The sequence below is a fragment of the Amblyomma americanum genome, chromosome 1 (assembly GCF_052857255.1).
Source record: "Amblyomma americanum isolate KBUSLIRL-KWMA chromosome 1, ASM5285725v1, whole genome shotgun sequence".
NCBI lineage: Eukaryota > Metazoa > Arthropoda > Arachnida > Ixodida > Ixodidae > Amblyomma > Amblyomma americanum.
The window spans coordinates 522,253,666-522,542,023 of record NC_135497.1 but is presented as its reverse complement, the minus strand read 5'-3'; the positions used below and the strand labels follow the sequence as shown (position 1 = coordinate 522,542,023).

The 288,358-nt window shown below is 47.2% G+C and overlaps 2 protein-coding genes and 2 long non-coding RNA genes across 5 annotated transcripts; 1 reads left to right on the top strand and 3 right to left on the bottom strand.

The window, feature by feature from the left end:
- Positions 1-649: 649 nt before the first annotated feature.
- Positions 650-9,587, bottom strand: LOC144107246 (uncharacterized). The gene is made up of 5 exons (XM_077640241.1): positions 9,292-9,587; positions 8,437-8,530; positions 7,827-7,902; positions 5,178-5,307; positions 650-743 (listed from the first exon to the last, which is right to left on the bottom strand). Coding segments are annotated over exons 1-5 (318 nt in total). The 5' UTR covers positions 9,308-9,587; the 3' UTR covers positions 650-741.
- Positions 9,588-56,603: 47,016 nt separating this feature from the next.
- Positions 56,604-262,214, top strand: LOC144128760 (uncharacterized). The gene is made up of 6 exons (XM_077662434.1): positions 56,604-56,835; positions 81,173-81,326; positions 154,385-154,530; positions 190,338-190,482; positions 217,240-217,362; positions 262,038-262,214. Exons 2-6 carry the CDS (start codon positions 81,174-81,176, stop codon positions 262,212-262,214), a joined length of 744 nt encoding a protein of 247 aa, XP_077518560.1. The 5' UTR covers positions 56,604-56,835; position 81,173.
- Positions 122,153-126,503, bottom strand: LOC144116240 (uncharacterized). The gene is made up of 2 exons (XR_013311801.1): positions 123,123-126,503; positions 122,153-122,340 (listed from the first exon to the last, which is right to left on the bottom strand). It is a non-coding gene; the product is annotated as an uncharacterized LOC144116240 (long non-coding RNA).
- Positions 126,505-135,448, bottom strand: LOC144116241 (uncharacterized). 2 transcript variants are annotated; one of them, XR_013311803.1, is made up of 4 exons: positions 135,203-135,448; positions 133,883-134,006; positions 131,049-131,105; positions 126,505-129,473 (listed from the first exon to the last, which is right to left on the bottom strand). It is a non-coding gene; the product is annotated as an uncharacterized LOC144116241 (long non-coding RNA). The 2 variants fall into 2 exon arrangements; XR_013311802.1 differs by having other exon boundaries at positions 126,505-131,105.
- Positions 262,215-288,358: the final 26,144 nt, after the last annotated feature.

Below are 288,358 nucleotides of genomic sequence, written 5' to 3'. Positions count from 1 at the left end.
CTTTTTTTTATTGAAAGTTCAGGGGATAACTGCGCAAGCGATATGTCAATCAAATTTATAAAAAAGGAAAAGTTCCTGGCTTGTGTGCTTTATACTAACTTGGCTTCCATAAAGATATAAATGGGTGATTCTTTCTGAATGAAATCAGTCCCGAGGATGCACCCGTCCTTGTGCTCTTCTCTTCCGTGTCTTTTTTTTTGCGCATTCTCAGTCAAAACGCACTACAGGATTCTAAGACAGAAAATTTCTGTAGTCTTGTCGTATTTTGGGCATGTCTTGTGTAGTCTGTCTTGTATTCTGTAGTCTGTCTTGTCTTCTGTAGTCTGTCTTGTCTTTTGTAGTCTGTCCTGTCTTCTGTAGTCTGTCTTGTCTTTTATAGTCTGTCTTCTGTAGTTTTTCCTCTCTTTTGTAGTCTGTCTTGACTTCTGTAGCCTGTCTTGTCTTCTGTAGTTTGCCTTGTCTTCTGTAGTGTGTCTTGTGTAGTGCTCGTACACTGTGTAACAGTCGTTACTGTGTCACCTGTCAATTAACACAGGATTTGTGTTCTGGAGTAGGCAATGCACAAAAATGCACAGCTTGTTAATGGTCGCCTGTCAATTAACACAAGCTTTGTGCATTCCAGAGTAATTCATGCACAAAACCACTAGAATTGAAATGAAAGTGATCAATATTTATTTACTGTTTCGTGCTTTTTTTCGAGCTTGCTGATGCATGCTGTCCAGCGTTGTCCTGGCCGCAGGTTCCTAGATACATCGCCCATGAGCAAGAAAAATGGTTTTTGTCTTGGCTGAAAAAAAGAAAAAAATAGAGATCACCGCTGCTACCTGCGCAAAAAAAAAATCTGAAAGCGTTGATGCCTCCTCGACACTGGTCACCTTTCAAATTTGGCGCCATGGTTGTTTTCTCGTTGACTTGATTGGTTATCAATTAACTCTTATTTTACCCCCATTTCATCCCAGCAACGATTTCAAGCTTTCAAATTTTCCTCCATGGATCGTTCCTGCCCACTCACTGAATACCCGCCCAGTCTAATCATCCGTTCATTGTCTTTTGCTTCTCAATAATTACCTAATTGCCTCTAATTTACCTTTTTTTATCTCCTGGTTAAGTATAGGACACTTATCACTGGTCACGTGATTGCTCATTTCGAGTTTTCAAACTTGGCGCCAAGCATTGGCTTTGTCCATACTTCCAGTTTTTTCAAACTAGGCACTACGCTGTAGCTCCACCTACTTACAGCGTTTTCAAATTTCGCGGCACTTTTTGTCTGGCCCAGGCACTTTTTGGACATTTTTGGCTGTAAATAATAATCCGCTTATGAAATTTTCTTTTCGAGCAGCATCCTCACATCATCCTCTGCCAATTACACAACCAATCGTATGACGCTATCTCTTCTGAGTTGCCCACAACTGCTGCGGACACGATCCCCGGCAACATAGTCTAGTAAACTTCTCACTTTATTCAAAATGTTGTAATACTGAACAAGGCTTATGACTGGCCGAGTTGGTACTGACTCACCTTAAAACCAGCCAGAACACACAAGAAGACATGAGCTCAAGAGGCGGGACTAACAAAAATTTAATTGAAGATTTTTATTATTTGATTTGATTTGTGAGGGTTTAACGTCCCAAAGCGACTCAGGCTATGAGGGACGCCGTAGTGGAGGGCTCCAGAAATTTTGACCACCTGGGGTTCTTTAGCGTGCACTGACAACGCACAGTACACGGGCCTCTAAAATTCCACCTCCATTGAAATTTGACTGGCGCGGCCAGGATCGAACCTGCGTCTTTTGGGACAGCAGCCGAGCGCCATAACCACTGAGCCACCGTGGCGGCATCATTGAAGGAAAGCCACAAAAGAAGACCCGCGAAGAGATACAAGTGCACAATAACCCAAAGCAGTGAAAGGGCGAAGTGCAATCAAAGGTCACTGGCATACTAATGAATAATCTAAAGCAAATTCCTTACGGTGAAGGTTTACCGATGGCTTAGCCACACGTGTCCTTAGCCTTACCGACGTAGTAAGCCTCAACTATCTACCGACAGATTTATCCCTTCCATAAACCACTGATGTGTCGTGGAAATTAGGCGTGCAAAGAGACAGGTCAACCTCAGATTTGCATTCACAAGATTGAGCATGCAGTGCCAGATTAGAATTTGCCTTCACCTTATAGAGTGAAAGTGCTCAGTCAGTTGCAAATTCAGATATCTGCCTGTCTGCCCATATTAGTTGCAGCCATAAGGCAGTGGAACGCAATAAACCTTTTTTTGTGACACTGTCCATTGTGGACAAGTAACCAGTTTTATCAAGCCTTTTTAATGGCGGCGCAAAGGCCTCCTGTCTTGCACTTCGCTGTTAAGACAACAACAGCATTACGCTTTCCCGTGACTTTCTTGAGACTGTGAAATACTGTGGAGGCAAGGTGTATCAGCATCATCGGAGTATGTGCTCCTTACCCTCGAGCAAGTGAAAGCATACTATGAGAGGTTGTTGAGATGGGCAAGTGGGAACCCAGCTGCTTGGAAAAGAATGCGTCCTCAGCAGTGATGGCATGACTTATGTAAAGCTGATATCATGCACAGGATTGCAATCCCATCAAGTGTTTCTATCTTTACTGACCTTAACCAGCGACAAATACACCTCTTCACCATCCTTCCCCAGCAACGAGTGGTCCGACTCGTAGCTAAAAGAGCCTTCCCCGATATTTAGCTGTAGCCCCAACAAACATATTCGTCCACAAAGCGCAGGTCTGCATTAAGAAACTGCTAACGGTTCTGCTAAGACAATTTTGATGCAAAAGACAGGCCTTGGCCGCATGCCTAAAGACTCCTAAAACATCGTGTGCCAACGTATCTGAGCCTTCTATGTCAAGAAAAAATAGATAGTCATGAACATAACGAAATGCTACTATGCCAAGGTCTTCCAAACAGGGCTCTAATGCCTTATCGACTTTAGACAAAAAATAGTTTCTGAGCAAAGGTACGACCTGCGTGTAAATATCGCCCTGTCAACTAAGAAATGCGGATTTGCAGTAAAAGGACAACAGCCCCATGAAACCAGCAACCGAAATCACGCAATCATCTGTAAAAGCATGTTCATTGTTCACCCTGATGCAGTTTGCACATGCCCCAGAGGTCTATCATGTGACAATCAATAGTGCAGGCCCTCCATGTCGATGCTCACTGCAGAGCACCTGCCCAGGTTGCTGTCCACAAGAAACTAGAACTCCACAGAACTCCACTTTTGTGAGTTGGCAAGGCGGTATTTACATCAGAAATCAGGCATATGCCGAGGGTCCCAGGTTGCACTGTTGCTCCGCGACATTCTTCTGTCTAGAGTCGATACCGCATCAAAGGCCTGTTTGGAAGACCTCGACATAGTAGCATTTCGTTATGTTGATAGCTACCTAATTTGTTTGCACAAAGAGGGCTCAGATAAATTGGCACAAGACGTTTTAGAAACCTTTAGGCATGTGGTCAAAGCCTATCTTTTATGTCTGAATTTCACTAAGCATAACCGTTTATAGCTTCTTGACTTAGACCCGCGCTTTGCAGATGACCACATATGTTGGCGCCGCAGCCCAAGATCAGGAAGCCTCTTAGCTATGAGTCGAACCACTCGAGGCTGGTGAAGGACAGGTTGGAAATTGCATGCATCACGACCGCTTTATGGAAGTCATGCCATCACAGTGTTTAGAATGCATTCTCGGAGCAGATTTCCAAGCCAATGGCACCTGGGTTCCCACTTGCCCATCTCGTGCACCTGTCAGAGTGGGTTTTTACTCTCTCGATGGAACGGATCCCCATTCGCATGATGCTCACGTTGTTGAGCAGCACAAAAAGACGGGCTCTATACCTTACCTCCACGCCATTTCACACCGTCCCAAGAAAGTTGCACCAAAGTATGATGTTGCTGTTGTCTTGAACGCTAAAAGTAAGGTAGGAGCCCTTTGCTTCTTCGTTCAAACTAGGCTTGATACAACTACGGGTAATCGTCTGCTATGCACAGTGGCAGATAAAAAATGTTCACCACTTGCAAAAGTAAACGGGTTTTTTGCATTCCACTGCCTCGTAGCTGAAACTACTCTGGGCAGACAAGCAGATATCTGAATGTGCACCTGGCTGAGAGCACTTTCACTGTATAGAGAGGAAGGCGAATTTTCACCTGACACTGCACGTTCAATCTCGTGAATGCAATCCGAGGACGACCTTTCTTTTTGCATGCTGATTTCTGCGGCACATCAGTGGTTTAGGGAAGTGATAAATCTGTCCTGATATAGTTGAGGCTTACTACATCAGTAAGGCTAAAAACAAGTGCCTGGCTAAACCGTCGGTGAACCTTCACTGTAAGGAATTATTTCTTTAGATGGTTTACTAGTACGTCAGTGCCTTTCGATTGTTTTTTACCCTCTCACTGCTTTGGGGTTTTGCGTGCTTGAATCTCTTTGCAGGTATTTTGCCACTTTCCTTCAATAAAATTTCAGTTTGTTAGACCAGCCTCATCTTGTGCTCACCTCTTCGCTGTTTTGTGTCTTCCGGCTGGTTTTAAGATGTAATACTCAATGCCGGAAGACAGCCATTTTAGAGTGAAGTGCACTTATAATGACCACAGCTATAATGAATGTCCATTTATTACAAAAAGTATTGCTTACTTCATTATTTATGCATGAAGTATATGACACTGCATCAAAATAAAAAAAGGACTAAGCCTCTAACCCTCATGGCCAAACTGCAGTTACAGCAAACAAAAGGACACCATAAACCTGCCCCACATGCAAAAGCTTGCACTTCAGGACAATGCAGAAATAAGATCAGATTACTTCTCAAACTGCATGACATTGCCACGCAAAGTAAAGACTGTGACAGGCAATGAAGGAGCAACAAAAACGCGAACTGTAGGTAGCAGCCAATCTCATGCAGACTAGCTACAAGGTCAGGCCAACATAGACGTGGAAGAAATTTGAAAAAAAAGCCACAACAAGCACATAATAATTTTTAAGGTTATCAGAGCCCTTTAAATGGCAAATAATTTCCTGAAAAAACCTAACAGAACCGGCAGTTTTTTTCGGCAATCAATTTTTTTCATGTACTTCATTATTCATGAAGCATGGGCGGGCATAGAGTAGTCATGTTAGTGCATGCGTTCCTAAGCAATGCCATGCCAAAAACTGTACTTACAGAAAAAGCTTGCCTTACTGAGGGAATACCACTGGCCATCCACTAATTTCCCAGCCTGCTCCAGGTCCCTGGCAAAAATCACATGCAACTTGGTGGCTTGCACAACTTCCATGCAACTCTTGGTCTTTAGCTGAAAAAAAATTGAGGGGTCAGTGAGATATCAAATTTTACATTCGACTAAGAAAAAAACAGCGGTTTCTGTGAGCGCAACTATTTTTTCACACTATCTTTCTACAGTAAACCACGTTTATCGCGACCTAATTCACACTGACTTGCTGCACGGCCACAGCACTACTGTGTATAGCTCTATGGTTTCAAATGCTTGTTAGCTCTGAGCCCTTGAGTTTGCACTCGTTAATGCAGAAAACCTCGGAAAGGGCAACCAGAGCTTCGAGCTTTAAGCCATAGGTATTCAGAAGCTCAGTGGTCTCTGGGAGAACTTTTGGCTGGGTGACACAGTAGCAAATGCTGCTCCAGCTACTTTTACTCCATTGCAAAAAACTCGCACAGCAGAGACCTGTCCTCCATTTTGCATTGCAGAAACAATCACTGAAATTCAAAGCACGCATACTAAATGCCCACCTACCTTCCAACACAGCTTCATAATAATGGGTATAATTATTGGAATGAAATACCAGTCAGTACATGTAGTTTGCAATTTATCCAAAAATATAAGCAACCGACAAACAATAAACAATAAAAGGGAAATAAATTAACCAGAATTGTTTAAAAGATCTGTCAGAAAAATTATGTGACATCCACTACACTCCAGCAGTTCTTCGGAATTGTGCACCTTCAAACCACACTTTCTCACAGGCAAATTTGCACAGAAATTGCGTTGAACCTGATCTTTAAGAATCTTTATTGGTGCAACAGTAGGGAGAAACCAGATTTTATTTAAAAACGAAGGGCCCTACACATTGCATCACAAGCCCAGATGGTACACTTGAGTTGCCTCTTATGCATATGTAAGAAACAGGAACAGAGATATCTTGACTAAATCAAAAAAAGAGGAAGTGCAATGCATGTGTAATGCAGAGAAGATATAAGCAATACCACACTTAAACACTGGGAGGATTCCAAGAGTAGGTGAATGCATGAATGGGTGGCAATCAGATGGCTAAATGAGATTAGAAAATTTGAGGAAAAAGGGTGGTAGCATGTGGCACAGGACACAGTTACCTAAAATGAACTAGACAACCATTGTTCTGCACTAATTTTAACAGCACATTCACACGACAGACAAAATCACTAACTCCAGGAACGCACTGCACATCATGCAACTCAATGTCAATCACCATTGCAAATGGCACCAGCACCGCAGACTGCACAAGAGGAAAAGTAGACATATTTTTGCTCTAAACTTTGAGCAGCAGTCAGCTGCGCTTTTAAGAGCAAAGCTCTAATGTACGGTAACATTGGAACTTTGTTTTACTGACATGAGGGTGCTTGTGAGCGTGCAAGTCCCATGTTTGTTTTGCACCAAATGTGTTAATTGCGATATATGTTTAACTAAAGAGGGGCATCTAACATGGGCATCAGCTCTTCATTACTTCCCTTCTATATCCCTCCCTTATATCACGGTTCAAGTGTCCACCAAAATGTGAGAGAGTTACTGTTACATTTCCTTGAATTTTCCTACAACTAATTTAAAATTTTTCAAGTATACAGCTTTAAGAAGGTAGAGGTACAAACTGTGCAGTATAACCTTATGCTATGGCAAAAAACCAATAAATCTGTACTGACAGCAGCTTGCCCAGTGCATTGCAAGGATGCTATGCCATACAAGGATTGGTGTCATCGTGCAATGTTACATTACTGACTGACAATTTGGTCTCTGTATCAGAAATACTGGTAAACCATCATTGTAGAGCACAATGTTTTTAAAGGAATAAATGAACATATAGGTCCTTTTCGATGACATATATGCATACCAGGCAACAGGTGTGCATTGTCAAAGCACGTTCATGTTAACAGCAGCTGCGTCAAGAGCTACATCAGCGACTATTTTCACTTTTTTGTTTATTTCGCTTTTTGCCATTACAGAAAGCGTGGGTGACGAAATAAAAGCGGTTCACAATAACCGCTTGACGGGCTTCGTCACCCGAAAAAGTCGACGATGACAGCAGCGGCAGTTCTAGCGGCATACAAACAACAATTCACATCTCAAACAAAACAAATTGTGCTATAATGCAGGTAGGGGGTTACATATATTAAACAATGACAAGGAAAGAAAAAACGGTCGACATATGTATTTCAGTACTAATACAACCTAATCAATAAAAGTTTCACGAAGTGCACGAAAAGAAATTGTGTTTATATTGTTATAAAGAGAAGAGTTCAAACATTTGCGATAGTACGCCGGCGTACGTCGGGCGGCTCGTGCACCTGGCAAAAGCTATCTGCAGAAGGAATCAGGGGAGCCCGTTAGGCGTGTCTCGCAAGCTGTCGTCGCTGCTGCCAAGCGTCAAGAGCTACATGAGCGACTATATCTTGTACAAGTCTACAGTTCCGGTTATTATAAGCTGAGGTACTGCTGTGAAGTGCATGTAGAGTTTCATGCATTTCTAAACCTAGCTACAAGCCTATGTTGAAAATATTTTTCTAAATAGGCAGCTAAGATATGCATCTCTGAAAAAGAATAACTACCATGAACGGATCAGGAGGGATGACACAACCGAAGGCAGGAAGCACGCATGGCCCAAAAGATGCTGGCCGCTGGCAACTGCAAATAAATACATCCAGAGCAACAGCTGTCAGTGGCTGTAGCCATGTCATGAATGACAAGAGAGGAAATCGTCTACTGCTTTAAAAACTAAACATAAGACGTAATATAAGTAAATAAAAAACCAATGAGCTAGCCCATGACAAAAGAAATGAACAGATTTTATGTAATGCACCCATATACATTCTTTGAGAAGAGTCACAATGACTGTTATAACCACACTGAAAGATGAGCTGGCTGAAATACCGCACACCAGTTTGAAAATAGGATGTGCAGGTTCTCATTAATTCCTATCATGGTGTCTTGCACCATTGTCTAGGTATTAAATTGAAAGTTGCAACCAGTCTGCCTTGGTTAAATGAGAAGAGAGAATGGAAAAAAGCAAGCCTTCACTAGCAGGAAGCTTGATATCTCATAGCACAGCTTAGCATCATAGAAAAATTGCTAGCGCATTTAACAAATCTGCCTACAAATAAAAGGTGCACAAATTTGTCGACTGGCAATGCAAGTAAGGGCAAGAGAAACAAAAAATACCAAACAACACTCGTGAGTGCGGCGAAGGGAGGTCTGTGGGTAGGATCCCGTGCCTGGGAAGAGTTCCGAGCTCGGAGAATCGCCGGCACCACAGCTGATGGCACGCAACCAAGAATAAATAACAATGCGAAAATAAGTAACAAAAAAACCATCGACAATGGCGAACGACTTGAATGCGGGCCGCAAAAGCGAGGGACATAGCAAAAAGGTAGAAATCCTAAATAATTGTGCAGTTGCATCTCCGACAGCTCGCAGTGCTCAGAAGGAGAGGAAGCATCAACGTTTACAGCTCAGGAGACGCAAGATTGATCTAACTTTGACATAACACTGCCTCTAATCCTGTTCCACTGGGGAAGCACAGACAAGTTTACAAATGACAAGGCGATGAATATGAACTAGCCTTTCGCATGTGATCACTGTCTCAGAATTAGTATGACGCATATTAAGGCACAAGCACTAATCCGATGAGTACTAACCCTGAGCAAAATAGTGCGGTGTCTAATCGCAGCTGGCCTAGCGCGAGCGCTCCGCCGCGCGACACTTTTCGCTCATCGTCTTCTACGCAGTGCAAATGCATGCTTTTGCACCGAGTGTCGAAGCGCTAGCAAGCCAAAGCGTAACTCTGTTGTGATATCTGGCGCCATTTTTATTTACCACGGCACGCGAGTACTAAATGCACATAAAGACAATGAGAACAACACTTGTCATGCAGGATATAGGCCCTGCTTTTTTGGCGCCGCATTATAGCTGCGGCAACCGCAGGCGGACTGCCTCCACTCACATCCCTATATAGCCGCATACAAATAGCGCGTGTGAATACAGATCATTAGCAAAGAAACGCAGAGCGGGACTCACCGGCCATGCGATTCATCCAGGCTTAGTAAAACGGCGCAGGAGTCTTCGTTTCCTTTACAGATGACAAGACGTCGCAGCACTGTCTTTCTTCATGGCTTACCCGTTGAAACTCGCCAATGTTGACAGGCCGCAATCCTGGTCGTTGGCTTCCAAAACACTCTCCTGCTCACCTTCCTATTGAATGAGTTCTTCACACGTGTCCGACGTACAAGTACTCAAGCAATGCCTCAAAGAGGCAAATAATACAAAACACGACGCGTCGGTTGCGCTGCAATGGCGCCGACGGCTGCGCTTTCGTGTCGGTGAAAAGTTGCAACCGACAAAGAAATTTGGTTTTTAAACCATGAATATTCATATTCTCTTCACAACAAAAACACTGCATTTATTTTAAATTATTTTTAGATTATTTAGGAATACTAAATCGCTTTCAGTTACATTTTCTGGCATGTCGTTTGTAGAAGCTGCGATCCTGTGATCCCCTGAAGTGACCCGGATGCTCTAGCAGACGACAGAGCAGACGATGGAGCAGACGACGGTGTTGACAGAATGGAATTTCGTTTGGTGCCAGATAAAATCACTAAGTTGCGACAAAAATAGCGAAGAAAAGCGCCGTATCTCAAGCTGGCGAATATCGCGGATAAGTTGAACGCAATTGGCACGATGGAGAGTAGCTGCGATGCATTAATTTGCGCGACACTTTCGCGCTCACCGGAGATCATGAAACTTAACAGCTTAATCGGTGACCAGTACAAGCGGATTGCTTTGATATCAACAGCGTTATGAAACCACGTCGATACTTGCGTCTCACTTTAGCTAATATGCAACAGCGGCTAGCACGCGCATCCTGATCGCGTGTTGTTTAACAAGCAAGAGCCCACTAGCGGATTGAAGCAGCCGTGTTTTCGAGTTCGTATCGTTACGATAAATATAAGCTGTTTCGGCACGTACTGCAATTGAAGTTCTCAGCCTGTGCGTCACGGACGGTGACGATGGCGTCGCGGACGATCTTAACTAGACTCGCCGCCTCGCAGCCGATAACCCAAGCATATGGGCGTTAAAGGTTGTTCAGCAGTACTGCAAACGTGGGCATAAAGTATCGCTCAGTCGCTGCGCCAGTCGCTCGCTTCTCGATTTTCCAGCCTTCCGAGTGAAAGTCGCAAGCTGTTGAGCCAATCAGTGAGCCAGCCGGAGTGAGCGAGGTGAGCTTTCGGGAACGCGCCCGGCCCGCGGGCGCGCCGGGCAATGAACTACGCGCTACCCCCTGGCTGCGCTAGTCGTCGCTAAGCCTAGCCGGTTTCACATCGATGCAGCAGCTGAGTGCACTTAGAAACTGGCTAGCGCTGAGGTGCTGCTCTCGTCATCGTTTTACTGTGAACCTCGTCTCATAGTAAAACAAAGATATGCTCGGTTTCCGCGACACCTTCAGGAGCGGAGCCAGCTGAGGCCAGGAGAGCCGCGATTGAGCAGTAGCAATTAAAGGCGCCGTGGGGAGACATTTGTTTGTATTCCTGTTATCGCTTCTACCAACGACTCGATATTGGCCAACGATACTCCATCCGACGGCTTAGTATGAACTTGAACAAACATTACTGTCGCATTTTTCTGACGCTGGCGGCCGGTATTCAGGCTGGCATGCTGCGCCCGTACGTTATCATGTCGCTCAACTGTATAACCGTGGTGCACATCAAAACCCCCCGTCATCCTCCTTTTCGCTCAGATTGTCATAGCACACAGTCACACTGGGACCAGAGTAGTTTAGAGGACCGAGCGCGGGTGCACAGGAGCTAGACTGTGTCAAAGCAGGCGAAACTCTTTAAAGCGCGCGGTTGACGTCATTCCCAAGACTTCATTCTCATTTCGACCGGGAATCAAATCGGTTCAAACTCGCCAGCCGCCGCATTTGACCTTCGGCTGCATACGCTGCTGTCTATATTTAGTGACATTTTTGTGTCACCGTCATGACATTTTCAGTGAAGGCAATGAACGACGTCGGAAAGTATTTTTTTTGCTATTTTATGATAAGCACCACGTCACTGCCCCTAAAAAAATTCTCAGCCAACACTGCATCAGCGTTAGACTTAAGAGCGTTAGCTACGAGACCTTCAAGTGTTTAGATCGGGGTGCTAGATCGGGGTGCTCAGCAAACGTGGAGAAGACAAAATACAAACATCTGAGGGCGTTTCGTTTCGGAAACATACGTTCTAAGATACAAGCAGCGTCATCTACTACAAAGACTTTGCACTACTATTGCGATTTACAGCCACCTACGCTATATCCGGTATGTTTCCTCCTTATATATCAGTTAACGAATTTTATAAACGTGTGCATTACAACAAGGCAAATTGTTTGACCGCATCCGGAACCCTCTGCGACAAACGATTAGGCCATATGGCTGTCTGGAAATCCCCGGAATGCACGGTTTGGGGGCGAAAAGGTCGTCGGTGCGAATACCACACATATTTTGGGCTTCATCTAAATATTTATTTTATCCTCAGGAACATGACAAGTCAAATGATACCACTTCGATCGTTATGCGTCAAACGGGCGGCCCCCAAATTTGATGCAAATGGGGGTCCCCGGGGCTCCGCTTCGATAGCCGCTTTACTGGCATCTGTAAGACGGATCGAAGGTATCTGTGACAACTGAGGCTCTACGCGCCCGCTGTTGCTATGTGATATAGTGTGGTAACAGTCTTGGCCAATTTGACTAAGCTTCCCTGCAGACAGACCTGTCCTTGACAAACGTATGTAGTAAGAGCTGACGCTCTTAAAACTGAAACGCGGAAAAATGATATCGGGGTTGCTTTGAACATTTATACACTGAACTGCGTGCATGTACATACATGCTGCCTTTCTGTAGCCGGATGGTTATGGCGAGTAATTTGCCCTGATTGACGATTAACGACATTCTTTTCCGCGACACATAGAAGTGTCCTTGGCCTTTTCTGCGCATGTAGTAGTAGCGGTACATTATGTTACATGGCTTGAACATGTCACAGAAGCCAAGAGGACACTGACTTTCAGTAGCGCCATTCGACTTGCGCACACCGATTGGTGTGCAGGCGCTGTCGTGGCTGCAGCTACATGCCGCCACCGCAATCGCGTGAGGATACGCAGGCACCGCTGGCTTCATCGCTTGTGCATTACAGCTTTTTGGGCTTTCAAAGCCGCATTATACTCTTGAGCATGCACTACTTTCGTCACATTGTCATGTGGGAACAGAAGGGAATTAGGTGAGTGCTCGAGCAGTGGCTCTCCTGTAAGCCAATTCTCGTTCGGTGAGAGAGCCAGGTCGCGGGAAGCGAGTTGAAAACTCGATTCGCCAATGTGAATGAGCACTTCATTTCGCTCGGTGCCCGTCACCAACAGACCAGAGCACCTAACATCCTCTTCGTGACTCGCCACAGTGAACGCGCTTTGAAGCATCTTTGGTCAATTTGATCCTATCGCTGTCACACGGCAGCACGACAGTATTTGTAGATTTATGCAGTAAAACAATTACCCTCACCAGGAATGTGTCGTACGCCACATCCCACGATAGGTATCTATCGCGCGGCACAATCCACGACAGGTATCTGTCGCGCGACTCATCCCACGACAGGTATCTGTCGCGCGGCATATCCCATGGCAAGCTGTTGTGTCGCGCGACAGGCCGCACGACAGGTACTTTTGTCGCGTGAAAAGAGACGCGATAGAAGTCTGTCGCGCGACTGAACCCACGACAGGCAACTTTGCTGAGGCTCGCAATCTCTGTCGTGCGGCACGACTCCCTCTGTCGCGCGACAGTACCTGCGACAGAAACCTGTCGCGCGACAAATGCTGCGACAGGGACCTTCTTCGCACGACAAAATGCAGGAAAGATGTCTGTCGTGCGGCAGAACCTACTACAAACAACTTTGTCGCGCGAAAGAACCCACGACACGAAGCTTGTCGCACGACACAAGGCACGACAAGACAGCTTGTCTTGCGACACAAACTTGTGTCGCGCGACAGATGCGCAACTAAAAATTCTGCCGTGCGTTTTGATCGCGTTTCTTTTGATTAAGTTTAAGGTTACTTGTTCATGAGAAGTGGATATTGCGTGCTAGATTATGCAGCCATCTGTGAAAAGCTTTATTTCTACCGGTTTGTCAGCAGTGATATCATTAGTGAAGACGAAAAACAGGAGTGGCCCCATGATTGAGCCCTGAGGGACGCCCGACTCAACTGGTGAAAAATTGGATAGCACATCGTCTATGCTGACGGCCTGGCATCTATAAGACAGATATGCTTCAATCCATGCGAGTAAATTGAAATTCTTAAGCATTGGCTTTAACTTAAGAAGTAGCTTTTTGTGAGAAACGCGATTAAATGGTTTTTCAAAGTCAAGAAAAATTATGTCAATTTGACCTCGCCTATCCATGGCAGATGCAAGGTCATTGATTGTTTCTAGCAGTTGTGTTACAGTTGATAGTCTTTTACGGGAACCGTGTGGCGCGACAGTAAAAATCTGATTTTCTTCGCCGAAAACAAAACATGCTTCAATATTGTTATGAAGATGTGCTCAAGCATTTTAGCGCATGTACAAAGTAGTGAAATGAGCCTGTATGACGCAAGAAGTGAGTTACTGCCTGTCTTCGGTACAGGAATGATTTCACTGTATTTTCAGTCCTGTGGCGGTTGTGCATATTGTAGAGACTGGTTAAAAATTTCGGTAAAGGGGTTTATGGCGCTTTAACGTCCTAAAGCGACTCAGGCAATGAGAGACGCAGTAATGAAGGGCTCCAGAAATTTCAATTGCCTGGGGTTCTTTAACATGCACTGACATCGTACAGTACACGGGCCTCTAGAATTTCCCCTCCATCGAAATTCGACCACTGCGAACAGGATCGAACCCCCGTCTTCCGGGCCAGCAGCCAAGAGTAATAACCACTCAGCCACAGCGGCGGCAATTTAGTTAAGATATTTTGCACACCATTCGGCCTAGCGTACGAGAAAGGTGCTTCGTAACATATCGATTCCTAGCGATTTCATAATGTCTAAGTTAAGTAGTAAAGACCGAACGCCTTCCACGATGATAGTCAAGTCTGAGACAGCCGGGATTTCTTCGAAACAAGCAACGCTGGGCGCTACGCTATTATCTTTGTTGATTACAGAACAAAAAGTTATTTAGTGCTTTAGCGATTTCCATTTTGTCCTTTACAGCGACCTCAATTATGCAGATGCTATGGGAAGTTTTCTTTACTTGCGCCATGTGGCGCCATGATTTAGCTGAGGACGATAGAAGAAAGTTTTTTTAGTGAAGCGCTTTAATAATGGTTTTTCGCTGTCTTAATTTTGCCGATCAGTATTACCCTCTTAATGGAAAGTTCCACTGCGGTAGGTGGGGAGGGGTGCTGTTTGTGTTGCTTTCTAGTTTTTCATAGTTTCGTTTTCAAACCTATGCCTTCTTTTGTCATGCACAGATTGTTGTTTCGCTGCATTTTGAGTTTACAAGGAATGTATTTAATGCACGTCAGAACCAGGTCCTTAGCGAAACACCATACATTGTCAATAGTGTGTTTGTTTGAAGCGCAAAGGGAGGCAAAGACAGAATATGAGTTGTCAAGTGTGTCTAATTTGTCAACATCGCTAGCACGCGTGAACACAGGAACTAGTCGCTCTTTTTCAGGGGGTTTGTAATTGGATTTTATGTACCGTGATAAACATACACTTTTATGGTCTGAAATTCCTTCAACTACTTCAATGCGCGGGCTTCGGCGAACGATTCCATTATTAGCGAGAGAGAGGTCCAGGACGGCTTAGTAACCTTTTTGAATGCGGATGGCTCCTTTTACTAGCTGGCTCATTCTTTGGAGTACAATAAGATCAAATAAGGGCTCAGAAGAACTAGAATGAGCGATGGGAAAACCACCGCTCTAATCAACAGAGGGAACATTAAAATCACCAGCCAAAAGCAAACAGCAGAAGTGGTTCCTATATGCGCACAAGAACTCGTTGACTTTGCGACAAAATGAGCAGTCACAGTTCGGGGGACGGTAGAATCCCCCAATCACTATACTGAAATCTTCGAGATACAGCTCGTCCATTAGACGTTCAACACCAGCAATATCAGGTAATCTCTGCACAAGTAAAAAGTCTTGAAACAATATTTCCACTCCGCCACCACGTGAATCCCTATTTTTGAGCAGAATTTCATATCCAGGGGGCGTTAATTCTGTGTCGCTGATATCGTAATGTAGCCTGGTTTCGGTTCTCATCAAAAAATGAGGATTGTGCACTATCACAATATTTTCCATGTCAGATGTTTTTTTATACGACGCTGCGAGCCTTTATGTTCAGGCATCGAAGTTGCTTTCCTGCTCTGTCGGTTCATTCAGTACGTTCAGAATCGTGCCTCGCGCGCGTGACGGGCACACTGTTTTTTCCTACTGTCCCATTCGAATAGGTCATTGTCAATTCTAATCTTATCATATACAAGCATTATTTTGCTGTCTGCTGTTCTAGCATCACTCGGACTTTCCCAAATGAGTTTCCTCTTCTGTCTTGTGGGTATGCAAAAATATTCGCATACTGAAATATTTCCCTCCCTTCAACTTAGGGCACTTTTTAAGCACACTAATTTTTTCACGCTGATCAATTAGTTTGAGTATGACAGGATGAGGTTTGTCTTTCTGCTTGCGACCCATCCTTGTATTCTTTCGGCAGAAGTCAGTGTGACACCCAACGTTTGCTTGTTTTTTTTAGAAAACGCTCTCAGTAACTTCTTTGGCAATTGACTCTGGTGTTTTTTCTTCAATTTCCCGCAAACGAAAGACGATAAGTTTGTTCCGCTGACGTCTGCTCTAAAGGTCTACAAGCTTTTTCCGAGTAGGACAGTTCTTTCCAAGTAACCTTAGATCCAAACTCCCTACATATCAATGCAGTTTGTTGTACTTTTTGAAGTTGTTTGGATCGCATCTAGTATTTTCTGTATGGCATTTTGGCCGCTTGGAATTTTGCTTAACGTTTCTTCATGGGTGGGTCCTGCATTCTGTTTGGTGTCCCCGCATAGTAACAGCTATGACTTGGCAATGTCGCAAACACATGAACAAAAAGTGCATAGGCTACGTGGGCACGTAAGCTAGATAAAACAGCGGTTGCTACTTTTGACAGTGGAAGGTTTGTTACTGGCCTGCTTGAAAAGAAGGAAGGGATTGGACATGGCTTTTTCGGCGCGCCAGCTGACATGCCCACTGGTGTTCCGTTCTGTAACCAGAGCAAAAGCAGTCAGCATGGTGATTAACGCTTAGAGAAGGTTACATGCGCTGTTTTTTCACTGCACCGTCAACAGGCGTTTTCTAGGAGGCCGTTACTCACCGTCGGATGCAAGTTGTTTAGGGCAGCCGGAAACTCGAGGAGTGCAGTGCTGCAACTTCTCGAATGCCGGCGTCTGTGCGCAATCATTCCTGCCAGAATCTTCAATATAGGACATCAAGACAATAACTGCAAGCTAGTTTACTCACTGACTGCTAGTTATTGAACTGGCATTCGCTTTCCTTTGCCCTCGCTGGTCGGTATCCTTGAAACGCTTATTTTAACGAGAGGTTCGATGCGATTGTAGCTTTGTTCCCAATTTCACAATGTTACGAGTTGATTTGATCGGAAATCCGTCTGAAACTAGCCAACTATGAGGATTAGAATGTTAAATCACAGCGAAATGCTCGTTGCCAGTCAAATAAACCGTTGAGAAGCTACCCAGGTCTTTGTGATTTAAATTTCCTTAATCAGGAGGCGAAAAATGTATTTGTGGTGCTTCACGGCTTGGTGTATCTGTTCTGGGCGTTGTATATGAGTACCTTCATAAATACTGTAAAAAAAATAGAATCCGGATTGGTGCCACGAATTTGGAATCTCGAGAGTTCTATGTATTAGGCCGATTTGCACTGCTTGCTTAAATGCCACATAGCTGCTGCATGTCTTTTTGGTTTTGTGATCTTGCATTCTAGAATTGCTATTACTATAGTAGGTTTTGAAATGTGCCCACAACTGGCCATAGGGTTTGCGGAAATCACTTTCAATGCGAGAAGACATATATGGCCTGGACTCTGACGATTTTCCTACTGAGGCAGCAGAAGGTGATAAAGGGACGTCGACTAAGTATAGCAAGGGTTCAACAGCCTTTATGTGCTTAAAAAAGCATGTATTTTCATCTCTTTTTTCTGGGTAGCAGCGAGAACAGGACTGGAAGTGCACAGTGATAGATACCTGAAACCGCACTTAAACTACTGCTTTTACGTTAGAAGCAAGTTCATGGAGCATGTTTATAATCTGCTTTCACCACCTAAATACTCAATTTAAACTGCTTCTGCATTGATATGTGGTAAAATTATTCTAACCTTTTTTCTTTGTGTGTAGACTGCTGAGACCAGCATATCTTAAGCTGTTTCGAACACCACGGCTACGAGTGACATAGAACAAGCGGCCACAAGCCACAAGCGGCCACAAGCGTCAACAAAACATCATGCAACGTTGGAACACAACTATGCATTTTCTGCAGAGCGTAGACAAAGCGCCCAGGAAAAAATTGTTAAGCAAAAGAAGGTCATTATGCACAAATTGTAGATCTAGGAGCTCAGCTGGGGCTCACTCAAAGGCAGAAATCTGGAACAATTAAACTTGTGTGAACGGCTGCAACAAAAAAATAGATGTATGAGCTTAGTTCGTCGGAAGCGCATAAAACAGTAAAAAATTCAGAACAAAAAGCAGAAATAGAAGAGTTTGACTATGAGGTCATAACTCAGGATGAAAGAAAGCTGAAATATTACACAGGCTTCTCATCAAGAGAACGCCTTAGTGCATTCTGCATGTTCCTGAAGCCAGCTGCACGTAGATTACAATTCTGTCATATGAAGAATTCTGACCGTGCACACAGGAAGTTTGTGGTGCCCCTCAGAACACAACTGCTGATCACACCGATTTGTCTTCGGTTGGGCCTGGATGTAGCCGACCTTGCATATAGGTGAGATGCAGTGTAAAACTAAACTACTCTCTTTTGCCAGAATGAATAATTTTATTGTTATCGAATTGCACTGCTTGAAGAGCAGATTACAAGATATTAAGTACGGTTGCAAATCACTTATTAGCTAACATTACACAATGTGTATTGTAACAATGATTGCTGTAACTTATAGTAAGGGCCATTACTGTAAATTAGCATTAACTCTCTAGAAATTCTTTCACAGCCAGATTTTAAATGAACACTGTTACGTCTCGCCTACAGCGCGCGGTATAGCCGGCGCGGATGCACCGGATGCCGCGGCTTCGTTCATCGCTGCCGCAACGCCTCCCGCCAAGCGCGTCCAGGCAGGTTTCAGTGCCACGTGTCGTCGTGCGTGCGTGTGTGTGTGTGTGCATGTTTTGCCCACGCTTGTCAAAGCGCGGCAGCCGGGGAGAGGAGCTCCCCAACTGGGAGGCGAGGAGGTCTGACCGGCGCCGGCCTGACGGACGCGCCCGTCACGTCTGGACATGTCGAAGCGACGCCGTATCGGATGACTCTTCCCAAGCCGTTCCCTCTTGCCCTCGACTCCGATGGTATAAAACGCCGCTGCCCCGGACGCCGAGAGACTTCGATTTCTTCCTGCGAGTAACGTGGTCGCCCTGACCGGCTGCTCTTTTGCGATGCCAGAATAAATAAGTTGTTCTGTTGCCAGTCGACTCATCTTTTGCCGGGACCTTCGGATGTTTCCAGCTTTGCCCCAGGCCGCCAGGCCAACGCTACCCTTGGGGCTTGCAACCCAAATGCAACAACTGGTTGCCAGCGGTGGGATCCCGACAACGGAGGCAAGCAGCGAAGATATGCGTTCAACTGTATGCTGAGCAGCACAACGACCATCCGGGAGCAGTGCAACGAGCCCTGTGTGATGACTGGTTGCCTGCAGCGGAACGACTGCGCTGAATTCTTGGCTGCGAGGTTTGGTGAGTGCGGGACTTTCTTCTTCTGAGTTTTGCCAGGCTTTTGTTAGTGTCAGAAACAGAGCAGGTAATTGTGTTGTCGTTGCTGCCGGGTTAGTTTGCGGCAAGACAATAGTAGGCAGTAGAGAAAGCAGCATTCGGAGCAGCCATGGATTTGAAGTCGTTGCGCAAACCGAAATTGCTGGAGCTTGCAAGAGAGTTGGGTCTGGATGTCTCAGACAAACTCAGAAAACCAGAACTGCTAAGGGCTATTCTTGAGTTGGAGGCTGATGATGACGAGCTGTCGGAATGCCTTGAGACGATTGAGGAGAGGGAACAAAAAGAAAAAGAGAAAAACGAGCGCGAAAGTAAAGAACAAAAAGAGAAAGAGGAGCGCGAACGTAAAGAGCAAAAAGATAAAGAGAAAGAAGAGCGCGACCGTCAACACGCTTTGGAAATGAAGCGTCTCGAGGTAGAGATGGAACGCGCTCGTAATGGAAGTCGGGCACACGGTGCAGGAGAACGGGTATCGTTCAAAATGACTGACCTGATGCGGCCGTTTAAGCTTGGAGAGGACATTGGTTTGTTCCTGGTTAACTTTGAGCGAACGTGCGAGAAGCAGGGGTTCTCTCGGGAAACGTGGCCACAGCGCTTGCTCACTTTGTTACCCGGCGAGGCGGCCGACGTAGTCGCTCGCTTGAAGAGAGAGGAGGCAGAGGATTTCGACCAAGTGAAATCGAGTCTGCTAAAAAAGTACAGGCTGTCAGCGGAGACGTTCCGTCGGAAGTTTCGGGAAAATGAAAAAGGCAGAAATGAGTCATATACAGAGTTTGCCTACAGGCTTATGTCAAACATGCAGGAGTGGCTCAAAGAAGAGAAAGCGTTTGGTGACCACGAGAAAATTCTGCAGTGTTTCGGGCTAGAACAGTTTTATAGTCGGTTACCTGAGAACGTGCGGTACTGGGTCTTGGATAGGCCAGACGTTAGTACAGTGGCTAAAGCCGCCGAGCTAGCCGAGGAGTTTGTGACGCGTCGGGCTCGCGGAGCTAAGGACGGTCAAAAGGGTGAATTTGGCTCCAAGTCTGAGAGGCCGAAGTTCACACCCATGAGAGCAAGGGGGGACACGCGTAGTGCGGATGCGAGTGAAAGCAGTCCGACCGAACGTAAGGAGACGGCGGCAGCCGAAGCCGAACGCAGAAAGCGGTTCGAGGCGAGGCAAGCGCGCGTGTGTTATACGTGCCAGAAGCCGGGTCACTTTTCGGCGCAGTGTCCAGAAACAAAAAGAGAAGTCGTGTGTTTGTCATTATGTAGCACTGACGAGAACATGAAGCTTCTCGAGCCTTACATGCGAGACTTCCTCGTGAACGGGAAAGAGTGCCGAGTGCTTCGTGATACCGCAGCTACAATGGATGTAGTTCACCGCTCTTACGTAGAACCCGATATGTTCACGGGCGAGCGCGCATGGATCAAGCAAGCCGTGGAAGCTCATAGCGTGTGTCTGCCCGTAGCAAAAGTGCTTATTGAAGGACCTTTCGGAGCACTTGAGACGGAGGCCGTAGTGTCATCTAGGCTGCCCCCCAGTACCCGTACCTATTTTCGAACAGGTCCGATCACCTCCTGCGCGAGAAGGGGCTTTTGTTTGGTGAGGCTAGCGTTCAGGCCTTAACCAGATCAGGAGTTCGGGAGCTCGCTGCAAAGGCGGTAGTTGCGGGGCCGACGTTGTCGAACAATGAGAAAGGGTCGGAGGCGCAGCAAGCTGATATTCAGAGCACGTCCGAACTGAATAAAATTGAGCCTGTAGCGTTGAAGGCACCAGGTACTGGAGAGGAAATGCCCGACAAGGGAAAGTTAGAAGAGCTTCCGGTCGAGCTTCCGGGACTAGGCTCAGTGACGAACAGGGAAGACACTGATCAGGTCATTAGTGACTTAATCATTAAAGCACCGCTGTCAGCTGAGCAGAAAACCGAACTACACCAACTCTTACAAGAGTTTCAAGGTCAATTCTCTGAGAGGCCTGGTAGGACTTCTGTCCTTACGCATGATATAGAACTTACCTCCCCAGAGCCAGTACGATCCAAGGCGTACCGGGTGTCACCCCGCCAGCGCGATATTATGGAGGCTGAGGTAAAGAAAATGCTACAGCTCGGTGTTATTGAGGCGGGTGAGAGTGATTATACCTCCCCTTTGATTTTAGTTGAGGTACCGGGCAAGGAACCTCGTCCTTGCGTCGACTACCGCAGGCTTAATTCTATCACTAAGGATCAAATTTATCCGATCCCTAACATCGAGGAGCGCCTTGAGAAAGTTAGTAGCGCTCAGTTTATTTCCACCCTAGATCTTGTCAGGGGTTATTGGCAGGTTCCACTTACAGAAGAGGCTAGTAGGTATGCGGCGTTCATTTCACCAATGGGAACATTCCGTCCTAAAGTTTTGAGTTTTGGTTTGAAGAACGCGCCATACTGCTTTTCAAGCCTCATGGACAAAGTGTTGCGAGGACAGGAAGAATTCGCTTTACCGTATTTAGACGACGTAGCGATATTCTCCGCATCCTGGTCTGAGCATATGGCACACTTGCGGGCAGTGCTAACCCGCCTGCGCGAAGCGGGCTTGACAGTCAAAGCTCCCAAGTGCCAATTAGCACAGGCCGAGGTTGTATACCTCGGTCACGTGATTGGACAGGGTCGTCGCCGCCCCTCTGAAATAAAGGTGGCCGCTGTGCGAGACTTCCCGCAACCGCGCACGAAGACCGATATTCGGTCGTTCTTAGGTGTCGCCGGCTACTATCAGAGGTACATCCCCAGGTACTCCGATATCGCGGCTCCCCTGACGGATGCTCTAAGAAAAACAGAGCCCCAAACAGTCGTCTGGAGCGAGACAAAGGAAAGAGCTTTTAGCGCCCTAAAGAGCGCCCTAACAAGCCAGCCTGTGCTACGATCGCCAGACTACACAAAAGGGTTCGTTGTTCAGTGCGATGCTAGTGAGCGAGGCATGGGCGTTGTACTGTGCCAAAGGGACAATGGAGAAGTGGAACACCCCGTCCTGTATGCTAGTCGTAAGCTGACCTGTCGTGAGCAGGCGTACAGCGCCACCGAGAAAGAGTGTGCGTGTCTCGTGTGGGCCGTTCAGAAATTGTCATGCTACCTAGCCGGCTCGAGGTTTATCACTGAGACGGATCATTGCCCTCTCCAATGGCTGCAGACCATATCTCCCAAAAATGGCCGCCTCCTGCGCTGGAGCCTCGCTTTGCAACAATATTCCTTTGAGGTGCGTTACAAAAAGGGGAGTCTCAACGGTAACGCCGATGGCTTAAGTCGAAGCCCCTAACGTAGGAATCCGCCTCAAAGTTGTTGGTTACTGATGTTTTCTTCCTGAGGCAGGATTTTTAACATATTGCTTTTGTTTAGTGTTTCAAAGTGATTATGTGCTTTCTAGTGCTATTTTCCAATTTGTGGACGCGTTCTGAGTGCTGCTTGACTACTGTAAGGAACTAGGCAGTAGTATAAAAGGGGAAAGAGCCTGGCAGAGCTTAGTGAGGGTTGTCTCGTGCTTGCTGACTGAGCGGTTGCGTTTCGGCGTAGTTCTAACGCTTGCTGGGAACGAGCACAAAAATGGCAACTCTCCCGAAGTGACTTTGCAGTGTCCTATGTGATCCTGAACCCGAGAACGAGGCCTTCTCTGTGCGCTGCGCTCAAGCAACGTCGAGGGACGATCGGTTTCGATTACGAGCATCATCGAGCGACATCCCTCTGGACAGCGGATGCAGTCCCCTGACCATCGGGATCTCCTTCTCCCGGCGGGGCGGTCTGTTACGTCTCGCCTACAGCGCGCGGTATAGCCGGCGCGGATGCACCGGATGCCGCGGCTTCGTTCATCGCTGCCGCAACGCCTCCCGCCAAGCGCGTCCAGGCAGGTTTCAGTGCCACGTGTCGTCGTGCGTGCGTGTGTGTGTGTGTGCATGTTTTGCCCACGCTTGTCAAAGCGCGGCAGCCGGGGAGAGGAGCTCCCCAACTGGGAGGCGAGGAGGTCTGACCGGCGCCGGCCTGGCGGACGCGCCCGTCACGTCTGGACATGTCGAAGCGACGCCGTATCGGATGACTCTTCCCAAGTCGTTCCCTCTTGCCCTCGACTCCGATGGTATAAAACGCCGCTGCCCCGGACGCCGAGAGAGACTTCGATTTCTTCCTGCGAGTAACGTGGTCGCCCTGACCGGCTGCTCTTTTGCGATGCCAGAATAAATAAGTTGTTCTGTTGCCAGTCGACTCATCTTTTGCCGGGACCTTCGGATGTTTCCAGCTTTGCCCCAGGCCGCCAGGCCAACGCTACCCTTGGGGCTTGCAACCCAAATGCAACAACACTGAAAGTCCACAAAGATGCTAGTACCGAGTTTTGCCCAGTTGTGCGCTGTTGAGAGTGTGAACTTTGCATCTTAACATGTTAACAATATGCAATTAGCATTGTTAATAATATGAAGGCAGTAGTGACCAACAGTGTATGTAATGCAAGAATGCTTACAATCCAAAATATGCGCGCTTTACGTGCTTGTTGTACGTACCATCTAATATTTCTAGCTAGTATATTACGAGCAGTTCGAAGGAGAACCTCTGGAAAAGATACGTAAAATTGCGGCGGTTCCTAAGTGGTCCGAGCGCGCGAGTGAGAGAGCACCATCGTCTTTCTCTACAAATGCACGCGCTTGTACTTTTTCGGCAGTGGCACGTATCACAGTCCCCTCTTCTGCAGCATCGCCATGATGCGGCTAGGAGGAGAATGTCAGCGAAAACACAGCTGCAGTGAACCGCTGTTCGGTCAGGTAGTCTGTTGTGGTAAGGCTTCATGCGAACAATGTGCACGACTTCAGTACGATACGACCGGAGCGATGAGCAAGCGGTTTGGGCGGGAGCAACTGCATAAGTCACATCACTGAAGCGGCGCACTACTTCGTAAGGGCCGAAGTATTGGCGCAGCAACTTTTCAAAAAGACCGCGGCGACGAACAGGTTTCCAAATCCACACCAAGTCGCCAGGCGCGTAACTTACGAAGCGGTGTCCGAGGTTGTACCTAGAGGCGTCAGTCTCTTGTTGACGGTTAATTCACAGGCGTGGCAATTGCCCCGCTTCCTCAGCACGCTGAACGAAGGTGTCTGCGTCGAGGTCAGCGTCAGAGTCGCAGTAGGGTTAACGGGTTAACGAAGTGGTCACTTGCCGTTCGAAGACAAGCTGAAAGGGGGTCAGTCGGGTTGTCTTCTGCAGGGCGGTGTTGTACGCGAACCTTACGTACGGCAGAATGGTGTCCCAGGTTCGATGCTCGACGTCACATACATAGAAAACATGTCAGATAGTGTGCGGTTGAGTCGCTCTACCAACCCGTTAGTCTGCGGGTGATAGGCCGTAGCCCGTCGATGGCTGGTGTGCGTCAGAGTCGTCACGGACTGGGTTAAGCTGGCAGTGAAAGCAGTTCCCCGGTCAGTAACAACAACGGCGGGGGCTCCATGACGCAGGACAATGCTGTGGACGAAGAACTACGCCACTTAAGCAGCAGTGCCTTTAACAAGGGACATGGTCTCAGCGTACCGTGTCAGGTAGTCGGTGGCCACGACGATTCAACGGTTTCCAGAGGACGGCTTCGGAAGAGGGCCAAGGAGGTCCATGCCTACTTGGTGAAAAAGTGTCTTCGGTGGATCGATGGGGTGAAGAAATCCGACTGGTTTCAACGAAGGAGACTTCCGAGGTTGGCACTCACGCCATGTTTTTACGTAGGCTCACAACGATGGGAGTAACCTGGGCCAATAATACTTTTGTTTAATCCGCGCGAGTGTACGACTTCCTCGGAAGTGGCCGGCGGAGGGTGCATCATGAGAGGCACTTAAAATCTCTGACCGCAGCTGCGATAGCACGACAAGCAGGAACGCTTCTTTGTTGCTGGAAAAGTTGTGCTTGTAGAGAACACCAGATTGTAAAGTGAAGGAGTGGAGCCCACGACAAAAAACACTCGAGATGCGAGCGACGACGCCTTCGAGGTAATCGATGAGTGGCGCAAACTCCGAGTCCGCCCGCTGAAGCTGCGCCATTTGGGTGGTAGTAACAGCGCACAGGAAAGGAAAATCATTGGCGGGTTCTTCGGGACCGATTGTGATAGGCGCACGCGACAAACAGTCCGCATCTTGATGCTTACAGCCCGACTTGTATACGACTGTTAAGTCGTACTCATGCAAGCGTAAGCTTCATCTAGCCAAGCGTCCTGGGTTGTCTTTGAGGCTCGCCAGCCAGAATAAGGAGTGGTGGTCGCTCACCACACGGAAGGGTCGCCAGTAGAGGTACGGTCGAAACTTTCTATGACCCATATCACTGCAAGGCACCCTTTCTTTGTCGTAGAATAATTGGTCTCGGAGCGCGTAAGTGCTCGGCTGGCATAACTGATGACCCGTTCGGCATCGTCTTGCCACTGGATCAGTACCGCACCAAGGTCAACATTGCTGGCATCAGTGTGGATGTCCGTGGCAGCGTGGTCATCAAAATGGGCGAGTATCGGAGTACGTTGTACTCGGCTGCGAAGCTCGACAAATGCAGCCTCTTGCTCGCTTCCCCACACGAAGGGCATGTCATCGCGAGTCAGAGTTCAGAGACTCGACGATTCGCGAGAAATTTTAAACAAATTGCCGATAATACGAGCACTGACCCAAAAACTGGCGAACGGCCTTCTTGTCAGTTGGGCGTGGAGAACTGGAGACGGCAACGCTCTGCCGATAATACGACAAATTGCCGATAATACGAGCACGGACCCAAAAACTGGCGAACGGCCTTCTTGTCAGTTGGGCGTGGAGAACTGGAGACGGCAACGCTCTTGTCAGGGTCCGGGCGAACGCCTTGTCCGCTGACAACGTGACCAAGAAAGCGAAGTTCCTCAAAGCCAGAATTGCATTTCTCGGCTTTGATGGGCAGTTGTGCGGATTTGAGTACTTGTAGCACAATGCGCAACCGCTCCAAGTGTTGGTCAAACATGGTAGAAAATATAACGACATCGTCCAAGTACACCAGGCAGGACTGCCATTTCAAGCCAGAGAGAACGGTGTCCATCATACGTTTGAGCGTGGCCGGTGCTGAGCACAGACCAAACGGGAGCACCTTAAATTCATAGAGGCCGTTGAGCGGCTCGAAAGCCGTCTTCTCAGTCTCTCTCGTCCACTTGGATTTGCCAGTACCCGCTTTTAAGATCTAATGAGAGAAGTATCGGGCGCCCCGCAATCGGCCGAGCGCGTCGTCTATTATGGGCAGTGGGTAAACGTTCTTTTCGGTCACGCTATGAAGTTTTCTATATTCAACACAGAAACCCAGAGTGTTGTCTTTTTTTTTTGCAAGAACCACAGGTGATCGCCATGTTCTGGCGGACGGCTCAATGACATTGTCCGCAAGCATTTCGGCAACTTATTCTGAATGGCTTCTCGCTCCATCGGGGAAACACGGTAGGGGCGCTGCCAGACGGGTCGCGTAAAAGAGTAAAATTTCATCAGTCATGGCTAGGCGGCTTGAGCCACCACCCGATTTAAAGAGTTCAGCCTTATCCATCCATCCATCGTAGTCTCGTCAGTGATGATGCGGTGCTTGGATTGTGGAGTGCGGCCGAGTTCCTAGCACGCAGCGAAACAGTCCGCAAAATATGCCAAGAAGTCCGACAATAGATCCTTCTGACCCGACACCAGGGCCGGATTTATCTTGACTCATTGAAGAACGTGGTGTGGGCCAGCATTCTCTGGAGTGGGTCCTCACACTCTGCACAAACCTGGGACCTCAGCAACGTCATGGAGGAAGACAACAGCCGTGCCTTTGACGAGGTGCTGATATTCGTTGGAAACGTTGGTCAGGAGAAAGCGGGTACGGCTGTCATGTAGTCGGATGAGACCTCGCGCAACGACAAGGCCCCACTCAAGCAGCAGTGGAGTATGGCCCTCCGTCAGACCCTCGTAGTCGTGAAATATGTCGTTCCGCACGAGAACCAGGACACTGCACCACGGCGGCACCGTGCCGTAATTCTCGACAATGCGCAAAGTGTTGCTACAAAGATCTCGGGAGCCAGAGCGGGCCACGGCCTGTTTGGTTCAGAATGTGACACGTGCGTCCTTAAAATCAATCACAGCGCTGTTCGCCTGCAGGAAGTCGATCCCCAGAATCAAGTCTCTAGAACACTCGGAGAGCACGACAAATTCACCAACGTACTTGCAACCATGAATTCCAAACCTAGCCGTGCAATTGCCAACAGAGGAAATTAGGTTGCCACCAGCGATGCGCATATGGGTCCCCGTCCACGGTGTCAGAACCGTTTTAAGGTCTCCAGCAAAGGCACGGCTCATAACAGAATAATCAGCACCGGTATCGAGCAGCGCGGTAATCTCAGTGCCAACAATTGTCACCCACAAATCGGATGCAGCGTATCGGGTACTGTCGCTGCTGCCCTCTGTCCAGGTATCGTCGGCTCGATGCTTTCGCGATGCAGGATCGTGACACGCCTCGACGTCAGCGGCCTTGGCTGCAGAGGTCGCTGGTGTTAGTTTTCCCGACGCGTACTGGGCGAGCGACGACCAGCAGAGCTACTCTGGCGGCCGGCGCTGGAAACACGATAGCGCAGAGGCGAAGGCGAACGGGACTCGCGCATTACAAAGTAAACACGGTTCTGGCGCACCCAAAGATGCTCCGCAATCTCTTGCAGTCGTTCACCGTTCTGACGACTAGGTTCGTCGGGACGGAAACTGCGAAGACCCACTTGGCGGTGGGTCTTCGCGGTGGGTGGCAAAAGATCAGCGCGAGGGGCCGGGTGTCAGTGGACATGGCAGTTGGACTCAACGGGCTAGGCTGGGTCGGCGCCTGGAACCTGATGTCAGTGACCATGTTAGTTAGACTCGGTTGCCGAGGCTGCGTCGTGCTTGTGCGCGGGGGAAGGGGCCCAAATTCAGGCGACTCTCCGCGGATACTGCGGCTGGGTCGCTGGTGGACAGGTGTGAGGTCTGTAGTGGTGCTGTGCGGGGTGCAGTAGTCAGGAAGCGTACCCAGCACCTCTACCAAATGTTACGAGCAATTCGAAGAACCTTCGGAGAAGACACAAAACTGCGGCGTTTCTTCTTCTTCTTCTCCTCAAGTAATATGGCACTTTCCTAAGTGGTCCCAGCGCGCGAGCGAGAGAGAACCATCTTCTTTCTTTAAAAATGCAGGCGCTCCTACTTTTACAGTGGCACGTATCAATATCAATGAGCGTGATACGCATAGAGCCGTGCTAGGCAAATGGTTTCCTATATGTACACATTTGTTCTTATAGGTACTTCTGCCGTACTTGCTCACTTCATACCAGCTTGTCATACTGTAGCTCTAACGAAAAAATTAACAGGATTGAATAGCATGCCTGCCCTGCTCAACAGCAGCAGTTATACAAACTGTGTTCAAGTAATGTGTGCTTCAAGACCATCTGAGTTCTAATTTATGTTACAGGTTTAACAGCTCACAGACCACGCAGTCGCGAATTTGGGCGACCTGGCTTGCACAGCTGGCTGTGCTGGGTAGGAAGATAATAGATACTTTTACTTTCTGTTTTATGGCACGTTATCTTTTATGTGTTTTCACTTAATGTGCTGATTCATTTATCTTATCGAAAACAAAGTTTACTGCATGCAGAAAAATTGTAGTTTGCTAAAATAGATTGCCAAATGATTTTCACAATAATTTCGAACTCTATGCGGGTACCAATATGGATGCTGCCATTAATGTGCGTTATGAACCGACCACAAGTGTTTCTAGATAGGGGTTATGGAAATGTTGATTGTATCTTGGACTGCACCGAAATATTTATAGACATGCCATCATCAAGAAACATAACACAGCAAAAGGGCTGACAGTATCCAGCGCGAGTGACTTTGCTACATTCGTGTCCAACCTCGCCTGGAAGGTTTTGTTTATGTGGATTTAACCTCCCAAAGAGACTGAGGCTATGAGCGACGCCGTAGTGAAGGACTCCGGAAATTTCGACCACCGTGAATTCTTAAATGTGCATTAACATCGCACAGCTCACGGGCCTATAGAGTTTCGCCTTCATTGAAATTCGACCGCCGCGGCCGGGATCGAACCCGCGTCCTTCGGGCCAGCAGCCGAGTGCCATAACCAGTGAGCCACCGCGGCGGCTCGCCTGGAAGGCTGTCGGACAAGGCACTGACAATTGCTAGCGGCGTCCTGGGCAAGTTCACTGCTGGACGTAGCACCATGGCAGACAGGGGCTTCACTATTTCAGAGGAGTGCAAGAAGCGATCACCGCACGTGAACATTACATCCTTCAAGAATGGCCAGCCCCAGCAGTCAAAATAGATTGAGAAAAACTCGCCGTAATTCCAGCGTTCGAATTCACGCAGAAAGTGTAATACAGCGGGCAAAAACTATTACCTGTGGCAGCTGTGGCTGCGGCTGAGGTGCCTTACGGCGATAAGACACAATTACAGCATACTTTACATTCCCCGAAAGACGAAGCCGCACAGTTCAATGCCACGTTGATGAAGTGAGAAGAGGAGACCATGATGTATTTTCGCTAAAAGTGTGCGCCGTGGGAGGCTCCTTTATCTGCACGCCGGTAGAAGTGACAGCGTTGCCGTCCTCGTTGCTTCCTTTCGCACGACCGACCTTGCCTGCCGGAAACGCCGCTAATGCCAACCAGTTCTCGCTGAATAATGGGCTGAGCCAGTGAGCTTAGCTGTACAAGTTTTTACATGCCTCATGCAATCTTTACTAAACTTTGACGTAAAAGACATCGCTTCGGTGTTGAAAGCGAACTCAAAGCAGCTTAAGAGAAGGCAACTATTTATAAATTATTTAATGATTGCATGCGGATGCCACGTGGCGTCCCTTAAAGGACACAGTGAGCCAAACGTGACAGAAGTTTTCCAAAGCATCGCCTTATTTTTATGCAAAACAAATGTTACAGGGATATTCGCTACCATCCTGGCATCGTCCTCAATGAGCGAAAAGGCCAGCTGAAGCGCAGAGAAAAATGTTTGTAATATTGGAAATTTCAAAGCGTCGCAAATTGCCGCAACTCGAGGTCCAAGGAAACGAAAATAAATGGTTGGACTGCGAAAATGAGACAGGACAGGAGGCATAAAACAAAAGCGACACCATGTTTCTGTGTCTTCGGTCCTGTTTTACGAACGCAGTCCTTATTTTTAGTTAAATGAGCCAAACTAGACCACAAGAACGTTTTTGTTACAGCAAATGAGACAGCCCCCAATAATAAGTGCGCTACTCAATATTGCAATAAATGCACACGAACTTTGTTCCATGGACACCAACGCGATCTTTCTGAGCCTGTTCACATGATACATGCTGTATCCAGGGGCAACGCGGCAATGATTTGCCCCATTACTAAATAAATATATTAATGTTACAGCAGAGTAGCTAAGGTCTGCGCGTCAGCTGACATCGCGTTTCTTTTCAGTTTTCTGCTTATTTTAAAACTTTCGAAAGCCCTGCTACGGGGGACATCAAGAGAAAGAAAACGAAGGACAAGCGCTATTATCAACTGAAGTTTATTGGAAAAAACACATAAGGTTAAATAGCGCACACAAGGCAGCCAGCAGCGCATGCGCCTACCCCCAGCTGCCTTGTGTGAGCTATTTAACCTTATGTGTTTTTTCCAATAAACTTCAGTTGACAGTAGCGCTTGTCCTTCGTTTTATTTCTCTTGGTGTCCCCTGTAGCAGCGCTTTCGGAAGTTTTAAAATGATGTACCAACTCGTTCAATTGTCCGTGTTACTTCAGTTTCCTGCCTTCTTCGCAAATGCTTTTGTTTCAGAGTTTGTTTTTCTATCTTGCTTTCGCTCTTCGTACCTATCGATTGAATATTGCTCCACTGGCAGCAAGTGAGCACGATATTTGTTGGACGTGGTCTGTGGGTTGTAAAAGTAGCCATTCTTTCTAAACGAAAAGAATTCTCCGCTTACATGCCAAAGTAACTTCTTGCAACTCCTGCCTTTCGCATTCCTTCATTTCCTTCTCCTGTTGTCAATGTCCTGTTCGTGCCTATTGAAAATCATTGATTTCCTCTTGTACGTCGGACCTTTGCCTCACTGTTGCAAAACAAAGAAAGAGCTACGGATTAAGCCATAAAATCACTACCTTTACTTTGGACCCTGGAAGACGCCACGATCTCGCGTTTTGTTCCAGATGTAGCCAGGTGTTAAAATAATTTTCTTATGAGGACGCAAGGACCAAGCCCGCTAAAACTTCTCATAAGTTACGTAAAATAATCACTGATAATAAACAAAACAGTTAACCTTGCACACATTTTTAGGCACGGCCGCAAAGTATCCGAAGTAGTGGTCTGTAGAAATTACCAATTTTATACCCATTTCTTGTTCACCAAGATATACTTCGCATTTTTCGTTTTTTTTTAATTACGACTAATCACGTTAGCAGTACGTTGAGTTGCATAGTAGGCGGGATCGGTCATTTAACATTAATGTCCAATCATTTAGATAGCGCGTGTCATATTCCCGTCGCGCTGAACAAAAAAAAAACTTGCCACTTGCACTACTCTCTTCGGTACTAACTTCTTACGCATCATTAGAAAGAGATAAACATGAACCTGAATTAGGCGCCAATAGTCCTTTGAAAATTCAGGACACGTCTTGGCAGTTGCGTCGTGATCATGTCAGCTGATATCATTTTTCGTTCCGTAGTGATATGCGTGCTGTCAGCTAATTCTCAAAGTGGTCGCCATTTTGTATTTTATTTCACCTAGGAGACCCCATTAGCAACTCCAGCTCAACGTCTTTGACTTGACGGACTCCGCAACAGCTATTCGTTATGTATAAGCACTGCCTTAAGTTGCCAACAAAAGCCTTGCCCAACCTTCTCAGAAGAAGTTTTGAAGATAAAAAATTCCAGCGCAGTTTTCCTTAAATATTGAACGTAATGGTCCATTCTTCCGATAGGTAGAAAATGTTCTCTTTAAAGTGTATCCATCGATCGCATCGCGCACTTAAGCCTGCCATATTAAACCAACAGCGAACGGTTTTGATGATATCAAAAACGGTAATAGAAAAAAATGCAAGACTGTTTGGGTTATCAGAGGATATATCGACTGTTATAGTGAATTCTTACAATATATAAAAAAACTGCGCTCATTAAAGGCTCCGCGTTCAAAAAACGCTTCGGCCCAGAATTATTGTATAAGAGGGGCTGCGATTTATTGGACCACAAGTTTCTATAAACAACGCTATTCTCGTAAACACCGCGGTTTCCCTTGTGTTGTCTCTCTTCTGTCGTCCCTTTTTTGGCGGTATTTGTCTAGTTATGATAATTCACTGCTCTGTTTTACTCTTGTGAGAAGTTAATAACTAGCAACATAAGGTCTCCATAGATGATACGCACAACTCCTGTAGTAATTGACCGCAATTATTTATTTCAGAACCGTAAGTACATCGGATTACTTTTATATTTAATAAACTAGGTCCATTCAATGTCCAATAGTCACTGATACCTATGTAATGACCTTTGGAAGAGGACATGTACAGTGTATTATTGCCTCGCGCAAATGGATCACCAAATCATGATTCTTATGCAACTTCACCTTCAAAGTGCACTGTAACCTTCAATGCATCACTGCTTTGTGACGAAGTATAAATATGAATTCATGGGCTTGCTCTTTCCCCGAAACCCCATTTTGTCTGTCTCAATATTACTGACAAATTTCAGTAGGGGTTCAGTAAGGTTTATGTAGCATTGAAGAACTCAGACATAGAATTGCATCACCGAGAGCATTTCCGTACAGCGATCGGTGATCTGCACACGCAATACGTAGTATCACTGCTCTGAGCTGGTTCTTTTACTGCGTTTCAGCTACTTGGTGTGGTGGCGAAAATTTATCCTGGCCATGATCGTCATTCTTCTCGTCATGTTAGTGTTACTGGCTCCCACAGTAAGGAAAGTTCGCAAAGGTACGTTTTATTCCTGTCGTCATAAATGAATTAAAACGCTTAAATTTACCTTTTTTTTACAGAAATCAGGGAACTAGGAGCGCATGCACTGAAAATGAATACTTGAAATTTAAACTTCAGAGGCTGGCCACAGTCAAGTGCATTTCGTCAGCTCGTGAAAATTAAACAAAAATTATAGTTAAATGCGCCGCTAAGCATACATCAGGCAACCACGAACTTTTGCATGCCGATAATATCACAGGTTGCATAGCGTATGGGCCACGTTATCGTCAAGGAGAGTTTCCGTTTGTGAGGGTGTCCACATGAACAAAGGCAGACTGTAGATCGGATAACAGGTAATGAAAGGCGCTGCAACTGTCTCAATACTTGATGTGCGCCTTAACCGCGCGTAGGCGGAGGGGGAAGGGGTAGGTGCGAATGAAAGAATGAAGAGTGAAAGAGGTGCTGTAGTAGAAGGCTCTGGGACAATTTCGGCCACCTTGAATCTTTAACTTGCACTGATATCGCGCAGCATATGGACGCCATTTGCGGTTCACCTCCATCTAAACGCGGTTGCCGCTGCCGGGTTCGAATGCTAATAATCCGGCTCAGTAGCCCACCGCTCTAACCACTGAACTACCCCGGCGGGTCGCGGATAGACAGTTGTAAGAAAAAAGACAAAAAGCTTGTCCCGCTTTATTTTTCTTTCTGGGAGAATGCTGTCGCTCAGCTGTCCGTCCTGTCGCGTGTTACCGACAAACTTGTTCAGTATTCGCTGCGCAGAGAACGGCAACAACCAGCGAAGCGGGAACCGCTCGCTTTGAAAACTGAAAATTTGTTTTGTGGGAAAGAAAATGGCGCTGTATCTGTCTCAGATATCGGCGGACACCTGAAGCGCGCCGTAAGGGAAGGGACAAAGAAGAGAGTGAAAGAAGAAAGAGAGAAAAAGGTGCCGCAGTGGAGGACTCCGGAATAATTTCGACCACCTGGGATCTTTAACGTGCACTGTCATCGCCCAGCACACGGCCGCCTTAGCGCTTCGCCTCCATTGAAACGAAGCCGCCGCGGTCGGCTTCGAACCCGGGAACTCGCTCGCTGTGCTTAGCACGCTTTACAACTGCGACGAAAAAATGAATGCCACGCGCCACTCTATCGGTTTTTTACCTTCGCGCTTCTAAAATACTACGCGCTGTGCGAAGCCTAGTTAAGGCAATTCCAGTCACCAGGTAAGAGGAAGCAGGACTTTAAGTCAGAGACCCTCAATCTATTTTTTTTCCACGGCAACAGTATAGCGTGCCAGTAGGTGCGAAGCCAGGCTGAACGCCTCTGCCGCCATCAGCGCATCACTTACGCTTTCTTGGTGCTTTCGTCAAAAGGGATTCAGGACATGCTTTTAACGAATTTCACTTTCTTGTAACGCAGCATACTAATATGTAGAGAGAAAAAAAGAAAAGAAAAATTGGATGACACTTAAGCTTCGTCGTTAAGAGTGGAACGCGACAGCTAGTTGCATGCTGCCAGGGAGTCCACTGAGCGCCATCGCCCGTTCGGCGCACCAACTTGCCCGTTCTACAGATGGCTCGGAATCTCTAGGAGGCCTTTCAAAACATCCCTTCCGCCACCCTAAAAACTCACGAACGGCCTGCAGTGAAGCTGGTCTCTGAATTGGCCATTGTGCGTCTCCAGTGTGATTGTGATTTTCGGGGACAGGAAATGTGCAGAAACTGTCTCACATATCGGTGGACACCTCAGCCACGCCGTGCGGGAAGTTCGGAAGTTCGGAGTCAAAGAGAAAAGACCGAGAGACCGTAATGGAGGTCTGCGCCTCCAATGCCGCCGCATTCATTGACCCCAACAGCACTAGGACTTGTACATCACAGGCGCTAGGGTGGTACGGGCTTGATGACATCGCAATGATTGACACCCGCGCAAAACATGACGCACACAGGTCCGGTCAGTCCGCGCACAGGAACTTCAGTTGCGAGTTAGTGCTTTTGTCTTTTTTTACGTCCCTGTGCTTTGCGCTGGTATACTCACGACGGACGTATCCCGCGACCTCGTCCCGTCTCGTCAAAGAGTATCTAACCTGCCCTTGCGTGGGCGAACACTCGCTTGTAACCCTGCTGGTCGGACGTACGACCTGGATTCCTTAGCGAATTTTGCTGCTACGCGACGCCATGAACACGACAGCGTTAAGTGTCGCGTTCTGCACAAAAAACGCCGTCGGCGTTGTGAGAGAAAAAGCAGGCAGCTCTGCGACCACCTAGGCCACATGGCTTTGTGCAGCCATCAGAGCCTCCGGCCGTGGCAAATGCCCCGTGGTTGTAATAAAACTACCCATCGTCGCAGGTGGCAGTTATATTATTGATTGGTGGCGAGGGGTTGCTTGGGGATAGTGACCTGTGTCAAGAGCCCCACTGATGACTGTGTCTGGAACAGCCACCTCTCGGGACCGTCACAGTTGTGCATCGTTTAAACATTGCAGCACGGCACCAATAATTGTATCAGGACTCGTCGCGATCTTTTAATGTTAAGTAGAGACTGACCATATCCGCAGATATACGCATTTAGGCACAACCTAGGCGAAGTGATACTCTAGAAGGACCCCCAGCTGCGGAAGGGAGCCATTAACGCTGTCACGTCATACCCTCAGGCGGCGCTTAAGTGTCCCCTCCAGTTTTTGTTGCAGTCGCAAAAAATTCCCTGTGTCATCCAGTGTCATTTTTCCTTTGTTCCCACAAAGCACGACTCGACGTTGCCGGCGTGCACTCAATAGCACCCGTGTTCACACGGTACGGTCGACCGTTTGACCGGTAAGCCGCAATAACTGGCGAAAATATATTTTTCCGCCATCTTAGGCCTCACATAATTGTGCATTCTCATGGTGGTCGGCGTCTGGGAAACCTGACATCGAGGACAAGACATGTACTAAGTGCACGGAATCTGTGCAACTCAATGCACAAGACCACAAAAGCGTCGTGAAGCCGGCCTGCAATGCTGATCACTAGCATGATATCAGCTCATATACATAGCTTTAATTAAAACTTCAGTTCAGGTCACAATCTTTATTTAAAAATACTATACACAATACAACACAGGTAATATCATACATCAACTGGTCGGCATGGACTTACTCGACCCATTTCCGGCGTCTTCCTTGGGTAACCGGTATATTGCTGTAGCCACTATATTAGCCGCTATGTGAGACCAAGGCCCTTCCCCGTGGTACCGCCGCCGAAGTTGCACATTTCTTTGTTCACAATATTGTGCTTCGTCCAATGAACTGACTGAGCAACTTAACAAGTAAATTGCCGATATGCTTTCGAAGTATGTCGACAATGACCATAGGAACTGGGACCGGATACTGCCTTACGTCACGTTCGCGTACAACACTGCGCTCCACGAAACTTCGCTCCGTTTCATTTGGTGCACGGTCGCGAAGTCTTGACCGTGCTGGACGCAATGCTTCTTCCGGCTCCGGCTCCTTCTTCTGTCGTAGACGCAGACCAATTTGTTCGTGACGCCGAAGCTGCTCGCCAAGTTGCGCGACAGCGAATCCGGCGCCAGCAACAACGCGACGCCGAGCGTTACAGCCTCCGCCGCAGGGAGGTTATTTACACACCCGGTGACCACGTCTGGGTATGGAGCCCGATCCGTTTGCGAGGACGCTCTGAGAAGCTTTTTCGCCGTTACTGCTACTGCCAAGTTCTTCGGGCTTTTGACGGGAGACCACCGGCGTCTCCCTGCGTTCTTCTCCGCTCCTAATACAACCCGGCTTCTTTCCGCAGTTTCTTTCGACGCAAGACCAGCGACGCGTTGCACTACAACCACCCGCGTCCGCCCTGTCTGAAAGGCATCTCCGCCTCACCTGAGACGCTTAGTACCTGGTGAACTCTTTCTTTTTATTCTGTAGTGTTGTACGCGTGTTGAGTGTGTGTTTTCTTTTCATCTCGTATCGGCTATTATTCTTTAAATTTTAAATACGGCTTCGTTTTGTTTTGTCTGTTCTCTTTGTTGTTTTGTTTTGAACCTGCAAACAATAGCGTTCGCCTTCGGAAAATAAGGGACGTGCTACCAATTCGCGAAACGCTGCTATTGCAGGTGCTGCCATCGGTGGGTCTTGTGAGACCCAAGTTTCTCTTTCCGAGGAACCTCTCGTCATCAGCTAATAATTCAACTGCCACCTGCCAGGGTGGTTAATTTGCTCACTATCCGGTTGGCAGGCTGTGAAGACCCCAATAGGTCAAGTGACATAGAATGCTTACCTAGGCTGCTCTCGGGGGTGGATGCTCAGCCACCCTACCCCACCCTATTTATCGCTGACAGTGCCGACGCCGGCAACGCCGACACCGAATTTTCTGCGTAAAGGGGCCTTTAACGCCATCGCGTTAAAAATTGTATTGTTATATTTCCCGAGCTGTGTAGTTGTTTTGGCCTGGTTGAAGGTATTGTAGAAACAAACTTCAATTTCATTGTTAATTTTTATCGCACTCTGTTGCGTTTACGCCTCCTTTGTAACAAGACATTTGCCTACTAAATTTTTAAATAAATTAAGAAATGAATAAAAATATACACGGGAGCAGAAGAGTCTATGCCCGTGCCGTTGCTGCAACATCGGCAATCTGGGCAAAAAGTGATGCATTAGAATACCGCTGCCCGCCGAAAGCCAGCCTTTTCCACTGAGCACAAGCGGTCCGTGGAAGTGGTGCCGCTTCCTCGGTAGGCTGACACAATTTGGCCCACCAGCATGTCTTGTGTCATGTTTTTACAGCCAAAGCCATTTAGTAGAAGCAATTAAGGCGGTGCAACGGCAGCCGTGTAACGTGGAACACGTAACGCGTAGGATACCACCGCCACGCGTCTCAAAGCCCAAGGGAGCCAGTTATGCGCCTTTGTTTTCCTGAAAACCAATGGAGGGTTTTGAGTGCGAACAAGAAATCACTGGGAATTAGACTATTTGCTTCCTGCAAACGGGCCATGGCGTCCGTGGAATGAGCCAGGAACGCTATCGAACTGAAGACTGCAGGCGGAAGGCCGAGTATTCACCTGACCGTATTGACGCCAAAACGAGTCAGTAACCACGTCTACATGCATGAGACAGGAGTCGACTCGAGTACATTTTTTGAATGAAATGGCATACACATTCAAAAATGTTTAGAGGCTGAATCGCATCTTTCGTTCACAAAACCCTATCTATCTCTCTAAAAATGGACACAAGGCACATTCTGTCGCATTCATGTAAACGCGGCTTGTGAGACGTTCAACGGGACAATAGCCTGTGAAAAGTCAAAACGAGCCCACCATTCTAGACCTCCCGGCCGGTAGTGCCAAACAGCTGTCGCTGGTTAATGCCCTAAGCCAGTAAACCTAAATATAATGATTTGTTTATTGTTTTTTGTCAGCGTAGTCTTTTTATGTTTCCGATTCCTCAACAGAAGTTAATTCTTTGCCGCATGTTATTATTCTTTTCATTAACGAAAAATTACCACGTGAGACGGCCAAACTTCGGCTAAAGTATCCAAAAGGAGCTGATAAAGAAAGAAAATAGAATCAGATCGATCGAAGGACCTCCCCTAGCTGACAAAGGCAGGCGAACGAACCGCAGAAACCGGTCGCTCCCAATTCGTTGACTAAAACAAAGTGTTCTATCTCCCTCTCTGACGTTGCAACGCTTCGTCACTATAGCCACCACTGTACAGCGCTCGCGTACCGGCTAGTTGTGAGACGGTGTCGCTCCTGCTCCTAAGGCATCCCGAAGTTTTAGCAACAATGTAGATTCAACAAACAACTACGTTTTGTGTTCAAAACCGTTCACTCCAGCCATATTGTGAGATGAGCGCCGACGGCACAACAGCGAGCGAGGAGGGGCATGGCCTGCACCTCACTGCAAACTTACCTGTAATCACTAAGCGGAGCCTTCGTTCCACCATCATATAACGAGACGGATATGCACTGACATTGGTGGTAAACTGCGCAACGGCAGTCTGCGAGCGCGTCAAGGCTTGCCCTCCTTGCGACTGTTCCCTGTTGGACAATTGCGATTCTCATTCCAGCGTCACAAGCGCATTATTAGTGAGCATCTGCTGCAAGGTGCACTCCCAGAAAAGGCCGGCGCCAACATTTTTGCGCTTCCCAAAGAAATCAACATGTTTGTAGCGGGGTCCTCACCGGCGTTGATATTCTTGGGTTTCTTCACCTTTCAACGCTCTGCTTACCCAGGTGCCGCCGTCTGTCCCCTTAAGACCCTACCTATTTTTAATATAGTTATCGTATAGCAACAATAATGGTGCGAACGCACTGCTCTAGAAGTAACTACCCCAAGGAAGAATCTTATATTGGCTTGTCCCGTGCTCCGACCGAAGCCGAGCTTGTCCGAGTTACTCGGGTAAGTTCAGGTAGTTTCGGAGGAGCACCGCGCAAGATGAAGCCCCTCGAAGGAAGCTCGGGTAAGTTCGGATGAGCGTCGTGCCGGCTGTAGCCAATTGCAGGCAGGCGGAATGTGACAGCTAAATTAATGATTGGTTGCAAGAGGTTGCTCGGAAATGCAAGATGGGTCGCACAATTCCTAGCGATGGCTGTGATAGAAACAGCCACATGCCAGTGCATTAGCCCATTGCTTAACCGCTGCTCCACTGGTATGGGGACAAGCCGTGATCTATGGATGTTATATAGAGGACAACCAATGTTGCATATATGGGCATTAACATAGTATAGCTGTCGCGTCATTCCATTAAGGCGGAGCTTAAGTGTCAGCTCCAGTTGATGAATGAACACATGGTTTCGTACGTCTACTCGGTTTAACGTAGTACTTTGTTTCTTATGATTCTGCTCATTTAATTACTCCGGCTCCTAAAGCAATAAACCACACAGGTGCTCTAATTTACGGAACCTTCCCTTGCCAGCAATCTATTCCGCTTATGCACACTAGTCACATGATTATCGTCGCATGTCAATCAGGTTGTTGATCACGCAATCTCCTTATTCGCAGTGATTGAGACCTGTGACGAAGTGCAGCTGCCCGAGGTGACGACCCAAGGCGATTCCCCAGGAGAAAAAGGGACTGGTAGGGCAAGAAAGGAGGACCCGCGAAGCGGCTGTTTCCTTCATTTCCACTTTTGTCTCGCTCTTCCGTCCTCCCGCTTTCCTTTCCTTTGTACTCATTTGTTTTGCTTCCGGCGTGACCACCATCACACACTAACTTTTAGCGCTGTTTTCGTTTCTGGTTTACAGTGTTCACATCGTTTTTATATTTCGTGGATGCTGTCATTTCAGTGTGAGCTCGGAGGGGTGGTGTAACTGCATGAAAATTATGTCAAGGTCCAGCATAAACTTATGAGCACAAGACAGCTGAAATATAATCAGCGTTATATTGAAAGCGCTTCATATACTACCACTAAATACTATGAAATGTGTGACGTCATTGCGCTGTCATCTTTTGTGGTAGAACAATTTCGCAATTTTTGTACGTATTTGCAATTTCTATACGAGCAAGGTCATCGCAAAAACAAGCCAGTTTCCAATAACAGATTGCATTGACAACACCCCACACTACACATCCTTCGAGATGGGAGACAAGGGTAGGGCAATGAAGAGGAAGCGGTGTGAAACTAGACATCAGCATATCAAAAACTACGAGCGCTGTCAATACCAGCAGGCTGAATAACAAAGAAAACACTGTAACCAATTGTTTTTCGAAAAACGTTTCGCATTGCTAACGGCTATATTCAAACATAGAGGATGATTGCATTCATGAAATTTAAGAGGCACAATATATTGGAGCAGGAGGCTATGTTGCATATTTTGTCTACTTTTTTGTGCTCCTAATGGATCCCTCATGATATATATTTTGAAAGAACAGTTTTGTCATTGCGCAGGTTGGAAATACAGGTTAAAAATATGCGGTATTGAGAGTTGAAATTGCACAATTTCGGAAGATAACGTTAGCTCTTTAAGGCACTGGGACATGCGACTTTGTAATAAATTTCTCAAACGTTAAGGGTGGTCAATTATAACACATAACCTCCTCTCTGAAAACCAAAGCGCTAAATTTCTCACGTGTGAGACTATCTGTCAGAGATCTATGCTAGTTCGAAAGTATTAGTGTTTTGCATACTCTTAACCTTAAAAACTAGAGGAGTTCTGGAAGTTGTGGCGTAACGGAGCTTACTTATGATTAATGAGGTGTTTTTTTAGAGGCGACAACTATTGTCTGATGATAATAGCATCTGCACAGCTTATTGGGTGGTGTCCCATGCTACCTTACCCCAAAATTCGCTCCATTAACCGAAGGGACTGCCGATTGCTTACCCTTAGGATAACGTGGCGTGGCTATGTCCAGTTCTTCTTTGTTCCTTAGGATGTCATTTGAGTATACATCACGTCCGGCATCAATAACAAAAAATTCTGGAATTTTTCATGAAAATAAAAAACCCATTAAAAATTTTTATTGTAAAAGAGCCCCAGATGCAAGGCCGAACTTCTTCACTGCTCTTATGCCCACTGAAGCAAAAGATGAAACCCTCGCTTATGAGTGGTTGGTCACCGACAAGTGCAAGAACAAGGGTGCGAAATGGGGACAGTAAGGCGACCGCGTAGCAGACAAGTATCTGTCGAATAAAAGATAATCTACATCCGCGTTGAAAAGAGAAAATTGTCCACTACCCTAGGTGAAGAAGTGATCAGGAGCCCAAGTAACTATGAGTGTGCAAAACTTGATCCCACGAGTACATCAGATGGATGCACGTTCTAGAGAGCGCATGTCGTTTCTGCACAGCCCATTCTTCGTGAATGAGCGGAAGACATAAATTGCTACGCCATTTGGTGCGAATGCATCAAGATGCACGCGGCACTGCTGCTGCTGAAAAGGCGCCGCGTTCTTGGCGTCTCTCTTTATCCGTGGGCTGTACGGTAGCGATGCAAGACTATCTGTAGTTGTGTCACTATCGAACTATCGATGATTAAAAAACTATCGATTGGGGTATGGATACTGCTATCGATAGTACTATACTGCTATCGATTGTAATATCGATAGCACTATCTATAACACTTTCGAACTGTCCCAGCTACCTTTTAAGCTGAGAATTGTCGCGCTTTTGCCTCTGAGTTCAAAGTCGTAACCATTTTATTTTTCTCTAGCGAACTTTCACAACCCCTACAGTTATCTTTTAAATTGGTTAACTTGCATACAGCTCGGCGTGTAGAAGAAAAATGCACTAGCCCTGCACAGTGCATGTGTCATGCTATCATGAGACACAAAAATGAACGTTCGTTCTTCTTGCGTGGTCTGGTGGCATTCTTCGTTGCACGTTAGAGAACCACAGCAGGTTGAAATTATTCGGAGAACTGCACAAAGCACCCCTCATAGCCTGAGTCTCTTTCGGGCTTAGAAAACATAGCGCAAAAAGGACACGGACGACACAGAAGTGGACAGGACAGGCGCTATGTCCTTTTTGCGCTATGTTTTCTAAGAACTGTTACCAACTAGCCCAAACCAAGCTACTGTTACATCTTTCGGGCATTAAGCCTCAGAAAACTGTGAAACCAACAATGTATGCAAATGTTTTTTCAATATCGCTGGGCAACGAATGCAGAATATCGATAGTGTTACTATCCATAGTCTTACTATCGACAGTCTTAATATCGACAGATTTAATATCGATAGTATTACTGTCGACGATCTTACTTTTATAGTCTCACTATCGATAGTACTATCAATAGTCGATCCATAGTAGCACAATCGATATTTTTTTTACACTATCGATAGTACTATCGATAATACTACAGATAGTCTATCGACAGTAGCACTTTCCATAGTGTTTTTACAATATCGGTAGCTTCAAAAAAAACTATCGATACTATAGATAGTAAATTTTCTGATAGTTTTGCACCAGTACTGTACGGTGCCGAGAACGCGGCACAGCAGGAATCACGGCATGAGCAATTTCTCCTGCAGACAGCGTAGCCGTCGATGGAACTGAGTGAGCTGCAATCAAAAGCTACCATCCCTGCCGAGCATAAATTGTTGTCCACAGAGGAGGCAGGTTGGTGGACACCCATGAGAATGGGCCATCTGTAGTCGTATGTGTGACTCCGAGATTAGGTGCGTGCTTGGAAAGAATGAAGGCGAGATACCGCAGAATGTCGCACATGCTCCTTTCCCCTGGATAAGTGCAATATGGCTTGAGAAAACAACTGGCTGACGGCCCTCACTCCCTGAAGACCCGCCACAGATAGGCTTTCGCGAATGACGGATGTTGGCGGACTCCGCTTCTTTGACGAGGCCATTGCAAGGTTTTTTTTCTGCTTTTGGAAACACTATGATCAGCTCACCTGGTATATAGCCCGATGTTATTATTTATTTATTTAGTTATTTATTTCCCTACCTCTAAAGGCCCCTTCAAAGGTGTTATATAGGCGGGGAGAAGGGGGCGTCAGTGTAAAACCTTGTACTACAAGGAACATTAATAGCAAGCACAGGAACAATAAACAGGTTGGTATAACGTTGAAAACAATAATTAGGCACCAGAGAGTAAATATAAAGGCGGGCGATAAGAAACATATAATACAATTATAGGTTTAAAGAAGAAGATTAGGCATAACGGAAATGAAAAATACTACAGTTTGCGCATTGGGCATGAAAATAACAGAAGTAATAGCAAAAGTACAGCAACAAAAAAAGTAAACATTAAAAATATTGAACAATTCAAACATTTTAAATGCCAACGTCGCTGCGGTGCAGAGCAAGAAATGTGGAGGCGACAGATTCAATGGCTATGTGCGCAGGTAAATTGATTCATTCTATGATAGTGCGTAGTATGAATGGCTTCGCCAATGAATATGAACGACACGCGATGCGTTTAACTTTGTGCGGATTGTCGAGCCGCGGAAAGAAGGCTGATGGTTATTGGAAAAAAAAGTCGTGGTGAATCGAAGGATGGTGATGCACTTTATGAAAAAGTGCTGGTCCTGATAGTTTACGGCGGTAAGACAAGTCTTGTAACTCGGCACGATTCTTTAAGGCAGTGACGCTGGTAGTAAGTAAGTACTCTGAAAAAATAAAACACGCAGTCTTGTCCGAGACATTGCAGATGGCCACATCTATTACTCACTGTGTTATAAAATTGGCACTGTGCAGGCGCAGCGCACGGCAGCTCGTAAGACTACAGGCGATAGAGAGAGAGCACTGCTCGCGCCAAGACAGAGTAGCAGGGAAGTGCCGTAGGCAATGATACGGCTCTGTTGTGTGTTGTGGAGATCGGCATAACTGAGCATCGCCGATTTCTACAAGCTTGACTAACGCAAGCATAGACGGGCATAGAACTGATACTCGCGACTGTTTGCGTGCAGCGCCCGCTGATGACTTTCCTGGCCATGACGTCGACGTTCAGTTGGTGCAGCCTTCAGGCAAGGAAGGAACACTTATCCGCCTTTTAGGTTTTTGGCCGTGCTGAACTTCATTACGTGCTTTATATCTGAGATGACTCCGTGTCGTCGAACCAGCTTGTCAAATATTTCTGTATCATTTTTACAGAGGAAGCTTAACACACCTGTACTGAGTATCCTCTGTTTTCGCCGTGTTGCACGCGATGAATCACATTATAATTCAGGGGTTCCAAAGAATCTTTTCATAAATGTCGAAAATAGGCTTTTTGGGCTATAAATATGACTTTTGCGGAATAGTATTTCTAGTGTTGGCGGACACCGGAAATCCGGTGAATTGTCTTTTTTAGTAAGCTTGTTAACTAATTTCTGATAATTACCCTGTGAACTCTCTTAAGTACTAAGCTTGTTAACTGATTTCTGATAACTATTTGGTGAATTGTTCTAATTAGTATGCATTTTCATTAATTTCTGATACTTTACTTTTTGACTATCGTAACTAGGCAACTCGTGTCAATTTCGAGATATGAAGCCGGTCGTTAGTAATAGACATATAAGTTTTTAGGGTCACGAGAACGTAAGTTAATTTATTTATTTTCATTTATTTACCCTAAGGGTTCTTTCGAGCATTACACAGGGCTCTGTGGCTAGAGAAAATCTGGCTACATCATGCCAAAACAAATGTTCTTTCGAAAAGCATGCAGGCACAGCCGCCTTTCCGTTGCATGTAACCAGTCAAAAAGGCCAAATTTTTTCAAGCCACACTGCCAAGGGTAAATGCGTTTTCGCAATTTTAAAAACTGATATAGCTATTACTAACGACCGGCTACAAACATCTAATTGCAACGAGGTGCCTAACTTCAGATTAAAAAGTAAATTATTAAATACTAGTTAACCAACTTACTACTTTATACGATTCACCAGTTTTCTAGTCTCCGCCAACACTGGCGATACTATGCCTGAAAACCCATTTTTTCCCCAAAAAGGCTGTTTTTGAAAATTTTGGAAGCCTTCCCTGAAACACCTGGTATGGCAAATACTGTCTGATGCGCGCCTCTTCCGAGTGTTTGAGGTATACCTGCCACTAAATTTTTAAACTTGTCGCAAATGTCCGCTTCGGCGGACATCTGTGTGGACAGCACTGATATGCTCATTGGTTTACATCAGTGGCTGTTGAACATCAGGTGTACATTGAAATCATCAATACTATCATCCACGAGTGGTCCTGAACATCAGATAAATGGTGAATAACCTCAACCAGCTGGTGAACTAGTTTCCAAATGTTAACTTTTTTACCAATTGCAATTACGATACTGGATAAAAATAGAAATATGTGGCTCACTGCGGCTGGTATAGCCGTATTAGTTATTAGCATTTTAAAAAGGAGCCTGTGTCATTGATGTGGCTGAACAAATTTTGGCCATCTCGCACACCGTTAATAATACCGGGGAGCATTTAGGTCACCTTACGTGCATCAAGGCTAAAGACCTTGCGTCATCCTGTTGAGCTCTGTAGCTCATCGCCTAGCTCTAGCGATTGCCTCACGCTTCTGGAATTAGTTTCGGTTTTAGGTTACGACATACTATACCTTTGTTATGTCCGGTTTTAAGTTACAACATACTACACCTTTGTTATGTTCTGTGTGTTCGCTATATCTGGTTTCAAGTTACGACATGTCCCTTCTAAAACACCCTCGTTCCGTCGGACTACGTGGCCGACTGGCTAATGCGATGGCGTGCTACCCCTCTGGGCTCTGCCCGCGTGTGTTCGATTCTCGTCCTCGTCGATGTTTCTTTTTCTTCATTTTATTTGATTGACAGATGGAGCAGACGCTCTTTGAGGACGCCCAAATTCTGTCAATAACGATGAGCCTATAAAGGCTTTCGCCTTAAAAACGTGCACATTGGTGCGCGGACAACAACGTCCATAAGTCTTCGTAATTTTGCAACAGCGGAACGCCACAAAAAGCAGAGCGAGAAGTGGAACAAAGATGGCTCTGAACTTACAACTATTTTTTATTAGAAAAAAACACGCATCAATTCATACAATAAAAAAATCTACCCACACGCGTCAGTCATAGCGTCACACCTAGAAGTGCCTATCACTGATAAAATCACCACACATCAAAGGTGCGTACACAGAGGCATTATTTATTATGCAGCAGGCTTATTTCCTTGGCTGATATTGTTGCACAACATGCACTGACGCACCCTTTTTCCTTCCTAATAATGTGGAACGCCTCAGCCAGTTCCCTTGTGTGCCTGTAATTATGCCGATACAGCACCTTTGTGTCTACAAAAAACGAAACTGCTTGCAAACGTGAAGCAGTGCTTGGCTAGATTAGTTTCCATCTTTCCTAACTAAGCCATTGCGTATACACGGTGGCTAGTGTTTCTAGCGCGATCTCCCCTCTATCCTTCAAAAGATCTGCTGTTACCTCATCATCGCAGGCTGCTTCCCCTCTTTGGATTGCTCCTAAGCCTTTCTTTGAATCCTCTTTCGTAAGTGGCGGGGTGTCCCATTGCTGTGCGCTACTGCCTCTCTCATTCACCTCCTGGTGAGACTGGCTACTGTATAAATTTCTGTAGAGCCCTTCGGCTGCTTTATCTTATCCATGTCGCTAATGGCAATGCCTTCTTTGTCTCTTAACTAACACATCTGGTTTTTAGCTATGCCTCGTTTCATCTTCCCTGCTTTTAGGCAACCTCCGTTTTTTAGAGAATTCTCGATTCTATCTGTATTAAACTTGCTTTATTGGGCTACCTTAAGCTTATATATTAACTTCTATAGCTCTGTCAGTTATATTCTGTCTGTGGGGTTAGACGCTTTCATGCTTTGGCGTTCCTTAATGATAATAATTAATTCCTTTATTCGTGTAGTATACGGTGCATGACACAGGAGGAGGAGGAGGAAAACTTTTATTTCTATTTACAGTGAGAGGTCGATGGGGCGAGCCGGAAGGGCCCGTCCCTTACAAACACTAGGAGGGAGCCCTAGTCCGGGATCCCTGTAGCTTCCGCAGCGGCTCGGGCTCTAGCTACCAATGCCTGTTGGGCATGGAGTTCGGAGCAGCCGCGCAGGGCAGCTTCCCAGGCCTCTCGAGTGGGGTGGAGGTGGGGTGGGTAGGCAGGATTGGAAGGGCATGCCCACACCATGTGGTAGGTGTCCGAAAACTCCTCCTCACAGTGTGGGCACGCGCCCGAGAAAGAAGAATTCAAGTGCTTAAGTACTGCCGGGCACAGTACAGTATTGGTATAGAGGCGGAGAAGCCAGCGCTCCTCCACCCTGGTGAGGCCTTTACAGGGAGGGGGATAGAGACCATGAAAATTTTGATAAAGAGAGGTGATCTCTTTAAAGGTGATGGCCGGATTGAAATTGAATTCCGGATCAGGCTGCGGATGAGGCGACGCCCGGTGAGTAAGCGCGCGGGCGGCAGCGTCGGCTGCCTCGTTCCCCTCAAGACCCGCATGAGCCGGAGCCCACACGATGGTACGATGGGTCGGAAACCCTGTGTAATCGCATGCGTGGAGAATTTTGAAAGCACGGTCTGGAATGTACCCTTGCTCAATATTGCGGCAGGCGCCCCTGGAGTCCGTAATAATGACTCGGGACTCTGGATCTGCGGCGGCCAGTGCAATGGTGATCTCTTCCGCAAATGTAATGTTTGGGGCACGGAAAGTAAGGCCCTGAACTGTAGTGTTTTGGTGGATGACGGCCGCCGTGTACCAACCCCCATGGTGCGGGCCGGCCGCATCCACATAGAAGACACCTGGCTTGTGGCCATATTGTTGAGAAATAGCCTTCGCCCGCGCGAGACGGCGACCATCATGAGTGTCTGCAGTCATGTTCTTTGGAAGGGGTCGCACCTGGAGTGCAAAGCGCCAGGCTTCAGGGATGCGGACCCGTTCTTCTGTATGTGTTGCGTAGGAAAGGTGTAAGCGGGTTAGAAGGCGGCTCCCCGCAGGTGTTTTGCTTAGGCGCAAATATTGATTGTTAAGATGAGCTTCTCGTAACTCCCCAAAGGTGTTGGTCATCCCCAGACCGAGGAGACGCTTGTTGGACGTCGTTATGGGGAGGTCGAGCGCTCTCTTATAAATCTTGCGGAGAACTACCTCTAAGGCATTCTCATCGCATTTGCGTAGGTGGAGGTAGGGAGCCGAATATAAAATCCGGCTGGTCACGAATGCATTGGCCAGCCGCAGGGCATCTTTGCATCGTAGTCCCCCCCTTTTATTGGACACCCGGCGGAGCATCCGACCCACCTGGTCCCCCACATTACGTAACTTGTTTAGGGTAGTGTCTATCTTGCGCCTATAATGAATGAAAAGCCTCAGTACCCGGATCTCCGCGTGTTCAGGTATCGGTCCGCTAAGTAGGGAAATGGCAATTTTGGTTGTGCACTTTGAGTTGGGGCGTATGTGCACAAATTCAGATTTGCTCGGGGAGCATTCAAGACCACAGCGACGAGCGTATTCGTCCACTATAGCTGCCGCTTGTTGCAGGTTGGTCTCGATGTCTCCAACCGATTGTTGTGTTGCCCAGAGGGTGATGTCGTCCGCATACAGAGCGTGCTGCACACCGGCGACCTCCGCCAGCTGGGTAGGGAGCTTCATCATGGCCAGATTAAATAGTAATGGCGAGAGGACAGCTCCCTGTGGGGTCCCTCGTGTACCAAGTTGATATGGGCCATATTCTGTGTCTTGTAGCCGGATATAGGATTGGCGATCTGTAAGGAATTGTTTGATATAATTGAAAGTATTGCGCCCACAATGTGTTTGCGACAAGTGGGATAGGATGATCTCGTGGGTCACATTGTCGAAAGCCCCCGCAGGTCAAGTGCGACGACTACTTTATCTTTGCTGGGGTGCTCGACGGGGTCGAGAATCTCCTTGTGAAGTTGCAACAGGACATCTTGTGCGGACCGGTGTGGGCGGAAACCGTACATGGTGTCTGCGAAAATGTTTTGTTGTTCCAGGAAAGCCGACAATCTGTCGCGGACCATAGTCTCCATCAGCTTCCCCACACACGAAGTGAGGGAGATGGGCCGGAGGTTGTCGGTGTTAATGGCTTTACCTGGCTGGGGAATGAAAGTTACTAGTGCCGTTTTCCAATCTATGGGGAGTGGTGTGCCTCCAATCCAGATAGTGTTGAAGTAATCGAGGAGAGTTTCGTAGGCGGGATCTGGGAGGTTGGCAATAAGCTTTACCGTCACCTTGTCCCGGCCTGGTGCTGTACCTCGCTTCATTTTAGCCAGGGCCGCTTTTAGGTCATGGAGCTGGAACGGTTGATCCAAATCCGCGTTCTCGGAACCTGCATACGAGTACGCCTGACCACGGGGATCCTGGTGTATACTCAAATATTGGTCGCGGAGCGCATCGGCCAGTTTGGCCGTGTCTCCAGTGAAGTTATGTATAGCCCTTTGAAGCTGTTTTTGTGTCTCAGTACGGGTTTGTGCCGGATCTATAGGAGCGTGGAAGATGCGCCACGTACTCCGACTCGACATTTGCCGAGCTGCAGTGTTGCATCGGTGCACCCAATTGGAGTCGGCGAGTTGGGCCGCGTATTGTGCCGCCTGTTGGGTGATATCCGCAATTCGAATTTTGAGTTTCCGATTGTTTTTGACGACGCCAGCGGCGGAATAGGCTGTGTCGTGCCTCCCAGAGGTGGAGGAGGTGGTTATCCACCGCCGGGCTCGCCTCTGAGAGTTGAACATTTTGCTCGACTGATTTCAAGTGGGATACTAGGTGTTGGGACCACGTTGAGTATCCATGGTCCATTATCGATTGAGGATTGGTGTACCTGTTCCTAAATTTGGTCCAGTCGGGTAGTTTTGCATTGGCCTGTGGTCTTGTGAGTGGCTTGGTATGGATTGTAGTGGTAATTATGCAGTGGTCACTACCGAGGGATTCCTCGGTGTTCCTCCAATCTGCATAGCGAATATTTTTCGTAAAGGTGAGGTCCGGACACGTATCGCGTGTAACGGAGTTACCTATACGAGTGGGTTGCGTGGGATCCGTGTGAAGAGTAAGGCCCAGTGTGGAAACAAGCTCCGCCAACTTGCGTACGCGTTTCTCTTCACGTGTGTACCCCCATAAGGTGCTGGGAGCATTAAAGTCCCCAACGATTATGAGGGGATCCCGATTCGCGACCTTCAAAGCCCGGCTGAAGATATCTGCGAATGTAACATTTGGTAGCTTTGGGGGACAGTAAATGTTGAGTATGTGCAATGGGGGGTCCTGTTTGCGTAGCGGAAGGATCGTCACCATTACATAGGAGAAAGTAGCGCTAAGATCCAGGTCAACCTGGGAGGCCGTGTAATTTTTATGTACGCAGAGGCAGCTATGCGCATCCTGCTGGTACACCGTGTAACTGGCAAGGGTGGCGCCATTTCCTGGCTCCTGAAGGGCCACCACAGCAGGTAATTCTGGGAACGTTGTAAGGAAAAGGCGTAGATCGGCTCGCTTGGTGCGTGCCTTGATTCCGCGACAGTTCCACTGTACAATTTGAATAGGGATCGAATTGCTTCGCGGATGCTTCCTATTTCTAGGGGAGCCCGCCATGATCAAGGGTAGAGTTGTGAGTTTGGAGAGAGGAGGCTTGAGAGCCAGTGGCTCCAAGGAGAGGAGCGTTCTCTATACTGAGGATGGCACAGGGGACCTCTTCTTCTTCTCCGGCGATTCGACGCCTAGACGCTTTGAGCTGCCGGCCTGCGGAGGTTTTGAGCGGGCCAGCGCGCTTGGGAGCGCGGGTGAGTTGAGCGAACTGAGCGGTTATGAGGTTCGGGATAGATGCCGCAAGGTGGCTAATTTTGTTGAGTGCCGCCGTAAGTGTGGCATTGATTTGCGTTTCCAATGCGGATATTCTGTTGTTAACTTGAGTTTCGAGCGCGCTCACTCTCGCCTCGAGTGCCGTGAGGGCATGCGCAGCCTGTCCTGAAGGGGTTGCGTCGCTTTCCATTGCCTCTGCTGCGGGTGAGGCAGAGGTGTGGTTGGGGGAATTTTGGCGGGCCTCCGCTATTGCGAGGCGCTTTTGAAAATTTGCAACCTGCTCGCGGAGAGCAGATATTTCTTTTTGTTCGGCAGAGATTGGCCGTTGTTGGGATTGGGAAGGGGGAGCGAAGGGAGAAGCTGCCCTGCCGGCGCCGCTCACCTGGGAGTGTTGCTTGACAACGGTTGCCCACGTCTTGGAGCCGCCGTTTTGTGGAGGTCCGAGGGGCTTCGCTGCACCGGCTTGAGGCGGCGGTGGCGCAGCTGGAGGTTTCCCTTGGCGCCCAGTAGAGGAATTCACAGGCTGGTCCATGGCTTGGTCGGCAGCCTTGGCCTTCAGCTTGTCCGGGTGACGCTTGCCACGCTTGCGTCGGTTTCGCTTCGATGTACGCCCGCGCTCGGCCTGCGTGGGCTGGATAGCGCGATATTTAGCAGTACACGCTGGGCCCCCCGTGGCATGGGCCGCGCCGCACACTGAACACTTTGGGTTGCACTGGTGAGGGGCCCGCTCCCCCTCAACGAGTAGAGCCTGCTGTCCGCACAGGCCGCACCGGTCCAGCCTCTGGCCGGGGCAGGCGTCCACGCGGTGGCCGACCACACCGCAATGTCGGCAGGCTGGAATGGTTCGCTGGTAAGGCGTAACTTGTACAAGCTCCGAGTCGTAGTGCACGAAACGTGGCTTCTCTGTTCCGGCGAAAGTCAGTCTCGCTTGGTTGGATGTCCCAAATTTTCGCACTTCCACGATGGTGCCGAAGCGCCATTGGAGCCTAGTACGAAGCGAGTCCGTAGTTTCAGAGTTACGGACGGTAATGACGCCGTAGCAGACGTCCTTGTCGTCTTGGTGCAGGTGCCCCACAAGGGGGACCTTCCCGTCGGGTCCATTAAGTTCAAATTCGCCGATGACACGGTCGGCTAGCTCAGGTTTCGCAGTGTGAACAATAATGAGGTTTTGTTCTCTTACCGGTATTATGGTAAGATCTGTTGCGGGTTGCGCGCCCAGGAGAGCCGTGAACGCCCGGCCGTAGCCGGTCTCCTGGAAAGTCTCGTACAACGAGACGCGGGTCCGGGGCTTGATGACGACGACGTAGTCGTCTGGAGCAGGCTTGGGAATAACAGGCGGTTTCCACTTCGTGAGCAGTCGCCGACTGCGGCCCGCCGCGTGCGGGGCGGGTGACTGCTGGTTTCCGGCGTGAACGCCGGCCGCGTCTACGGACGCCGGCTTTAAGGCTTGGTCTTGCGCTCGGCGCAGCACTGCGGCGTTCAACGCGGCGCTGCGAAATCTTGCCGAATCTGCGCCTCCGGTTTCCGCTGGGTGAACCGTTGTACAGTGCATGTTCTCGGGGTCGTAGCCTCGGCAGGAGATTTGCGTAGCAGCCATACTGGCGTCAGTGGCCAGAGGCCCCGATGTGCCGGGTACCGGTTCGGCCGTTAGGCCTAGCCGCGCCACCGGCCCGATCGGGCCATGTGTTGCCCGAAAAGGGGGTTTAACCGGGCCCACCTTGGAAAAAACTGGTGTCCAGATGTTCCCGACAGCTTTCGGTGCACGTTGGGGATGATCTTGCTAGGGTCAGGCGGAAACTTCCGCTGCTCCGGCTGAAAATCGCCGAAGCCGACGACCAGCACGTCTGACTCCCCGTGCGAACGCCGAGCGAATCGCATGACACAGGAGGCTGGTAGTAAAAGCTGACAGAAATGACAGCTTGTCAGAGCTGCGGGCCCCCCAGGACTAGACAGCATTACAGTGGCATCGCTTATTTGTTAAAAAATACAATACACAATACACCCTTATCAAATAAATACCACTCTTAGAGATTGGATAGAGCATGAAATCAACATATTATAGAGCAGAAAAAAACTGAGAAAACGAATTCACTTGAACAATAAAAGTTACAAAATTGCATACACAATTGTATTCGATTGAGGCAAGAGAAAACATTCATAATTACTGTTCTCTCGTGCGGTGCAAATAACTTCGGTGCGAACATATCCCATCAAAACGGGTGAAGCAAACAGGGTAACCAGGAGAAAGGTCTTAATGTAAAGGAAAGTAGATTTAGAACAAAACTAAGCACTAACACGTAGAAAAAAATAAGTATTCTAATTGCGGCTTGTCAGTGACAAAAGCAAAGACAATCATTCGGACATGTAATAGTTTCGGAGTTCTTTAAATCATTTTATTTCTAGCTGTGTGCTTTCTGTGTTCAGCTTACTATTCACGGCAACTTATTTTGCAATGTTTGCAGATCATATGTGGTGCGAGATGTTTTACTTTCCTGGATTCGTTGTAATGGTGGCATGGCTGAGGGCGTTGTTTCGTAGGTTCCCTAAGTCTCTTAAGATCTTTCGTCTCCTGAGATAGCTTGCCGGTATCCTGTCCAGCCATCGTACCACCTACTTCTACTGCGCACTGCGTAATGAGAGATGTGAGATTATCGTTCATTGTTTCAACATCAGGACTGTCTCCTTCTGTTATAGGAAAATCTGTTCTGCAGCGAAATCCTGAATTCCTCTACGTTCCCTTTTACCGCTAACTCGTTGATGGAGTTCCGATTCACTAGTTTCTTCCTTTCCCTCTTCCAGTCTAAGCTAATCGAGACCTTACCATTCTCTGGTCATGGAAACGCACCCTTCCGAGGATCTCCATATCCTCGAGGATCTTCGCACCTTTCCGAGGATCTCCAGAGTCTCACCACTGAAACTATTCCACGTCCACTTCCTGTTCTCTTGTTTGCAGAAGAAGGTATTCATGATGCGCAACTGGTTTCTTTCTGCGAATTCTTCTAAAAACTCCCCCTTGCTATTCCTAGAGCCTATGGCAGTTGCATACCGCCTGGTCTCAGGCCTCCTTGCCCACCTTCGCAATGAAGTCGCCCACCAGTACAATGTACTGTGATTTTGCTTTGTTCATTGCCGATTGCACGTCTTCATAGAAGATTTCAATGGTCTGGTCATGGCTGGATGTAGGCGCGTAGGCCTGCACCACCTTCAGCTTGTACCTCCTATTCAGTCTAATTAAGATAGCAGCCACCCTCTCGTTAATACTAGAGAACTCCTCTACGTTGCCAGCTGTATCCTGAATAATGGGGAACCCCACACCTAGTTCTCGTTGTCACCACTTCGCGCACTTTTCCGTGTGTTCCCAGACACCCTTAGAGCGTGTGGGGGTAGCGGTCTCCCTCACAAGAGAGGTGCCCTTGACTCAGCGTGGCAAACTCAGCCGGAGACCACCAGCTACAAAGTGACAAGGGGGTTGGTCGTTTGGTGCCCGGCTTTCGCCGGTCGCAAACCAGAGAATGGGTCGGAGCCAAAGGTTCACAAACTAAAACAGTTTATACAGCTAAGAGACGATACAGAGATTTCACAAGCACTCGTACGAGCATATACAAAGCGTTTTACAAAAACAATGCAACTCGTGCGAAGTAACAATGGAGAGAGATTACAATTTAACAGAAGCTTTGCACCTAAAGTGCACTAACACAGAGAGAGCCAAACAAATAAAACACAATTTGTTCACCGGGCACTGCGACAGTCCGACGACTTGAGGAGCTTGACGGGGCCGTCCCGAAGGCTGGCGCACGTTGCCTCGCTGGTCCTTGGCTGGTCGAGTGGTGTTCTCCCGGGAGTCGAGTGGGCGCGCTTCTGGGAAGCTTAAACGGCGGCTCGGGCTAACAGACAGCGGTTGCAGCCCCTCATTTATCGGCGCAGCCCGCGTCTGTTTGTTCTTCGCGCTAAGGCAGGCGCGCACATCAACGCAGTATCAACTGAACAAGCTCCTTCTTCTCCCATCGGGCGCGCGTCCACATTGGTCGAGCGCGGAGACCACGTTCCAGAAAAACCGAGGTAATTCTCGGCACACTGAGTCATCGGCGCAGGAGCGAAGGGGAGAGGGTATTACTTCAGTGCGGACAAGGTTACCCCCTTTCCGTCGAAAACGAGCAGTGGCTATGTTTATTTTGGCGCCCCGGCGGCGAGCTGAGCAAAACCCACACACGGTTTACGCGCTCTGCGGGGGTTCTTCCCCGCTGTTTTTTTTTTTACTTTACCGCGCCTGGGCATGATTGCATACGCGCAGCGCCGTTTTTTCGAATATGCGCCGAATTTTGTGACACTCGTATATTCGCTAATCTGGGATAGCACAGTATGTGCCCGTCCTTAAATGCGGTATATGCTTCACCTGTCCTCCTATCTTCACTACGCCTTATCATATCACATTTAATGTTCGCTGCTTCCTCAAACAGCACTGATAGGCTAGCGTCACTGAGTAAGGTTTTAGCATTAAACCTTGCCAGGTTCAGATTACAATGGCGGCCTCTCCGGAACCAGAGAGTCAAATCACCCTCCGCTGCATCACATTCCTGACCGCCGCCTTGGTCACTTGCTCCGCAGCTGCTGGGGACTGAGGACCCAGGGTTAATTGGCTTGTAGAGAGAAGGTTGTGGCCATGTACTACGCAAGGTTTCCAAATCCTGTTCTGGTGAGAGATTGCGCTGTCGGTTCCGGTCAGCGAGATAAGCCTGAACTCAGACCTGGTTATGCGATGCCATCGACACACAGTTTTTTTTTCAAATCCAGTGGAGAATTGCGCGGTTAGGGGATTCGAACCCCAGTCCTCTTAGTCGCTAACAAAGGTTCTACTTCTGCGTCATCGCTGCCATCTTTGGCTTTATAATCAGTTGTATTTTAAAAAATAACCAGCTTAGACACCTGGAATAATAGAAAAGCATCGCCTACGCCCTTTGGTTTCGGTGACAGTTGCCTTCCGCCATGTATGTCATAAGGAGCCCCTGTTTTCTCGTTCCTTGTCTGCAATATATTATAAATTAGCGAACTTAGTACTTAGCATCATAAACATGTTATCGTGATATACCTGATTTAGCTTGGGCAACACCGGTATTACCACTCTGCAGAAGCAATATTTATAACTAAAACTTCCTCTTTTGAAAATTTAGTGGCAGGCTTGCCTGAAACCCAGGGCCGATGAGATGCCATTTCCAGGCACGACCTTATTAACTTAGTTTTGTTGCAGAAGGTCACACATATACTATTCCACAAAGAGAGCTACTTACTTTGTGCGTGCTGAAACACTTTCTGCAGTCAAGCCACTCGAGACCGTGGTATCCAGGCCGATCCATTGCACGTACCACTGTCGCCAGGCGTCCGGTATACAGGACGATCCTCCGCCGGACGGCCTCTGCGACTTCGTCTACTTCCAAAACCACAAGGACTTGTCGCTGGCTAACTACGATCGCACCGGCTGCTCCACGCTCCTGACCACCGCGGCCTCGAAAGCGGCCAAGACACTTTATGGTGTCAGCATATACGCCACGTGAGTACCATAGACCTGCGTGCTTGGAAGCCTTTGTGTGAAGCTTCTACTTTCGCACCCGAAGTATTGTGTCTTTTACTTCCTCGTTATTCCCACAAATGTAGGCCTAATACATTCGCTCAAGACCCACTGGAAATTTGCCAGTTGAGAAGTTGTTGTATATTTCCGCTGTGCGTTATATCAACTGCAAGCTTGTATGCGGATTACTGTATGCAGAGAGAGAAAAGCAACATCACTGTCCAGTATAAATCGCGAGAGAAACGGGGTCTAGAGCTTTTGCAATGAAAATGAAATGCGTGTGGCTGGCAGTGACCTTGGCTTTACATATTGCCACAGTTTAGCAAATACTCCTGGACAAATATCAGAAAGGACGTAAAACCACACAGCGGCGGGCTTTTTCATGAGAACGGCTGCCCAAGCGTTTACTTCGGCTTCCTTGCTTCGGAGAGTCGACCGCTCGCGAACAGCGCAGAGATGCCGCCCATGTACTACGGAAGGGCTGAATAACGTCGTCGCGAAGCTACTCTTAGACTTGGCGGTTCATGGCACCGCGTTCAACGGGAGACACGCGGTAAGGCGACTGTCGAAGACAAGGCACGGGGTCATCGATAATAAGGCGGAGCTTGGCTAATTCTGTTCTACCAACACGCAAAGAAGTCGGCAAGGTAGCCTCATAATGCTGGAGGCGATCTGGCATTCGTCTTTGCTACAGTTGGGAAAGCGCAGAGTTATGGCGAACTGTATATCGGGACTCGGTCTCTCTGGTTCAGTCTGTGACATTCCGTGTGTGCTGCGAGGGTCCACGTTCGACGGCGCGGCGTAGACGGAGACCCGTGACAGCGGCATCATCAATTGCCCAGCCATGCTCTTTGGGTGACGACCAGAAAAACCGGTCCCGCCGCCGCCCCGGGGAAACGGGCTTTGTCCTCCCCAATTTCCGGTTACATTCCAGGACAAGGGAGCTGTCAGCGGGCCAGAGCGCGCCGTACCACAGCCGACGCTATGCGAAACCGCGAAGACGACATTCTTTCCCTCCCCCCCCTTTGTCGTGGGCTATCGCCGGGAAGGCACCCACAGCTTCCCAGAAGGGCCGCGACGGACACCTGTCATGGCGGACAGGCAGTACTCGCCAAGAATGTGGAAAGACAGGCGCTAGTGAATTAGCTCCGAAGAGAGAGCCTGTGTATACTCTCACTTGAGAGAGAGTGGTGGCGTTTTTGTTGTTTATTTAGTTTGTATTGTTAACAGACTCTGGGGTCGAGGCTAAGCCCCACCCAAGGGGTGGTCCCCATCTCGCATGTTATTTTGGATTGGAGAATTGATGCTTTGGGCGGGCCACTGAAAATGACCGCCCTTAGTCCTTTGTTAATCAAGTGCTTAAAAGCGCATGTAAACAGATGCAGTCCAGTCTGAGCTGGGGCTCCATGCTTAGCATGTAATGTGATGCTACTTAGGCACTAACCTGCCCGGTCGATGAGTAAAGTAGTGCAAAGTTTGTTCTGTTGTAAAATTATGCTCTGCTGTCATCATCTACAAGCTCGCCTCCTGTTCATCTTCCAAGCCGAGCGACACTAGAGGAAGGGTTTGTGAACCATCCTCGAAGAAACGGACGACTATTGAAATTCTACTGCAAGCACGCTCAGGACGACATCGTTCGCGAAGAGGGCCTTCAGCGCCGAAGCCCGTCGGCGTGCAGCTTCTGCCAGCAACCGCTCGAGCCCAACTCCGGAGCCACTCCATCGCCCCCATGAAGTCGTCGGCACGTAAGCTCGGACGCCCCAGCCTCTGATGTATAATCTTCATCATGTGTAATTATTGAATATACCTGTTTTTTAAACTGAGCCATACGGTGTCTCTTTGCCTCTCCGTCCCGTGTGGACCTGCGCATTATGGGGGTCATCACAAGTCGACACTTTGACAAGACTCAAAAATCAATGATGACGGTATTGTGAGCCACTGCAATACCAATCCTCAGATTTTGGTGTTCACCGACGCAAGTCATCATCAGTACTTCTCCTTTGCCATCTTCGCGGCGAGAAACCCCTCTAGCGACCGCAAGGTTCTGTTCGAAAAGCAGGATGCGTTTCCATTGCAGGACGCCTTCAAAGTTTCGCACTGGCTGGGCAACATTAGTTTTCTGTCTTTTTCTCTGACCACACTAATATGTGTCCTCGTAAGCCTGTTGTACTTAGTGGTACGGGCAGGGACACTTTATTTTTCGTTCTCTTTATCGTCCCACAATAACGTTTTGTTCTCGTGGGGACAGACATCATCACACTCGAACGTGGCGGGATGCTGATGTGATCATAAAGGATGTATAGCGCCGTTGGCCTCTCAGAAGCGCTGTGTATTGCGTGTTCTACTTAGAAGGTCACTGACTGAGATTGAAGATTGATAACTGCGCCATTTTCTGTTCAGAAATTTATGCCAAGCTGTAAAGGGATCGTACGACTCGTGGTGTCATTAGAACCGGTCGCCCGCTCGTCGTCTCCCTGAGGCGGCCTCCTCTTTGAAACTCTCCCCCTCCCCTTCGGTGGCGGGCGGTGGCGGGGCGCCGGACTGAAAAGGAGCGCCCTTGGGGTCAAGAGCCCCTGACAGCGACGGTAAAGCGCTTTGACCCTCTCATTGTTCCGCCCGTTCGTCAGAACGGCGCCAAACGCGATGCGACCTTGCGACAAGCATCTCGTGAAAAGGGGTAAGCTCGTCAAGGAGGGTCGTAAATAAAAACGAGCAGACGGGCTGCACCGCGGAAGCGCCCCGCTGTAGTCCGATGACAGAGCTAATTGCGGAACAGCTTCAGTCAAGGGAAACCGAGAGTCAAAGGAAACCGCTTGCACTTGCGGGTACGATGTGTGGTTGTTTGTGTTTTTTTTTCTTCTGAGGGAGAGAATTCGAATCATACTGTGGAAGTATGGGGCGTGGCACGTAAACCTGGTGGGCCACTAGTTTCGAGGGTACATTCCAGAAATCTATTTTCTTATAGCGATTTTGATGCTCTTTTCCTGCTGTGTATTTTAGGGAGAGGGTTTTCAACCTTGCCGAAACTGGAAGGCATGCTATGCAGTTTGTAAACCAATCATGAGTTAGTTTGTTGTGATTGGGTGATGCAAGGGATGGGCTGGGCCTTTAGGTCTTTAAAACCAGGGCCAGGAGCCCTGGAAAATGTTCTGGGCTAAGGTCAGATGTAATGCATCTTCGGCTATGCCGAATAGGAGCCTCCCCTAGTGTTAGCCAGTTCCACCTTTTTGTTCTTTAACCTTTTTACCGTTTTCAATTTGTCTCATGTATATCAAAGTGCTTGCAATGTAAACATTTCGTATAATACAGACAATTCATACTCCCCTTAACGCCTGCATTCTGATTCGTCGCAATACCGTCTACGACGGAGCACCCCTGCTGCAGAAAAGAAATCTGCGGTCATCCAAAAAAGCAACCGTTTCGGGTGGTGGGCACCTCTGGTGCGGAGAAGAAGCAACTCAAAGAACCTAGTAAGGTCTGCAGCAAAGGAAAAGACCTTACGACGAAGAACGTTTAGTGGCGCAGTCGACAAGGATCCTGCCGCTATCGGAAGACAGCGGAGGAGGAAGACCAAAAGACACGGAAGGCGCGACGGGGCCGAAACAGCCAGCCAACGGCAGTTTGGGAAGGTCAGGTGCAGGAGCGAGCAGCAGCGTTCAAGGAAGGACCTGCGGAGAGACGGCGGCAAGGGCCAAGGCAGCGGACCAGCGACGCAAGGCAGCCGGCCGGGAAAACAGAGCAGCGACCGGACCGCTACCGAGCACAACCGAGACGGCAGCAGCGGGCTCGACGCCATCGGCAACACGGAGGCGACCTGGCGTCTGTCATCAAAGGGTGAGTCCCTTCTCGTTACGTGTTAGCGCGAGCGTTGCTGTCCAGACAAGCTTGAGTGAGGTGTATGGATACGCGCTTCGCCCATTTAATCCCCGATAAGCAAAAAGGAAGGGGGATGAGCGACGCAGAGGACGCCGGGATTACCGGAAGCGGGGCGAGTAATACAGGGACACCGGAGATGCCACAGGTCGAGCAGAGGAACGAGAAACTGCCGGAGGAGGTTCTGGTGTTACGAGAGAGATGTCGGCTGGCCGAGCTGAAACTGCGGCTTGCTCAGCAGGGACAGCGAGGAGGCGCTGGAGAGAGCTCCAAGGTCGGAGAGAGGCATGACAACCACAGCGAGTTGCGGCACTACACAAAATTGCTTGCGGAAATACTGCCCAAATTTCCGAGCGACGCAGAAGTGCCAGTATGGTTTGAGGCGGCGGAGAACGCACTGAATGCATACGAAGTACCAAAAGATCGGTGGGGCCAAATTGTTTTCCCGCTTATTGCAGACAAGGTGCAATTTCTGTCAACCCGCTTAGCGCCAGCACAGCACAGGGATCACGAGGCCGTGAAGAAAGCGGTGCTCGAGGAGCTTAAACTCTCTGCGGGAGAGTACCTCAGCAGGTTTCAGGGCACCAGGAAAAGGAGCACTGTAGGATGGAGAGCGTACACGACGCGACTTCACAGTTACTTGCGCTTCTATTTAGATGCGCGCAGCGTCGGCACCTTTGAAGAGCTGTTAGAGCTGTTAGTAGCGGACCAACTAAAAAAACAATCTTTCTGAAGCAGCATTAAAGTACGTTACGCTGCAGGAAAGGAACGGGTGACGGAAGGCCACCGAACTGGCCGCACTACTGCAAACCTTCGAGGACGCAGAGGGGAAAAACAGCGCCGGCAAGAGGCCAGAGCAGAAAAGAACGGACGCTAAGGAAATGCCTAGATACCCTCCAGGGAGGCTAGAGGTTGGTTCTCCTGCGGAGCAACGGGGCACCAAAGAGCGAATTGCCCGCACGCGAACAACGGGACGCCGCAAACGCTTAACGAAAGTCGAAACGGCTTCTCGGCCCGCGTTGCAATACGGGAGGACTGAGCGGCACGCCAGCGCGAGCTAATTACGCTGACGTGTCAGGATGGAGATTGAGGCCATTCTAGACACCGGAGCCGACGTAACAATAGTTCGAGAGAGCGTAGTGCCGCCGGAACTGGTCAAGCCGCACGGAACGATCAATCTCATCTCCGCATTCGGGGAGAAGATACAGGCGAAGCTAGCAATCCTGCCCCTTACGTTAAAGCGAGACACCGGAGTCTTCGCAGACATTCGTGAGGCCGTGCCGGTCTTATGCGCATAGACAGACAGGCTGGTGTCCCAGACCAATTGTTTGCTTTCGGAGGAAGCCTGGGAGCGGCTCAAGCAAGAGGGGGAGATGCGAGGGATCGTCGCCGGCAGAGAGAAGCAGGGCGAGAACTACACGCCGCTAGAAAAAGAGGATTATCCGGGCCCCCATCAGAAGCGGTAGTGACAGAGGGGAAGAAAGAGGTCGTGGTCACCCAGGTAACAATGCATAGCGAGGGCGACGAGTGCACGAGCTCGGACGGCGGCGTCGTGGAAGCCCCCATGGTAGAAAAGAAAAGCGCGTCGGAAATATTCCGGGAGAACCAGAGGAGTGACGCGACGTTACAGGGGGCATGGAAGGACGCCAGAGCAGGAAAGAAAGGCATGACAGTGGTAGACGCGACTCGGTTTTCGACACCGGGTCACCCGGAAAGTAATGGGGCGGTAGAACGCTGGAACAAGACGTTCAAAAACATGTTCTACCATGTTATTCAGAAAGAGGGGAGGAACTGGGACAAGTTTGTACCTTATTTGCTGTGGGCATACAGAGAAGTGCCTCATGATACGACGGGGTTGGCGCCTTTTGAGATGCTTTATGGAAGGCAGCCGACCGGCCCGCTTAGCATACTAAAGAATACCTGGACAGGAGAGAGTGAGTCCCCGGTAAGTTTGGGGCCTTCGCCAGCTCAGTACATCCTAGACCTGATGGGACGCCTAGAACGAGCGGCTGAAGTCGCAAAGACTGTAAGCTTGAGGCAGCAAAATGCGTACGCCCCGAAATTCAACAGGCGAGCGACCGCCAAAGACTTTGGGGAAGGAGAGACAGACTTAATATTCGACGAACAGCGCCCAGGCAAGATGTTTCCGATATGGAAGGGGCCTGGCAGCGTAGTTGAAAGGTACCGAGACCACTCTTATTTCGTGCAAATGCCGGACGGCCGAAGGAAACTAGTTCATGCAAGCAGAATGCGGCCCTATATGAGCAGGGTAATGAACGTGGGCGTAATGTTCGAGGGAGACAGCGCGTTCGGAAAGGTTCAGTACGCGCCCCGACGTTCAGCAGCGCGGTCAGCGGAGGGGCGTTTGCCACGAGACGCGGTGGCCCATTTGTCAAAGCATGAGCGAGACCAAATCCTGGGAGCGTTCGCGGAACACGAGGGGCTTTTCACTGACCGGCCGGGAGTGGCATCGGTAAAATAACACGAAATTGTGCTGCAGGAGGGGTTTACACCTAAGGGTCCGCACCCTTATCGCGTACCTGCGAGCCTAACGACCGAAATAGGAAAGCAGGTAGACGAACTGCTGGCGATGGGTTAAATCTTTCCTTGCGAAAGCGCGTATGCGCACCCGCTGGTTTGCGTGCCTAAGAAGGACGACACTGTCAGGATGTGCGTAGATTTCCGCAGGCTGAACGCCTGGACAGTAGCTGACGCCTACCCGATGGCGCTGCAGCAGGAGCTGATAATGAAAGTAGGGAGAGCGAAATATATTACCTTGCTGGACCTTCGGAAGAGGTATTGGCAGGTTCCGCTTGCTCCATCGGCTCAGCTGCTTAACGCTTTCACCTGTCACCGGGGTCAGTTTGCGTGGAAGGTAATGCCGTTCGGGCTCAAAAACGCCGCGCAAACCTTCCAGAGGGTTATCAACGGGCTGTTGCTCCCGCACTCGGACCACTGTTGCGCATACCTTGATGATATCGCCGTGTTTAGCGAGACGCTTGAAGCGCATGTGCGCCATCTTAGAGAGGTGTTCAAGACGCTTGAACAGGTAAATCTCAAGGTAAACCTGGAAAAGTGCCAAAAAGGAAGAAAGTCCATTCGGTACTTAAGGCACATTGTTGGTTCAGGGCAGCATGCACCCTACCCAGAGAAGCTGGCAGCGATAAGGGGGTTGAAGGCACCGGCAACGAAACGGGAACTCTGCAGCGTGCTAGGACTGTGCGGGTATTACCGCAGCTACGTACCAAACTATGCCGAGGTGGCGCGGCCACTCACAGAGCTTACCGGGAAAAAGATTCCGAATAAGATCCCATGGTCGGAAAAAGCTGAAAGTGCGTTTCGACAGCTCAAGGCTGCGCTCTGCGAAGCAGTAGCCTTGGCTACTCCGGACCCCAATCGACCTTACTCGCTGCACACAGACGCGTCTGCGTTTGCCGCGGGAGCCTGCCTTTCACAACGAGCCGAGGACGGCTCGGAACGGCCGATTGCATTTGCGAGCCGCAAGTTCTCCCGTGCGCAGACCCGCTGGTCTACCATCGAAAGGGAAGCATTGGCAGTGATCTGGAGACTCAATAAGTTCGATCACTGGCTCTTCGGTGCCCCTGTCACTGTTGTCTCTGACCATAATCCCCTTGCGTACCTTACACTTAGCACACCTCACGGAGCGAAGCTGACACGCTGGACGCTAGCGCTCCAGCAGTACAACGTGGTGGTGCAACACCTGAAGGGTAGCGAACACGCCAACGCTGACGCTTTGTCACGCGTGAGTAATGATTGCTGGGATGTGGACAGCGGCGCTCCGCTGGCAGCGGAGCGGGAAGGGGCTCCCCTTGCCGCTTCTATGTGACAGCCACGAGAGTGAACTCTGTGCGCGAATGTGTGTTGGGCAGAGTGCGTGCGTGGTTGTAGGTGGACTGGATGCAGCCTAGCAACTTGGACTCCGTTTGAGGGGGCCCAGCAAGCATGCCACCATGTGTATTTGAGTGTGCACGTTTTTTTTTTCCTCTTCCTTTTTGTTAACTGGATATTCATGTTTCTCGGTCCCAGCGAACGGCGAGGGGCCTCTTTGCTGACAAAACCAACCCCCCCCCCCCTCCCGGCGGGCAGTTTTGGGGCTGTTTACGATCCCTTCTTGGGTTATGATTCTACAGGTGCCATTTGGGCCCCTGGTAAAATCTTGGGAAGGGCGTGTAAAGGGATCGTACGACTCGTGGTGTCATTAGAACCGGTCGCCCGCTGGTTGTCTCTCTCAGACGGCCTCCTCTTTGAAACTCTCCCCCTCCCCTTCGGTGGCGGGAGGCGGCGGGGCGCCGCACTGAAAAGGAGGGCCCTTGGGGTCAAGAGCCCCTGACAGCGACGGTCAAGCGCTTTGACCCTCGCCTTGTTTGGTCCCCTCGTCAGAACGGCGCCAAACGCGATGCGACCTTGCGACAAGCATCTCGTGAAAAGGGGTAAGCTCGTCAAGGAGGGTCGTAAATAAAAACGAGCAGACGGGCTGCACCGCGGAAGCGCCCCGCTGTAGTCCGATGACAGAGCTAATTGCGGAACAGCTTCAGTCAAGGGAAACCGAGAGTCAAAGGAAACCGCTTGCACGTGCGGGTACGATGTGTGGTTGTTTGTGTTTTTTTTCTTCTGAGGGAGAGAGTTCGAATCATACTGTGGAAGTATGGGGCGTGGCACGTAAACCTGGTGGGCCACTCGTTTCGAGGGTCCATTGCCGAAATCTATTTTCTTATAGTGATTTTGATGCTCTTTTCCTGCTGTGTATTTTAGGGAGAGGGTTTTGAACCTTGCAGAAACTGGAAGGCGTGCCATGCAGTTTGTAAACCAATCATGAGTTAGTTTGTTGTGATTGGGTGATGCAAGGGATGGGCTGGGCCTTTAGGTCGTCTTTAAAACCAGGGCCCGGAGCCCTGGAAAATGTTCTGGGCTAAGGTCAGATGTAATGCATCTTCGGCTATGCCGAGTAGGGGCCTCCCCTAGTGTTAGCCAGTTCCAGCTTTTTGTTCTTTAACCTTTTTACCGTTTTCAATTTGTCTCATGTATATCAAAGTGCTTGCAATGTAAATATTTCGTATAATACAGTCAATTCATACTCCCCTTAACGCCTGCATTCTGTGTTGTCGCAATACTGTCTACGACGGAGCACCCCCGGTGCGGAAAAGAAGTCTGCGGTAATCCAAAAAAGCAACCGTCTCGGGCGGTGGGCGCCTCTGGTGCGGAGAAGAAGCAACTCAAAGAACCTAGTAAGGTCTGCAGCAAAGGAAGAGACCTTACGACGAAGAACATTTAGTCAAGGATTCCGTCAAGGGAACACTGTCGCTTAGGATGGAAGTTGCCAGGTACGTTTCTTTTCGGACCGTTACCCTGGAGGTGCATGTGCAAGTCGGCGTGACAAGGAGACCTGCGGCAGTGCGAAGTGGCGGGCCCGTCCAAACTGTAGTTACCTTTTTCAGAGTTGCGCCGACTGGCACACTGAGAAGAGCAGTCGGCACCAGTGTCCACGAGCGCTCTTACGTCGGTTCCGTACATTGAAACGCTCAGATCGGCGGTTCCTGTGGTCGGGGGGCACGAACGTTGCGGGTTCCGGTCATCGCCCTTTGCGAAAATTGATATGTTTGGAATATACGGCGGGATATTTTTAATGTATTTTAAACATATTTTGTATTCATGAATGCAATAAAACTATGCCGCATATATGTTCTTGAAATTTTATGCTTGGTACTCAACATATATTCTTAAAACCTGACACAAGTACGTCACTTCCAGTATGCTTCGAGCACGTTTTAAGTACGTGAAAAATATGTATGCGGTTTCAGCATCTTGTCAATGCATTTAAAGTGTACTTTTGTAAGTACGAAATTAATTCGTCCAAAGTATACTTTGCAGCACACTTCAAGCTGCCGTTGAACACTCAGTGCTCGAAATGACATTTCGGGAAATGACATGTTGGAAATCTATGTAAAGTCTACTTTCGTAAATACTTCAATTCTAACGAATGAGTTGACCACGTAAGCATATTCGTAGCACATTGCAAGCTGCCGTTGAACAACCTGGTGCTGGAAGTCGCGTTTCGAGAAATCGCCTTTGATGTTGGCAATGTATATAAAATGTGCTTTAGTAAATACAGAACTAATTTGTTCAAAGTATACTTCAATTTTAACAACTGAGTAGTCTGCGTCAGCATATTTTCAGCACACTGCCGTGGAACAACCCAGTGCTCAAAATCGCGTCTCCGGGAACAGTGAGAACTCTCCCTTCTCTCTCGTCCATTTGTTTATCGTAACTTCTAGCCGGAAGGCAATCTCCAGTTATTTAAATTACGTGCGGACAGCTTGATGGCATTGCACAGGCAAGGGCGTAATGCGCACCTCCGGGCCCGAACATGCCATCGAAGAGGACTCCGACTGGCAGGGCCGACCGGCTCCCATAGACGCCCATGTATTTGTTGGTTGACAGTTCGACTCCTGACCGATGCATGTCGCGAGTTACGACTAGCAGTTCGGTTCTAGATTGACCGCTGATTTGAAAGCGACCACTCTTACACTTTTGCGAAGATTTGGCGGCCCACAGTCTTTGCTGAAAAAGCATCCCACAGGGCAAGATAATGTGTCTCCTCTCGAGAGGTATATATAAGCCAAACCAAGTGTCACGCTTGGCGGAGCAGTTCCTGTTTGCTGACGTCACTTTCCATTGGCATTTCCTGTGTGGCGACATCTTTCGCGTTTAGTTCCAGTCACGTGACTTAGCGTTGTCATAGACTCCGCGATGTCAACGCGTTTTCTCTGTGATTGTCTCTCTGCTGTAGCGTATAGCTGGTTCAGTCACTGGTTCTGCTTGCAAGAGTGGCAGATCGGGCTAGTTGGTATTTTTTCATAATGCGATACAGCGCAAATAAAGACGGGGACGAAGCTAGACAAGACAGCACAGCGCTGATGCTCAGCGCTGTGGTGTCTTGTATCGCTTCGTCCCCGTCTTTATTTGCGCTGTATCGCATTATTGGTTCTGCTGTTGAAAATATTTATTAGTCCTACCCGGTCAACCGGCTAGTACACCTTTTTTAATTCGAATTAAATGTATTGTTAATATAATAATTGTATATTTTAGTGTATGTTTAATTTAATGCATTTATTGAATATTTTAGATAATTTTCTTCATGTATAATAAATATACTAAGCGGACCGAAATTGTGTTTTTGATGCATTTGCAAGAATGTTCGAAATATTGCTCCTAGCATACTTATAAAGCATTCGCGTTGCAATTTAAGCATAGGGACCAAAATTTAAACTTTATACTAAATTAATACATTGTGTTCGAAATGCATTTTTAGCACAGTCTGTTTTCGCTAACGGCGCTGCGGTGCCGCTTCGGATAACTAGGGCGTCGAGGCGGTGTATCAGAGTCGTGAGTGACGGTGTGTCGTATAATCGCGCGACTACCTGGTTTAGCGGTGCGGTATCTTCAACATTTTGCCGATGAGCAGCCCCCCCGAAAAATGTCCACTTCTAGCTTTCTCGACTGTCGAAAATTAGCTTTCCAGCTTTCCTGACCATACCTGCGTCGACGTAATGAATGTCGCAGAGAGGAGAAACGACGGGGGACGGCGACAGGAAATGCTGATATGGCACACCGGATGCAGCGACCAGGTAACCGTCAATCTCAAGGGGTAGCTGGGTACGCTGCGGTCGTGGTGCGTCAGCACTAAATCCCGGCAGAACTACTCGTCGATAATGATGACTGCGGTGCACGTGACCAGCCTTGTCGCTGTGGTAACACAGAAGACGATGATCGGCAGTGCAGTGCCAGGCGTAGGGTTTCCGCTGGTGCACCTGAGGAGGTCGAGCACGGGATGCTAGGTGGATGCTGGCAGGGGCTTCCTGGCTGTGACTTCGTGGTAGGCCGGCACGATGAACAGCTGTGGCATGGCCTGTGGCGGTCTTGGTGGCAAAGATACAGGTGGCGTGAGTGCCTGCTGGACCTCCTCATGATTTAAATCCGAAAGAGATGAGACTTGCGGCGGCTGTGTCGTCGCAAAGAGGTTCTAGAGCTCTTCGCGTGCTATGACGCCTAGAGTCTCACGGAGCAGTTCAGAGCTGCTACCGTCGACGATGGCGACAGCCATCAGAGAGGGCGGACGCTCGCACTGCTTGAGTCGCATCTAGAGCTTCTTCTTCAGAGTAGTGGCCTCAGAAACTAAGTCTGCCACAGTTTTGGCTCGGCTTTGTGCTAAGCCAATTAAGATTTGATTCGAGATGGCCCCCATAAGATAATAGACTTTTTTCTCCTCGCGCATGTTTGGATCAACTCCGCAGAATAACATGGTCATGTCCTCGAAGTAAACAACGACGCTCTCGTTTGGGAGCTCAACTGGCGAGACTGCAAGAGAAGCTCGGCTTGTTCCTTTCGGAGCATGGTGGAAAAAGTCGGTTGAACGTTATTGTTGCCCTCAAGGAGTTAATGCCGCATACCCACTGCGAGGGATTGGCCAAGACAAGGCCGGCGACTGACAGATAGTCAAAAACATTTGTCAAGTAAAAAAAACAGCAGATTCAGTATAGTTCAACTTCCTCGTCTTGGGGCGACACGCTCTCAAGAACAGCACGCAGCAAAGACAAGGAATGCACCGTGTCAATATTCAGAACCAAGGTATGTGCACGAGCACCTGTGTTCCCAGAAAAAGCTCGTGGAAAAGACCACTAAGAAAAAAAGAAAGTGAGCGGAAATAAGCTTTGAACATACAATGGAAATCTTTTTGCGCAACGTGCCGGTGACAGCCCTGTGGTTTTAATTACAAGCGACAGCTGTCTTCAGCAAGTTTTTCCTGGCATGCTTTATTAAGCCACTTGCTGATAGACATACTGCACCACGAATTATCAACAGTTTACCTTACGAACATGTATCAACCGTAACCAATCGTCATGTCACTTTATTCATAATATAAATGCACGCACACGTTCAGATAGTTATAAGAAAGGCTAAAGTGATCTTTCACTTCACCAATATTTGTCCAAGTTCACCGTTGAGATCCCCACCAGAACTTGGTAATATCAAGGTTGGTAATATCAACTTGGTAATATCAACCTGGTCGAAATGAAAGGTTGCGGTACTTCATTGATAAAGTGGCCATAGACCCGATATGATAGGCTGGTGTACATGCAATATAAAATAAAAGTTTTACTTGATATCTGATTTTTGGCACAGCAATAAATGATTATAAAATATTACCAATATTACCACAAAGAAAAAAATAAGCTGTAGATTGTACGCGAAACGGGGATAATAGGTCATTTTTGGTTTTACTTCAAGGCTTTATCGACTATGTTTCAGAAAACAATTGTCTTACTTATAGCTGTGATTTCAATGTGAACATTTTGGAAAAGGACGACGTAGTCCGCAATTTTGTTACTGTGCTGCAGTCTTCTTGTTTTGTGAGTTCTAACTTGCCACCGACTAAAATTGCAACCGTATCAGTGGCTGAATCATCGTCCCGGAAACCACGGGACATGTCCACACAGTCAGTTTCTCTGGGAAACGAATTCGCTCTCCTTGCCCATGGCGGCTATAAATTTAGCACGCAATAAAGCACGACGTTCACTCCCCTGCACCTGTGCCGTCATGTTCTATCGGCAGCAGCCGCCGATACATGGTGTCAGAAGTGGCGCACCGCAGACGTAGCAGTGGAGCGTCACTGACCAGCCAGGTGGAATTCCTGAAGCCACCGGAGCCACTGCGTTTGACAGGGGATATCAACAGGCACTGGCCGCTCTTCAAACACCGTCGACCGGAGTCTGCGAGATCCGCTGCTTTTGAGCACCGCAGTGAGGAAGGCATCGAAATCTACAAAACATTTACTCCTTTAGACGGCGAGAGCAAGCTTCACTTTGCGACGGTGGTCACAGAAGTTGTATGGCTTTAATGTAGGTAACCCGACTAGACGCCCGAAATCATGTCTTTAGCCTGGTTAGCTCATGGTTTTGCTTTTCTGGGCCGTCGGCACTCCTGGCGACAATATTGGTCTCGGATTAAGCTGATCCAACCTGTTCCCGCCGCAGATAAAAGTTGATGAAGACGACGATGCGCAATGCACATCGCGAGTGTGTGTTGCAGGTTAACACAAGGCGCGGTCGGCACAGGCGATAGCATAGTTATCTTGTGCAGTGGCCAGCGAAGCAGATTGTTTTGCATCGCCGCAGGTTGGAAACCCAGTCTCGGTCATGTTTATTTTATTTCTGCACCATCAAGGTCACGCGAGCCACAAGATGTTTGGTTGGGATGGACCCCGTGGAATGGTGCTTTCGCATTAAAATTTTGAAAAATTCTGCGCTGCCCAATGCAATGATGTACACGACCAGTATTGTTTCAGGAAAAGAGTCTATGATTCGGGTAAGCTCATGAACATTTTCTGCGTGGTTTGAAGACGCAAGCCGAGCGTGCAACCTTGGCACATTCACGGAGTCAATTATTCTCGACCAAGTAGTTTTTGGGACTAGTTACAGCAAAGTGCCAGAATAATTGCTCGCAGACAGCAAGATAACCTTGCAGGAAACTGAGCAAACCTGCAAGGCCGCTTAAAGCGTTGCTGAACATTAGAGGATAAGGAATGAATGCCAGCATTAAGTGGGGGACTTCGTATGAAAAGAAAGCTCCGTCTCGAGTAGTGCACAGCAGAGGCAATTTAAGAGTGGTAAATGCGGCGTAACCCGTGCGCCGCGGATCGGTCCAGCGTTCAGACGGCCATGCAGAAAGTTCCAAACAAGGAACCGTTTTGCAGTTTGCTGCAAGGCAAATAAGCAGGTGGACGCCCTGCAAGAATGCAAACACGACCTTAACGTATCCGACGTGTCGGCCGACAGCGTCAGGTGTCAACGTGAATAGATGGTCGATGTACCCTTGGACAGTACACTGGTGAAGATGAATGCGCACACGGGATCCCAAGCTAACCTTTTTTCCCTTTGGTCTCCACAGCAAGATGTACCCCAACCCATAATTAAGGCTGAGTAGTGTGATCCTGACGTGGAATGGCGGTGGCGTTATCAAACGTCTTGGTGCTGCCCTCAGAACGGAAGTACAGCTGCATAACTGAAAGAATTTTTGCAACTTTTTCGTAGTACGCAAAGGGAATCAAGCAATCCTTGGTTTACAAGCATGTGAAGAAATGGAGCTTTTGCCACGAGGAATTCACAACGTAACACTAATCAGTTCTAATAATTTCATTCGCGACTTTCAACGCTTGTTAAGGGCAAAGGCTGTACTCGGCGCCAATACCGCTTTGCATGCATCAAAGGCGCCGTGCCTGCCGTTTAAACAGCGTGGCGTGTACATATGACTCTGTGAGAGCCAATTTGGGGGTATAACTGGAACGCACGGAAGGGGCTGGGATCATCGTCAAGATCGCAGAAGCCACAGACAGAGTGGCCTCCTCTTCTAGAAAAGCTGGTTAAGGAGGTCAAGACAACGAGCACCACCTAGACGCCTCGTGTACAACAAGCACTTTGTGGAAATGGCTTAACTGTCCAATACAAGTGGTGACTACAAGAAAGCAGTTGTGCAAGTGGCATACGGCGTTGAGACATTTGTTTGTAACTGAGCTTTCTTTTCTGTTTTCCTAACGAATGAGGATACCACCTCAATGAAGCTGAATCTCATAGTTAGTCGCATTTTCTTTGCTTCGTGATGCACTGTGTCGTGTTTTTCTCGAGACCAAAACTGCGCAACGATGCTGGACTTACTGGTGTTTTTTTCGTTGCAAGTCGGTAGGTCTCAAGGTCAGATTCCTAGGTTCGCTTGTTGATTGCTGTGCCAATGCTTGAAACTATGTCAACAGTCGACTGATTATCACTCTTAATTACTCCTTGAAATTCAATATTGGCTTTCTTAGAATACTGCTCAGAGCTCGGTCAAACGTATTTCCCAGGCTGGAGTAGATTTGTAATAAGGGAGTAATTATTCATTGGCACCTACCTAAGCGCACCCATACGCCTACAAAGGAAAGCTGTGCAGCTTTGTCAGAAACTTCACAGTGAAAGAAAAATTCATCCTTGTCCGGGATTTAGCCCACTCTCAGAGTCAAGGATTCTACTTTCTAAGTAATGATATTTATTGCAAAGCACCTGATTGCCACCTGCAAGCTTGCTTAGTTTTTGCGATTTTCCAAACAAGCTTCTCTGCCTGATCCTCATCTATGAGCAAATCCAATGCTCTCGCGTCAGGCAGTTCCTTCGATGTTAATTTCTCGGATTTCATACCTCATTTCGTGCTCAAGATATTCGAGGAAAGTTTTGAGTTCGGCTGTCATTGCGCCTTTCAGTTTTTTGAGCTGAACTATTATGTCTTATTTCAATTTTACAGTTTCCTTAGAGATCTGAGAGCGCGTGAAAGATTTCAGAAAAAAGCACACTGAAAATAACAGCGCAAGGACCAAGAAATAGCACTAAGCTTGGCAGCAGCGACAAGCTAGGACCAGAATAACAATGGTTAATTATTTCGTATATTCAGTAACCTGCAGTAACGCAGAAAAGTTATAAGCAATGTAGACGTTTGCTTGTCGCTGCTGCCAAGTGGCGTAGAAGGCTGCCGATGCTCCTTTTGTACACGAAACGAGGCCACGTGGTTCCCGATGTAGCAGGTCACATTTGTAGCCGACATTGACGCCCACCAGGACAAGAGGGTTCACCTTGCCTCTTGCATCCGCTTTCACGTACGCTTAAGGCTTGATCGTCGTCGCGCCTAGTGCGCCCACGTCGAAATCTCGCCCCCAGTAACGCAGAAAAGTTATCAGCAATGTGGGCGCTCGCCTGTCACTGCTTGCCACATTACAAAATTGTAAAGAGCCGATGACTCCTGTTTTCAGAAATATCTCCATTGTATATCTTCACTTTCGAGAGTACCTTCTCAAATCATGTATAAAAATGCCTTCTTTTCCAATGATGCAAAAGTAGCACTTGAAATCCTTATAACTATATTTCAAACAATTCACGAAACCAATTTTTTATGGAAACCGTTTCCCTCGCCCAGGAAAAGTAGAAAGCCGTGGATCACTCGCGCCCTACTTTTAAAGAAATAGACCTAAGTATAGTGTATACAATAATTTTTTTACCGACAGAAAAGCTGCTACTCTTAAGCAATATATGGTTATGGCGCACGGCTGCTGAGCTTAAAGACGTGCGTTCGATCCCGGCCGCGGCGGTCGCATTTCGATGGAGGCAAGATTATAGATGCCCGTGTACTGTGTGACGTCCGTGCACGTTAAAGAACTCCCGTTGGTCGAAATTTTCGGTTGCCTTCACTAGGACGTCCCTCATAGCCTGAGTCGTTTTGGGACGTTAAACCGCCATTAACCATCAAGTTACGTGAATAACCCTCTAGAGTTACTGCACTCGCAGCGCTCGGCGACGTCGAGTGCACGGCGCCGCGACAGCGACTAGCCGCTTGCCACTAGACCACCGTTTTGCTGCACGAGAGCATGAATTCGTATACTTAGAGTAGCAAAATTAAGCGCCTTATGACTTTTACGCACATCGCTTATATTTATTACGGGGTGGCGTATACAGCTCGTTCGGTCGAAAATCCGTCGGCATAGTCGGCACCGCGTGTCGGAAATAATCAGGGGCTGAGTGCAAAAATTGCATCATGCCAACCGTTTGTTGCAGAATGTTCCGGATGTTGTCACACAATTCAGCGTTTCATGAAGCTTAAACTTACTAGTTAAAGAGCCTAGCTCTTGAGAGGGATTCGAGCCGGCGACATATATTTCAGGGCTGCATAAAGAAACTGTATCATGGTGATTTGTGGTTCTAGCGATTGATGATTCATGGGTGTGTGGTAGGCGATGAGTTAAGGAACTCATTGTTATTAATTCGATTATTAAAGGAATGAAGAAGTCGAAAAGGAATTCAACGGTGTTCAAATGCTCAGAATGAGAAGCCAATGCTTGATGATGCTAATTAAAAGATTGGAGTGTGCAATTAATCAATTCTCAGCAAACACAAAACCTCATCAAAATTTCCCAAACATAGCCGATCGGGACATTTGGAATCTCCGAAGAAGGTGCTCATTATTCCCGAACACATCCAGAAATCGTCCCCACAACTAGCAGTGTCCAAAAAGATGTACGTCGCAGGGAAAGCTCTGGCTCAACAAAGTTATTTCTCCGCTTTCATGCAACCTTCAGGTATCTAAGCGCCCATACGTGCTAAATTTCAGGCACAAGCTTACGTTGTAGGCGGTGTAATATATCCCACTCGTATCAATGCATGCTGGGTCGGCCGTCCTGGACTTATCTGTACACTTGAAATGTTCTAGCATTTTGCACACAAGTTAATATGAATTTAAAAAGTCGCCGATCCCCCCATATAGCAGAAAATAGCAGCGCCATACAGATGTAATTTCAGTTTACTAGATGTACTTTTTCATTTTAAATGAATACAAACCGCCGACGCATAGGTATGCACCATTTAATGCGCAATGTACACAGCACTGCGGCACCAGCATATAATAATGGCCACTTTTTTCTGTACCTTTGAGAAATCTTAAAAATGAAACAAAAAAACATAATAGAGGCTGAAAGTTGATGCGCCTTAAGCAAACTTTTTAAGGGTTGCAAAATCTTATAATCTCACGCAAAAGCAAACACATGTTAAGAGCAACTTGGGTGCTGTTCTGATTGGGGATCCCACCGCTGCCACGAAACGTTGTGACTATGAGGTGGTCCCGGATTGCTCGCCACCCGTTTTGTGAGAGAGCGCTACCAGCTCTTTTGTCGGTAGCGAAGACTCCGAGTAAGGCATCGGTGAGAATTACAAAAGGGGATTTTATACGCTATGAACAAGTCATTATACAGGACAAGATCGGCACGGGGGTCGAGAGCTAAAAGCAAACTCGACTGTTCTCGCACGGCGACGGCCGGCGAGACTCCAAAGCGTCACACATCTCACTCCACTCGTGAGCTCACGGTGGGTCGGTCTCTCTGTAGATCGGTGTCTCGGTGGATCGGTGCTTCTCCAGGCGGCAGCGTTGGGGCTTAAAAAGCCCCGAGAAACGGTTGTCAATCAAACGGCCTAATACAACGCCAGCACTTGACGGCCGTACGAGAGGTACAGCCACCGACAGCGCTGGCCACCCGCTTCAAGTTTTCCGCCTTCGGTGACTTTTAGGGGGAAAGGGAAACCGGAGCCTCGCTGTCTAGCAACTGGCGGCACGTTTGGACATGCGCTCGCCAATGCTTCTTCATAGGCCGCTCGCCAATGCTTCTTCATAGGGCGCCGCTGCCTACCGGCGCAGCATCTTGGCTTGTCAAGGGAGCATTAGGCCGCTGTTGCCTTGCGGCGCAGCACCGGGCTTGCCCAAGGGGCGTTCCCAGGAGAAATTTTGCATTTTGTAGTTTCGAAATCCGGGCTGATTGTCCGGGCACAACAGTGCCAAAAGAAAAGACGGGGTGGAAGTACGCTGCACATACGCGGTTCCAGGCCAAGAATTTTCTCCAGGTTGAAACATCCCTCTCGCTTTGTCTCTCGCACAAACCTCGCACGACTGACGTGTTATCAACACAGGAAAAAAAGTTAGTTCTACGAGGCGAAAATTAAAAAAAAGCATAAACCAGCATACTTTGACGACGTTGCCAACGGAAACCCAAGGATGAAATAAAAGGCTACAACAGCTGTAACCATGAATGCAACGCAGCCTTCTGTCCTGCGCCTTCTCAAAGTACAGCCAACGCTCAAACATACGCGTTACATCCTCGTTACACCCCGTTTTATATATTTGTGACTAAGTGTGGAGATAAGACTGCATGGGGCGAGACGGGAAGGAGGGACGTCTTGAGGTAGGAGCCCTGGCGCGCCGCACCCATGGTACAGCAGACCGCGCGTGCGGCACAATACGGCGTGGGAGGCGAGGTCAAGGTGATCAAGGCACAAATAATCCGGTGGGTTGGGTTGGGAGTCAGCGACGCGAACACAACAAAAACTAAACCGCCGCGACAGGACGGCAATATAGGTATAGCAGGTTAATTCATGGGCACTTGCAGCAAGTGTGTGGCGGGCCTCCGAAGGTGCCTCCCCTCTAGCTATGACCGCAGTGGACGGCCACGCTGCCACCAACAACACACCACGGTCGTCGGAGGCGCTAAGGAATGCAGAGTGGGTGCTAGGAGTCGCCCATTGCCTTGAACTCTGCTGCCGCGAACGCCGCCTGTGAGAGCGGCATCATGGAGTAGGGCCGTGAAGCTGCGCAAAGGACTTGCGATGCGGAGCCGCTGCATCAGTTCCAAAAGGAGTTGTGTGGGCACGCCGAGGTGCGCGTGAAAACTTTCGCGAATCCGTGCTACAAAGTCTACGACAGTGACGAGTGCAAGAGATGCCGCGCGCTGGAGCTTGCGCGCGAGCGGCTAGGGGCTGCGCGAATAAGTGCGCGAAAGATGGCTTCCGTCCATCGAGGAAGCCAGGCGAGCGACGGGAGGACATTACTGCACCTCTGCTAGACCGCGGCGCAACCAGGACTGCTGGTAGTTGGAGATGCCTGCAGGGACCGCCGCACCGTGCTGAATTTAGAAACATTAAGATGGGCACGTTGGTGACCGCCGCTTCCGGCGGCCCGATTAAAAGGCAGGCCGCCGTCTCCTGCCTGCAGCCATGGAGCCGACGGTCCACGTGCACGAGAAACGCATGCGCCGAGAGAGATGGGGAGTTAACTGCTTCCTCCGGCGGTTCGGCGAAACTGTTTGATCTCTCAGAACGGCGAGTGCAAGAGAAAACCTTCTCTTTCCGCAGCTTCTTGCGCGAGGGAGAGAGAGAAGAGAGCGAGGATTCTATTTATATTTCTTGCTGAAAAGCATTGGTTTCGAAACGTTCTCCCCAGTTACTTTTCTGGGACCAAAATGCTATGATTCTTTTTTGTTTCTGCTTAACACTATCGAAGAAACGTTCCTAGACCCTTAGTTGGAGCACTGCCTTTCGCTTGCGTTTTTATGTCCTTCCTCTGCGGTCTGAAAATGTTTGATGAATGTTGTACTGGGACAAGGACATTCCATCTTTTCTGGGCGCAAATGGGGAGGTACGTTGCTTGCTGAGTTAATTGATTGAAACAACTAAAAAGAAATGACAAATGTGTTCAAAGCTGTCAGTCTGCTTAGAATGAAAAGCCTAAGCCACTACGCTATGGCATTATAGCCTTAAGGCGAAGCTTAAGTGTCCTCTTAAACTTTTTATTTTTTGCATCTGTTACCGCACCACAAGCGACAGCAGTGAAATTGAGGATTTAACTGCACATAAACAAATTGTTTCAATTCAGGAAAAAGAGCATCATTTGATATGATGCATACAATGCTGAAGTCAGATGTTACAGTCATGAACAGCGGTAACAAAAATTAACGCTTGACGGGACCTTCAAAGAATATTCCCTTACCTTCAAGCAGTGGTCCAGTCATTTCGATATATAGTGTAGGGCGTAGGTATATCTTTCGCGGCGTATGCCTGATTTAGATTAAGAAATATTGCGGAAAAATTTCAAACTCAGCTGTATTCTGTCGTCCTTTAGTTCTGGCCACTTAGGGTTAAGTTTTCTTTGTATACCATCTTCATACACATTTAAAAAAACGTCGTGCGCGTCTTGTCGCATTGTCATCTGCCGATCGCTCCATTGCCACTAAGCCTTTCTTGAAGCAGCCGTCCTGGAGGCCGCGCCAATACCGAAGGGGCTCTGGTTAATGAACAACATGAGTCATTACTGTTTATTTGCTCCGCACTCTCAGGCGCTTCCACCGCAGAAGTTCACAATTTACGGAACGAAAAAAAAGAAAGTCGGTCAATAACAGCGCAGCAGAGCATTGCAACGGGGCTGAAAATATTTTCGTTTCTCTGTTAGCATTCTTGGCTTAACTTTTAGTGCTCAAAATCTGCACAGGGCTGCCTGATCCCGCGTTTCGTATTATCACTTGACAAACTTCATTTCCGGGGAACAAAAGGTCGTCGTTGCTTCCAAAAGGGCGAAAAATCTCTTAGAGTGCACGGCTGCCGCGGTGAGGATGGAACCCGCGACCTTGGGATCAGTAGCCGAACGCCAAAACCACTAAGCAACCGCGGCGAGCCCAAAAATCTTACATCCCAAGAGTGCATGGCAAAATTGTCCTCGAGTAGCCCTCTTCACTGCGACTATAATGAATGGTTCAGCAGCAACGATGGCGTACAGCAGCGGCCGGCAGGAAGCGTGTCCCACGTCCTAGGCAGACTTTACTTGAACTAGAACCGCTCAGCTTTGCAAAAGGAATGCACTGGAAGAAGGACGTGCCGGCGACAGCCGACACCGTTCTCATTGAAGTGGACGACAACCACGTATCTCTTCAGCCAATAGGAGCTCTTCTTCTGGGCTGCGTCATGGAGTAATTATGCGGCTTGAGTGCTGATGCAATAAGGTAGCGTACTTCCCTACTAGTGAAACCGGAAATCAGAAATCGTACAGTGAGCTGCCGGGCCTCCGCATTTCACGTCCTGCAGCTCTAAGCTTGGAAGAAAGTGCGTCTGAGACAAATATGACAATTTCACAGCGAGACCGTCTAGTCGCATGGTTACCACTTTAAGAGCGCGGCGAAGAAAGAGTTACCAAAATTGCACTTTCTGATGCATGGACGCCAGTTAGACTTGAGTGGAACGAATGAAGCGTAGCACTGAAAATCCAAGCCTAGCATTGTCAAAACGTTGCAAGCCGTGTGCCAACTTTCAAGTCGCTTCCTGCATATCGATGCAGTTCGAGCTAGACGGCAACGTACAGGCCTCCAAGCAGTGTTGGGGTGGTGGTGGTGGTGTTGGGGACAACTGTGGCAGAGAAGTGTGTGCCTTCTTGGGGAAATATTCTTTGCTCGCTATATGAAGACAAGAAAGGCGGCTGCGTTCTTGAAGGCCTTCGTCAGGCCCTCACTTGGCCAGTCAGGATCCGGTCACATCTAAGAGTGCGGACTCCCCTTTTTGCAAAGATGGATCCTTCTAAAAATTCTACCTGTACAAGAGTTGCAGATACACACGCAGCAGTGTCAAAAACTTGGAAATCTCATTAACCTTTGATTTAAAATTCCCGTCCAAGCCGGCAGAAGATTCGTAGTTTAAGCGCAAAAAGTGGAAGCCCGCAATATCATATCATGAAAGCGGCAGATCGAACGGCGGTTCCTTTCTCGTCTCCAACTCCTTGTTTCTTTGGTGCGGGAACAAGCTCGTGGAAATAGTGAAGCGCCAGCTTCTTGCTGCCAGAAAAGCCAGAGGCGAACATGCAGATTGTAAGCACACTACCGTTCCGTTATTTCTGAAGAATACAATCTCGCACTTAAACAAATAAAAAAATTTAAAAGAAAGCATCGGTACAGTGGCAGCAGCAAGATATCGCTAATATATTCTATTAGATTCGTCAAATTAAAAAGATTTCGAGAACTGTGCAGCACAAGACATAGTAAGGTATCACAAGAATCGCCTGCCAGTCAAGGCAGGCGCAGTGTAGATAAATGATGGCAACCATTAAATGAGACGCTTTAAACGGACGAAGCATCTCAACGTTCCGTGTGGAACTGCTAAGCCAACACCATCGTTATGATGCTTCTTTAATGCAATAGAGTTAAGGTCCTTATTCAGAGGAAAACCCTGCGTCATTATAGTTGTTGTCAGCCGCTGCGGCATAAGCGAAAAATCCCCAGCGTTAGGTTAGGAAGAGCAGCCTGGGTCTCAGAAGCCCCGCCAGTGGCAGTTTTAAACAGACATCTGCCGGTGCAGTTGCCGATCGCTTAACCGTTGCATCAGTGTGCCAGGAGTGGTACGATAACTCCCATCCATCAAGTATTGTAAAGTGGAAAATGACCAATTCGACGTATATGTTCATTAACTTATTAACGCTCTCGCGCCATACCCTTGATGCGTAGCTTAAGTGCCCCCTGCCGCAAGAAAAAAATTAATGCTTAAGACTCACTTTCTTTCAAGAAAAATTTGCACAACAGATTTTTTCTTGTTATGCATGCAAGCTTTTTACAATTCCTTTTAGTTTTTTTTTCTTCGCAGTACTCTCTTCCCTCGCACTCTGCGGAGAACAAAACATAAAATCAGCGGTTCACACTTCAGTTCTCTGACCTGGCACACCTTCATTCATTAACATCTATAATTTTGTGTTTAGCCTGAAGTATTTTTCGGTTTCTTCGGCACTGTTCTTTAATTCCTTAAAAGCGCAGAAGGGTGCTGGTCACAAACTGTTCAGCGCTAGAGATAGTTCTTATAGATAAGGTAGTGTGACAAGATAACAGGCTCTAGTCTTCAGCCTCAAAGAGAACAACGAGAGGGAATAAGTAACAGTCCGGAAACGCAGATTACAATCTGAAAGCGCATGTTCGGTCAGTGCACTACGAACGGCGAATCAAACATGTAGACTGCGTTCATTTCACTGAGTAGAAGCCGTCGATATTCCCGTTCCCTGTTCGCAGGATGGCCGAGAAAAGTGAGCAAGACCTTACAACGAGCAGCGGCATCGTCAAGTTCAAAGAACTCTGGAACTCCAACATCACTTGCCACGGAATCAACTTCCATGTTGCCCAATCCGGTGAACTAGAAAAGTTCAAGGGCTACGCTTTTCTGCAAGTAAGGAATGACTCAGGCTCCCGGGTAATTTTGACAATGAATATTGGCTGGATGAGAGTGACAATAACGAATAAAACTTTCCTTTCTGGGTTTCAGGCATAGAGTAATCACCGAGGCAAGCATAACGGTGGTATTTTCCTTCCGGTCGATAAAGCATTTCCAAGCGCTCAGAAAAAGGCGACAATGATTATGAAAGTGTGTGGTGCAATCTTATTGCTAAGAATGCTTTTGCTGGTTTTGTCCGAGTCGGGGTGAAAACACTGAACCTTTACAATCGTTGTCAAGTGTTCTACAGCGTTTTGACTCTTACCTACTTCTTGGCAGGGGTTTTAAGATACCTCATGCGGGATGGGCTAGCAGTCTTTCGTTGCGCACTCTGCAGTCACGCTTGGATTGAACAGCATGGTCACCACGAACGGGTTGTACCAGTCTGTACATTTCTTAGCAGGGGAGAATGAAGATATAGCTTCTACAATCGATTTCTTTATAACAGCATGGTGGTATCTGTCTCGGAGGTTTATGATACTGTGGCCTGGCACGGATATCATGAAGGCCGTCGCATACCGTTAGTTGCTCCACATCGGACCTTTGCCATGGAGGCAACTATACCTTGATTACACGAGGGTTATTTTCATGACTTTTGGCTGCCAGTATATTTTTAATGGTTGCTGCCCTGAGGTAAAATTTTTAAGAATGCACTGAATGCACCCATACGGAACCATCTGAAATCTTTTCTAGGGGGCAAAACGATACATGCCACTGTGCAGCAGGTAAATTAGGCGCCTATTAGGCCACATATCTCAACAATTTTTAAACTGCATTAGAAACAAGATTGCGGAATTGCTTGACAAAACAGTTCAACTAGGAATGAAAAATAAGCTAAAGGATTATGGCGCAAAACGCAACAGTTGCGTGTTTACCTCCCTCTAACATTAAAATGCGCAACAATAACGGGGAATACAGATCTCTTAAGCTGCACTTAAGGTTGAAGCAGTTGCGTCTTCTAAGCAGAAAAATAGCCTGCGGAGCAAGCCTTTTACATTTCACATCAAATAGTGAAGTATCTCAGAGCTCAGTCCTAGCACCTTTACTATTTTATATAGCTTCATTCCATTACCTTGTAAATTAGGAGAATTAAATCTAATATAGTCCATAATTTACGCAGATTTCACACAATGGTCCACTCATAAACATATTGAGACGCAGAACCTTCATTTACAAGAAACCTTAAACACCTTGGAGAAGTGCGTCCGCGAAGCGGGCCTGGATTTGTCGCCACAAATTTTGAAGTACATTAACGTGGCTAACAATTGCGAAAGAAACTGCAAGCTCCAGGTTTCATACTCAAGGCTGGTATCCACACATTACAAGATTTGGACGGGCTGAAGGTCCTTGGGCTAGACATACAGAAGTCAGTCCAAGGAACACAACGGCTCCATAGGATCAAGAAAGCAGCAGCAACTACATTGTTCTTGATCAAGCGCATCTCATCCAGGGGGTGGAGGGGCCAGGGCCGATATGGCGAGACTTCTTGTAGATTTAGTACTTCAACCCAAGAAAATATAGTAGCCTCAGTTCCATCGACTAACCGGACAGCAAATGGCGGCGCTAGAAACAATAAATAGGAACGAAATGCGCCCCATCAAGGCTTTGGCAAACCTCACAACCCTCCCGATTCTCTATTAACATGCACAGTTGAGCGCACGTACCGAACTTACTGAACAGCGGGAGGCAACTAGACATCTCAAGAGAAAGTAAAAGAGAACATTGAGTACCCAAGCAGTAAATAACCGCGACTTCATTTCTCGCCCGACGTCGGCCCTAGATGCACCTGTTGGCTGCTGGCGTTCATAGACATCTTTAAGTATTTTTACATGAGGTTCACCTATACCCCGATTCTGTAATGCCTGCATGAGTGCTGAAGTTTCGATTAAGTAAAGTGCTCTCTCCTAGTCTATGAAAACTACATATAATGGTTATACCTTGCGCATTTCTCTACCACCTGACAGATAGTGCGAATATGGTCTATTGTCGACAATGCTTTACGAATTCCTGCCGTATCATTTCGTTCATTGAAATCTAGGGTTATCCTGTCTCTATAGTCAATTAGTAAATACTTTGCAGGCAACGAACAATGAGCAGATCAGTGCGTAGGTTTTGATTTCTTGACGTCCCGTAATGTATTAGGATGATGTGAGCATTTTTCCGAGCTTCCGGGACGGTTGAGGTCATAACACATTGCGTTCACAGGGTGGCTAATTTTTCTAGCACTCTTCACCCCCCTTCAGTAGGTACGCTGTTACATGATCCTTAACAGCTGCTTTCCTCCGCTGCATAGCTCCTAAGGCTTTCTCTAATTCTCATTTCTTTTCCGGCATGACGCCCCATTGCTGTGTGACACTTCCTATATCATCAACCTCCTGGTTACGTTGGGGACTGTATAGATTTATGAAGAACTCTCGGGCTACTTTAACAATCTTATCCATATTGCTTGTAGCTTTGCCCTGTCTGCCTCTTAACGCATAAATGTGGCTTTTACCTTACCCTAGTTTCTTCTTCGCCGCTTTTGGGCTACCTCCTTTCTTTAAAGCATGCGCGATTCTCTTCATATTAAACTGCCTTATGTAGACAACCTTGCGCTTACTTATTATGTTTAATAGCTCTGCGAGATCTATTCTCTATTCTGCCTGCAGTGTTAGACGCTTTCAATGTTTGGCGTTTCTTAATCAGACCTTTCGTCTCCTACCGAGCTGGCCGGTATCCTGTCTAGGCGTCTTACTAGCAACCCGCAAAGCGCACGCTGTAATAAAGGATGTGTAATTATGTTTCATTGCTAGAGCATTAATTTACTCGTCCTAAGTTAGAGATTCTCAATTTCTCTGGTTTCTACCTTACCGCTAACTCTTTGATAACCTTCCGGCTCGCTGATTTCTTCCGTTCACTCTTCAAGTATAATGTAATTCGAGACCTTCCCATCATGTGGTCGCTAAAACACACCTTTCCAAGGACCTCTACATCCAGCACCATGCCACAGTGAGCACACTATACTATGTCGGCCGCAATTTTGGTCTCACCACTGAGGCTCTTGCTATTCTGCTGTTTGCGGAAGAAGGTATTCGTGATCTGTATTTCGTTGCGACAGATCTTAAGTGGCGTGAGTGCAATATCGTGGACTTTGTTTTACCTCTTGCCAGATTTTTGTCCTCCAACTCATCTCGACTTCGAGAAGTAAGAATTACCTTGGTGGCCTTAGACGTGGCTGATGGAACGGATCGCCATTACTTCATCCGCGCCTAAAAGTAGTTCACAGTCAGCGAAAATTATAGCCAGAGGATCTGAGTACTGAGCGCTTCCTGGCTTCGACCTTAATATTCAGTGCTACCACTTCGTTTTATACTGCTCTTTGTACCTAGGCTTCGAGAACGACGAGTGTTACTTGGCGGAGTAGTAGGTTTTCGCGGATGTACTACTTCCGCAACCTCTGTAGCGTTGCTTGCTATGTATGAACAGGAGTATAGTGCCTTTATGGCCGCCGACAACTTCGCCCTAGCCGCCAGTGCTACGCTTTCCTTCCCTTGGAATTCACTCCGGTACCCTTAAGGACCTGTGGTTATCTTGCCTTCGCAATGCATGCCCTGTCCAAACCCATTTTTTTCCTCTTATTTCGGCTAGGATGTCATTAACACGCGTTTGTTCTCTCACCCACTCTGCCCGCTTCCGGTCTCTTCACGTTACATCAATCTTTTTCTTTCTGTAGCTCGCTGCGTTGCCCTTAACATAAGCCTAACACTTTTCGTTAGCCTCTACGTTTTTGCCCCGTTAACCTCTATTGCGTGCAAATTTCTTCAAAATATTACCTATTCTGCCTTTATCAGTCACACTCATTCCAATTCTTTTCCAACAGCCAAGCAACGTGGTTTTCGAAAAAATCAATCGTGTGACACACATTTAACGGTATATAAAAATGATCTTTCTGCAGGTCTGGATCGTTCTCGAATCGTGGATTTCATAATCATTGATTTTGCTAAAGCCTTCGGCACAGTGTTTCATAAACTTCCGCTCTTAAAATTTAGTAAACTAAGCATAAGCATTGACTCATTAAAGGGGTTTAGTATTTTTTTTAGTGGTCGTAATCAATATGCGCCAGCTAATGACCATAACTCTAACCTTTCGTCAGTAATGTAAGGCATTCCTCAAACATCTGTACTAGAAATTCTCCTCTTCCTAATCTGTATTATTGATCTTGCTGATCTCGTAACATCATGTATAAGTTGTTCGCTCAGGATTGTATTATGTGCAGAGACGTATGTTGCCCATTTCATAATATTTTTCATTTTTATTCCGCAAATATGTCCTTCGGCATAAGCGAGTTATAGGTATGTGTGCAGGCCGGTGCCGGCTATGAACGCGAACAAGACCCCGTATTGGGGCCCATGGGAATATTTCTCTTCAGCCTGACATTTCTAACATTCCTGCATGGTGCAACACTTGGCTCATGAAGCTTAAGTATCCAAATGTAAAGCGATGAATAAAATATCAATTTCTCACAAAGCTAACCCGCATTGAAATGTTCTTAATGGCTACCCCTTAACTTTTGTTTCTGTGTATATCTTCGCATACACATCCGCAGTGACCTCTAATGGAGACCCCTTATCGAAAACATAACAATGATAATCGCATACATGGTGTGACGTAGTTAATGAGCCAAGGCCTGTCCAGGTGCTCTGGGTAATAAACAGGCCGCATTCAGCATCACGGCAGTGTTTTCTTGGGCAACAAGGACGAAGGCATACTTCACCCGCTTGCACACTAACACACACACATACACTGCGGGCACTTACAACCTAAAGATGAAAAGATGACAACCAGCGTCATACTATGGGTTCCGGTGCGAGAGTCCTGGTTGGCGCCGAAGCACTAGGTGGCGCAGGTACAGCCCGGTCAGCGGGAAAGTATCAGCAGGCAACCGGTTCGCGGTGATGTTCTCTATATCTGGACGCCGGTACAAGCAGGCAGAAGCGCGTCGGTAGGCCGCCTGGCTACCGGGAGGCTGGAATCTGCAGGCGGGTTCAAGTCGGTAGGGCGCACGGCTACCGGGAGGCTGGAGTCAGAAGGCGGGTGCAAGTCGGTAGGCAGCTTGGCTACCGGCAGGCTGGAGTCAGCGGTCAAGTGCTCGTTGGTAGGCCGCCTGGCCACCGGGAGGCTGGAGAAACCGGTCAAGTGCTCGATGGCAGGCCGCCTGGCCACCGGGAGGCTGGAGTCACCGGGCAGAGTAGTGTTGTGCTGTGCGGGCAGCCAGACCACGGACCTCGATTCCCGGCCGTTGCATGCTAGCTGGCCTTGGGGAAGCCACGAGCTCCAACAGACGTCCCGCCACTCAGCCTCCCAGTGCCACCACTGTCTCGAAGCCGAGCTCCAACGTTCGATCGTGCACACGCACCGGCTCGCCCGGCACGCGGCCACACCTTTTCGTTGTCCGCCCGGAACCCATAATGGCACAATCCACATCATCACACATGGCTTTTTTCGTTGTTACTTTTGTAGCGAGAGCTACACTACGCTACCCCATCGAAAATTTCGCTGTTAGACTGGGAGGCCGATAATGTGCATGCTCGAAACCGGAGAGGAGCAGCGCGTGCGCGGCGCATGACTTCATTCTCCTTCGCTTACGGCGCGGTTCGGGTGTCCATCGAGAATGTGAGAGAGGCGAAATTTCCTTTCCTTAAAACCATTTTCATTTAATTTTCCTTCCCTTACGGACGCGGATCGGGTGTCGGTCTCTACGGCAGGGGTCGCATGGATCACACCTACCTTACCGCGGAACACATCACAGTTCGGCATTTTATGAAAATTCGCTTTCGGGGAAAAGAAATGGTGGAGTATCTGTCTCACATATCGGCGGACACCTGAACCGCACCGTATAAAGGAGGTATAAAGGAGGCAGTGAAAGAAAAAAGGAAAAAAGAGGTGCCGTAGTGGAGATATGCGACACAGGCGAGACGTGTAATTTCCTTTCCTTAAAACCAATTTCCATTTCATTTTCCTTGCCTTCTGGCCGCGCAGGCGAGACGTGTAATTTCCTTTCCTTAAAACCAATTTCCATTTCATTTTCCTTGCCTTCTGGCCGCGCAGGCGAGACGTGTAATTTCCTTTCCTTAAAACCAATTTGCATTTCATTTTCCTTGTCTTCTGGCCGCGGTTCGGGCGTCAGTCTCCACGGCAGGCGTCGCATGGATCACACCTACCGTTCTGCTGAACACATGAAGGTTCAAGGGCGTTTTATGAAAATTTGGTTTTGGGGGACAGGAAATGGCGCAGTATCTGTCTTACATATAGGCGGGCACCCGAACCGCGCCGTAGGATAAAGGATAAAGGAGGGTGTGAAAGAAGGGAAGAGGTAGCGTAGTGAAGGAATCCGGTATAATTTCGACCACCAGGGGCTCTTTAACGTGAACTGACATCGCACAACACACGGGGAGTGTGTTGTGCGATGTCGAGGGGAGTATTCTCGTAGGTCACGTTGGTCACCTGACGGAGCACTCTAAAATGTCCACTGTACTGATGAAGCATCTTCTCAAAGAGACCAACACGGCGAGAAGGGGCCCAAACAAATACCGTGAGCCCGGTGAACAGTGGACTGGGCGATGCCGGCGGTCGTAAACAGATTTCTGTTAGGGCTTGGCGGCGGCCAGCCGGTCATGGATGATTTGGCGGGCCATAGTGGCTTCGCAGATCGCCCCACGTGCATACACCTTGGTTGGGTGAATAAAGTCGGTAGCAATGTATAGAAGGGCAGGGCAGGATGCCCACCAAATACAAGGAAGAAAGGCGAATAGCGGGTGGTGTCATGCCGCGACGAATTATAAGAAAAGGTAGCGTAGGACAACGCAACGTCATAAGTGCAGTAGTCGGGCGAGATATAGATAGCATGTCAGCCAGGGTCCTGTTGAGCCGCTCCGTACGCCCGTTCATCTGCGCATGGTAGGCTGTAGTGCCACTCTTTGCAAAGCTAACTGGGCTCAGGTTTGTGACGGTCTCCGCGGCAATCTCTCCACAACCCGCGCTTGGCATCTGTTAAGGCACATGCTAGACCCCACGGAATCCAAATCTCAGACGCGCCTTAGCATTCGCCGCCTCGCTCACAGCCATCGACAGGACACCGACGCCTTCCTCGTCAAGGTGAAATGCACCTATACAACCCCCGGTCTCCCTTGCAAGTATCCTGATTATGCAGGCCCACCCCAGCCCGAGCTCAACGCCCTTATTACAGAATCAGAATTTCGCGCCGCCCTATTGAAATTACGGAATACCGCTCCTGGAGATGATCAAATTACCAATGCAGCTATCAGAAATTTTTACGATGCTTCCATCACTGACTTAGTCAACTACTTTAACGAATGTTGGGAGGCAGGTACTCTCCCTTCCTCGTGGAAGCATGGAAAAATAATTTTTATTCCAAAACCCCACAAGCCTATCATCCTAGACAACATCCGCCCCATTTCTATTACATCCTGTCTAGGCAAGGTTTTCGAGCACATAATTCTTGCTCGGCTAACAACGTACATGGAAGACAACCACCTTTTCCCCCACAGTATGCTCGGCTTTCATGCGCATCTATTTGCGCAGGACGCCCTACTTCAAATTACGCATGACGTGCTTGATGATACCATCCCCCACCACACTAAAGCTATCCTGGCAGTTGACTTCACCAAGGCATTTGACAAAATTCTACACGATGTCATCTTACGGGAACTGCAGGCTCTACAGGTAGGCCCTAAAACCTACAATTACGCTCGCACGTTTCTCTCGGGCCGCACTGCCTCCCTGCACATAGATCAGATTACCACATCCCCTTATACACTCGGAGAGCTCGGAACCCCTCAAGGGGCGGTCCTTTCTCCCCTTTTCTTTAACGTTGCTCTCATCCCCCTAGCTCACAAACTAGCTCTAATCCCACACCTAAAGCATACCCTTTACGCTGATGATATTACCACATGTACCACTCATGGCTCTGACGGGGAAATTGAGGAAACTCTTCAGCTAGCAGCAGACACCATCTCCTCTCACGCGTCATCCATCGGGCTCGAATGTTCCCCATCTAAGTCTGCGCTCTTCCTAATTAGGCCAAAATCTAACGCTAACCCGTCCATCCAAATCAATTTAAAAGGATCCCCTATCCCTATCACACCCGCCCTCCGCATCCTTGGCCTCCACTTGCATGATTCTGGACGAAATGAACATACCCTCAAAAGCCTCAAGGCCTCCACGCAATCCGTGTTGCACCTTCTACGCCGAGCGTCCTCCCTTAACAAGGGTTTAGACGAAGCGGACAACATGAAAGTAGTGCACGCATTTACGCTTAGCCGCATTCCATACGGAACTCCTATCTCAAATTGAACCGCACGGAAACCGAATGCCTGAACGCAATGGTCCGCCTTGCGACTAAGGCAGCCCTAAACCTACCTCGTAGCGCTAGCACAGCCAAAAACTTCTTGCACTAGGCATGCATAACACCATTCAGGAACTAGTTGACGCGCATCTTCAGACACAGTACCTTAGACTTGCCACGAGCGCCACTGGCCGCCATATACTCTCCTCCCTTCGCATCAACATACCTGCTAACCAGTCAACCCTTATAGCCATCCCTCGACACATCCATACACCTCTCGTTGTGAAACCCCTTCCTCGAAACGTCCATCCCCAATATCACATCCCTCGCCGCGTAGCTCACGCTAATGCCCTCCAAAAGTATTATGGGCAAGCCCACGATGCCGTTTGTGTAGACGCCGCATGTACAGCGCATGAAGCTGCAGCAGTTGCCTACAATCCAACCCTACCTCACCCCCTAACTCACCGTCTTCCTTCGCGCTCTACGCCTGAGGAGGCAGAGACCGCCATCGCTCTAGCACTTGCACATTCGGACGCCCAATACATCTTCAGCGACTCCAAAACGGCTCTGTCCAACTTTGCCAGGGGCAGGATTCACGCCCCTGCCTGGCAATTGTTGAGCACTCCTACCCAAAATTTACCGCGCAGGGTAGAGCTTCTGTGGGTGCCGGCTCACTCTGGGAACCCTGGAAACGAGGCTGCCGATAAATTGGCCCGAGGTCTGATTTGCCGGGCTCAGGACAGTCTCGATCCAGGATTCTCGAGGGAGCGGGCGCACACCTTTGCGGAGCTCACGCAAATACCCCGTTTGGACCGTCGGACTTACCCTCCTCCCCACCCCTCTCTTACGCACTCCCAACAGATCCTCTTCAGACGCCTCCAGACCCGCTCTCTGTCATCCCCTCAGCTTTTATCCCACTATTGCGGCACATCCCCTGCATGCTCCCTATGTGGTGACCCCCACGCCACACTCTCCCATATTCTTTTCGGCTGCCCTGCTGACCCTCCCCCGCGGGGACAGCACGCCATCTCGAGCTGGGAGGACTGGGAGGTCCTGCTTATGTCTGCAGACCCAACATCGCAGCCTGCTGGGGTGATTCGGGCTGCCGACGTCATGTCCCGGCATGACCTACTTGATGCAGTGCGGGACTGCGCAGTGGCCCAGGGACCCAGCTGGGTCTAAAACTCACTTGCTCATTAAAGTTTTTCTGTCTGTCGGTCTGTAGTGAGCTTATGCTGCGTGGCACAAGACCGGTGTTTGACGTTGACTACTCGGGACAATAAGTAGCGACCGCGGTCTGTCAGCTATTGCTGAGGAGCGCTGTGGTGAAATATTACTCTGCAACCGGAAATCTGCGACATCGGTTGCGCAACTTGTTGGTAATGCACGCGTGATATCTTATCGGGTCGCATAGTCGGTCGCGATAGCAATTGAACGGTTGCCGATGTGGGACGTCGGGAAAGGTCCGAGAAAGTCTACTCCAACACGATATAAGGGTTCTAGAGGTACATAAAAGGGTTGTAGGAGACCAGCAGGCAACGTGAATGTTTTCTTCCTGCGTTGACAGGTAACAAGAAGCAACCAAATGCCGAACACAGCGGTACAGACTGGGGCAAAAGAAGCGGCGTCGGACGCAATCGTACGTGCAGGAGACACCCGGATGGCCCGCGGTGCGTAGGTCGTGTATTTCCGCAGGACAGAAGAATGAAGGCACTGGGGAATGACTAGCAGCTGTGGTGGTTCTTCAGGACGAAGGCTGTGGCGGTATAGGATGTCATCCCGAAGGACGAAGAGCTGCAATGAAGGATCTGGGCTGGCGCAGTTAAAGCGATCCGTGATGACCGCAAGGAAGAGTCTTGAGTTGCTCGTCCGCGTTGTTAGATCGGAGATAGCAAAAAGGTACGGGCCGAGGTCGGTGTCTCGAGGATCAGGCTGCTTCACAGGGTACCGAGACAAGTCGGCGTCTTGATGGCGACGCCCTGACTTGAAATGAACGGTGTAAGAATACTATCGGAGGCGCAATGCCCAAAGGCTGAGGCGGGGTATGGAGTCATTCCGTGAAGAAAGCCAACAGAGGGCATGGTGATCGGTCACAACAGCGAATAGGCAGCCTAACAGGTAGGGTCAAAACATAGCTACGGCCCATACAAGGAAGTGGCACTTGCGCTCTGTAATTGTGTAATTTCGCTCAGCGGCTGAAATGATGCCGGTGGCATATGCAATTACGTGTTCTTGACCCCGGTGACCTTGGGCGAGCACGGCGCTGATCCCATATCCACAGGCATCTGTGCAAACTTCAGTCGGAGCCGATGGATCGAAATGGCCAAAACAGGGGTGTGGTGAGCAAGTCGACTAGCGAAAAAAAGTCCTCGTGGGCAGGGCACCGTGTAAAAGGAGTGTATTTCTTTAGAGGTCGGTGAGGGAATGAGTGATGCCGGCAATTTTTTTCATGAAACAGCGAAAGTAGGAGCAAAGGCCGACGAAGCTGCGCATATCCGTAGACGATTGTGGAATAGAGAAGTCCTTGACGGCTCGAACTTTAACAGGATCTGGGCGGACAGCAGAGGCGTCGACCAGGTGTCCGAGAATGGTGAGTTGGCGGTAACCGAATTGCCATTTCGACGATGTCAGCTGAAGCTCGGCTCTACGAAAGACAAAGAATGCTCGCCAGTCTTTCGAGGTGCGTGGGAAACGTGGGCGAAAAAGAAAAAAACACCACATCGTCCAGGTAACGTAGACATGTGAACCATTTAAAACAGCGAATCAAGGAGCCCGTCATTCTTTCGAAGCTAGCTGGCGCATTGCACCGAGTGGATGGCGTGACTTCATACTGATATAAGCCGTCGTGGATGACGAACGCGGTCTTTTCACTATCGTTGTCATCAGCAGCAATTTTCCAATGCCTGAATCGAAGATCGAGGGAAGACAAGTATTGGGATCCATGGAGGCAGTCCAAACCATCATCGATTATAGGGAGGACTGACGTCTTTGTTCGTGATGCTCTTGAGGTCTGGGTAATCAAAGCAAAAGCGGCAGCTGTCGTCCTTTTTAACGACCACAACATTTACGGCCCAAGGGCTCGACCAGGCCTCTATTATGTTGCGACTGAGCATCTTGTCCACCTACTTCTTTATGATGGTGCGTTCTGTGCAGGATACTCGATACGGTCGTCGATATATAGGAGCAGCGTCACCGGTGTTAATGCGATGCGTAACAGCAGATGTTCGAGCCAAAGGAAGGTCGTCGAAGTCAAAATTTCGCGAAAAGAGGAGAGAAGACAGCGAAGGTCGAGAGGTTGTCCTGATAAGAGATCAGTAGCACTCAATTTTCCGTATTCATCAAATGGTGGGACGTCAGACACGCGGCTTTGTAACGAGGGTGGCACGCAGCTTGTCACCGCAGATTCGAAGCATTCGGAAGCAGGGCACAGCTGCAGAGCAACACACCTCGCGGGAGCGGCTGAACGTACTATACAAAGTTGAAGACCGGAAGGGGCTCTTGATTTGCAGACGCGGTGACAACTGTATGTGCAAGGGCAGTATTTTGTGTGAGGGGCATATCACGAACTGGAGTAATAATGTAGTCACCATCGGCAACAGGAGGGACAGACGAGAAATGAACATAAGTTCCGGCTTCGGTGTCCAGGCGGAGAAAGTCGATGGTGCACAGTCGGTGCACAATTCGAACCGGAGGCTCCGCTGGAAGAGGTGGGGTGATATGAATTACACTTGTGGCCCAATCGATAAGGGCGGAATGGTAAGATAAAAACTAAATTCCGAGGATGATGCCATGAGGGCAGTGTTCGAGGACAGGGAAGAGCACAGAATTATGGCAGCCGGTGATTGACACACCAGCAGTACACATTTTTACGATGGTAGAGGTACCGCCATCAGCGACACAGACAGATATTGTGAGGGCGAGACTGAGGACTGAATACGAGCATTCATGGCTGAGACGTGCGCTCCGGTGTCGATCAGAGCAGTAGCAGGGACCCCGTCCACGTGGACGCTAAGGATGTTCCAATGGCCATTAATGGTTAAAGGAGGATTTTCTGGTCAGCTCGTCAGAGCAGTATCACCCCCAGATGCTGCAGCCGTCACTTTTCTGACCGGGGTGTCATATGGGCCGGAGACGGCGGGTGGGGGGATCGGGGCGATGGACAACGACGGCGATGAGGTGACGAAGAACGGTTAGTCTGAGGGGTCAGAGTGATGTGGCCAGAAAAGGGCATTTCCGGGGGCGAGGAAGAGAGAGGTGAATATACAGAATTCCGGTAGTGGTGGTAGGTCGAGGACGGGCGGCTCCGGCAGTGGGGAGGTATGTGGCCAACTCACGAGCAGTTGAAGCAGATGGGCCTGTCGTCCGGTGTTCTGCAATCATCTGGATTGCGGATGCGGTGAGAGTAGTACGTACGTCCAGAACGCAACTCTGAAGACGTGCGGCGAGCACGGGGGGAACAAACTCAGCAAACAAGTTGGATCCGGATAATGGCGAATTCTTGCAAACAACAGCCTGTATGAGGGATACTGATTGAGCACTGTCTGGTGCGGGTGTTTGCAGAGTAACGGGGGACATTTACTCTAGTTCTTGGCGCAAAAGTTGTGTCAGGCTCTCAGACGTCGGTGGGCGGCACGGTGGAGTCGAGTCTACGCAGGACGACGTCACAGTCTTATTCGGCAACCGGGTGAACTGAGGAGAAATTCGGCGGCTCTTCGCTTGTCCGAACCGGCAGCATTCTTTGGTCATTGCAACCGCCATTGCGTAGTCCTACACAAGCAGGTTGTAGTCGTCATGTGCCATGCCTTTGAGCACGGGACCAACTTTGTCGTACTCCGGCATAGTAGCGTCGACCTTCATGCAGAGAGCAAGTATGTCCTCAATATATGAGACGTAAGACTGTGGTCGTTTGTGCACGACACATAAGCTCCTTCTTCTCAGCCAGCTGACGCCTGATTGGCTTACCAAGCAAGTCGCAAAGCTTGCGCTTACAAATATCCCAACTGGTGAGGTCGTCCTCGTGGGCCCTGGCAGTGTCCATCAAGTAGATACCATTAGCCAACTTCAGGCTCGGGTCCCACCGGTTGTGTGAGCTCACTCGCTCGCACATTCCGAGCCAGCCCTCCACATCAACGCTGTCCATTTTTCTGGTAGTCCCAGGGTCTCTCGGATGAGCAGTAATGACCGCCCGGCTGGCGGACGCCGTCGCATCGGCCCCTTCAGTGGCCATGGTTGAAGAGCTGGTGAGCTTACGACCGCTGCGGAGTTCTGTGCTTGCTGTGGCTCAACCCTGCACCTCAACCAATATTGTAACGTGAAGGCGTCTAACGCATCACCATCACCATCATTGTGGCCTCTCGTATTTCTCTCCAATTAAGCTTCTCCTTTGGCAGCTGCGGTCACCGTCGCCCTGCAAACTTCTCAATCTCATCCGCCCACCTAACTTTCTGCCGCCCCTGCTACGCTTGGCTTCTCTTGGAATCCACTCCGTTACCCTTAAGAGCGAATATATTCCCAGCGCGGCGCAGCTGAACAACCTGGGAAGCTGCGCCCAGCACCACCAACGCACTTCGTTCTCTTCCACTCACGTCATCTTGGTGTTCCACGCAAGAGCGGAGCATTTTAATATGTAATCAAAGTAAGCTTTACAAGTTGCAGAACTAAACAGTATTTTTATTCTTTCCTCCTAAAGACCTGCCAAGAACAGGACCGCTTGCCCGCCTCTATCACCTCTATTCCAGAACCTGAATTATTCAGTTGTGCGCTGCTTCATCACCTCGATTGAGAAACTCCTTATTCTATTATGTACAGTTACTTAGCACTCCCATCTGTAACGCGTTAACGGCCCTGGGCAACCAAATAAATAAATATGCACCAAACTTTGCACAACAATTTTTCAAAAGTGTACAGCTGAACCGACCAGCCATCCTGTAAGTATATACCGCATCTGGGTATTCCCGTATTTCACGCGGCTTTCAAGACTGATAGTTTACACTTCACGCTCATTCAGGGGAACTATTTTAGCATCAAGCTACTTCAGGGACCAAAAGCGACACTGAAGTGTTGCTTGATGACTAAATTATTGATAATAGTTTATTGATTGTTCCGAACTTTCACCTTGTATTATTGCTGTCTGGGATGCTCTGAAAGCCCAAAAGAGGTTACATATGCCGAGTGGAGCAAAGAAGCCATAAAGGAACCAAAGAAATAAATATTCGAAACAAATAAATATGAGAAACATTTGAAAAGCATCAACGCCTATGCCACGAAACCGTTATGATCTCACTAAAGATTCTCGCAACAGAACAATCCGAAAAGGGAGGGAACACGAGGGTGAAGAAAACGTACTAACTTTCTTTAGAACCGCAAGCAAGTTCGCCTACTTGCATAACACAATCTGGCGTAGGAACAAGCTATTTGGTCTCGCATACAATCACGTCAACAAGCTGGTGTTCCGATTCAAGAGTAGAACCAAAGAGCACGTCAGTTCGATAGGAAGAAGAGAAAAGGCAGTGACGCTAAAACAAAATAAGGTTGTAAAAAAGCTAAAAACTTCAAAATAATCGCTTAACCAGGCTACGCGCAAAACCTAGCTGTAGAACTATAGTCTGGCGGGTGTTGGAACAAGCCAGTGTTGGGTTCTGTCTGTATTCAGTGTTTCTCCTTGCGATAGGCTTAGACTTATTGTTTGCTCCCAATGAGCCAAATTCATGTGCAATAAAAGAAGGTTGCGTAATATCTCGATAATGGAACAGCATACAAATACGTCGTGCGCACAATCGCATTTCGCCTCAAGGGCTGTGGTAAGATCCGGCCTTTCGAACGTCTTATTAGAATGAAATTTTACGGCGCTCGGATTCACCTAAGCGTTTCCTATCGTCTGAGTGAGATGTTAGAGCGGTATAAATATTTGTTTTATATTTCGCTCATATCAATATATACTAGAAGTAAGGCAATGATTTGCAAATTTAAGACCCGTTTCACCCTACGCTCGCCTGAAAAAAAAACAGGGCAAGGATACATTTTAATACACTATAAGCGGCAAAATTAAGCATCGTCCGAGGAGCTCGAGAAAATTGTTAATAAAATGAAACGAATAAATGTGCCCTACCCGCATTTTTTGTACGGAATGACGGCATTGAGTGGAAACGCCGAAAAATTTGGAGAACTTCTATTAGATCAATTTTTTGCACTCCCCACTCATTTGTCCTTAGCGCCACTCAACTATAATTGCCGCAATATGCAAAGGGAAAATAAAGGCAAGAATCGGGAAGGAAAGAGATTGGGCGCAAACAATACGATGGCACATTACCAAAAAAATGGGGGAGTGGTGAAGTTCTTTTGCCACCACGTGGCGCATGAAAAACATGAGAACGCATGTAATTTCCTCACCATAGAACATCCGCCGTGGTACGGTATACGGCGCGATATATATGCGTAAGTGGTAGCATTATATTATAGCCCAGCAACAAAAGATCGCACGCTGGGAAATTGAGAAGTTTGGCTCATTTTCCTGTTTGTCTCCACAGCACGGCATTAAATATTAGAAACCCGGCACCTGTTCTCTTTAGCCACTCAAAAAGCGGTTGGATCCTTAGAATCTACAAAAATCGTTTTTTTGGTCACCCAGAATGGACGAACATAATCTCGTTTCCTCTCATGCCCACTGTTTTAAAAAAATTGACGGCATTGACACGCGCTGCCCTTCACGGTTGTGGGTGATCACTGAAAGCCTGAATCATATGGAGAAATAAGCAAGTTCGTTTTGGCACCACTGCCATAATGGACACTCACGCAACCGGCATCTCGAGGTCTCACCCCTGCGCAACATTTTCCTCTTACTTCGTGAAGCGGTACTTGCCCGATCCACCTTTTTCGAGGAGCGTACCTTACGGTCATCCAGACCGTGCATCGCATGGTCAAGCCGGGATTGCGGCGGAACCTACGCCTCACGAAACCGGCATTCTACGACATCAGACATTGTCAGCATACTCGACGCGGCATATAAACGCCTGTCCATATTGCTCTTGTTTGGCACCGCAACGCTGCTAGAATGGGCCACTCACCCATCTTAGTGTTCAAGGTCTCGCTAGTGTGCAGCGCATTTCTCTGGCTTCCTTAAACGGAACCACCCGATACACATTCCTCGAGGAGCATATCTTGCGCTCGTCCAAGACGAGCACCACACTGTCACGCCTGGATTCCAATGGAACCTACTTCTGGCAAAACCGGCATTCTACGCCTGCGGTAGCCATTTGTCGGCTCTGCACGGCATGTAAACGCCCGTCCACACCCGTGTCGTTTGGGCACGGAACCACTGTCAGATTGGGCCACTCATCAAGCCGACTTTTTCAGGTCTCGTTACTGCGTAACGCTTTCCTCTGGCTTCCTTAAATGGAACTACACCGATACACCTTCCTCGAGGAGCGTACCATGCGCTCGTCCAAGCCGTGCATCACATGTTCAACTCTGGCTTGTAAGGAACCATCTGGCAACAACAGAATTCTACGTCAGTAGCCGCTACCAGCATACTCGGTGCAGCATATAAACGTCTGCCTGCAATGAAATTGTTTCGGTACGGCACCGCTGCCAGAACGGGACACCCACCAAACATTATCACAGCTTCGTAACTTTCTCTTCCTTCTCGAGTAGTTTAACTTAGTTAAAAATTTCTCCTTGTCATCTGCTTATGCTACCTCATGTGTTCTTTAAGGCAGTATTCTCGCTTCTTTGTTGCTCCTTATAGATATTACTGATCTGACAACTAATGCGTCATCCTTTTTCCGCTTGTTCGATCGGGATTGCGTAATTTACCGCAATTGGCGATTAAACTCTCTAAATCTATTTATTTAGCGATATATGCAGGCCAATTTTTTGCACCTGGCAGGAGGGTCTTACAACAATAAGACTGATTGTGAAGAGGTGATGCAACGATAAGAACACGGATCGAGACCACAAGTACAACCCTAATCATCTCACCCAGAAAAAGGACACAAATCCAGAAAACAAAATTAAAAAAACTCGAAAACACTTTACAATGAGCATACAACGCCATGCGATATACCAGGCAATACAAGGTCATACAAGGATATACAATGCTATACAACGAGATCAATGATGGAAACTACAGTCATCTTAGTAGAATAAAATTTCACATCTTTTAAGCGCAATGCGACACAAAAGACATTTTAGTTCGTTTAGGAACTCATTCGAGTCCAACACAATTTTTGATAATTCTGCCAGTCGTTTACTCTTTTCGGCATGAAATTCTATTATAGGAGGTTGTTTTTGCAAAATTCGAAGCCAGTGTTGTTCAGTATGCCTTGTTCGCCTGGTAGTAGATTTCTGAATACAATGCTAAAAACAACTTTCAGCCATAAATGTACTAATTCCACGTAGCACTTGGTATTCATTTAACATGAAACTTTTCCTGCTCCGTACACTCTAGCATCTGTGCTAAAGCATGCCGCTAAGTTTTCTCTGCGGAAAAAAAGCGGCTCCTCATGTACGGAAATTATTTTACGCAACATGCATTGCCAATATTTATCCATCAATTTATTTATTTATTTCATACCACCGACCCTTATGAACTAGCAGTGCGCAGTAGTATGCATAAAAACAATTATGATGAAATTAGGAACAACCAAGCAGAATTTTACAGTTTTTAATCGCACTATGTAGCTGTGTGTAAATCGTCGTTCCAGTCCTACATTGGCCGAAAAAAAAGAAAAATTTAAACGTATCTTATCAAGCATAATAGGCAGGCCGTCAGTAAATCACGACGATGTCTTGTGTGCGGTGTTATTGCTGGCGTATTGTAAGGCGGCTGGTTGATTTCAAGCTTATTGTTAAAAAGTGGGGAAAGGAATTCAAGCTTCAGCTTTTTCCGACGGGAATCAAGGGCAGGTACAAAATTTTCTCTCATAACTATAGACCAGGTGTCTGGTGCTTCCAATTTATTTAATATTAACCTAGCTGCCCTTTTTATAAATTTTTTCGAGGCGCGTGATATTTTTACTCAAGAATCCCATGTAACGCATGCATTATCTAAATTTGGTCTACGAAAAGTGACAGAGCAATTTCATATGCGTTGGTCATTTTCGAGTGAGTTTGAGGAAGCAGACTTTACGGAATGCAGAAGGAATCGTATTAATATGCACCTTCCACAACAATATAGAAATCAAGGTAACACCCAAGAATACCTCGAATTGCAAGTGGCTTCGAGTCCTCGATCCTCCGAAGCTTTAGATTGCTTGATTTTCTAAGGAGCCCCGCTAAACAGCTTAGAAGCGAACCACATTTGCTGTATACTTTCGAGGGCGGCTGTACATCAAAATATAGGTAACATATTGTAGAGAATCCTTGCCGCGGTTTATCAGGAAGATGACCATTCGGACTCGAGGAAAATCAGTTAATGAATAAATCGTTTTGTACAATAGCAGAAAGATTATTCCGTATAAGGTTAGCCCGGGTATCACGTAATGTAATTTAAGAGTGATGTTCTGGGTGTAAAAGGCGCCAATAGTCTAGAGTTGCTTTCAATAAGTTTTGTTCATTGATTTATTGATTTATTTAGAGAATATGTATTTATTTATGTAGAATTTATTATTTATTTATTAAGGAATATGGTCAGCCCTCAGCTTAGGGTCATTACAGGGAGGGATGTTACACATAACGTTCATACAAAAATAGAGCCAGACACAAAATGAAATATGCGCACGCACTACAGTGTACTACGGATACGACACACGATACGATATGCAGAATATGACACATATTCATATTTTCAGCCGTATGCCGCACGCACAGAAACAGCAAAAAACAAAAGAAAAGCACTTTGCAGTATCCACATGGTAGAGATTTTAGTAAGGGACCTTGATTGCATTTGCCAACAATGCGGTATCAGAACTGCGAACAATTTCTGCAGGCAGCTCTTTCCACAGCGCTATTGCCTCTGAGAAGCACGAACAACGAAAAGCATTTGTTCGGGACAAGTACGGTCGAATCGCTTCATTATGATTTAGACGGGAGCTCGGTATGGCTGGAGGTTTCAAGTACAAATCGTTATTATTTTTAGTTAGCCGATAATTATATGAAACAAAAGTTTTTGCTGTCTGCTTCTTGCACCGATATTTCAATAATTCAAAACCGCAAGCGGCGGCGGCGGCTGCGGCTGCGGCTGCGGCTGCGGCTGCGGCAGCGGCAGCGGCAGCGGCAGCGGCAGCGGCAGCGGCAGCGGCAGCGGCAGCAGCAGCAGCAGCAGCAGCAGCAGCAGCAGCAGCAGCAGCAGCAGCAGCAGCAGCAGCAGCAGCAGCAGCAGCAGCAGCAGCAGCAGCAGCAGCAGCAGCAGCAGCAGCAGCAGCAGCAGCAGCAGCAGCAGCAGCAGCAGCAGCAGCAGCAGCAGCAGCAGCAGCAGCAGCAGCAGCAGCAGCAGCAGCAGCAGCAGCAGCAGCAGCAGCAGCAGCAGCAGCAGCAGCAGCAGCAGCAGCAGCAGCAGCAGCAGCAGCAGCAGCAGCAGCAGCAGCAGCAGCAGCAGCAGCAGCAGCAGCAGCAGCAGCAGCAGCAGCAGCAGCAGCAGCAGCAGCAGCAGCAGCAGCAGCAGCAGCAGCAGCAGCAGCAGCAGCAGCAGCAGCAGCAGCAGCAGCAGCAGCAGCAGCAGCAGCAGCAGCAGCAGCAGCAGCAGCAGCAGCAGCAGCAGCAGCAGCAGCAGCAGCAGCAGCAGCAGCAGCAGCAGCAGCAGCAGCAGCAGCAGCAGCAGCAGCAGCAGCAGCAGCAGCAGCAGCAGCAGCAGCAGCAGCAGCAGCAGCAGCAGCAGCAGCAGCAGCAGCAGCAGCAGCAGCAGCAGCAGCAGCAGCAGCAGCAGCAGCAGCAGCAGCAGCAGCAGCAGCAGCAGCAGCAGCAGCAGCAGCAGCAGCAGCAGCAGCAGCAGCAGCAGCAGCAGCAGCAGCAGCAGCAGCAGCAGCAGCAGCAGCAGCAGCAGCAGCAGCAGCAGCAGCAGCAGCAGCAGCAGCAGCAGCAGCAGCAGCAGCAGCAGCAGCAGCAGCAGCAGCAGCAGCAGCAGCAGCAGCAGCAGCAGCAGCAGCAGCAGCAGCAGCAGCAGCAGCAGCAGCAGCAGCAGCAGCAGCAGCAGCAGCAGCAGCAGCAGCAGCAGCAGCAGCAGCAGCAGCAGCAGCAGCAGCAGCAGCAGCAGCAGCAGCAGCAGCAGCAGCAGCAGCAGCAGCAGCAGCAGCAGCAGCAGCAGCAGCAGCAGCAGCAGCAGCAGCAGCAGCAGCAGCAGCAGCAGCAGCAGCAGCAGCAGCAGCAGCAGCAGCAGCAGCAGCAGCAGCAGCAGCAGCAGCAGCAGCAGCAGCAGCAGCAGCAGCAGCAGCAGCAGCAGCAGCAGCAGCAGCAGCAGCAGCAGCAGCAGCAGCAGCAGCAGCAGCAGCAGCAGCAGCAGCAGCAGCAGCAGCAGCAGCAGCAGCAGCAGCAGCAGCAGCAGCAGCAGCAGCAGCAGCAGCAGCAGCAGCAGCAGCAGCAGCAGCAGCAGCAGCAGCAGCAGCAGCAGCAGCAGCAGCAGCAGCAGCAGCAGCAGCAGCAGCAGCAGCAGCAGCAGCAGCAGCAGCAGCAGCAGCAGCAGCAGCAGCAGCAGCAGCAGCAGCAGCAGCAGCAGCAGCAGCAGCAGCAGCAGCAGCAGCAGCAGCAGCAGCAGCAGCAGCAGCAGCAGCAGCAGCAGCAGCAGCAGCAGCAGCAGCAGCAGCAGCAGCAGCAGCAGCAGCAGCAGCAGCAGCAGCAGCAGCAGCAGCAGCAGCAGCAGCAGCAGCAGCAGCAGCAGCAGCAGCAGCAGCAGCAGCAGCAGCAGCAGCAGCAGCAGCAGCAGCAGCAGCAGCAGCAGCAGCAGCAGCAGCAGCAGCAGCAGCAGCAGCAGCAGCAGCAGCAGCAGCAGCAGCAGCAGCAGCAGCAGCAGCAGCAGCAGCAGCAGCAGCAGCAGCAGCAGCAGCAGCAGCAGCAGCAGCAGCAGCAGCAGCAGCAGCAGCAGCAGCAGCAGCAGCAGCAGCAGCAGCAGCAGCAGCAGCAGCAGCAGCAGCAGCAGCAGCAGCAGCAGCAGCAGCAGCAGCAGCAGCAGCAGCAGCAGCAGCAGCAGCAGCAGCAGCAGCAGCAGCAGCAGCAGCAGCAGCAGCAGCAGCAGCAGCAGCAGCAGCAGCAGCAGCAGCAGCAGCAGCAGCAGCAGCAGCAGCAGCAGCAGCAGCAGCAGCAGCAGCAGCAGCAGCAGCAGCAGCAGCAGCAGCAGCAGCAGCAGCAGCAGCAGCAGCAGCAGCAGCAGCAGCAGCAGCAGCAGCAGCAGCAGCAGCAGCAGCAGCAGCAGCAGCAGCAGCAGCAGCAGCAGCAGCAGCAGCAGCAGCAGCAGCAGCAGCAGCAGCAGCAGCAGCAGCAGCAGCAGCAGCAGCAGCAGCAGCAGCAGCAGCAGCAGCAGCAGCAGCAGCAGCAGCAGCAGCAGCAGCAGCAGCAGCAGCAGCAGCAGCAGCAGCAGCAGCAGCAGCAGCAGCAGCAGCAGCAGCAGCAGCAGCAGCAGCAGCAGCAGCAGCAGCAGCAGCAGCAGCAGCAGCAGCAGCAGCAGCAGCAGCAGCAGCAGCAGCAGCAGCAGCAGCAGCAGCAGCAGCAGCAGCAGCAGCAGCAGCAGCAGCAGCAGCAGCAGCAGCAGCAGCAGCAGCAGCAGCAGCAGCAGCAGCAGCAGCAGCAGCAGCAGCAGCAGCAGCAGCAGCAGCAGCAGCAGCAGCAGCAGCAGCAGCAGCAGCAGCAGCAGCAGCAGCAGCAGCAGCAGCAGCAGCAGCAGCAGCAGCAGCAGCAGCAGCAGCAGCAGCAGCAGCAGCAGCAGCAGCAGCAGCAGCAGCAGCAGCAGCAGCAGCAGCAGCAGCAGCAGCAGCAGCAGCAGCAGCAGCAGCAGCAGCAGCAGCAGCAGCAGCAGCAGCAGCAGCAGCAGCAGCAGCAGCAGCAGCAGCAGCAGCAGCAGCAGCAGCAGCAGCAGCAGCAGCAGCAGCAGCAGCAGCAGCAGCAGCAGCAGCAGCAGCAGCAGCAGCAGCAGCAGCAGCAGCAGCAGCAGCAGCAGCAGCAGCAGCAGCAGCAGCAGCAGCAGCAGCAGCAGCAGCAGCAGCAGCAGCAGCAGCAGCAGCAGCAGCAGCAGCAGCAGCAGCAGCAGCAGCAGCAGCAGCAGCAGCAGCAGCAGCAGCAGCAGCAGCAGCAGCAGCAGCAGCAGCAGCAGCAGCAGCAGCAGCAGCAGCAGCAGCAGCAGCAGCAGCAGCAGCAGCAGCAGCAGCAGCAGCAGCAGCAGCAGCAGCAGCAGCAGCAGCAGCAGCAGCAGCAGCAGCAGCAGCAGCAGCAGCAGCAGCAGCAGCAGCAGCAGCAGCAGCAGCAGCAGCAGCAGCAGCAGCAGCAGCAGCAGCAGCAGCAGCAGCAGCAGCAGCAGCAGCAGCAGCAGCAGCAGCAGCAGCAGCAGCAGCAGCAGCAGCAGCAGCAGCAGCAGCAGCAGCAGCAGCAGCAGCAGCAGCAGCAGCAGCAGCAGCAGCAGCAGCAGCAGCAGCAGCAGCAGCAGCAGCAGCAGCAGCAGCAGCAGCAGCAGCAGCAGCAGCAGCAGCAGCAGCAGCAGCAGCAGCAGCAGCAGCAGCAGCAGCAGCAGCAGCAGCAGCAGCAGCAGCAGCAGCAGCAGCAGCAGCAGCAGCAGCAGCAGCAGCAGCAGCAGCAGCAGCAGCAGCAGCAGCAGCAGCAGCAGCAGCAGCAGCAGCAGCAGCAGCAGCAGCAGCAGCAGCAGCAGCAGCAGCAGCAGCAGCAGCAGCAGCAGCAGCAGCAGCAGCAGCAGCAGCAGCAGCAGCAGCAGCAGCAGCAGCAGCAGCAGCAGCAGCAGCAGCAGCAGCAGCAGCAGCAGCAGCAGCAGCAGCAGCAGCAGCAGCAGCAGCAGCAGCAGCAGCAGCAGCAGCAGCAGCAGCAGCAGCAGCAGCAGCAGCAGCAGCAGCAGCAGCAGCAGCAGCAGCAGCAGCAGCAGCAGCAGCAGCAGCAGCAGCAGCAGCAGCAGCAGCAGCAGCAGCAGCAGCAGCAGCAGCAGCAGCAGCAGCAGCAGCAGCAGCAGCAGCAGCAGCAGCAGCAGCAGCAGCAGCAGCAGCAGCAGCAGCAGCAGCAGCAGCAGCAGCAGCAGCAGCAGCAGCAGCAGCAGCAGCAGCAGCAGCAGCAGCAGCAGCAGCAGCAGCAGCAGCAGCAGCAGCAGCAGCAGCAGCAGCAGCAGCAGCAGCAGCAGCAGCAGCAGCAGCAGCAGCAGCAGCAGCAGCAGCAGCAGCAGCAGCAGCAGCAGCAGCAGCAGCAGCAGCAGCAGCAGCAGCAGCAGCAGCAGCAGCAGCAGCAGCAGCAGCAGCAGCAGCAGCAGCAGCAGCAGCAGCAGCAGCAGCAGCAGCAGCAGCAGCAGCAGCAGCAGCAGCAGCAGCAGCAGCAGCAGCAGCAGCAGCAGCAGCAGCAGCAGCAGCAGCAGCAGCAGCAGCAGCAGCAGCAGCAGCAGCAGCAGCAGCAGCAGCAGCAGCAGCAGCAGCAGCAGCAGCAGCAGCAGCAGCAGCAGCAGCAGCAGCAGCAGCAGCAGCAGCAGCAGCAGCAGCAGCAGCAGCAGCAGCAGCAGCAGCAGCAGCAGCAGCAGCAGCAGCAGCAGCAGCAGCAGCAGCAGCAGCAGCAGCAGCAGCAGCAGCAGCAGCAGCAGCAGCAGCAGCAGCAGCAGCAGCAGCAGCAGCAGCAGCAGCAGCAGCAGCAGCAGCAGCAGCAGCAGCAGCAGCAGCAGCAGCAGCAGCAGCAGCAGCAGCAGCAGCAGCAGCAGCAGCAGCAGCAGCAGCAGCAGCAGCAGCAGCAGCAGCAGCAGCAGCAGCAGCAGCAGCAGCAGCAGCAGCAGCAGCAGCAGCAGCAGCAGCAGCAGCAGCAGCAGCAGCAGCAGCAGCAGCAGCAGCAGCAGCAGCAGCAGCAGCAGCAGCAGCAGCAGCAGCAGCAGCAGCAGCAGCAGCAGCAGCAGCAGCAGCAGCAGCAGCAGCAGCAGCAGCAGCAGCAGCAGCAGCAGCAGCAGCAGCAGCAGCAGCAGCAGCAGCAGCAGCAGCAGCAGCAGCAGCAGCAGCAGCAGCAGCAGCAGCAGCAGCAGCAGCAGCAGCAGCAGCAGCAGCAGCAGCAGCAGCAGCAGCAGCAGCAGCAGCAGCAGCAGCAGCAGCAGCAGCAGCAGCAGCAGCAGCAGCAGCAGCAGCAGCAGCAGCAGCAGCAGCAGCAGCAGCAGCAGCAGCAGCAGCAGCAGCAGCAGCAGCAGCAGCAGCAGCAGCAGCAGCAGCAGCAGCAGCAGCAGCAGCAGCAGCAGCAGCAGCAGCAGCAGCAGCAGCAGCAGCAGCAGCAGCAGCAGCAGCAGCAGCAGCAGCAGCAGCAGCAGCAGCAGCAGCAGCAGCAGCAGCAGCAGCAGCAGCAGCAGCAGCAGCAGCAGCAGCAGCAGCAGCAGCAGCAGCAGCAGCAGCAGCAGCAGCAGCAGCAGCAGCAGCAGCAGCAGCAGCAGCAGCAGCAGCAGCAGCAGCAGCAGCAGCAGCAGCAGCAGCTACGCTAACTTTCTCTTGGAATCCACTCCGTTATCCTTAGGGACCAGCGGTTATCTTTCCTTCGCATTGCATGCCCTGCACAAGTCCATTTCTTACTCTTGATTTCGATTAGGATGTCATTAACCCGCGTTTATTCCCTCACCTACTCTGCCCGCTTCCGGTCTTTTAACGTTACACCTAATATTTTTCTTACCATCGAAATTAACATCGCCGAAACTGAGTCTGTCTGTCTATATTTCGAACAAATAAAGCGAGCCGCCCAGCCTTGCACCTTCTCTATTTTGGCCCACAATACCTTTTGATGGAAGGCCCATGCTACTAACGGATATTCTAGGAATGGTCGAATAAGAGATCTGTAAGACGGCAGTTTAACATCTTCTATTGCCCTTCCCAGTTTTCGTCTTAAAAAACCCTGTTTCTTTTGTTCCGCTGAGCGCACTCGTTCTACGTGACTGTGCCATTTTTAATCGTGCGAAATATAAACACCAAGACATTTGAAACAAGAAACATTACTATATTGTAGCCTTGAATATTGTACTGTAAAGAACAATATTTTTGCGGTGATATTCGTGTATGTGGCCTTTTCAAAATTAATTCGTAATTGCCACTTATACAAACTCCCCAACGCCTGACGGCTTCGGTTGAGTTTAATCTGATCCTCTGAACAAGTTACCGGTGCAAAAATCAAGCAGCCATCTGCAAAGAAATTTATCTTAGCAGATGAGATTAATCTGATCCTCTGAAGATGTCGAATTGTCGTTTTAAAGCGCTACTTAGGGTGAAGATCCCGGGGAAGAAGTAGTTTCTGCACTGTGGAGGTACGCGACGCGAACACGAAACACGTGTGCAGCACACCTTCGTCGCCGTAATTGACTAAACCACCGAAAAATGCACTCATCGAACTCAAAAAATTGTAAAAATTGTGTAAATTAATCGCTGAAACACCCTGTGCATGCGATAACAAGGGGCCACTGGCCGAGCTGGGAAGGTGGCTGCCAGTCCAACGGGAACCATAGCATCGTAGTCAACATTTGCATTATCAGCCCCAAGTCTGTCGGATGATCATTGTGTAGAGTAAAACACGTAGAATTTATATCTAGTAAGGCTGTTGAATTCCCAAGTTGTATGCCTTCTTTGCTGGAACGAAGTCCGATTTCACATCTGTGAGGTTTCACAAAATTAATTGCAGCGCAAAAAGTTCTTTTGCAAAAGTCCACTGTCACATCAAAGCCTGTTGGTGATGTTGGTGTGGAATTTTGTTTTCTTCACGCTCCGACTAGCTCAGTACAGTCATATATTCTTCTATCTTCTATTTTCTCTGGAACTGCGGTATCAGAAAGCGGTGCCGAAGTGTGGTGGCCGAAGGCGAGCACTGTAGTCTTATCATGAAAATAAAGCAGCACCTTAACCACTTCGTCTGAATCATCGCTCGCTCCGCCTTGCATTGTACGATGTCCTAAAAAAGAAAATGTTGTAGTGCTCTCGAAATATCAGCATCTCTTGGTTTATTTCCGCCCCAGGTAAGGCCTGTGACCGCGTAATCGTAGCCTGATTTTATGAACCAAATTTCTAGCAGGCATCGTAGGTAATTGGAACTCACCGTTTGAGTACGGCGCAGGCATGCATGCAAAAAAAATCACGGGCGGTTTCGCTTGGGGTTATCCACGATTTATTGTGTGCTGGCCCCATTAGTCCTGTTTCGCGAGAGTTATCTTGACTTTCTGTGCTGTTGCATGGCCTGAACATGCTTACTTTGGTTGATATGTCATATGATGTAAGTTTGCGTTTTGTTGCATCATTTTAGACTTGTACCGCGGTAGAATACTTCATTCTCTACATTCATAGATACCTGGAAGTCTTGACTTCACTCCTGGCGCAGAGGTGCAGCGGTTAAGCTACGCGCCATTGACCTGCAATGGCAGGTGCTGCCATCGATGGGGCTTGTGATACCTACGTTGTTCCTGCGGAATCTCTCACGACTAATCATTAAATTGAACTGCCACTGTGGGAAGTTTGCTCACAATCCGATGGGCACCTTCTGAAGACGTCACAACGTCAAGTGACCAAGGTGGCCCACGTGCTAGAAGCAGGCTTCGGACAGACAGACAGACAACCACTTTTCGGCAGATTGGAAGCTCTAGAGCAATAAAAGTGCAACCACAGGACTGTTTCGCTCAAGACTCGGGGAGTTAGTGATTACTATTATTCAGCCCAAATGCTGCATTTTAGAGAGCCGTTTGATTTTCCAGTGGCCACAATAATGCTTTATTTTAAGCATCAGCATAAGGGCCTCACTGCAGCGGAAAGCCGGCACCACACCGGGGGAAGTAACTAAAGAAATATAAAATTTTAAAGCTGGGGGAGCGGGATCCGAACTTGCGGTGGCACTAAAAAATCAGTTCCGCTGGCCGCGACTTCCTGACCACTACGCCGTCGCCACAGCTTTTCTTTTTAAGTATGACATTTATAAGTTTGAAAATATGTTCTATGCACATTAACTAAATTATTTACTCAGATTTTAGGACGCGCCACGAAACACATCGCAAAAAGACTGCAACAGAGCAGTAGACGCGAGGTATAGGCTGAGCGCATCACCAAGAAAGAGTGCCACTACGGTTTTAATTTGGTCGGTTCGTCCAATTTCCTAATTTTAGCAATCAGTTGGAAGAAATCCTAATATCCTACCTGTACGAACAGTCAAGCTCTTTTACTGTGCTTGAAGTGTCATCGACTAAGCCACGTAGCCGCGGTCACGAAAGTTGTTGAAGTGCCAATCTTTCATGCTGTAGTTTGAAACCGTGGTCTTCATCATCTTCCATCCGTGCGCGTGGAAGCGTCATCAGAAGAGCATGTTGCAAACCGCACGAAATGGCGAAAGATTAGAAGCAGTGAAATTCAAAAGACGCAGTGCAATCGAAATGTCATCGGGTAGTGATAATTATGCGACTGCAACATTTTCTTGTTCTGAGTCTCTTTGGTGCTTAGCACTTATCGTAATTATCGTAGTAAAAGCTACTGCAGTGTTTTGGCGTACATTAGGTTTTGTACACAAACACAGCAATGCGGTGACTGATTTTAGCAGTCCATTTTAGTACCATGGCAACAGCATTAGTCCACGGCAGCAACAAACGAAGCAGCATGTAAGCAATCTTTTTTATTCCCTATCCAGGTTAGTGATTCAAAAACTTCACATTGCTACAGGAGTGACGATAGCTTTCTAGTTCTGCCGCCCTGCCCTTTGTGTGTTCAGCATTTCTTTTCTTGCGTGATTGCATTATCAAAAGATCTGTTCTCTTCTGGCGGTGTTGAAACAAATCCTGGCCCGATTGAAAAACAAATGCTATCGGAATTGCTAAAAGGCCAGAGCAAGATTAATTCAATTATGGGGGCGAGCAGGCATCTCAAAACATAACTGAGAATAAACTTTCCGATTTACCGCAGGTAGCTGATGGCACTGAGAAATAGTTGTCGGGCTTAAATGTCTTAGCCACGAAGGTAAAAGACATGGAATCTGCAATATGGGAACTTTAGAAGCTGCTTAGTAGAGTAAGGAACCAGACAGACGATTTAGAAAATAGAGGCAGTGGAAATAACCTCGTCACGTGCGGAATAATACAGCTTAGCCAGGAGACCGCGAGGAACAGGAAAAGGAAGTAATTAATGGTGTTTTTTTTTTCTGGAACAAGGTTTAACAGTCAGAGGTGTCGAAAGATGCCACAGATACAGGACGGTAGTTATTCATTATAGTATGATTGACACTTTAAAACATGGAGATAACTACAGAACAGGGCCAGCCCTGTGCTATGCAAAGGGTGCGTAGTGATTTCTGAAAAATAATCATCAGATAAAAAGATATCCACTCGGCATATCTTTTCAAAAAGCCAATAGGCATACCGTCTGGCCCAGCCGCCTTCTTGTCGTCTAATTGTAGCAACTGCTGGAATACGCCCCACTGAGTAAAGTTGATAGCGTCCATGGAACTTTTTTTGAAAGATGCCCCATCATGTACCAGAATTGGTGGAGCGCTTCGCGAGAATACTGATAGAAAATATTTATTTACACAATCAGCGATGTCGATATCATATTTTTATCCTGCTATGGCATTTCCTACCGTCATTTGCTCTGTTTCCTTTCTGTGGTCTAAATTACGCCAGAAGTTTTCTGACGAAATCTTATGAAAGTCACTAAGAGTGGGATTAAAAAATGTTTGCTTCGAACTGAGTAACAAAGCCTTTAGTCTCTGAATGACTGTGCGTATGTCCCTAGGATCTGCTTTTCTTTTGCGCCGCCTTCTTAATTAGCGTTCCGCGTGAACAATATCCCTCGTAACCCATGAGTTACTCCGCTTAGTTTTCTTGAGTCGGGATGGAACAAACTGATCAATGCAGATTTTAATAATGGTTTTAAAGCGCTGCCACAGCTATTAAACTGTTTCGACCTCGAAGACAATTTCGAATTTGTCGAAGCACTTTTATAAAGAATCTCGAATAGGTGTATCATCAGCCTTAGCATAGTTTTTGATTTCAACACGAACAGCAGGTTTTCTAGGTGGTGGAACACAAGTAAGCACATTCAGCTAAATCATTGTAATCGGATATACCACCTGTGACTGCAATTCCATAATCGTCTTCTTTATGACAAAGCAACCCCAAGTCAAGCAATGACTTCGATTGAGACGCTATACGTGTGTTTTCCTTCACTATTTGCCTTAAATTATGGAAAAAATGTTATATCCAATAATTTTTCTGCATTAGAAATTTCTGTATTTCCAGGCGAAATAAGTTCCCAATCAACATGTGGCAAGGTAAAATCACCAGTCATTATTAGCAGGGTGTTCCTATTTACATGTGAGCAAAGAAACGTATTTAACACATCTAAAAATCAGGCGAAGTAGTTGGCGGCCTATAAACGACTGCTACGAGGTAGGACATGCCAGAAAGCAAGATTTTACACCACACCGATTTGGACATGCGACACGTAACCGCACCGGCTGTCAGCGATGATTTAACAATAATGGCCGCACCACCAACACGAAAGTCCCGATCTCACGTGAACATTGTGTAGCCAGGAGGGATAGGGCAGTCGCAAGAAATATGACTATTGAGCCGTGTTTCTGTAATGCAAACGATGTGCGGTCGCTTAGATAGCAACAGACATCGTTATTGAGTAACCTTGTTAAGAATACTGAGGCATTTAGCGAAACGATACTGAGCTATATTTTATTTTGATTGCATGAAGGCATGCCATCCTTGTCATCGCAAGCTTCCCCTGACACTTTGCAACTGCCATGGCGGCCCTTATCGCGACGTTCTTGGCGAAGAATACGCTCGTTCCGACTGTGATCCCAGGCATATAGACTGTCATCAAGCTTAAGCCTATCATGAACGAGAGACACCTTTTGCTGTCTGTCCCTTTCTACAATGGCAGATTCCCATAATTTCTTTCGAACGTCTGCACTTTCTTTTGCATAATCATTGCTGAAGTGAACAGATTTTTCCTTAAGTTTCTTGCCATTCTTGAGAATGCTCTCCTTTTCCCTGCTGTCATAGAATTTCATTATGATAGGTCTATGTTTTTCTGGCTCCTTCCTTCCAATACGTTGAGTTCTTTTTGTGTCGCGACATGGACACAGAGCTCTTTTTTATAATGTAATCTGCAGCTGCTGCCCTGAGATCTGACTCTTTTTCGCGCGCCTCTTCAGGGACACGAAACACTAAAAGGTTTTTACACCGTCTACGGTTTTCAAACTCAACTAATTTTTTGGCCTGCTGCCTGAAAGTGTCCTCGAGCTTATCTATTTGTGTGATCATCTCCTGGATTACCACCAGGTAATCTGACAGCTTTTCTGTCGTTGCTGTGAGAACACCAATTTGATCTTGAATTGAATTAAGTTTCCGATCGGTTTCTGCCTGGTTGTCTAGATGGCCTTCAAATACTCTTCCGTCAGCGGCCCTATATTCTCCTCAATATCTCCAGATGTCAACAAAAATAAAATCACTGACCAGCAGTGAATTAAAATGGCGCGACAACTGCGATGAAACAGCGGAATTACGAAAAATCGATTTTCACTGCGATAGGAAATAGATATAGGCCAGGAACCAACCTGCAAAATGAGCAGAAGCTTTTCAGCCATGCTGTCCCTCATGCGCGTGCCGTGCCCTCTGCGGCCGTGGGTGTCGAAGTGCTGCCTTTGTAAGAAGTTCTGCCGATGACGCATTTTTTGAAAGAAGCTTGTCGGCAAATCCGAAATCCGCCGTCATGTCCCCCATGCGGCCAAGTAGGAATGACGGCCCACGCGGCTTGCATGTTGTCGCATCCGATAGCATGTCATTGTTCAGATGACTTGACAGGCAGAATGGCAATCCATTACAAGTGATCCCTGTATCCGAAAACCAAGGCACGACCTGCAAAACGAGCAGAAGCTTTTCAGCCATGCTGTCCCTCAGGCGCCTGCCGTGCCCTCATGGTAACGTGGAAGAAAAATGTTATTTTTTGTAAGGTTAAGCGCGCTCAGATTTTCCTCAGTCAGAGCCCTACAGTGGTGAGCAACCCTGTCTATAGCGCGCCGATGGTACTCGGATGGATGGATGGATGGATGGATACGGCTGAACCCTTTACATCGGGCGGTGGCTCAAGCCACCTAGCCATGTCTTGTGAAATTTTACTCCTGTCTTGCTTTTAGCCACCAATCAGATAACCTTCGCTTGGTTACTTCTAACCTCTTAAAATCCACTTTCCCTTCACTATCCCTAAACCCCAATGCCTTGGGTAAGTCAGCCCCGCTGCCTTCCACTGTAGGGTGAAGCCCTTTACAGAAAAGTATCAAGTGTTCAGCCGTTTCCTCCTCCTCTCCGCACGCAATGCACAAAGTGTCTATCTCCTGGTGCCTGACTCTATACTTCTTAGTCCGCAAAACTCCAGTCCTGGCCTCAAACAACAAAGAACTTCCCCTACAATTATCATAGATATTTTCTTTGACAATTTCCTGTTTAAAGGTCCGGTATGTTTCTAGTGCCGATTTCGTCAGCATCCCTGTTTTCCACAAAGCTCTCTCTGTTCCTTTAACCTTTTTCTTAACCGATAATTGCTGATTTGCCCCCTTACTGCTGTCCAGATATTTGCTTGTCAATTTTCTAGTTCGCTTTCTCCATTTCGTGTCAACATTCTTTATATACAGGTATCTGAAAACTTTCCTAGCCCACCGCTTTTCCTCCAGTCTTCTCAATCGTTCCTCAAATGCTATCTTACTGCTAGCCTCTCTGCTCTCGAAAGACGCCCATCCCATATCACCCTGTACCCCCTGATTTGGTGTATTGCCATGTGCTCCCAAAGCTAACCTCCCTACTCCCCGTTGCCTATTTTCCAGCCTTGCTTGAACATCTGGCCTCATACACAGGACCGCATTCCCGAAGGTCAGGCTAGGGACCATCACCCCTTTCCAGATCCCTCTTACCACCTCATACCTATTGTAATTCCACAGTGCCCTATTTTTCATGACAGCTGCATTCCTACTAGCTTTATTCATTACATATTTTTCATGCTCTGTCAGATACTCAACACTGTTATTTATCGACACCCCAAGATACTTGTACTCATTCACTACCTTTAGCACGAACTCCTGTATTCTATGCTCGCCGCCCTCTTCATTAAATGTCATGACTGCAGATTTTTCCTTACTATACTTGAAGCCTAATCTATCTCCCTCTGTACTGCATATGTCTAACAACTTGTGCAGGTCTTCCTTGTTGTCAGCCATTATCACTATATCGTCCGCATATATTAGTCCCGGTAATGTCTGTTTAATCAATTCCCCTTGCTTGAAGAAAGATAGGTTGAAACCTAGTCCGCTCCCCTCTAGCTTGGCCTCCAAACCTTGCAGGTACAACATGAACAACAAAGGGGACAGAGGACATCCTTGTCTAAGCCCCCGCTGTATCTCTACAGGCCCTGATACATTTTTTTCCCATTTTATGAGCACTCTGTTACCTCTATATATATCTTTTAAAAGATTAATTACTCCATTTTCCACATCCAATGTGCCCAATATGTCCCACAAATGCTCCTGAGTAACGTTGTCATAGGCTCCCCTAATATCCAGAAATGCTAGCAATAAGGGCCTATGTTCCTTTTCCGCAATTTTTTACACTGTGTCAATGAAAATAGATTGTCCTCCAACCTCCTTTGTTTCCGGAACCCATTCTGTAGTTCCCCTAGCACCCCCTCGTTCTCCACCCAAGCCTGCAGTCTATCCTTTATAATTTGCATCACCACCCTGTAAACCACAGACGTCACTGTTATGGGGCGATAGTTACTTACGTCTGCTTTGTCCCCCTTTCCCTTATATATCATGTTCATTCTACTTAATCGCCATTCATCGGGGACTTTCTCATCCACTATCATTTTGTTCACTACCTGTATTAATGTTTGCTTGGATTTTGGTCCTAACTTCTTTATCAACATAATCGGGATACCATCTGGTCCTGTTGATGTGCCACTAGGAACCTTCTTCTCTGCCCTTTCCCACTCTCCTTGCTCAAGTGAAGCTATTGCTGTAACAGGTCTATCACCGCTGACAGCGGTGCAAGTCAGCGCCATCTAACGGTAGGCTCTGGGTTCGAGTTATGCGTCCCGTGAGCATGCGCGGACAAAATAAAGCGGTACCTGCTAGTGGGTTCTCGTCATCCTTTCCGCTCAGTGCCTGCGCTTCGCGGCGCCAGGGCTGAGCTGAATATGTGTAACAGCGACCGGAAAATCAACTTGTTTCGCGCGAATCTCGAGACGGCTGGGCAAGCAGGTGATATTGGGTGATCGGGCGTTTCAAACACGCATGAGACTGCGTGCGCGAGAATTGGGCCCAGTTGGTTGCCTGCTTTCGTCTTGTCCGTGTAAGGTTGCGCGTTACCACACGCACCGTGTGTTGCAGGCGTATTGTTTGATGGCGTGTCTTTGCGCTGCGCTATCAGCTAAAAGGGACACCGAATTTGGCATTTCTACAGATCAAGGAACTTGGATATAGAAATGCGCGATCATCCGCTATCACTCGCGCTTGCTTGCCTGGCCATCTCGTTTCAGTCATGAAACATGGCGGCATGGCGACGCCCTGGCCACCGTCACAGCGTCCCAAATGCAGGCAGTGCGGCCCTGGCGGCACGAAACGAACTCGCGAGACGAGGGATCGACAAGGAAATGATTAGCTGGCTTCCCTGTTTTTGCCGCGCACACTGACGAGACACGCAACTCAAACCCAGAGCCTAACGTTAGATGGCACTGACATGCTCCGCCTAGCACCGTTGGCGCGCTCTAGGCAAGACTGCTCACCACTATACGTTGCCCACCGCGCATTAAAAGGTGAAAGCTTGGCAAAGCGGTATAGACGTTTGTTCTTGTTGGATAATCGCCTCATGTGTGCTTTTACAGGGGTGCTTGCCCACTAGAAGTGACGATGCACTGAGGAATATACTTATCGGATAGTTGATGCACAACCGGCGGCAAAATAAGTCGGGGCATGCGACAGGTGGCCACAATTGGATAAAGCTGCATCGCCACGCCATCTGACGTTGCTCTTCTGGTGTCGAGACATCGCAGTGCGCGTGGGCGTCTTTTCATGCTCACTGCCTTGTATTTTTTTCGCCTGCAGTGAACTGAGTGCATGCAGCGTTTGGCGGTAGGGGGCACTTAATTCAGAGCGTAACGTTCGCAGGTAGGTGGGTGCGCGTCAAAGTGCGAGCGTGACGTAGCGAATAGAGAGAGCGGTCCCTATCGCCAAACGCTGCATACTATCAGCTAGTCCACTGCAGCCAACAAAAAAGGAAGGGCTGCGAGCACGAAAGGACGCCCACGCGCACTGCGATGTCTCGACATCAGAAGTGGAAGGTGAGACGGCGCGGCGCAGCAGTTTTATCCGATTCTGGCCGCCTGTCGCATGCCCCGACTTATATTGCCGTCGGTTGTAGCTTGGTTTTTAGCAATACCCAGTTTTCTTCGAGAGAGTGAGTGTCAAAGTTTTCGAGAAGGCAAATAACTGCACATAGTTCATTATTAACAGCGGCAAAGTTAGCATGTTGGAATCTAGAATTGTTTTTATCCTATTCACTTTGAGACGAGGTGTATTAATGCAGAAGTTGAGTAGAAGGTGAGCATTGATTCCTGATAGATATGTTAGGTCTGTGGGTAATTCTGGTTTAGTGTTTAAGATTAAATCAAGAGTATTCGCAGTGCTTGCAACGGTCCTGGTGGCTTGTGTTACTGAGTGAGCGAAAACAACGTGGAGATGTCTAGAATTCCTTAGCTCTTTATGAAGACGGTGAAGAGTAAAGGAAGTCCCCGAGAAAGTACGAAATTTAAAGACTCCGAGTGGAAAAACCAGTGATGAGCGAAACTGTGTGCGAACAAAATTGGCAGCATCATGGAGTTAATAATGTGAACGAATAGGAAGAACGGTAGCAAACTCCAATAATTATTTTTCACTGAACCAAAGTTATTTCTAACTCGGTGCATATCTGAAAGCATGAAGAAGATGTCTTTTGAAATGCAAGTTGAACGCCACCTCCACGCCTTGCCGTTCTATCGCGATGACAAACTGAGTAAAGGTGAGCATTGTGAACCACTTCAGTATCGGACACGTGCGATGGGAGCTAGGTTTCTGTTAGTGCAACAGTGTGTGCTGTACATGTGTCAATGGCGGAAGGTAAGGAAATTTGTTAAGAATGCTTCTGACGTTGGTAAAATCAAATGATACAGGAGATTACAACTGTCGACTGCCCCTCGCTATTCCGTCCATTAGAAAAGCAGATACAGAACCAGCATCTAATCTATTACCTTCATCACGTGCCTCGATCTCTCCAACAGTGTCAGTGGGCACTTATTCCGGCACGCTATATTCAACACGTGTCCCGATTTCGTTGATGATGCTGTGCTTGCGTTATACTCGAAGCATTTGTTATTGAAGCATAGCTTTTAAAGTATAGTTTAAATACAGCAGACCAGCGTGAGTGCTTCTGGATTAAGCTTTTTTGCAAGCCAGGCATGTAGCAAGTGGAAAATCTCCACTGATAGTAATGTTTTTCGACTTTCATTAGGTGGTACCGGTATCTCTTCCTTCGTTTTTTGTCAGTTATTTTATTTATTTATTTATTTACATATAGTGCAGCCACGATGGGGCTATTGCAGGAGTGGGAGGAAGAGGAGAGAAAAAAAAAGGCAGAGAGGGACAACATATTCAGAAGTGAACACCATTAAAATAAAGAACAGAAATGCAACAGACTAATCACAGATTTGAAACAACATTGAAAAATAGGTTTGGTTCCAGGGAGCGTATATCACCGGGTAAAGAATTCCATCGTTCGATAACACGAGGAAAAAAACTAAATTTGAACACATCAGTGCGCGCGTGAATGGGTGTTACATTCAATGGGTGGTAGCTCCTTGTAGATGAAGATGCTGAAAAATGCAAATACTCAGACAGTGAAGCAAAGCGGGATGAATTAACAATACCATGAAAATATTTTAAACACTCATTGTCGCGGCGGGTACAAAGGAGGGAAAGGCCTATGGCAGGAAGAGTGGATGAAGGTGAAAAATTTCTGTCATACCGTCGGCAAATAAACCGTACTGCTTTACTTTGGACGGATTCCAGCTTACTGATATCGGACTGTTTATGAGGATACCAGATTATTGACCCGTACTCCAAAAGTGGACGAATTAAAGCTTTGTATGTTACCAGTTTAGTTTCTTGGGGGGCAACACTAAGTGTACGTTTTAGATAACCGAGCCTCCGCATTGCATTATTGGATATTAGGTTAATATGCTTTGACCAGGACAAGTTAGAAGAAAAAAGGAGACCTAAATATTTGTACTCGGACACTTGATTCAGAGAGTTATCTTTGAATGAGTAGGTGTAAGAAGATGGTATTGTGCGATTACAGAATGACATGTATACAGATTTACGAAAGTTTATTTGCATTTGCCATGTTTCACACCATGAGCAGAATGATACGAATGACTGATTTAGTTGCGCGTGATCCTCAGCGGTGTTAATTGAACTGTATATCGCACAATCATCTGCATACAACCGAATTTTAGAAATAATATTTTCTGGCAAATCATTAATGTATAATAAGAACAACAGTGGTCCGAGCACGGATCCTTGTGGTACACCGTATGATACATTAACAGTTTCAGATGAACAGGAGTTGAAAGAAACATACTGTGTACGATTAGAAAGAAAGCTTGATATCCAGTCTACCAGTAACGGGTTTTTGAGTATTGCATTAAGTTTACAAAGAAGTTTACTGTGGAGAACGGTGTCGAAAGCTTTAGAAAGGTCGATAAATAAAGCGTCGATTTGTGAGCCCGTGTCGAGGGAACTAGCAATGTCGTGCGTGAATTCTACAAGTTGTGAAATGGTACTGAGCCCGCGCTGAAACCCATGCTGAAATTTGCACAAGATATTGTTAGCTTCAAGAAATTCTGTAATGTGCTTATGAATGATATGTTCTAGTAATTTGCATGAGTGTGAAGTTAACGAAATGGGGCGATAGTTGGACAAGATTTGGGTGCTGCCAGCTTTAAACAGGGGAATAACTTTTGCAAGCTTCCAGGCTACGGGGACGGTTGCGGATGATACCGATTTCTGGAAGATGGTAGTCAAATAGCGGCTGGTCCAAAGAGAGCAACGATGCAGAAATACATTAGGGATATCATCAAAACCACTATTTTTTCACATTTATGTTCAGAATGAGGTTCAGAACACCTTCGACGCTTATTGAAATATCACCGACAGAACAATGAGAGTTGCTAGGAAAAGTAATCATTTCAAGGTTATCTGTTGCAAATACCGACTGAAAATATGTGTTGAAACTACTAGCTATAGCTAATGAGTCACAGACCGGCTTATCATCATTAATGAAGGTATTGGGACTAGTGCTCTGTGGCAATATGGATGCCAAAAATTTGCGGGGATTGTGTTTCATTAATTGCGGCAAAGAATTTCTGTAGTAAAAATCTTTTCCCGAGTGAACTTTGGCACGGAGTTCTTCTTTAGCGTCGCTGAACTGTTGCAAAAGTTCAGGGTTACCATTGCGCTTGGAAACGCGTAGTCTGGCAACACGGCGAGAAAGATGCAGTATGTCTCTTGTTATCCAGGGCATACTGTGGTTTTGCTTTTTAGTTTTTAATAGAACAAAACGCTGAATACAGACCTTCACAATGTTCTCAAAAAATGTTACTAAAGAATTCACGTCACATGATATGCTGAGGTGCTGAAACTGTTCAAATGCGTCACTTAATAAATCCAGGATAGGCACGTCGTCTGCTCTACTGAAGTCCGGAAATGTTGAATAAGTTAGTTTTGAGGAAGGAATAGAACATGGGATCGAAACAAGAACAGCGTTATGATCGGATATCCCCTCGACGACTTCGCATGTAAAATTCGTCGCGAAAAGAGAAGAGCTTAAAAACACCAGATCCAGTATTGCCGAAGACCTCGTGGACCTATCAACCATCTGTTTTAGTCCAAATGACAAAGAAAAATTGACAAGTTCATTACTGATTGCAATGTCTTGACCAGTAATGGATAATGTATGCCATTGAATTCCGGGAAGATTGAAGTCTCCTAGGATAATTATATTTGGATTGTTGATATGATGAGAATGCAAGAAGTTACTTAAAGGATGCACATGGTCTACGGAAGTGCCTGGTGGTCGATACACCGCACCGATAACAAATGATTTGTTACCTACGTAGAGTTTGCACCAAGTTGACTATTTCGACAGGGACCGAAATTTCAACAAATTTCAGACTAGACTTAATGAAGAGAGCGACACCGCCTCCTTTCCCATGCTGCCTGTCCGCCCTAATTACAACGAACCCTCGAGGAGTTATTTCAGAGTCAATTATACCATCATGTAGCCACGTTTCGGTGACCGCAATGACATCAGGCGAATGAGTTACGATTAAAGAGATAAAATTTGGAAGCTTGTTTACTAAACTTCTGGCATTGGTGTTCAGAACACGAAGGTTGGCGGCGGTGTCCCGTCAGTCAGAATCTGCGGGTGGCTTGGCAGCAGTAGCATTAGCAGCAGCAGTGTCCGGGGGCGTTGATTTCGAATCTTTGACCAAACTTTTCTCAACATCATTCTAGTTGTACCGCACGCTATCAATAAACACGTGGTCATAACGAAAATGAACCTTCGAGCCACTGTCACGATAAGATTGCGAGGCAGGCGCAGAACTGCGTGAAGAATAAGAAGCGGACCAGCATGCTGCCGCTTTCGCTGTCTCCTAGCCCACTGAACTGTAACTGTAATTGAACTGTAACGGGACGGTACCTCCCATGTGAAAACGCCCAGGCGATGCGCACGTTGGATTGAAGAAGCAGAGCATAAGGGTTATGGGGGCTTACCGTCCCAAAGCAACGCAGGCTATGTGGGACGCCTTAGTGAAGAGCTCCTGAAATTTCGACCACCTGGGGTTCTTTAACGTGCACTGACATCGCACAGTACACGGGCCTCTAGAATTTCGCCTCCATCGAAATTCGGCCGCCACCGCCGGGATCGAACACGGGTCTTTCGGGGCAGCAGCCGAGCGCCATAACCACTGAGCCACCGCGGCGGGTCGAAGCAGAGCATGAATCGATGACCTCAGTCAAGCTTTCAGCATTTTAGTTCCAGTATCGGCCCAAGATTCTTTAGCACCAGGTACACCCCGAAATATTAAGTAGTAACGTCGCGATCTATCTACAGCTTCATCGAGACGAGGCTGCAGAAAATCATTTCTAGTAGGTTGACTCACCAACAACTTCTTTAAACATGGAAGCTCTTGATGATGTCAAATTTTCTGGCCTTTCCTGATGTTCAAGTTATTTGTTCATATCAGCTAATTTCGACACAAGCTTTTTTTACTCTTTAAATACTTTTATATCAAGTCTTACTTTACCCCGACCCTTCGAGCTTTGCAGCGTACGACCGTGCACATCTTTAAAGAGCTGAAACCTGACTCATTTTTTCAGACGGATCGTCTGGTAAGCTGGCAATGTGAAGGGATGCCTCGGAACGAGTTGTACGGTCCGGGTTCGACTCAACGTCGGCTGAGCGCAACAACGAAAATACTGTAGAAAAACATTCACAAGCAATATCACAACAAACCCGTGGGCATGGGAACAAGAATTAATGGCATTCGTCGCACTGGTTTCATGCAAACAATACTGTGCACTGAACAGCGCGTTGGAAAAACGAAGCATTGAAGCCATGCTGATGTCACTGTTCCTGCTCCCACTGAAGGGAAATCCTAGCGTTGCCTCTTTAAATCCAATGCGCGTGATGATAACATTGTCGATGATGCTGAAGACTGCACGGCGAAATTCATTTTTGAGCGTTCCCCAGTAGCATAAATGGGGCACTGAATTGCAGGCCCTTGAGGGCCCGTCACGGGCTGCCCATATGGGCCCGAAGTGGGATATGTGCGGGATTTGCAACTCTGCATTGGGGGGGGGGGACCCTCAAGGGAAGCCCAGTGGGCTTACTGCATAGCCCCACAAAGCTCTGCGCGGGATCCCCTTGGGCTGGCCCGTTCCGTTCCCCCGTGGGCTAGCCCATTCCGGGCCCCCGTGGGCGAGCCCATCGCGAGTCCCTTTGGGGTAGCCCGTGCTGGACCCCTGTGGGCTAGCCCGTTCTGGTCCCAGTGGGCTTCTTAGGTGACACTTGCGGGAAGTAAACAAAGGTAACCGATATAGAACCCATAGCTGTATGCCTTTCGGCCCACCGACCCAATTAGACTTAAGGCCGACCTTGCCAACCCAGGGAGGCTTTCTTCACTTCATCAGTATTTTTTGTGTACATGTTAATACTGAAATTACATTGTAAATAAGAATGCTTCTTAGTTATATATTTTATTTTGCAAGATATTTTGCGCATTCTTGTATACAAAGCCCCAATTACTGGGGTGAAAGGTTCACCCCCTTCATCCAAGCTTTCCGACAGCCATCCCAGCCTCTCGCCCCCGGCAGGAGCGCAGCCACTTTGTTGTTGATGCCTTCGATGGTGGCTGTCGGGGTTCTCCGCTGCACAGCAGATGTAAAAGAGAACAAATAAACCCATATATCAAATTGATATTCAATATGGTGGATAAAAATCACTTTGCACAGTATTACAGTCACATCTTCCAAGAAATGCTTCATAACCGTATGCAAAGCTATAACGTCCAATGTTGAATTATCAGTAAATTTCTTTTGCTATTAATATCGGTAACCATAATAACGATTAATATCCATAATAAGAATAATCGAAAGGTGCGTGACCCATTAAAGGACTAAAGACACCTAAATTTATTGAGTGTTTTCTTCTGTCAAACTATGCGTTAGAAAATAAAATACATAGATTACCGGGAGGTATTTGCCTACAACCCCGCTAAATAAATTATGATTGAATTTCTTTCATGCAGTTTTGGTTTCATCGACCGAACGCCGAATGTCGTCAAGTTGATGTTTTGGTCACATGATTCAACTAGAAAAACTAATACAATCTCTCATATGTAGGTTTAAATCACTACGACATTTAATCACTACGACATTTAATTCACTACGAAATTTAAAGAAAATTTCTAACACCGAGTGTACAGAGAAAGCGGTGACTTTATATCGGAAGTTTAAGTTAGAAGGTATAGCAAAGAAAGTGAAGGAAGCTGAACATTCGGTGCTAGAAATTTTCTTTAGTGCTAAGATGCACAAGCCTAACGTTCCTTTCCGGGCAATCGTCTCTGAGCACAATACTTGGCAGTTGGTTGTGTCTACCTAACTTTGCAAACATCTGTTGTCACTTCGAGGAAATGATTCGTTTCTCGTACCTAATTCTGAGGAAGTAGCCGATTTCCTCCAAAATGAGAGCCCGGCACAATGTGATGGTTTAAGCGTAGATGTGGTTGATTTGTTTTATTCTCCTCCACACTTTGAACTAATCCAGTATGTTCAGCACTGTAATACAGAGGACACGATGAATGCATGTTCTAAAATGAGCGGAATCACAACAGATTCCTTTCTGGAACTGTTACCTTACTACCTGAGTAACACACTTGTTAAGTGGGATGGCCGACTTTACATGCAAAAATCGGGTGTGTGCATAGGCGCCAAGGTAGCACCAATTCTCAGTAACATTTATCTATGCCGGCTTGATATGAAAGTTGTCTGATCTATTCGGTTTTTGCATACACATTTTCCGTTATGTGGACGATTACCTGGTGCTGGCTAGGTCAGTGAATCCCGAATTTTTGTCAAATGTTGTTGATGTTTTTGCATGTAATGGGTCGGGGCTGATGTTCACACATGAAGACCATCAAGAAACAGTCTTGCAATCCTTGATTTAAAATTGTCTTTCAAACCCAAACCATGTCTGCTGGCAGTGTTACCCTAGAAGTGAAAAACCACTTTTGAATTGCAGGTCCTTTCATTCAAAGCTTGTAAAAAGCGGCATCGTTACGGGATGCTTAGGCATGGCAGTAAAGAAATCTTATCATAAAATGATGCCCAGTCTCTTAGCACAGGCAGACAGTTGTAGAGAAGCTGGTTTCCCAGACTCAGTTCTCGTTTCGAATGCAGACAAAGTCCTCCGTGCTCTCAAATCGTCTGCAAGTACCTCGGGATGGAAAAGGGAGAAGAAAGGTATTGGTTATGCCATATGTCCACATGCTGTTGCACCGGATTAAAAGAGTGAGGAGCAAGCATAAGGTAAAGGTTCTGTTCTCTGCACCTAAAAAGCTAGAAAGAGTGGGGGCGGCAGTTCAAAGAAGGCATGAAGGGCACAGAAGAAATGCTTGCAACATAAATCATGAAAATAGATATGTTTCCTGTAAGACTGGCGTAGTGTATCAAATCCCTCAGTCCTGTGGCTATACCTACATAGGCCAGACTAGCCACTGCGTTAAGGTGCGGCTCATGGGGCATGCTACTTCTCTAAGCAAGAAGCTAACCTAGCTAGGCATTGTTTCACGTGCGAGTGTATGCCGTTTTTTGATGATACTTATGTCTTCTTCGCTCATTCTGACCAGCGCACTGGAGAAGTAGCTGAACCGTTGCATAGTATCACAAAAAGTAATGGGTGCATGAGTAGGCCATCTGTTACATTATCCCTTCGAGAAATCAATATGCTACATAGTGGGCAGCGGTTCTGCAGACACATATATGCTTTTAAAGCCGTTTTTACCTTTTACTAGCACTAGCAGTCTTGTTGACATTGCGCATGTGCGCTGTTTTTCCGTGTATGTATATATATGACGTGCTTCTTCGTAATTAAAAATCAGCTGCAAGTTCAGCGCTGGTTTCTGTGTCTTGTCTCTTACTTGTTTAGCGTGTATTTGCGCTTTTGAACCACCACTATGAAATTTCATTATAAATTATTTAGTTGTCGTACATGTGTACAATGTCTAACGCATGATTTGAAAGATATCGCACAAGCAAAAATTCGGTACCTATAGTGCTTTAATTTTGGATGCTTACTCTGTAATTGATGACGAAAGTGCTGAAAACCGCACCAGGTAGATGGAAAGTAGATTCTTTCTGCAATAAGATGGTGTGTTCAAAAAATGTCCATAACCTTCAAAAGATTCACATGTGCTCACCAACAATTGTGCTGTACAGCCGTAGGTTCTTATATGCTTCTTTTTCGTCCCGCCCCTCCAATCTTTTCCTCAGAGCCACAGGAGACTTCACTAAAGTCTTCATAATAAGTTTTGTAGCCTAATCAGCTGTCTCACCCCCAATAAGTGCTAGCTTTTTGATCTGAAATATATTATACAGATTATACAAAGTGAACTATGCCATGAACGCCATACAATGAATCTTTCATAAAACTCCCTCTTTGAGGAACCATGTGCAAGTCAACAAAAAATCAGAAGCATGTAGAACAGGATCATACAGAGGACTCAAACAGACCTATGATCAAAGTGGTGTGACTCAGCTTAACGATAACAGAACTCGCTGTTGTATTCTAAACGCCCATCTTTGCATCATCATATTAACTTCCCTTTACGCATGACTCAATGACATGTGCATCCCAAACAATAAGATAAGGGAGAAAAAGTAAAGCCATTACTTTAAGGCCACCTTGAACCAGGACACAATTGTAGTCTGGAGCTACATGAGTGATGGAAGCACATAACCGTCAGCTGCCGCTATGAACAGCAAGGCTAATGCTTGTGCTAATTTCTTGTAATAGGCTTGATATTATCTACAGCAAATCCTCATTTAAATACACTTGTACAAAACGAAGCTTTCAGGTCAACAAATCCAAACACAACATGATGCAATTTCGAAGTCGCAACTTAATCTGAAGTGGACTCACCATTAGTAGAGGGCTCAAGTTAAACTACAGCTGAAGAAAACACTATGCATCAAAATTATATTAAAAGGAATCAATACGTTGCCAGTGGTTCATAGGCAAAATTGAAAGAAATGTCATATACCCAGTAAAAAAAAACACCAGCCCAATTCTGGTGTTTACACCAAACTGGCTTTTTTAGACACGGGTTGTGATGTTCCAACTAGACCAGGAGTTTCAGACACGAGTCCTGATGTGGTGTAGTGTGGTGTGCTTTAGTGTGTTCTGGTCTGTTGTTTGGTGCTGTGACCCGGTGGTCTGATACCAGCTCTGGTGTGCTTTGATTTATTGTTTCCTGTTGTGGTCGGTTTACCATTCGATTTGGTGCGGTTGGTGTACTGTAGAATGTCTTGATTGAGATGCTGTGAGTTTGGATATACTATCGTGAGAAAAATAAGATCCCTGCGAATGCACGCCAAATGGTGTAAAACGGCAAGCCCTCTTGATGTCGAGGCCGGTGCAATAACATCCACCAATATCGCCGCGCCGGCCTTGATGGCACGAGCACTTCATCAGATGGCACCTGCACGCAGTCAGGCATAGTGTGCACACACTCGCAGTGTCATAATTTTTCACATGATTGTGCACGAGAGCATGCACATAACCACAACATTTCTGTTCTTGCCGAAGATGAAGAGCGAGCACATATCGTAAAGAAAGAAAAAATGTTCACATTTGCCCAAAAGCATCCTTGGCTTCAGTGGTAGACAAAATTGACACTATAGTCAAAATGGAGGCCCCTAGCATCATAACGTGCATCTTTTTCTGACAAAGGCGAATATTGGAAAAATTGCAGCGCAGCAGTAACAAATACAAGACGAGAAGGACGCAAACACAAGCGCTTGTGTTTGCGTCCTTCTCGTCTTGTATTTGTTACTGCTGCGCTGCAATTTTTTCCAGTATGCAGAACCAACTAGCCAGTCACTATGTTTAAAGGCGAATATGTTGAATTTCCCTGATAGCTGCTTGACTCCAGCTGTGTAGCGACAATGCCTGAAGAACAACACAACAAAATCACGAATTTTTGTGAAATACACTATAATAATCACAGTGCAAAGACAGCTAGCAAATACTGCTATTAAATTTAGCTCAGTGGTGCAAACATATACTACATATTCAATACGACTTGCAATGCCTCTGCAGTAAATCAACTGTCTTCTGCTTTATAGTAAATCTATGCTACTCACATAAAGCACCCCACTTGCATTAGTTTGCTTTAAATCATTGTCTGGATGAGCTAGTATTTCACACTTTCATTCACAAAGTGCAACGATGTACATGGACAAGAGGAGGACACCGAAAATCATTTGAGGTGCCTCCTCTCTTGCCTTTGTTAATCATCATGCTGTGTGAATGAAAGTGAATTATTGCATTAAGTATTTTTCTTTTGTATTCATAGCTAACTGCATATAATTACAACACAGCTAGATATGCCTGCATCATAATCTGAATTCCTATCATATTTTGGCGTTGCAGCTGATGTTGAGCATGACAGTCCTAACGCAAAGTCAAGCTTTCTGAGAAAATCTACAGCACTCTAGCATCTCCAGTAATTTGATTCATTACCAGGCTCAGAGATTCGAATACTTGGTAACCTAGAGAAATAAATTGATGTGGAAATTCTACTGCTGCAGAAAACAATTTAAGAGGAATTAAGTAATTAGAGAAATGAATAGAAGATGCCATAAAGATGGGCACAAAAAGGAGATAAGATGTAAAAAAAATATTTGATGCTAGTATATTTCAGGGTGACAAAATCCATGTACTGAGATGTTTTATGCACACAGTGTGCAGAACTGTAAAGCACTGGCTGGCTGCATCTATTTAGAAAACCATTCATCTTCATTTCTTCCAACATAGTGGCAGCTAAGCATAAAAAGCAAACTGCTGAAATTTATTTTCAGCTAGATGCCACATACAAAATAACAAGGCTGGAATGTTAATGATTCGAAAGGAAACCTTAAAAAGATGCTGTGAACACTGGCACTGGTAAAACCCCCAACAGATGTGCAAAAAAGCTACCAGATTATTTTTCCTGCTGAATGTATTGAAACCAAGGCTGCCTGAGCGCACATCAGTTTTGTTTACGTGTAGCTTGCTGTAGATATCCTGAGCCTCTGGTGCAGTTCACTGCACAGTACCTGCACACACTTGCACACATACAAAACCCAGACTACATTCTGCACACTGTGCATTGCCCACAATGGTACCTAGCACTTCCTGTCTTCCATGAGCTGCACTTCTTTTGGTTCATCGATGCGTTAGGGTTCCAGTTATAAAAAAATGTCCGAGTTGATTACGAGTTAAGTGAATAAACTTAACCACTTGACTGGTTCTAAGCAGGGAGATCAGTTGCAAGAGCCGCTTCTCACAGCAAGGCAGATAACAATAATGTGTTCAGGACACTGTTGTGCCGAGCTCCAAATTAGTTTAGACCAAGTGGGGTTCTTTAAGCTTCTCTTACATTGTCTGGCAGACCGGCGCCTTTTTCAAAGTAACAATGTTTACTGCCACACATATACATAACACACAAGGCGCATGATTCCTCCTAACATTTATGCAACAAAGTATTGCAACCGCTTCGAGCCATCTCTATAGGCCCCACTGGGCCGTCCCGGCTAAGTGTGAAAAAAGTGGCTAAGCTATGCTTTGTCATATTCAATGCTACAAACTATTTTTACAAAGCATGAATCAAAACCAGCGAAAGAGAGCTCAGGCACACCTATGCCTGAGTAAAAAGTAGCCAAAATTTTTTTACATGTAAACTGAAGTAGCTGAAACTAGAACGTGACTTGGAAAACTGTATGCATAACATCTAGACAAGAGAGCAGAGAAGGTAAGGAAAAAGAGGGGCTCATTATGGGCTACATGATGGACTCTAACAGTAACTTCCATCATGGCATCTTACAGCTAAACAATAGGCCAGCTAACATTCAATTCAAGCTTATTTTCATGCAAAATGCATTCAGTGATGACCACAAGTTATAACATACAAATTTTCGTTGTTAAGTAGAGACAATCAGAGGTTTCATGGACGATGGCAAATGTGGCGGCACCCACGAATGCCTGTACTGAACAGCATCACTTATGCTTCAGTACCTAAAATCCAAGCTTCAGGGCAAATGACTGCTAAGTACCGTCCGTCTTCTGTTTCCATGGCATGAGAAGTATTCACTAAAATTTGTTCATTACGAGTAATTTCACTGATCATGCACCGCCGGACTGCACATAGAGCCTAGGCCTTTAAGTTGCTTTTATCCTCGCACGAGCTAACTGCACCCATCAATTAACCTCCTGTAAATAAACTTTTACATGAAGACAACTTCTACAATTATTTGGTCACGTATTGGATGTTTGTCATTATCCTTTGTTTGGCGCTTTCATATTACAAACCTGAGTCTTAAATCTCACATACGCTGATGAAGTGAGTATATGCCTCTGAGATAAATCCAGCTAAATCTAGCAATTACCTCTCATTGCATCCATTTTTTCACTACAGTGAATTATGAAACATCACTACAGCCCATGAAAACACACGAACGAAGAGGATAGACACCACGGACACCGGACATATTTTTTGTGCACTGGAATGATGTCTCATAATTCTTCCCAGAACCGACTGTCCCAGCCCTCTATGCTTAGCCTTTTGGACAACCTTTTCCTTGCCTTCCACTGTCACCTCCTGAGCACTTGCCACTAGAACTGCATTGTACAACTGCTTCTGTTGACCAGATGGTAGTGGCAGTCCTCTTGTGAAGTACTGCAACCTTTCGGATTCCCTTCATGGTGTCATACATTGCCATCTATACCTTGAATTCAGATACACCTACAGGAAAAAGAACACGCGTATAAAAATTTTTAGCCATATTTGCACCCAGGAATATATGAATATTGTATTTGTACGCTTCAAAGCAGCAGTATGCTTTAACGCGTGTTGAAGCAAGAAAGTAAGAAATCATTTCGTTTATTACCAACACAAGACTTACAACTTGACATTAATGGTGTCATGCAATAGTGGTAGTTCTGATAGCAGTGTGAAGTACAAAAGGAAACTGCTTGCTTTGAATTTTAGAATATGCAAGTTTAACTGCACAATTATTAAAAAAACATTGACTTCATCCTTGAAAATTGCAGACTAGTATGTGTGGTAGTAAATACTGAAAATAAAAATAATAGGAGCACTGCCAGTGTTTAGATAAATACGCAGTGACCGGTTCGGTTTACGGTTTGGCTTATATGGGTTTAACGTCCCAAAGCGACTCAAGCTATGAGAGACACCGTAATGAAGAGCTCCAGAAATTTCGACCACCTGGGGTTCTTTAGAGCGCACTAACATCGCACAGAGAGGGGCCTCAAGAATTTCGCCTTCATCAAAACTAGACCGCCGTGGCCGGGATCGAATCTGCGTCTTTCGGGACAGCAGCCGAGTGCCATAACCACTCAGCCACCTCAGCGGCTTCGCAATTTTCTAATTACAGTCCTTGCCCATGCCCTTGTCAAGCAAGGCGCTAATGCCGGTTGACCTGCAGTAAATCTAATGTGTCCTCAACATGCTGCCTAGTTAGCAAATTTCTTTGGGTCAAAAATGAACGAGACATTACTTAACGTTTTTTGAGCTAGAAGTGGATGAGCTATTGATATATTCCAAGGCAAACAATTTAGTGCCTTAGAATAGTGTTCAACGAGGGGCCCACACGCAGAGACGCTGGAATTTCCACTGTTTCCTTATACAAAGTAATACAGGAGTGCGTGGCCTGTGGTGTTCATTCTAAGAAATACAAAATATAAATAGAAACAAAACTGAAGTGCAAAGAAAAATGAAAGACAAGTTCTGTCATCACACCTTATGTGACACTAGAGAGTACATGTTCATAAAGAAGCAGTAGAATGGTCATGAGCATAGTCAGTATACCTTTTCATCACACAAAAGGTTCCCAGTGGCTCTAGTGCACTTTAGTTTCTTTTGTAAAGTGCCTTTAAAAGACAAATTGGTCAAGGGCCACAAAGTGGTAATAACTGTGCATCATCATTTTCCTTTCCATGCTTCATTACTTTTTAACACAACCTCCCATATGACCCACAAGATTTGCTGCAGGAGCAGGATTCCGGTGTGCACCATTCACATTCCATGAAGGACCTGGCTGCTGTTTTCAAGTGTTATACTAATTTTCACAATAGAAGTGCCATAGAGCGAGGTTTGACAGCAAGCAAAAACATGATTTGAACCCAATAGCTTAAGGAAATTTTAAAGTGGTCAGTAACATTATGCTTGTAAAAAGACTTCAGATGTCAATACTCATCAATGTTGGCATCAGATCTCAGCTCTGGAGAGCTCATAAAGTGACGGTGGGGTGCTTAGTTATATTGACCAATTGTCACGACTGGTACTTGTGGTACCTACTTCAATGATGAAGGCTGTGGCAAACTATCCTCGAAAATCTGACATCTGGCATAAAGGCTGTAAAGCAAAAGGAAATGAAGGACCACTGAGACCTGAAATTAATTCCTTCTTGCACAGTTATGCACATCATGAAGAAAGCTGACAAACGGCACGAAGTTACTCTGGTATGTTCGCGCCAGATGCTCGCTCATTGGAGCCTCAGTATCCTAACTAAAGCAATAAAACACACATGACTGTTGAAGAAGGCATAATAAGCTCCCGTAAAGCTCATGAAAAGTGAGAAAAACAAATTCGAACCCTTCATAATAATACAAAAGTCAGCCAATAAGGCCACTGTGTCAGTCACCAACTAAGAGACCATGTACAAACTACACACTGTAAATGCACATACCCTGCATGAGAGCAAAGCATGCCCTGCGCTTGTGAAACAAATTTGTGTCAATGTAAGATTCTTGGCAACAGTAGGCATCGCCATTAATGGCATATGCTAAAAATGAAGAGAGCACCTAAATGATGCTGTACAATTTAGAATTTAGCCTTTCAGTAAACTATATTTTGTTTAATTCGAAGAGCACTGTCACAGGAGAAGGCAAAAATGAAATGAAAGCTGCCAGCTGTCATGAGGCCTGCCACAAAAAAAAACACTGAACAGAGGTGACGCACAAACAAAAAAGAAGTAATGTACTATGCGATTACACAACACAAAATAACACAGGAAAACAGGGCCCAACCAATGAACGAAAACAGAACAATAAAAAGAAGGTAAGCAGTACTAAACACTGCTACCTCTGCAAATTAGGAACAGTGAAATATACAAAACCTAAAAAATTAGTTTCAAGGACTATAAACACAAGATTCTGGTCACATATTTTTTTAATGCTGCATTATACGATAGAATACATGAATCCAAAAGTGGTATCTGCCTATCATTAAATAATTTATAATTCCATTTCCTTCCCTGATGTTGTTTAGGCTTGATCAGCCGAATGATAGCTGTGATACCTAGTTGGCCTTTAGGTCTGCAGAGGCATAGAAAAGGCTAAAATATAAATGTTGATATGAAGTTTAATTCACTACAACACCTAAAACAGCCTGTTTCAAAAGCTGGAATGAAAACAAAATGCCATACCAGCCGTTATATTACCAGTTTTCTTGCTTTTGACATGACCTGAAAACCAACTACACGTCGCAGCCATCGTTCGGTTTTTAATACTAAAACAAGGAGAAAGACAATTATAAATTATTTACCAGTCATAGAGCAAATATCGTGGGGTGGTCCATGTACAATAAACTCTAAGGCATTTGAAAGAAGACGCAAGCAAACATCTGGTGTCCATAGTATGTGCAGTTTCTTTGAAGCTTTGTTTAACTATGATATCAGGTAGCATGCCGAAAGGCTGAGTCAAACAGGTCACTACACGCTTCTAATTTGCTGTAAGTGTATTAGAGAAAGTATATTCACTGAACTTGCACAGTGTCATCACCAAGCAAGTGAAATTACAAAAAAATCAAAACTCACCAAGATAATCACCGAGGTAACAATTTCTGGTGATCATTCACATTTTTTCATTTAGCAATTTTAGCTTTTTCCTGCACAGGCTAGAATTCAACACACACTGAAATAGTTTGCAGTAGACAGTGCTTATTTTCCACCCAGATCTAGAGGCAGTAAAAATATTGCAACTACAGAGAAAGGTTCATTTAATAGTACCTCTTGCTGGGCTAGTTGGTGTAAAATTATGTAACAAAAGCAAAAACCGCGCTAATTTTTGCACAAACTACACAGAAAGAACAAACAGGATCGGTGCTGTCCTGTCTGTTCTTTCTGAATGGTCTGTGTAAGAATTTGCGCTGTCTTTACTTTCGTTATACAGTGAGAGACAATAGAAGAGAAGCTTACAAGAGAAGCTGTCAAGTCCAATTAATGTTTCATCTTTGAGGCGCATTTATAGCTTCACTATATAACACCATTCACATTCTTTAACCAAGTGAAATAAGACCTCTTTGCCGGACCAGTCTCTGAGGAGTGCCATGTGACCCCAGCATTACTGGAGAAGCTTGACATGGTTATCCTTCTACTATGATTGTCTATGAGGAATGCCATGTGAGAGGGTACTAGAGGAAAAAAAGAATAAAAGCATTGTTCTTATGCTGTAATATCAGCTTAGAATGCAGCCCTATAGCCCATTACTTCATATTGGTGTTTTTAAAGCCTCGCTGCATTGAAGGGGTCTCTAGTGGCTCGAGAACGGGTGGGGAGGGAACTAAAGAGAGAGAGTGAGAAAGTGGCAGAGCTGAGGCTGTGCCCGTGTGCTCGTTGTTGCTGTGTAGCCTTGGAGCTGAGTGGCCAGCTCTGGACTCAATCGTGGTATGAGGGTGCGGGTGTCCCTTTTTCTTCCACCCAGTGTGTTGTGCTGTCAACTTTGCATTGTGTGCGTCTCGGCTATAAGAAAACGTGGTAATGATTCTTGCTAAAAATCACCACGAAATTTTAGAAAGGACAGGATAACTGTTCCAACCACCACTAACAAGAAAAAGAAAATTGGTGGCTTGCTTCGGATTAATACACTCCCTACATTCTAGTACGGGGAGTCTCAGATTCCTCGTTAGTTTTGTAAGGATTTGTGAGGCCAGCCGAGACCTCGCTGAATTTAAGCACTGCTTCTTTCTGAGCATGAAAGCGGCAATATCTGATAAATACCTATTGAGAAGATTCACACACGTTATTTTGAATAGGGGAACGCCATCAACGTTTTGGTCCAAAGCAGACATTACAACACACTGATCTCAACACAGCGGTGAAAAAAACAGATCTTAGAAAACTCGATACATACTTGTGCTCTGCAATGTAGGCTGAACGCGCACAGACAAGAACAGCCCCAAATCTGGACAGTGGAGACATCCTCTCCAGTGAAGCTCTTTTCAGACCTCGCCACTACTGAAGAGCGGGCACTTCACCTGCATAACATCATAATTTCCAGCTGTGTATTTGGCTTCCGCAATGCCTGGCACTTCCTGATTAATTGTATTGCTGGCATTTTACGCAACAAAAAGAAAATGTTTAAACAGCCAAACTTCAAATAGATAACGCCCATTGCCGACACTAGTTTTTATGATAAACTCTTTACAACTTAGGTAAATCAAAACCACTTAATTTGAAAGGGCTACAGAGCGCTCTTTTTCTAGGGCTACTTCTTCGTCAACATTTAGCAATTATTTTTATTCACGGCCACCTGAAACTAAAAGAACTTAACAGCTGCAGGCAACGATACCAATGTTACAAAAGTGATCGAGCAGGCAGCTCCCTGTTTGTTGGGGTATCGCAGTGAAGCGTCGCTCAATTCACTCAGTCGCTTGCATGCCTTGACGCGTCACACCCCTGCCACTCTGAGCTTGATAGCTGGTGTAATCGGCTTGTAGAAGTGTCTTCTAACCTTAAGACGCCACATCAGATCACTATAAAAACGCACATACTCGTAGCGAATACCACAACGCTAAACAGACCGAGCGGCGCACGCTATCGTCAGTCCGCAACTGGCCGAGAGCGGCGTCAAAAACACGCGTGCAGGCAGTACACGATCACGTCCCACGCCGAATAATGAACAAGAAGTCGGGCAACCACCTTAACGAAAGCCTAAAACATAGTCACGCGCCTTGCTAGGCGGTATACAATTGCAACATTTACATTTAGGACTCCTACGCGTGCATGTCATTCAGCAAACCCATCTATGCATACACCTCGGCGCTCGCGTCGTAACGCATACACTGTGAACACTGAAAGACCAGCAGGTTGATGATTAGGTGTGGAATGCACTTTGCTCCCGCGGAAACATCCAGTGACTCACGCGCAATGCCGAAGGGAAACGAACAGGACAGAGCTGACAGCCGTGTCCCTTCCACTTCTTCTCGCTTTAGCGCTCGCTCGTTTATTTTCGCGGTCGCAAATTGCACGCACTCTTGCGCTACAATACAGGTCTCACCTGGAAACGAAGACTGCACACATTGCAGTAACCGCGTTCTTCTCATGTTACAATCCAAAGCGCAGCAACAAAACAGGGGACAAACACAAGCGCTAAATGTAGCGCTTGTGTTTGTCCCCTATTTTGTTGCTGCGCTATGGATCATAACGCATATCCACTAGCTCGAACCATCACCTTGTTAAGTTATTCTTCTCTTGCTTCGCGGCTTCTATGGTTGAAGTCGAAGGTGTTGTGAATATGAAACGGCTCCATACTTCTCGGCGTGGTCACTTTTTCACAAAGTACGCGAACGGCTGCATTGCTGGCACGCGGCGCAAGCTACGATAAGCAGGAAACCCAAACGGAAGTTTGAAAGAACGATTTGAAATCAGACACAACAGCACACGAACAGCAGCAGCACGGACCACGGCACAGCGCGGCTTATAAGGCCAAGCCGGATATCACTCCGGAATGCACAGAGGGAGAGGAGGGTTTGCTGCGTCCTGCCACGTGACCTGGCAGCCAGCGCGCTGGATTTGAACGGCGTTGGAAAGCACGCTAGGCGCTGGCACATGGTTATTAGCGTGGCTATTAGCGTCATGGTAAATATTTACTGCAAACTGTTACAAAATTGCAGTTAGACTAAGGCGCTCTGCGCCTCTGTGTATCATTGCCGTGTAGTTTTCATGTCAAAAGCAGGCGACAATGTTTCAGCTCCTTGCAGAACAAATTTAGAAATTGTTTTCTCAGCTTTTCTCTTTCTTTTCTGGTCTTTTGTAGGCCGGATTAACGAGTTGTCACTGCATAGTTTCTAGCACAGCACCAAGTTTCTCCTAAACCGCATTTCGGCTTATGATGCAAAGACATGAGCTGCTGAACAAGTCTGCTTTACTCAACTTCAAAAAAAAAAAGAATCTCAAAGGTTCTATTGTAGCTTTCAACAAAATGTGTATTATTGCAAAAGGTCATGAACCAGATCATCAAAGGATCATAAAAAATTCAAATTATTTATGACCCCCCCCAAAACTGACAAGAACCACTTGTACCAGAGAAGAAGAGAGGGCCGTCTCAGTTATTGCTGGCAGCCGGAATTCGTCTACCTATATGCTTTGTCATTCTGACGCGCATATAACTTAAATTACATGCTTAATTGCATATTATATGCAGGATTTATGTAGATTGAACGCGAGAATGCAAGCTATTTGCCCACATCTGTCTGGCTTCATCAACGTGATGAGTGTGCAGCCCATATACTGAGCATATATATATGCCCGCAGTTCACCCATGCGTCCATTTTCCATCGCTGTGGCACCCATGCAGCCCTTTCACATGTGAAGTAGGACATGCAGCCAGACTAATGTAAGTTGGACTGCATGTCCATAGGTGTCGCCGGGTAACGATCGCTAACATTACGCGTGAAGTTTCTGCACTGCAAACTCCAGAATAATCGACGCAAGACTTACGAAGGCTACAGGCAGAAATATACTCCTGTTTCCACACACAGTGTCGTCAGAGTGATACACTGCAAGCCCCCATCACGGTTGCCTGCAGTTCACCGTCGTATAGCCCAGGTTCATGCACACACTTTTTGCCACTGTTTAGTTCACGCTTAGCCTTTTCTACCAGATATGTAGGCGGGGAAGATGTGGGAATGGCAGATATGTGCCCATGAGCCACCCACGTATTTTCTACGCAGTTCGTTTGTAGGCTGTAGGCGGGAATATTGTATGTTTGCCCACACGCAGCTAGCCTCTTTGGATCCTTGAGGGTGCTGCAGGGGCAGCTCCTATTGACATTGCCCGCACTTCACCATCATGTAACCCCATATTTTATGCACATGAACTGCATAAAGCCCATGGTTAGCCCTTTCATACCCTGTTTAGGATACAGGCGGGGAAGATGCCGGAATGACAAATGTGCCCACGCCTACCACATGCGAGACCAACGTAGGCGTTGCTCAGACAGCCCAAACTGCATGCTTCCAACGCTTCGCTGCTGTGCAGCCCAAAGTTTAGCCCCTGTATTTTCCACACAGGACTCATGTAGGCCGAAGGCGGGAATACTATCTCCCGGCCCACACGAAACCACCGTGGCTCCCTCAAGTTGCTCTAGGGCAGCCATAAGAGGGGCTGCCCGCACTTCGCCATGATAGAGCCCCCACTGTTGCCCGTATGTATCTGTGGTGGGACTCAGGTAGGCTGCCCGCTCTTTTTAAGCCCATGCGTAGCTGACGAGGGGCCAACTCAGGCATAAAATTGGCAGCCCAAACCTTTTATGCCAGCACTGCGCCCACGAGGGACCCATATAGGTTTATTGCGGGCAGCCACCAGCCCTCGTTGCCCATGTCGGACACACATGGGCCCGCCAACTTGCTCTACTGGGGTTAGCTTGCATGCCTCATTCACTGCACCCCATCGAAACGCTGTTTAGATTTCTTTCTAGAACAATCTGATCATTCGGACAGTTGCATTTCTATAAAAAACACTATCGTCAGCAAACGGTCAGATTTGCACACCGGGGGTGTGCAACATTGACAATGCAATTTATATACACTAGGAACAGCAAGGGACCCATTACACTACCTTGCGATGCCCTGCCGTGATTGGAAGAGTGGTCGAGCTTTGTTCAAAAATTCCAACGTACAGACTTCTTTGGTCCGGTACGCAATAATCCACTTTACAAAAAGTAAGGTATGACAGTCATTTTTAGTTTGAAGATTAATCTTTCTCATGGAACCTTATCGAAGGCTTTGGTAAAATCTAAAAATATTACATCCCTTTCGCCATTATTGTCGAGAGATGAAGCACAAGAGTGAATCACTGATGCCAATCCTGTTTTAGTTGAATAACTCTGCCTAAAAGCCGTGCCGAACCGTAAGCATATTGTTTTCAGCCAAAAATTATTTGATGCAGTTTGCTACAATGTGCTCCCTAGAGTATTCAGCGTTGCGATGTCGGTTAAATGGGGCGCTAATTTTGTAAGATTATACGATCACGTTTTTTCGAATATTGGAACTATTCTGGACAACCTCCAGTCATCCGGCAGTTTTGCCGACAAAAGCCAAGCAGAATAACTTTGTACAAGAAATCTGGTAACAAGTTGAAGTTATTCTTTCGAATGTCTCCGATAACATTATCGCCACAAGAAGCTTTGGGTTCCATGTTTGCCAGCACATTGGCAATTACAGCGGAAGAAAAAACTTAAATCAAATACCTATTTCTCTGCAAACCTAGTAAAGAAAACATCTGACACTGAAAAGGCATTATCAAAATACTCCTTAAATTACTGTGCTATAGTTTATTTATTTTCGGCGTGGCATCAATCAAAATTTTAAAAACGGTTTCTTTCTTTCTCGTTTTCTTTCTTTCTATTTTTCTTTCATATGCTTCCTAAGTTTTCCATGGTCCCCACATCAGAATATCTCATCAGAAAATAAGAAACAACACAAAACAGAGCTTCCACGTTCATCTCTAACAACTGCAGCCGCGAAACGACCTGTCGCTTTTAGAAAATCGCCGCTTAGTTTTGCTTCTATGGTTGTTGCAAAAGTATGCACATACCGAGAGGCATTTGCCCCTGCCACTCCTCTGCACAGTTCGTTACGCTTGTATAATCATGTTAGTTTTTCACGCATCGTCGGCCGCTAAAAATCTCTCATTTCATTTACACTACCCCGCGCCGTACGACTACTAGATGATGTTTCTGACTCAATAGCATGGTTAAATTATGTGTCTTAACTCTAGCATATGTTTACCTTGCACTGCTGGAAAAATCAGACTGAGTTATTTTGTTACCATGTTTTTCTTCCTTGCTGTGCGTTCTCCATGAGTGCATCTCCAGGATTCTAATGCATAGTTAACATGTATACCTGTGTTGATAATTAGCAATTTTGTTTCGTTTTTTTTAATTTCTCACTCAGTAGTGTTTACTGCTTGTCTACTGGCATTCATATCGGTATTGTAAGCCCCCTTACACAATGCCCTTTGGGAACAGTAAGGTTCAATAAATAAATGAATGTGCAAGATAACCTATGCTAAGAAAACGCGATTTCTGGTGTGTGGGTACAAGGCTTGGCGGCGCTACCTAGCAGCTGACCGAGTAACTTTAAGAAAACACATGCCTGAGACAGCAATCTATTAATAATAATAGCCGCCGCGGTGGCTCAGTGGTTATGGCGCTCGGCTGCTGACCCAAAAGACGCGGCTTCGATACCGGCCGCGGCGGTCGAATTTCGATGGAAGCGAAATTCTTGGGATCCGTGTACTCTACGATGTCAGTGCACGTAAAGAACCGCAGGTGCTCGATATTTCTGGTGCCCTTCACTACGACGTCTCTCATAGCCTGAGTCGCTTTAGAACGTTAAAACCCCCATAAAATAAATAATAATAATAATTATTTTATTAATCTTTATTGCCCTTTAAGTTTTTATGTAACCTTTTGTACCGCACCTAAGCATACAGTGCTTGTGGATGGTTAGGCATGTAAGCGGGTACGTACCTGGATATTATGTATTACATAATGAAATAATCAGAACAATGCTCAACGCCTCTGTGAAGTAAGATTTCGTGACATTTGTAACAAAAGAAAATAATCAACACAAGTGACGAAAAGCAAAAGGCATTTTCCCCATACAAAAAGTGAACACAGTAAGCACAAAAATGCATTAGTTCTAACAACTTATGATTTATGAGTTCGAACAACGATAAGTGATTTTCCTATCGATTGAAAGATAGGTAAATATCAAAGGTTTCACACAATGTACGCTTTTTGTAACACGAAGGCACCAATTCTTTAGCATCTTTTTCAACTCGTTGATGCTACTGACTGCCATGCATTTCTTGGGTAATTTTTTAAAAGGTGTGGCTTATAGCTGCTTCTAATTCTCTTTCCATTATTTGTGTACACGTTGTCAATATATTTTTATATTTCTCTTAATGTTTTTCTTTCGTAATTTTTTGCTCGGCTGCGTGAACAATTTCTGAGTACAGCAATACCATATCGAAGAATGCTCTCTCCTAAAGATTGATGCACCATACAACAAGACTGTATATTTGCAATATCACACCGTTTGCAAATATATACTGCTACTGTTCTTAACCTTTTACATGTGTACATAACATGTTTTTGCCAACTGAAGAATGCAACTCTATATAAACCTCTATAGTTAACCGTTGAAGTGAACTCAAGGGGAGGGCACGAACATTGTCTCTTCATTTGTTATGAAGAGATCCCTGTCCAGTTTAATTTGTTCAAGTCAGCTTCTAATACACACAATCCTGGATTCATTTTGACTTAAAAAAGGTATTTTCTATTCATCCAGGAAACAGTGTTGATTAAGTCCCTTTATATTTTTTCTGAGGCGGATTCGTGTTCTGTTGTGTTGGGTTTATTGACACATAGGCAGCGAAGACCATCATAAGCCAACCACACGAGGCGGATTTGTATCACTCCTCCGTTATAACCAACAGTACCATCATCAGTATCATCAGTATCGGCATACTGATATAGGTGTGATGACACCGTATTGAAACATAAGTCGTTTGTATAGACGGCGAGTTTACAGTGGAACCTTGAGATACCCCATATTAACCTGCCGTTGGGTCGCTTCTTACATTCTGAATCCTTGCCATTTTATACCTATAGGCGAGATAAACTTGAAACAAGTCTGCAAATGTTGCTCGGAACCTCATTGCTCTCAGCTTTTCCATCAGAACTATGCGGTCAGCTGTGTAAAGAGCCTTGGACATATCCAAGAATAGTGTTAAGGCAATTTCATCGGTATCAATAGCAGTGCTAATAACATCATTTAAGTTTTCTGGAAGAGTCAGAGGGCTGTTACCTTTTCTAAATCCGAACTGTGGCTTAAATATTACCGAATGTGTTTCAAAAAGTTTAGAACATCTGGCATATGTTTCTCAATTATGTAAGAACTGATGAAATTGCTATCGACCTATAATAATTTATATTGTTCTTGTTGCACTCTATGTATTGGTCGTAGTTATTTATTTAATTATTTTTACATACTGCAGCTCCTATTGGGGCTATTGCCGCGCTGGGGGGGAACAATTTGCGTAAAAACAGCAATGTACAACACACACACATAAGCACAAAGATTACATCTTACATGTTTAGATGCATAGCACGAACAAGGTTATTGGCTGTAACTAATAAATTGAAGCAATGCACAATGAACACAACACAAAGAAAACATCATGTAGCACTGATAGCTGTTAAAAATGAGTTTAATGGAACAGACCACGTTATGCCAGGAATTAAGTTCCAGTGTACAACAGTACGAAGGAAAAAGCTATGGTTTAAATTATTAGTATGGGCGAAGTATGGCTTAACATTAATGCTGTGATGACTTTTGGTTGATCGGAGAATATCGGTAGTAAAATAGACATTAAGTGTGACTTTATAAATTGAATTGAAGATGCAGTGCCAAAACTTCAATGAGTCCGGCTGACGTCCCACGGACAAGGGGTTAGATTCAAAGCCGAGAAGCCCCAATAAGCTGAAATACAGCGGTCATATCGACGATACATGAACCTGATGACTTTCCTTTCGATGCTCTCGATTTGGCCAGTTTCACATCAAGAAGATTCCAGACGAAAGACGCCTATTTTCTTACGAGACGAATTAAGAATTTGTAGATTAATAGCTTTGTTTATTTTGGTGTAGTAGTTAACGTTCTCCTCCAATACCCTAGTGTTTTTAGTGCTTCAGTACAAATGAAATTAATGTTTCGCCCAGGAGAGGCTAGTGGTGAATATAACGCAGAGATACTCATATGAGAAAGTCCTGTGCAAAGGTGTGTTATTCGTCACAATTAAACAGTGAAGAGGACGTGCAGTTAGTGAAAGACATCTGACAGTATTATTAAAATATATTTTTATTTGCCATGTATTACACCAAGTGTAAAAACTAGTAAAAGAGGCGTTTAGTTGCAAGTGATCATCCGGTATGCTAAATACCTGATATAATGCACAGTCACCCGCGTAGAGGCGTATTTGTGATGGGACATAATGAGGTAAGTCACTGATGTGTACTAGGAATAATAAAGGGCCAAGCACTGTCCTTGAGGAACGCCAGATAATACATCGACAGGACAGGAGTTAGTAGAATTAGAGGAAACAATCTGTGAGATAGGAAAGAAATTTGCGAATCCAATTAATCAAGCAAGGATAGTTTAAAATAGCATTTAGTTTGGATATGAGAGTAGAATGTAGAAGAAGGTCAAAAGCTGTAGAAAAATCTATAAATATGGCGTTCACCTGGGCTCCAATATCGAGGGGGTGGAAAGGTCGTGCACAAACTCCAATTATATATGTTACTCTGATAAAATCTTGTTTAAATCTAAGCTGAAAGTTTGAGAGTGCATTGTTAAATTTCAGACATTCTACTATATCATTCTGGCTTACGTGTTCCAAGATTTTACACGAATACGATGTTAATGAAATTGGTCAGTAATTAAGTAGAAGCTGTAAGTAGAAGAAGTAAATAAGTAGAAATTATTAGCGAATTTGAACAATGGAAGCACCTTCGCTATCTTCCAAGGCGATGGTACCACACCAGAGGTTAGCTACTCACGGAAGATCATGGTTAGATATCGAACAGTCATTATATGATTGATACATTGCCACAAGAATTGAGTTGGGTATACCATCAGGCCCAGTTGATTTTTTTTGTGTTCAATTTTAGTATCAAGTTAACTACACCCTTTCACTAATTATAATATCACGAATTTCGTTCTACTCGTCAGGAGGTTCACAAGCTGGAACTTCGTCGGTGTCAGATAAAAACACAGATTGGAAGTAGGAATTGAGGGCATTAGTCATTTTCACCGAATCATTAGTGGCTTGGTTACGGAAGATGAAAGACGAAGATGTCTACTGTTTTTCTAAAACTAATGGCCAAAATATCCGAGCATTGCTTTTAAGAACACTACCAAGCTGGAAGTTGAAAAAACGATCCTTCGCTAGATTAGTTACTGATCGAAGTTAGTCGTTTGCTCTGTTTAACATGAAAATGCTGAAAGGTCATTTAAGCGCTTTGTGCGCATCAGGCGGCGTACACGGCGTGATGCATGCAAGATGTCACGGGACATCCATTTGGGATTTTTTTTAAAAAGGGACAAAATGCTGTATGCAGATCTTAGCGATGCTTTCAAAATAGCACACCAAAATGTCGAAGTCACCCCTGTGGCTAAGCGCGAGAAGCGGTTCAAAGGTGACTGTCAGTGATAGCAACGTCGTCGGCACGACTGAAGTCAGGAAATGTAGTGAAAGTGTAACGTGGTACAGAAGCGGAAAAGTTTAACAAAGCAACTACAGCGTTATGGTCTGAAATGCCCTAGACGATGTCGCATTAGCAACCTATTCCACAAAAATTGTATCTTAGAAAAATCAAGTCAAGAAGCGAATCATTCCTTGTAGCCTCGTCACTATTTTTTTAAGGGCGAAGAATAAGGAAAGGTTTATCAGCTCACCGCAGATACTGGCTTCCCGAACAGAAAAAGAATGTGAGGGTCAACGGATGCCTGGAGCGTTGAGTTCCCTCATCGAAATTAGATTGGACAAGTTGAACTCTTGTGTGTTTCAATAATTCTTTAGCGTGTGCAATACTTGAACAGAAGAACCAAGAGGGCAGTAAATATTACCAACTACAATGAACTGCTTGCTCAGAAATAGTTAGCACCAAATAGATCACTTCTGTGGGGGCCGGTAAGACTGGGAACTTGAGTTCAGAGCGAAAGAGAAGCGCAACGCCACCCCCTTTGTCATATTGTCTGTCCGCTCGAATCGCCACGTAGCCAAAAGGCGTGAATTTGTAATGATGAATGCCATCGTGCAGCCATGTTTCCGTGATGCCCACTACATGACGGGAACAAGAAAGAGTAAGAGACAGAAAATCTTCCTATTTATTTGTTATGCATCTACCGTTAATGTTCACAAAAGATAACTTTTCATGTGCGCGCTTGGGCAGTCAACGGGCAGCAGCCGACGATGACGGTGGTGAGGCGGCAAACGGCGAGCCAGTAGGTCTAGAGGAGAAGCTACAGGCATTTTCAATGGTATCTGAAGAAGTGTTCCAAACATAACTAACTTTGTCGATGAAAACCTGTTCGAAGCGCACCCATTGTACATGTGTGTTTTTGATTATGTCCTCGTCATGTGTGCGCGCCAAAGGTAGTAGTAGTAATAGTATTTTATCTGGTTATATACTACAATACGCCCTCGAGGTTACGCTAAAGGAGGAAGATGAGGGAAGCCTCCTGACGAGGCCTACACCCGGAATAATAGATCGAACACGGTGGCTGAATGGACAAAAATAATTTCAAAACAATCAACCAAAGTTATCACAATAGAAATAGCGAACACTGATAAACGATGCAAAAGATAATGAACAACGACTGGCAGTAAACAAAAGCCCTGTCATAGTATGCACATTCTGCTAGAGAAGGAAACAACGCAAGTATAGAGAGTTAGCCGAAATTTATACAGGAGTGAAAAGAATCTTCAGCTTTTTCTTAAACTATCTACAGCGATTTTTACAAGACTGATAGGCATCACACAATGTTACAATTTGGTTATCTATAGTTTGTTTTCCGTAGCTTGTTCTAGGCCTTGCAGTAGATACGGCAACCGCAGGTAAAGCAAATATAAGAATATTGGAAAAAAACTGAAATTATGCTTCACTTCATAAAAATGAACAGCAAAACTCAAATTGTAGGAATGAAAGAAACTGCGAACATGAAATGTTTTGCACAGATTTTCTTCAACAGCTGGCTTTAAACACAATGAATGTAGAGCTCCTTTCTGAAGTCAAAACAATTTATACGAATCGGTTTTGTTGCAGGTTCCCCACACCAGGTTGCAGCATACAAGGTGGGAATGAACAAGGGCAAAGTATAATTGTCTTCTAACCTGTAGTGGAAGCAGATGCATATTACGATAGATAACACAAATAGACCTCGATATTTTTAGTCTTATGCAGTTTACGTGACCTGTTTACCTCATACACTGCGAAAATACAAAGCTAGAAACCGGCAACTATGAACTTTCTCGGTGTTGAAGTCATTAAAAGCTAACTTGACGTGATGATCTAAGGGTTTGTTTTTGGATGAAGAGCATAAACTCTGTTTTGTTGGCGTTTAATTTAAGTCAGTTAACAGAGAGCCAAACGGCAAACTCATTAAGCCAGGCATTAGATTGCTGTTTGAGTACTTGAAGATCAGAGTCACTACAAAAGACAGTATCATCGGCAAGAATCATAATATCGTAACGAATAGTACACCAAAAGCACTCGGGGACCAAGGAGCTACACAGCCGGTAGAGCGAGCACGAGCAGGAAGATTTTCTTCGTCCTCTGCTTCTATCGCCTGAATTCCCTTCGTCCTCCTCTTCTATCACCTGTGTCATTGCTCCCTCCCCTGCAGCATCGCCTCGATGCGGCCATCGTGCGCTAGAGTGACGAGCAGAAAGCGAGCGTGCTAGGGTGAGGCACGAGGATCACAACATAGAACAGGGCACAGCGGTCAGCTTCAAGTTCAATCGGGTGGTCGGTCGTGGTACGGCTTCATACAAACGACGTGCACAACGTCGGTAAGCTTGCGTCTGTGGGATGAGCTGGTTTGGGTGGCGGGTTGAACTTCGTAGGTGACGTCGCTAATGCGGCGGAGGACACGGTATGGGCCGAAGTATCGACGGAGTAATTTTTCGGACAGCCCGCGGTGACGAACGGGCGTCCAAATCCACACATAGTCGCCTGGCTCGTAGGCAATGAAGCGCCGTCCCTGGTTGTAGCGGCCAGCGTCTAGTTGCTGTTGACGGTGTATGCGCTGCCTTGCCAGTTGCCGCGCTTCTTCCGCACGCTGCACAAAAGTGGCGATGTCGAGGTCAGGGTCACTCTCGCAGTGGGGGTCAACAGGCAGCATAGCATCCAGCGTAGTAGTAACTCGACGGCCGAAGACAAGCTGGAAGGGAGTGAGCCGCGTTGTCTTCTGCAGTGCCGTATTGTAAGCGAATGTAGCGTATGGCAGAATTCGGTCCCAGGTTTTATGCTCTATATCCACGTACATGGAAAGCATGTCGGCCAGAGTTCTGTTGAGCCGTTCCACCAAGCCATTGGTCTGCGGGTGGTACGCCGTCACACGTCTATGGCTGGTGTGCGTCAGTTTCAGCACAGCCTGGGTTAGGCGGGCTGTGAAAGCTGCCCCACGGTCAGTATTAATGACCGCAGGGGCACCATGACGCAGGACGATAGTGTGGACAAAAAACTCGGCTACTTCGGCAGCAGTTCCGCTCGCAAGCGACGTGGTCTCAGCATAACGTGTCAAGTAGTCCGCCGCAACAGCGATCCACCGTTTTCCAGTGGATGACTTCGGGAAGGTGCCAAGGAGATCCATTCCAACTTGTTGAAAAGTGATCTTCGGTGGCGCTATTGGCTGAAGAAATCCGGCTGGTTTCATGGGTGGAGACTTCCGGCGTTGGCAGTCGCGGCAGGTTCGCACGTAGGTCTGCACTGATGGAAGTAATTTGGGCCAATAGTACTTCTCCCGAATCCTTGACAGCGTGCGACTGACTCCCAAGTGGCCGGCGGACGGCTCGTCGTGACAAGCGCTCAAGATGTCGGGTTGTAACTGGGTGGGCACCACGAGTAAAAATGTTTCGGTGGACTTTCCAAAGTTGCGCTTGTAGAGAACGCCATTTCGCATGGTGAAGGGTTGCAGGCCACGACGAAAAACACGCGGAACCCGACCACTGTGACCTTCCAGGTGCTCGATGAGCGGCGCTAGCTCCGGGTCCGTTCGTTGAAGCTGAGCCACATGGGATGGGCTAAGAGCACAAATGAAAGGAAGATCTTCGGTGATTTCTTGCGGAGCGTGGTCCACGGGCGCGCGTGATAAGCAATCCGCATCTTGGTGCTGCCGGCCCGACTTGTAAACGACAGTCACGTCGTACTCTTGCAAACGGAGGCTCCACCTAGCCAACCGGCCGGACGGATTTTTAAGGCTTGCCAGCCAGCATAACGAGTGATGGTCGCTGACAACACGGAAGGGTCGTCCGTACAGGTATAGACGAAACTTGCTGATGGCCCAGATCACCGCAAGGCATTCTTTCTCTGTCGTCGAATAGTTCGCCTCCGATCGCGAAAGTGTTCGGCTCGCGTAAGCGATAACGCGTTCCACGCCGTCCTGCCACTGGATAAGTACCGCCCCAAGGCCAACATTGCTGGCATCGGTGTGTATGTCGGTGGCGGCGTCTTCATCGAAATGGGCGAGTATCGGGGGGCTGTGTAGGCGGCTGCGGAGCTTCTGAAAAGCTTCTTCTTGGTCGCTTCCCCACAGAAAGTATTTCGTCTCTAGTCAGTGCTGTCAACGGGTCAGCTATTCTGGAGAAATCGGGCACAAAGCGTCGGTAGTAAGAACAGAGGCCCAGAAAACGTCGAAGTGCCTTCTTGTCGGTTGGGCGCGGAAACCTGGAGACAGCAGCAGTCTTGTCGGGGTCCGGGAGAACGCCTTGTGCGCTGACAACATGACATTTCTCCAAAATGACATTTCTCCATGACCAAAATGACATTTCTCGGGCTTGATCGTTAGTTGCGCGCATTTCAGGGCTCGAAGCACGATGCGCAGCCGGTCCAAGTGTTGATCGAAGGTAGGCGAGAAAATGACGATGTCGTCCAAGTACACCAAGCAAGACTGCCACTTCAGACCGGATAAAACGGTGTCCATCATACGCTGGAACGTGGCCGGCGCCGAGCAAAGACCAAACGGGAGTACCTTGAACTCGTATAAACCGTCTGGAGTCACGAAAGCCGTCTTCTCTCGGTCTCTCTGGTCCACCTCTATCTGCCAGTATCCGCTTTTGAGATCTAATGAGGAGAAGAACCTGGCGTCACGTAATCGGTCGAGGGCATCGTCAATCCTGGGAAGCGGATAAACGTCCTTTTTGGTCACGTTGTTTAGTTTCCGGTAATCAACACAGAATCAAGGTGCCGTCTTTCTTTTTAACGAGGACCACGGGCGACGCCCATGGGCTTGTTGACGGCTGAATAACATCGTCTGCAAGCATTTCATCGACTTGCGTTTTAATGGCTTCGCGTTGCTTAGGAGAAACACGGTATGGGCGCTGGCATACAGGCGGCGTGGCCTCGCCTGTGATGATGCGATGCTTGGCGACCGGTGTACGACCGACCCTGGAGCTGGTGGCGAAGCAATCTGCAAAATCTGCTAGAAGAGCAGACAGAAGATTCTTCTGCTCAGGTGCCAAGTCCGGGTTGATTTTCACGGTCTGCAGGGCGTGGCATGGTGCGGCCGCGTCTTGAGGGCTGGCCCCGACGGCGCATAAATCAGGCAACACAGTAACTTCGTGAAGTAAGGCAACAGCCGTGTCCCTGGCGAGGTGCTGAACCTCGTTGGCGAAGTTCGTGAGTAGGACACTAGTACAACCGTTATGCAACTGGACGAGGCCTCGAGCGACGGCTATTCCCTTCGCGAGCAGCAGCGGGAGGTGGCTATCCGCGATACCCTCGTAATCGTGGAACAAGTCATGTCTCACGAGAACCAGGACACTAGACCGTGGTGGCACCATCACGTCATCGTCGACTATACGCAGAGCGTTGATTCCCGGATCTCTGTCGGTATGCGCCACGGCCTGTTTCGTCGAGAACGTGATCCGGGCTTCGTTCAGATCAATGACAGCGCCGTTCGTCTGCAGAAAGTCGAGGCCCAGGATCAAGTCCCTCGAACACTCGGACAGTACCACGAATTCACAGACGTACAGAAAACCACGGATGCCGACCCTTGCAGTACACTTGCCAGCAGGGGTAATAAGGTGACTCCCAGCAGTACGAATGCTCGGCCCAGACCATCGCGTCAAAACTTTCTTTAATTCTCGGGCGAGGGCACGGCTCATTACGGAGTAATCGGCACCGGTGTCGAGTAAGGCGGAGACGTCGACTCTATCGATTGTTACGTACAAATCGGAGGTAGCGTGTCGGATGCTGTCGCTACCTGCCCCCAGCGAAATGGCGTATCGGCGTGATGGTGACGGAGGATCTTCACATTTCCCTACAGCAGCGGCCTTGCCTCCGGAGGCCGCCGGCATTAGTTTTCCCGGCGTGGGCTGGGCGAACGGCGTCCGGAATAGCTTTGCGCTCCGCGGGGACTTGGAGAACGGTAGCGCATTGGGGACGGTGATCGAGACCCGCGGCGACCGGATGTGACGAGATTCTGCCGCTCCAATAGGTGAGAGGCTATCTCAAGTGGCCTTTCGCCATTGCGAGGGCAGGGGTCGTCCGGGCGAAACCCCGCAGGCCCACGCGGCGGTACGGGCACGCCCTATAGAGGTGACCCGCCTCGCCACAATGATAACAGAGGGGCCGACGGTCTGGGGCCCGCCACACTTGACTCTTACGCGTCCGCTCGTAGGCTGGCAGAGCGTGGTCACGAGGGGGACCCGGTAGCCGCACTGATGGAGCCGCGGCATTGATGGTGTAGCCCGACGTCGGAGCTTGACGGAGTACAGACGCGTACGTGGGTCTTGCGTCAAGCTGGAGGGGTACCTCAGATGCGTGTTGTTGGGCTGCGAGGCGCACCTCGTCGCGGACGACGTCAGTCAGCGACGCGAAGGATGGCGTGTTAGAAGGCGTCCGAAGGGCTTGGAGTTCCTCCCGGACGACGGAACGGATGAGTTCGCGTAAGTCGTCCGGGGCGCTTCCGAGATGCATAGAACAGGTGTCTGGCCCGAAGGCGTTGACGTCACGATTGTATTGGCGGGCTCGTTGCTGTAGAGTCTTCTCCATGGTGGCCGCCTCGCTGAGAAACTCGGCCACAGTGCGCGTTGGGCTGCGCACGAGTCCCGCGAATAGCTCCTGCTTGACACCACGCATTAAATGGCGAAGCTTCTTGTCTTCCGACATAGAGGGGTCCACGCGCTTGAAAAGGCGGGTCATGTCCTCAAAGAACATGCGGACACTCTCGTTCGGGCGCTGGTTGCGTGAGTGTAGCGCAGCTTCAGCTCGCTCCCGGCGGTCGGCGTTTGGAAAAGTGGCGAGCAGGTTGCGGCAGAAGGCCTCCCAGGATGGAAACGAAGCCTCATGATTTTCGAACCATGTCCGCGCCGACTCTTCGAGAGCGAAATACACGTTGTGGAGCTTCCGCTCATCGCTCCACCCGTTGTAACGGGCGACACGCTCGAATGTCTCGAGCCAGTCCTCGGCGTCCTCGAACACGTCGCCATGAAAAGACGGGGGTGTTCGTGGCTGCTGGCACAGGATGTGAGCTGGGAGCCTACTCTCAGTTGACATGGCAGCTGGCTCCTCCGACGTCCGAGGCTGTGTCGTCCTGGTGGCTGCCGGAAGAGGTCCGAACTCTGGAGACTCTCCTCGCAGGCGGCGGCCGCGGCGCTGGTGGACCGGGGTGAGATCCGTGATCACAGGAGGGCTGCGCGGGTCTGGAAGCGTACCCAGCACTGCCTCCACCAGATTTGTAACGAATAGTACACCAAAAGCACTCGGGGACCAAGGAGCTACACAGCCGGTAGAGCAAGCACGAGGAGGAAGAATATTTTCTTCGTCCTCTGCTTCTATCGCCTGAGTTCCCTTCGTCCTCCTCTTCTATCACCTGTGTCAATATTAGGCGTTAATGAAATGTGGACAATGTCATTGATATATAAAAGAAATAAAAGTGGTCCCAAAAGTGAACCCTCAGGGATACCAAAATGTATAGCACCAAAATTACAATTTTGCATCGTGAACCTGAGTGTATTGGATTCGTGCAGTTGGGTAACTCTCCAAAAGAGCATTTGCAACTCCTCGGATCCCTTAAGTCTCTAAATTATAGCGTAGTATTGAATACTTCACAGAATTCAAGGCTTCACACAAATCAAGAAAAAATCCAACAGAAAAAGCCTAATATCAAAAGTATATTTAGAGTTTTAGTATCTGACAGAGGTGATTGGATTGATTTACCGACCTGAAAATCGTACTGTTGGGGACATATCAGATGCTTACTATGTAAGAAGTTATTTATTATCCGGAAGAGTGCACGCTCAGCTAATTTTGAAAACAGAGGCAATAGCGATATAGGACGAGAATTGTTCGGGTCATTTTTGTTGCCATCTTCGAATAGCACGGCGACATGTGCGACTTTTAATTTTCTGGAGAATACACCAGAGAGCAGCATTGTATTACAAATATGATTAAGGGGACCAGCGATAACATTAACAGCACATTTGATAGGAAAAACAGCAACGCCATCGTCTCTAGGTGAGCACGTGTTTTTAAAAGCTTTAGTGATAGAAACAATTTCATGCACTGAAGTGGGGAACAAATTTATCAAATCAGCGCTGCAGGAGGACAAATATGAGTCTACAGTCCGAGTTAAGTGGCAGCTAACAGAAGATTGGTTTGCTCCGGCAGCTAAAAAGTGTTCATTGAGTATATTGGCAAGTGACATTCCGGCATAATTCACCACATTGATATTTACCTCAGATGGAAGATAATTTTTCTTTTGCCTTGATGGCGTTAACACCTTGCCAAATTAATTTAAGGCTGTGTGAGATAGACAAGAACTTATTAATATATAAAAGAGATTTCTCCTTCTTTGGATATGAGTTTAATTTGTTACGAAACTTCTTAAACGTAATTAGATCATCCCGGCATCGCGTTTTGAAAAAAAAAAACGAGAGATGATTTTATTCTTTTGTTGATTCGCATCAAAAGTGCTCCTGTCATCCATTCTTTTCTAGCCTTTCGGTGCTTTTTTATAGTTTTGGCTGGGAACGCAACGTTTTGACATTCAAGCTGTTTCTTAATAAATATATCAGAGGCACGGGACGAGTCATCTTCAAGATATACATCTACCCAATTAATTATTTCATTTAAACTAACCTTCAAATAAATATCCTTAAAGAAGTTAATATTGAAGTCACCTAACACAATGACACGCAACTTGTTTATATTTGCAAATTTCGAAACGAATCAATGAATCGAAATAAGTTTATTAAATTACCTTGAAGGGGACGATACACAACCATAATAGTGACTCCATGAGAGGCAATGCCGAGAGCTTCAAAGTAAGTAGAAGCAATTGAATAATTGGACAATATATCAGATCTCGAACGACTTTGGACATTTAAAGATACACCACCACGACGCTTTCCAACTCGGAATACTGAAATAGGTTTGTAACCAGAAAACTCTAACATCTGAACATGAGCTAAACCATGTTGCAGCGTAAGCAAGAAAGTCAAAATTAAAATTAAGTTTAATTAAATCAGCTCCTACTTCCGAATTATTTTTTAGGCTCTGGCAGTTCAAGTGGTAAGGAGACACTGTTTTTTTAGCATATTAGTATTTCTTAGAATGTCAATAAATGTCTCATAAGTAAAATACGCCACTTTTCAGCAGGTGTGCTACACAGCCTCGCAACTACAGCTCTTAAACAATCTTTTCAAAGTCCTCGTCGCAAGCGATTCTTATTGCTAATGCCCCTGGTTGCTTTCGAGCATACATCTTTCCTTACTTACACCAGACGAAAGCGTATTTTCTTAGCCTTCACTTAAGCGAGCGAGAGTAAATTCTTGCTGGAAGCAGTCAAGTTATCAAAGAATCGAATCCCATGTTCGGATCCATTACGCTTTAAAATCCAGTCTGCTGTGTGTATCAGTTGGCTAAACCTATCAAGACAACAGCCGCCTGGTCAGGTTCAGAAGGCGGTGTAACCCTTCAGCATCTACTGTAACTAGTGAGGGTAAGTTAAGCTTCATCGCAAGGCTGTTGACTTAGTTCCGCAAATTTTCGCAGTCAGTGACAGCCTTTCCATGAATTTCCATGGCTTCGATTATTTAATTTCTTTCGCAACTCTCGAATTTTTTGCCCGTCCTGGTTTGTCTAAATGTTATCTGCTCATTTACGAAAGAGCTCAATTTCCTTGCCATGTCTATTGGATACTTCTAACGATTTTTCGTACGTGTGAGACATGTGTCGAATAGACTTTTCAATACTTGAAACAGTGTCTTTCAAAGATGACAGATCATCAACTTTGGCTGAGATTTCCTAAAGATCTACTAATCTCAGCAAGCTGTTTACATGCGGCGGTTGAAGCCACATTACTGCAACTACTAGGAATTTCAACGTTCTTTTCTAAATTAAGCAGATTTTGCTTTAAAACTCCGCTCTCCAACTCCTGCACACTTCCCAATATGAAATCTTTGACAGTAATCTGCACAGCTCAAAATTCCTCCCCATCCATAATGCATTCACAGCATGCAGAACAAGGATCAATATTTTCTCAAGACATTGCAAACAAGACACTAAATCATGGGCAGCAGTGGCAAAAGTGGCAGGAACAGGCTAAAAACAAGAAAAAAACACTAACCTGCAAATTCATAACAGTTTTATGAGCACCCTTGTGCAGCGACCTTCCACTGTCACCGCTGCCCGGAGTATGAAGGCTGTCGGTGAGTTGCACGGCTTTATAGTCGCAATGAAGAGGCGTATTTTTACCTATGATAGCACGGTATGCAGCCCAGTCGGCGGGACCAGCTAAGCCAGCAGCCCGCCGCTCGCACTTGATACGGTAATCTTGCCGCGGACTGCAAATTCAAAACATGGTGTTTTACCAGCGCAAGAAGACGCTGACGAAGGAACACAGGTCAAAGACAGACCAGCGCTGAACGGCAGCTTTATTTTGGAAAAACGCGAAACCCTTACATATATACCCTCAGAGCCACCGCTCACCAGGAAAAAACCCGGGAATTTCAAGCACGTGTCAATCAGCAGCATCTGAACGGCACGTACAAAGAGTCGAACTATACAGACGAACCGATAACAAGCAAAGCCCTGATAGGTGAAAAAACAAGCCGCGCGGTAAACTTGCGCAAAGAAATTTTTTCTCCTCTCTTTTTCCACGTAAAAACCAAAAGGTGATATCAAAAACGCGACGCCAAAAAAAAAACGAGCCCATAAAAATGAAAACCAAAACAAGACAAAACGTAATAAGGAAGCACTAAAGACAAGACAGGATAGAAAACATAGTGCACATGAAAGCCAACAAGGAAACACGGCGATGCGAAAGTGGAGGAGGATGACAAAACCAACTAGCCCGTCAGTTGACGAGATTCAAAACAGTTGCATGAGCACCCTTGTGCAGCGACCTGCCACCGCCACCGCTGCCCGACGTATCTTTGAATACCAGTTATCCCCGCACAAAGGTTTATTGGGAAAGTAAAGGGACATAAATCGCTGCCTTAATGCGGGCGATGCTTCACAGGGCTGGTTGCCAGACTACAGTAAACGTGGCCATGACGACGACGGAGAGGTGAGAATATTGTTTCTAACTCGGCCCCCCATGGCGGCGTTTGTTCGCAGAGGGTGTGGTACCTGCAACGCGTTATGGCCGGGTTTCGAGGGAAGCAGTGGCTAGTGCCCTACATCCTGGCCGGCTTCTACCTCATCTCCACAGACTACCGCCAGGACAGGAAAAACCTGACGGATGCCCTCAGGGACGTTGGAAGGTACTGTGCGGCTGCCCCTTGCGGGGACAACGCATACATTTCCTTAGTGATCGGCGTGGTCGCTACACTCAGTAAGAATTGGCGTGCTAAGAGGAGTTAGTACAATTAGTTTCACGTGGTGATGGGGCAGTACAAATTTTGATTTGATCTAGGTGCTCCTATCTCGCTCTTGTGTTGGTAGACAATAAGATGTCGGCCGCCCGCGTGGTTGTGGAGGACAAGCAAAACATTTTGCCATGCGTGTTCGCCAATCTGTTGCCAAATGATAGGCACAAAATAAAATAACATGGAACAAAGAAAAATCAATTACTCTTTTATAGCAATACCGCCGACTAAATTGTGAAATGATCAATAACAATATCCCATAGGCCTTAGAGTTCCTCTGCGGAGGACCACTGGTATTAATTAGACAGATATTAGCTGTGATGTCTCAACGCTGCATAATACACACTGACTGAAGAAACCAGAATATTTATGGCTTAATGTCGCGTTTCCCAAGAGCGCGTTTGTGCTGTTTCCTTAGAGCACAAATTCCATACACTTTTTTTGCCTCTGTTCCTTTCCTGAGAAGCTGCACGACGCCCTCCTAGTGAGGCATGACTTAGCTATAGGTATTAATTCTTGGCATCCCTTGCTGCGACCGAGCAGTGCTCATGCACCTCTCACTGAGGTATCTCTGCTAACAAACATATTGTCACGACCTGAGGAGCCACGCAGGTAGGCGTCGGTGAGAATCCAAGACTGAGAACTTTTAATTAGTGAGCCAGGGCCACGGAGGAACACTATTTAGGAGTGCAAATTCCGCTGTCTGCGGCGACCAGAAAAGGTCACAAGCCCGCGGAGCCACTATCATGCTGGTGGCGCCTGGCGGCCTGGAAAGAAATTACCGCCGTTTCTGTTGCCAAGGCAACCGGTCGAACGTGTTGCTCCTGTTCGGCCGCGGACTCCTGACTTCTACTGACGGCACTCGCGCGCTCTTCTTTACCGCTGCTAGCCCGAAGAGCAACTGGTGCTACGCTGCAACAGTTTGAGCACAGTAAAAAATAAAACGCGTTCTTTTCCATGACCGCTATAAGATCTGTAGCTTCTCGTTGTACGCAGGGCTTTTGTTTGACACCCACGCAATAACTTTGATTGGATGGGTATAAGCACTGGTGGCATTCGTCGAAGGCAAATATGCCTTCACGTTCCTCGAGTATGTGACCACGCTGAGTTTCATCTGCTGGAGGAGAACGCGGGCGTCGTACGGCGCAGCGTTTATGACTACACGTCAGCCGAGAAGGCAACAAGCGGCAACAACTTGTCACCTTGCTCACCTTCTCCCTGCAACACATGTAACCGCTTTTGCAATTTCGAACAAAACACCTGCGTCCCATCTTAGTCTAGCAAATTCCGGAGGAGGCCGCACTGCGCGTAGCAGCGCTGTTAGTATTACGGCCCTCGAACAGGCACCGACAAGAACTGTCGCTGTTTGACTTAAGAGCGCAAAAATACAACGTCATGGCGTGCCCGCTGAAGCAAACACCCGTGTCGTCTGCTTGTCGTCTGCATTGAGCGCGCACCGCCGGATAGCGCGCCGGAGCCGCCTGCCCGGGGGCTGCATTTTTTTTTTCGCTGCGGCTTCTACAACGTGCCACATGGCGCCGCCACTGCATACGGCCCCGTCGGCGCATACATTTCTGACCTTATCTGGTCGCCTGCGCTCGCTTGCGCTGACGGGAGTTTTACCTCTTATATAGTCTTGCTCCGTGGCCAGGGTCCATGTCACAGTGCCAGAGCGCCTCGAGTGCCCACCACCGCTTCGTCGTCGTTTCGACTGAGCGTCCAGGCCACGCGACGCGTTAGAAACGTGGCAGTATCCCCCCCCCCCCCCGCGAAAACAAGCATCATCTCGATGTGGAATGGGTTATGTACAGGAAGAGAAGAAGGAAAAAAACTAAAAATATGGGTGAGGCGAACTATACATCCACGCTAGTTGAGGTATGAGGAAAGTCAAGTTCGCACGTGTGGTAAGGAGATAGGAATACAAAACACAGCATGCACACAGCGCTCAGTCACGCGAAAAGTACGGCTTTAGGCGCACTACATCGACGGCTTAAGGCTCTTGATGCTGAGGGCCAACGACCACAGTTCCATCCGGAACAGCTTCGTAGTTGACGCTGTTCAAGCGGCGCAGGACTTTGTACGGGCCGAAATACCTATGGACAAGCTTTTCGCACAGTCCCTTGCGGCGCACGGATATCCACACCCATACCTGGCCACCCTGCTCTTAGTGCCCGTCCCTGTGCCGAAGGTAATAGTGTCGAGCAGCGACGGATTGCTGGTCCTTGATGTGCAAGGAGGTCAGCTGACGGGCTTGCTCTGCTTGTTCGACGAAGTGGCCTGCTTCAGGGGGTCCCACTGCATTGCCGTGCGTTAGCATCGCTTCCAACATCAAGCGGTCCTCCCTGCCATCGACGAGGCGGAACGGTACAAGCTGGGTGGTTTCCTGTGTCGCTGTATTATATGCGAAGGTGACGTACGGCAAAATCTTATCTCACGTTTTATGATCAACGTCAACGTAAATCGAGATCATGTCCGCTAATGTTTTGTTTAACCGTTCCGTTAGACCATTGGGTTCGGGATGATACGTTGTTGTTGGTCGAAGAGCTGTATGGCTAAGCGTTAAGACGTCACGTAAGAGCCGGGAAGTAAACGCCTTGCCTCGGTCAGTCATGATGGTCGATGGGGTACCGTGTCTAAGCACGATGCCGTGTATAAAGAAGTGGGCAACTTCAGCGGCAGTACCTCGCGCTAGGACCTTCGTTTCAAGCGTAAAAGGTCAGGTAGTCCGTAGGGACAATGATCCAGTTGTGGCCGGTCGCCAAGAGAGGAAATGGCCCCAGAAGGTGCATGCCGACTTTGTCGAATGGTATTTGTGGCGGCTAGATGCACTGAAGCAGTCTGGGAGGCTTGAGTGTATCGGATCAGGTGCAGCGCAGGCCTCGCCTCTACGACCGTCGTATCTACGACGTAGGCGATATCAGTCTCTCCAAGTCTATCAGTCTATCAGCCTCCTCTCTCTCTTCAATATATATATATATATATATATATATATATATATATATATATATATATATATATATATATATATATATATATATATATTGCTACGCAGCGGAGTTCGAGGAAGAAGAGGAGTGAGGCGCGCACAGTCTGATCTGGGCTCTGGGCCGTCGGCGACCAGCTTTCATCCACAGAGCTTTCACCTGTATTAAAGCCATTTTATCGGCTACATTTGGTGCTAGGTGCTGGGTAAATACGTCCTGGATTCGCCAGTACCTCGTCGCAGCCGCCGTGTAGCAGGTTTGCCACCTTTCTCGCCTCAACTGTTCCTCCCAATGCCTACCACGCAAGCGACGCAGACTCGGGTACAGCGACCTGACCAAGAGACGGCCTTGCTCCATCAGCGAGAGCCGCGTACGTTCCACGGCGAGACAGAAGAGGACGTTGAAGAATGGCTTCGGCATTATGAAAGGTGCAGCAAGTTCAACCGTTGGGACTCTACCGCCCGCCTGTACAATGTCGTTTTCTTCCTTGCTGGCACGGCTCTGACTTGGTTTGACAACCACGAGGAAATTCTCACTACCTGGAGCCGATTTGTCGAAGAAATCAGGAAGTCCTCCGGAGACACTCTTGCGAAGAAGGAACGCACTGAGCAGCAACTTTCTCAGAGAGCCCAGCTGCCCGGCGAAACATGCACGCGGTACATCGAAGAAGTCTTGAAACTTTGCCGCACTGTCAACCGGCAAATGCTAGAAGATGATAAGGTCGGACACCTTCTCAAGGGGATTGCTGAGGACGTGTATCACTTCCTTATTTCACGCGACACCATTGATACGCTTGCAGATGTCACAAAGCAGTGTCGTGCAGTTGAGGCGCTTAAAGCACGCCGGATAGCGCCCAAATTCGGCCGCCTCTCGAATGTCACAACCGTCGCCAGCATCGTCGTCCCCGACCCCGAAGACATCGCTTCTATAGTCAGGAGGATCGTACGCAAGGAGTTGGCTGCTCAGCGGCCACGTACAAATTTTGATGTACATTACCAAACGCCATCGAGGTCCGTGCCATCATGGGAACAGTCTACGCCATGGACTGCTGCCCCAAATGGCAACGGACCATGTTACACCACCGGCTCCGAGCGGACCCGGCAATCGACGTCGCACCCTTATTTCCAGCAGCGTCCGTCCCATCCTGGTGAAGTGCCTCGTGGTGCGCCCCGTCGCGTGTCTGTCGCCTCTCCTCAACCTCCGACGGATCCTGATATGAGCTACCAGAGCCGCCAGCCGCCCATATGTTACGGCTGTGGATGCAGCGGACACATCTCCCGCTTTTGCCCGTGTCGACAACTTTCTCGACCCCCTGCACAACGCGCACCACGCTTCAGGAATGACGCCCAGTGGGAGCGGCCACCCGCTAGCTTCTATCGGCCTCCTTCTCCCCCCCCGAGGTGCACGCAATGACTCCCCTGTCTCCGATCGCAGTATCACTCCGCCGCCGCAGCGGCAAATCCGTTCACGATCCGCACGTCGCCGCTGCGTTTCTCCACCGCTGGGAAACTAGGTGGTGCGACCGATGGGGGTAAGGTCGCCGGACGGTCAATTTCGAGAATACCTCTGCCTATCATGTTAAAGAACAAAGTGTTAGTGTGTGTTGACAATGTTGAGACGGATGCTTTGGTTGATACTGGTGCCGCTGTGTCAGTTATGAGTCTTTCATTTAAGAACCGCCTTGGACACAAAGTTATGTTTGTGTGGGACAGAACTGGTACGTTTTGTGGAGTTGGGGGTGAAACTCTAGTTCCGGTTGGCCTGTGCTCGGCTTCAGTTGTACTAGGTGACGAGTGCTGCAGAACAGAATTCGTTGTGCTGAGACGTACCACACAAAACGTTATTTTGGGTGTTGACTTTATGCGCGAGTGTGGTGCAACGCTTGACTTTGGTAGCGGTGAGATTTCTTTGAAGTCGAACGCTATTCCGGCATTAGTGGATAACCTGTCCCGTTATCATGAAGGAGTTTTCTCCCTGACAGAAGATGTGCTGCTGCCTCCGATGACGGCAACATTTGTGCCCGTGAAATCATCGGACCATTTCTTGGGAAGACACTCAATAGTCGTCGAGCCAGACGTTCAGAACGGGGCGAAGAAAAATGTGTTGGTGCCACGTGCCATCCTGGAGCCAGTGGGTGGTCATGCACACCTCTGGACTGTGAATGTGTCAGAGGAGCCTGCTCGTCTTCCTTCTGGTCTAGTACTCGCGAGATTTGAAAACCATGTGACCCCCACCATTGAAACTATTTCATGCACACCTCTGGACTGTGAATGTGTCAGAGGAGCCTGCTCGTCTTCCTTCTGGTCTAGTACTCGCGAGATTTGAGAACCATGTGACCCCCACCATTGAAACTATTTCTCATTGCAGCGGCGCCGCGCAAGCAAAGTCGGAATATGGTGCTGCGCTTGAGCGCATGGTAAACAAATCACTCCCGTCTAGTGAACGCCATACCCTGAAAGACATTTTGACGGCTCATATCGAAGTATTCCACTTTGCCTCCAACGGATCTGGTAGCCATTTCCCTGCCTCTCAACTGCAGCATAAAATTGACACTGGAAGCGCACCTCCTATTCGCCAGAAACCTTATAGAGTATCTCCGGATGAGCGCAAGTTAATTCAAGAACAGGTGGACGACATGCTGCAGAAAGGAGTTATCCGCGAGTCTGCTAGTCCGTGGGCCGCACCTGTGATCGTAGTCCGGAAAAAAGGCAATTCTTGGCGATTTTGCGTTGACTACCGTCGTTTAAATGCGTTGACCAAGAAAGACGATTGCCCGCTACTTCGCATTGACGACGCCGTCGATTGTCTGCATTCCGCGTCATATTTCTCTTCCGTTGATTTGCGATCTGGCTATTGGCAAATTCCCCTGCATCCATCCGACCGTGAGAAGACAGCTTTCGAAACCCCAGATGGCTTGTACGAATTTAATGTGATGCCGTTTGGTTTGTGCAACGCCCCCGCGACATTCGAGCGCTTTATGAACTCTATCCTTCGCGGGTTAAAACGGGAAATATGCATGTGTTATCTGGATGATGTCGTCATTTACGGCAAGACTTTCCAGGAGCACAATGCCAGACTGCGCGTTGTTCTCGAATGCATCGGCAAAGCGGGACTCATTTTGAACTCTAAGAAGTGCCCTTTTGGGGGCCGGCAAGCTCTAGTTCTTGGCTTCCTCACCGACAAGGGTGGCATCAGGCCCGATCCGCAGAAGATCGCTGCAGTCCGCGATTTCGAAACTCCACGCACCCTGAAAAGCCTTCGAAGTTTCCTAGGACTCTCCTCTTATTTTCGTCGTTTCATTCCTGGCTTTGCGCAAATTGCCCACCCCCTCACAGCTCTTCTGAATAAGGATTCGCAGTTTGTGTGGACCCCTGAGTGCGAGTCCTCGTTACATCTCCTCAAATCTTCTCTCACTTCAGCACCCCTCCTGCGGCACTTCGACCCTTCTGCTGTGACGGAGGTTCACACTGACGCCAGCGGCATCGGTCTTGGGGCAGTACTTGTCCAGCTGCATAGTGGGACTGAGAACGTTGTTGCCTACGCCAGCCGCATGTTAACAAAATGTGAGCGTAACTACACTGTCACCGAATTGGAGTGTCTCGCAGTTGTGTTCGCTGTGCCCAAGTTCCGACCCTATTTATATGGATGCCACTTCACTATTGTCACAGACCACCATTCTCTATGCTGGCTTATCGGACTTCGCGTTCCATCTGGTCGTCTGGCGTGCTGGGCATTGCGCTTGCAAGAATATAACTTTGCTGTCTCGTACAAAAGTGGCCGCCGTCACGCTGATGCAGACTGCTTGACCCGCCACCCATTGCCAACTTCAGTCGCCGATGAAGACTGTTTCGACGGGTGTTTAGCCTCGCTCGCGCCGACCTTCCCCGGTGAGGCGACCTTTCGGCGCGAGCAACGTCGCGACCACTCACTGCATCCCTTTATAGCAGCGGCAGAAGTGGGAGTAGATCCAACGCCCTTTACTGTCAAAGATGAAATTTTGTTCAAGAAGAACTATTCCGTTGATGGTGCTGCCCTGCTTTTGGTCGTTCCAAAAAGTCTCCGTCTGCAAGTTTTTCACGCTATGCACGATAACATCACATCTGGACATCTAGGTTTCTCTCGCACTCTGCACCGACTTCGCCAGCGTTTTTATTGGCCGCAAGTTTATAAGAGCACCAAGCAGTACGTTGCAACATGTGAAGAATGCCAACGATTTAAGCCACGAACCATCCCGCCGGCTGGTCCTTTGCAGCCCGTCAAACCACCCACTTCCCCTTTTGAAAACATTCTAGGTCCTTTCCCAAAGTCTTTTGAGGGACGCCGCTAGGTGATAGTGTGTGTACTCTATCTTACCAGATACGTGGAAACCGCCGCTCTCATTACCGCAAAGGCTGATGCTGTTTCGACGTTTCTCCTACACACTGTTATTCTTCGCCATGTCGCACCGCGTGTTATAAGTGATCGTGGAAAGCAATTTACTGCTGATTACGTGGAAGAAATGCTCCGGCTTTGTGGATCGGACTACCGACACTCCACACCCTACCACCCGCAGACCAACGGTCTTACCGAACGCACCAACCGCACTCTCACGACAATGTTGTCCATGTACGTCTCGTCTGATCATCGAAACTGGGAGGCAGTGCTGCCATATGTGACGTACGCTTACAACACTGCCAATCATGAGGTCACCCTATATACTCCCTTCTATTTGCTTTATGCCAGAACTCCCCGCGTTTTTCTCGACACGATCTTCCCGTTTTCCCCCCAACGAAAACGAGTTGGTTGGGCAGATACTATGCCGTGCCGAAGAAGCCCGTCGTATAGCCCGTTTACGTACCCTGGCCTCGCAACGCCGTTCTAAAGAACATTACGACCAGCGTCACCGTGCCGTGACTTACTCTCCAGGAAACTTTGTCTGGCTGTGGACGCCAATCCGCAAAAGAGGGTTGTGTGAGAAGTTCCTGTACAAGTACGATGGCCCCTTCGTCGTGTTGGACCAACTGACTGACGTGAATTACGTCGTCGCCAAAGTGACGACGGATAAACGCCGTTCCCGCAAGACACAAGTTGTTCATGTGGCTCGCTTGAAGCGCTTCCATCGCCGATCTACCTAACTTTCTCGGGGACTAGAATCATCTGCACCCGGGGAAATAGTTACGCCGCGGAGTTCGAGGAAGAAGAGAGAGGCGCGCACAGTCTGATCTGGGCTCTGGGCCGTCGGCGACCAGCTTTCATCCACCGAGCTTTCACCTGTATTAAAGCCATTTCATCCGCTACAATATATATTAGCAGATAAGTTAAAGGAAATGAGGGGCCCGTTTGACAAACCTACGAAGGGAGCCAACAGTCACTGAAACCAAGGTGCATAAAGGAACGTTTTTTATGTGTTGTGCTTATCATTGAGATATTATAGTACTTAGATAAGCGCGCGCACACACACACACACACACACACGCACGCACACACACACACACACACACACACACACACACACACACACACACACACACACACACACACACACACACACACACACACACACACACACACACACACACACACACACACACACGCAGGAACGCACGCACACGCACACTCACACACACGCACGTACGCACGCATACATACATACATACACACACAAACACACACACACACACGCGCGCGCACGCACACACACACACACACACGCACGCATTGTAGGACATACAATTGGGGTTACCTCTCGAAGGCGAAGCCGATGCTCTCGAACTCTTGGCTTGGGGCTACGCTGTGTCAACAAAGATTTTGCCTGTCCACATTTCTTGTGCGTCTGATTTGCGTCATTACATTTGGTGGAGGTGCTGCCTGTTCCCACCCTGGAGCTGCAGACCTTACGGATCTACGGACCTGAAGATCTACACCCCTTTTCAACCTCTACCACGATGACTGACACCCAGCCCCAGCCTGGCTCCACTGTTCCCGCCGCCGTCGTCTGTTCCGGTCCCGTGCGTCAGCGCGACCCTGCGATCTTCAGCGGCACGGAAGACACCGACGTCGAAGACTGGCTCGTCTGTTCCGGATGACCCTCCCGCGTATGACATCAATGCCCTCCCTCCTCCCATCGTCTCAACCGATCAGACCTCACCCGACCGGCGTTCCGATTCCGTCGAAGCCGCTATGCCACCTCTCCAACGCGCTCAGCTTGTCGCTTTGCTTCAGCGCTTCCGCGCGTTCTTCGATTCTCATCAAGACAACTTGGGTCGTGCAACAGCATTTCGTTACCATATCGATACTAGAACACATCGACCTTTGCGCCAGCGCCCTTACTGCGTCTCTTCCGCTAAGCGCCGTATAATTGATGATCTGGTGAGCGACATGCTTCACCGTGGAGTGATCCAGCCCTCTCACAGCCCGTGGCCTTCTCCCGTTGTACTCGTCAAGAAAAAGGACGGTTCCATTAGATTCTTCGTAGACTACCGCCGGCTAAACAAAATTACTCGGAAACACGTCTACCTCCTGCCTCGTGTAGATGACGCGCTTGACTGCCTGCAGAGGGCAGAGTACTTTTCTTCGTTAGATCTGCGCTCTGGATACTGGCAGGTGCCGATGGCCGAAGCTGATCGCCCGAAAACAGCTTTCATCACGCGTCATGGGTTGTATGAATTTAATGTGATGCCCTTCGGCCTCTGCAACGCGCCTGCAACTTTCTAGCGCATGATGGACAAAATTCTTCGCGGGCTGAAATGACAAACATGCCTCTGCTACTTGGACGATTTTGTCGTATTCTCCCCGGATTTGCCGCCTCATCTTATTCGTCTTGAGAGTGTCCTTCAGTGTCTCAGTGACGCTGGCCTGCAGCTTAATTTGAAGAAGTGTCACTTTGGCGCCAGACAGCTGGCTATCTTAGGCCACGTAGTGTCCAAGGATGGTGTCCTCCCGGACCCTGCCAAGCTACGAGCAGTTGCTGATTTCCCGAAGCCCACCTCCCTGAAAGAACCTAGATGCTTTATTGGACTTTGCTCGTACTTTCGTCGGTTCGTCAAGAATTTTGCTGCAATTATCGCTCTACTGACACAACTTCTCGCTGGCGGCCACGCCTTACCGGCCTGGTCCACTGCATGCGACGAAGCTTTTGCCATGCTGCGCCATCTGCTCACCTCCCCTCTGATTTTGCGCCATTTCGACCCTTCCGCCTTTACAGAAATCCACACGGACGCCAGCGGCATCGGTCTGGGTGCCGTTCTTGCTCAGCGGAAACCTTGCTTCAATGACTACATCTTCCTTATGCAAGCCATGCACTCACAAAAGCAGAGACTTATTATTCCGTCACGGAAAAAGAATGTTTGGCAATTATTTGGGCGATCACAAAATTTCGCCCTTACTTATATGGGCGCCCGTTCGGTGTCATCACAGGTCACCATGCCCTTTGCTGGCTGTCGTCACTCAAGCATCCTTCCAGCCGCCTCGCTCGTCGGGCTCTCCGATTACAGGGCTACGACATTAAGGTCATTTACCGCTCCCGAGGCAAACACTCCGATGCTGACGCCCTCTCACACTCCCCTGCGTCCTCTGAACTCGACCCACTCTATATTTCCAGCCTCACGCTTTCTTGCAATACCATTGATATGGCTTCTGAGCAGCGCAAGGATCCATGGATAGCTTCTATTCTCGATATCTTAGCCAACCGCTCTGCCAGCCCCCCTTCTAGAGCACTCTGTCGTCAAGCCCGTCACTTTGTAGTGCGTGACCAGCTGCTGTAGCGTCGCAACTACCTACCAGATGGTCGCAAATGGCTGCTCGTGATTCCCCGGCATCTTCGCTCCGCTATTTGTGCCAGTTATCATGATGACCCGCAATGTGCTCATGCCGGTGTGCTGAAAAATTTTACCCGCCTACGTCTTCGGAATTATTGGCGAGGCATGTACCGTTCTGTCCGTCAGTACGTCCGCGCTTGCTTCAAATGTCAGCGGCGCAAGGATCCACCACAGCACTCACCGGATCCTCTGCAACCTTTACTTTGTCCGGCCCGCCCTTTCGACCGTGTTGGAATCGACCTTTATGGCCCTCTTCCTAGCACTTCTGCTGGGCACCGTTGAATCATTGTCGCCATAGATCATCTCACGCGCTATGCGGAAACTTCCCCGTTACCTGCTGCAACAGCCTCCGACGTCGCCGGTTTCATCAAAACATCACTGTTCGCCACGGTGCGCCTCAGGAATTGCTCAGCGGCCGAGGTCGCGTCTTCTTGTACGGCGTCCTGGAGGCCCTTCTTCTGGAGTGTCACATCGTCCACCGTACAACTTCATCTTACCACCCCAGACGAACGGCATAACCGAGCGCTTTAATCGGATTATCGGCGACATGATGGCCAAGTACATTTCTTCCGATCACTCCAACTGGGACCGCATTCTACCATTCGTTACCTATGCTTACAATTCTGCAATGCAAGCAACTACTGGTTTTTCCCCGTATTTTCTTCTCTACGGCCGGGAGCCATCTTCAATTATGGACACCATACTCCCTTCCCGCCCAGATTCTTCCGAATTTACAATCGTCTCTCAAGCCGTCGCGCATGCCGAAGAATGCCGTCAACTCGGCCGTTCCTTTACTGCCCACGATCAGTACCGTAAGAAAAGAGCCCGCGCCACTTCTACCTGTCTGCCGCCGGCTTACATTCCTGACTCCTTAGTTTCGCTTTTGGTGCCCTACTCCAGCACGGGACTGTCGACAAAACTGCTAAGCAAATACCACGGCCCCTATCGCGTAGTTCAGCAGATATCTCCAGTTAACTACCTCGTCGAGCCCCTCACGCCTTCGCGTGATCGTCGACGCCACGGCCGCGAAATCGTCCACTTCGACCGCCTGAAACCCTACTACGACCCCGCTATCATCTCGTGCCCTTAGGCCGCCAGGATGGCGCCTTTTCACTCCGGGGGTATTGTAAAACATAAAATCGGGGTTTGCTGCCCCAGTGGCCAGTGCCGCCGAAGGAGAGAAAGCTGAAGAAGACGAAGCTGACGCTCTCGAACTCTTGGCTTGGAGCTACGCTGTCAACAAAGATTTTTCCTGTCCACATTTCTTGTGCGTCTGGTTTGCGTCTTTGCAATATATATATATATATATATATATATATATATATATATATATATATATATATATATTCTTCTGCTTACTTTACTCGGAGCCACTGGTCGTGTCTCGTCTGCAGCACGCAACGATGCATTGAGCGCCCCCGACATAACGCTTGACGCTTCAAGTGAGCTGGGCCAGTAGAAGTCCTGCTGAATGCGGGATAAGGTGCGTGCAAGATCTTGGTGGCCGGAAGTAGGTTCAACATGGCAGGCAAGGAGGACTTCATCCCTTAAATCAAACGGTATGACGAGCAGGTAAGTTGTCGGACTGGAAGTGGAGTTCTTTGTATAAAGCACCCCGCGCCGGAGGCAGAACGATGGTAGCCCACGAGCCGAGTATCGTGGCATCTCAGGGTGCTCACCTTCGATATGTTCAAGGCGCAGACACAGCTAGTCGTCGGCATGCTGTCGGAAAACGAGCTTAGATGTGCTAACCGCTCCTACGATGCTATCGTCATGTGTGGTGTCCCGTCGAAGAGGTTCGACGGGAGTGCGCGACAGGCTATCAGCGTCGGTGTGTTTCCGGCCGTACTTATAAGTGACGGTGAAATCGAATTCCTGTGGGCATAATGCCCAACGTGCGAGGCGGCCGCAAGGGTCTTTTAAATTTTTCAGCCAGCAGAGCGAGTGGTGGTCGGTGACGACGCAAAAACGGTCTGCCATACAGGTATGGGCGGAACTTAGCGGCGGCCCAGACTACCGCTAAACATTTTTCTCGGTGGTAGAGTAGTTCGACTGAGGGCGCGACAGTGCGCGGCTGGCGTAGGCAATTACTTTGCCGACACCATGTCGCCGCTGGACTAGAACGGCGCCAAGACCGACGTTGCTCGTATCCGTGTGTACTTCCGTGTCGGCATATTCGTCGAAATGTGCTAGGATTGGCAGTGATTGGAGTCGGCGTCAGTACACTTCGAAGGCAGTCCATGAAAGTTGAAAAACAAGTTATCACGTCATCAAGATAAACAAGACATGTCTGCCACTTCACACCTGTGAGGACGGTGTCCATCATTCTTTGGAACGTAGGAGAAGCGCAGCAGGGCCCGAAAGGGAGGACGCGAAATTTGTAGAGCCCGTCCGGTGTGATGAAGGTGGTTTTCTCACGGTCCCTCTCATCGACTTTTATCTGCCAGGAACCGCTCCTGAGATCGTCCGAAGAGAAATACTTGGCTTGGCGAAGTCGGTCGAGGTAGTCGTCGATACGCGGCAGCGGATACACGTATTTCTTGGTCTCACCATTAAGCTTCCTATAGTCGACGCAAAATCGCAATGTTCTATCTTTCTTCTTCACGAGGATGACTAGACACGACCACGGACTGCTTGACGGTTGGATGACGCCGTCTGTGAGCATCTCTTTGACCTGTGTTTGGATAGCATATCGCTCCCGAGGGGACACACGACAGGGCTGCTAATGTATGGGTCGAGCTCCTTCATGCGTGATGATGCGGTGTTTAACTGTCGACGTTTGTCGCACTGTACACGACGACGTGAAACGCGCACCAAGCTCCTGCAAGAGGTCCCAGAGTTGCCTCTTTTCATCGGGTGAAAGACCTAGAATATGTTGATGTCGTTGAGCGCTTCCGCGTAAGCTCCAGGTGTGACCTCCTCGCAAGCAAAGCATTCGGCCACTTCCTAAACATGGTCGACGTAAGCAGTGGCTGTGCCACGAAACAGATGTCGATGCCCATTGCAAAAGTTTGTAGCAAGGACCTCTGTCCAACCGTAATTAAGGCAGCTAAGGCCTCGAGCCACCGCAATCCCTTTAGTGAGTACGAGGGAGAAATTAGGCTCGACAACCCGGATTCCCCGATGCGGCTCGCCACAGACAACTCTAGCGAGAATGCTGGAACGTGGTGGCACCGTAACGTTATCATCGGCGACTCGCAGGGCGCACCGAGAACCCTGGTGAGCCGGCTTTGCGGCGGCCATTTTGCTAGAAAACGTCACCAGGCGATTCGGGAGGTTTATTATAGCACCGTGCTCGCGAAGAAACTTGATACCAAGGATGACATCGCGAGAACATGCTCGCAGAACGAGAAAAGGGATGACGAATGTGCAGCCTCGAACCGTAACCCGGGCCGTATACGTACCGAGAGGTGCGACGTGTCCGCCGGCGGTACGTATGTCGGGGCCTTCCCACGGTGTCGTAGCTTTTTCGGGGCCGTCGCAATTCGACCGCTAAGGATGGAATAATCTGCCCCAGTATCGACCAAAGCGCTGACCTCCTTACTGTCGACGAGAACAAGGATGTCTAAGGAGATCCTGCCTTCAGCGCGGCCTGTCAATGGCTGTTGGGAGTGACTCAATCAGTGCGGCGGCGGAAGCGGGTCGGCGACTTGGGTTCCGGCGTCGGTGCAATTCGGATGGCGCGTCGGGGAAAGCGGTTGGGCGATACGGCGCTCGACATCGGGGCGAGTCGGTCGGTGCGGCGGTGGAAGCTTTGCGGCTGATCGGCGTTCGGCGGCCTCGCCTCCAAAGGTCGCCGGAGCTAGCTTTCCAGATGAGGGCCTGAGGAACCACATTCTCCTGAGGCATATCGGGGCGCAGAAGGCGAAGACCGGCTTAGAGGATGCGATCGTGACTCGCGACGGGGAGTCGGGCGGCGTGGAGGATACGGGGAAATACGCTGGCGGGTCACATACGCGGCAATGTTCTTAGGGTGCTCTCCAGGTCGTGGACGGGGATTGTCCAGAGAAAATCCGCGCAGACCAATTTCGCGATAGAGGCACCTCCGGTACACTCTAAATTTTTTCACCCTTAGCAAGCGTGATAGTCTATGAATTTTTGCATGTTTGTTCTAAGCGTGGTGTGTTCTCACGCTTACTAAGCGTGAGTGTCGATTGAGAAATCACGCTTCCCAAGCATGACTCACAGGAGGAGTAACGCTAGCCAAGCGTGAGTGGAGGCAATTTTTTCACGCTTGTATTAGCCGTGGTGCACTTTAAGTGCTCACGATTGCCATGCGTGACTGGCAATCTCCCCAATGATAATCGCGACATAGAGATATTTCACTTCCTCGATGCAGCTTTCTCCTGCTCTGTAGGCCTTTAAAAATCATTTAAAATAAAGCTGAAAAGAGGAAATGCTTGTTGTGCCGCACTTATGGGCTTGGCGGCTGCTTTTAAAATACTGATGATTACCATTACATAGGTAATTACAAAAATTAACTTCCCAATTTCATCTCGCGGCTAATGCAAACAAGAACACTGCGCTGGGAGAACGCAAGAAAAGATAGCTAGCGCCTTAAAGAATCATAATGTCGTTTATAGTACAAGAAGAAAGAAAAAATTACACTCCTTCATTAATTAGTTGGCTACTCTCACCATTTTGTACTTAACGTGACATATCGCGTGCTTACGCACTGCTCAAGACCGGCAATTCGTCACTGTGTGCTATGTGGTCTGAAACGACTATGCCTTAACAACAACGCTTTTTCTCGCGCATATACTGCGCTTTGTTACAAGCAGGTTTCAAAACACTTAAAAATTGGCCTATCTGGACTTATTCACTGTTATCGTCTTTACAATCTTAGCATGAGCCTGAATGCTAAAAAAAAGTTAATTTTGTTTTTGCTGAAACTCTAGTTTCCTGACATCTTCCTACATATGGAGTGCGTATCTAATGAAAGAAGTGCAAGAGAAGGTCACCTTATTTTAACATCATTAAGGAGTAGCATTATGAAAATACCCATTCCATAAAGTTGGTTGGTTTATATCACGCCAGAAAATAAGCTTACAGAGCACGAATTTGTTCAGTTTCCTGACCAACACACGCTTCGTTGAAGGCAGTCCAAGAGAAATTTTGTAAAGTTTCATGCGCAACTCCGCCTAGCCAGTCCTACATCTAACCTTTTGATGTGCATTCTTTCAGCGCCATCACCTATGTGTTTTTAAAGAAAATTAAGTAAGGAATGTGGTTAGGTTTTGTACCTAGAAGCAAAGCTGAGGAGCACTATATTATCGCGAAGTAAAACGAATTTTAAATATGAGTGGAACTTTTTTTTGATCATAAGTTACAAAAATGCTTCCCTAGAAGAACAATTCGAAAAAAAATATATGAAGTAGAAACGAGGCTCAAGGTGCATTCTTGATGCCGTTTTAAAGGAGCGCATGGAAACTGCTATGTAAAGTCATGGCGGAATAAAACGCGAGTACGCATATACCGTGCTTTTCCTCTTTGCAGGCAGATTTTAATTTTTAACTATTTTATGAATATACACTTCGGTAGACCATTTGTCCCTAAACATGAATCAGGCTTCTTGTGCGCAAGTACACAGGTAAGATCTTTTGTTTTGTTGACACGCGCTGTTTCTTTTCATTCCGGCCTGACTGTACACTTCTCTCAAAGTGGAGCTTCGACAACAAAATTCTGTAGACTTTTTTGCGCGCATGTAATTTCGACTGTACCGGTACATCCAACCACAGTTTGAATAAAGTATCCGTATACCTAATGCCCTTTACTTAGTATATGCACAAGCAAAGCACTAAATATTTCTCTGAGATGTGTCGGGTGGCAAGTTTACGATTGCACGGGCTGTCTGCATCATACCAGCTGCTTCCTGTCGCCCCACGAAATGCACGGGCCAACGATGACTGCGGGTGAAACCTGGCAAAGAAATAATTAACAAAATAAAGTGGTACCTGATGGAGTCAACCGTTGACAAATCTCACTGAGTGAGGTAACTATAAATTTATGAAGACTATTTTACTGGCGCACGGCTCAAAAATGAGATTGTTGGCAAAATGAACAAGTTTAGAATTGCGCATGAAATTTTGGTTGTGATAAACGATTTTACTTACCGTTGAGATTGGGGAAGTGAATGCGAGCCTTGGCCGCAGGTATGTGTCGAGGCCAGTATACGGCATCCAGTTTCGCCGCTGCTTCGTCTCATGGCTCATAACGAAGCTGTCCCTTGCAAAATCCATTTTTGGTACCGAGTGCATTAGCTTGTGTCTAATGAGTTCCAATTGACAGGACTGTTTCAATAACTTCAGTCGTCATCTGTGAAGAGAACGCTTAGTTCTGTTAGGAAGAAATACCATCGTAAAATCTGGGAAAATGCACACGTATAGAAAACAACTATCAACAGCCATGGTGGTTGCTTCCCAGTAATCCTCCCTCGCCGTGGGCTCAGGATCCTATTGGTCGCGTTTTTCAGCAGGTGGTGCAGAGTATTGTGAACAAAAGAGGACAATATTTTTTTTATTTAATACTGCGGAGTCGCTTGACTCCAAGCAGGGTGAGCACAGATACAAGTAAAAAATAAACAAGATATAGACGAGCGTCATGCAAAAGCAAACAGATGATGCGAAAAAAAGAAGCAAAAACAAAGGTTTCACATGCAAAAGGCTCTCAAATTATCTACAATCATTTATTACGGCTATTCACTACACGCTTGCGCAATTCATTCCACTCTGTAATCGATTTGACAACAAATTAGTGTTTAACTGAATTAGAATGTGCATGAAATTCTTGTAGCATTTTTTCATATCTATAGCGCGTACTTGCTCGCGAAGCAAGAGTAATATAATCACGAGTGGTTATTTTTATCAGATTTTTATATATTAAGCATAGAAATTTCAACCTAGCTTCAGTGCGCCTTGTCTGGAGATTCTAGGCCAATAGAATTTATCATAGCTGTTATACTATCTGTTCCTTTGTACCTGTCACAAATGAAACGGGTTGCGATCCTTTGTACTTGTTATAATTTGGAAATATTCTTGGCAGTAAATGGGTCCCATAAACAACAGGCATATTCCAGACGAGGCTGACACAAAGCATTATACGCAGCCCGTTTCACGTGTTTTGGGGCCTTCGGCAGTTTACGCTTCAAACACCATAGAGTCTTTACAGCTTTCCCGCCAGTAATACAGATGTGGGCATCTCAGTTTAGGCGATTAGTTATCTGAAGGTATTTTACAGACGAGGATTCTGGAAGTGGTACGCCAGCTATATAATATGCATGAGTGTGAACAGTTTTCTTTTTACAAATTCTGAGTACCATACATTTATAAACATTAAGATACACACCCCATTGCTTTCACCAGTTTGAGATCTTCTGCAGATTATCGTTAAGCTTAATTTGGTCAGCTGTGGAGATAACTAAGGAGAATAAAACGCAGTCATCAGCAAATAGTTTAACTTTAACTTCGGAATCAACCACATTAATTAAGTCAGTTACATAGACTAAAAATATGATAGGCCCCAAAACTGATCCTTGTGGAATGCGAGATGAAATCGGAAGTGCATCAGAGTACTCATCGCCAACATGAACATATTGAAATCTGCCTTCTAAGTAGGCTCTAATCAAGTCAGTAATTGTAGGATTGATTCCGGCAGTGTAAAACTTTCCCATCAGTTCAGTGTGCGGTACCTTATCAAAGGCATTGGCGAAGTCAAGAAAAAAGCGTCGATTTGTCGTTTGTTGTTAACTGCAATAAAAAAATCATAGCAAGTGGTTATCAGTTGTGAGACCGTAGATAAGCCACGCCTAAATTCATGCTGCTGATCACAGAAGAAATGTCCCGATTCCAAAAAATTCCTTCAAAGCTCGGCAGATCACATGCTCAAATATTTTGCAGCTGGTTGACACCAAAGATACTGGGCGATAATTAGATACGCAAGATGGGTCATTGCCTTTAAAAAGAAGTATGGCACGTGCGGTTTTAATTCTAATGAGACTGCGCACTCAGATGAACTGGCACTGAAAATAACTGCCAGGTAATGTGAGAACATTCTGCGTGACGGTGGAGAAAAGCTAAAGGGATGTTATCAGGCCTACTAGACTTTTTAACGCCAAGCTTTAGAAGGATTCAAAATACCTTCGCGGGAGATAGTAACATCTGGCATTAAAGAAGTGTAGCCGTCGGGCTTAGAAAGAAAAGTCGAGTTTTTATCGGCATATACTGATTGAAAATACTCATTAAACACGCCAGCAATATATTTGACCTTGTGACAGGAGAACCATTAGCTATTAAAGACACATTGCGTTGTTTACTGCAATTAATGCATCGCAAGAACTTTTCCGGTGCTTCACTGAGAAAACGCCCAAGCGTTACTGAAAAAAGAGTCCTTAGCTTGCTTGGTCTTATTTTATAAAAGACTGCCCAGCATACTCTCATTGGACTTATTACAAACTGCTTAAGTGCCGAATTCTCTTTAGCTTACGTTTAGTGTTGATGACGTCCCACGTAATACATGGGTTATGTTTTTTTTCTTAACATTCGGAACATACATTGTCAAGCAGTCAAGTCATATCCTTTTAAATATGCACCATAATACAGTTCTCCTCAGCCCTAAAGGTTTCAAGGTGGGTCTCTAGAAAATCCAAAATTCCTACATCATCAGCTCTATAAAATTTCTCACAACCATGGGACGCTTTTAGCTGTCAACATAAGCCGTTACGGAAAAACACAGGAAACAAGATTATGATCAGATACATCGTCTCAAACATAAACAGAAATACATTTAAGGGCCGGGATAATAAACACTAAGTCCAGAATGTGGGATACAGAGGCACAGTTTTGATTGGTATGTCAACAATCTGGCTCAGATTACACGTGAAGGCAGTGTCCAAAAGGAGCTCAGAATGACCAGAATTGGCACCAATAGTACTCATGTGGATCTAATCTATATCAGGCAAGTTGAAATCGCCACCTAAAATCAACCTCACTCGGTCGCCCCGGAAGCGTTGAAAATAATCGCACAGCTCTTCAAGAAAGGCGACATCAGCATTAGGAGGTCGATATACTACGCCTAATACAATAGTGTTGCCACAGAAATCAATCTTACAAAAAAGACTTTTATGGTTAGGAATACCCGGCAGCATCACAGTAGATATACTTTCCTTAAGCACTATCATGACTCTACCTCCACGTGTCGCTCTGTCGCATCGAATATTCTGTAGGCGGGGGATTTCAGAATGAAGCCAGGTTTCTGTCAGAAACGTAATGGCGGGTCCAAGTCGCAAAGGAGCGCTTCGAATTCGGCTGTCTTATTTGCGATGCTTTGAGAGTTGAAGCAAACGAGTCGCAACGGTCTCGTATTATTAGCTTATCTTTTATAGGTCTTCGGTTTCTGATTCCGTGTGAAAATGCGTATAGATGTTGAGGCAACACTGACACTGACAGAATATTTGCCTTCGGAATCTTCTTTGCATTCATTTCAAATGGTAGGTTTCCGTCTTTCATTCCTTTCTGCATCCCACACGTATGTGCCACTGTTGAAAACTATCTTGTCAAATTTCAGGTATGCCTTATCCTCAAGTTTGCATTGGTAGACCACAGCAGTTTCCGTACTTTTCGAATTATAAGCAGGTAGTCATCAGATAGTGACATTCCTGAGCTTCTCAGCTTCTTCGCATTCCTAAAAAGGTTCATTTTTTATTAGAATCGAAAAACGGCGTTTTCAGTTGTCTATCATTATTTTCTAATTGCCTGCCGAAGCGGTGTATGCGTTCAACGCTCGCGACCGTAATACCTAGGTTTTTTTCAAACACTTCTGTTAACACAGCATCCCTAAGGCTCATCCGTGTTTCTGCGCTATCTTCCTTGACCCAAAAGATAATCAAGTTATTACTATTACGCCGAGAGCGATTCTCCAGGTTATCAACCTGGCTACACAGTGACACAATTTGTTCACGTAACTCCAGAACAGAACAATAACATTCCTCTGCTCTCTATATTGCCTGTGTGAAAGATTCTATTTTTTCTTCAATAGAAGCCAGTCTCCGGTTTTTGTCTGATATATGACCGTCCAACTTCTCCCTGATAGATTTAAGGTCAGCTGCAGACACTTCTGATTTTCAATAATGGTTTCCAACTGAACAGACACTGACAAGGTGGGGCCTGGATAGGTTTCAATGTCCCCACTCGACAAAAGCACCAGTAGGCAAAATGAGTCAAAGCAACCCGCAACGCACTCGTATAACACCTGTCATCAAAGGAGCACAACCAAACACCAAGAATCACTTTTAAATTCAAGGTGTTGCTTGTTACTGACCTGCACGAAAAAGAGCCAGTTTAGATGCGTCTGCATCCTGCAGCTGCTCCCTTGCATCCAACGATGTGGATGTCACTCTGTTGTTCCCGTGAAGCTTACGGTAAAGTTTCGATAAGTTTGCATCGCTCAAATTCAGCGCTGAACTGTGACGTGTGATGATGGTCAAGACATGTGCGCGCAAACCACCATGGCAGGTACACAGTAATTCCAGTGAAGCTGCATCTTCGAAGCAGGGACCGCCGCATGTAGCAAAAGCCTTCACGAAAAAGACGAGCCAGTTTAGATGCTTCTGCATACTGCTGTTGCTTCTTTGCTCCAACCACCTTGTGCCTTATCAGTTTTTGTTTATCAATGGCTCTGATCGCATGCTTTAGTCACCTATAGTTACGCACAACGTGGAGTTGTTTTGTGCCCACCACGAATGTCAGTATGTCGTTGAATTGGTCAAAATGCAAAGAATTTACTCACTGCAAATAACGCCCGATTCTACGTCTGTTTGTAAGGCACAGAATGGAATCGTTTACGGACGCAATGCCTCACAGAATTGCAACACTTATTCGAACAGCAAACTTCATGCCGAGCAGAAATGACGATATTGTCACCGAGAAACGGTTGACGTACGCAGGACTGGTTTACTTATCCTCGCAACACGCTGTGGGGCGCGCAAGGCAGCAGGCCGCTCGAGAGATGAAGACGAGAAAACATATAGCCCCGAAATGGCTCAAGGCTTGCTAACGGCCAAGTAATACAGTTTAGCCTCGATACGGCGCCACTATAGGAGTTAGTAGTGTGGCATTACACCCCGCTCTGAAAGACACCGACTCGGTGCGGAAGCAATGGGAGGCAGGACAACAAGGGTAGTCGCATGTGTCTGGCGTACAGTGTAGACACGCTCGAGGGCCTAGCGGTCGTGGTACGGCTTCATCCGTGCGACGTGGACAACCTCGGAGGTCGGCCGTCTAGAAGAGATAACTGTTCCCTGGGAATAACTTCGTAGGTGACTTGACTTACCTGGCGGAGCACCTCGTAGGGGCCAAAGTATCGGCGTAGAAGCTTCTCAGAGCATCCTCGCATGCCGATTGAGTTCCACACCCACACTTGTTTGAGGGCTCCACACCCAGCATGGTTTTGGCTTTGCGACCATGTACTAAATGAAATGGAGTGAAGCGTGTCGTTTCCTGGACAGCAGTATTATAGACAAATGTGACGTAAGAAAGTATTGGGTCCCAGTTTTTTGGTACGAGTCAACATACATAGAAATCATGTCGGCGATCGTCTTGCTCAGCCGTTCAATGAGGCCGTTCATTTGAGGGTGGTAAGCGGTTGTGTTGCGGTGACTGGTGCCGCTCAGGCGCATAACCTCCTGCGTAAGGGCCGAGGTGAACGCTTTTCCCCTGTCAGTTAAAACGATGGTGAGTGCACCGGAGGCAGCACAATGTTTTGGATAAAAAAGTTCGCAATTTCGTCAGCGGTGCAACGAGGAAGAGGTTCAGTCTCACAGTACCGGCTGAGGTAGTCGGTGTCGACCACAATTTTGCGGTTGCCCAGCGAGGACTACGGAAATGGGCCGAGTAAGTCAATGCCGACATGATAGAAGTTGACTCGAGGCGGATCAATAGGCTGCAGTAGGCCGGCTGGCTTAATCGGCGGCGTCTTGCGACGCTGGCACTCGCGGCAAGTTCTTACGTAATGCTTTACATCTGCAGCAACCCTGGACCAGTAGTATTTTTGCCGTATTCGTTCCAAAGTTCGACAAAAACCCAGGTGACCGGAAGATGGGTCATCATGGCACGCCTCCAGGACTTCGTCGCGAAGAGCCGTAGGCACGCAGAGTAGACAAACAGCTTCCTTCGATTTGGAGTTTTTCTTATACAGGATGAAGTCGTGTAAACAGAACGACGTCTGTCCACGTGGGAAGATTTGTGGGAGAGACTGAGCGCTTCCTTCCAGATACTCAATGAGGAGCCGTAGTTCACTGTCGTCTCTTTGGCGTTGAATTAGAATGGACGTGGAGATGGCGCCAAGAAAAACTGAATCGTCGTCGGGGTCAGCTCGAGGGTCCTCAATAGGAGCACGAGACAAACAGACGGCATCAGCGTGCTTCCTACCAGACTTATAGACTTTAGTGACATCGAATTCCTGAAGTCGAAAGATCCAGCCTGCAAGCCGTCCAGGGGGATATTTGAGGTTCGCCAGACAACGCAGCGAGGGTTGGTCACTGACGACCCTGAAAGGGTGGCCTTATTTACGGGCGAAATTTGGTCACTGCCCACATATTAATCAGTCATTCTTTTTCAGTGGTGAAATAGTTTTCCTCAGAACGTGACAATGTGTGGCTCGCGTGTGCGATTACGCGTTCCAGACCATCCTGCCACTGCACAAGGACCGCACCGAGGCCGTTGTTGCTGGCGTCTCTTTGCAGTTCAGTGGCGGCCGGCTCGTCGAAGTGTCCAAGAATAGGCGTACTTTGGAGACGAGTTCGGAGGTCTTCAAAGGCCTTCTGTTGCTCCAGGCCCCAGAAGGACGGTTCGGAATCATTCGTGAGGCGGGAGAGAGGCTAGGCGATCTGGGAGAAGTTCTGCACAAAACGCCGATAATAGGCGCAGTGACCTAGAATGCGGCGCACTCTTCGTTTATCGGTGGTCAGAGAAAAGCAGCGGCGGCTGTTTTTTCGGTGTCGGGGCTGACCCCTTCAGCACTCAAGATGTGGCCCAGAAACTTCAACTCTTCAGGGAAAGACAGGCCGATCGAATTGCTTGGAACACAGCGCGCAGCCGTCTCAGATGCTCTTCGAACGTATCATAGAAGATGACAACGTCATCCAAGTACACGAGACAGGGCTGCCACTTCAGATCGGTAAGAGCGGTGTCCATCATTCACTGGAAGGTTGCAGGAGCCGAGCACAGGCCCAAAGGGAGCACCCGGAATTCGTACAGACCGTCCGATGTAATAAAGGCGGTCTTTTCCCGGTCGCATTCGTCCACCTTGATTTGCCAATAGCCGCTGCGTAAATCCAGCGAAGAAAAGTTCTTGGCGTGGCGCAGCCGGTGCAGGGGTTCATCAATGCGCGGCAAAGGATAAACATCCTTTTTTGTGACTTTCTTTAAACGTCAGTAATCAACACAAAACCGTTAGGGTACATCTTTCTTTGCTACTAGAACAACAGGCGACGCCCAAGGGCTCGTCGACGGCTGTATCACGTCGTCCTGACGGATCTCTTGAACTTGGCGGCGAATGGCATCACGCTCCTTCGAAGAGATCCGGTAAGGCGGCTGGCATAACAGCCGCTGGGTGGCGCCGACTATAATTCGGTTCTTTGTGAACTGTGTCTGCCAAACCATACAGGTCGCAGAAAGAGTTGCTAACGCTTTCGAGGTAGGGTTTCTGATTACACGGGAGGCTCGGGTTCACGTCAGTTTTTATGAGAGTGGTCGGCGCCTCCACTGATGTCGAGGCTTCGGACAAAGCGTGCTCTGCCGCGAATTCGCCGAGTTCTTCGAAATTCCCAATAACTGTTCTGCCAGGCAAACACTGAGATTCACAGCCAAAATTGGTCACCAAGAGTTCGGTTCGGCCATTCTTCAGTTCAACAATTCCGCGAACAACACAGACTTGCCGACCAAGGGGCAGCGACATGTTGGCTTTAGCGATGCCACGAGCTCCCGTGCAGGTACCTCAATCTACGGTAAAAAACATGCTAGCTCTTGACGGAATCAATACATGATCGTCAAAGACGCGTAACTTAGTCCCGCGTGGCTCGGGGTTGTCGTTAACAGGGGGTTGAGTGGAAATGACACAACCAGCTCCTGAAGGTTGATGACAGCACCGTAATCCCGAAGGAAATCCGAACCAAGTATCAGGTCTTTGGAGTACTCGGGCTGCACAGCAAGCAACAAGGGAAAGTAGCACCGAGGATCTGTACTTGTGACGTGCAGACGCCAATCGGCGTAACCACATGGCCGCCGGCGGTGCGGATCTGTGGTCCATACCAAGGGGTCAGAACCTTTCTGAGGGCCGCGGCTAACCGACTGCTCATTACAGAAAAATCAGCGCTGGTATCCACAAGTGCGGTCACATCGCGATTATCAGCGATTACTGGTATTTCGGCCGACAGCACTCGGTCACAGCACGTCATTGTCGTTGAGGTCGTCGGGTGAGGTGGTCGTCGGTCAGATCATAGCAGTGAATCGTCGATTTTGGCAGAGCCCAGTCAGTCACAACGTGTCGTTGTCGTTGAGGTCGTGAGGTCGAGCAGTCGTCGGTCGGATTGTAGCCGCAGATTGTCGGGTGGAGGCTCTTGACTTGATCGAATTACGGCGGCCGTACCCCTGGAGGACGCCGTCTTCAGTTTTCCCGATGTGGGGACGTGCCTCTGAACTGGCAAGAAGAAGACGGGCGGCTCGGCGAAGAAAACCGCCTTTGTGATGGCGACCGGGACTGGCGTCGCTGCGTGGTCCTTGGCTGCACGTTATTTGACAGGTACTGATCGATACCCGCGGCCGTTTTCCGTAGCGTGGTCGAGGGGCGTCAGGTTAAAACCCCTTTAAGCCATTTTGCGGTAGGGCAGTGGCGGAGGATGTGGCCGGGTTCCCCGCAGTGGAAGCAAAGCGGCCTATTGCTTGGAGTACGCCAAACGTGCGCTTTGCTCATGGTGGACCGGGACTCCGGCGGTACGGCGTGTACAGCTGCAATTGGGTACCGTAATGAAGGCAGAGGAGTGACGGGGGAAAAAGTTTCTCTCACTGGCTCAGGACGGCTTTGTAGTGCTTGACTGTATGTGATCACAAAGGCCGCCGGCTGTGGAGCTGGTGGCGATTGAACAGCTCGCCGGACTTCATCTCGGACAACGTCCGGTATGGCAGCGACGCTGGCCTGTGGAGGTTCGAAGCGATGTTTCTCAAATTTTTCGCGCACCAGACTCCTCACAAGCTGTCGAAGCTTCTCAGTGAGTAGCGACGTGGGCGTATAGTGGTGAGCGGCTGCTACACTAGCCTCACGGCTGTAGTGCGCGCCCCGTTCTTGCAGAGAACGCTCCATGCTTTTGCCTCCTTGGCAAAGTCGGCCACCGTTCTTGGCGGGTCACGTACCAGTCCGGCAAACAATTGCTCTTTTACGCCGCGCATTAGGTGGCGTACTTTTTGGCCTCGCGCATAGCAGGGTCGGCGCGATTCAAGAGTCGCGTCAGGTCCTCGATGAACATGGCGACGCTCTCGTTCGGCTGATGCAACCTCGATTGCAAGGCAATTTCAGCCTTCTCCTTTCGTTCCCTGTTGTTGAACGTGGCTAAAATCTCTCGGCTAAAGATCTCCCAATTAGTGAATTCCGCAATTTGCGCTCACAGTACCACTCGTTGAAGGCCGCCACACGGTCAACGCTGGACACCCAGTCTTCGACGTCCTCAAACCGCTCATCGTGGAATGATGGGGGGGCCGAGGTGTGTGAAGGACGAACGGCTGGGCATTCCCGGAATGCTGACTTGTTTGGCTAGCCGTAGCGGACGTCATGGCCCTTAACGATGTTGTGAGTTGACCGAACTCTGGTTTTAGGCGTGGTGCCGCGATGACGTAGAGGCAGAGCATCCGCCTCGCGTGCAAGAGGACCGGGGTTCGAATCCTGGTGCCGCGCAATTCTCCACAAGGTTTGAAAAAAAAGAAAAAAAATCCGACTGTCGGTGGAAATCAAAACCAGGCCTGGGGTGCGGCCTGATCTTGGTGACCAGAACCGACAACGCACTTCCTGACCAGAACAGGACTTGGCCACCCTGGTGTAGTACGTAGCCACAACCTTCTATTAACAAACCAATTAACCCTTGGCCCTCAGTCCCCAGCGGCTGCGGAGCAACTGAGCATGGCGGCTATCAGACCTGTGACGCAGCGGAGGGTGCTAAGAATTTCTGGCTCCGGACACCCGCCATTGGAATCTGAACCTGGCAACGTTTTATGCTAGAACTCTATCTAGCGAGGCTAGTCTAGCAGTCCTGTTCGAGGAAATAGCAGGAATTAAATGAGATGTCATAGTGCTTAGTGAAGTTAGGAGGGCAGGTAATGCGTATACAGTACTAAAGGACGGAAACATGCTGTGCTATTGCGGATTAGCGGATAGACGAGAACTGGGTGTGGAATTCCTCATTAATCAGGATATTGCTGACAACGTAGAGGAGCTCTATAGTATTAACGAGAGGGTAGCAGCTATTGTGATTAGGCTCAATAGGAGGTACAAGCTGAAAGTAGTGCAGGCTTACTCGCCTACATCCAGCCATGATGACGAGACATTGAATGTTTCTATGAAGACGTTGAATCGGCAATGAAGTAAAATCAGACCACACGGCACTGATGGGCGACTTCAATGCGAAGGTGGACAAGAAGGAGGCTGGTGACCACGCGGTAGGCGACTATGGGATAGGTTCTAGAAATAGCAGGGGGAGTTATTAGCAGAATTCGAAGATAGAAATAATTTACCGATTATGAATACTTTCTTCCGCAAACGAGAGAACAGGAAGTGGACCTGGAAGAGCCCCAATGGTGAAACTAAAAATGAAATCGACTTCATACTACGCGCTGAACGTGACATCGTTCAGGATGTGGCCGTCCTCAGAAAGGTGCGCTGTAGCGACCACAGAATGGTAAGGTCTAGAATTAGCTTAGACTTGAAGAGAGAACGGAAGAAGCTAGTGAACAGGAAGTCCATTAACGAGTTAGCGGTATGAGGGAAAGTACAGAAATTCAAGATATCACTGCGATACAGATATTTGGCTTTAACTGAGGAAGACGATCTTGATGGCTGTCAGATGACAGCCATCATTACGGAGTGCGTAGTAGAAGTAGGCGGTAGGATGGTTCGACAGAAAACCAGCAAGCTATCTCCGGAGACAAAAGATTTCATAAAAAATGCCAGAGCATGAGGGCGTTAGAGACAAAATAGAACAAGCAGAGCTATCGAAGTTAATAAATAAGAGCAAGGGGAGGGGGGGTAGTAGACATAAGGAAGTGTAATCTGGAGATAATCGAACATGCTCTGAAGAACAAAGGTAGACTAAAAGAGGCGAAGAGGAAACTAGGCATAGGTAAAAACCAGATGTACACGTTAGGAGACAAGGAAGGCAATGTCTTTAGTAATATGGATAAGATAGTTAAAGTAGCCGAAGAGTTTTACACAAATCTGCACAGTAGCTAATGTAATCATAGCGTTAATGAGAGAAACAGCGCAGAGGATTGTGTCATTCCGCCAGTAACAAAAGTGGAAGTAAAGGAAGCCTTAGGAGCAATAGAAAGTGGAAAAGCATCTGGAGAGGATCAGGTAACAACAGATCTGTTGAAGGTTGGAGGAGAAATCATTCTAGAAAAACTATCCACCTTGTATGCGCAATGCCTTATGACCTCAACCGTAGCAGAAACTTGGAAGATTGCCAACATTATCTTAATTCATAGGAATGAAGACGCTATGGAATTGAAAAATTATAGACCGATCATCTTACTATCTGTTGCTTACAAGGTATTTACTAAGGTAAACACTAATAGAAAAACGGCAACCTTAGAGTTCACACAACAAAATGATCAGGCAGGCTTTCGTAAAGGATATTCCACAATACATCATACTCACACTATCAATCAGGTGATAGAAAAATGCACAGAATATAACCAACCTCTATATTTTGCCAATGAAGGCAATCGTGATCGATGAAGATTACGATAAAGCATTCGACTCAGTGGAATCCTCAGCTGTCATACATGCATTGCGTAATCAGGGTGTAGAAGAGCCTTATGCCAAAATACTGGAAAAAATATATATAGCAACTGCACAGCTATTATAGTCCTCCATAAAGTAAGCAATAAAATTCCAATAATAAAGGGCGCCATGCAAGGAGACTCGATCTCGCCAATTCTTTTCACCGCATGTTTACAGGAGATATTCCGACGCCTAAATTGGGAACAATTGGGAATAAGAATAAATGGAGAATACCTAAATATTCTGCGATTGTCTGGTGACGTTACCTTGCTGAGTCATTCAGGAGGTGAACTGCAATTCATAATCAATGAGTTAGACAGGAAGAGCAGAATGCTGGGTCTTAAAATTAACATGCAGAAAACCAAAGTAATGTTCAACAGTCCAACAAGGGAACAGCAGTTCACAATTGGAAGCGAGGTGCTGGAAGTGGTAAAGGTATACGTCTACTAGGGGAGGAAGTGACAGCTGATCCGGATCATGAGAGGGAAATAACTAGAAGGTTAAGAATGGGGTGGAGCGCATAAGCAGGTTCTCTCAGATTATGAATGGCAGTTTACCAATTTCCCTCAAAGGAAAAGTGCTCAACAGCTGTACCTTACCGGTACTCACCTACGGGGCAGAAACGTGGAGGCTAACGAAAAGAGTTCACCTTAAGTTAAGGACAACGCAGCGAGCGATGGAAAGAAAAATTATAGGCGTAACGTTAAGAGTCCGGAAGCAGGCAGAGTGGGTGAAGGAACAAATGCAGGTTATTGACATCACATTCGAAATCAAGAGAAAGAAAGAGACTTGGACCGGCCATTTATTGCGAAGGCAAGATAATCGCTGGTCCTTAAGGGCAACGGAGTGGATTCCAAGAGAAAGTAGGCTTAGCGGGGGACGAAGAAGGTTAGGTGGGCGGATGAGATTAAGAAGTTTGCAGGGAAGGGTGAATAACGCTGGCAAAAGACAGGGTTAATTCGAGAGACATCAGAGAGGCATTTGCCCTGCAGTGGGTGTAATAAAGCTGATGATGTTGATGATAGTTTTAGGCCTAGCAGGCGGCGGCTCGCCTTCTGGACTGGTGTTGTAGCCGAGCTTTGAGAACTGATGTCAACAGTGACCTCGAGGTCAGCGTACATGGGCCGTTACCCAGCTGCTCCACCAAATATGTGACCGAGGAGCGGTTCACATACGCAGGGCTGGTTTACTTATACGCGCAAGATGCTGTTGGGATGCGCAAGGCAGCAGGCAGCTCGATAGCTGAAGACAAGAAAACATCTAGCCCCGACATGGCTCAAGGCTTGCCAACTGCCAGGTAATACAGTTTATCCGCGATACGCCATCACTATAGGAGTTAGTAGTGTGGCAATAATATACTACCATCGATTACAAGCTGACGCTACCCAAGCAGCTGCAAGGAGCCGTTCCAGTCTTTCTTGACCTCTGCTCTGTTGCAGAGGCGAGGTGTTCGCTTCGTGCTTCTGCAGTGCGCTTTTAATGTAGCTTATGATGTAGCTGCCGAGGACGGTACAAGCTAAGTATGTAAACATATCGGTTCATAATTATAAATTTCTTGGTGTAGGAGAGTTTATGACACCAAAGAAGAACAAAATAGATGGTCGCAAATTGATTAAAGGATTGTAAAAAAAGTCGCAATTTTGAAATTCATAGTAACAGTATTTGCATCGAAAGAATATGTGCTCAGCACAGGGTCTGAAAATATTCTTCAATCAGAAAAAATTGTTAACCTCGAGTTCGTTGTGACTACGTTTAGTTGTATCAATAAAGCTTTTGTAGCGAGTTTTGTGGATCTGCAGTTAGATGTGCAAGTGCAAATTCACGGCTTTAACACGTCTGCTGTTAACGAGCTGCTAAAAGAATGGCTTTTCTGCCCTTTCGTATGCTATCATTACGAGAACACAGCATGATCGACCGCCATGTGCTGCATCTTTGCCGCCGCGACAGCCAGCACCACCGCCCGCAGCAGCATTGGCTCTACGTACCGGACCGCAAACCTATTTGTGCTGCTTCCCAGCAATGCAAATATTAATTACACACGACTGTGACTCCAACCAGAAGAATAAAATTCGTAAAGGTAACAGAATTGTATCATAAAATATAAGGTTAGCTTGTAGTGCCGCTCACCGTCACATGCGATTTCAATACAACACTATTAGATCGATGCGTCGCGCACTGTCATAAAAAAAGCGAACTCCAGCCGCGATGTTCAGCACAAACAGGCAGGATTTTAGTGTGGCCTTAAGGCGCCAGTTCTGTGTAATGTGAAAAAAGGAGCGCGAAAGCAAGACGACGGACGAAGACAGAACACACAGCACGAGCGCTAACTTCCGACTAAAGGAAAAACACAAAACCTTGTCGACCAGGACTTGAGCCTAACGACCGAGCGCATGCGCCAAGGCTGGGAAGCGGAAAAAATCTAAGGAAAAAATTCAAAGGAAAAACGGCATAAGAAGATAAAGGTTATTACAAACCAAGGAATCTCAATTCGCGTTTCGATAAGAATATAGAAGGCTCGCTCGCACACAGATCACGCAAAGTAGCTCTTTGTGTAGCTTCAAAGATTTCTCTAGCCAATTTATCTCTGCTTCTGGCAACGACAAAGCATTTATCCAGAAATGGCACGCACCCGCATTCCTTGCAGTGCACGGCCAACTTGCTGCCCGTTAACCGACTTCATGTTGTTATTGTGTTCACGAAGCCTTTCGTTGAGGCACCTACCGGACTGTCCCACGTACTGCTTCCCACAGGATAGCGGGATGCTGTAAACAATGCCCTGTAAACAATGACGTTGTTCGGCGGGCAGGGTCCTTTTGGAAATGGCACTTAGTTTATCAGGGGCTGTAAAAACCACCTGAACATTTGCCTTGTTTCCTATTTTCTTTAGGTTGTGCGACAGACCATGGATATAGGGGATGACAGCTGTCATGCCTTGCGTTTTATCTGTCATTCTTCCTTCTTTCTGAAGTTTCTTCTTAAGCAAACCTTCAGCCACTGAAACGCAGATATCATTAGGATACCCTGCTTCGAGAAATCTAAGTTGTTCTTGAAAGCTGTAGCTGCTAATCTTTGAAGCTACACAGATAGCTACTTTGCGTGATGTGTGTGTGAACGAGCCTTCTATATTCTTATCGAAACGCGAATTGAGATTCCTATGTTTGCAATAACCTTTATCTTCTTATGCCGTTTTTTCTTTGAATATTTTCCTTAGATTTTTTCCGCTTTCCAGCCTCGGCGCATGCGCTTGGTCGTTAGGCTCAAGTCCTGGTCGACACGGTTTTGTGTGTTTCCTTTAGTCACAAGTTAGCGCTCGTGCTGTGTGTTCTGTCTCCGTCCGTCGTTTTGTTTTCGCGCTCCTTTTCTCATGGATGAATACCGACTCGCACAACATTCCACCCTAGTCAACTGTGTAATGTGACAAGTTTCAACGCGTCGTAATGTTCGCTTCGACTGTGAATTGCGGTATGCTATATTTTTATCTCATCTTCGATGCTCTCCGAGAATAACGGTAGGAGCAGACACTCTGTCCCACGCGCTAGCAGCCAGGAGGCTCAAGATGCCCCGGTGGTACTACTGTGCCGAAAATGGGCACCGACGCGAACCGCACTGCGGCCGCGAAACTTTGGCACCAAAGAGCAAACGCTAACGAGCGCAAGACGCCGACACAGGCGAAATCGGATGGTGGACGAGACGACTCACAGCAACGGCTGCAAGAGCAACTCTCCTTTCTTGTCATCTCTCCCGGTCGACCACACGACCCGAGTAAAATGGCAGCTAAGAACTTGACCTGACCCTAAGGCGATGTTCGGAGGGCAATAAGAGATCTCTTACACTTTACTCTGAAAACGTCGTCGCTCGGAAAATATTTCGAAAACATACATTAAGTGAAGACATTAAAAATAATTTGTTTACCTAGATATTCAAAATGGCCGGTAAGCGCCCACAGTTCGCGGAAAGCGGCGCCATTGTTGCACGAGAACTCTGGGCAGTCCTACTCAGTGTTCTTGCTCCTACTACGCGGCCCACCAAGCAGGTCAACCGATCTCAACGTACAACACTGTTGCTCTTCCACCACTTTTCTCTATCAGAAACGAGCACGCCACACAGCACACGCTTTAAACGCAGGCAGAGAAGACGCGCGAAAGAGATTGCTATGGCCGGTGGCTCAAGCGGCTCTGGCGGTCAAACCACGTTTTCCCGCCAAAATCCCTGAAGCGAGCGCGACCTTTCAATATCTTCGCATGAAAAAAGGAATGAATGAAAAGAAGCCACAGCAGCAAAACAGAAGCGAGCAACGGCCGCCTCGCCTGCCTCCGTTGGGTGATATGTATCAGGGTATATATATATATATATATATATATATATATATATATATATATATGCGTGGTGAAGAGAAAAGTGATAGGCCGCACGGGTTTTTCTATAACGTGAGTTTTCCGGTCCTCAGGCATGGTATCTTGCCTCACGCGTAAAAGAAATCGAGTGCGGCTTCCTGAACGCGCGTCACGCTTGTATGGAAGAAAAAAACGCTTATTTTCGATCACGTGGTACTAAAACCAATTTCATGCCGCCGAGGAGCGCGTTTCAGGCTTAAAACCGGTCCGTGGCAGGACTCTGCGCGTGAAAATATTTCGTGTGTCGAGATGGCCGGCTACACCACAGTAGTAGCAGAGCGGGCGTTGATTCAGAGTGCTCCATAGATCAGTCTTCCGTGTTTCCTGGCGCTGATGCGCCCAGTACGGAAGGGTTTAGTGCCGTGCACCATGACCACTGAAGGGGTGTAAGGCGAATGCCCAGAAAATGGGGCTGGGCGGCGCACGAGGTCCGCGTGCGTAACTGGCTGGACGGGGACCGGCTACGACACGGGAACGAATGGGACCGGTTCGGGCGCCGGCACGACCGCAGCGGCTTGTGCCTGCTGAACTTCCTCGCGGATGACGCTGGTAACGGAATCGATGCGAGGGGCAAATGTTCCCTGAACGTGCTGCGGCTTCTCGCGGACCAAGGAACGGATGAGTTCGCGAAGGTGAAGGGAGCTCAGATTCGTCGCGGAATCATGGTCGAACCGGTCCAACGTGGACAGCGTCGGCACTGGACGCAGTTGCCGGGCATACTAATTGGACCTCTGCGGCAGCGATTGCTCCATGTGCACGGCGTCGGCCGGAAACTCCGCGATAGTGTTGGGCTGGTTCCGTACGAGGCCGAAAAAGAGCTGGTCTTTTACGCCGCGCATCACGCGCCGCAGCTTTTTTTCTTCACTCATGACTGGACCGGCGCGATGGCAAAGATGCGTCACATCCTCTACGTACATTGCAACACCCTCATTTATAAGTTGAATTCGCGAGGTCAGAGCATGCTCCGCGCTCTCCCGGCGTTCGCTGTTGGCATACGTAGCCAGGAGCTGATGTCGAAAGTCCGGCCACGAAGACAAGGTAGCCTCACGGTTCTCGAACTACGTGCGGGCAGAGTCTTCAAGGCTGAAGTATACTTTACGCATCTGGGTTGCGTCGTCCCAGCATTTGATGGCCACAACCCGTTCGTAGTGAGCCAACCAGTCCTCGGTCTACTCAAACTGGTCACTGTGAAAGGGTTTAGGTGTTCGTGGGGTCTGAAGAGGCAGATAGGTGGGCTGGCTGAAGGTACAGTCGTAGTCACGGCGGGCAATGGCGTCGCCATGAGCGGAGTGGAAGTCGAGGGTCCGCAGTCAAAAGAAAAGACCTCGGGGAACAGGCCTCTGATCCTCCGACTGGCACAATGACAGGGGTGGTCCCAAGAGGCCGGCGCGTCGAGTCGTCCGCAGGAGAAGGGAGCATCGGTCGCACCTCCACCAATGTCACGACCTGAAGAGCAGTGCAGGTAGGCGTCATTGAGAACCCAAGACAGAACGTTTTAATTAAAGAGCCATTGTCCAGCTCACAGAGCCAGAGCACCTCGAGAGCCGACCACCGCTTCGTCGTCGTTTCGACTAAGCGTGGAGGCCGCGCGGCGCGTTAGACACGTGGCAATACATTTGGTGAATCTTGCCCTCGACATCTACATTTTTAGCCGATGTAATGCCTAAATTTACTTCCCTTAGCACAGTGCAAACAAGCATATGTTCACTCATCGTCAGCATCACGGTAAGGCGCAGTCGGCTTGCAGACATTGCGACTCATCCGACAGCGTAGCCGCTGTGCCTGCTTGCCCTCCCACATACCCTTCTGATGGCTTAGGATATGTTTTAAACAGTAGTTTGAAGAAAGGATGAAATGTCTAAAGCGGAAAGCATAATTTTATTTATTCAGCATATCCCTAAAGGCGCTCCTTCGAGGGTATTACATGGGGACAGGAGGGGGGGTGTCGATGTAAGCGAGTGTACAAGGAACATCATTAACAAGCAAAGGAAAAATAAACGGGCTTGGTGTAACGTGAAAAAATAATTCAGCACCAGACAGTAAAGAAAGAAGCAGGCAATAAAAAACAATACAATACAAATTACAGGTTTAAAAAAAATTATTAGGCATAATGGAAATGAAAAATGCTACCGTGTACAGTACGTATTAGGCACGAAAACAACAGAAGTAATCTCAAAAGTATAGCAATGATCCGCAGGCCACGCGCTTCCTGCCTCTTTTCTGCTTTTAAAATCTCTGCGTTCTTGCAAAAGATTTGTTCACATGAAACAGGAACTGTGCCGAGATTTAAATGTAAAGCATAAAGACTTCGCCAGTCAAAACACGAACACGATTTCCGCTCGATTTCTTCACCCAGGACTGTTTATGTGATCACACTGTGTGTCCTTACAGCTCACAGACATTCAATCAGAGTCGAAGGACCCTGTAAACCGCGGCTGGTGACCGCTGCTTCTGAACGCAATTCACGCCACGACTGGTTTTTTCTGCAGATCTTCCAAGGTGAATCTGCTTGTCCTCAACACCCACTCGATGAAGCACGCCGACCAAATACCGTACCAACTCCTTCCTGGACAGAGGTGCGTGGTCACAGGTCCCACGCCTATGTACGGTGATAAATCTTCTGATATCAGCCTGGTGAGTAGTGTTGTTGCATGAACTCGCCTCATCTGTGGACTATTTCAGAACCATCTTCCTAAAGCAAGAGGTTTCCCGAACTACTAGCCGCATCAACAAAAGCTATTTCGCTTCGTGCTTTGATATTCATACAGTTCACTACGGCGCATCCAAAGTCTGCCTGCCGATTTTTTAAACGTCCTTAGTTCTTTGGTAAGCATTGCGGTTATTCTGCTGTTAAGTTCAAGTGGTACAGTTTGTATAGAAATCTTCCTGCTTCGTTTCCTTGCAGTTACTGCGTGATTGACTCTGCTTACCATCCCCCCTCCCCGCCCCCAAACGCGAGGAATACGCAGAAGAGCATTTTATTTTTACGCTGCACACGTACACCAACCAAAGAAAGGAGTGAAAGTAATAGAAGTGATTTCTTCCAAAGTGGCGTCATTGCCAGCTTAACGGGTAGCCAGATTTGAGCCGTCAGCACTCACGACTCGGCGACTGACCGCGACTGGCCGGCATGTTGATTATTACCTTGTCTGGATCGCCCAACGCCTGCGACGAACTGATTCCAGGCAGGATAAAGCAGCTCTGCATCTGCACCCTGCAGTGATGGCAAAGTACTGTAAACGACAAATCGGAAGAGCAGAGTTTGTCTGCAGGGTACGTGATGCATGTTAGACCCCTCTACACTGAGGAGTCATTCCCTCTTTCTGCCCTCCTCAATCCTCCTTACCCGTTATTGCTGGCTAGCACCACAGGTAGGGGCGAAAATCGTTTCTCTATAAAAAAACTTCATACATAAACCATACAATGCAGTTATCTATAAATGCCCGTGTATCACAAAATCCACAAGTACAAGAAAGACTCCGAAGTTATCCTACTTAAAACCTTTATGATGTTTGGTAATACATGAGTGATTTCGTTGCGCAACTTTTTAGAAAACGAAAAGGCAAAGATTTTGCCTTTCGACTACAGCGGACACCAGCGAAACACTCCGCCTCGGCAAGAAAGCGAACACTGCTAGTGCTACACATCAGACAAGGAAGATGTAGAGTGGTAGCATTGCTTTCATAGAAGCCCATACGTCTAAAACATGGCGACTTTTTGTGCGCAGACTGCGCCCTCTTCGAACTGATTGGACAAACAGAACATTAACGTAATACATCAGAAAACATCGCGTAATATCCACGTGATTATTTGCAGGAATAACACACCCTCGAACGTCTCGAATTCCATTTCGGCACACAAGACATGGACGAAGAATACAGGATGAGCGCAGACCACCGACGCTTCTTTTAGATAGCGAGCGCTCGTTGTGACTCTTTCCTTCGTCTTCGCCTGATGTGTCGTGCTCAGTTTCAATATGATACCGTACCAACAGGCTCAGCTAATCGTCTTAATGCCCGAGAGATACACTTGTTTGTATAGTTCCTTTCCTGGGAGCTGTTCTTGAGCAAAAGAATTTGCAAGCAATGGGACGTGAAAAACTGCGTGGTCTGCGTTAACATTAAATAAAAAGCGACAATAGTGAACATTTTAATAAAAGTCAGAATTTATTAGCTCAAAACCTCGACCCACATACCAGAGAGTATAGTGACAAAACCATAGGTTGCTGAACTAATCCGCGAGACAAGTTTAAAATTTGCACACGCAGATAAAGAACTACAATCGCCTGCTGCACATAAGTGGCATAAGTGTTCTGTACATATGCTGCGCTTTGCAAGTAAGCTTAGGGCTGGCTTGTAGAAAAAATACAAAATAGACATTCTCATCAATAAAATGAAAAGCTGCGCAGACCAAATCAAGCATATAATTAAACACTGACATAACAAAACAAGGCATTGGAGATCTGGAAACAAAACGTTTAAGCAAGCACTTCCTACAGAAGATTACTAACGAGAGAGGCAGAAATAACTCTTTTACCAAGCGATTTGGAGCACGCAGGTGCCTGGGTCTCCGCAGGGCTCTATAGCACTACACGTTCGTGAATTCCATGACGTGGGCTGCCCGGTCAATGGCGATCTTCTGCCTGGTCGGGTGTGTCGAGCGCAGTAAGGTCTCCCATTCCTCCCGGGTGGTAAGAAGTTTCAGACCCCACGAGGGAGGGTCCGCACGGCATTCAAGGAGAGTGTAGGAAAATGTAGCGTGCGGGTGGGTGCATTGGGTATAAGAGGGGGTGGATGGGGAGAGTAAATATGGGGAGATAAGGGTGCGGGTCTGAAGGCGGCGTCATAACATTTCCTAAAAATTGTCAAGGAACTGGGAGGTGGGGAAGGGCGAGATAGAACTGTACAGCTGGCGTTCGGCACGACATGTATGGGTCAGCTCGCTGAAGGAGTGCACAAGCTCTGACGCAGAGGTCGGCTCCGATTCTGATGCTTCCCGGCTCATGAGACCTCAGGCCTGGTCATTGGCGGCTGTGTTGCCGGAGTTCCCAAAGTACGCAGTTACCCAGATCAGATCCACATGCCGGTGCGGGTTTCTGGGGGGCGAACTGAATATGCCGAAAGCGGTCTTGTGGACTCTCCTTCGTGCAAAGTATAGAAGTGCGCTTTTTGAGTCGGCAATGGCGTACCGGGCATTACTGTGTGTAAGAGCAAGTGCGATTCCCGCCTCTTCCGTGGATTCCGGTTTGGATGTGGCAGAAAGGTGGGAAGTTGCAATGGGTTGGAGTGCATGGTGAACGACTGCAATTGCTGCGTATTCGCCCGTGCAGGCCGTGTCCGCCAATACGGCGACAGCTACAGAACCATAGGATTTGTGGAGAGCTTGTTCACCTGCTATGCGGCGAGCTGAGTGATAGACAGGCTGGGTGTCTCGAGAGAGCAATTTTACTACAAGCTCAGTGTATATAGGCAGGGGGATTGGTATTAGTGTGGGGGCCGCTGCTGGTATGCGAATTGGGAGGGTGTCAAGTATGTGACGTCCTGTGAAAGATTGAGCTAAGCGAGTCCACGGCTGTTCGGTGACCGTCGTCGCTGCGCATGTGGAGGCCGCCAAGCTATTGACGCCACCACGTGTTCACAGCGCGTTAAAGAAAGAAAATGCTCCCAGCGTGAGAAATAAAAATATAAAGCTGCATCGAAAGCGAAATTTGTGTATTCTAAAAGTGAGATATTGCTGCATGCCCGTACGTATTGCGGAAGATTCTGGTGTCGAGCGGCGAAGCCGCCGTGCGGAAAATTACCGTTTTTTCAAGGTTTCAGGAGATACATCTTTTTTTTTTTTTTACTACCAATGCTTTCATTTGAAACTGCGAACATTATACGAAAAGAACTCTCCTTAAATGCGTTTTAGGCATACAAGCTTTATTAACAAATAGTGCGTTGATAAACAAAATTTCATTTGCCATGAAGAGTTTAAAATTTTAAGCAAGACTTGAAAAGATTCGCTTGTGTCTGGAAAGAAAAAAATGTGAACTACTTTTTCCTGCTCAATAAAACCTAGAGAGGTAAACTCGGAACTATATCTCCTCCAGTACTGTTAAGAAATGGAGCCGTGGAGTTTATCCGCAGAATCCGCTGCTTATCTTTGGACTAAGGTCGAAGAAGACCTTAGCAATTTATCGTCCTGTCTACGCGCTTGCGGTATATTTGTCACATGCACTGCATTTATCACGCTTATTGCACTTTATGGTTTTGCTTTAAGAATCTCTTGCCTGGGCCAATCTGGCTGAGAGCGTTGTCAAGTAAAAAAATAATAATATTTTCTCAAGACTGCCTCGCTCTGTGTTACATTACAGAGGGCACCTTGTAGGACCGCACGAGTGCAGCGCGTGTTTTCTGAAAGCTCACTGCGCAGACAGAGGGGGGGGGGAGGAATTGTTATCAATTTCTAGCTCAAAAAAGCAGCAGGGTACATTAAGCATGCGGGCTCTCCCTCGCAAAGGGAGTACACGACGAGGAATAACAAAAACAAAGGCGCTTTCTTGGAGCGCCAAAGCCGCGTCTTTCCTTTTCGTTCATTGATAGAGCGCGTCCAGTGTTCCTCAGCCGGTTTTTTCTGTGCGTTAACTTGCAAAACAATGCGTTAAATTCAGTTCAATTCAACAGCGTTGGTTTTCAAGAAAGTTCTCGTCGGCTGCCTGGGCAGCCGACCAGTTGGCAGCTTGAGCTGTGGGTATGCAGGTCGATTGGACCCAGGCAGCCATTACATGACATGCCAGCAGACACACTTTGAAAATATTTACACGCACAAAAAAGCAAACCTTTTATCATGTTATCAAGTGTCACAAAACAGGATCTCCACCTCAGACAATGCAGATCTGTTCCAAACTTTCACTAGCATCGGATAAAGAACGTGAAACATTCCTAACACGCACAGCTTATATGCAGCCAGATGATGAGTATCAGTAACGGTGCAACCATTGCCACAAATGAGAAAATGTAAAAAAACGAACATAGTCTATTAGGAAATGACTGTGCAAAGCTGGTGCAAAGTGAATCAGGCTACTTCTCTAGGAATAACCATTTGCCGGAATGCTTTCTTATTCAGGTGATATATACTTGGAATTTATTTAGAATAGTGAGAACATTATGATGCAAAAAAGGGAAAAGGCGAGTATTTATCACTCTGACTCACCAACGCAGTGCCTTCTGCCATATACCTGAAAATTGAAGATAAATAAAATCAAGGCAAGGTGCGGAATTCACTTTCTATTCTTAAGGTACAATGCCTGTTTTAAAGAGCAACACTTTTGATATAGTTCAATTTTTCATATTTTGTTTCAAAACCACGTCAATTCCTTCGTGAAATAACAGTAACGAACACGATTTTTCGAATTAACACTGTTATAAAGGTACAGCCTAAGTTGGAATTCCCATGGGTTTTCCCCCACTAAAACTACGTAATCCAGCCAAATAAACGCCTAATCTTTCAAGTGTGTTTTTCAGTTTAGACATGTAATAACTGTTTGTTGCCATCTGTGCCTATTATTTTAGATTTATGATTAAACTCTCACGGCAGCAAAGGAGCGCGCTCAGAACACATAGGAATAGTTATGTCAGGATACGAGCCCCTGTAGATGCACCGCCGCTGGGGGACGATGAGAAGGCCTTCCTGGGACCCATCAGCTCCTGGTATTTTTTGCACAGCAGCAACATTGGACGCTGACCTAAAACGCCGCATCGAGTACTTGGAAGGCAAGACTTCTCCACCCACCGCCTCGTTCAAGCGAGGATTGTCATCGCTCTGTGTGCAGAGTGATTACCTAGTAAAGTACAACTTCGCAGTGAAGAAAACAGTCTACCTGCTTGTTCTACCTGCTTGTCTCTGCGAAGAAGTCCTACACGCTTCGCACGACGAGCCGACAGCTGGACATCTTGGGTTTTCTCGCACCCACCGCCGCATTCAGGGCATGTATTACTCGCCCCGACTGTCTGATGATGTCCCACATTATGTGAAAACCTGCTGAGATTGTCAGCGACGAAAGACCCCTCCCACACGACCAGAAGAATTTACGAACTCCATTGAACCCCCCTCAAGGCCCTTTGAGCACATCGGCATGGACTTGTTTGACCTTTTACCGAATTCAGCGACTGGAAATAAGTGGATCATCATAGCTACCGACTATCTAACCTGCTACGACGAGGCAAAAGCTGTACCGAATCGAACAGCAGCAGAAGTCGCCAAAGTTTTCTGGTGTGCGTTTTCTGCGACACGGTGCCCCCGATATGCTCATCACGGAATGAGGAACAGCATTCATGGCGGAACTAGCGCAAGCCATCCTGCGTTACAGCCAAACCAGCCACCGGAGAACAACTGCATACCATCCGCAGACCAACGGACTGACCGAGCGCCTGGAGAAAATCATCCCCGATTCTCGCCATGTATGTCGATGCCGAACACAAGACCTGGGACATCATCTTGCCTTACGTCGTCTTCGTCTGCAACACCGCAGTGCAGGAGACCCCCCAGATGACGCCTTTCAGGCTCGTTCATGACAGGGATGTCACGACCACGCTAGATGCCATGCTGCCCAACGTTACACAAAAAGAGAACGTCGACGTCGCTGCCTACCTTCCACGCGCAGAAGAAGCCCGAAGGCTTGCAAAATTACGGATCAAAGACGAGAAGCGGACCGACGCCACAGGCTACACCCTACAAAGACGCAACGCGGAAGACAAGCCAGGAGACCGAGTCTGGGTTTGGACGCCCATTCGTCACCGTGGATTGAGTGAAAAGCTTTTGCGCCTTTATTTCGGCCAGTACGAAGTTCTTCATCGGTTAGGTGAACAGGATTACGAAGACATCCCTGACGCAGTGACATCATCCCAGCGACGCCGCGTACGACCAGAAGTTGTCCCTGTCGTCCCTCTAATGCCCTATTATGCGCGCTAAAAGACGCTGTGTTTCCACACACTCTCTTTATTTTCGCACGATCCGTTTTATTTCGCGCTGCCCGCATTATTTGTTTTAATGCATCAGGTAGATGCTTCTTTGAGAGGGGAGTAATGCCACGAATTTTAGAAGTGTTTGTTCATTCTTCAAAGGTGTCGACAGGCGGCTTTATCGCTTTGTTTGTGATGCAAGACGCGACCAGATTTATCTCGATTGATCACATCCAGGCGACGCCGATTCTATGTTGTTCCATATTTTTCTGGTAACTTTGCACGCCGTATCTGGAACGTTTGCTATCAAATTTAAATTAAGCACGGCCGAGAGCGCAGGGCATTCTGTTCGACGGCCGCCGAGCACGATTGTAGATTTCGCCGCCGCCAAGCCATTCATTCTGTGGTGGGCGCAGGTCAGCCCAATAAACAGTTAACTTTTAAAAGCACTTTTTGCCGTCTTCCTCACTGCCTGGACTCCCGTCCCCACTATGTGACATATACTTTCATCTCGTAATGACGTGTGAGTGATGCTTCCTCCTTTTAATCACAGTTTATGTAAGGTTTTATTCACTTTTAAAATTCGATGCGCCACGTGTGACGTCAAACCTTTTCGACCAATCGCTAGCTTCGCGACCCATTGACGGACGCCGCCGACCAGCTGGAGGCCGCTTTTGGCGCTGAACAGGAGCCTAATGTACGCTTAAGCTGATTAAAACTAAGCATGGCCATCATGAGGAGGCGACGTGAGTGCCAGCAGTGCGACCTCCGTGGTCGAAGTAGGTGTACAATCTTTTCCTCCTCGCCCTTACCGTGTTACTCGCTTGGCCTTCCCGATTAGGCACAAAATTTACCAAAAGACATGCGTAAAGTGAAAGGTCAGGGGCCAGAGTGAATCAAAAGCAACTGATGTTTCGGGATAAGAGGCGTGCAGGTGACATACAGCTTCGCCGCGACACACCATTCGGAGTGCCAGTAAATGGTTGCTTTACAGGTGGCGTTTCTAGATTTGAATCCTTGCTGTGTTGCGGCGGCGGGAAGAACACGGAGCTCCCGTGCTGCGTCGACAGTTGACAGCCTTAGCGCCTTCCCACGGGCCCATCGAGCACCTTTCACAGCAAGGAAAAAAGTGGCAATGCTTCTCTGACCTGGCAGCTACTTATATCAAGACATTTTTCAAAATTGGCGATTGAGGATACGTGCCCTCTCTGCAACTATTTGATAGTTACTGCCATGGCATACGGCTGCTTGCAGGCAAAGCAAGGGACCTGTTCAATCACAAAATGCAACCAATATTAGGTGATTACTGACACATGTAGTGCGCAGTTACTCCAAAATATGTCAGTCTGTACATAGCGGTAATACTCTTAGGCGAAATCTGAAGCCTAACGTGGTCCTTTTTACAGGACTGATTGCGACATCCAAGTGAAAGCTGACAACACAGGGCTTGTAGGTGCGCATGTCCATGTGTCATGAATGTAGAGCAGTGCTGGCACTTTTTCAACCGTCGGAAAGCGAGAAAGCATACAATAGTTTTTTTTTCTTCTTTTCGCAGTTTTTAGCCAAAGACATACTCCATCACGTAACGATCCCAAGCTACGTTCGATTGATGGTCTCCTTCTCGGCAGCCGTGCACAAATTTTCCGCAACGGTGCAGCCTAGCTTGACGTCATTCTACGGCGTAGAATGCACTAAACAGGACTTCACCTACTACAGTCTGGTGAGTGGCTCGCAGGCATGATAAGCAAGACCACAATTTCCGGCACACATGATATCCTGATGTTCTCACATTCTGCTGTTTTTAAATTTATTGCTAACCATGGTGCCTGCTGACGGGTTTTCGCTGTAAATTGCAGTTCATTGCTTTTTGAAGGTTTGAGAGACGTCGAAGCAATGAATAGCTTCCCCACTTTGCTGCTTAATCATACAGACATATTTCTGTCAAAAGAACTGTTTCGCTCGTTTGTTACTTTTTTCACGAAAGCCACAGTATCTAAACTTTCATGAGGAAAAAAATGAGGTCGATAATCTTTGGGCTTTTTAATTATCCCTGCATATCAGGAAAAATGGAACATTCCGTTTTGGAAAAGCTCTTCTGGCATAGGGGCAGAGGATAGCCAAACGCGAGGTTCCTGCTATGTTTGCACATCCGCCGCAGGCACTTTGCTCAGGTCTCTGACATTCACGCTGGTCTCCTACACATAGGACGCTAAAGGTACTGTCGCATTAATTGCAAGTAATTCGGGGCGGAGTTCCTCGAGCAGCCCCTACGCCTAGCGGGCTCACGTTCTGGTCTTCAGTCATTCAAGTGTTCTTTTTCTTTCTTACGTCAAGGATGTCAAGGGGATATTTTTTATGTTGAACATGTATCTCGGAGGAGAGGGGGGGGGGGGGGGCAGAGAAAGCATATGGAAGCGCTTGTCCCAAATTCGTGGTAAAGAGGTCGATTTGAGCTGTCAATTTATTAGTGCGCTTGCCAGAAACACCGAACCACCCAATCTGAGATTTTGGCGATGTTTGTTTGTCAAAAGCATCCCTCCGTGTCCTTGAGGCTGCTCAGAAAGAGGAACCTGTGTCGCACAAGCACCACCAGTGGCAGTACCTTCCATCGCAGGCCAGCGGCCCATCGCTTAACCGCCACACCACTGCGACAGCAGTGGTATGAGGCCTCCGGCCGAGCGACCTATGAATCAATGTACAGCGTGACAAGTTCCACATACATGGCTTCCCCCATAAACTATCGGGTTTAGACGTTAAACCCCCATAAACCCATAAAGTCAGCCTATTTCTGAAACCCATTGAAGCTGACTCATACTACCCGTAAGGTGGAGCTTAAGTCCGATTTGGACAGTCTTTGGCCTTGCGCCTTCTAGCCAGGTAAACCGCGCCTCGTACCGAAACACAATTGAAAACATAACTGCTATAGCTGCTTATTCACAGCTGTCCTAACCACGCTAAGTTGTTTCCTATTTCTTTATTTATTTATCATGTACTGTTAGTCTCGGTGCGAAGCCTTAGGCAGGAGTGGGTACTACAAAGTAGATCGAACATGTACCAAGAAGTTATGCTGTACGGAAATTCCGAAAGAACGTAAAACATAACAAAACAATTCACGCGCCGAATATGAATACAAATTTGTTGTTGACAAAACTAGAAGACCAGAATAATTATTGTACAGTGTGCAGCGCTTAAGCACAAAAGTAAAAATTACCGACCTATCAATAAAGGAAAGAGTAAAAATAGAAAAGGCAGACATTAACGCTGCAAACAAGTGTCCGCACTTGGCTAAACTAAGCGCTATTAACAGCAGCGGTTCAAACGGTCAGTAAAGCGTGAACAATGGTGGTATTATTCATGCTTGAGTAAAGGCTAAAATATTCAGGAAATACCCTGTGGTACTCTAAGAAAGAAGCTGACGTTCAAAGAATCGCTGGTAGCTTCCTCTCCCTTTGTTATACTCCAGCTTAGGCGATAATCAGCCGACATCCGAGGACATCTGACGAACCCCAATTAGCGCGAGGAGCCGGCCAGAGCGGGGTTGTCGGTAAAGAGCCGATTTTTGGTTACAAAAGTTTTGTTCTTTGCCTATACCTTCCAGCGGTACTTTCTGCGCTTTGCGTATGCCTTCCAGCAGTACCTTCAGCGCTTTGCGCTTGCCTTTCAGCAGTACTTTCAACGCTTTGCGTATGCGTTCCAGCAGTACTTTCTGCGCTTTGCGTATGCCTTCCAGCAGTAATTTCAGTGCTTGGCACGAAGCTCTCTCATGCATCATTGCATCTCATGTATCTCCCATTTACTCTCTTATGCATCACATTAGAAATACCGCGGTGTTAACCTTTCTTCAGATCTTTCATGGTCATTCCATATCCCACCCTTAAGCCTCTTGCCTCAAAGTCATTAAAGCTACCTACGCCGTAATCTCTGAAATTCACCATATGATATTCGAAAACTAGCATACCTGACGTTTGTTCGTCCACAACTTGAATTTGCTTCTTCCATTTGGTCTTTCTACTAAAACAAAATGATCGCTAGGTTAGAATCTATCAAAAACAAGGCCGCACGATCCATTTCACAAAACTGTAACTACAGTTAAATCATCACTCAGATTAAAACCGATCTTTCTCTATAATCACTAAGCACACGCCGCGAGATCGCTCTCCTAGCACTATTTCACCGATAAGTACACTTGAACAGAACAGGTTAATTTCAACTCGATGTCCCATCCCGCGCGTCAAAAGATTATATAATCAGCTCAGGTTCGCAAGAATATATGCTGATGAATTCGCTTGAAATTCATCAGCACTACACCGAGTCATCAGCTTATGGAACGACCTACCAGACAACATCGCTTCCACGTCTGATCTAGATTCTTTCCATACTAAGCTCATCACACATTTCACTGAGACGGCCATTCAGCACTCCTCCGTTGAAATCTTTTTTGGTTGTTATTTTTTGTTTTTACTTTGTCGCAACTGTCGTGCGATTTTGAAGTTTTCTTATGTTTGCCTGCTATGTTCCCGTTCTTTTTTTTCTCTGACGTGCTTGCATTAATCGCGCTATGCAACTCATTGTTACCACGTTCTGCGAGCACATTATCCTTTATTGTTGTGCTTAGTTTTAATACGCGCATTCTTTCATTCGTGTCTCTTCGCTGTTGTTATTTCAGCGTCGTTTCTTCTTCTCTACTAATTTGTTTATATATTGTTTATTAAGATTGTATGTTTCCCTCTTGTTTCCTTTGGTTATTAATGCACTGTATAATACTTGTACGCCCCCTTACATGATGGCCAAAGGGCCTGTAAGGTATTTCAAATAAAAATAAATATAACCTAGTATCCTGCTGAGAGTTCCAGGTGGCAGCTCAGTTATCGCGAGAGGCTGCTCGGGAAAAGCAACGAGGGTCAACCCAAGCGACCCAAGTCCCGCCGGTGGTAGCCCCTGCAATAAACGGGAACTTGCGCGTCACCGCTGCATCACGGCGTTGGGTTGTGACACGAGGACTCCCAGGGATCAATGAATGTAAAGGAGACAATGAACAATATTTACCTGAGCCCATTATCGCTATCCGGACAAGTTTAATCAGTGAACAGTATATCTGGACACAGGAACCGAAGGGAAAACCGAACTGGCAGTGCACCAAATAAGCATTTGGCATAACTGCACAAATCGACCATAGTTTTTTTAGGAGAGAATACTGTGGTCATGTGGGCTTTTCTCCATAACTGCTGCAACAGTGCTGTTCTTTCTTTACATTTTATTGCCATTTCAACAAGTCGCTTAAGGGAGGGCAGAGGTGCTCAATAATGGCAGCTTAAATGGCAGGTTAGGTGTTGAGTCCAGTGTCTTCGTTATTGTTTCTAGCTTTTTTTGCTTTTTGTAGCGTGGTGTCTCGCCTTACACCAGACTTGAATTGAACTATGTACAACATATGATATGTCCGGTTTCCGTGTTGCTACCCGATTGCACGCTTCACTATCACATTCATTGATTAGCTCTTTGATAAATTCATTAATTTTGACAAAATATTGCTGCCACGCTGATTGGTGATAGTCAATTTTTATGACTACTTGAATCTCCAGACTGGCAGATCTGGAATACTCCACATGTACGAAATGATTTTCTAGGTCTGCAGCTTTGTCTTCGAGGGTAAAAGATTTAGCTTTGAATTCCTGGTTCACCGCTGTTTAGTGTTTTTTTTTTGCAATTTCAGCTCCTTGTTTTAGCCTGAACTCCTCAATATGTTTATTTGCATACTCAAGACTGTCAGATTCTTCTGTTCTGCTCGCAATTCCAGCGTTTCATTCTGCAGATCACTTTCAACGGCTCTTCTTGCATTTGAACTCAAGCTACATTGCCTGTTTCTGTTTCACGAAATCATTTCTTAGCTCTTCTTTGCATTTCACCAATTCGTTCACTGTTTTTAAGTCTTACCGCACGTAGAAACACGACACTTGAAAAAACAGCTTCGCAGCAGCTGCGACAGAAAAATGTAACAAAAGCGTAATAAAATATATGCTGCTATGCATCGACCTGCGGCGAAAAGCGCAGCGATGCTTAGTCCTCGTTCACAGAGGCCGTCGCCACTGCCAAATGACGATGCGGGTGCCTCGACGGGCCTTTTAAGGCGAAAGCCTTTAATGGCTCATGCTTGCGTCTCTCCGTCCGTCCGCCCGTTACGCTCTTCAACTGGATGAGAAAAAAAAAGTTTCTGCACGACAGGACTCGATCCATCATCGTTCCGTTCTGCAGCCGAGTGTGCTCACGACGATGCTACTTCCTACCAGCTCATATGTAGTTCTCCATATCTTGGACGCTGGAGAGTATTTGCAGAAAGGCATCGAATGAAACGAATGCCTCCCAAACGCCCTTCAGTGTCTCCAGCTTTAAGATTCACAAATGATTGTGTACTTCATTAACATTTTAACCACACATCAGTGAAACAAGCTGTCACAAGCAGCTTGATATTTATTAACGATCTACCTTACTCCGTTTCTTCCCGAATCCGACTTTTCACTGACGATTGCGTAATCTATCGCAAAATGTATACTAACAAAGATCGCCTAGCCCTTCAATCCGACCTCGACACTGTATCAGCGTGGTGCTTTACTTGGCTCATGCATACTTAATATTTTTAAAATAAAAGTTATGTAGTTTACAAACCGAAAGTTTAGATTTCAAAGAGCGTATTCTTTAAATAACACTCCAGTTGAGTTTGTAACCACGTATATATATATCTCGGTCTTCACGTTCTTCTAGTCCTAACATGGAACCACTATATTAACCTTAGTTTTTCATCCGCTAATCGGTCTTTAGGTCTCTTAAAGCATACCTTAAAGCATGCTCCCTCCCACCTCCGATTACGTGCTTACACACCTCTTATTCGACCTTAAATTTAATATGTTTCGGCTATATGGGATCCTCATCAAGCATACTTAACAAATAACGTGGAATCTTTGCAGAATCGCGCAGTTCGTTTTATCTTCTCTGATTATTCGCGTCATACCAACATCACAGCCTTGAAGAAACGCCCTCATCTTCAGGATCTATGTCTCCGTCGCAAAATTGCACGTTTATTACCTTTTTATAAACTGTATCAGCACGCAACGCTCTATAATGCCTTTTTTTCTTTACCTTCTTCCAATTTGGGCTGCCGCGACCATCCGTTTAAATTCAAGCGCCTGTCATGTCGTATATTTAACTATGCACATTCATTCATACGACCTACTATAACTGACTGGAACGTTCTGCCTTCATATGTTGCTACCGTCACTGATGCGGATAAATTTTACAATCTGTTGGCTGCCACTACCTCTGTCTAAATTTTTGAGTACATTGTTATCTTACTAGTGCATTGAGTTTCTATATCGTATTTCTGTTATTGACGGTTCTCGTTTTATTTTCATGCCGTTGTTTGTGAGCCATTGTATATAACTTGTATGAATATTAGTGTCTGCTGCTCTGTTCATGTTTTTGTTGTTCACGTTTGCGCTTTAATGTTGAATATTGTTTTGTATTTTTCTTGCAAAGACTCTTATGCTTTTATCTGTTTTGTTTGTAATTTCTTGAAATTTCGGTTCATTTGTTTACTTTTGATTACATGCCTGAACCCCCCTATGTATTTTATAGGGGTATTTTGTATAAATAAAATAAATACATAAACACCGCGCTAAAGGCTTTCACCTCAGCACTTTATGTCAACAAAGTACCCCCCCCCCCCCCCGAGTTTTTTGTAGTCGGTGAGGTCACGTAAGTGTCCACGTCACAGATACCAGATGGCTATCTACTGTCGCTAACCGCCACGCACCTGATGTAGGATGACGCAGCCGATACGCGTCGAAGCAGGAGCACACGGCTGATGCCACCGTCCCGATCCTTGTTGCAGCTTTATTATGGCGATCTGCAGCGAAAAGCACAGCGATGCTTAGTCCTCGTTCACAGCGGCCGTTACCTCAGCAAAGTCGGTTCTTCGTCTCATTCCGAGATAATTTATTGTATCGTCACCAACGCAGTTCATCATTTCTTTGCAGGCGCAAGTCAGCCCCGTTTAGAATTCATTTCAGAGCCACTTGCATGTACTCGTCTAACTTTTACGGCCTTACCACAACATTTGGGTGACACATAGGCTCTGCTTTAAGGGTACGACGTGATAGCTTTATTGGGTCCGGTCAGCGACTCCTCAAGATCATGATCTTCATGGCACATAACCTGAACACATGCTCCACTAACAAAAATGTACGTTGTGTTGGGCAAGTTGGAAGTAATGCACATTGTGGACAACCGCAAAACGGACAACTTTTGTGCTGATCCACTATATGCTACCAGGTCACATTAATCAAGAATACAGGTCCCAATGCTACCAGGACACTATAAACAAGGATACAGTCGTGCACGTACAGTGATCTCTAACCAACAAGCACTTCGCAACTAGGTTACCCATTACACCTTTAATTAGTCCCTTTCTAGTCACACATTTTCAGTACATACACTGGCACGCTACCATGTTATGTGAAATACCAGTCGGCATACATAAAAAAGCCCTCTTCCAACAAACCGTACGAAGATTTCGAAGTTCACGTTACGAATTTTGACGTTCTGGAAGGTTGGGAAGTCTGGGGGCATGGCGCGCTCGTTTTATGCAGCCTGGTGTTACGCAGAAAGAGCATATTCAGGTTTTCCGTTTCGGCTATTTTTTCATGCATTAAAGAAAAAAAGTTCTTACGTGGACTAGGGGTGACGTGTCTGACTCGCACTTCAGAAGTCAACCGTTCGATTCCCCACTAATAACGGCACTTTTACCTTGAGCGCAGTTCATTTACTTGATATTGCCATAAATCTTAGTACTCTAGATTTGAACTTTGTTACCTCGATTGATAGCATTCTGGCGGAGCTGATTCTACGTAGTTCCACACTGTTGTAGTAACTTTGCACCCTGTATCTCGAAAGTTCGCTCTCAGCATTAAATTGAGCACGGCCGAGAGTGGCGGGCATTCTTTTGGACGACCGCCGAGCAAGCTTGTTGCTGCGCCACCTCCGATTCATTTAATCCATTGTGGCTACAGGTCAGCACAATAAACTATTTACATTTAAAAGCACTTTTCGCAGCCTTCTTCACTGCCTAGACTCCCGTTACCACTATGTCACATATACTTTCATCTCGTAATGACGTGTAAGTGATACTAAGACCTATTATTCACAATTTCTGTTAGGGTCAATTCACTTTTTAAATTTGACGCGCCACATGTGACATCAAACCATTTCGACCAAGCCAGAGTTTCGCGACCCATCGCCTGACTCCGCCGACAAGACGCTGCTTTTTCCGCTGCACGGGGGCTTAATGTACGCTTAAGCTGATTAAAACTTAGCATGGCCATCATGAGGAGGAGACATTAGTGTCAACAGTGCGGCAGTTGAAGCAGGTGTACAATCGTTTTCTCCTTGCCCTTACATTACCTACTCCCTGGGCCTTCCCGATTACACATAATATTTACTAAAGAGCGTGCATAACATGAACGGTCAGCGAAAAAATTGAAACAAAAACAACTGATGTTTCGGGATGAGAGGCATGGAGGTGACATACAGCTTCGCCGCGGCAGAGTATTCGGAGTGCCAGTAAATGTTCGCCTTAAAAGTGGCGTCCCTAGATTTTCAATTCATGTTGTGTGGCGGCGGCAGAGAGAACACGAAGCTCCCGTGCAGCGTCGGTAGTAGACAGCTTAGCGTCTTCCCACGGGCCCATCGAGCACCATTCACAGCAAGGAAAAAGGTGGCAATGCTGCTCTGACCTGGCAGCTACTTATATCAAGACATTTTTCAAAATTGGCGAGTGAGGATACGTGCCATTTCGGCAACGATTTGATAGTTACCGCCTTTACATACGGCTGCTTGAAAGCATAGCAAGGGACCTGTTCAAGCACAGAATGCAACCCTTATTAGGTGACAGTTGACACATGTGGTGCGCAGTTGCTCGGAAATGTAAGCGAGTCCGGACCCAGCGGTGGTTCCTTTAGGCGAAATCTGAAGTCTAACGTGGTCCTTTTTGCAGGACTGATCGCGACATCCGAGTGAAAGTTGAAAACGCAGGACATGTAGGTGCGCATGTCCAAGTGCCATGAATGTAGAGAAGTGCTGGCGCTTTTTCAACCATCGGAAAGTGAGAAAGCCTACTACCGTTTTTTTCGCAGTTTTTAGCCAAAGACGCACTGAATCACGTAACGATCGATCCCATGCTACATCCAAGTGATGGTCTCTTTCTCGGTGGCCGTGCACAAGGAATTGCGACGCCTGGAGGACTTCCGACAACCACCCGCTTTGCTTCCACTGCGGTGAGGCCGACCATATATCCTTCGTCACTGCCCGTACCGACGGATCGATCTTCGTAGCTTTGCCGTTGATACACCACAACCATGTTTCAGGCAACATCCGCAGCAAATCGACGAGTGCTTGCATGAAGAGGAGTATGGGTCGAACCGCCTTTCCCGCTAACCATAGCCATTAGCCCGTCATTTTGCGCTGCCGCAGTACGAGGAAGGTCGCTCAGCCCCCGTAGGGGAAACTAACGACAGCAACCTGTCGAGGTGAGGCTGCTCATGATCGAAACGCCGAAGATCTTCCAACGAACTCGCCGTATGAAGACCCTGCCCCAGATACCCCGACGCTGCATACAATCACAACCTTGACCACAACGCAAACAGCCTTCAAAACGTCGCCGCCACCCAGAAAAGCTTCGAAGACACGTCCTACCAATTATTTACACACCCAATCAAGCCGTGACCCGACGCTGAGGAAGACGTGCAACCCCGCAGCCAGGACATTCAATCTAGAAGTGGTTATCGACGGCCGGAAAATTACCGCTCTAGTCGACACAGGTGCCAGTTATTCGGTCGTGAAAGGAACATTCTCTGAATGGATGAGGTTATTCACGACCATTTAGGATGGCCCACAAATTCGCACCGCTGGAGGCCACCTCATTGCGCCACCGAGGCGATGCACAGAGAGAGTGACCGTCATGGGAAATACCTATTCTGTGACCTTCGTAGTGTTACAGAAACGCTCGTACGACGTCGTATCGGGCGTGCATTTTCTTAATGAACATCAAGCGATCGTCTACCTTGAGCCAGACCATCACGACTTCGAAGAACGAAGCCATCCCTTCGACGACAACCATGGAGCAGTACCTTGCCCTGAGCTTCCTAGATAACAAGTGAGCGTCCCACCCCGATCAAGAATCATGGTCACCGTAGGTGCCACGGATGCCATAAACATCGGAACTCTCATCGAGGGGAGCACAGAGTTGTTTCTAGAGCGAGGAATGGGCATCGCACGATGCATTGCACATCCCCGCAATGTCAAAGTTTCTGCTGATGGACTCCAGCGATGAATGCACGTTAACGAAGGAACGACGATTGCTTTCATGGACGAGATATCCGACGCTTGCGCCGCCTTTTTCTTCTCCGATAGAGTCGCAGAAGATTCATTGGAGGAAGATCAAAAGTACGTCTTCGACGTACACCCCGCCCTTCCCCGGAACAGGCAAGACCGGATCCGCAGTTCTGCTTCGAAGATACATCGAGTGCTTCTCGTCATCGTCGAAGGTCCGACAAACGCAAATTTCCAAGCATCGCATTGTAACCGACCAGCACGCATCATCTCTCCGCCAAAGCCTCTACAGTGTGTCGCCGCTATCCGAACAACTACCCCAGTGAGAAGTAGATCTGGACACCAGAACTGAAGTAAAAACCAAACTGCTAGTGCACATAATTCGCATTTGGCCTACCTCTGCAAATAGACGTTCGTTTTTTAGGGAGAGAATACTGTGGCCATGAGGGGGGGGGGGGGGGGGGGGGCTTTTCTGCATCACCCACACTACACTGCGGAACTTCTGAGTGTATTTATAAGTGATCCCAATTTTTCTCCGCGTCACCGCGAACAACCACTTTTTGGGGCTGAACCTACATTTCATTTTCATTTCATTTTATTACCTTAAAGACCCCTCGCGGGGTATTGCATAAGGGGTGGGATTAGCAGAAAAGGCACAAAACAATGCCATTAGTGATCATGAACAAAAAATGTTTAGATTGCTTGCAAATGATGAAGGACAGGTGATGTCGACGATATGCTGGGGAAGGCCGTTCCAATCTTTAGCTGCACGTGGGAAGAAGGAGGCTGAAAAGTAACAGTTCGGGCACGTGGGCGAAAAACTTGAAGCGTGTGGCTAGTGCGATGAGAAATGTATGATGCTGGCGTGATGTAAGGGGCACGGTTAAGTGATGAGTAAAAGAACTTGTGGTACAGTGATAGCGTGGCTATGCGACGACGAACGGAAAGAAGCGATAGTGCTGATTTGGTTTTTAAGGCTGAAACACTGACGTCGTAGGAGTAAGAAGAATGAATGAACCTTGTAGCGCGGTTTTGAACGGCTTCTAAATCGTTTACGAGGTTAATATGATGCGGGTCCCATATGGCGGATGCATATTCAAGTTTAGGTCTAATGAGTGACTTGTAGGCGAGCAATTTCACGTGATGTGAGGTGAGGCGAAGGTGACGTTTAAGAAATCCCAGAGTTTTGTTAGCCGATGATATCACGTTAGTAACATGTGCATTCCATGTTAGGTCATTAGATAATGTGACGCCTAAGTATTTGAAAGATGATACAGATTCTACGGACTTGTTAGCGATTTTGTATTGGAAGGCATGAGTCTTTTGCGACGGGTGATGGAGAGAAGCTTGCATTTTCTAGGGTTGAGGGTCATAAGCCAATCTGCGCACCACTGTTCAATTTGGTTAAGGTCCTGCTGGAGGGCTTCATGATCAGTTATGTTTGTTACTTGGCGGTAAATTACGCAGTCGTCGGCGAACATTGGAATTTGGCAGGATACGTATTGAGGGAGATCATTAATATATATTAAAAACAATAGGGGTGCAAGAACAGAGCCTTGTGGGACGCCGGATGTTACAGGGAGAGGGTTGGAAGACTGGTTATTTACAATGACTGACTGAAAGCGATTTCTTAAGAAGGCCTTGATCCAGTTTAGCACGTTAGGATGAATGTTTAGAATAGAAAGTTTTTGTATTAAACGTTGATGTGGAACTTTATCAAATGCTTTAGCGTAATCCAGAAAGATGGCGTCAACTTGAATGTTAGCGTCCAGGTTAGTATGTAAGTCGTTGAGGAACATGGCTAGTTGTGTTTCGCATGAATACCCCTTGCGGAAACCATGCTGGGATGGATGGAAGAAATTGTTAGCGTCTAAGAAGTCCATTACCTGAGAGTATATGACATGTTCCATGATCTTGCAAGGGACGCTAGTTAAAGAAATAGGACGGTAGTTCAGAGGGGAATTTTTGTCACCTGATTTGTAGAGTGGAACGACCTTCCCAACTTTCCAGTTTTCCGGAATGAGACCTGTAGAGAGTGATTGCGAAAACAATAATTCAAGATGCACTGCACTAATACATTTTCTGTTTTTTAGTAGTTTAGTGTTTATCTCGTCGATGCCGGCTGACGAGGAAAGTTTCATTTTCTCGATTAAAGACGAGATGCCAGTTGAAGAAAAAGTTATTGCGTCCATCAGTGAGGTGGCATTAGTAGGAGGTATTTTTGGAGGCGGGTTGCGCTCCTGGGTGAAAATTGACGAGAACGTCGTATTGAAGATGTTAGCGCATTCTGTGTCGGAGGCTTGAATACCGGATGCATGAGTGAGAGTGACTGAGTGTGATGGTGCGGGATTGATAACGCGCCAAAATTTTGGGGGGTTATCGCATAGCATGCGCGGTAGGTCGCTGTTAAAAAATGAGTGTTTAGCGTTGGTGACGGAAGTCAAGTATTCTTTTTCGGCTGAAAAGTATTTCTCCCACGCTTCGGAATTGCTTTTAAATTTGGCAGCGCGAAAAAGCCGCTTCTTTTTATTCTCCAGTCTTTTTAGTGTCTTAGAAAACCAGGGTTTAGAGCGATTTTCACGAAAAGTTATTCTAGGGATAAATTTTTGTGTTAGTTCATGAAGTTTATTTTTAAATATTAGCCAATTCTCGTTAACAGATCTCTGGTTATAACCGGCTTCGAAGAGTGGGAAAAAAAATGCTCAGTTCATGATTAATGGCATTGTAGTTACCCTTGTCATACAGGGTGATTGTTTTCTTTTGTGTTTCATGGCGCTCGGTGCGGAAGGAAAAATCGGCTTGAATGACTTTATGGTCGCTAATGGGCTCTAAGTATGTAATGGATGACAAACTGTCAGGATGAGAGCTTAGTATTAAGTCTAAAATGTTGCTCGAATCGCCTGCGGTGCGTGTTGGGCTGGTTACTAGTTGGTAAAGATTAAAGTTCAAACAAACATCTAGAAAATCCCTTGATTCTGCACTGATTGGCTGTGAATGAGAACGGTTGAGCCAGTTTATTCCTGGATAATTAAAATCACCAAACAGAAGAATATGCGCGTTCGGATAAGATATCATGAGCTGGTTTAGCATATTGTTAAGTTCACGAGAAAAGTTTGGGCTAGAATGCGGAGGCCTATAACACACGCCAATTATGACTGAATGCGGTGAAGTACGGCACAAAAGCCACAGTATCTCTAAGTTAGATGGGAGACGGATGGGTGAATAAGATAATTCTGGTCCAGCAGCGATCAGCACGCCACCCCCTCGAGTGTCTGTGCGGTCCTTCCGATAAACAGAAAAATTCGGCAAATCGGCAATAACTTCAGCATCAGTGATATCATTAGTAAGCCAGGTTTCAGTTAGTAACAGCATACTGCTGTTAGATGATATGGCTAAGCTAGACACGCGTTCTCGATTCGGCATAAGACTGCGAATATTAGTGTAGGTTACAGAGAACGAAAGATGATTGCTTGGTAAAGTGCGGGGACGGGTATTGATTACATTTGGGGGAGGTGACCGCTATGGTATCTCTTTAACCATCTGCGATGAGATATCGTACATGTAACGCTTAGCACCAATGTGCAATGTCTTGTAGCGAAGTGAAAATTTAGCTTTTTTGGCTTTGGCGAATGCTACAAGGTGGCTACGAGCGGTTTGGACGGAACGAGAGAAGTCTTCGCCGATGCTATAGGATGTGTTCTTTAGTTTCCGGGCATTTGAGAGAATATTGTCTTTAGTTTTGTAGGACGTGAATTTGGTTATTATTGGGCGGCAGCGGTCGTCAGAGTGGCGTCCAAGGCGATGTGCGCGTTCTATTTCTTTATGGTCGATTGATATGTTAAGGCGATCCTGGCAGTGACGAATGATGATTTCTTCAGCCTCAGCATATGTTTCGGCCGCATTAGTGTCTTCAAGGCCATAAAATATTAGATTATTCCGCCGCGATCGATTTTCGGCGTCGTCTAGGCGTGTTTCTAGTGCAGAGACTAAGCTGGCTGTCTGGGCGGCGTTAGTTCGGACAGTATCAAGGTCTGTTTGTAAGGTTTTTAGGGTTTGGTAGTGGTTCTCGAGATCAGTCATTCTTTCGTTCAGATTGGAGATGGTTTGGTTTGTCGTTAGTAGTTCGTTTTTTAGTTCACCCACATCAGCGATGAGTTGAGATTGACTGGCTGAAATTTTTTGCAGCTCGGCAAGAATGGCGACAGAATCAGGACCGGGGTTAGTTTCAATATCACCGGATAACAACAACAGAAGAGAACGGGCAAAATCGGCAGCGATAGCACTCAGACACTGTGGGCTTGGTAGCTGCACTAAGAAGTAGTTACTAGTTTTCTTAGCGAACAGGCTGTATTGTTCACCAACCTGCATTGTCAGGAAGAGCGGATTAGTGGTCTTTGCCATGGCACAGCCACCAAGCCCACGAAGTGTCGTTGAATGCAGCGGTTTTATAGTTGAAGATGATGATGTCGACTGTGATGGGGCGATCCAGGAGGCAGCGAGGGTTGGGCAGATCCGTGGCGGCGTGTCGACGGCAGCGGTGACGTTGACGCAGCCAGCCCCAAATCCGCCGCAGCCAAGATAAATCGGTAGGGATGACGAACCCGACTGCGCAGCCGTCAGGCCAGGCAAAAATGCGACGATGATCGTGACAAGCACCTGCATTGTCAGGAAGAGCGCATTAGTGGTCTTTGCCATGGCACAGCCACCAAGCCCACGAAGTGTCGTTGAATGCAGCGGTTTTATAGTTGAAGATGATGATGTCGACTGTGATGGGGCGATCCAGGAGGCAGCGAGGGTTGGGCAGATCCGTGGCGGCGTGTCGACGGCAGCGGTGACGTTGACGCAGCCAGCCCCAAATCCGCCGCAGCCAAGATAAATCGGTAGGGATGACGAACCCGACTGCGCAGTCGTCAGGCCAGGCAGAAATGCGACGATGATCGTGACAAGCACCTGCATTGTCAGGAAGAGCGGATTAGTGGTCTTTGCCATGGCACAGCCACCAAGCCCACGAAGTGTCGTTGAATGCAGCGGTTTTATAGTTGAAGATGATGATGTCGACTGTGATGGGGCGATCCAGGAGGCAGCGAGGGTTGGGCAGATCCGTGGCGGCGTGTCGACGGCAGCGGTGACGTTGACGCAGCCAGCCCCAAATCCGCCGCAGCCAAGATAAATCGGTAGGGATGACGAACCCGACTGCGCAGTTGTCCGGCCAGGCAGAAATGCGACGATGATCGTGACAAGCACCTGCATTGTCAGGAAGAGCGGATTAGTGGTCTTTGCCATGGCACAGCCACCAAGCCCACCTAGCACAACTAGTACTCTTACAGGCGTAAAAAATGAACTGTGCTGTCAACAGATTAAAGTGACTGTTCGCCTAACTGCAGCAGGGTGCCATTCATGTAGTAACAAACAACAGAGCTGTTCACAACCGTTCCAGGGGAAGATAATTTAGCGTGACAGAGGAAGGGCCTAGTGTCATTGCTCACGACGGCGTGACTGGTCGAAAAGGGGGCCATTACAAGAGGCTCTCTAAGATGTAGCCAGCTATACCAGCAATGCATGGGGTTTTAAGCGATCGGAGCAACCGTGAGCAACCGGCCAAGAGCACGGGCTTTCGGCCGCCGTCTTCCTCCACACTTTCAAACTGACATGAAAAATACGAACACTCACGTTACAAAACGTCGTCTATCAAGCTGCTACGCAGCGGGCCCATTGCTGCATTCCCAGTAACCGCACCTAAGTAGCCTACAGAGCAATCGGACCCCTGGATCTCGGGGTGCCGGTCAAACTTGGTACCTCTATGCCATGCAGACACGTCTGCATGGCTTGGTTAAAGTGAGGCTTTATATATATGTCGCAAGGTCTTTCGCATAATGATTGTGATTGTGAAAGCCGAAACAGCTGCCTTCTCTGCGTGGGCAAGAGAAGCCGCTGTCGCATCTACCCTCAAAGGCGAAGCTTAAGTGTGCCTCCAACTTTTCTTTCACTTTCTACTTCAGGAGCTTGGGATCCGTTGACTTGCTTGTTTTCCGTCAAGTAGTTGAAATGACAACTGATCGGGAATGCAGCCGCCGAAAGCATTACCTGTAGTTCACAAAAGGGTGATTAGTTCAGAGGCTGTCTGAAACACAAGAGCAAAAGGAGACGCTGTCTCGGATCTTCCGCACACCGTATTTTGTAACAGACTTCAATACTGTGCAACCTGATGCTGAAGTCGCTAGCGAGGCAGAATTGCATGGTACTAATGTTAGCCGTGTTGAAATTCCTAAACCTTTTGTAAGTCAGTTGAGAGCACGTAGTGTCTATTCTGTGGGTTTACTATTTTCTGGAAGTTATTTTCTGCTTCCTGCGAAACTACACCTTCATAGCGGGATAACGCAGTGGTGATTCCGTCAATTATCATCAGTCACCAACCAACCGTTGCATCACTTTTTCCTGATAACGCGACCGTGGCCGCATTATACCGGTATGAAGGAGCGCATGGAAATACTTTTCCATGGGCGAATTGATACATTCACTTTAATGCCCTCAGAGACTAAGCTGTCACTGACTCCTATTATTCAACACATTCATTCAAAGATGATGAAACCGCTGCGATCTGGTTTTTAATTATCTGTCTGTCTTTTGGGGGAAGACTGCGTCATTTCTCACCGCGTCTCTAACAATAGCGATCAGGAAATACGTCCTGTACTGAATAACGAAACGGTGTTCCAGCTAGCTAATGCACCTTTATACTTTGAAATGCTGTTGCATGCAGATTTCACACAAACCTTTCGTTATTCATTTCCCGTACTAAATGAATTATACGCACTGTGATAAACTCATAGAGATGCCTCGGTGTCGAGATAAGGCAGGACCACATCACTGAACTTTGCTCTTCCCGATGACTGCTTTTCCATTAAATGCGCCCCACCACCCATCGCACATCTAACGTTCGCACTAAACCTGAATACGCCGCGTAAATACTGAACCCGTGCCAGGCCTACTTGATTTACTCGAAGTCATCGAGAACCGAACAGGACGCTACTTTACGTCTCATTTTACACCTTTGCACAGCGTTACTAACATAAAATTATCTCTCGGCCTGAAGCCATGAGCGCTTCGTCAAAATATTTGAATGCTTTGTCTCTTGCACAAATTATATTCAACGTTCGAGCCTTCGTGAAAACCTGTTACACGCTTCATTCCGCTCGTGTCATCGCACACAGCGTTCGCACTGCTCAATTAACGCGTTCAATCAATATTTTCTTGCTATTGCCATAGAATAAAACAGTCTTATGAGCAACAGTGTTACTGTGTCTAATTCTTCCAGTTACAGATAGCTACTAACTGATTCCTTCAACTCGCAATACCCATTTTCACCCACGTTACACCCTATCAATCCGGTTTTTTGTGTAACTGTATTGCTTAATATTTTTCTTGTACTGCTATATGTCTTGACACATTTTATTCACTGATGTCAAATTTAACTGAAAATGAAAATTGGTTTTTGAGGAAAGGAAATGGCGCAGCATCTGTCTCACATATCCGCGGACACCTCAACCGCACCGTAAGGGAAGGGATAAAGGAGAGAGTGGAAGAAGAAAGGAAGAAAGATGTGCCGTAGTGGAGGGCCCCGGAATAATTTCTACCACCTGGGGATTTTTAACGTGCACTGACTTTAACTGCATTTGCGATTTTAAGGAGAAAGCCTTACCTGCACCATTACGAGAGAAGCCAGCTGCATGTGTTATTCTGTGTACTCGCCCCAGATGTTACAGAAAACTCCACCGAAGCACGAAAAACTGGCTGCCTCACCATGCAGCCCTCGGACGCACATAGCAAGCCGACAGCCGCAATTTCAGACAATCGTATACATTTCGTTCATCTTATATACCCCCACTGGCAGACCTCAATGTAGGGCCAGTATTTCAGACTACATTCGTTCCCCAAAGCTATGAGCAACCGTTTGTCATACAGCATTTTCGGGTGGTGTCATACCATTTCTTAGTGCATACAGCTTGCATGTGCTAGTCAAGTTAGAGGCAAGCTTGCGAAAAGCATTCAAAGTGACAGTTATATGCTTTCCCAAACTTCCTCTTCCCTTGAGGTGCGGTTGAAATGTCGACCGATATGTGAGACAGTTAGTGCGCCATTTTGTTTTCTCAAAAAAATTTCGTATTAAAATTGTGACGCAACCGTTTGTCGTATACCATTGCCGGAGGTGGTATTTATTTCTCGTTCCACATAGCATACTTTTCTTTGTCTGGTTTGAGACTAGATCGCGACAGGTATTCGAAGCGAGTGTCGGTAAGTTTCACTCGAACCTTTGTGGATTCATCGTTTTGTCGAATCAGCGTTAAGAGGCGCGTCTTGGTTTCATTCCTCAGTGCGAAACATGCGTCGAGGTAGACAGCTCACGATGACACACTTATGCTTTCGCTTTCACAGCAGGCAAGCAGCCTTAATTACCCTGTGAATTTTATTTTGTATCCCTACGTCGCTTGCTTATTCTGTTTTGTTTTCACTTGGATATTGACATTCCAACGACATTTATAGTTCTCAGAATATATGGTTTGTTAATTATTTGCATATATGTAAACATTTATATGACGCCTTAACACATCTGCCTCCCACCCTCCCCTGGTAATTTTCCTTACGGGATCTTAAGGGACATCAAATGATGATTATCCTTCACGCAAGCAAGAGACGTTCTTCTGGTTTTATCAAATCTATATTGTTAGAAAACCATGGCGTCATGCCGCGAAGAACGATACTGCATCTTTTGAGAAGAGGGAAGGACTTATCTTACCTCAGTACTGTTACCGTCAGCAGGGTAAAGAATGCAATAGGTAGTTGATAAGCCATTTGCGCTAAAGGCAGATAATATCTTCAACTGTAGAAGTGGAGGCGTGCGTTTTTGGAGTATTGTATGAGTATCCACAAACATTGGTTCATCAACATGTGCCTGTGTGAAAAAAACGAAAAGGGGGGTTGCTCAGTAGCTCAGTTTCATAGCACTGCTTTCGCTGTGCTTCTCAGAAGGAGATGAAATACGTCGGCGCCTCATGCCCCCCCCCCCCTCTCTCTCTAGGTTTGCTCCAACGAACTTCAGAACCGCAAGCACGAAAGCAAGCCGTTGGTGGAAACTGCTCTCATGACTTCAATCCCTGGAACCATAGTTGCGTGGGAGTCCGCTGCTGGAGTTCTAGATAAGGTATTTACAAGGTGATATTACAAGGTGTAGGTACCACGCCAGTATTATTTCTTGGCGTAACTAAGTATCCGCCTACAAGCATTTATTGCCGTTTTCGTGTAGGGCTCATCCTCAAAAACAAGCCATTATCAGGTGTACTTTATTGGGCTACATATGTATTTTCACACGCATACCTACGGAGCCATGATTCAGAGAAGGTGAACCAGAGGTTTTTAAGCAATATAAATAGCATCTCAGCAGCGTTTGCTTGGGGGCGAGTTGGTTCATGTTTCTTCCAAGGGAAATTCTTTTTTAGCGCGATACATAAACGAGACAAGACCGGCGCGGAGGCATATCATGATCAGTCACTGACGGCACAGTGCGATTTTGTTGACGACGTGTGAAGATGTAGGAGTCGAAGAAAGATTACATAGAATAAGGTCCACTGTAGAAGAAAGGTATTTAAACAGCGTTTTCTTGGGGGCTAGTTGGTTCATGTTTCTTCCAAGCGAAATTCTTTTTTTTTGCCTCATCACGTTTTTGTTCATCACGTTTTGCATTAGCGCCTGTCTTGTCCGTTTATGTGCCGGTTAGAAAAATTTCTCTTGCAAGAAATAGCATCTGAGGCATTGTAATACAAGTTTTGTCGGGCCTTTGAAATCAAGTGAATCTTAATGAATTTTGATTTGGTAACTGCCGGATACAGCAGCGAGTGCGTAAAGGACACGCGATGTTTGATATACGTGAGGTAAAGCCAAAACTTTTCAACCGAAGCGCTGAATGTGATCGCATTTTTTAAATTCTAAAAAGTAATCTGGCTATTGCAAACAGTAAGCCACAAATCTTTGTTGCAAATTATAATGCAGGCCAGTTTCGCATCATAAATAAAACGCTCAGAGAACACCACGAACAAAGAAGACAGGACTGTGCTGCACTTCCAACCGACTTTATTGCTCCTCTCTTTTAACAGCGCTCATTCTAAGATCACATAAAGCGGGATTGCCATGATCTGCATCAACGCTGCCCTGAAAAAAATTGCCCTCATCAAATGGTCGATTGTGTAAATCAAAAAGTCGAGCGGCTAAGCATGCCTGGTTTCTCTGATTATTGTTTTTCAGCTGTTTGTGAGAGCCTAATTCAGAAAAGAGAAGTAAAAAAGCAGATTATATAGAAAATAAACAAACACTCAGCTAATTCTGTACCCACATAATTCCGTACCTACGCACAGCTTTATTGTCGGTTCGTTGTGGAAACTGGGCAATTGCGGCTGTTTTCTGCGGATCCGGGTTCATTCTATCGGTCGTTAAGACATGGCCTAGAAACAGCAGCTGCTGGTAAGCGAAATGTCACTTCACTGATTCAGGGTGAGCCCAGATAACTTGATTGCCTCTATCACTGCTCAAAGCCTTTTTAGATGATCGCCTAATGTAGGCGAAAAGACAACGACGTAATGTAAATATACGCGATACATTTAACACTTGAGGCCTGCCAGTACTGTGCCCATTACAGGCTGGTTACTGGGGCAGAACAAAGTCCAAACGGCAATATTTTGAACTTGCGGAGACCGCCGGGTGTGGTGAAGGCGGTCTTCTCACGGTTCCTTTCATCGACCTCGATTTGCCAGTGCCCGCATTTTAGGTCCATGGAAGAAACGTGTTTGGCATCGAGAGGCATTCTACGGTACTGTCGATTGGTTGAGGAGATAAACATCTCTCTTGGCCACGTTGTTCTATCGGCAGTAATGGGCGCACCACCGCAGATGGCCGTCCTCCTGCTTTAAGAAGACTACCTGTGCTGCTCAGGCACTCTCCGATAGCTAAATGGCACGTCGCGCGGCATTTCTTCAGCTTGGTCTCGAATGGCTTTGCGTGCGCGCGTCGAGACACGGTAGGGGCTTTGGACGCAGAGGTCCTGTGCATTCACAGTTTATAATGCAATGCTTCGCAACAGATGTTCGTTCGATGCTTTACGAGGCAGAAAAACAGTGGTTGTAACTCTGAAGGAGGCTGCGGATCCGGTCTTGTCTGTGCTCGGGTAGCGCTGCGTTGATGTTGAAAGTAGTCGGATGGTTTTTAGGGAGCGGGTCTTTTCCGCATGAGTTGCAGAAGGCGAAAGTACCTCGTATGTGCATAATTTCGTGGAGAAATGAAATCGTCCTGACTTTTTTTGGGGCGCCGCTATTTTTGCCGAAGTTTGTCAGTAGCACTTCAGCTTGGCCATTGCGAAAGTGGGCGATGTCTCTTTCGATTCCGATTCCTGGGTCTAGCAGCCCCTCCGTGTTCCGCTCGATTATGGCTTCTATGTGCTTGCCTTCCGTTGTACCTACAGTGGCCGTGACGGTTGAGCGGGGTGGCATTTTGACTTTTTCGATTATGCCTTCTATGTACTCGCGTTTCATTGTACCTACAGTGGCCATGACGGTTGAGCGGGGTGGGATGCTGACTTTTTCGATTATGCCTTCTATGTGCTCGCCTTCCGTTGTACATACAGTGGCCATGACGGTTGAGTGGGGTGGCATGCTGATTGTTCATCCAGGACACTCAGAGCGACATGGTGCTCTAGGGCTTTCATTGAAGGGGTGGCTTGGTCCGTCGAAAGCGAGATGAGCTTCGATGGAAGACCGGTGATCGATTGATGCCCGCTAAGAAATCCCTTGTCCAATATCGTGTAGCGGGAGCATTGCTGTAGCTTGGCGAAGGCCGTAGTAAAGGCATGTGCGGCGATGGGCACTCACGCTATGCATCGTCCCGATGGTGTCATAAAATGGCCTCATAGGCGGTCCACAAACTCGCACTGCAAGAGTTAATCTTATAACACCATCATGACGATGCACAGCGCGAGGGCCCGTCGCCGGAGATGCCTTTTTTGCGACATTGGTCATGAATTGCCTAGATGTGCGCTGAACTTCTCATTCAAAAATAAATAATCTTCACATGTGTCGCTTAGAACGGTAATTTTACGGCTGTCGATAACCACTTCAAAGTCGGATGTCACGGCTATTGCGTTGTACGTCGTCCTCGGCGTCTTGCCACGGCATCTATGTTATGTGATTCATAGGTAGGGCGTTTCGTTGGTGATTTTCTCGGAGGCGGCGCCACTCTGAAGTTGGATAGTGTAGAGGCCGAGTCCGTTTGGTTTATGGTTTGATTTGTGACCTAGATTATGAGAGATGCCGTAGTAAAGAGCTCCGTACAATTTTGACCACCTAGGGCTATTTAACGTGAACTGACATCATACAGTGCATCGGGCCTCTAGAATTTCGCCTCCATCGAAATTCGATCGACAAAGTTGTGATCGAACCCGCGTCTTTCGGATCAGCTGCCGAGCACCATAACCACTGAGCCATCGCGGCGGCTCAGAGGTCGAGTTCGTGTTTGTATGCGGCGTCTGCGTAGTTAGAGCGACATCTACATGCGGCGTGGTCCATGGAGGATCTTCGGCGTTCGCTCGTGAGCAACGTCAGCCGCTGAGGTTGGTGTGGTTAGGGCCATCGTACGATCGTTTTTAAGCGGCTTCCGCGATGCCCGCTTGGTGAGCGGTCGAGCGGATCCGCCCCGTCCGGCGAACGGATGGAAAGTTGGTAAACTTCAACTTTGGAGCGGGCGAGCGGGTCCGGCCGGCGACCAGATTGCAGCTATTGGCTGCTTTTTTCGTGACGTCAATGACGTCTCGAGCCCCTCCGCCTCGGTTCTCCCGTACCCGGGCAAGATGGCCGTCTGTCGATTGAACTGGGGAGCGAGGCCTGGGAAGTAGCAGCGATGTCGCGAAGCATATTCGATTGGCCACATCTTGATATTACGGGTGTTCAGAGCGACTCCGAACTTCACTGCGTTCACCAGTGGTGAGCGACAGCTCCACTAGTTCAATTCTGCAATCATCTCCGATGACGGAGTTGACAGAATGTCTCTTCAAACCGACGCAATACCTGTGCAGTGGCGGTGTCACGAAGTGTTTATTTCGAGCTGTTTGTGGATGTTGCAAGTGTTGTAATTCCTGCTGCGCCTCTTCAAACCGACGGAAGACCTGTGCAGTAGCTGTGTCACGAAGCATTGATTTGGAGCTGTTTGTGGCTGTTGCAAGTGTTTTGTAATTTCTGCTGCGAGTTATTTTCCTGTGCGTGCGCACGTTTCATCGCATAGCGACAAGTGTCCGCGTAGTGAAAGTGATTATGGTCGGTGCGAGTGCTTTCCTGTTAAGTCAGCGATGCGTTCACCTGCAAAAAACTCGCTAAGCACGCCGTTTTCCGAATACTGAAATGAACTTGGAGCTGCGCAGCTGGTCGCGTCTGTTGCGATGGCTGCAGTGATCGCGACCGAGGCGAGCCCACGACGTTGTTTCTGCTACATAGCAAACTGCTGTGAGTGCGACTTGACACAATCTTGGCTGCACGGCCGTCGCAGTGTTTTCTGCTGCGACAACAGCAGCGTCGCCAGTCTTGTGCGTCTTGGTGCACCATACAGTAGTACGTTTTATGATCATGGGTGCGCGGGTTGCGACAGTATGCCAGCCGCTTATGTAGCCTGTGTTAAAAAATTGGTGCGCAGTGCACAGTCAGTTCGGGGGTACCGTCATTTTTTATGCGTGTGTGTGTGCCACAAATCAAAGGTACCAAAGTGGATTAAGCTGTCTCTGCTTTTGTTGGAGGCCTGTTTGCCAATTTGATTTTGTCAGTGCCAAACAGCTGTTAAGCAGCAGCGCTTAACGCAATGAGCTGCATCAATTTATTTGATGAGGCATTAATTATCGGAGCCTTCAGCAAGAGATGTAATCCATTCACATTTGCATGTTTATTTGCTGCCTTTATTTGCTTGTGACTGCCTATGAACACGATCATTTGCCCGCTGAGTGACAGCACTGCTTGGCCTGCAAAAACTTGAGTGTCGGCAATGTAGTATGCTTCCGAGATTTTCTTAGCCCTCCTCGCATTTTCCATCGGCCGAAATTTATTTGCTTATAAGTAAACTCATAATTGTACATACCTTACTTATGAGATAAGTTGCGTGCAACACTTATCCGATCGCATCTGTTTCATGGTCATGAAAGTACTATTCCTGCACATGTTCTCAAACAACAGTTAAAAGGCTTTTTTAATTCCTTGAAATGTGCTATACACTCTTGCACGGTAGATGGCTCTGCACTGCCAATGCTCACTCATTCCTGCGAGCCCTGCAGCATTGATGCACCAGTGGATCAGTCGAGGATGACACCAGATATAAATTGAACCCATTTATTTTCTGCTTGGATCGGCTGAAATGGTTGTGGCCATTAGCATTCACAGATTCTCCGCTTTACACTGGAACAAAGTTCCGTTTCTGCCTAACGTGCGAACCTAAAACCAGAGCATTGCAGTTTTTGTCTCGCAGTGCGCTGTGTTTAAACTTAGTGTTGTGGGCTGCGGGGAGCCACATCTTAGGTTATAAAAGTTGTAACGTAAGCAAGCGGTTCTGTTCTTTACTTTTTCAGCAGATTTATTCGTTTTGTAAAATGAGTAGTGTGTACCAGGTAGAGATTGGCCGAGCCGTGGTCATGATTTTGATACCAAAAAAAGAAGTGCTTTGGCAACCACAAAGAGTGTGAGCAGGAACAATCAGTGTCCCTGACAGTTCATGGGTTTAAGGTAAGTACAGTATGAAGAACCCAGTGCAACAAATCCATATGATTGTGTCTGTGTTTGGCTTGTCCACTCAGATGAAAACATTTGTAACACTCTTTGCGCTGTACATTACTGTCTTGTTAGCAGAGTTGAGATTTTGTTCACACTTCTGTGCAGATTAAGACCGGAAAAGAAGATTCAGGGGGGCACTTTGTTGCCCTAAAGTGCGGTGAGATGAAAATCTTTAGTGCTGTGTTGCTGCTTGTATCATTGATGTGTGGTTAAGATGTTGTATAAGTACACAATTGTTTGTGAATCTTAAATGCTGGAGACACTGGAAGGCGTTTCAGGGGTATCCGTCTGCTTCGACACCTGTCCACAAACACTCTCTAGCGTCCTTACGCTGGACATGTATTAGCGTGTGGAGAGAAAAAAAGGATAATTATATATGTGTTGGCAGGAAGTAGCGTGTTCGTTTGCTCAACCGGCTGTGCATCGCAAGGATAGTGGTTCCAATCCCGCCGTGCACGATTTTTTTTCCGCTGATGATGCCAATGGTGCGACATGATTTGAGACCGGGCATGAACTAAGACCAGACAAGGTCATGGCTGCAAGTATGAGCCACTAAAGGTTTTCGCCGCAATACGTACAACAATGGACTGTATGCAATTTCACCCTGTTCACTGTCTGACCAGCGACTATCTGTCGCATTGACACGTACATGCATTCAAAAAGTAGAGTCCCCAGAAAAGATGACCCTAAATCGTGTCCATATTCATGAGTTCTGTACTACCGAGTCATGACTGTATAGATGAAGTTATCGCTAATTATTTATTTCTCATGATGTCAGCAGGAATAATGTTATGCGCGCAATATTTGACACAACAAGTAAAGTCATCTTTGCAAACTTTGAAAGCTGATAGAAGAATGCGTTTTGTGGCATAGGAGTCTGGTGGTTAAAAAAAATATTCGCTTTCACCTGACACCACTTCTAAAGAGCACATTGCAAAATGAGCCTTGTGGAGGTCATAAAACTGCATTAGGAACACATATGATGAGAAAGAACACTACCACTGCACAATGTGGCAGTTCTAGCTCCATTGGCCACCAGTCACCCAGCAGTGTAAACATATATTTATTGTACGATGTACAGACAGTTTCCTGCCTCAGCACAGTTTGCCCTCTAGATGCGTCCTACCAATGATCACCCAGCACTTGTCGCCCTATTTCTGGCATTGGTGCGTGCTGCAATCATACATTATATTATGTAATATTGCTCTGCTAAATTTTGCCCCACTAAGTTGTTTCATCTGAGTTGGCAAGCATTTAGAAAGCATCTCTGCAATAGCCAACATGCTCTCGCTTTTCGTGGCATGCACTTGCACCTTGAATGCAACTTCCCTCTTGATTTTTTTTCGGGATTTTGAAAAAGCATGTGATAGAACCCCTCATCTGTGTAGGCTGATTCATTTATGATTTAACTTGCATCCAATCACTCTGAGCAGGATCCATTTGTTGCCAGTCAGGCGTCGATAATTTGCCTGTACTAATTCTTACTCATCCTTCCTTTTCCTGCAATCTCGGCATTGCGCAATGCATTGCATTTGGCCCTAAGCTTTTTATTACAGATATTACAACATCCCCTTGAATGTTTCGTCTAACAATTCTTGATTGGTAACACTGTGGTCTGCCATCTTTCAATTAATACCAGTGTTTCGATTATGCAGAGCATGCGTTTGCATGCACTTGAATAGCGCACTTCCAAATGTTACGAAGACAGTGTGCACTAACATTTTTTACTGTCTGTCAGCATAAGTAAACTGTGCCTACATATAAGGACTTGCTGAGCAGGGAATATTCACTGCATACTCGTCCCATTACTCGGCATTTAATAAGGCGCACAGTGTAACGTACTCTCACCTATAAATCCTTTTACAACCACCCACAGCCTAGGACGTTTACGCATGTCCTTAGCGTTATCATTTTCCAAGTCTCTTTCAAAACTCCTGTGTAGCCACAGGTTGGGTATTGTAATTCTATATGCCACAAATCAAGCTTCCCGGGATGAGTTCAAACCTGAGCCGCTTGTTTTATTTTCTGGAACAATTTTTCGAGGTCGTGTCGCAGCACTAAACGGACATCTTCAAATCTCTTGATCTCATGCCGAAACTGCAGGTTTTTTACTCCTTACCAACACACCACTAACTAATCCGTTCCAATTCGTGGTTTCTTCTGCATTGGTTGCACTAAGACTCTTAGCTCATGCCACTGCATCTCAAGTTTCATTTTTGTTCATGCCACGAAAGACTGCAATTGTCTTGCACCTCACAAGGCTGTGCAACTTACTGTGCTTCTAAGGACAGTAACTACAGCAACTTCACTACAGAAGCGATGCTATAAATGACGAACTCTTCGATCTCCTACCTGGCACACCATTTCAAAGCTCGCCACTCAAGTATAGTATTTAGGACCACTAAAGTGTGATACATACTAAAAAAGGTGTGCAGTCATTCGGTCACCTCGGCAAACCAATACAGTGCTGTATTATGCATAACGTGGTCACTAGACTTTCATCAGTAATTTATTTCAAGCAATATCGGGGCAGATGTACACAATATCAGCATTTGGGCTAACCTGCACACTGCACCAGCAGGCTCTATCTACCTACATTATCACACTGCAAAGGCAAACATGTATTAGTGCGCCCATCTGTGTTAACCAGTCTTTCCTTTTTGCTTGTCTGTTGTGTTCAGCTAAGCAACGCACAGACCTCATAATGTGGCTCAGTGAGGTTTGTATATGTGTATGCTTATGCAAGTAACTTATATATTCACGTATACTCAGGACAATACCAACTGAGCAGTTGGTTCATCTTAAACTTAAAAGCTGTCATCATTAGGCTACCGCACGTGCACTGACATCGCACAGTATGCAGGCCTCTGATATTTCGCCTCCATCGTAATTCGACCGCAGCGGCCAGGATCGAAGCAGAGTCCTTCGGATCAGCAGCTAAGTGCCATAACCACTGCCACCGCTGCGGCCTTGGAGAACGTATGCATGTATGCCCCAAACGTACTTGAATAGCTTATTTTTCATTTCATTCTATCCTGCACCATCATACATCTCATTCTGGAAATCCTATACAAAGCATTCCATCCCTGCCGCAGCCAGGATTTGCAATGTAAACCTCCAAAATCGGTTCTTGCATTCCCTTAACCTGTATGCCGGCACACTTACTCCTGTATTTAATTATGGATACATAACTACGTAAGGCATATGTTGACTTTTCTGCAGTACTGAGCAACCGCTTTGTTTTTAATTCATGGGACAGTTAAGAATAATGCTTCGTGGTCACAAGCACTAAACGCCACCTTGTGTCTGTACATGTCAACTTTGATTGCCCCTCAACAGAACGCCACCTTGTTTCTGTACATGCCAACGTTGATTGCCCCTCAACAGAACTCCCCACACTTGCTTACAACGCTGCATACTCGTTTGCACAATGTTCATAGAAATGCAGCTCAGGAAGCACTGATAATTAGCAGTCGATTGCCTGCTATCACTGCAGAATAAAAATCGTGCACTTTAGCCCTGTGACGCACAGCTTTGCCACTTTAAAGCATCGCTGTGGTATTTCTATCCCGGCTTTCGTACTGGCGTGAAAAACATGACGAACAGAAATCAGTATTGTTGCTTCGTCATTTTTCTGAGATTGCACGCACTTGCAGTTACCATTGCTCTTCCATGTTCCTAAAAGTTGGGAACTTTGTGCCTTCCTCATATATAGATGCAATCATATTTGACGACAACGAGCTAAAATATGGTGAATTTTTCATGCATGCACAATACACACATACACGTTTTGTTTAATGAGAGACAGCAGTGTATTTGTTGTCATTTGACAACGCATACGATGATGCATATAGAATTGAACTGTGGCTGGAGTGAACAGGGACACAAGAAGAATGATTTCCAGAAGAGGGAAAATACGGGCTGGTTGGTACATGTTTAACGAATTGGAAAAAACAGCGCAATCAAAGACGAGACACAAGAGAAGCACAAAACACCGGCGCTGACTAACAACCAAATGGTTTATTGCTACAGGTGAGGCAGCATATAAATGAAATGGCACGAGTAACAACACAAAGTAAGCATGACAGAAAGATACCGCACAACCACACAACTTGACTAAAAAAAGGGGCACGTCACTGATTAAGATACGCAAGTTCCTTTGATAGTAGATTTATCGATGGGCTGCTGATACAGGTGTTACCGAGCTTTCTGATATGGCAAGCCTCCGAAATGAGCCTTGTGGTCTCATCTTTATAACGGGCGATGATAGTGGTCCTATTGAGGTGCGCTTCGCAATCATCACACTCAGCACAGTGCACAGCAAGATGGTTTCTGCGAGACTTGTTCTCTATATCTTTTGCATGTTCACGCAGTCTGTCATTGATGCATCGTCCCGTCTCACCGATGTAGAAACTGCCACAAGAGGTCGGGATCTTGTAAACGACACCAACACGACACTGAACGAACTTCCGCTTATGCTTCTTCTGGCAGCCTTTTCTGCTTCTATCCTCATTAACACGCTTGCACAATCCGCTAAGTTTATTCTTGGCTGAAAAAAACCAGCAAAGAGCAAAGTGAGCAAAGGAGGCATTAGGCTGGTTTTTTCAGCCAAGAATAAACTTAGCGGATTGTGCAAGCGTGTTAATGAGGATAGAAGCAGAAAAGGCTGCCAGAAGAAGCATAAGCGGAAGTTCGTTCAGTGTCGTGTTGGTGTCGTTTACAAGATCCCGACCTCTTGTGGCAGTTTCTACATCGGTGAGACGGGACGATGCATCAATGACAGACTGCGTGAACATGCAAAAGATATAGAGAACAAGTCTCGCAGAAACCATCTTGCTGTGCACTGTGCTGAGTGTGATGATTGCGAAGCGCACCTCAATAGGACCACTATCATCGCCCGTTATAAAGATGAGACCACAAGGCTCATTTCGGAGGCTTGCCATATCAGAAAGCTCGGTAACACCTGTATCAGCAGCCCATCGATAAATCTACTATCAAAGGAACTTGCGTATCTTAATCAGTGACGTGCCCCTTTTTTTAGTCAAGTTGTGTGGTTGTGCGGTATCTTTCTGTCATGCTTACTTTGTGTTGTTACTCGTGCCATTTCATTTATATGCTGCCTCACCTGTAGCAATAAACCATTTGGTTGTTAGTCAGCGCCGGTGTTTTGTGCTTCTCTTGTGTCTCGTCTTTGATTGCGCTGTTTTTTCCAATTCGTTAAAGAAGAATGATACACAGGTGATATTAGATTTCCCACAGCTGAAAAACCAAGCTGGGCAAAAGTGATCTGCGACAGAGTATTATTATTGGTAATGAACAAACAGTCACATCAGCAGGAGCAGATGCCTTTTCTACCGATGCAGCAACCAATGTTGACTAGGTCACATTGACGTCAGAACTGATAGTATGGACTAAGCCTCCGTACAATTTCCTTCTAAGAACGCGCATGCATCTCCTGTACACTACTTCTTCTGCAGGACAGTCCAGCAGACACTGTTCGTGACATCGCTTTTGACAGTTAGCAGTATCAATGAGGTGTTTGTATTGGGTTGTCTCTTTTTTGTTCGATGCTAGCTATGCCGATATGTCCCTAGAACAAATATTTTTGTTTGCATTGAGTTCGCTTCCAAAGTAAGCCAATAAGCAATGTTAAGCTTCTATTTTTGGTTGTCACATGTTATCGCTGAACACTACACAAATTACGTAGTGTAATATTCAGAATCATAAAATTTCTATCACAGAAATTTCAGCGTGTTCAGAAGCTCAATATGTGACAACTTTTTTTTTAATTAGTTTCACGACCATTTCACTCAAAGGTCACCTTGAGAGGAAAAATATATGTCACAAGAAAACCCTCCTCAAAGCCAGAAAAGCATTGTCGGATATACACCATTACATTTTTTACTTGCAGTTATGTCGCATGCAGGCAGCCAACTGCAGTATTGATCTACTTCACTCAGGATGTTGATTTGCTTTTGCGCACAGTGGAAACTCACTATACGCATGTACTGATTGCATAGAAGTTCACCAGCTAAAAACAATGAGTCATATTCACCCGACATCACTGCTTTCATACAGCAGCGCAGAGAACCGCGTGGAACAAACCCTAGGCTACAGACAAAGGGCCGGAACGAGATTGTATACATATGTAGTGTATGATGTATGTACAGGTTCTCACTTCAAAACGCTGGCCCCCCGTAACATACTTACCAGTTACCGCCTAGCAGCTGTTGCCCCATTTCCATCAGTACACATGTTCAGTGTTCAAATTCATGCGCTTTCATTAGCATCCAACTGTGCAGCACTGCATACAATAATTCCCAGTAGGTGTCAGAAGTTCATCCATGACCGCTGTCACTAATCCTGCCTTTCGATTATAACCTCAGAAATGCCTTCAGGTCCTCTCCCTAGGCCTTTTCAAACCTCTGTCCTATTATAGGCACGGTGCTTGTGATTAGTCCCCTCCGTTCATCCACCAATAACACTTCCCTCTTGAGGCTCGTCACTGGCACATGTTCCTCCATAATGTCATTTCCCACCTTTTTTAGTTGCCCTCTGAGCTTTTCCCAATAAATTCAAGTTTCATCAACTCTTTTTCAGTTATTTCATTAGCCTTTCTCATTGTATGACCGTCGAAGCATTCTTTTTTGAGAATTTGACATTCTTTCTTTTAAATGTCCTTTGTAGGCGGTGTTGGCATTGCGCGCATCCATCCCGGCATCCATGGGATCGGTACGCGCTACTGATACTGCAGCTATGCTCTCCGAATTCGCTCACGCTGTAATGTACAGATCGCAGCCCGACTTAATGTCGAGTGCTACTGCATTGTGCATGCGTCCGTCTCCTCCCATTCCGTCTCCTGCGCCACTAGTAGGGAAGCTCTTTCCAGCGGTTCAACGCGCGGTCACAGTGGGGAATTAAGGCATCAAGGTTTATATGGACGAGACGGTTCGCTTTGAAACCAGTTCGCCACATCATGTCACCGTTGCGTGTGTAATTTGCTTTGTCCTCTTGCAGGAGAAAGTGTGGTTTTCGTTAAATATTTCATTGTCTTATCGCGCTTGCAATCTTTAGGCAAATCGAATCACCCTCGTGGTATACGCCGCAGCGCCTGCGCATGTTTTGCAACGGCTGCCTGTATAGCAGACGAATTTTTTTTCTGCGCTCGGCGCATGAAGCGGTACTCTGCGCGCGGAAATAGGTTATTGGTGACGATTCAGGAAAGCGGGGAAACGGCGAAGCAACGCTCTCTCTGATGACATCATAATAACTACGCTGCGGCTGGACGATTACGTCGACAGCGACGAATTATGCGACTAATTGCCAGTTCGCCCTGTTTGTGTTGACTATGTATCCACGCCAAATCTCTACACAAGAGCTACTCATCTGGTAGCTGACGAGAGCCGCCGACAACAGCAAGAACTTCAAAACACACGCCATGGCGATGCCGAGACTCAGCCTAGGTGCAGATCGCCGAGGAACAGAAAAAATACCACGTGACCACGTTCTCGCGCCGGCTAGCTTGCCATCAGGCGGAGAAGGCTACTGAATAGACGGCAATGCCGGGAGTGCCAATCGGAATGCTGGGACCATCCGCCTCGCTCGCAAGCGCCAAAGTGATCGTATAACAGCTTTTTGCCTCACGTCAGCCTGGCGGCAAAAAAACAGGTGGCCCGCTTGCCGTGCGGGCCTGGTGGAAGCCGTCCCAAAACGATCGTACGACGGCCCTTAGTTCCCCTCCGCGGGCTGGGCAACCTTCCTCATATCTCGGCTGCGTAGCCATGGAGTGTCGACGCGAAGCCGGAAGCTGACGGCGATAGAGAGCTGGAAAGGGGGTCCGGCACATAGTGCTCTCCGCGCAGGTAGTCGTCGATCTCTTGCGGGCGTTGGCCGAAGCGTGGTCGTGGTACGTCAATGATAAAAGTACGAAAGCCGATACGTTGGTAATGGCAGTGACAAAGAATATGGCCGGCCTCGCCGCAATGGAACCAAAGTGGGCGGTTGCGGATCGTCCTGGAAGCGTCGCATTTCCTGGGCTTGAGCGTTCTCTGTCAAAACACACTGCAGGATTCTAAGACAGAAAATTTCTGTAGTCTGTAGTCTTGTATTTTTGGCATGTCTTGTGTAATCTGTCACGTCTTCTGTAGTCTTTCTTTTCTTTTGTAGTCTACCTTCTGAAGTCCGTTCTGTCTTCTGCAGTCTTTGTCTTTGTTAGTCTATCTTCTGTAGTCTGTCCTGTCTTGTGTAGTCTGTCTTGTATTCTGTAATTTGTCTTGTCTTCTGTAGTGTGTCTTGTGTAGTGCTGGCATGGTGTGTCACAGTCGTTACTGTGTCACTTGTCAATTAACACAACCTTTGTGTATTCTGGAGTAGGCAATGCACAAAAATGCACAGCTTGTTAATGGTCGCCTATGAATTAACACAACTTTGTGCATTCCAAAGTAATTCTTGCATAAAACCATTAGAATGAAATGGTGCCCTTACGCCATAAAATTCACTCCCATCAGAATTGAAATGCGATTTTAATTTTATTTACTGTTAGTGCTTTTTTCAAGCTTGCTGGTCCACACTGTCCAGCGTTGTCTTGCCCAAAGGTTCCTAGCTACATCGCCCATGAGCTAAGAAAAGTGGTCGTTTGTCTGGCTGAAAAAAAGAAAAAAATAGAGATTACTGCAGCTACCCACACACAAAGAATGCGAAAGCGCAGATGTCTCGTCGACACTGGTCGCCTTTCAAATTTGGCCCCATGGTTGTTTTCTCGTCCACTTGATTGGTGATCAATTAACTCTTATTTTACCCTCATTTCATCTCAGCAACCATTTCGAGTTTTCAAATTATCTGCCAAGCATCATTCTCGTCCACTCATTAACTACCCGCCCAGTCTATTCACCTGTCCATTACCTTTTCTTCTCATTAATTACCTAATTGCCTCTAATTTACCATTCTTTTTCTATCTCCTGGTTACGTACCGGTCACTTATCACTGGTCGCGTGATTACCCACTTCAAGTTTTCAAACTGGGGCCACGCTTTGGCTCCGTCTACACCCGATTTATCAAAGTTGGCGCGACGCTGTACCTTCGCCTACTTACGGCGTTTTCAAATTTCGCGACAGTTTCTCTGTCTCAGCCACTTTTTTGGATATTTTTGTTTCTATATAATTATCCGATTTCAAAAATCTTTTCCCGCGCCGCATCCTCACATTCTCTTCCCAATTACAACCACTCGTTTGACGGCATTTCTTCTGAGTTGCCCACAACTGCTGCAGACATGATCCCCGGCAACATAGCCTAGCAAAGTTCTCACTTTATTTAAAATGCTGTAACACTGAACAAGGCTCACAACTGGGCTAGTTGGCACTGACCTCACCTTAAAGTTAGCCAGAAGACACAACTTAGGAGAAGACATGAGCTCGAGAAGAGGATGAACTAACAACTGAAATTTTATTGAAGGAAAAGCCGCAAAAGAAGACCCGCAAAGAGATGTGGGCGCACAATACCCCAAAGCAGTGAAAGGGCAAAAAGCAATCGAAAGTCACTGGCATACTAATCAATAATCTAAAAAAGCAAATTCCTTACGGTGAAGGTTTACCGACGGTTTAGCCACACGCGTCCTTAGCGTTAGCGATGTAATAAGCCTCAATTATCTACCGACAGATTTCTCCTTTCTGTAAACCACTGATGTGTTGCGGAAATTAGGCCTGCAAAGAGACAGGTCATCTTCAGATTTGCGTTCACAATATTGAGCGCGCAGTGCTATAATAGAATTTGCCTTCCCCCTATAAAGTGAAAGTGCTCAGTCAGGCCCAAATTCAGACTTCTGCCTATCTGCCCATAGTAATTGCGGCCATAACGCAGTGGAACGCAATAAACTCCATTACATTTGCAAGTGGTGAACCTTTTTTATGTGACACTGTCGATTGTGGTTTTATCAAGCCTTTTTTATGGCGGCGCAAAGGGCTCTTATCTTGCACTTATCTGTTATGACAACAGCAACATTATACTTTGCCGCGACTTACTTGAGACTGTGTGAAATATTGTGGAGGTAAGGTATATCAGCATCATCAGAGTACGTGTTCCTTTCCCTCGAGCAAGTGAAAACAGGCTCTGAGTGGTTGGTGAGATGGGCAAATGGGAACGCAGCTGCCATTATCTTGGAAACCTGCTATGAGAATGCGTCGTCAGCACAGTGAAGGCATGACTTATGTAAAGCTGACGTCATGCATGCGATTGCACACCCATCAAGTGTTTCCATCTTTACTGACCTTAGACAGCGACAAGTACACCTCTTCACCATCCTTCCCCAGACACGAGTGGACCGACTCGTACCAAAAGACTAAAAAGAGGCTTCCCGATCTTGGGCTGTAGCCCCAACAAACATGGCTGTCCACAAAGCGCAGGCCTGAATCAAGAAACACCTAACAGTTCTGCTTAAACAATTCTGACGTGCAAGTCAGGCTTTGACAGCACGCCTTAAAGACTCTTGTGCCAACTTACTTGAGACCTCCATTCCAGAAAATTTGGTAGTCATGAACATAACGAAATGCTTCTATGCATGGGCTTTCCAAACAGGGCTCTAATGCGTTATCAACTTTAAACGAAAAATTGTTGCTGAGCAAAGGTACGACCTGGGTGTAAATACCGCCCTGCCAACTGACAAACACGGATTTGCAGTAAAAAACAACAGCCCCATGAAGCTAGCAACCGAAATCATGCAATCGTCTGTAAAAGCCTGTTCATTGTCCACCCTGATGCAGTCTTGCACACGCCTCAGAAGTATATCATGTGACAATGAATAGTACAGGCCCTCCTTGTCGATGCTCACTGCAGAGCACCTGCCCAGCTCGCTGTCCATAATAAACTAAAACTCCACAGAACTCCACTTTTGCGAGATGGCAGGGCGGTATTTCTATCAGAAATCAAGCGTATGCAGTGGGTCCCTGGTCGCAGTGTTCCTCCGCGACATTCTTCTGTCCAGAGTCGATAGGCATCAAAGCCGTATTTGGAAGACCTCGGCATAGTAGCATTTCGTTATGCCGATGGCTGACTAATTTTTTTGGACAAGAAGGGCTCAGATAAGTTGGCACAAGATATTTTAGAAATTTTTAAGGCATGCGGTCAAAGCCTATCTTTTACGTCTGATTTTGACTAAGCCGAACCGCTTGTAGTTTCTTCATTTAGACCTGCGCTTTGTGGACGGCCACTTGTGTTGGCACCACAGCCTGAGATCAGGAAAGCCTCTTAGCTATGAGTCAAACCACTCGAGGCTGGTGAAGGACGGGTAGGTAATCGCATGCATCACGACCGCTTTATGGAAGTCATGCCGTCACAGTGTTGAGAAGAGAATGCATTCCCGGAGCAGGTTTCCAAGCCAATGGCACTTGGGTTCCCACTTGTCGATCTCGCGCACCTGTCAGTGTTTTCATGCGTTTTTGGGAAAGGAACATCACTCGGATGATGCGGACGTAGTGGAGCAGCGCAAAAAGGCGGCCGTCTATACCTTGCGTCCACGGCATTTCGCACCCTGTCAAGAACGTCGCACCAAAGTATGATGTCGCTTTTGTCTTTACAGCTAGAAGCGAGGTAGGAGCCCTTTGCACCACAGCTAAAACTAGGCTTGATAAAACTACGGGTAATCATCCGCTATGCACAGTGGGAGATTAAAATGTTCACCACTTGCAAAATTAAAGGGATTTTGTGTTCCACTGCCTTGTCGCTGAAACTAATACGGGCAGACAGGCAGACGTCTGAGTGTGCGCCTGACTGAGAGCACTTTCACTGTATAGAGGGGAAGGCGAGTTTTTACCTGGCACTGCACGTTCAAGCTCGTGAATGCAATCGGAGGACGACCTTTCTCCTTGCACACCTGATTTCCGCGGCACATCAGTGGTTTAGGGAAGTAATAAATCTGTCCTGTTATAGTTGAGGCTTGCTACATCGGCAAGACTAAGGACATGTGCCTGGCTAAACTGTTTGTGAGCCTTCACTGTAAGGAATTAGTTTCTTAGACGGATTACTAGTACGCCAGTGCCTTTTGATTGTTTTTTGCCCTCTCACTGCTTTGGGGTTTTGCGTGCATGAATCTGCTGGTCTTCTTTTGCTGCTTTCTTTCAATAAAATTTCAGTTGTTAGACCAGCCTCGTCTTGTGCTCACCTCTTCTCCTGTGTTGTGTCTTCCAGCTGGTTTTAAGATGTAATACTGAATACCGGAAGACAGCCATTTTAGAGTCAAGCGCACATATGGCCGCAGCTATAATGAATGTTCATTTATTACAAAAATAGCGCTTACTTCATTAATGTATACATGAAGTAAATGACACTGCGTCAAAATAAAGGACTAATCCTTCTGGCCAAACTGCAGTTACAGCAAAAAAGGGGACTCCATAAACTTGCCCCACATGCAAAAGCTTGAACTTTAGGCCAATGCAGAAATCAGATAAGATTACTTGCCAAACTGCATGACACTGCCACGCAAAGAATGTGACAACCATTAAAAAACCAACGAAAAAAGCGAACTGTAGGTAGCAGCCAATCTCATACACACAAGCTTCAAGGTCAGGCGACCAAAGACGTGGAAGGAGAAATTTGAAAAAAAAGGCCACAACAAGCACATAATTTTTATGGTTTTCACAGCACACTGTGCCCTTTAAATGGCAAATACTTTCCTGAAAAAGCATAACAGAAGCAGCAAATTTTTTTTTGCAACCAATTTTTTTCATGCACTTCATTGTTCTTGAAGCATGGGCAGGTGCAGAGTAGTCAGTTTAATGCATGCATCCCCAAGCAATGCCATGCCAAAAACTGTATTTACAGAAAAAACTTGCCTTACTGAGTGAATACCACTGGCCATCCACTAATTTCCCAGCTTGCTCCAGGTCCCTGGCACAAATGACACGCAACTTGGTGGATTGCACAACTTCCATGCAACTCTTGGTCTTTAGCTGGAAAAAAAATTGAGGGATCAGCGAGATATCAAATATTACATGCATTGCTTTGTTTCAATGACCGACAAAGAAAAAAAACATCATTTTCTCTGAGCGCAACTATTTTTTCACACTAGCTTTCTACAGTAAATCACGTTTATCGCGGCCTCATCAACACTGACTTGCTGCACGGTCCCAGCACTATTATGTATTGCTCTATGGTTTCAAATGCTTGTTAGCTCTGAGCCCTTGGGCTTGCACTGGTTAATGCATAAAACCTCGGAAAGGGCAACAATATTTTCGAGCTTTAAGCCATAGGTATTCAGAAGCTCAGTGGTCCTGTGGGAGAACTTTTGGCTGGGTGACACAGTAGCAAATGCTGCTCCAGCTACTTTCACTCCATTGCAAAAAACTCGCATGGCAGAGACCTGTCCTCCATTTTGCATTGCAGAAACAATCACTGAAATTCAAAGCACGCATACAAAATGCACACCTACCTTCCAACACAGCTTCATAATTATGGGTATAATTATTACAATAAATACCAGTCAGTACATGTAGTTTTCAATTTATCCAAATATTATCAGCAACCGGCAAACTATAAACAATAAAAGGGAAATAAAATAACCAAAATTGTTTAAAAAATCTGTCAAGAAATATGTGACATCCACTACACTCAAGCAGTTCTGCTTTTTGCACCTTCAAACCACACTTTCTTGCGGGCACATTTGCACAGAAATTGGGTTCAACCTGATCTTTAAGAACATTTTTTGGGTGCAAAGGTAGGGAGAAACCAGGTTTAACCCAAAAACGAAGAGCCCTACACATTGCATCAGAAGCCGAGATGGTGCACTTGAGTCGCCTTTTCCATAAGTCTCCAATTTTCCAGCCCTCCACAAACTGCATGATCCCTGTCTGCTACTAGTCAACTTTCACTATTCTACCTGGCTCAGGGCCTCCCACAGCTTTTCTCACTCTTGGAATCCTACAGCCCTAGCAGATCATTAGCTGTTTATTTATTTACATTTATGCTGCGCCACGAAGGCATAACTGCAGGGGGAATACATACATACACAATCAATCCTACAGAGAGTGCCATCCTCTTGTACAGGATGGGAAAGAATCTATGGCAGATGATAAAAAAGAGCATCAACAGCGCATTCACATGTCAATTATTCAGAGAAGGACCAGAAGAGGAAAAGCAGAAAAACAGCAGCTGTGCATGCATGCACATCAAAATTCTGACAACAGTGCTGGGAACTTTGCTTCGGACTGGCATTCAGCGATACATTAAGGCGGCTTTCAACAATCATTGATGGCATGCGGAAAAAAAACAGTTTGAACATATTAGTACAGCACTTTATCTCATGTATTTTCTAGTCGTGGTTGTGCCTTCTGGACACAAAATGAGGTGGCAGCAGATAAGTTTCGATTTAGTAGTAGTTTCCTTGAAATAAATGCGGTAAAGGAATTCTAACTTTATTCGTAAACGGCGCTCCTCCAGAGTCCCAGTTCAGATCCTGCTTGATTCTGTTACTTCGATGAATAAAAGTATATTTGTTGGTGACAAACCACGCCGCACGATTCTGAACGCGTTCCAGCATATCACCATAGGTTCTGACAAGAGCGTCCCAGACTGCGTAAGCATACTCCATAATTGGTCTGAGGTTAGTGAAGTATAAAAGTTCCTTAACGTTCTAAGGAGCATCCCGAAAATTCCTTTCCTAAAAATTTAGCATTCTTGATGCCTCTGCCATAATATCTTGTCTGCTTTCTCAATCATTCTCATTTTAGCACTGCACTCTCCACAGAAATACTGGTGGATATTGTACTATCAACAAGTTTTTGTGGCATGCAAGTGGCTTGTATCATGACGAATAGCTGTAAATACTATAGCCTAGCCAATTTGTCATGCCACAACTACAGTTGCAGCCAGATATCATTTTGTGGAGCAGCACAATGGCCTTCAATTTTACAGTAGTCAAGAGTGCGGCATTTTGTTCCAAACGTGTGTGAAGGGAAGTCTGTTTATGTTGCATGAAAACAAAAGAATGACACGCATTCTAGAGTTTGCAAGAATACCATGGGTACATAACAAACCACTGCCACCCCTGCGTTATCTTTGTTAGCTAACAAACTCCATAAATCACCTGCAAATACTTTGGTTCATAAAGACAAGCTGCCGTGCACTCATTTGAGCACAGTGGACTTTCCCTAAAGCCAAACTTGAGTACATGAATGCCTCACTATATTAGGCAGATCTAATTGGAGTGAAGATTTGCAGTGTATTAGAGTGAGTCAGTGCGTCTCAGCGAAGGTTATGATAACAACTGCAAGTTTATGAGCTTCACAAGTGCATGAGCTTGTCCAATCTGTTTATGCATGTAACTGGGAAATTTGTCTTGAAAAGATGTTTACCGCTGCAGGTCACAACACTTCTGTGCCAGGTAGCCCAAGTCTGCATAGATAGCGTGATAAGGAATGTAAGTATGGTTGAATATAAAACTGACTATCCTTGAATATAGAACTTAATATCTAGGCCATAGCTCTTGGATCAAAGCTTCACATATTTGTGCATAATATTATACAGCAAATACAACTAACAAAGCAATACAGCAAGAGAGTTTTTCTGATGAAATGAAAAACAATATTTAGCTCGCATTCAAAACCACTGACCTGCTGCTCAGCGAGGAAGGGAATAAGAGGCAAAGATGAAGAAAAAGTGGTGCAGAAAGTTGTTAATGTTTAGAAAATAATTATAAATTTAAAAATTTTTTCAAAAATGAACCAGCCACTAAATTTGCTTGGTTTTGTGAGGTTTAAAACCACAAAGCGGCGCAGGCTATGTTAGATATTAGAGAAATGGATAAATCTTTAAGTGTACTAACATCACAGAGTTCCTGCACCTCTAGCATTTCGTCTCCTTCAAAATTCAACCACTGCAGCTGCAATCGAACCTGAACCTTTCTGGTGAGCAGCTGTGTACCATAACCGCGGCTCCAATTTAGGGTGGCTTGCTTAGTTTATTTTATTTGGGTTTAACATCCCAAAGCGACTCAGGCTACGAGGGACGTTGAAGTGAAGGGGTGACATGCAACAAAGTTGTGACTAACAGGCTTTACAATATTAAATACAGACAGAGTGAGCATTGATGAGGTTTTAGAGTTTGTCAAGCCTACCAATGCCACATATTTGCACAGATAATTCATTACAAGTGTATGGTGCCTATGACAGGCCCTGTGACCTAGAGCACAAAAAAATATCTCCATAAAATGAAGGCAAGAGCAGAGTTCCTTATTGCCAGCGACCATTCCATACCCAGAAGGACAGTGAGCTTTTAAAAACGCATGTCCTGCCTATGTCTATTCAAGATTTCAGCTCAAATTTTGATTTGAATTTATTGCCAACCCATGCAGCTCTCTCCTCCATTTCTTAGCATTAACCCTGAGGTTTTTCTTTCAGTAGTTCTCTGCACTATTCTCTATTTTAAACCTTTTAGTGTACCACTTTTTGCCCGACAAATTTGTAGCAGCAAAGCAGTTTAAAATTTTTCCTTTTGAGCATACTGCAAGGAGCTGTTCGTAATTTCTACGTGCATGTCGATGGCCTTAAGCCCCAATCTACTCACAACCATTTCTTTCAATTCCTCTGCATTTGTGCACGACCGGGCTAAAATGTGCAGACGACCTGGCCTAGATGTACTCTGTTACCACTTCCAGTACCTCACTGCCTATCGTAAAATGTTCTTTTAGATTGTTGAGTATTTTAGCTCTCTTCATTTGCGCACTGAGTATTTATATCCGCAGTCATGAACTAAACTTCCTCATCACTGATACTACAGCAATAACATCATGAAATGAGATGTAACTAAGCCGATGTAACTAAGGCGTTCTCCACAAGTTTGCATTTCCAAAACCAATCCATTGCTAGACAGAGAGGGTCACCGCATCTAGCACTGTCACATCTAGTTCACTCTATGTGCTTTATGCAGTAAGCAACCGTTGATCTGAGGTCACGTCTGCCAAAAATACACTTATGACGAACTTCATACGCTAGGACTTAAAAGAGTTCGGTTTCTACAATCATCATACATACGTACTCACTAGGCTTTCTCGTCATCAGAAGGAGGCTGGCACTGTAGTGTGGTGTTTATCTCTCGTCAGTGTTGACACATGAACACATGTAGTGTATTTCGTTATTGTTTCCGCGCAACATACTAACAAAGACGAGAGAGGACTCTCAGTTTGTTGTCTCGTCGGTGACAAGTTTTTGCTCGCCAGCTTTCTGCCAAGGCCTGGCTTGGTGACTGTCAGAGTCTCATCGGCATCGCTCGTTACAAAGCCTTTCCCACCACTGAATACATGGCCATCATTAATGCTGCTGTAGTCATTCTAGAGTGACCACAGTGGTTTTTTGTGTGTGACCGACTGGTGCTATGCCAACAGGTTCTGCTAGCAAGCCCACAGGACCCAATCAACATCACTAGCAAGCAGTGACTGTTGAGAGGCGATTTCAACGACGTTCCAATATTCGAGGCTGCACCCCTTGCTTTCACTTAATGCGGGTGAAGGTTGAAGTGACTCTTAGGTAGGCCAATAATATGTTGCACTCAGTACCTGTGATGGAAACTTGCTAGAATGTGCCTGTTTATGACCAGTAAAAAAAATTAAAATTGTTAGTGTTTAATATTTTGTACCCCTCCCCTCAAAATAGCAAGAGCACAGCTGCTTATGCAAGAAACAGGAACTGAGATATCTTGACTAAATCGAAAAAAGGGGAAGTGCAATGCATGTGCAATGCAGATAAGATATAAGCAATACCACACTAAACCACTGGGAGGATTCCAAGAGTAGGTGAATGCATGAATGGGTGGCAATCAGATCGCCAAATCAGATTTGGAAATTTGAGGAAAAAGGTTGGTAGCAGGTGGCACAGGATACAGTTACCTAAGATCAACTGGAGAACCACTGTTCTGCACAAATTTCAACGGCAGATTCACACGACAGACAAAATCACCAACTCCTGGAACGGGCTTCGCATCATGCGACTCACGGTCAATCACCATTGCAAATCGCACAACCACCGCGGACTGCACATGAGGAAAAGGAGACATATTTTTGCTCTCAACATTGAGCGGCACTCAGCTGCGCTCTTAAGAGCAAAGCTCTAAAGTACGGCAACATTGGCACTTTTTGTATTAATGACATGAGGGTTCTCGTGAGCGTGCAAGTCCCATGTTTGTTTTGCACCAAATGTGTTAATTGCGAGGTATGTTTAATTAAAGAGGAGGCATCTAACAAGGGCGTCAGCCCACTGCTATGGCACCTCTTTAATTGCCTTCTATATCCCTCCCTTACATCAAGGTTCAAGTGTCCACCAAAATGTGTGACAGTTACTGTGACTTTTCCTTCAATTTTCCTTCAACTGATTTTAAATTTTTCAAGGATGCAGTTTTAAGAAGGTAGAGCTACAAATTGCAGTAAAACCATATGCCTGGCAATAAACTAGCAATAAATCTGTGCACACAGCAGCTTTTCCAGTGCATTGCAATGATGCTATGCCAGACAAGGATTGGTGTCATCGTGCAATGTTACATTACTGACCGACATTTTGGTCTCTGTATCAGAAATACTGGTAAACCTTCGTTGTAGAGCACAATGTGTTAAAGGGATAAATGAACATTTAGGGCCTTTCCGCGGACACATGTACATAGCAGGCAGCAGGTGTGCAATATCTCAGCACCTGAAGCAGGCTCAACTCCTTTATGCTAACAGCAGCTGCGTCACAAGCTACATGACCGACTATATATTGTACAAGTCTACAGTTCCTGTAATTAAAATCTGAGGTACTGCTTTGAAGTGCATGTAGAGTTTGCATGCATTTCTAAACCTAGGTGCAAGCCGAAATCGAAATATTTTTCTAAATAGGCATGTAAGATATGCACCACTGAAAACGAATAACTACCATGAACGGCGCAGGAGGGATGACACAGCCAAAGCCAGAAAGCACGCATGGCCCAATAGATGCTGGCAGCTGGCAACAGCAAATAAATACATCTAGAGCAACAGCTGTCAGTGGCTGTAGCAATATCATGAATAACAAGACAGGAAATTGTCCACTGCTTTAGAAACTAAAATTGGATGCAATATATGTCAATAAAAAGCGATGAGCTAGGCCATCACAAACGAAATGAACAGATTTTATGTAATGCACCCATATACATTCTTTGAGAAGAGTCAGGATGACTGTCATGGCCGCACTGAAATATGAGCTGGCTGAAATACCGCACACCAATTTGAATAAAGATGCGCAGGTTTTCATAAATTCCTATCATGGTACATTACACCAATGTGTAGGTAATAAATTGAATGTTGCGACCAGTTTTCCTTGGATAAATGAGAAGAGAGAGAGGAAAAAGCACGCCTTCACAGCATGAAGCCTGATGTCTTACACCACAGCTTAGCATCATGCCAAATTGGTAGCACATTAACAAATCTCCATACAATTAAAACCTGCACAAATTCGTCGAATATGCACCAGCCTTTCACATCCGATCGCTGTCTCAGATTAATTTAGTATGACGAATATTAAGGCTCAAGCACTAATCTGCAAGTACCAACCTTGAGCAGAATACTGCGCTGTCTGATCGCAGCTAGCCTAGCGCGAGCGCTCGGTCGCGTGGCTCTTCTCGCTCATCGTCTTCTACGCAGTGCAACTCCATGATTTTGCACTGAGTGTCGCAGCGCTAGCAAGCGACAGCGTAACTCTGTTGTGATAGCTGGTGCCATTTTTATTTATTTACCACGGCAGGCGAGTACTAACCGCATATAAAGACAATGAGAACAGCATTTGTCATGCAGGATATAGGTCGTGCTTTTTTGGCGACGCATTATAGCTGCGGCTACCGGATGCATACTGCCTCCACTCACATCCCTATATAGCCGCATACAAATAGAGCGTGTGATTACAGATCATTAGGAAAGAAACGCAGAGCGGGACTCACTGGTCATGCGATTCATCCAGGCTTAGTAAAACCGCGCTGCTGTCTTCGATGCCTTTACAGATGACAAGACGTCGCAGCACTGTCTTTCTTCGTGGCTTCCCCGTTGAAACTCGCCAATGTTGACAGGCCGTAGTTCCGGTCGTTGGCTTTCAAAACACACTCCTGCTCACCTTCCTATTGAATGGGTACTTCACACGTGTCCACCGTACAAGCATTAATGCAATGCCTAAAGGCAGCAAATAATACAAAACGCAAAGCGTCGTTTGCGCTGCAATGGCGCCGACGGCTGCGCTTTCGCGTCGTTGAAAAATTGCAACCGACAAACAAGTTTGGTTTTTAAGTCACGAATATTTAAATTATGTTCATAACAAAGACGCTGTATTTTTTAAATTTATTTATGTATTTGTTATGAATATCAAAGTGCTTTCGGTTACATTTTCTGGCACGTCGTTTGTAGAAGCTGCGATCCTGTCATCCCCTAAAGGGACCCGGATGTACTAGCAGACTACGGAGCAGACGACGCTGTTGAAGGAATGCGATTTCGTTTAATGCCAGATAAAATCACTAAGTTTTGCGACAAAAAAGGGAAGAAATGCGCCATATCTCAACCTGGCGAATATCGTGGATATGTTGAACGTGAGTCGCACGATGGAATGCAGCTGCGATGCAATAATTTGTGCGACACTGGCACGCTCACTGGAGGTCATGAAATTTAACATCCTAATCTGTGACCAGTACAAGCAGATTGTTTTGATATTAACTGCGTTAAGAAACTACCTCGATACTTGCATCCCACTTAAGCTAATAATAAACAGCGGCTCCCACTCGCCGCATCTTGATCGCGTGTAATTTAACAAGCAAGAGCCCACTGACGCAGCGAAGCACCCGTGTTTTTTAGTTCATATCGTTCCGATAAATACGAGCTGTTTTGGCACGTGCTAGAATTGAAGTTCTCAGCCTGCGCGTCACGAAAGGTGACGATGGCGTCGCGGACGATCTCAATTAAGACTCGCCGCAACGCAGCCGATACCCCAAGCATATTGGCGTTAAAATGTGTTCACAGTACTGCAAACATGGGCATAAGGCATCGTTCAGTCGCAGGCCAGTCGCAGGCCAGTCGCTCGCTGCTTGATTTTCCGGCATTCCGAGTGCAAGTCGCAAGCTGATGAGCCAATCAGTGAGCTAGCCGTAGTGAGCGAGCCGAGCTTTCGTCAACGACGCCACCCGCGGGCGCGCCGGGCATTGAACTGCGTTTGGTTTCCTACGCTTGGTTGAACTACGCATTGAACTACGCTGGGATATGCTTGGTTTCCGCGACACCTTCAGGAGCGGAGCCAGCTGATGCCAGGAGAGCCGCGATTGACGAGCAGCAATTAAAGGCACTATGGGAAGACATTTGTTTGTATTCCTGTTATCGCTTCTACCAACAACTCGATATTGGCCATCGATACTCCATCCAACGGCTTAGTATGGACTCGAATAAACATTACTATCACATTTTTTCTGATGCTGACGGCCGGCATCCAGGCTGACATGCCGTCCCCGAGAAGGGCGCCCTTACGTTACCATGGCGCTTAATTGTATGGCCGTGGTGCACATCAAAACCATCGGATATCCTCCCGTTCGCTCAGGTTGTCGTAGCACACAGTCACACTGGGACCAGAACACTTTAGAGGACCGAGCGCGGAGGCGCAACAGCTAGACTATGCCAAAGCAGACGAAACTCTAGAAAGCCCGCGATACACGTCAGTCCCAAGACTTACTTCTCATTTAGACCGAGAATCAAACGAGAAGGAGGCCCACAAGTTGCCCTTGCAGGTGTGAGCAATTGCGTTATTGAGCTGCTGCCTGATCGTAGCAACTGCTGGGCGCATGCCCTTTGCGGCTTGCAAGTTTGAAAGGCATTAAATTTGCGTTCACGGAAAGGAGTCAGAGTTCGCGCAAATTAATCCCATTGGTCAGGGGGGGGGGGGGGGGAGCCCCGACCGAGTACACCCTTTTATGGAAGTCGCTTTCACAGAATTCCTCACCCCATCCGTAGCGTCGCCGGGTATAACGCCACGTGACCTGACCAACATCCGGCTTCTTGTTCCACCGGGAAATTCAAGAAAAGGCGCGAGGCAGCGCCTCATGCGCGCGACATTTCTGGGCGTCCATGTTCAAATCGGTTCAAACACACCGACCGCCGCACTTCGCCTTCGGCTGCATACGCTGTTCTCTATATTTAGCGACATTTTCGTGTCTCCGTAATAAAATTTTTAGCGAAGGCAATGAACGACGTCGCAGAGCATTTTTTTTCTATTTTATGATAAGCAGCACGTCACTGCCGCAAAAGAAATTCTCTGCCAACACTAGATCAGTGTTGGACTTGAGAGAATTAGCTACGGGAGCTTCAAATGTCCAGTTCGGGGTGCTCAGCAAACGTGGAGAAGACAAAATACAAATATCTGAGGGTGTTTCGGTGCGGAAACAATTCTTGGATGGATGGATGGATGGATGGATGGATGGATGGATGGATGGATGGATGGATGGATGGATGGATGGATGGATGGATGGATGGATGGATGAACGGACGGACGGACGGACGGACGGACGGACGGACGGACGGACGGACGGACGGACGGATGGATGGATGGATGGATGGATGGATGGATGGATGGATGGATGGATGGATGGATGGATGGATGGATGGATGGATGGACGGACGGACGGACGGACGGACGGACGGACGGACGGACGGACGGACGGATGGATGGATGGATGGACGGAGGGACGGATGGACGGATGAATGGATGGATGGATACGGTTGAACCCTTTAAATCGGGCGGTGGCTCAAGACCCCTGACCATGACATGAAATTTTACTGTTCTCTTAATTTTAGCCACCAATCAGACAACCTACGCTTGGTTATTTCTACCCGCTACAAATCTACTTTCCCTTCACAGTCCTTAAACCCCAATGCTTTGGATAAATCAGCCCCACTCCTTTCCACTGCAGCGTGAAGCTCGTTACAGAAAAGAATCAAGTGTTCCGCCGTTTCCTCCTCCTCTACGCACGCAACGCACAACGTGTCTATCTCTTGGTACCTGACTCTATATGTCTTGGTCCGCCAAACTCCCGTCCTGGCCTCAAACAACGAAGTGCTTCCTCTACAATTATCATAGATATTTTCTTTCACAATTTCCTGCTTAAAATCCTGTATGTTCCCAGTGCTGATTTCGTCAGCATCCCTGTTTTTCACAGAGCTCCCTCAGTTTCTTTAACCTTATTCGTAACCAACAATTGTTGACTTTTTTCGTACTGCTGTCCAGATATTTGCTGTCAATTTTCTGGCTCGCTCTCTCTATTTCGTGCCAACATACCTTACTTAAATGTATCTGAAGACTTTCCTAGCCCACTGCTTTCCCTCACTTTTCTAAATCGCTCCTCAAATGATATCTTACTGCTAACTTCGCTGTTCTCGAACGACGCCATCCCATTTCACCCTGTACCCCCACCCCCTGATTTGGTGTATTGCCATGTGCTCCCAAAGCTAGCCTCCCTACGCCACGTTGTTTAATTTCTAACCTTGTTTGAACATCTGGTCTCACGCACAGGAGCGCATTACCGAAAGTCAGGCTAAGAACAACCACCCCTTTGCAGATCCCTCTAAACACTTCATACCGATTGTAATTCCACAGTGCCCTATTCCTACAGTGCTGCATTCCTACTAGCTTCCCTCATAGCATATTTTTCATGCTCTGTCAGACACTCAGCGCCGTTGTTTATCCACACCCCAAGATACTTCTACTCATCAACTACTTCTAGCGTGAACTCCTTTATTCTATGTTCGCCGACCTCATCATTAAATATCATGACTGCAGATTATTCCCTACTAAACTTGAAACCTAATCTATTTCCCTCTGTACCACATATGTCTATCAACTTCTGTAAATCTTCCTTGTTGTCAGCCATTAGCACCATATCATCGGCGTATATTAGTTCCGGTAATGACTGCTTAATCAATTACCCTTGCTTGAAAAAAGAAAGGTTGAAGCCTAGTCCACTTCTCTCTAGTTTGGTCCTCAACCGTTGCAGGTACAACATGAACAACAAAGGAGACCGAGGACATCCTTGCCTAAGCATGCGCTGTATCTGTAGAGGCTCTGATACATTTTTTGTCATTTTATAAGCACTCTGGTACCTTTATATATATATATATATATATCTTTTAAAAGATTAATTACTCCATCTTGCACATCCAATGTGCCCGGTATGTCCAAGAGACACTCTTTAATAACGTTTTTGTAGGCTCCCTTAATATCCAAAAATGCTAGCTATTGGGCCCTGTGTTCCTTTTCAGCAATCTCTATACACTGCGTCAATGAAAACAGATTGCCCTCCAACCTCCTTTGTTTCCGGAACCAATTTCGTAGCTCCCCTAGAACCCCCTCGTTCTCCACCAAAGCCTGCAATCTGTCCTTTATAATCGGCATCACCACCCTGTACACCACAGATGTCACTGTTATGGGACGGGAGTTACGTCAGCTTTGTCCCCCTTTCCCTTATATATCATGTTCATTCTACTTAATCGCCATTCATCGGGAACTTTCCCATCCACTATCAATTTATTCACTACATGTAATATAGTTTGCTTGGATTTTGGTCCTAGCTTCTTTATTAACATAATTGGAATTCCATCTGATCCTGTTGATATGCCACTAGTTACCTTCTTCTCTGCCTTTTCCCATTCGCTTTGCTCAAGTGAAGCTATTGCAGTAACCGGTCTATCCTCCTTCGATAAATTATGTGCAACATCTCTTTAAATTTTTCTCTCATCATTGTCCCTATGTCTTTTATCGCTTCATCCCCTTCTAGTCAAATACCCTGATCTGTAAAAATAAACCTTTGTTCTAGCCTAGCCTTATTACTCTTTGCATTTAGATGCTTTCAGAATATTCGATCTGCTTTTCTATCCTTCTTAATTACATTTAACATCCATTGGGCATCCTTTCTTTTTATTTTCTCATTATTCAAATAGGATGCTTCCCTTCTGCACTTTATGAAAGTATCCCATTTTTTGTCTACTTCAACTTCTTGTTCCCCCCTCTTGCAATATCTGTGTTCCCTGGACACTTCCTGACGTTTCTCTATCGCCCTCTTGACCTCCTGCTCCCACCAACTCTCGGCTTTGCGTCTTTCCCCTTTTAGTTTTACTCGCACATTAGCTAGCTCTAGCACCAATATTCGAGTTAATTTGGTATAAGTCCATTCTATTTCACTATTTTCTAAAATTACTTTCTCAATTTGTTTGCCTGCTGATTCCAATTGCTTTTCTGAATAAAAATTCCCCTCTGATTGTTCATCTCGCTTCAGTCCTACTTTGGTTTCCCTCCTGAAAATCAACTTGATACGCTTGTGGTCACTACATAGACTTCTGGAATCATGTTCATCTATGCTCATTACCCCTAATCTATTGTGCATCCTCTATGACATTAGGGCATAATCTATCGTCAAGTGCAGACTCCCGACATCCCATGTTATGAGCCCTTCACACTTCTCGGTGCTGCTGCATAAAACAAAATTATGCCTGTCACACATGTCCTGCAGCATGCTTCCTTTCGAATCTGTGTACCCATCCAAGTCTTCTATATGTGCGTTCATGTGGCCTAATATAATTATCTCGCCTTGGCCTCCTAGCTCATCAATGTCGCTTGCAATACATTCTATCATTTTCCTGTTTTTCTCTTTGGCATTAGCTCTTGTCCACAGGTATACAAAGCCAGGGAGTGTTTGCTCTCCTGCCACTTTTTCTTTTAGCCATATTTGTTCCTTGCATCCCAGTTTAGCTCTTTGGAAATTCTTACTTTTATGAATGAATGTACCAGTTTCACTTCCTTTCTGCTGCCCTCTGTTCTATTGCAAAGTTCAAATGCGTAGTCTGGGTTACAGTGTGGTTGCTCCATTTCTCTGAGATGCGTTTCCACTTAACCATATACTATTAATTCCTCCTGCCTTAACTAATCTTCTATTTCCTCCCATTTCAGTCTATTTCTGCCACCTTGCATGTTAACGAAACATACATCTGAATTAACTCGGCCCTGGCGCTTGTGTCTATTTCTTCACCTATGGTTTCCTCGTCCCTTTGATCTTGGTTCTTCCTTCTCTACACTCGTTCCCTCAGACCTCTGGGTCCCCCCAAAAAAGCTGTTGCCTGGCGACCTATCCTACTACCCACCCTTTTGCCATTGGCAGCACCGTAGTGAATGCCATCCTGAGCTTAAGGGTGGGGCCTGGCCTCGTACACTTTCCTGTTAACTTCCATTACCCCGTATCTTAGTCGTCGACTCATTAACCTAATTACACGGTTAGCCTCAACGATCTTCCTTTCCGTTTCGCTAGCCTGCCTCTGGACCTCTGGGATTGTGCATATGGTCACATGCACTCTCTCAAAGGCCCCTCTAAACCTAAGCGTCCCCACTTCTAACTGTTTCTCGAGATTCTGGCTCCTCCCCTTCAGCACATCGTTGAGACCAGCATGGATAACGACAAGGTGTTCACCATCCATGCTGCACCCCACCACCTCCTTGGCTTTCGCCATTGCATCTACCATGCACTTCCCTGACTAGGCCGCCACCTGCACCCGCCTGTCCGCCTTCACTGTCGTCAAAACGCCTCCCTCAACCCTCGATGCGTTCGAGTCACCGACTACCAAAACCCTCCTCCGCTCTAACCGTTCGCTTCCTGACTTCGACTGTTGCCCTCCGGATCGCTCTACCTGTCTCTCCCGCGGCCTTACGCTACTGTCGTGAGTTTTTAACTCTCTCTTCCCCACTCAAAGCCTGCAGCCCTACAGCACTGTAGGATCGACGAGCCTCGTTCCCCACCTGACACTGGTCCGAACCGGGGTGCCCTGCCGGCCGCGACCTGAGAGCTTCTAACTGCTCTTCTAGCTGGGTCCGCTTTTCCCGCTCCTCTTTCAGCTCGCCCACAATTCGCTCCAACTGGTCGGCGTTGGCCTCTTACCTCTTAAGCGACTCGGCGGCCTGCGTTTCTAACTTAATCCGTTTCCCTCGTTCCACCTTCAGGTCTCCTTTGAGTTCCTTAATCGTAGCTGCCCATTCCCCTTTCAACATCTGAACGGCCTCATCAAAACGCTTACAAATCGTGCATGCGAAGCTAGCCCCATCTGCCTCGGCTAAGCTCCTGAACTTGGTCTCGTCTAAATAGCACCAACGGCCGCACTCCTGGCACTGCACTAACTCTCCGTCCCCGTCCACACTGACTCTCCTACCTGGCCGACCGACCCATCGTCCGGCCGACTACGCAACGTAAAAGCCCGCCAAAATTCCTACACAAAAACCTTCGGCAATACGCAACGTAAAAGACCGCCAAAATCCCTGTACAAAAACCTTCGGCACTACGCAACGTAAAAGCCCGCCAAAATTCCTACAGAAAAAACCTTCGGCACTACACAACGCAAGAGCCCGCTAAAATTCCTACACAAAACCTTCGGCACTAGCAACGTAAAAACCTGCCCAAATTCGTACACAAAAACCTTCGGCACGCACACTTCCACTAGCCTTCCTACCCTTAACTTGGTTTAAAACTACCGCCCGACAGCATGTACAAGCGCAAACACCAAAAAACACTTAGCTTCGGACGTAGTCGCTGGAGCTCCGAAAAAAGCGTCCTCCTCCGACGGCATCACGAGCCAAAAAAAAAAGATACAAGCAGCGCTATCTTCTAAGATACAAGCAGCGCCATCTACTTCGAAGATTTTGCACTACTATTGCGATTTACAGCCACCTTCCCTATATCCGGTATGTTTCCTCCTTATATATCAGTTATTGAAATGTATAAACATGTGCATTACAAGAAGGCGAATCATTTTACCGCATCCGGAACCCTCTGCGACAAACGATTAGGCCATAATGGTCGCATAGAATTCCCGGGAATGCATGGTTTGGGAGCGGAAAGGTCATCGGTGCGAATCTCACATTTATTTTGGGCTTCATCTCAATGTATATTTATCCTCAGGAACATGACAAGTCATTTGACACTTCTTTCAACATTCTGTTTCACACGGGCGGCCCCCAAATGATATCCAAATGGGGGTCCCCAGGGTGCCACATCGATAGCCGCTATAATGTCATATGTAAAACGGATCAAAGGTATCGGCGACAACTGAGGCTCTACGCGCCCGCTGTTGCTATGTGACATAGTGTGGTAACTGTCTTGGCCAATTTGACCTTCCTTGCAGACAGATGTGTCCTCGACAAACGTAAGTAGTAGGAGCTGAAGCTCTTAAAACTGAAACGTGGAAAAATGATATCGGGGTTGCTTTGAGCATTTATACAGAGAACTGCGTGAATGTACATACATGCTGCCTTTGTGATAGCCGGATAATTATGGCGAGTAATTTTCCCTGATTGACGATTAACGACATTTTTTTGCGCGACACGCGTATATGTGTCCTTGGACTTTTCTGCGCATGTAGTAGTAGCGGTACAGTATGTTACATAGCTTGACGAACACGTGACAGCAGCCAGGAGGACACTGACTTTCAGTAGCACCAATCGAGTGGCGCATGGCGATTGGTGTGCAGGCGCTCTCGTGGCTGGCTACATGCCGCCACCGCAAGCACGTGCGGATACGCAGGCACCGATGGCTTCGTCGCTTGTGCATTACAGCTTTGTGGGCTTTCAAAGCCGCATTACTCTTGAGCATGCACTACTTTCGTCACACTGTCATGTGGGAACAGAAGAGAATTAAGTGGATGTTCGAGCAGTGCCTCTCGTCTACGCCAATTCTTGTTCGGAGAAAGCCAGGTCGCGGGAAGCGAGTTGAGAACTCTACTCGCCAATGTGAATTACCACTTCATTTCGCTCGGTGCCCGTCACCAACAGACCAGACCACCTGTCAACCTCTTCGCGACTCGCCACATTGAACGCCCTTTAACGCACCTTTGGTCAATTTGATCCTATCGCTGTCACACGATGGCACAACAGTATTTCTAGAATTCTGCAGTAAAACAGTAACCCTCGCCAGGAATCTGTCACACAACACATCCCACTACAGGTATCTGTCGCCCAGCACATCCCACGACAAGCTGTTGTGTCGCGCGACAGGCCGCACGGCAGGCACTTTTCTCGGATGAAAATAGGCGCGCTAGAAGTCTGTCGCGCGACTTCACAAACGACAGACCACTCTGTTGAGGCACGCACTCTCTTTCGCGCGGCCCGACTCCCTCTGTCGCACGACAGTACCTGCGACAGAAACCTGTCGCGCGACAAATGCTGCGACAGGAACCTTCTTCGCACGACAAAATGCAGGTAAGATGTCTGTTGTGCGGCAGAACCTACTACAAACACCTTTGATGCACGCAAGTACCAACGACACATACCTCTGTCGCACGACACAAAGCACAAGACAGCTTGTCTAGCGACACAAAATTTCGTCGTGTGACATGCGCAACATAAAATTCTGTCGTGCGTTTTGATCGGGTTGCCCTCAGGCGGGGCGGGAGGGGGCAGGGGGTAGCGTTCTGGGACAGCTGGTTCATGTTAAACATAGTGTGTCGTTGAGGCTTAGAACTACGTGCTGCAGCGGCGTTAGTAATGGCTTTAGCTTCCGCTGGAGGCGTCAGTGGCGGGGAGCCAAGTGCTTGCTGCACTACTTCGATGAGTATTTCCTCTAGTGTCGCTAAAAGGCTGGTTGAGGAGATTGAAACAAGGAACGTAGCTTTTTCTGTACAATGTAGTGGATGACATCCCACGGGTTGTCTCCTAATGCTGTGCCATCCGAGAGGGTTGTCGAGGTCACTTGGAATGGTCAAGGGAAATGGCGACTCGTGCCTGAAGGGTTTTCTCAAAGGTGGCCGCTTCGCGTCTGAATTCATCAGCGGTCTTCGGTGAAATGCGAGCGAGACCAGAAAGAAGTGCCTCGTTGGCACCTCGGATCTCAAGCTGCGCCTTCTCTTCCGTCATGTCAGGATCGGCTAGTCGAAAAAGGCGCTACATTTATTTTACATATGAGGCCACTGTCTCTTTCAGGTGTTGGATGCGTGACTGGAGGACCAGCTGCACTCTTTATTACGACACCTCATTTTCTCCGACACGAGCACTTAAGCGCTATCGCGTAAAAATGGGGACCGAATCTCCAAGGACATCTTCGAACGAGATATGCATGATTGTTGCAAGGGTCATGCATGACTCTCGAGGGGGCTCCAGTTGTTAGTAACAGTGGCCAAACACTGCATAACTGTTCGAAAAAGCGTACATTGCAACGCGAGCGGAGGCACGGAATGCATACAAAAATGATGTAGAGATGTTTGTGTCCTTTCTGCATCGCATTGTGAACTGCAGCTGCACGCTAATTTAGTTTGTGTTGAGAGGAAGTGCTATTCATTTGCCTCTCATTCACAGTGTGCTTTTCGTTCTTCGGTGTTCTTTGTGATGTAAGCTTATGATGTTAAAAGCATGGTATAGCTTCGGCAGAGGGTGTTACCGTAAGAGTTATAACTGCAGAAGAGTGGCTACATGTGAGCCGTTTTGTGTGTTGTTTATTCATCTAATCGAGAGGCAACCGTTAGACGAATCTTCAGGAGGCCGTGTGTCGTGCGCGTCACTAGAGGAATCGTGCTTACGGATGTGGCTAGCGCTGTATATGAGTGCTTCATTACAATATTGTATGCAGCAAACTTGGAGGATGGTGTATGCGTGGCAAGATTTCTCCCACCCCTAGCCCCGAGTACAGACGCACGGAGCACTAGGATTTTGTGCGTTGTGTGTATATGTGCGTTTGTATTTTTTCTTGTCTCCTCCACTACTGCACTGAGCTGCCAGTTCGACAGCAGGACCAGGAAACGAGTCGCATCTGCTACTGAGGACAATGATGGACAGCGCGCTTCGCAGTGTATCGAGACGTCTTCGGGGAGTGCAGCATTCTGTGAAACCGGAAGAGGGCATTCATTGTTAACGTCCCCAACGTAAACACTACCTGGTACGGGAAGTAACTGGTCTTCTGCGTTGCGCCCATTTGTGCCGACTCGACAGCGTCGCCGACAAAATGCGGGTGTTGTCTTTTGCAGCCTTTCATCTCGCCTGCGAACAGTACATGCACTCAATTTCGTCGTCATTTCAGGGTAAACTGTAATATTTACCTGAAACAATTGTGTTTGCTTTCAAGCAGGCGGCTTTTGTCGAGTCTATATGCGCGTTCGGGGCTGCAGCAGAAATTTCTCTGTTGCATCGCAAGCTGTTGATGATATAATGACTTTTTAATGGCATCTACGCGCGGACAGCTGACAAAGTATTGGCCACTTCCACGTTTTAGAAGTCTCTGAAACTGCCACAATTTTTAGCCACTAAACTTGTAACAAAGGTAACGTCGTCACTTCTAGCAGTTGTCTGGCCTCTAGGCAGGTAATGCTGCCGTCATTTAGAGGTTCCATTGAATGCTTTGAGAAAAGCTCTGCAAAGGTGGCACCTCGCGCACACATGTGTGAGCTGCCCCAAATATTATGATGAGCACTGAAGTCTCCACTAATAATATGCTTTGAAGTCTTCGTTGCTTTCAAGTTTTAAAACCTAGAAGTGTCTAATGGCCTGCCTGGCGCCAGGTATGCTACAATGAGAGTTCACGATTGTCCGCCAATTACTGTTACGTCACACACGTATTAGCTGTCACTATGAGCCGGGACATCGAGCAGAGAGGCCAGGATATCTTTGCGAAAGGCTACCAGTGATCTCTTGGTGTCTTCTGGTCGTTGTTAATGATAAAAATAGTGTTCGTTAATTCGAAAATGTTCCTCTACGCGCGATTCTTATATGACCATGAAAGGTAAGCGGTAGGCTCATATTAACTGCCGGGAATGTGAAAGTTCCGAGCATGAGCCGCGAGCTTTCCAGTAGAGTATGCTGCATGTGCGAAAGATGTAGTTAATGGTCAAGTCAACTGAAACGGTCGTCACACCACAGGTAACGCTCCAAATTCGCGTTAAACACTCGTAACCTGCCTGTGATTTTTTCGTACTCTAGCGCTAAGGCTTCCCATCTCTAAAACCCGTCGCCTGAGTGTCTATGCTAACTAGACCTGCAGAAATGAAATCAATACGGCCGCGACTGGCTTTTGAACCCGCGGCTTCATGAACAGATAAGCTTCGCTACCCATTCGCGCTATGCATTGCATGTCGTCGTCTTCATCAACTTGCATCCCTACGAAATAAATTCAGAACGCACAGACATCACAGTAACCTCTTAAATTGCGTTAAACGCTCCGAATATTTTTTGATGCGCTAGCACTAGGGTCTCCAGTCATTAATTTCGCCGATCATTCCCTTTAGCCTGACCCTGAATTCCAAGCCTCGAATGGAAAGCCAAATGAAACGCGACGTGCTTCCCACATGCTACACATTCGGCCAAGTATGCTAAATCACCTGTAATTTTTCTTCACCATCTTAGCACCACATGGGTATTGCTGCCATAACAATGATGATATTATGTGTAGACTCGAAAACCACGAGAAAACAGTTCTTCAAATCAATCATGTGTTCTGGAAACGCTGAGTCCAATCTGGAAATGAAACAGCCAACTAGCGAGGAGGAAATTGCTTCGTTTCTTTTGATAAAAAACCTATATTGCAAAATCTTCACAAATCTTACTGAAACTTAGGCACACGAACAAGCTCTGAGAATCCTAGCTATGGGTTGTAATACCCTCGTTGCTAGAACAACTGACTGCTGCCTATCCTTGCACTTATGTATTACTAATTTTTAAAATTATAAATGAAAAACTCGTGACGTCACACTGGCTGTCGTCAGTTCACGTGGTTCCGGCTGAACGTGCAACCCGAAGAGCGGCGAGTCTTGCGTCCTCACCCTACGGCTATCAACTTCTAATTAGATAGATAGATAGGCAGATAACTATTAACCTCCGCTTTGTGTCGGGTTGGTGACAAGTTTCACCTATTCATTAATTCCTAGTGTGCTGATTATCTTCAGATTGAACTGAAAATGTTCTCCCCATTCCTCAGCTACTCTTTTGGCCCTCTCCATAATCCCCTGGTCGTCTCTTATTTGTTTCTACTATTTGAAAATTGAGCATGTTCTGGCCATTCCGAAGCCCTAGTGCTGAGGGGATTCTGCATACGGCGGCAACGTGCACTGAGGATTGCAGGGTCTTGCACAGGATAAGGATATGTTCTATCGTTTCGTTGTCTTGCATGCAGCAACAGCTAACGTCATCCGCGGTTCCATATTTCTGCCGGTAACACTTCGTCCTCAAGCACCCAGCCCGGCTTCGAAACGTAAACCACTCCCTTTAGCATTGTCAAAAAAGTTTTCCCTTTTAATCTTAGATTTAGCCCTCGTATAGAACCCTAAAGTCGGCTTGTCCATAATTTTCTTTTCCCAGAGAGTATAATCGGAGGAGCGCACTTTCTCTTTTATTAGCAAGCCATCTACTTCATCGCGTCTATGCAGCATCGATACTGCATCGGAGTATAAGGCGCTGAAAATTTTTCCCACTCGTCCCTTCTTATTCATACCCATCAACTGTTCTTCACACTGCTCTTTAGTTTTTACTTCATGCGTTTCGAATGTTTAAACACCCCATATCGTTTTGTACAGCCTCATTAGTAGTGTTTCCATGCGCTACCAAGGCAAGCCTACCGACTGTTTGCTTTATTACAACTGCCGAATTTGTGGCAGACCCCAAGTACACCACAGCGTTTGCAAATCTCGAGCCCGATACCATCGCGCCTTTTCTGATTTCCCGAATAACTTCATATATGTTATATCTCCAAAGCGCGATTGTAATGTTGTAGCGTGCGGCAGGCGAGCGGCCGCACCAAAGAACCAGCGAAGACCGGTGCAGGACAAGGAATCAGCGTTTATTTGTCTGACGCTTCTTTTATACGCAGCGGTTGCTTATCCGCTGCTGCTATCAGTGCACGTCATGGCAAACTGACGCGTCATGCACTTGACGCTATCACATTCCTTCCCTCCAAGATCTTCGCCTCCACTCATTAGCTGCAGTGGCGGAAATCGTGGGAGGTATATCGGTCTGGTGGTTTCCGGGCGCGCTGGCTTCTGCGCAGTGTTGTTGGTGGAGAGTCGGAAGGCGCTCCAGCTTGCGCCTCAGGATGTGCGTTGTGAGCAGCTGGCAGCTGCAATTCTTGCCCGTCTTGTGGTGGCGGGGTCGGGGTTGGTGCATCATCGGGAAGAGGGGGTACTGCCGCGTCCGCGTCATGCTGCGCCTCTTGTGGTGGGGGGGGGGGGGGGGGGAGCGTCTCCTGATGACGCTCAAGGTCGTCGGTGTCGGGTCGTCTCGGCGCTTCCGCCCCGGTGTCCAGTCCTGCATACTGGAAAGAGCTGCGCGATCGCAAATGATCAACATGAACGTACCGAAGTGTGTTCTGAGTCTCTACGAGATAGGTCACAGGGCTGACTAGCCGCACTATACGCCCTTCCGTCCATGGCACCTTCTCTTGCCGGACAGTCTTCACGTACACCCAGTCTCCTTCCTTAAACGAACGGAAAGTTGATCTCCGTTGGTCATGCTGCTGTTTTAGCCCTTCTTGCCTACTCTGCATGTCATCCCGAAATGATGGTCTTAGTAATGACAGTTCAGTGCGTGGAGTTCGTTTCAGAAACAGTTCAGCCGGACACTTGCCAGTTGCCGTGTTAGGGGTTGTCCTATACGCCAGCAGGAAGTCGTCCAGTCTCTCCCGCATCGATCTGTTGTTACCTCCCTTGTTGTCGTGCAGAGGCTGCTTACGAAGACTCCTTTTTACAATTTGCACCGACCTTTCGGCAGCCCCGTTGGACTGCGGATGGTATGGCGGGCTTTACGTGCGTCGGATGCCACAGGCATCGAGGAAGTCCTGGAACTCCTGCGCTGAAAACTGGGGGCCGTTATCAGAAACCAGTTGTTCAGGGTATCCGTAAGCAGCAAAGAGACTTCGCAAGCGCTCGATAGTTTTCGCGGCTGTAGTAGAGCGCATAGGAAACACTTCGATCCACTTTGAAAACGAGTCCACGCACAAAAGAAATGTCGTTTTTTCAAAGTCAAAAAAGTCCACATGCACTCGCTGCCAGCAGCGGGCGGGAACCGGCCATGGCTCGAGTGGAGAACGGGGAGCGCTATTTTGCATTTGTTGGCAAATACTACACGTTTTTACCGTGTTTTCTATCTCTGCGTCTAGCCCTGGCCACCAGAGCAAGCTACATGCGAGCATCTTCATGCGTGAAGCACCGGGGTGTTCCGTGTGCAACAGACTCAACACTGCATTTCTCATCTTTGTTGGCACAACAACACGACTGCCCCATGTGACGCATCCCGCTTCCAGTGACAGCTCCGCACGTCTGTTATAGTACGGTACAAGTTGAGCATCTTTGATTTGTGCTGGCTATCCTTCAAGCGTATATCTGTAGACTTTGCTGAGAATGCCGTCATACTTGCTAGCTTTGGCAACGTCTTTAGCCGTCAGTGGCGTAGTTTCAAAAACAGCGAGCGTATGTGTCTCATCAACGCTGTTTTCGGTTGCAACAGGCAGTCTGGACAGCGCGTCCGCCACTTCCATTTGAGATCCTTTCCGATATCTCAAGTCGTAGCGATAAGAAGCCAGGATTAACGCCCACCGTTGCATTCGAGCAGCCGCCAAAGATGGGACCTGCTTCCGTGGCCCTAAGATGCCTAGTAATGGTTGATGATCCGTGAACAACGTGAATGCCCTTCCATATAGCTAACGATGAAACTTCTTGAGAGCAAAGATTATTGCCAGCGCTTCTCGCTCGATCTGGGCATAGCCGCGCTCAGCTTGCGATAACGTCCTGGAAGCAAAAGCGACAGGCTTTTCTTGCCCACTGGGAAGTATGTGAAAAAGAACCGCGCCGAGCCCATACTGCGACGCATCACAGCTTAGAGCCAAGGGTTGCTTCGGATTGTAGTAAGCAAGTACCGGACTGGTCGTGAGCAAGTTCTTTGTTTTTCGAAACGCGCGAGAACACTCGCTTGTCCATTTCCAACGCGTGCCCTTCTTCAGGAGCTCGTAGAGCGGCGCAGCCACAGTCGCCAAGTTCGACAGGAACTTGGAGTAGAATGTTACCATTCCCAGGAAAGACTTCAGTTCAGTACCATTTGTAGGCTCCGGTGCACGCTCTATTGCCCTTGTTTTCGATTCCAGTGCCTTTATTCCATCCGCTGAAATTATGTGGCCCAGATAGCGGACTTCACTGCAAAAGAGCTTGCATTTTTCCATGCGCAGCGTCACATTGTGCTCCTGCAATCGTGTCAAAACTTCTTCCAGCCTTTTCCGACATTCATTCTCACTTGAACCTCCAATGATGACATCATCAATATAACACCCTACTTGAGGGATACCCTTGAGAAGCCCGTCCATGAGCGACTGGAATATGGCAGGAGCACTGGCAATGCCGTAAGGGAGCCGCTGGTTCTGGTAAAGGCCTTGGTGGGTGTTTATAGTTAAAATCGCCTGTGCATCGTCGGCAAGTTCTACTTGCTGGTAAGCGGCAGCAAGGTCTGGGACGCAGAATACTTTTGAGCCTGCCAATGTTGTGAAGAAATCTTCTGGCAAGGGAAGAGGGTAGTGCTCAGTCAGCAGCACAGGGTTCACCGTGACCTTGTAGTCACCGCACAACCGCACTTTTGCTCCTCCGTCTTTCGGTACCACTACCAGCGGAGCCACCCAATCGCTTCTGGTGACCCTTTTCAGTACCCCCGCCCGTTCCAAGGCGTCTAGCTCTTCGGACACAGCTTGCTTCAATGCAAAAGGCACGTGACGGGCCTTGCAAAATACTGGTTTGCTGTCTGGCTTCAAGAGGACCTGTGCTTTGTAGCCCGTTATCAGCCCCATCTGCGGTGAAAACAAAGCCTGAAACTTCTTCTTAAGTTCCTCCACGGCGTCGTCTTGCTGTATAGCATGGACTTCCTGCCAGTTTAATTTCAGTTTCCTCAGCCAGTTGCGGCCGAGCAGACACGGCAACACTTTCCCACCGTCATCTACTATCAGAACAGGTAGAATGTTACTTTGATTAGCGTGCTCAACACGCACATCAGCCGACCCTACGACCGGCACTAGTTCTCCTGTGTACGTTCGTAAAGGAACCGTAGCCGTCGTTACTGTCAGATGGGGGAACTTACGAAGAAAAACTGACTTCGACATGACGGTGACGGACGCCCCTGTGTCGATTTGCATCCTTAAGGCCTGTCCTTCCACCAGAACTGTGACATCGCATGCAGACTTATTTGTTGTCATACTGTATATTTCTTGCTCTTCGTCAGACTCATCGGCCGAGTTATCAGACTCATCGGCCGAGTCTTGCACAGGATAAGGATATGTTCTATCGTTTCGTTGTCTTGCATGCAGCAACAGCTAACGTCATCCGCGGTTCCACATTTCTGCCGGTAACACTTCGTCCTCAAGCACCCAGCCCGGCTTCGAAACGTAAACCACTCCCTTTAGCATTGTCAAAAAAGTTTTCCCTTTTAATCTTAGATTTAGCCCTCGTATAGAACCCTAAAGTCGGCTTGTCCATAATTTTCTTTTCCCAGAGAGTATAATCGGAGGAGCGCACTTTCTCTTTTATTAGCAAGCCATCTACTTCATCGCGTCTATGCAGCATCGATACTGCATCAGAGTATAAGGCGCTGAAAATTTTTCCCACTCGTCCCTTCTTATTCATACCCATCAACTGTTCTTCACACTGCTCTTTAGTTTTTACTTCATGTGTTTCGAATGTTTAAACACCCCATATCGTTTTGTACAGCCTCATTAGTAGTGTTTCCATGCGCTACCAAGGCAAGCCTACCGACTGTTTGCTTTATTACAACTGCCGAATTTGTGGCAGACCCCAAGTACACCACAGCGTTTGCAAATCACAAGCCCGATACCATCGCGCCTTTTCTGATTTCCCGAATAACTTCATATATGTTATATCTCCAGAGCGCGATATTCTTCATAAGTGCTGCATTTCTTTTTTTGCCGTTTCTATAATTTCTTTCCGTTGGTCTCGCATGTACTCCGTGCCATAATTTATTCATATACCAAGACATTTGTACAAATTAAATATTGGTAGCGCGATCATACGAGACTGTTCATTATACAGCTACTCGAATTTTCAGTGCTAAATCTCAGCCCTAGAGCCTACGCCTGTTTTCGCAAATGTATGCCAAGTCCTATTAAAGGCCTTTCGCGTTGTCTTCTAGAACAGTGTCATCAGCGGGCGGGCGGGTTGGCGGGCAGGCAGGAAGGCCGTGCAGGCTGTGCAGCAGTGAGAACGTACGAAGCGTCAGCTAAGCAGCTGCCGCCTCCGAGTGAGATTTTCGGTGATTGACGGCTGCAGCCGAAACTAAGCCTTAGCCAAGTTTCTCAAAAGTTTTTTGAACTGAGTATAGGTATTCAGAAGGCAGGCGTTCTCAGCAGAAGCCTTCCTGGCCAGTTAATATGGAGGCGAGCACCTTGTCGTACACTTCATCACCTTAAGTCTCCGGGCACTGGCTGCACAATATCCTCTAGTGGCTGATAGTTAAAACATTCAAACACGCACCCAATGCCAGCCGCTTCACGGAACTCACGTCAGACTTGTCAAAGTCACGTTCAATGAACGTCTGGCGTCTTTCGGTGTCACGTTGCTTTTCGCAAAAATACCGGTGCCATTTAGCTCTCTCCGCGCTACCTGAGCTGCGTTGGCGCATGTTTGCGCACATATAAATGGAACGTGCTGTGGCCTTTTAACCCAACTTTGGAGTTCACTGTTACGAGATATGAAATGTCTAGTCGGGACAAAAGTCTGTGAACTGCGTGATGCCTAAATGAGGCCGATAGTCCTATTGTTAGGTGCCCGCTGGAGTCTATACTTCTGCAGTTGGAAGAACATGATTTTGACTTTCACCACCACAAGTGGGCTGCCATCTAGAGTCTAATAATAGAGCTATAAGCTTTTCTGCAGATCACGAGGTACAGAGACTTTTGTCCCTGCTCATGCTGTAAGTGATCACATTTACTGGTTTGTCATGCATGCATGACGCCTCTTGACAGTAGCGAGCCACTCTCAGAGCAACAGAGCTCGCATTCCATGTGCTGTCTATGTTGATTTTCGCCGCAGGCCGGCAACATGACGAAATGGCTGCCTAAGGTGGAGCTCGGCTTCTCGGTGGACCACGTGGAGTACTCCTACGTCGCAGCTAAAGCCCAGTTCAAGTGCCAGAATCTGTCGGATTATCCTATTGTATCTGCCGTCCGAAATGCCACGGGAAAGCCCCCGTTAGAGCAAATCGGTTAGGCAAGAGACACTGAAAGGTAATTGGGGAAATCCCTGTTGGACTATTCCTTTGTTTGATACCGTGCGCTATATCATACAGCTAGACTGCGTGCTTGGCAGGGTTGTGTTCAAAATTATTCTTACTCTAGTCCCATATACCGGGTGTCCCAGCTTACTTGAGCCAATGGTTAAAAGATAAATTATTAGAGAGGCGACTGATACCATTTGCATATTTGTGACAGCCATCTTGCGCACCACAGACAATTTTTTTCGCAATTAGTCATAGAATAGGTTTATTATTCTAAAATGGAAAACTGGCTTTAGTTAACAAATTGCATTTGAAGAGCTGTAGAGCTCCTTCAGAAACCCTCATTCCATTATTTGCGATAAGGAAACCCTCACGTGTGTCTTTCTTTTTCCAGCTCCAAAGAATGTCCGCGAAATAAAAAATAAACCACCTGACTAACGCATTCGCGCCCCAAGATCTTGCTGCTCTCAAACGTGGTTTGAGCGAACGATGTCACCTGCAGCCTTGGCTCGACGGCCCCGCAGCAGCGGCAAGCCGATGTGTTGGCGGCGGCACATCGCACCGTCATGTGTGCCAACTGGCTGACGCATACGAGAAACCACTGCCAACATATCGGCCTGTCTCTGCTGCGGGGCCGTCGACTGAAGGCTGCAGGTGATTTCGTTCGCTCAAAACACGCTTGAGAGCAGCACGATCGTGGCGCGTGAATGCGTTAGGTGGTTTATTTTTGTATTTCGCAGACTTTCTTTGGAACAGGGAAAAAGCGCGTGAGGGTTTGCTTTGTGTAAATAATGAAATGAGGGTTTCTGAAGGTGCTCTACAACTCTTCAAATATATATTGTTGTCTAAAGTCAATATTTTTAATTTAGATAATAAACGTAAAAAAACTCTTAATTAATTGTGGAACAAAACATTGCTGTGCTGTACAAGATGGCTGTCACCAATATGCATCTGTGAAGGTATTGGTGAGCGCTACCAAAATACGGAAAGGGACGAACACACAAGACAAGACAAGATAATAAACAGTTGTTAGAAAGCGCTTGTCTTGTGTGTTCGTCCCTTTCCGTATTTTGGTAGCGCTCACCAATACCTTCAAGGATGCATTTCCAACTAGCCCCAGTTGTAGCTCTTTTGAATATGCATCTGGTTTCACTCGCCTGTCTCTAATAATTTACTTTTTAGCCCCTGGCTCAAGTTAGCTGGGACACCCGGTATATTCAATTTCAAGGTCAAAATAAACAATCACCTCAAACTTTTGGTTGGTCTGACAACCCCCAGTCTTTTTCTTCGCGGTTGTTGCCTTAGCCTTCTCTTCCACCTGCCTGCAAACACCTCTAAGTTTTTTAGCCGCTGAAAAGACCACATCTACATCGTATCTCGCCGCAACATTCTTTAAACCATGCCCCACACCATGCGTGTAAGGCACCACCACAAACTTCTTTTTTTCCCGTTTTGGCTTATCCCCGCTCTTGATCCATCTAAGAAGCTTATCGCATTCCCTGGAAATCACATGAGAAGAGTAACCATAAGAGCCCTTTTTTGCCCTGTAATGTGGGGGTTGTCTACAGGATTCCGTGCACTTGCGGGTTGAGTTATATTGGCCAGACAGGACGTTGCATCAACGCTCGTCTTAGTGAGCACCACAGGTCCCGAGATAATGGGTATTCTTGTAACCTTGCCCGTCACTGGAGAGAAGGTACTTGCACCCCTCTGTTGTCTAACACCGTCATCCTCGGAAAACATGACAGCCTAACGCGGGAAATTTTGGAGGCTTCTCACATCCGCTTGGAACCTGATAGCTGCATTAGTGATCCTTCTGTCCCACTAACTGATTAAGAGATGATGTTTTTATCCGGCCAAGATGTGTAGTCTCGCGCTCGTGCTGATTGTCACCTCTGTGGGCATGATTAGCAGCTTTGTGTCGTTTTCTTTTGGTTTTTCCTCTTGTTTGTGTTTGGCGTTCTTTGTATTTAAGATGCTTTGACATGAATTAAAAATCTAGTTGCGAGTCAGCGCTTGTGGTGTCCTTTCTTCGCTGTGTCCCGTTGTTTTATTGCGCTGTTCAAATATGAAGATAGGGCATGATGTAAGGAACATGCGCTATTAAGGAAGACGGTGCAGCGGATGGAGTCTTGGAATAAAGCGGTGCGATCTCGTAAGTGACATGAACCACTGAACCACGTACTTGCTATAAAACACAGTAACAGCCCGTGTAAAGAGGCAGAAGTTATTTGCACGAGCCCACACGACAGGAGGGAAGCCAGGGGAGAACGACGAAGCCTGAAAATTAGTGGACATCACGATGGTTACCGTCGTAGCGGCGTGTTGGAGAAAGCAGGCAGACAGTAGGTGATGAGCAAGCAGTTGGGCGGCGTCCGCCCGAGCCATGGCATCACGAGCATAAGCAGTGACGGAGTCGGCGGCGGGCAGGAAGGTACCAAAGGGCAGTAACGGGTCTCGTTAAAGTGAAGATAGAAGGGCGAGTATCCAGAAGTATCTAGGCGAGAATAGTATAAGCGATTGTCACAGATTACAGGCTAACACCCCGATTCTGGTTTTAATCAGAAATATGCACAGATAGCATATCAGTGAGCGTGTGTTTTAAACGGTCCCTAGGGCCGTTTCACTGAGGGTGATAAGCCGTGGTTAAATGGTTCCGAACGAGGAATTACGTCAACCACTCGGGAGAGGAAGCAGTGGTCACTGTCGGTGAGCAGTTGACAGGGGGCGCGATGATAGAGTAGGACGTCGGGCAGAAGGAAGTCAGCCAGATTTCGACCGTAGCTGGTCGGGAGGAGGCGCGTGATCGCGTGCCAAGCGGTTTAATCGGTGGCGACGGCGATCCACTTATTCCCCGAGGTTGTAACCGGAAAGGACCCAAACGAGTAAAGGCCAACACGAGAAACAGCTCAGCCGGGATGGAAATCAGCTTCAAGTGTCCAGTAGGCAGAAACGAAGACTGCTTCCGGCGTTGACAGCGCTCGTAAGCGGCCACATAACTCTGGACGAAGCGAAAGAGGCCAGGTGAGAATAAAGGCTGGCGAACTCGGGCATACGAACATGTAACAGAAGAGTCAGGGCGGTCGGCGTTGAGACGGTGGATGATGCAGCGTAAGCTTGGATACATGCACTGTTCGTCGACAATCTGGGCGTACCAGATTAACAAGACAGAGGCGTCAGAATCACAGTCCGTAGAGGAAGGAGTATCAACGGGTTGACGGGACAGGCAGTCTGCAGCTTGATGAAGCCGGCCGGATTTGTGCACGGCGGAAAAGATAGATTCTTGCAAGAGCAGCACCCAGCGCCCAAGGCTACCAGTAGGGTCTTTGAGGAAAGAGAGAAAGCACAATGCGTAGTGGTCGGTAAAAACAGTGACTGCATGGTGAAAATTGTAAAGGCAGAATTTCGCAGTGGCACAAACGAGTGCCAGGTACTCCCGCTTTGTGATGGAATAAATTTCCTATGTAGGAAAGAGGCGGCCTGCATACGCGATCACGCCGTGATGGCCGCGTTCCGCTGAGCAAGGATGGCGCCAATCCCTTGGCCGCTGGTGTCTGTGCGAAATTCCGTAGAGGCGGAGGGGCCGACTTGAGGGAAGACACGTAGGTTGGTAAGGAGGACAGAAATCAGGCTTGAGAAATAGTCAACGTGGTCAGAACCTCAATAGAAGGAGAGGTCTTTCTTCGGGAAATTGATGACATGACGGGCGACTTCGGCAAGTTGGAAACAAATCGTGAAAAATAAGAACAAAAGCCGGTAAAACTACGCACATCACTGGAAAAACGTGGACTCGAAAGGCGCTGACGGCGCGAACATTGTCAAAATCGGGCTGAACGCCAGTGCATTAACACAGTGGCCCAGTACTTTAAGTTCCCGGCCACCAAAACCATATTTCTTATAGTTAAACTTAAGTCCGGCGCGGTGGATGAGAGCAAGGATGTTCGAACGTCCTAGAAGGTAGCTTTAAAGCAAAGGCCCGAACGCTATTACGTCGTCCGAGACGCATTGAGAAGTTGTCCACTAAAAGCCATGTAGCAACGGATCCATCATGCGTTCAAATGTTGCAGGGGCGTTACAGAGGCAAAAATCTTTAATTTAAATTGGTAGAGACCGTCTGGGACGACGGCCGTATTCTCAGTTTCTTTCATTGACAGATTTGCCAGTAGCCGCTACGAAGGGCGATGGAGGAGGAAAAGTAGCGTGTTGTGTGTAAACATTCCGGTCATCATCAGTTCGGGGAAGAGCATAGCGGCGCTTCTCGATGATTTTGTTCAGGTACCCATAGTCGACACAAAACCGGCAGCTATTGATCTTTCTTTTTAACCAGCGCAATAGGTGATGCGTTGGGGCTCTTCGAAGGCTCAGTAAATGTCGGCCAGCATCTTGTTGACCTCCCGCTTGATAAAGTGTCGCGCGGCTCTAGTGCATAAGACAGGCATCGCCGGTGTCAATGGAGCGGACGTTTAGCATGGAGAACGGGTAGCAAAGTGAAAGATGTCACTATGGGACAACAAACGGTCGCGAAGACCCTGAGCGTACTCGGGGCTCAGATCTTGTACAATCACTCAGGAAATAGGTTTGGGACCGGAGATAGGTAACGGAGGGACTTGACGTACGCCAGAAGGTGGACCAGGCGTTTGGACAGAAACGCTTCTGTCGGTCGGAAGTGACACATTAAGGGCCAATTGCCTGCGGCAGGAACTTCAGACGACAGGCTGAAGTTAAGGACAGGAAGGTAGGTGCTATTCTCGGTGACATGCGAGGAGGTATGAGAGAACGACGTTATGGTGGCTAACAACATGAGTAATAGGACAAGCGACGTAGTCGTTTTCAGGTACAGTCGGAAAAGGTGACAGGGGAGGTAAACAGCAGAGTCAGGTGATGGCGAGCGAACTCCCGGAGCGGAGGCGGGTAGGGTTGGAGTGGGCGTAAGAGCAAAAGGGGAAGCTCCAATCGCTGGAGCAGTCGATAAAGACAGGGTGCGAGTTTAAAAAGTGCGAAGCGAGGACTATATTATAAGGGCGCGCGTTGGTTAAGCCCAGTGAACAGAGCTGAGATGTGATTACACACACACACATATATATATATATATATATATATATATATATATATATATATATATATATATATATATATATATATATGGGGCATATATTAGGTTGGCACAACCTAAAAATATTTAAAAATAATAAGCCCCTGCCTGCAAGCAACGTTGACGAGAGCAGTGCACATTCCTGGAACGGCGGCAGTACTGCCATCGGCGATGCGAGATGTGGAGGAACGGGCAGGGGCCTTCACGTTTTTGAGGCGGCAGCAAATTGATGAGCTGAGGACTGATACTTTGGCACCAGTGTCAATGAGAGTAGGAACAGTAGTATCATTCAAAAGGACGGCAAGGAGATTACAGTCAGAACAGTGCTGAGCAGAGGATTTTCACTCCGGGGCATCAATGCAGCGGCACCTCCGGGAGCGGCGCCGGCTAGCTTCAGGAGAAGCGGCAGGCAGAAGATGGGGAGGAGCCGCATCAACGAAGAGTTGAACGAGAACGGCGGGCTTGCGTGCAAGGTGAGTGGCTGGACCCATGAGCAGGCGGAGCGGTCTCAGAGCGGGGTTACTCATAGCCAGCGGAGAGACGGCGGGGTCTGAAGTCGGCACGACGGTCAGTGTAGGAGGAGTGACAGGGGGAAAGTCCCAACGGCTGCGGCAATGGCGGCAGATGTGACGGCACGCGAGCATGTGAAATAGATGGGCCTATGGAGAGGGATACACCACTCCTCGGGATTGCGGTAACGGTTACGTGTCGCAGACGAGCTGGTGGGCGTAGTAGTAGCGACCAAAGGAGGAACGGGGGTCGCACTCAGGATTTTCAGTGTGCGGCTAGAGGACGCTTTCATGTTTGTCACTTACTGGCGAAGAATGGCCTCAGTGAGGGATAAAAAGGCCAGCGTGTTGTCTTTCAAAGGCGGGGCGGGGGCAGTGAGAGTCAGGTCCTCTAGTTCACGGCCTACAATCCGAGTCAAGTGAGTTTATTACTGTTTCCCTTAGCATGTTCATTATTTATTCTGTGTACTACATTTGTTAATTTTGCCCCTCCTGCCAAGGCCCACCTAAGGTCATGCAGTATTCTGTAAATAAATAAATAATAAAGTTCTAAGGATTCGAACGCTGCCGCAGTATAAGCCGATCCTCGCACGAGGAGCTGGCAGCTATATGTGGTGGAAAGTCAAAACGTTGAGAAATACACCGATTTCACAAAACCCATTGAGCATGCGTGCGTTTATCGGAAGCAGAAAAGCGCCTTCATGATTGTAGGCCTCAGCGGCGTCGTATACATGACAGTTACCCTTATTTGGCATCTTAATTAGCATTAGACCGGGACACAGCACCTTTCCGCCGTGATATTGATTATAGTCAGTGTTATAACGAGAGACAGAGCCGGGCCGAGGCTGCTTGCCTGGTGACATCACACAAAAGAGCCATTCACGTTTGGTTTGTGTCATCGCAGCCCGTCATACCATTTATCCCTTTCTTTTAAAGCTGTGGTCTTTGCAGCATCTCTGTTGTCGGGTAGACCTCCGAAAAACCGGCGATGATGTTGAACATTGAGTTTGTTCGGCCAGAGGCGATGTCGAAGGGATTGGAACACCGCCCTTAGGTTCCGAACTTCCCGGGCTGAGGCGCTCTCCTCGTGGAGATGCTTGTTCCTTGTTGTCCGGGATAGGCTGGACTGGGTCAGGCGCTTCCGCATTTGGAGCGACGGGCGACGTAGGCACCCGACGGTGAATTTGGCCCAAGAGACACCGGGCTGGCCCATGTGGAGTATCAACCGTGACCAGCCGAAAACCCTTGATGCCTTTGATGACGCCTGGACATCAACGCCTACCCTGGCAAAGTTGCGCACCCACACGGGATTCCCGCACTGGAATCTGGAAGGCTGTGAAGAACTCGGAGAGAGAGATGGCACACATGTATCCAAGCGCGAACGAATTTGGTAGTTAAATAATAAGTAATTGGTTTTTTAGGGGAAGGAAATGGCGCAGTATGTGTCTCATATATCGTTGGACACCTGAACTGCGCCGTAAGGGAAGGGATAAAGGAGGGAGTGAAAGAAGAAAGGAAGAAGGAGGTGTCGTAGTGGAGGGCTCCGAAATAATTTCGACCACCTGGGGATCTTTAACGTGCACTGACATCGCACAGCACACGGGCGCCTTAGCGTTTTGCCCCCATAAAAACGCGGCCGCCGCGGTCGGGTTCGAACCCGGGAACTCCGCATCAGTAGTCGAGCGCCCTAACCACTGAGCCACCGCGGCGGGTAATTTGGTAGTTCAGCAGCATTTCTGACGGGGACTCGCCACACGGTAATGGGGTACGCCGGTAGCCTAGCAGCACTCGCGCTAGTGTCGTCTCGAGATCGCTCACCGCCGCGTGCTAAGAAGGCCGTCCTTCATGGTGTGAATGGCGCGCTCCTCCAGGCCATTAGACTGTGGGTGGTACAGCGCGCTATGTAGGTGCATTATCTTGTGTCACTCATGAATTTGGCAAACTGCTGGCTTGAAAACTGAGGCCCGTTATCCGACACCAATATTTGCGGCAAGCCAAAGCGCGCACAGTTCGCGGAGCCGCGAGCTTGTGACTTCAGTGGTCGACGACCGGACCGTGAGTGCCTCAATCAATTTTGTGTGCGAGTCGACAACTATCAGCATCCGTCCATCGGTCCGTGGATTGGACCAGCATAATCGATGTGAAGCCGTGACCATTTGGTGTTTGTTTCCAGCCAGCTGATAGGATCCCCGCGATGTGCCATTCGTTTCGCTTGTATGCATGGGAGGCTAGATCGTGCAAATCTTTCGATCTCAATGCCCAACCAAGGCCACCAGAGTAGCATCCGAGCCAGTATTTTTATCGCCGATGCACTTTGATGGGACCGATGCAGCTCAGCGAGCATGGAGAGTCGCGCTTTGGCGGGTACGAAAATTCGATGACCCCATTAGAGCAGGCCAGCTGAGCTCGACAGCTCTAGCCTTCTGCAAAAAAAAAGATTGAAGATGAGCGTGACACGGCAAAAGTCGTTTAAGCCACCTCTTTAGAGAATGCCGGACAATACTGAGGTCTTCATATGTGCTCAATTGCGCCCGTAAGGCACCAGCAGGTAAGAATGAGTAGTCAAGGTGCTCTAATGCGAGTGCGTATTGTGCTGAGGTGCCCGAGTGAACGGCGTCTGAAGTAGGCATGGGCAAGGGGCAGAGCGCGTCTGCGTTGGCGTTTTGCTTCCCAGACCTTTACTCAATCCTGTACCGATATTGGATTAGGAACAGAGCCCACCTCTGTATACGGGCTGACGCCCTTGGAGGCACAGGTAAATCTTCCCGCAGCATGTTCACTAGTGGTTAGTGGTCTGTGACCAACATAAGCCCCCGTTCTTGCAGGTAGTCTCGAAACTTAGTTTCTCCGGACACGAGCGCCAGAGCTTCCTTCTCGAGCTATGAACAATTCTTTTCGGCGGATGTTAACGTGCGTGAACCAAAAGCAATGGGCTTGTATATTTTGCCCAAGAGATGCAAGATAACAGCACTTAAACCCGAAGGTGACGCTTCACATTCCAAGCGCACTGTTTGGTCGGGGTTAAAATATGTCAGCACAGGTGAGCTCAGAAGAGTCTGTTTAGCCTGGCGAAATGAATTTTCCTGCATAGTGCCCCACTGTCATTTCTGTTCTTTTTCAAGCAGTCGATACAAAGAGGCCAACAGTGTGGAATTGTGTGAAAGGAACCGACGGTAATATGACAGAAGACCCGAGAACGAGCGCAGTTCGCTTACATTCGTTAGCCGCGGCGAATCTCGTATCGCAGCCAGGTTCTTCTCAAGCAGGTGCAAGCCGTCTTTGTCGATGCGATGACCCAAATAAACGATTCAGTCTTTACGGAACTGATATTTATCTGGACTAAGATTGACACCATTGTCTCGTAACGTGCGCAGAACACCGCGGAAAACAGATTTGTTGCCACCTTAGCGTTCGGCTATCAGTACGTCGTCCAAGTACACCTGCACGCGTGGAAGGCCAGATAGGACAATTTTCACGCGCCGCTGAAAAATCGTGGGAGCCGAGGCAATTCCAAAGGGAAGACGGTTGTAGCACTCAGCTAAAAGAAACAGAGCCGCAACTAGAGGCTTTCGAGAGGTGCAGTGCTAATCACAGCTACTGCTGTGCTGAGGGGGTGTGCAAGTTGTTGCACGGAGTGTGGTGACCGCGGCGGCGACGCTGCGCTTTTTACTCGATCCTTCGTGTTTAAATGTTGCAGGCGACGATGAAAACGTGCTTCGCCGCCACTTTTGCTCAGTTCGCCAGCCGAACATTTCTATGCATTGCGATGCACTCATTTGAGCACCCTCAAACAGTTCCTTACACATCTTACAAGCTCGTTTTCTCTGTTAATTTTCGCGGCCTTCATCTAGGCGCCCACCAACCTTGTCAAAGAATGTTTGTTGTCTTCTTCGCCATGATTTGTGCCTAACATGAACATTAGATTGTTTTATTTCCTCAAATATTCACTAAATTCATGAAGTGCACGCTGGTTTACCGGCAGGAAATCTGAGCCGCACAAGCAATCTATGCCTTTTTTCTTAATAGAATATTTGCAAATGCGTACATTCAGTGTAAAATGAGAAAACGAGGTGCAAAATCGGAGAGGGGACCAGTGCGCCAAATTAGGGTAGAATGGTTTTTATACTTGTTACCAATAATCTGATTTCTGAGGGGGTTGTTGTAACACTCAGTTCTTTTCTAGTTCGGATAATATTGTCTCTGATCCTAGGGCGCCTCCCGTGCGACTCGCTCTCGCTATTTTCTTTCTAGGTACGTGTCTGAGCCCGATAATTAATGGGTAGACACTAGGTTGTCGTTTTTTAATACTGATTAACCCAAATGTGACGCTTCGGCATAATTGGCATGTCACTATTATGAAAAGGTCTAGTTCCAACCCACAACAAAATTACCATAAATTTTTTCTCCTTCCTACAATTTATTACGCTTTCTTTCCACGAAATAGAGAAAATACTATCGCTGTTATGGCATCTTCAGGGATCAGGAAAGAATACGCACATCAAACACACACGCAATGTGGACTCCTGAATATACCAAGAAAACTTCGCACAGTTCTTCACCAACAACCTCCTGTAAATCGCCAGAAAGGCGGCTTGACAATGCAGCACAAAAGAGAATCCGACCACCTCATTTTGTTGGCAGTTTAAGAGCCCGCTTCAAAGTTAAACTGCACGGAAAAGGCTTTTCGGTGCTTCACCTTAAAAATTCACCATTTTTTATCTTACACTCAGAAACAGAGCCATGATGGCTAAATTTGCCGAATAGCACTTTTTCAGCAGCCTTTCACATGGCCAGCTTCTGAGCTCTCATTTTTTGGGGACCTTTTCTTCTTTCCAAGGATACCAAAACTCCAGAGTCCTCCGCTTCACACAGCTGTCGCAACACACGACATCCTTCAAGTGAACACATTTGTTCCACAAATCCAGCATTCATGTAGACAAACATCTTGTGTCGACGCAAACATGTCTGCTTCTTGCGCTTAAGCTCCGCACCCCGAAGACATGGCCGCCGGCAGGAGTACCACAACTCCCAGAGTGCATTGCAGTGGCGTTGGCGTAACGCAACTGCTGGTGAAACCTGTCTATTCTCCGGTGTTTGACCTTATAGAAGGGTCGTCGCACCTGTAGAACGGAAGCAACTTCGGCGCAGTCTTTGCAGAGGAAAGATTGAATGAAGGCTTCGTCAGCTAAACCTTTTATTATGTGCCTCGCCTCCGCAAATTTCCTTGCAACCTTTTCTATACAGGGCCAAGACGTCCTGAATTTACGAAGTGTAGGATCCCGAGACTTCTCGGCGCGAGCAGCAAGTTCCTTTTCAGAGGCGAGCTGCCGTCCAACCGGCTTCCCGAACAAGCCTCGGAGCTTCTGATTGCGTGCGTACCGGGATGTACGATCTTCTTCGCGGGTTTAGAGCCATTAGGATGCGGTTCCGGCAAGGAAAATATCACGTTCGCATACATGCGCGCAGTGTCCCTCTTTTTACTCTTGCTGACACGCTAATAAAATGAGAGCTAGTTGTCCACATCCACGTCTTCAGTACCGCAGAAGAAAGTTGGGTAACGGGGGTGGTCTACGACGGCAGTCGGTGCTGTTAGCGTGGATGACCAGCTTCGGCACTCATCGCGACGGTACTAAGGTGACGACCACTGCCTAGATCCAGCTTGTGGGCGACTGGCGGGTTATGACGGCACCCCGTATCTCCAACAGATGTTACGGGGAGGTCTCTACAAAGCACTCTGCTGCGCTGAGATGTTGACCTAAGGCTTGAAGAACATTTACGCGCGCCCATTCTAAGCGTCGTCGTCTTCAAGATCACGGATAGTCAATTCGTTCTCCACAGGTAACAATATCTTCTTAAAACTTACTTTAGAAGGTAGAAGACGTTGATTTTGAAGGTGTGCCATGAGGTTAGGAGCTATGACAAGTTCTAGCAGCTTTGAAGTGATGCTTGTCAGAGATATTGCAGGATAGTTAAAGGGGCATGAGTGGTCACCTGGATTAAAACGAGTATTATTTTGGCTTTTTCTAGCCGTCAGGTACCTTACCAGTGTCCACAGGTTGGGAAACATTTCGAGATAATATGAGGCTTGCCATCGATGAGGTATTTCAACCTTTTTCTGTAGATTTGATTGGGTCAAAGAGACTTTAGTAGCGGAAGTGCGCGAATAATTTTAACACGCCCTCTGCATTATTTTTCATTGCTTTCATTGACTGCAAACATGATTAAAATAAATATCTTTAACGGGTGTGGAAACAGAAGTGAAATGCTCATTCAGTGCAGAAGCTAAAGCCTCACGGCCAATAAGTTTGCTGCCAGAATCTGCATGTTCAGTTGATTATAACAGGATTTGTTCTTCACAAGACGCAAGAATTTGTTTTCGTTATAATGAATGAGCTGAGAGCAAGCCAGAAGTTTGAAATTTCTTCTTAGCCTCACCAAGTTCATTTAGGTACTGTTTTACACACAAGCGGTATCGGACCCATACTCCATGATTACTGCTGTCCTTAGCGGTCCTATAAAAAATTGTCAGTGGCTTAGCCCGGCTATGCCAGGCTATACGTAGCGAGTGGTACATTTCCCTGGCTGAGCTTGTTTTTCGGAAATTCGAATGGTGTGATCAATCGCATGACGGGCCTTCATATCCTCTTCTGTTGATTCTCGTTGACTGACGCCTTCCATGGGCTCCATCTCGGCGTCTATGCACCCTCTATAACGCTCGGCAGTCTGGCATCTCCGTTTGGCAATGCGTTCCTCTCTCTGTTCGGTCGTCTCCGCTGCTCTCTTCGCCTTCTGACACGCATTCTCTCTGTTGAGTAGCCAACTGCCAGGCGGCAACCTAAGGATCGGAAGAGTTAATCTGCTCTTGTCTAACCCCCGTTTAGCAGCGGCTGGACTCTCCTTCAATGCATGCGTGTCATATGTTGTGATACAGACGCCAATTACATCTCCGCCTTTTATACGCACTGCTGCGCAAGCGACGCACGGTTGGGGTGATAGAGCGGCGTGTGGCGAGGCAGCAACGAAGAACGCGGCGCAGCTACGGGGTCCCTCTGGTTGCCATGGTATCGGCTCATGCGTACAACTGCTCATCCGCATGACGTCCCGCTCGGCTCCGACGGTGGAGCGGGCGCGCGAGCGCGTCGACAGTGAAGCGCACGCCGCACCATGCTCCTCTCCGGTTGCCATTGTAACAGCGCATGCGCACAACTTTCCTCTCTCATAAACCGCAAAATGCCCGACTGGTAGCCCAGTGTAGCTTTTTAAAAAACATTTCTCTTCTTTTAGGAGGGATTTGAGGAGTTTATTGAACGAGGAGTTTATATGCCTAGATTTTGCAAAAAAACTAAGAATCAATTGGTTTTTCAAGTTCACTATTGTGTCTTTATACAACTCGCAGGAGCCGTATTTATTTATTTATTTATTCAAGTTACCCCTAAAGGCCCTCCAGAAGAGGGTATTACATAGGGGGGGGGGGTACAATCATAAGTAATCGCGATACATTTCAACAAGTAAGTGTAACAAAAAAAACGCTAATTAAAACATAAGGCATCACACAAAGAAAAATTGAACACTAACGAAAACAGCAAACATTTACACATTTCCGTCACAGCGAAGAAGCTCTTGGAATTTTTTATTGTCAGTTTCTGTGGCGATGACTGATGGCAAACTATTCCATTCAGTGATAGTACGGGGAATAAATGAATTGGCATAAGACGATGAATGACAGTTTACGCGTTTAACTTTGAAAGAATGATCACGGCGTGGAAAGAGAGCATCAGGTGACTGAAACAAATCACGGCGAAGGGATGGGTGGTGATAAAGCTTATGGAAAAGGGTTAAGCGAGCAAGTTTACGGCGATATGACAAATCTTCCAGTTCGGCACGTTTTTTTAATGCTGAAAGGCTTGTGAAGGGTGAGTAGTCTGAAAATATGAAACGAACAGCACGGTTTTGCAAGGATTCAATGTTAGTGATAACGTAGGCTTGAATAGGGTCCCAAATGGCCGCAGCAAAGTCTATTTCTGGTTATCTATCTCGCATCCATTTGGTCATCTGTCAGCACCGAACCAGATCAAACAGTTTGATCAAAAAAATTCTGAACTTATATGAGCTTTATTTGACCTCATTGTGCTGTTTACTTTTATGGTGTAACATTTTCATATAAATTAAAAATGCAAAATTTAATCAATTAACATTTTTTCACTTTACCCACAATTTTACTGTTTGTACTAAAAAGAGAAATTTACAGCAAGAGCCGCGAAATCAAATGAACTAGATAAAGTTACAACCGGATAAGTAAAATCTAAAATCCATCGCTTGAGGCATATAAGCAGTAAAGTTTAGGACTTCTGTTTGGGCTCGATAATTCATTGTACTCGAGAAAGAAAGACAGTAGAATAAAAAAATACACACACAGCAGAATAACGACGTAGGACAAGCATTAACTTCATAAGACTTTTTTCTGTGAACAGCGAGCAAACATACAGAAAACCCAGGAATGCGCAGAAACAAATATCACGCGCCATCAAAAAATCATTAAAGATATGAAATCTCAGTTTAAAGAGGTTCACAGATGTATCGCTGACACAACCTTTTCCTCTTTTTCTTATGTGGTACGCCTCCAAAACCTCTCGTGCCTTACTATCACCGCTCCTGCCCAGAATCTTTATCTCATCAAGTCGTGGTCCACACATTTTGCAGCGCTCGCAATTTTCCCCCACCGTATGCTCTGCCTGCCTGTTTAGCCCACATAGGTCTTCCCGCAGGTCAGTGGTATTGCTGCACCGGCGTAGTCTATGAGAAGGCAGACGACAAATGTTGTTATCGGTTATTACTTCCTCTACCCATATACCTCCAGCTTATGTAAAATTTCTTGATACTGGTGAATTAAAGCGAGTTCAGCGGATGTAGAATAAAAAGGCCACAACAAACTTTTTCCTTCAAACGCGCACTGTACGAGTTCAGCGGATGTAGATTAATTAAGCCGCAACTAACGTTTTTTTTTACTTTCAATGCGCACCGTACGAGTTCAGTGGATGTAGAATAAATAAGCCGCAACAAACCTCTTTTTACTTCCAACGCTCACCGTACGGCTTCAGCGGATGTAGATTAAATAAGACGCAACAAACTTTTTTTACTTCCAACGCACACCATAGGAGTTCAGCGGATATAGATTAAATAAGCCGCAACAAACTTTTTTTACTTCCAACGCGCACCGCAGGAGTTCAGCGGATGTAGATTAACTAAGCCGCAACAAACTTTCTTTTCTTCCAACGCGTACCCTAGGACATCAGGGGATGAAGATTGAATAAGCCGCAAAAAACTTTTTTTACTTCCAACGCGCACAGTAGGAGTTCAGCGGATGTAGATTAAATAAGCCGCAAGAAATGTTTTTTTTACTTCTAACGCGCACCATACGAGTTCAGCGGATGTAGATTAAATAAGCCGCAACAAACGTTTTTTTTACTTCCAACGCGCACCATAGTAGTTCAGTGGATGTAGATTAAATAAGACGCAACAAACCTTTTTTACTTCCAACGCGCACCATAGGAGTTCAGCGGATGTAGATTAAATAAGCCGCAACAAACTTTTTTTACTTCCAACGCGCACCGCAGGAGTTCAGCGGATGTAGATTAACTAAGCCGCAACAAACTTTCTTTTCTTCCAACGCGGACCCTAGGACATCAGGGGATGAAGATTAAATAAGCCGCAAAAAACTTTTTTTATTTCCAACGCGCACAGTAGGAGTTCAGCGGATGTAGATTAAATAAGCCGCAAGAAATGTTTTTTTTTACTTCCAACGCGCACCGTACGAGTTCAGCGGATGTAGATTAAATAAGCCGCAACAAACTTTTTACTTTCATCGCACACCGTAGGAGTTCAGTGGATGTAGATTAAATAAGACGCAACAAACGTTTTTCACTTCCAACGCACACCATAGGAGTTCAGCGGATGTAGATTACATAAGCCGCAACAAACTTTTTTTACTTCCAACGAGCACCGTAGGAGTTCAGCGGATGTAGATTAACTAAGCCGCAACAAACATTCTTTTCTTCCAACGCGCACCGTAGGAGTACAGCGGATGTAGATTAAATAAGACGCAACAAACTGTTTTACTTCCAACGCGCACCCCTAGGAGTTCAGCAGATGTAGATTAAATAAGACGCAACAAACATTTTTTTACTTCCAACGCGCACTGTAGCAGTTCAGCGGATGTAGAATTAATAAGCCGCAACAAACTTTTTTTACTTCAAACGCGCACCATAGGAGTTCAGCGGATGTAGATTATGTAAGACGCAACAAACTTTGTTTACTTCCAAAGGGCACCATAGAAGTTCAGCGGATGTAGATTAAGTAAGACGCAACAAACTCGTTTTTACTTCCAAAGCGCACCGTAGGAGTTCAGAGTATGTAGATTAAAAAAGCCGCAACAAACTTTTTTTTTACTACCAACGCTACCGTAGGAGTTCAGCGGATGTAGATTAAATAGGCCGCAACAAACTTTTTTACTTCCAATGCGCACCGTAGGAGTTCAGCGGATGTAGAATAAATAAGCCGCAACAAAATTTTTTACTTCCAACGCGCACCATAGGTGTTCAGCGGATGTAGATTAACTAAGCCGCAACAAACTTTCTTTTCTTCCAACGCGCACCATAGGAGTTCAGCCGATGTAGATTAAATAAGACGCAACAAACCTTTTTTACTTCCAACGCTCACCGTAGGAACTCAGCGGATGTATATTAAATAAGACGCAACACACTTTTTTTACTTCCAACGCGCACCGTAGGAATTCAGCGGAAATAGAGTAAATAAGCCGCAACAATTTTTTTTACTTCCAACGCGCACCGTAGGAGTTCAGCGCATGTAGATTAAATAAGCCGTAACAAACTTTTTTTACTTCCAACGCGCACCGTGGGAGTTCAGCGCATGTAGATTAGAAAAGCCGCAACAAATTTTTTTCATTCAAACGCGCACCTTACGAGTTCAGCGGATGTAGATTTTAGGCCTTAACAAACTTTTTTTACTTCCAACGCGCACCGTAGAAGGTCAGCGGATGTAGATATAAAAAAGCCGCACCAAACATTTTTAATTCAAACGCGCACCTTACGAGTTCAGCGGATGTAGAATATAGGCCGTAACAAACTTTTTTGATTCCAACACGCACCATAGGAGTTCAGCGGATGTAGAATAAAAAAGCCGCTACAAACTTTCTTTCATTCAAACGCGCACCTTACGAGTTCAGTGGATGTAGATTATGGGCCGTAACAAACTTTTTTTACTTCCAACGCGCACCGTAGGAGTTCAGCGGATGTAGATTAAACAAGCCGCAACAAACTTTTTTTTACCTCAGACGCGAACTGTAGGAGTTCAGGGGATGTAGATAAAATAATCCGCAACAAACTTTTTTTTACTTCCAACGCGCACACTACGGCTTCAACGGATATAGATTCAATAAGCCGCAACAAATTTTGTTTCCCTCCAACGCGCACTGTAGGTGTTCAGCGGGTGTAGATTAAATAAGCCGTAACAAACTTTTTCTACTTCCAACGCGGACCCTACGGCTTCAGCGGATATAGATTAAATAAGCCGCAACAAACTTTTTTTTTCTCCAACGCGCACTGTAGCAGTTAAGCGTATATAGAATAAATAAGCCGCAACAAACTTTTTTTTACTTCCAACGCGCACTGTAGAAGTTCAGCGGATGTAGAGTAAATAAGCCGCAACAAACTTTTTTTGCTTCCAACGCGCACCGGATGAGTTCAGCGGATGCAGAACATATAAGCCGCAACAAACGTCTTTGTTACTTCAAACGCGCACCTTACAAGTTCAGCAGGTGTGTAGTATAGGCCGTAGCAAACTTTTTTTTTACTTCCAGGGCGAACAATAGGAGTTCGGCAGATGTAGAATAAATAAGCCGCCACAAACTTTTTTCTTCCAACGAGCACCGTAGGAGTTCAGCGGATGTAGATAAAATAAGCCGCAACAAACTTTTTTACTTCCAACGCACACCGTAGGAGTTCAGCGGATGTAGATTAAATAAGCCGGAACAAACTTTTTTTTACTTCTAACGCACACCGTTGGAGTTCAGCGGATGTAGATTAAATAAGCCGCAAAAAACTTTTTTTTACTTCCAACGCGCACCATAGGGGTTCAGCGGATGTAGATTAAATAAGCCGCAACAAATGTTTTTAATTCTGAAGCGCACCGTAGGAGCTCAGCGGATGTAGAATAAATAAGCCGGAACAAACGTTTTTTTTTACTTCTAACGCACACCGTAGGAGTTCGGCGGATGTAGATTTAATAAGACGCAACAAACTTTTTTTTACTTCCAACACGCACCGTACGAGTTCAGCGGATGTAGAATAAATAAGCCAAAACAAACTTTTTTACTTCCAACGTGCCCCGCCGCGGTGGCTCAGTGGTTAGGGCGCTCGACTACTGATCCCGAGTTCCCGAGTTCGAACCCGACCGCGGCGGCTGTGTTTTTACGGAGGAAAAACGCCAAGGCGCTCGTGTGCTGTGCGATGTCAGTGCACGAAAGATCCCCAGGTGGTCGAAATTATTCCGGAGCCCTCCACTACGGACCTATTCGTTCCTATCTTCTTTCACTCCCTCCTTTATCCCTTCCCTTACGGCGCGGTTCAGGTGTCCAACGATATATGAGACAGATACTGCGCCATTTCCATTCCACCAAAAACCAATTATTATTATTATTATTACTTCCAACGCACACCGTAGGAGATCAGCGGTTGTAGATTAAATAAGACGCAACAAACTTTTTTTACTTCCAACGCGCACCATAGGAGTTCAGCGGATGTAGAATAAATAAGCCGCAACAAACTTTTTTTACTTCCAACGCGCACCGTAGGAGTTAAGCGGATGTAGAATAACTAAGCCGCAACAGACTTTCTTTTCTTCCAACGCGTACCCTAGGACTTCAGGGGATGAAGAATAAATAAGCCGAAAAAGCTTTTCACATCGAACGCGCACTGTAGGAGTTCAGGGGATGTAGATAAAATAAGCCGCAAGAAATGATTTTTTTTACTTCCAACGCGCACCGTACGAGTTCAGCGGATGTAGATTAAATAAGCCGCAACAAACGTTTTTTTTTACTTCCAACGCGCGCCATAGGAGTTCAGCGGATGTAAATTAAATAAGCCGCAACAAACTTTTTTTACTTCAAACGCACACCGTAGGAGTTCAGCGGATGTAGATTAAATAAGACGCAACAAACGTTTTTCACTTTCAACGCGCACCATAGGAGTTCAGCGGATGTAGATTACATAAGCCGCAACAAACTTTTTTTACTTCCAACGCGCATCGTAGGAGTTCAGCGGATGTAGAATAAATAAGCCGCAACAAACTTTTCTTACTTCCGACGAGCACCGTAGGAGTTCAGCGGATGTAGATTAATTAAGACGTAACAAACTTTTTTTACTTCCAACGCGCACCGTAGGAGTTCAGCGGATGTAGATTAAATAAGACGCAACAAAATTTTTTCATTCAAACGCTCACCTTACGAGTTCAGCGGATGTAGGTTATTGGCGGTAACAAACTTTTTTTTTAATTCCAACACGCACCATAGGAGTTCAGAGGATGTAGATTATAGGCCGTAACAAACTTTTTATTTCCAACGCGCACCGTACGAGTTGAGCGGATGTAGATTAAATAGGCCGCAACAAACTTTTTTTACTTCCAAAGCACACCGTAGGAGTTAAGCAGATGTAGATTAAATAAGACGCAACAAACGTTTTTTACTTCCAACGTGCACCATAAGAGTTCAGCGGATGTAGATCAAATAAGCTGCAACAAACTTTTTTTTACTTCCAACGCGCACCGTAGGAGTTCAGCGGATGTAGATTAACTAAGCCGCAACAAACTTTCTTTTCTTCCAACGCGCACCATAGGAGTACAGCGGATGTAGATTAAATGAGCCGCAACAAACTTTCTTTTCTTCCAACGCGCACCATAGGAGTTCAGCGGATGTAGAATAAATAAGACGCAACAAACTTTTTTTTACTTCCAACGCGCAACGTAGGAGTTCAGCGGATGTAGATTAAATAAGCCGTAACAAACTTTTTTTACTTCCCACGAGCACCGTAGGAGTTCAGCGGATGTAGATTAATTAAAACGTAACAAACTTTTTTTACTTCCAACGCGAACCGTAGGAGTTCAGCGAATGTAGAATAAACAAGACGCAACACTTTCTTTTCTTCCAACGCGCACCATAGGAGTTCAGGGGATGTAGATTAAATAAGCCGCAACAATTTTTTTTACTTCCAACGCGCACCGTAGGAGTTCAGCGGATGTAGATTAAATGAGAGGCAACCTACTTTTCTTACTTCCAATGCGCACCGTAGGAGTTCAGCGTATGTAGATTAAATAAGACGCAACAAACTTTTTTACTTCCAACGCGCACCTTAGGAGTTCAGCGGATGTAGATTAAATAAGCCGCAACAAACTTTTTTTACTTCCAACGCGCACCATAGGAGTTCAGCGGATGTAGATTAAGACGCAACAATCTTTGTTTACTTCCAAAGGGCACCATAGAAGTTCAGCGGATGTAGATTAAATAAGATGCAACAAACTCTTTTTTACTTCCAACGCGCACCGTAGGAGTTCAGCGTATGTAGATTAAAAAAGCCGCAACAAACTTTTTTTCACTACCAACGCTACCGTAGGAGTTCAGCGGATGTAGATTAAATAGGCCGCAACAAACTTTTTTACTTCCAAGGCGCACCGTAGGAATTCAGCGGATGTATATTAAATAAGACGCAACACACTTTTTTTACTTCCAACGCGCACCGTAGGAATTCAGCGGATATAGAATAAATAAGCCACAACAAATTTTTTTACTTCCAACGCGCACTGTAGGAGTTCAGCGGATGTAGATTAAATAAGCCGCAACAAAATTTTTTTTACTTCCAACGCCATCGTAGGAGTTCAGCGGATGTAGATTATAAGCCGTAACGAACTTTTTTTACTACCAACGGCCACCGTGGGAGTTCAGCGCATGTAGATTAGAAAAGCCGCAACAAACTTTTTTGATTCCAACACGCACCATAGGAGTTCAGCGGATGTTGAAAAAAGCCGCTACAAACTTTCTTTCATTGAAACGCGCACCTTATGAGTTCAGCGGATGTAGATTATGGGCCGTAACAAACTTTTTTTACTTCCAACGCGCACCGTAGGAGTTCAACGGATGTAGAATAAACCAGCCGCAAAAAACTTTTTTTTACCTCAGACGCGAACTGTAGGAGTTCAGGGGATGTAGATAAAAATATCCGCCACAAACTTTTTTTTTTACTTCCAACGCGCACACTACGGCTTCAACAGATATAGAGTAAATAAGCCGCAAAAAAATTTTTTCCCTCCAACGCGCACTGTAGGAGTTCAGCGGGTGTAGATAAATAAGCTGTAACAAATTTTTCTACTTCCAACGCGGACCCTACGGCTTCAGCGGATATAGATTAAATAAGCCGCAACAAACTTTTTTTTCTCTAACGCGCACTGTAGCAGTTCAGCGGATATAGAATAAATAAGCCGCAACAAACTTTTTTTTACTTCCAACGCGCACTGTAGAAGTTCAGCGGATGTAGAGTAAATAAGCCGCAACCAATTTTTTTTTACTTCCAACGCGCACCGGATGAGTTCAGCGGATGCAGAACATATAAGCCGCAACAAACGTTTTTGTTACTTCAAACGCGCACCTTACAAGTTCAGCGGATGTGTAGTATAGGCCGTAGCAAACTTTTTTTTTTACTTCCAGTGCCCACCATAGAAGTTCGGCAGATGTAGAATAAATAGTCCGCGACAAACTTTTTTTACTTCCAACGAGCACCGTAGGAGTTCAGCGGATGTAGATTAAATAAGCCGCAACAAACTTTTTTACTTCCAACGCACACCGTAGGAGTTGAGCGGATGTAGATTAATTAAGACGTAACAAACTTTTTTTACTTCCAACGCGAACCGTAGGAGTTCAGCGGATGTAGATTAAACAAGACGCAACAAAATTTTTTCATTCAAACGCGCACCTTACGAGTTCAGCGGATGTAGATTAAATAGGCCGCAACAAAAGTTTTTTACTTCCAAGGCGCACCGTAGGAGTTCAGCGGATGTAGATTAAATAGGCCGCAACAAAATTTTTTACTTCCAACGCGCACCATAGGTGTTCAGCGGATGTAGATTAACTAAGCCGGAACAAACTTTCTTTTCTTCCAACGCGCACCATAGGAGTTCAGCCGATGTAGATTAAATAAGACGCAACAAACCTTTTTTACTTCCAACGCTCACCGTAGGAATTCAGCGAATGTATATTAAATAAGACGCAACACACTTTTTTTACTTCCAACGCTCACCGTAGGAATTCAGCGGATATAGAATAAATAAGCCGCAACAAATTTTTTTACTTCCAACGCGCACCGTGAGTGTTCAGCGGATGTAGATTAAATAAGCCGCAACAAACTTTTTTTACTTCCAACGCCATCGTAGGAGTTCAGCGGATGTAGATTATAAGCCGTAACGAACTTTTTTTACTTCCAACGCGCAACGTGGGAGTCAAGCGCATGTAGATTACAAAAGTGGCAACAAACTTTTTTCATTTAAACGCGCACCTTACGAGTTCAGCGGATGTAGATTTTAGGGCGTAACAAACTTTTTTTAGTTCCAACGCGCACCGTAGAAGATCAGCGGATGTAGATTAAAAAAGCCGCAACAAACATTTTTAATTCAAACGCGCACCTTACGAGTTCAGCGGATGTAGATTATAGGCCGTAACAAACTTTTTTGATTCCAACACGCACCATAGGAGTTCAGCGGATGTAGAATAAAAAAGCCGCTACAAACTTTCTTTCATTCAAACGCGCACCTTACGGGTTCAGCGGATGTAGATTATGGGCCGTAACAAACTTTTTTTACTTCCAACGCGCACGGACGGAGTTCAATGGATGTAGAATAAACAAGCCGCAACAAACTTTTTTTTACCTCAGACGCGAACTGTAGGAGTTCAGGGGATGTAGATAAAAATATCCGCCACAAACTTTTTCTTTACTTCCAACGCGCACACTACGGCTTCAACGGATATAGAGTAAATAAGCCGCAAAAAATTTTTTTCCCTCCAACGCGCACTGTAGGAGTTCAGCGGGTGTAGATAAATAAGCCGTAACAAACTTTTTCTACTTCCAACGCGGACCCTACGGCTTCAGCGGATATAGATTAAATAAGCCGCAACAAACTTTTTTTCTCTAACGCGCACTGTAGCAGTTCAGCGGATATAGAATAAATAAGCCGCAACAAACTTTTTTTTACTTCCAACGCGCACTGTAGAAGTTCAGCGGATGTAGAGTAAATAAGCCGCAACAAATTTTTTTTACTTCCAACGCGCACCGGATGAGTTCAGCGGATGCAGAACATATAAGCCGCAACAAACGTTTTTGTTACTTCAAACGCGCAATTTACAAGTTCAGCGGATGTGTAGTATAGGCCGTAGCAAACTTTTTTTTTTACTTCCAGTGCCCACCATAGGAGTTCGGCAGATGTAGATTAAATAAGCCGCGACAAACTTTTTTACTTCCAACGAGCACCGTAGGAGTTCAGCGGATGTAGATTAAATAAGCCGCAACAAACTTTTTTACTTCCAACGCACACCGAAGGAGTTCAGCGGATGTAGATTAATTAAGACGTAACAAACTTTTTTTACTTCCAACGCGAACCGTAGGAGTTCAGCGGAATTAGATTAAACAAGACGCAACAAAATTTTTTCATTCAAACGCGCACCTTACGAGTTCAGCGGATGTAGGTTATTTGCGGTAACAAACTTTTTTTTTAATTCCAACACGCACCATAGGAGTTCAGAGGATGTAGATTATAGGCCGTAACAAACTTTTTTATTTCCAACGCGCACCGTACGAGTTGAGCGGATGTAGATTAAATAGGCCGCAACAAACTTTTTTTTACTCCCAACGCGCACCGTAGGAGTTCAGTGGATGTAGATTAAATAAGACGCAATAAACTTTTTTACATTCAACACGTACCGTAGGATTTCAACGGGTGTAGATTAACTAAGCTGCAACAAACTTTCTTTTCTTCCAACGCGCACCATAGGAGTTCAGGGGATGTAGATTAAATAAGCCGCAACAATTTGTTTTACTTCCAACGCGCACCGTAGTAGTTCAGCGGATATAGGTTAAATGAGAGGCAACCAACTTTTCTTAATTCCAATGCGCACCGTAGGAGTTCAGCGGATGTAGATTAAATAAGACGCAACAAACTTTTTTTACTTCCAACGCGCACCTTAGGATTTCAGCGGATGTAGAATAAATAAGCCGCAACAACCTTTTTTTACTTCCAACGCGCACCATAGGAGTTCAGCGGATGTAGAATAAATAGGACGCAACAAACCTTTTTTACTTCCAACGCGCACCGTAGGAGCTCAGCGGATGTATATTAAATAAGACGCAACACTTTTTTTTACTTCCAACGCGCACCGTAGGAGTTCAGCGGATATAGAATAAATAAGACGCAACAACATTTTTTTTACTTCCAACGCGCACCGTAGGAGTTCAGCGGATGTAGATTAAATAAGACGTAACAAACTTTTTTTACTTCCAACGCGCACCGTAGGAGTTCAACGGATGTAGATTAAACCAGCCGCAAAAAACTTTTTTTTACATCAGACGCGAACTGTAGGAGTTCAGGGGATGTAGATAAAAATATCCGCCACAAACTTTTTTTTACTTCCAACGCGCACACTACGGCTTCAACAGATATAGAGTAAATAAGCCGCAAAAAAATTTTTTCCCTCCAACGCGCACTGTAGGAGTTCAGCGGGTGTAGATAAATAAGCCGTAACAAACTTTTTCTACTTCCAACGCGGACCCTACGGCTTCAGCGGATATAGATTAAATAAGCCGCAACAAACTTTTTTTTTCTCTAACGCGCACTGTAGCAGTTCAGCGGATATAGAATAAATAAGCCGCAACAAACTTTTTTTTACTTCCAACGCGCACTGTAGAAGTTCAGTGGATGTCGAGTAAATAAGCCGCAACAAATTTTTTTTTACTTCCAACGCGCACCGGATGAGTTCAGCGGATGCAGAACATATAAGCCGCAACAAACGTTTTTGTTACTTCAAACGCGCACCTTACAAGTTCAGCGGATGTGTAGTATAGGCCGTAGCAAACTTTTTTTTTTACTTCCAGTGCCCACCATAGAAGTTCGGCAGATGTAGATTAAATAGTCCGCGACAAACTTTTTTTACTTCCAACGAGCACCGTAGGAGTTCAGCGGATGTAGATTAAATAAGCCGCAACAAACTTTTTTACTTCCAACGCACACCGTAGGAGTTGAGCGGATGTAGATTAATTAAGACGTAACAAACTTTTTTTACTTCCAACGCGAACCGTAGGAGTTCAGCGGATGTAGATTAAACAAGACGCAACAAAATTTTTTCATTCAAACGCGCACCTTACGAGTTCAGCGGATGTAGGTTATTGGCGGTAACAAACTTTTTTTTTAATTCCAACACGCACCATAGGAGTTCAGAGGATGTAGATTATAGGCCGTAACAAACTTTTTTATTTACAACGCGCACCGTACGAGTTGAGCGGATGTAGATTAAATAGGCCGCAAAAAACTTTTTTTTTTACTCCCAACGCGCACCGTAGGAGTTCAGTGGATGTAGATTAAATAAGACGCAATAAACTTTTTTTACATTCAACACGTACCGTAGGATTTCAACGGGTGTAGATTAACTAAGCCGCAACAAACTTTCTTTTCTTCCAACGCGCACCATAGGAGTTCAGGGGATGTAGATTAAATAAGCCGCAACAATTTTTTTTACTTCCAACGCCCACCGTAGGAGTTCAGCGGATGTAGATTAAATGAGAGGCAACCAACTTTTCTTACTTCCAATGCGCACTGTAGGAGTTCAGCGGATGTAGAATAAATAAGACGCAACAAACTTTTTTTACTTCCAAGGCGCACCTTAGGATTTCAGCGGATGTAGATTAAATAAGCCGCAACAACCTTTTTTTTACTTCCAACGCGCAACATAGGAGTTCAGCGGATATAGAATAAATAAGCCGCAACAAACTTTCTTTTACTTCCAACGCGCACCATAGTGGTTCAGCGGATGTAGATTAAATGAGCCGCAAGAAATGTTTTTTTTACTTCCAACGCGCACCATACGAGTTCAGCGGATGTAAATTAAATAAGCCGCAAAAAATGTTTTTAATTCTGAAGCGCACCGTAGGAGCTCAGCGGATGTAGACTAAATAGGCCGGAACAAACGTTTTTTTACTTCTAACGCACACCTTAGGAGTTCAGCGGATGTAGATTTAATAAGACGCAACAAACGTTTTTTTACTTCCAACACGCACCGTAGGAGTTCAGCGGATGTAGATTAAATAAGCCAAAACAAACTTTTTTACTTCCAACGTGCCCCGCCGCAGTGGCTCAGTGGTTAGGGCGCTCGACTACTGATCCGGAGTTCCCGGGTTCGAACCCGACCGCGGCGGCTGCGTTTTTATGGAGGAAA

Excerpts from the sequence above, each read along its gene's own strand:
- LOC144107246 (XM_077640241.1), bottom strand. Across the intron at positions 7,903-8,436 it reads GCACTCACGAGTGTTGTTTG|TTGCCAGCGGCCAGCATCTT; the intron begins GTATTTTTTGTT and ends ATTTATTTGCAG. Across the intron at positions 5,308-7,826 it reads TCCCTCCTGATCCGTTCATG|CTAAAGACCAAGAGTTGCAT; the intron begins GTAGTTATTCTT and ends ATTTTTTTTCAG.
- LOC144128760 (XM_077662434.1), top strand. The coding sequence starts at position 81,174 with ATGGCCGAGAAAAGTGAGCAAGACCTTACAACGAGCAGCGGCATCGTC. Across the intron at positions 81,327-154,384 it reads AGGGCTACGCTTTTCTGCAA|AGGGTGTGGTACCTGCAACG; the intron begins GTAAGGAATGAC and ends GTTTGTTCGCAG. Across the intron at positions 190,483-217,239 it reads AATCTTCTGATATCAGCCTG|GTTTGCTCCAACGAACTTCA; the intron begins GTGAGTAGTGTT and ends CTCTCTCTCTAG.